A 246397-nucleotide genomic window follows, 5' to 3' on the forward strand; every position below is an offset into this window, starting at 1 on the left:
TTGGGCTCCCTGCTCAGCAGGGAACCTGCTCCCCCCCCCCCCCCGCCTCTGCCTGCCTACTTGTGACTTCTCTCTCTGTCAAATAAATAAATAAAATCTTAAAAAAAAAAAAAAGGCTATTGTATGGCTATACCAGAATTTACTTAACTCTTCTCCAATGACTTTCAGATTATTTCCAACTTTTTGTTAAGGAGAAACTAATTCAAACATCATGGGGAAAATGGGGGAGGTGGGGATCAAGAAGATCAAAAGATGACCTCTGATTTGGTCTTTGAGGAAAGAATATCTATTTGCTGGAGGTGAAGAAAGGCATTTTGCCTTCTGGAGCTGGTGGGCTAATTATCCAGAGGTAAGGGGACCTGAATAGGGCAGTGGACCCAAGTGGGGACGGACTGATATGAGCAGCATCTTTGAGCCTTGGTGGGTGGGGAATTGCATGGAGCAGAGAAGGGAAAAAGAGGATCCATGTTCATCTGCATTTTGGAAAGCCTGGGGGGAGAAGATGAGGAAAGGCAGGGAGCAAACAACCAAGGCTCCTAGTGCCCCCTGCTGACCTGCCATGTCACTCAGGCCAGGTGACTTTCCGTCTTGAAGCCCTTTTTGGCAACCCGAGCCTAAAAATACCCACTGCTTGTCTCTGCCCCCGCCAGCCTAGGGCCTCTGTAAGTTGAGATCTAAGAGTTAGTACCCTTGATGAGCAGGGGCTGAAAACGTGAACTTGGGTGTGGTTTGGCCTGAACACTCAGTAGAGGTTGGATTGTGTCTGTTTTGTAAACTTTCCATGCTAAGCATAAAAAAGAGTGAAGCTGGGACAAGGACTTTGCCCAGAGAGCTGGAAAGTTGTAAACAGATGATCCTAATGCAACTGGCAGGCTTGTTCTGTGTGTTGGGATTGCCCTGAGGATTTCTTGTCTGAGGCTGGGAAAGAAGTTTTCTACAAGACTCTTTCTAGAAGATATTCATAATGTGACAAGTACTCCGAGTGTGTTCTCTGTGCCAGCCCCCATATTAAGTACTGGGCTTACGTCAGGAAACAGAATAAACATCTTTGTCCTCATAGGGCTTGTGTTCTACTGATGTAAGATGGAAAAACAGGCAAACTGTGTATTATGGTAGAGATTAAGTGATACAGGGGAAAAATAGGGCATGGGAAGTGGGGACTGGGGAGTGCATGTGAGGGGCTTGGCAATTTTACTAAGGGTGGCCGGGGAAGGCCTCACTGAGTGAGAATATTTGAACAAATCCTTGAAGAACATGAGGGAGGGACCATTGAGGTATCCAAGGGAACAGTGATCCTAGCAAATGGAACAGCCAGTGCAAAGGATTTGAGGCAGAGGGTGCTTGGCTTGTTCTAGGAACAGCAAGAGGTCAGAGTAGAGGGAAAGGAGAGATGGGGATGAGGTCAGACACGCGTGGGTGTGTAGAATGCCAAATCAAGCAAGACTTAGGGGTTTTTGTTGTTGTTGTTGTTGTTGTTGTTTTGTTTTTTAAAGATTTTATTTTATTTTTTAAAAGATTTTATTTATTTATTTGACAGAGAGAGATCGCAAGTAGGCAGAGAGGCAGGCAGAGAGAGAGAAGAGGAAGCAGGCTCCCTGCTGAGCAGAGAGCCCGATGCGGAACTCGATTCCAGGACCCTGAGATCATGACCTGAGCAGAAGGCAGAGGCTTAACCCCCTGAGCCACCCAGGTGCCCTAAAGATTTTATTTTTATTTATTTGTCAGAGAGAGGGAGAAAGAAAGAGAGCGAGAGAGTGTGTGCGCGCACAAGCTGGGGGAGGGGCAGGCAGAGGGAGAAGCAGACTCCCAGCTGAGCGAGGAGCCCAAAGTGGGACTCCATCCTAGAACCCTGGGATCATGATCTGAGCCGAAGGCAGATGCTTAACCCACTGAGCCACCCAGGTGCCCCAATAAATAAATTGTTTTCTTTTAATTTTTTTAAAATAAAATAAAAGACTTTCTTTGGCTCCAATCCTGACATAGCCCGGGGCAAGGTTGGAAAAAGGAAATGGGTTAGGCGAACAGTTGTGATACTCTTGGTCAGTTTGGGATGCTATAACAGATTACCATAGACCAGGTGGTTTATCAACAACAGAAATATATTTCTCACAGTTCTGGAGGTTGTAAGTCTGAGATCAGTTGCCTGGCAGCATGATTGGGATCTACGAGAAGCCTCTCCTGGGTTACAGACTGCCAACCACTTCTATTCTCACATGGCAGAAAGGCTAGGCAGCTCTCTGAGATCCTTTTTATAAGGGCACTAATTCCATTCATGAGGGCTGCACCCTCATGACCGAATGACATCCCAACGTCCCCACCTCCAATACCATCATATTGGGCTAGGATTTCAACAAATGCATTTGGGAGGGACGTATTCAGTGTACAACAAGAATATTGCAGTGATCCTTGGCAGAAGCTGGATGATGGTGTTAGCAGTGGAGATGGGGTGGAAAAGATCAGAGTCTGGATACATTTTGCAGGTAGAGCCAGGGATTTTCTGCTTCAGTGGGCAAGGAGGTGGGAGGAGGGATTCAGGGATGACTCCAGGAGTTCTGACCTGGGCGCTGTAAAGACAGAATTGCCAACCGCTGTTGGGGGAGGCTGTGAAGGTGTAGGTTTGTATGTGTTTGGAAGGCACATTGACTTTGGATGCCTACTGGACCTCAAGTATGTGGTGTTAAGTAGACAATTCAGGGGAGGAGTCTGGGCAGGGGATATAAAGAAATTTGGGGATCTGGAACACACCAATGCCGGAACTCGATTGGATTCTGTTTTTCAGTTAACCTGGGTAAGGTGTGGACCTGGCAAACAGCAGTGGAGTAGGCAGCTTGAATGACATCCGAAAACTTTTTGCTCATTAGGCTGCCTAGAGACAGGCGGGGCAAGAATGAAGCGCCCCTAAGTGGAATGGGAAGGAAGTCTCTTTCTCTGCTCTGCAATTTTACCTCGCGTGATTGCATACAACACTTCGGTACCCATTAATTTCCCAACTCTACATGCATCCTTCACTCGATAAGTAGCCATGATGTATTGTTCCATCTTCAAAACAGGCCCAAATGGAGGAAATTAGGGTTAAGAAAAGTGAAGTGCCAGAGAGCTTGAGAGTGTCGGAGACAGACCTTGGAGCCCAGGACTCGATCCGTGCACCCCAGAAGCTCCGTGGTGGGTACGGTTGGGGAGTCGAATTGAGGAGGGGGCGACGACGACTCCTGGCGGGTTTGATAGCGAGCAGCGGGAGAACCGAGATCGTTCCCACCACCTCGCGGCGGGCTGCGGGTTTCGGGTGCGGCCCCTTTAAGTCCAGGCCGGTGATCTCAGCTGCGCGCTCGTCGCCCCGCCCTCCCCGGAGGCGTGCTCAGTGCGCAGGCGCGCCGCGGCGGCACTCCGCTGGGCCCGGGACCCGCCGGCGGCGGCGAAACACCGGGGCTGCGGCGCCGCCCGCCCGCCCCGCCCGCAGAGTCCAGCCGCCAAGCGCTGTCCGCACACGCCACCGCTGCCGCCGCCGCCGCCGCCGCCATGGGCTCCTGAGGTAACCGGCCCGGCCGGCCTCGCGCCGGAGGCCCTGAGGGGGGCAGCTGCGGGCTTCCGGGGGCTGGGGGCTGCTCCGTTTTAGGGAGGCCGGCGCGGTAGGGGTGCCCCACGGGTCGCGTTGGCCGCAGGTCCCCGGGCAGGGAAGGCACGAAGGTGGCCGGCCTGGTGGAGGAGGGAGGGGGCGTCCGCCTCCCAGCTGGTCCCACCCTGCGCCCCTTCTCTGCCCTGTGGGGTCGCCCGTGGGTGTGCCTTGGCCCCCTCCTGGCCAACGTGGCAGGCCCTCGCCTAGAGTGTAATTGGACCTGCCTGTGGGGGTGGCCGGGGGAGAGGGAAGGCGGGTAGACAGGCCCTTTGCAGGGGGGATTGTGTGAGCCCGGTGGGTGTGCTGGCGCCTGGCACCACCGAGTGGGGGAGGCATCCGTGCCCTGTGCGGGTGGCTGGGATCTGGGAGGATGGTTGGCCTGGCCTTTGGGGATGCATGCATGCAGAGTGCACACGCCTTGCATACAAGTAAGCTGCTTGAAGGGGCACGGAGACTAAGGTGGGGCTCCAAAGGACATTTGTTTGGAAAGGGACCACAGAGGATGGTTTAGGGTATGTGTATCCATGCCGGGAGTTGTACATTTTCTCTCTGGGCACACTGCTTGGTTCTGGTGCTAGCTGACTCCCCGCCACGGCAAGGCAGGCTTGGGGAGTGGGCCTGGGTATCTGTTCCCAAATCATAGCCTCTCTGGGTCACGCAAGGCCAGGTATCATATACACATACGCATGGGTGTGCCCGCACGCCCAGGGCACCATGGCGCAAAGCAAGTGTTTGCACGCCTGCTACCTGTGTGTGAGGTGAAGGCCATGTATTATTTATCTGGCTGCTGGGTGCTTTATGTAAGGAAAGCCTCAGCAATCTGTGCCCTGGAGGCCTGTGTGCTGCGCAGTGAGCCTGGCAAACAAGCTCACTGAGCTCACCTGCGCCTGCAGAGGAGCCCCGGGTCTCAGAGGGGTGACTTCCTTCCCAGGTTGTGTCTGCAGCATCCCTGTTCCTTTTCAGAAAGCTTGGGCCCCCTCGGCTCCGCACTTTGGGACATCCCATCAGAGGGTGCTGTGTGTATCAGTGCTGGGACCATGGGGTGGGAGGGCCCCAGCAGCCCGACCTGTGTGCCCGTTTTGTCACTTGGACACAAACTCACAGTGCCCCTGGCTTCCGGGAATTCTCAGGTCGGGGGTGGGGGGGAATCACACGCAGAAACGAGTAATCACAATGATGTGAAAAATATAAAGCAGTAGAGGGAGTGCAGTGTGGGTTCACTGCTGGGAGAGGGGGAACACAGCCAGCAGCAAAGACTGACACGTGGGGACAGCTGAGCTGAAGCTTGAAGGATGACGAGCATTTGTCTTTGGTGCTTACCACACATGTTTTCCCAGTTAATTTTCTCAGTGGCTGTGTGAGTACAGAGCTGTTGTCATCCCTGTGTGCAATTGAGGAGACTGAGACCAGGGGGAGTACATGACTCCCTTGTCTGTGGCACATGGCGGGCCGGGATAGAGTCTTTCCCGAGCCAGGACCTCTCTTGCTGCCAGATCTTGCTGCCTTGTAACTGAACAATCCGCATGCCAGGTGCCATGCTAGGGGCACAGGTGTCTGAAGATGAATGGGAACTGGTGCCTGGTCTAGGGCCTCCCAGTCTGCCGGGAAGAAGGGTATGGATGGCTATAGACAGTGACCAGAACAGGAGGGCCAATAGCCTGTGTGGGTAGAGAAGGCGCTGTGAATTCCTACCTTCCCAACCCTTTGCGGCATCCTGCCCCCCAGGAACCGTAGGCAACCTGGGGTGCCTTTGTGTAGCCCTTGGAATTCTGGATGTGTTCTCATTTGCTCTTCCATGGGGTGGGGGAAGGAGCCCCTTCAGAGCTCTCCAGATGGGCGGGAAGGAGACGTACAGGGCAGAAAGGGTGCGAGTGGTCTTACCTCACTCCTGTTGGCCCAGTTCTGTGGAGCTTGGGCTTCTGTGGGGAGGCTGTTTGCTCCCCCTCTGCCTTTGAGGTTTCACTCCTGGTTTCTGGCGGGCCAGCCCAGCGCTCTCCCCGAGAGGGGCTGAGCGCTATTTCCAGTCCCTGCTGTGCTCATTTCGCCCCATAGATTCCCCAGAGTGGAAACAGCCTCAGTAGGGCAGAGAGCGCAGCCCTTCATTGTTTTGAAACCCAGTAACAGCCAATGCCCTTCTCACTCTGCAGGGCCTTTAGCCTGGGGAATTGGTGTGCGAGTTGTGGAAGGCCAGCAGCTGGGCCCTGGGAGAGTTCTGTGTGACTTGCTGAAGTCCTACTGTGTGCCAGGCTCCATGCTAGGCCTCAGGGGACCGGGTCCTGAGTGGCGGGTGGTGCCTTCTAAAAGGCATCGGTTGGCTGGGGGAGTCCAGTGTGTACTGACTATGGGCAAGACAGTGCTCTACTTGTGGTTGGAACAGAGGCCCTACAGGGGTGCAGAGGACAATAGGAACAACAGCTTGTTTATTAAGCACTTACTGTGTGCCAGGCACAGCTCACAGTGCTCTGATGAATGACTGTTTCATCCCCTACCACCTGGCGAGGTAGGAATCCTTACCTTCCTGCTTTGCAGAGTCAGCCTAGCAGGTTCAAGTGGAGGCAGTTGGTGGAGTTGAGCTCTGAATCAGAGGGTCTGACCCCAGAGCCCGTGCCCCGCCTTCCCGCTCACCCCAGGGTGGGCCGGAAGTCTTCCTAGGAGCGAAGTGCCCTGTGCCCAGAAGGACGAGAAACCCTGGGCAGGGCTGTGGAGGCCTGGGATACCTCGCCTCCCAGACCTGGCTGCAGTGGGCCCTGGGAGTGAAGATCTTTGAAGGCCTCGCTAAGGACTTTGAACTTGACCCCAGCGTGGTCAACAGGGAGCTCCTGAAGGTTTTAAAACCGAATTGAGGTCATCAGCCATGTGTCACATGCATACGGGACAGCATTACCATCTCCTCTCCTTCCCATATTCATGCGGAGGCCTCTCTCCTCCCTCTCCTTTCTGCTCTCCCTCAAGACGCTTTTCCCACAGACATTTTTTTTTTTAAAGATTTTATTTATTTATTTGACAGACAGAGATCACAAGTAGGCAGGCAGAGAGAGAGGAGGAAGCAGGCTCCCTGCCGAGCAGAGAGACTGATGCGGGGCTGGATCCCAGGACCCTGGGATCACGACCCGAGCTGAAGGCAGAGGCTTTAACCCACTGAGCCACCCAGGCGCCCCCCACAGACATATTTTTTAGGCCCTGTTGCCTTTCCCTTTTCTTCTTCCAGAAGCTTCTGGTTTTGACCACCCCGTGTGACCCAGGACCGGCCTCTGGAGCCCACTGTGGTCGTTGTCGCAGGGTCTGCCCTTGAACTGGCTTCTGGGGCTGGCTGTGAAGTTGGCTCCGCTGAACAGGACCGGCCTTCTTCCTGGCCCTCCTGGGTCCTGTGGGACCTCACTGACTTCCTGTGCCGTGGATCGTAGATCGGGCATGAGCGTGGGCTGCCTTTCCCTGTTGAGAGCTGTGGTGGCTCTGCAAGGACGAGGGGTCCTTGCTCGAGACATCCAGATCAGGTGTGGGAGCTCGGGGTGCAGGACAGGAGGGGAGGAGTCGGAAGATTGCTGAATGGGGAGAGGAGGCTGAGAATTCAGGAAGGGGACAAAGGGTCACTGGCAGCAGGAGAAAGAAATGCGCCTTGGGGCCCTGGGGAGAGCGGAAGATAAGGTCCTGGTGGCCTGGAGAGAGAGAGAATCGGGAAACCATTTAAATCCTCACTCGCTTTTTAGCCCTGTGGCCTTGGGCAAGTTGCTTGCTGGGTTCTAGTTTCCATTCTTTAAAAATAGGGGGGAAATGATGCAATTTCCTACATCTGTAAAATGGGAATAACAATAGCGTGGCCATCACTCAGCTGTCGTGACCTCACGTCCGCGTGGAGCTCAGCACAGCACTCGGCACACGCTTGTTGAACGCTGCCTTTTACTGTTCCACTGCGGGCCTTTCAGTGTATTTAAGACAGAAGCGTGGCTGCGGTGCCCGGCTGGCTCAGTTGGTAGAGCATATATAAGCTTCTTGATCTTGGGGCCTTGAGTTCAAGCCCCACATTTGGTGTGGAGTCTACTTAAGAAAAAACCTCTCTGGAAAAAAAAAAAAAAGATGTCAGCCTTGTCTGTGTGTTGGACAGTGCAGGGAGCAGCCCTCGCGGAGCCGAGTCCTGCTGGGGAGAGAGACCACAGACACAGCAGCAGTGACACTTGTCGTGGGCCCCCTGAGGGGACATCAGGGCATTCCTGCCCAGGCAGGCAGTTTTCTGAGGAGACAACGTTGACGCTGTTACCGTGTGGAAGGAGAGGAAGCACGTTCCAGGCAGAGGGAACAGCATGTGCAAAGCCAGTGTCCGAGTTCTTGCCTATAAAATTATGTGGCATCCAGTCTTCACCCCGTGGACTCTTGGTGAATGTTAATCGAATATGATCTTCTCAGCCTCAAAGAGGACACGGGAAGGGGAAGAAGTAGAGTGGGAGGGGGCTGTTGAGAGAACTGGACGGTCTTATAGTTTGGGGTTTTCTCATGTTCCTGCCCCTTCGTCTCCACCTCTGGCCCCCTGGGATCCAGCGCAGGGCCCTGAGGGCAGTGCGGCTAAGCCACCAGCGTCCTCTGCAGTGACTCATTCCTGCACCCCCCTTTGCCTCGGGTCCCGGTGGGGAGGAGCGGGGAGGGGGGGGCTGGAATTAGGCTGCACATCCAGGCAGCCCTTGTTCACATTTCTGCTGCTGCCCTTGGAGTGGAAACGCTGTGCTAGGACAGAACTTGGAAGGATGACATGCGGCCTCTGGTTGGTCATTTCCAGTCTTGGGTTACCGATGGCTCCCTGTCTGGCACGACACCTTGCACAGCGTAGATGCTGAAATAGTTTTCGATGACACAAATGAACGGCTAGGTGAATGTCATTGCCACTCGGGATAAAGCTGGAGTTATTCTTGAGAAGTGACGGATAGTAAGGCCAGGATTAATTGGAACAGGACGGTCGATGGGGGCTGAGCTTCCACCAGGAGCCCATGGGGCATCTCGGACAGCCTGGGGTCTGGGAGGTCTCGGGCCTGTTCTGAGAGGCAGGAAGCCCCACAGTCACTCCTTTTCCTCCCCTGCTGGGACGGAAGCCAGAGGGGGAAGATCCCACCCAGAAAACCTTTGTGCCTGACCCGCGTCACTTCCAGCTCTGCTGTGTTTTAGAAAGTCACACACGAGTAATTGAGTGTTTAATGGAAAGTTTGCAGGGTTGATGGGTCTTTGAAAAACAATAGGTTTTTCTACTTTGGAAAATAGGACGCGTTGATTGTAGTGAACTTGGAACATGGAAGGTTGGTGGGTAAGACTAAAAATCACCCCCAATTTCATAACCAAGAAATAATCGCGGTTGCCGTGGGTGTATTTTCTTTCTAGGTACAATCCTGCATTATCTCATTGTTCACGTAACACCAGGTCATAAGCATTTCCCTGTGACATTATTAAGTTAATCACAGAAGAGTCACACAAGTTAAAAACCAGGGCTTCTGGTACTGTATTTCCACTCTCTGTGGGAAAGATGATGTCCCCAACCTTTTTGCTAGATGGCATCATGGCCGTGAGCAGCAGCAGAGAACTGTGTGGAAGTCAGAGAACCAGGATGATAACCGTGGGCAAGGGGCTTGCCAGTGCTGGGGCTACCTGTAGCACCTCTGCTCGCCCCCTGGGTGCTGCAAGGCTCAGGTGAGGCCCCTGGTTCTAGAGCCTTGAGCTCCTCAAGTCGGAGGGCCTGGTGTAGAGTCAGGGCAGGTCACGTGAAGATGGATGAAGGGGTGTGTGTGTGTGTTTGTGTGCGCATGTGTGTCTTTTTTCCAACCTGAAATTTGTTTGGCAATCCTCCCGAAGACCCAGGTCTCCTGGCTGGGGACCCGTGATCTGTGGACTCTTGTGCCTGCGATGGTGAGTGGTCCCCAGATAGCTGTCCCCGCCGCCCTCACCTCAACAGAGTGGTGGGGTGAGACCCCCAGAAGCTGCTGCATCTGTCACCCTGCAGGATTTTCACATCAGACAGTGGACCCACTGGAGGACGTTGTGAGGTTGCCTACCTTTATTTTTCTCCTGCGCAACTGTGGACAGCCTGTTCCCCAGGGAGGCCCGGTCCTGCTGGCAGGTGGCCGAAAACCTCCGCTCTGCTGGATGGTGCTGCTCCCCAAAGCCCTCTGGGTCACCATTCACAGGAAGGCTCTGAGGGAAGAAGGAGCTCACCCCATGGCTGCTTCTGTGGTGGCCACTGGCCGAGCCTCCTGGCCTTTGCCTGTAGTGCCTCTGTTTTGTCTTCCATCTAGAACACGCGGAATCTGGGATTCCGTTGATGATTATTTTGGGTGCCTGCAAGGCACAACGATGAGTGCTGGCGAAGGGATGTGTGTGAGGATATTAGCATCAACTGAGAGTAATATATTAATTAATACCAATATTAATGATCCTCACCAGAATTTGTGTAGGGCTTTACAGTTTGCCAATTACGTTTCACATAAACGGTTTCTTTATGGAGCCTTGGGATTATCGTGCCTATTTTGTCACTGGATAGACTGAGGCTCAAAACGGCGAACTGGCCTGAGAGCCTATGGAAGGAAGCTCGAGGGTTTTTTATTTTGAATCCTGCACCTTTGCTGCTCTGAGCAGCCCCCCTGCCCTCGGAGCCTGCAGTCCCACCTCCCCGCACCCAGCAGGTGGAATCGCGGGCTTGTAGAGGATCAGGTAGAAGCTGCCGGGTGGGGTGGGGGGCTCCCTGAGGGAGGCGCGGGCTGAGCCGGGGGCTCTGAAGGTCAGTGGAGGTTGGCGGGTGGAGCAGTGAGGGGAAGGCTTCCCAAGCAGTGGGCCTGCCTTGAGCACACACGCAGGTCGGTGCGTCGAGGCAGGGAGGCATTTGTGGATTTTAAAAAAATAATACACATGAGAATTTAGACTCACCAAAACAAAGAAAAGTTGATGCACTGTGCTTTCTTTTTTTTTTTTTTTTTTTTTTTGAAAATTTTATTTATTTATTTTTTAGAGAGCGAGCAAGCAAGCAGGCAGAGGGACGGAAGCAGAGGGAGAAGCAGACTCCCACTGAGCAGGGAGCCCGACTTGGGACTCGATCCCAGGACCCTGGTATTGTGACCTGAGCCAAAGGCAGGCACCGAACCGACTGAGCCACCCAGGTGGCCTGCACTGTGCTTTTGTTAGAAAAATTTGAATACCGATAACCTCAGTGCATTCAAGTGTGATTTGGTTGGTAGGAGTTCCTAGCCCTCCAGTCCACTGGCACAAAACCTGGGCTGGCAGTAGGAAGGTTGGTGAAGATTCTTCCTCTCAAAAGCTGTCTTTGGTTGGCCGAGAGGCATCTCCTCTGTTGGGAGCCGAAGACCATTGCATTCCCAGTTCTCTCTTGTTGAGCTGGGTCTGTGGAGGTGGGAAGAAGCCCTGCCCTGCCCGCTGTGTTTACGCAGCTGTCCTCGCAGGGAGGACACTAGGCATCCAGAGGGCTGGCTCCATCCTCCACCGGCTGCCCACTTGAAGAGCGAAACGTGGGTGGCCACCGCGGTCAGGCGCGCACGTTATGTAACGGGTCCGCTGTAGACGTGGCCGTGAATATCGTAGAACATGAGTGCGTCTTGTGTGGCTCTGGTGTCCCAGCAGCCTGTGCAGGGAAAACAGCAGGAGGTGCCTCTCACTCGTTTGGGATGGCCAAGCTGGAAACGCTGGATCCTCTGGGGCTCTGCTCTCCTGCGCCTCCCCGCCCCCCACCGCGCCAGGCCTGCCTCTGGTGTGTGTACCTTGTAGCCTGCCCCTCCCCTGGACCCTGGCTCCGATGCCCAGGGAGACCAATTATGGCTGGGTGTTGTGGTGACTCTGGTCACAGTCCATCCTTCCACGTGTCCTGGGACCAAGGGCATCAGGGCCTGTCTGCTCTGGGAAGGGCTGAGGGGCTGAGCAGGTCTGGCGCTTCGCTCAGGGATGGGGAAGTCCAAGTGGACTCGGGCTGGGTGAGCCGGGGCTGACGCAGGTCCAGAACCAACTCCGGACCCCGTGCTCTCTGCTGAACGGGGCTTTGCTCGACTCTTTCTTCATCTGGGCACTCTTAAAAACTACATGTTGTCAGTGTTCCTAATAATTAAGCTTATTTCTTGGATGAGGATTTTTTTTTAAACATTTTATTTATTTATTTGACAGAGAGAGAGAGATCACAAGTAGGCAGAGAGGCAGGCAGAGAGAGAGGAAGGGAAACAGGCTTCCCGCTGAGCAGAGAGCCGGATGCAGGGCTCGATCCCAGGACCCTGAGATCATGACCTGAGCTGAAGGCAGAGGCTTTAACCCACTGAGCCACCCAGGTGCCCCATTGGATGAGGATTTAAATGTGTCCTGTCTGTCTGGTAACATTTTCAAAATTAGAGACACTTGTCCACTTTGACCCAATGGTTGGACTTCTAGGATTTCATCCTACAGACATTTTAATCTGTGTGTAAAATAATTTATTTGAAGGTTAGTCATTGCTGCCTTATTTGTGCTAGGAAAAAGATTGGGAAGAATGTCATGTCCATCTGCTGGGACCCAGGAACAAGTTATGCTCTGTGTGGACCGTAGAGTACTGTGCAGCTCTGGGAAATAAGGGGGAAGCTCCATGCCCAGATACGGAGCAGTCGCCAAGATGGATTGCTGTGAGAGAAGAGGGTGCGGGGGGCGCCTGGATGGCTCTGTCGGGTGAGCGTCTGCTGTTAGCTTAGGTCATGTTCCCGGGGTCCTGGGATGAGTCCCACGTCGGGCTCCCTGCTCAGCGGGGACTCTGCTTCTCCCTCTCCCTGCCTCTCCTCCCGCTGGCTTGGGTTTTCTCGTGCGATCTCTCTCTCGAGATGAATAAATAAAATATTTTTAAAAAGGGGGTGCCTGGGTGGCTCAGTGGGTTAAGACTCTGCCTTTGGCTCGGGTCATGATCTCAGGGTCCTGGGATCGAGCCCCGCATCGGGCTCTCTGCTTGGCAGGGAGCCTCCTCCCCCCCTTCTCTGCCTGCCTCTCTGCCTACTTGTGATCTCTGTCTGTGAAATAAATAAATAAAATCTTTTTTTAAAAAATCTTAAAAAAAAAATAAAAAAAAAAAAGCAGTGCAGGACAGTGTGTCTGGTGTGTCTGGTGTGCCTCCGTGGGTGTAAAAGGAAAGTGCGTGTGCTCACGTGTGCACGTGGGGTCTTGGGGGCCTGTGGGAAGTCAGCCGTTATGGTGCCTCTGGGATGGGGCTGGTGCTGGGAGGCTCTTTACCAGAGACCCTTTGAACCGTCTGAGTGCCAAATCATGGGGCTATCTGATCTTTTCAAAATAGAAATAAAGGGGTGCCTTGGTGGCTCAGTAGATTAAGCAACTGCCTTCAGCTCAGGTCATGATCGTGGAATCCTGGGATCGAGTCCTGCATCGAGCTCACTGCTCAGAAGGGAATCTGCTTCTCTCTCTGACCCTCTCCCCTCTCATGCTCTCTCTCTCAAGTAAATAAATAAAATCTTCAAAAAATAAATACACAAATACATAAATAAAATTAAGTAAAAAAGAACCACAAGAATATATCCTTGTATCTCACCCAGCGCAAGAAGGTCAAGTCTCCGGCCATTCCGTCAAGGACCTGCCAGCCTCACTCAGGCCCCTGCCACCATCTAATCAAAAATGTGTGCTTGGGGGCGCTTGGCTGACTCAGTCCGGAGAGCATGTGACTCCTGGTCTCAGGGTCCTGAGTCCGAGCCCCACCCTGGACGTAGCGTTTACTTAAAAAGCAGACAGAATGCATGCTGGGGTCTCACAGAGGGGACCAGGTGTGAAGGTTTGGGTGTTTCTTGGTAAAAAGACCCGCACTACCTGTCCCACGGGCCGCGGGCAGCCTTGTCGTGTTTGAGTGTGTTTCCTTCCCCACCAGCCCGTAAGCTCCTATGGGATCAGCGTCTTTTTGGAGATACCCTTGGGACTTAGCATACAGAGGGTCCTCAAGGGTAAGCATTTATACTTTTGAAGTTTTTAAGGTTAGCTTATGTAGGGTAAAGTACACTGGTCTTAGCCCTATAGTACAGTGGGATTTGATACCTGTCAGTACCCATATAAGTTATGTCCAGGTCAAGCTGCAGAACACGCCCAGCGCCCAGAAAGCTCCCTGTGGCCTCCCAAGGTAACCACTGCTCACTCCTCATCCCTTCTGACTCATCTTGCCTGGTTTTGAACTTTGCAGAAATGGGGTCCTATAGTAAAGACTATGACATTCATCCGGACTGTGACTAGTGGCGCTGTGATCTTCATCCCTGCTGTGGAGGGCTCCGCTGGTGGAACATGTCCCCATTTATGGATCCACTCTCCTGAGGTGGGCAGTGGGGTGGCGTCCCGCCTTTTGCCGTGTACACAGGGGTGCCGTGAAGGTTCTTATTCTTGTCTGTGGGACTTGTGCACTCCGGGGGCTCCGGACATCTAGGGAGGAAGGCTGGCTCGCCCCACTCGGTGCGTGTTTGCATGAGTGACATTCCGGTTGGGATTTCTGTCGCAAGCACCCGGGCAGGAGCTGGGTTCCTTGCTTGAGGGGTCCCAGGGGTTGGAGCAGGTTCAAGGGTCTTGCTTAGGCAGCCTTCCCCCACTCCTGGGGCAGTAGGACTATTGAGGTTCAGGGTTCTGAGTCCGAAGGGCACCCTTTTATGTAGTGCTAAATGGGGTTTAGGTGGCTGGAAAGGTCCCATTTAGGGGGACACAGAAACTGCCTGAAGAGGCAGAGCATTGGCCCATCTGTTCGCACTTTGGGAGAAAACTGGGGTGATTAAGATTTGGCCTGTATGCAGATTAAGTCAGCCCTTGCTGAAGAATTTTGGATGACTTTGTTGTTCCCTTAGATTTCTGCATTCCCCCCCCCCCCACCCGCCAAGTGAAGGGTAGCTACACGATTGGGAGATTCTTCCTTTCGTGGTTGGGAGGTTCGTGGGAACTTGGCCCTGGGAGAAGGGGGAGAGACAAGGAGGCGCTGGAGTGGCCTGGCCTGTGGGTGTTGACTAAAGGGGGGGCGGGGGGGGCGCTGCCCCTCGTGAGGGCACGTGATCGTCCTCCCAAAGGCTGCCCAGACAGAACTGCCCGGCCTCCGGCATTCTGTTCCTTTAATCCCCTCTGGAGAAGGGCCAGGCTGTGGGCTGCTGACCTGCTCGGATGCGGGTCAGCCTCCCCCAGAAGGCAGCACCCCCCACCACCCCGGAAAGTTCACAGAACCTGACAGCTCCTGGGCAGAGAGGAGGCTGTTGTCACAGGTGCCGGAGTGGGGCCAGAGTGGGGCATTCAGACGAGCAATTCCTAAGTCAGATTCCACCTAGGGAGCTATGTTAAGATGGAAAGTTTTCCGTATATATTTTACTTTCCTTTTTTTTTTTTTTTAAAGATCTTATTTATTTATTTGAGAGAGAGAGATCGAGTGAACATGAGCAGGGTGAGGGGCAGAGGGGGAAGCAGACTCCCTGCTGAGCAGGGAGCCCAGCATGGGGCTCGATCCCAGGACCCCGGGATCATGACCTGAGCCAAAGGCAGACGCTTAACCGACAGAGCCACCCACGCGCCCCTTCCATATATATATTTTAAAAAAATAACATCTGTTCAACAAAAATCCCTCCCAGGCTGCGTTAATATTCTGGAGACGTGCGTGTGAACAGGTTGCCAGCTTCGCTCGGCCTGTGGGTGTGTGGCAGCCGCTTGAGTGAGTGCTTCATGGGCGCAGCTCAAAAGGGCTGGGATCTGAAACTAATGAATGAAAATATGACCTCAGAAGGTTTTAAAAAGAGCAGACGAGCAGAGACAGGCCAGGTCTGGGGCTCAGACTGCCAGGCCTGTGAACCGTCAGCCTGACCGAGGCTCTGAGGTGGGAGAGGAATCAGCGCACACGGGTCGTGCCTGGCCCACCACCCCATTTGCCCCTCGCGGCTCTGTCCCAGGCTCAAGTGACTGTGGCCCCATTTCATAGCCGGGGAAGCCGGATCGAGGAGCACTTACGTAACTTGGCCGTGGACGCAGAGCTGGTCAGTGGCGGGGCCAGGAGTCGAGTCTAGGCGGTCCTCCTGCAGAGTCCACAGGGGGCGAGGGCGGTGTCCGGGGCGAGGGCGGTGTCCGGAGCCAGGTACAGGGGCTGTGGACCAACCGCGGTAGCCCCCAAGCCTCTGTTTCCTCATCTGGAAACTGCGGGCATTGCTTTCCTACGGCTTCTGCAACAAAACTGCCAGCAATGTAGTGACTTAGTGACACAAATTTACCATCCTACAGTTTTGAGGTCACAAGTCCAGAATGTATTTCACTGAGCCCAAATCAGGGTGTTGGCAGGGCTGCGCTCCTTCCGGAGGATGTTTCCTTGTCTCTTCCAGCTTCCAGAGCCGCTTGCATTCTTTGGCTCAGGGCCCCCTCCTTCATCCTCAGAGCCAGCAGCCTGGCACCCTCCAGCCTCTCCTGCCTGCTCCCGTTGTCACACTGTCCCCTTCACACCCGCAGCCCCCTGCCTCCTTCTCATGCTTGCCCCTGTGATTACATCCGGCCTACCCAGATCATCTGGGACCCTCGGTGGCCTTAATGTAGTCACACTTGCAAAGCCCCTTTTGCCACGTCAGGCAAAATAGTCCTGGGTTCAGGGGTTTGGGATGTGACATCTTTGTTGGGGGGGGGGGTGCCTTACTCAGTCTTGGACACAGGAACTCATGGAGGGGTAACAGCATGGTATCCCCCCAACATGGAATGAAACGGACTCTGAGATGTGAGGTTCTCTGAAACCCCTAATTCCAAGGAGGGGACTGAGCCTGCACACAGCTTTGGAGCTCTTCTGGAAGACGTGAGTGTCTTCAGGCGGGAGTTAGCCAGACGCTGTCCTCTTTGGGGAAGGGTGGGGGTAGGCACTATCTTAGGGGAAGTGACCGTTCGCGGCACTCTGGGTGCTTTTCTAGGGCTTGGCTTAATTCATTAGGCCTTGCCGGGCCTGCCTGGATTTTCCTCAAGACCCCCCCACTTCTCTGTACTCTGGTTCTGTGCCCTCAGGCACCCTCTGGCAACGGGTTCTCCTGGGCCCCTGGTGGGAGATGAAACTGGCTCTCCTCCCTGTTCTTATGAGCTGGGTTTGCCCGACCCCATTCCCCTGAGCCTGGCTTTCCAACCCGCAAGAGGAGTTCTGCCCGGCCCTGAGCCTTGGTGATCCAGCGGGGCTCTGTGTTCTGGTGCTCCCTGTGGGGCTGTACCCAGGGGACCGTACCCTGGCCTGGATGCTCCAGCCCCAACAGGACCCACCTCACAGGGCGGTCAGGAGGGCCTTGTCCCTCTGAAGAGCCGCAGGTGGTTTGTCAATCAGCCTGCCCCCCCCCTCCGCCCCCCCATCTTCAGCAGGGTCCGGAGGCATTAATTCTGCTCTGCATTCCTGGCCGGGTGTCTGCCCACATACTGTCTCCATGCCTCTGCTCAGGTTTTTCCCTCTGTCCCCTAAGTAGTCAGTCAGTAAATACTTTTCCCACATGGCACCTGATCCCTGCGCTCTCGGAGCCCAGCTCGCAGGGCTTTAAGGGACCAGATCTAGTCACAGAGGGGTAAATGCTCTGGCAGACCAGGGGAGACATGCCGTGAGCAAACTGTGAGAGGTCACAGAAGGCCGTATCTGTCGAGGCTGACGAAGATCCCTGGGTGGGAGCAAGAGAATGTTCCACTCCCTGGGGCTGGCACGGTGGCGATGGAGGGCATCACAGACCTTCAGAGTTGGATGATCTCAGGTCAGGAGGAGGGACATGGTCACGTCTGAAAATAAGGTGAGAAGTAGACGATGCTGGATTCCTGCGTCTACGAGCATTAGCCTCCCTGCAGCGCTGGGGGGCAGCCCAGGCCCCCACCTTTCTGGAATCCGGAACGCTCGAAATCCCAAAGGTTCTTCCAAGCCTGCAGCAAACTAATTTTGTGGCAAAAATCTGACCTGAATTGATGTGAGACTAATTATATTCTTTAAAAATATCTCATGTTTCTCTGTGGAAATACTGTGTATTTGACTTTCGGGTGCTGCCTGCACCCCTCTGGGGGAGTCACTCTGCATACCTCCTCCAGCTCTGGAATCCCTTCTAACTTGGAAAAACTCTGAAGTCCTAAGCTCACCGGCCAAGGTGGGCTTGGCGCTCCTGGGAAACAAGTTCAGAGACACTCAGGCCCCGGCCCAGTCACAGCTGGGTGGCAGCACCAGGATTCCAGCTGTTTCCCTGACTCGGAGCCTGGGACAAAGTGTGGCCTGTGGCCTGGCTTCTTCGCAGCATTTGGGTTGGCGTGCAAGTGAGGACACAGGTGTGGGGCCACCTGGTGGGCAGGTGGCCGCTGGGAGAGAGGCGGAACGGAGTCTTGACTGTGCTTTGTGTCTGCCTCAGCCTCAGGCCTGACACCAGGGGTGGCGAAAGGACAGAGGGACAGGGGCCTCGGGGGGAACAGGGAGCCCTGTCAGCGACTGGCTGCGTCCCTATCAGTAAGAAGACTTTTTGGGTCTGTCCCCCCAATACTTGCATATTGTTCCATGTAGCTCATAAAGCCTATACCAGGCTGTGATGATGCTAAAGATGTAATATTTAAACTTTTTATTTTATTTTATTTTCTTGGTGGTGCAAAAACCTTCTGGCTTCATAGGCTTGAGTATTTTTGGAAAGCGTGCTTTCATGGTCTGTGAGTGAGCAGTTAGAAGCTCTGGCTCTGTGTTCAGTCTGCGTAGCTGTGTCTGGTTTTAATGGCTGCCCTCTCCGAAAAAGATCCCTGAGACATGTAGCTGTACACGGAGGAAACGCATCACTGGCTTTCTTTCTAAATCGGGTTACTCATTTTTCCATCCTGTCCACTGCGTATGCAGGGAATTTGTTGAAATTTCGCTAGTACATTTCCATCCTTCCTGATGCCAATCAGATGTTTTTGTCAACTAAATGGAAGGTATTTTTTATTTTAAAGTCCTTAACGCATGAATCCAAAACCCACTCAGATGCTTTGGAAATTTTTGAGCAGATTAGAAAATTCTGTTACGTAGGTTTTTAGGAGTTCAGACACGAGAGTTTTTGTGAGTTATAGACTTAACATTGTTTTTGGTAACAAAATCCTATGACAGTAGAAACATTTCCAACATTTCCAAATATACTTTTTCCAGAACGCTCTCCTGGCCTCGGTGTCTTCTGAAAGAGCAGTTCTTTTCTCATTTGTTGTGATAACATGCCTTTCCCACGAAGGGACATACTAAACATGCTTAAAGATGTTTCAAAAGCTTAACTGGGAAGCGTATTCCTGACAGCCAGTATTGATAGAAAAACATGGACAGATGCAGAACTTTTTTTTGAAAGAAAGATGTGTTGAACTAAGTTGTTACATTTGACAGGTCTTTCTGATTGCTTTTCTACAAGATAACCAGTAAATCTCTGAAACAGACGGTTACCTGAATCACTGGCCATCTCATTACAAACTTGGTGGAAAATTCTGTTCTACTCTCTAAAGCTTTTTACTCTGGAAAATTTCAAACACGTAGAAGTAGAGCAAATAATAGAACAGGTTTCTGCCTCTCAGCTTTCAACAGCAAGGAAATGTCCTACAGTCTTGCTGCCTCTGTCCCTCTCCCCCTTTTAAAGAACAAATCCCAGAAGTCATGTTATTTTGTACCCTAAATAATTCAGTATGCATCTCTATCTGATAAGGACTTCAAACAACTTGTTTTGGGGCACCTGTGTGATTCAGTCGGTTCAACATCTGACTTCGGCTCAGGTCATGATCTTCAGGGTCTTGGGATTGAGCCCTGCAGTGGGCACCATGCTCAGCAGGGAGTCTGCTTGTCCCTCTCCCTCTGCCCTCCCCCACCCTCGCTCGTGCTCACTCTTAAATCAATAAAATCTTAAAAAAAAAAAAAAGAACTTGGGGTGCCTGGGTGGCTCAGTGGGTTAAAGCTTCTGCCTTCGGCTCAGGTCGTGATCCTGGGATGCTGGGATCGAGACCTGCATCGGGCTCTCTGCTCAGTAGGGAGCGTGCTCCCTGCCCCCCTGCCTGCCTCTCTGCCTACTTATGATCTCTGTCTGTCAAATAAATAAATAAAATCTAAAAAAATAAAAATAAAAAAATGAACTTGTTTTATTTTGAAATAATTGTAGGTTCACAGGAAGTTGCAAAAATAGCGCTCCAAGTCCCATGTGCCCTGCTCTCAATGGTGACACTCAAATTGCTCTCGGACCGTGATCAAAACCAGAAGTGGACATGAATGCAGTACTACTGACCAGACTACAGACCTTGCTCAGTTTTCACTGTTCTTGTGGCGGGGGAGGGACTCTGTACAGTTTTTCACCTGTAGACTTGTAGCCACCGCCATCAAGATACAAGGGCTCCCTTCACTGGAGGGAAGTCCCTGTGCTGCCCTCTCTCTGTGCACACACCTTCCTCGCTGTGCTCTGCCAGTCTCCAGTCTGTTCTGCATTTTTATAGATTTGCTGTTCTGAGGATGTTCTAGATCAACAGACTCAGACAGTGTGTGACCTTTTGCGATTGGCTGTTCTGTTTAGAATGCCCTTGCGCTCCATCCAGATTTCTGCCTGTATCAGTAGTTTTGTTACTTTTTTCTTGCTGAGTAGTAATCCGTGATCTGGACATAGTGGAGTTTGACCTTTTGCCTGTTGAAGGACGTGTCGATCGTTTTGGGTTTGGCAGTTACAAATACGGCTGCTGTGGACATAAGCACATAGGGTTCTGTGTGAGCACGCGCTTTCCTTTCTGTAGCATAAACGTCTAAGTGACTACTGGGTTGTATGGCAAATGGCATGCTAGTTTTGTAAGAAACGACCAAACTGTTTTCCAGAGTGACTCTACTGTTTCCTGTTCCTACCGGGAATGCACATAAGAGCCAGTTTCTCTGCACCCTTGCCAGCTTTGGATGTCTTTGTTCTGTACTAATATGTGTATAGTGATGTCTTTGTGGTTTTAGTTTGCATTTCCCCAATGGCTAACAATGTTGAACAGCTGTTTCTGTGTTTATTGTCCATGTATCCTTCTTGAGTGGAATGTCTGTTCATGTCTTTTGCCCATTTTCTTTTTTTTTTCTTTTTAAGATTTTATTTATTCATTTGACGGAGAGGGAGTGAGAGAGGAAACAGAAACACGGGGAGTGGGAGAGGGAGAAGCAGCCTTCCTAATGAGAGGGAGCCTGATGGGGGCTCGATCCCAGAACCCTGGGATCACGACCTGAGCCGAAGGCAGACACCTAATGACTGAGCCACCCAGTTGCCCCTTTTGCCCATTTTCTAATTGTATTATTTTTTTTTACTGCTGAGTTTGAGAATTCTAAGTTTATTGTCTTGCATTTTGCCTTGAAATCTGTGATCCATTTAGAATTAATTTTTGTATATGGTGTAAAGGTTTAGGTTAAGCATTCATTCTCTCTCTGGATGTCCAGCTGTTCCAGTGCTGTTTATTGAAGACACGATTCTCCCTCCATTGATAAGGACGTTTATGTACCCGCCATGCCGTGATCACGCCTAATGAAACTGACGAGAATTCCTGTGTGTTACCTGTTTCAAAGAGGTCTTTCCATCCTTGGTTTGTTAGCATCAGGACCCAACAAAGTTCACTTGTTGCATTTAGTTATGTCTCTCAAGTCTTTATTCTGTAAGAGCCCCTCGAGCACCTTTGTTTATAAGCCTCTGATTTGTTTGTTAAACTAGGTCATTTGTCCTGTAGATTGTCCCGTGGTCTAGACTCGGCTGCTGCGTCCTCATGATACATCATTTAGTCTGTCCCAGTAGCCTCTGCATTTCCTGGCTACTGGTAATAGCTCTGGAGGCTTGTTTTGATCCCATTTCAGTTTTGGGGAAGGGTCCTCCTTAGATGGTGGTGGCGTGTGCTCCCTATGTATCCCATCAGGAGGCTGGAGACTTCTCGCAGCTCCATGTTGGTGATGTCGATCTTGACTGGGTTCAGAGTTGCACTTGCCCAGACTGTGTTAGCTAGGGGTTTTATCATCCACTGATGATCTGTATCTACATCCAGAATTTTATTAGGAGTTGCAAAATGGTGATTTTTGTTCTATTATTTTATTCTATTATTCTGCCTCTATTCATTAACGGGGCTTCTATTTTGATTTATTTAGGTATTTTTAAGATTTCATTTATTCATTTAACAGAGAGGGAGAGCACAAGCAGGGAGAGCAGCAGGCAGAGTGGGAGGAAGAAACAGGCTCTGTGCTGAGCCAGGAGCCGGACGTGGGACTCGATCCCAGGACCTTGGGATTATTACCTGGGCCGAAGGCAGCCGCTTAGCGAACTGAGCCACCCAGGCGTCCCAGGACTTCTGTAAAGTAGAACACGCCCTCATCCATTCTGTAGTTACCCTGAAGTGTTACAGATGGGGAAACTGAGGTTCTTAGAGATGAAGTCATCACTTGTCCACACTCGCAGATGGTGAGGTCTGGCAGGAATCCCGTTGGGTGGCCCCAGTGCTGAAGCTTGGTTTTGCTCCTTAAACACTCTGCCCCAAAGTCCCTGCCACTTTGAAGCCTTCCCTGACCCTCCCCCCAGCCTTGGCCAAGGCCGTTGATGCCGCCCGAGTGTGAGAGGACGGGACCCGGTGTCCATCCCCCTGTCCCAGCACACACACTGTGAACAGTCTGCAGGGTCCAGCATCGTGTGCTGCCCTGGACCCTGGGAGCAAGGTGAGCCCCTGGGATCTACAGCCCGGGAGGAGCCGGCCTCACCTGCTGTTCTTTTGTGCCAGGGGACATGCGTCTGTGAGTCAGAATGTTGCTTCACCTATTTTTGGGGGGGCGGATATTATGAAAACCCTCGAATCATGTGCAGTTAATAGTACTTAGTTCAAAGTTGCTGTGCAAAAAAAACGAGATGATGCTTGGGAAAACAGTGTGTAAACAGCGCTGCCCAGAGTTAGGTAAAGAGCTTATAGTGAACCCAGAAGGCTGGCAAGCGCGGTCAGGCTGGTGAGCCCTTCCAGCATCCGCTGCCCCTACCTGCAGAGGACCTCTCTCCCCTTTTTGCAAGGAGGGTCTCGGGCCTGCTAGGAAGGACCGGCCCTTGGAAGGAGGCTCTGGCGCGGGAGGGGCCGCTCACACAGGGCCCCCACTCTGTAGGGTGGGCCTGACAATGTGTTTATAGGACCTGAGTTCGAGTCCTATCCCTGATTTCAGGGCAAGTCACCCACCCTGTCTGAGCAGCTCTCTTGCCCCTAAGCTAAGCGACCTACGCGGGGAAAGGGCGAGAGAGTTCTGCATGCCAGTGTCTCTCTGGGCTTGGGGTGGGGGTCACTCAAGTGGCAGTGAGCAGAGCCCCAGGTAGAAGCTGGGCCTGGAGCCTTCACTCAGCTTCCACAGCCAAGGCAGGTCCCTGGCGCAGGTCCCCTCCCTGTGGACAGGGTCAGCTCAGCAGAGCCCCTGTGCCGGGCCTCCCCATGCCGCCTTCAGCGGGGAACAAAACAGCCTTTGACGCACTGGCCTGCCTGTGCTTGGAAGCTGGAGATTTAGGAATATTTGTACTTCCTCTAAGCACCCCCCCCCCCAATTCCCTGTGTTTATTCATTTAATTTGGGATGATAGACAAAGATGATGATTTACAACCCAAATCTTCTTTTTTAAAGAAGTATTTCTGGCTCTGGTTTCCAATTTTGCAACCGTCTTTGCGGGAGCTATTCTTAGACTTGTCACTGTTTCTCTCTCGGAGCTCGCCACCAGTCTTTATATAGACACCTTCAACAGTTTTGAGTTCCTTTATATAGATGCCTTCTCCAGCTTGGATTTTAAATCTAGATTCAGCTCTTGGTCAGTGTGTTAGAGATCACTTATTTTCACAGGGAAATAGAAACGCAAAGGGCTCTCCTAGGGTAAAAACTTAGAGCTAAGAGCAGATGCGCACGTGGGGGCCGGGGATGCTGGAGACGTTGAGGGGGCTGGGGACACAGCCAGGAGCGTGGGGACACGTAGGTAAAGAACTTCTTCATCCAGAGTCAGGCCGTGGGCCTGGGTGCACCCTGGAAGCCTCTGTTGATGCCAGTATGTTCTGGCAGAGAGTATCAGCTGGGACTTGCAAGGGACCGTCAGGGGTCATCTGGGCTGACGTCCGGGCTCAGGCTGAGATGGTCAGGTTTGGGGGCTTGGTTGTGTCCTGCACCAGGCCGCGGAGACCCTCCCAGCCCAGCAAAGCTGTGTGGGGACCCATGGCTGATTGCTGGTGGAGCTGGGACCCGAGCTGCAGCCAGAGTGCCCTCCCTGGTGTCTGCGCTCTCTGCTTCACGGTCAGCGGAGCCTCTGGTCGCTCTGCAGCTTCGTCTCCCAGAGCCTCTGCTGCAGGGACACGGAGCGGCTCCGGGGATGCTGACCAGCCCATTGGCAGCTGGCAGAACTGAAAGGGTCGCCTGTCGGGGCGGTGTGGCTCGGATGGCCTTGGGTCCAGCAGTGACCAGCCTCTCCGGAGTCGCTTTATACTTGGACAGCAGCTCTTCCCTGGGGCACCTGGGTTCATTTTTAATGTGAAATTGTTCGTTTGTTACCATGGCTCTTGAAGTCGCCATTGGGAAGAGCAGCGGACAGAGTGCCTGTGTGGGGGCACTGGGTGGACCCCAGGACCCTAGAAGGCCAGCCTGTGTCCCATCCACTCCCATCTTCATTTTCCCACCCAGAATTTCCCGGTATGCCAATTCGCTCATCTCTCTGTGCTTTTCTAGGAAATACCTGAAATTTTTAAAAATAAGGACTGAAAATCAGTAGGTAGCAAAGCAAATGTTATAAATGGCTTTGGTGCTGAGCTTGGTGCTGGGGAATCGAAAGACAGAACTCCTGTTCCTGCTGCAGAGAGCGGAGGGCGGGGGGGTGGTGGCGGGGATACACGCGAACAAGGGACAGAGCCGTTGTTATGAGAAGTATGAGGGCCTGTGACTTGGAGAGGAGTCTGACTGGGGAAATCATAGGGGGCAGCCTTTTAGGAAGAGGGATGCAGAAAACTGAATTAAGACAGAGCAGTTTGAAGGCACACCAGGTGGCCACAGAGTCTCCCGAAACAGCTCAGGTGGATGATGAACGGGGGGCTGGCCATCCGGGAAGTTGGGGAGAAACGGCAAAAAGAAGGCACAGCCCCTCCTTGAAGAGAGAAAGCCACCAAGTGACCTTGCGAGATGGCGAGGTGTGGCGACGCGCGGACCCAGCAGGTGTTTGCTGGGTGACGGGTGCTGGGAGCAGGATGGGGCCCCCGGCCCTTGGGGAGCTTGTGTTCTAACCCTACGAGTGAATGTAGCTTTGTCAGAGGGAGTTAGCGGGGGTGGGGAAGGAGAGTTCTGGAGAAAAAGAAAGCAAAGGGGTCGGGAGTGCCCTGAGCGGGGGAGGCGTCGCCAGCATGCGTGGGTGGTCAGGGCAGGGACCCAAGGGAAGTGCCCATGGGAGCTGTGTGGCAGCCCGAGCAGAGGTCTGGGGGCCGGAGGCCAGCGTGGTTGCAGGGGAGGACCTCCGCAGCAGGTAGCAGGGAGATGAGAACCACAAGGAGCTACTGGCCAATCTTGGGGGCTGTTGTACAGAGAGCAGGTTATACTTTGAAGGAGTTGGGAGCTACTGGGGAGGTTTGAGCAAAGGGGGGCCCAGAGTAGCGAACGTCTTAGAAGCCTCCCCGTGGCTTCTGTGTGGGGATGGGACAGTAGGGGCCAAGGCAGAAGCCGAGTGACTGCTCAGGTGCCTGTTAACACGAATCCAGGGGAGACACGGTGGGGCTGGGCCAGGACACACGTGGTCAGAGTCCAGTTATAGTCTGAAGGTGGACGTGGAGGCCTGGAAGATCCCCGGGAAGGAGGCTAACGCTGCGGTGTCCTCTCTTTAGGCCAGCTCGTCATCTACTGCAAGGGTTTGTCTCAGGGACCCCCGGCTGCCAGGCACCATGACGGTGAGGGGGGCCGCGCTGGCCCCAGATCCAGCGTCGCCCACGACCATGGCAGCGTCACCCAGCGTGTCTGTGATCCCCGAGGGCAGCCCCACGGCCATGGAGCAGCCCGTGTTCCTGATGACAACGGCCGCGCAGGCCATCTCCGGGTTCTTCGTTTGGACGGCCCTGCTCATCACCTGCCACCAGGTACCCAGGCCAGCCCAGGTCCCTTGAGCTGGAGAGCCGCGGGAGGCCTTGCAGAAGGGTCCTGAGAGGTTTTCTAGTCCCCACGGACTATGAGGCCAGGCTTCTGCTCACATCCACGGGACAGGACAGGTCACGTGGGCTGCCTCGGCTGCAGGGGTCCCTGCGGAGGCACACGGATGTCAGGGACCCGTTTGCAGACGAGAAGATTGAGACATAGAAGTGGTGGGGTGCTGGCCTGGTCACGCACAGGCTGGTGGCAGAGCCAGGATAGAGTGCAGGTCTCCTGTCCCCCTGTACTCGCGGTCCCAGAGGAGGCCTGCCTGGGCTGCCCAAGGAGGGTTTGAAGAAGGGCGGCTGAGCCCGTTTGGGTCCCCTGTCAGCTCCTCTCCTGCTGCCCAGTGTCCCTGTCCCTCCTTAAACCCGACTGCTTCCAAGGCAGTTGGCTCCTAGCAGCTGGGGGAGATTTTGCCCCCACCCCGCCCAGCCCAGGATGCGGCAGGGCTGGGTATGCAGTTGGGAGAGCTGGGCCGGGACTCTGGCTGCCAGGACTGAGAAGCGTGGCTGGAGCAGTTGCTGGCCTTCGTGTGTGGCCGCTAGTTCCTGCTTTCTAAAAACTGCATCACATTCTCCCCCTTCCCCGTGGGGCCGGCAGCGCAGCTCTGTTTGACACATGGGAAAGGGAGACGCCGGGTGACAGTGACATCACTGTAGCCACTCACTGGGGAAGTGCTTCTGCGTTCTGGGGAAGCGAGGGTCCCTTCTGTCCCTCACACGGGGTGGATGCTGCTGCCCTAAAACCCCGGGGACAAGGCATCAGGAACGCCGGGGGTGGTGACAACGAGATCCACGTATCCATTGAGGGCCTCCTCTGTGCCGTCGCCCCAGGTTCCCCAACTGGCTGGGCGCACAGGACCCGGGGCGCTTGTTGCATCCCCGACCATGCTTGCCTCGGATCCATAGAGTCCTGGGCCTGGTCTCGTGGCCCCCCGGTCTGTGACACTGGCCTGGGCCCTTTGAATGCACCCTACAAGCTCCGCCCCCCGGGTTTGTGGTGGGAGCTCCGTTGCTGAGGAGGGGTTGGGGCTCAGGGCCGAGGACTGGTCATGGCACCAGGCAGCAGCGGAGGTGAATAGCAGAGCATGACTGTCCCCTTGGCCGTGGAGTGCAGGGGTGGTGGGTGGCAGGTGGGCTGCCGTGGGGGGCTCCCTGGCTGAACCCACCCCTATCTGCCCGCAGATCTACATGCACCTGCGCTGCTACAGCTGCCCCAACGAGCAGCGCTACATCGTCCGCATCCTCTTCATCGTGCCCATCTACGCCTTCGACTCCTGGCTCAGCCTTCTCTTCTTCACCAACGACCAGTACTACGTCTACTTTGGCACCGTGCGGGACTGCTACGAGGGTGAGGAGGGCGTGTGGGCTGGGCTGGGGTGCCGGGGAGCACTGGGTGGGCCTGGGAGCTAGGAGCCCCTCGGCCCGGGCTGAACCTCACTTCTCTGTCCACTTCAGAGTTCCCATCTGGACCCCCGCGTGCAGGGGACGGCCCATGTGTAGCACTTGGTCACAGGGCTCCCACGACACTTTTAGGAACGCTGGCAAACAGGGGGCCTCCCCCTGTGCCTCTTTTCTCAGTCTGGCGTTTCTGATGGGGGTGAGCAGCAAAGACGTTGTCTGTTTGTAGACAGAAACCCCCGGGTACAGATGGGTCAGGGGCTCATCCGGGAGCCCAGGGCAAGGCAGTGGCAGGGGTGAGAGCAGGAACAGGCCGGGAGCCCACGTCAGCAGAGCCAGGCACCGGTTAGGTGCTCCCTTAGTCCAGGATTTCTGAATGAATAAGGGCCTTGATCACATGCCTCCCCCACCCCTGTGAGTGCAGGTGGCCTCCTCGAATTCCCAGTTTGGCTCTGCCAGGTGAGAATGCTGAGGCCAGATGGGGCCCTGCTCTGGGCATAAGGGGGGCTCTGATGCCTGATGTCCCTGGAAGCAGCAGGGTCCACGGAAACCTGGGTTTCTGGGGAGCTGCTCGCGCTAGTGTTGAGAATCCTTTTCCGATCACGTGCCAATTGCCAGTGGGGGACCAGAAGCGGCCTCTGCCCACTGGTTCCCTCAGGAGCACAGAGCTGTTCCCTGCCAGGGGGCATCCTCTCCTGTGTGGTCTAGGGGCAGGTGTGGTCTCCCTTCGCTGCGGGGCCCCACACATCGGAGTGCCTGCCAGAAGTGGGGTGCAGCCGGGGGAGTGTCTGTACCGTCCCCACTCTGTGCCCCAGAGGCAGCAGCAGACGTTTGGCTGCCTCTCCGAGGCGCCCCGCCCCGGCTCCAGAAACCTCTTTGTTCAGGCCCCGCCTGTCCCAACCTTCCTCTTGGTCCATTTAGAGGTCCTGGTAAGAAGTCTGCCTCCCTGCTAAGCATGTGTCCTAGCAACACTGTTATCCACCCCCTACCCACCACCCCCAGCCCCCCTCCCCCCGGCCTCTCCGCAGCAACCAGGGAGTTCACAAATGGCACCAGCACCAGCACCGCAACTGCAGGAAGGGGAGTTCAGGCTGCCCCACAGTTCACCAGCTTTTTGTGTCTGAGTTGGTGGGCTTGGACCTTGCCTTGCCTCTTTCTGCAGCTCTGCTCAGCATGTGGGACCCCCTCCCCTTACCCTTTCACCTACAGGGCAGAGTTGGGGATGGAGGGCTTCCCTTAAAATTCAGGAAGAGGCCCCCCCCTTCATTCCCCTCCCACCCCACCCTTCCTTCTGGGTGTCCGAAGACCCGGGAAGGGGCAGAAGGGGCATCAGGGATCAGGTTGTGCCGGAGGACCCTGATTTCAGAGCCAGGCAGCCAGGCTCTCGCTGGGCACTGAGCAGACATTTGTTTCTCTCTTTAACAAAATTACAGCTAACATTTTACTCTCATGCAGACACTAGTGCACGCAGTTGAAACAAAATCGCAGTGACTCCTCCTCACTCCCAAGTTCACTGCATTTTCAACTCTTTAAACTGTTTTATCTTTTATTCTTAGAATAACCTAAATGCTTATACTATTGGTTCTCAATTTTTCAATTTCAGATAGGGTTCCATAGTGACCTTTGTTTGTGGAAAGCTTTGGGTATCTTACCCCGAGTCCCCCCCCCCATACACACACTCAAAATTCATTTTTTTCATTGTGACTAGACCACAGGTTTTTCTTATTCTGCCTTCAGTGTTTACACTGTCACTTGTCTGTAGATACTGATCAGAGCTGAGCCCTGTAGTGTCCCAGGCTAACATTCCCCTGTATCACTTTTTATTTTCCTCTGGTTATTGCTTGCCTTGCGTTTTGGTTCGCTCTGCTTTCTGTGGATCTATCATTAATTTCTTCCCAGATGCTTCGGTTGACTCCAAGAGAGAAACCTTCCTCCGCGCCGTCAGACACACGGGCGCATCTGCTGGCTCTGGGTCTCCCCCCAGCCCTGCTCTTCCTGCTCTGGTCTTGACTGGCTGCTTGCTGGCCTCTTTTACTGCTCGGCTCTTGTCCTAGGTCTTCTCACCACCACCCTGGGACGCCTGCCTGCCTCTCCTGTGCTGAATCACCTATTCCCTGGATGCCTTTTTTTTCCTCGTCTGTGGTTTGCTCTCCCTCTTCGGTCAGTCCGTATCTTCCAGGAGCTTCCTGGCAAGCGTGCGTATGAGTTCTGGTTTTTCATTTTGCAATCTGAAAATTATCTGTAGATATTTCTACTCTATTATCCTGTCTGGAGTTTCATGGGACTCCAGTTCTAAGCTGGAAATCACCCCTGCCCCTGAATTTTGAAGGCAAGTTTTCCCCTGTCTTTTAGCTTCCAGTGTCGTTTTGGGAAAGTCAGCTGGATTCTGATCCTTAATGCTGGTATGTGACCTGCTCTTTGAGGATCTTGCCTTTACTGTCAGTGTAGTAGAATCTTTATTCCTCGTGTGGGGCATCCTGTGGGTCCTCTCCGTGTGGAAGCTCCCGCCCTGAGGTTCTGGGAAGTTTTCTTGTATGTTTCTTTCATGATTTCTTCCCCTCCACTTCATCCTGCCATTTGAGAATTCCTGTTGTAGGTCGTTGCACTTCTGAATGGAGCTGAATTTTCCACCTCCTTTTTTGTTCTGCTTTTCAGGAGGGTTTTTTGTTTGTTTGTTTGTTTTGAGCCCCCATTGTTGGTACTGGGCGGAGTATCTCCTCTCTCTGGGGATGCTAAGTACAGTTTTCTTCTGTCCCCTGCCTTATCAGCCTCCTGAGTTCCTTTCTTCTGTTGGCTTTGGTCTTTGACCTTTGTGTCCGAAGTTCTCCTCAAATGTCTAGTGTCCTTGGCTATTTTTGTGTTTAAGAATGGGGCTCAAGAGCTTCCCCCTCTCTCTCTGCCTGCCTCTCTGCCTGCCTCTCTGCCTACTTGTGATCTCTGTCAAATAAATAAATAAAATATTTTAAAAAAAAAAAAGAATGGGGCTCAAGATGGCTGAGCCTCCCATTCGGGTGATGGGGCACATGATGTGACCCCGCCAGTTTCGTGCAGCGATAGGGGTAGGTACCCAACAAGGATGTTTTGATTCTGGGCCTGTTTCCCCGGAGAACAGTGTTCTCATCTCCAGGCTGAGTTGAGGGAGTGGTTGGGCCATGGGACCTAGCATCTCGCCCTTTCATTTGGGCCTCATGCACTTGGGCACATGTCCTCATTGCCCTCTGCTGAGCCATGTTCTCCCAGGACAGAACTGTCTTACACCTGTCTTGAGAGTGGAAACCCGGTAGCTCCACGTGGAGACTTGGAGCTGAGGTTCCCATTTGCACCCTTAGCCTTCAGGATGTCCGGTACGTCCGGTTTTGGGGTTTCTCATTGGCTCCCCCCTTCCTGAGTCCGTGACCACGTTGCATCTTCCAGAGTGTGGTCAGCATTTCTGGTCTGCTGCCCCTGGTGCTGGCCCCTTGTGTGAGAAGGTTTGTACCTCCCCCATTTGTTTGCCTTCCAGCAGGGCAGTGGGGGAGTGAGTAACCTAAACCCTGCAATTTGGTGGCAGGATTGCTGTCTTCTAAGGAGGGGCTGGGTCTCTGAGAAGTTTCTACCATCTGGCAAGGTCTGTAATCCACGTGGTGCGAGGATGAGCCATCGGGGCAGGTAAACAGAGGAGGGCAGACCGAGCCCCCTGCATGCAGGTAGCATCCGATCATGCTCAGGGCAAGGGGTAGCCCCTAGAGATGTCTCTGGGACAGCCCCAGGGAGCTCTGTGATCAGAGGGGTGCAAAGGGCCGGAGTTCAGAGGAGGGAGACCGACTGCACTGTTGCCTCACACAGGAACTGTGTTGTGAATGCTTTTTTTGTGGTGTTTGTTTTCCTGCATGTTTTTCCTTACTCTTAGCCCATTCTCAGCACCCAGTTAGCTGGTGGTTATATTACCATCCTCACTTGTACTCGTGAAGAAAAGACCGAGTTGGCTAAGAAACGTAGGATTACCTAGAGAGTCGCTGCCAGAGGCCAGACGCAGCCCTGGGTCTCTGGGTCCCCAGAATGGCTCGAGTCAGGCCGGGCAGAGGAGGGCAGGCCTGTGTCCTCCCATGGAGGAGCATGGGCTCTGTCAGGAGGGGGAGTTTCCATGAACAGTTAAAGGAGGAGGCTGCCTTCACCTGGCTTCAGATTTTGGACAAACCTCACTGCCTGGAAGCTGGCCCAACGTGAAGCATCGTCTGAGGCAGAGAGAGAGGACAGTGGGGGTAAAGAGAACCCAGCCGAGTGCCGCAGATGCAGGGCCGCACGAGCACTGAAGGCCCGCACGAGCCCCGAAGGCCGGGGTGCTGCCGTGGGCCCCGGCACTGACAGAGCGCAGCTGGTCAGAATGAAGGAAGGTATAGAGAGGAAACCAATCAGAAAAGGCATCAGGAACAGTGATCTGGGTGATAGGGAACAGCCGTAGGCAGGATCAATGAGGGCAGACAGGCCACGAGGGAGGAGGGATTGAAGCAGCTTGGGGCAGACCCCCGGCCCACCAGGGCTGTGGCCCATAAGGGGCCCATATGCCCCTTATGTCCATTGCTGTCCCTGGTGATCCCAGAAAAAATGAGGGAAGCTTGTTCTGAGGCCCCTATTCACTGAGCACAGAAGATCTCTGTCCAAAGTAGTCAAAATTAAGTTTTCTGAGCTCATCCTCGAGTTACCTGCCACCACGTCTTCCGAGGTAACTGAAGTGTTTGTGGGCGGCCGAGAAGGCCAGGCCTAGGGGCCAGCTGTAGGTGCAGAAGGCATGCGGGGGGAGCGAGCTTGGAATGGCCAGTGGCCCCCAGGGCCACTGAGGTTCTGCGCCCGGAGCGTGGCACTCAGCCAGGGTCCAGGGAGGGTTATTGAACGAACAGACAGGTGTCCCTGTCTGACCTGCAGGGGTGCTTGTGAGGACTTCTCCCGGAGCTGCGGGCAGGGACAGCCTGAGTGCACTTCTTGGAGGATCCTCTCTGAAGCCCTGGGGGCTCCCCGGGGCTGTGCTGTTGCAGGTGCCCGTTGTGGGGGAGGCTGGGTGGAGGGCAGCCCTTTGGACTGTCCGGGCAGTCCGGGCAGCTGTGGGTTAGAGATGCTGCCAGTGAGGAAAGAAGGCCTCAAGTCTCAGGGTCGGAAGGGACCTGTAAAGACTCAGCCTCCCTGCTAAGATGTCCCCCTGGCCTCTGATGGCATTCTCCCCCTGGCACAGAGCTCACTACCTTTCATCTCTGAAGACGGCCTTTTGGCAGTTGTTTCTTATATTAGGCTGAAGGCCTAGGATCTGCCTCCAGGACCAGATGGGTTCTGTCTGATCCTCTGGACAAGGTCGTGCCCCTTATGTGGACAAGGTTGTGCCCCTAATGTCTTTTTCTCCAGCCTCAAGGCTCTAGTACAATGCTCATTTCATCTCCCATTTTGGTCAGTTGCTCCTGATTTTGTGCATTTTTTTCTAGTCCATTTAAGATTTGATATCTAGGGGGTGCCTGGGTGGCTCAGTTGGCTAAGCATCTGGCTCTTGGCTTTGGCTCAGGTCATGATCTCAGGGTTGTGGGATTGAGCCTGAGTTGGGCTCGGTGCTCAGTGGGGAGCCTGCTTGAGATTCTCTCTCTCCCTTTGTCCCTCCTCCTCTCTCCTCTAAAATAAATAATTCTTTAAGGTTTAGTATCTAGAATGGAACAGAAAGTTCCATCATCCAGGGCAGGAGAGAGAGACAGAAGGATCATCCCTTCCCTTCTGGATGCTCCCCTCTAAACTGGAGGGCCTGGTCGGTGGGTCCCTTGGGCACTCATATGTCCCTAGGGCCTAGCACGAAGCCTGGCACACAGGCTGTGGTTAGCACTTAGGGAGGCAAAGAGTCATTCCGTGTCTCTGGGGCCTCTCCGGGGAGCAGCCCGGAGCTGTGGTCCGAGGGGTAGTCAGGCACCAAGCTGCTCGCCAAAAACCACACTCCACCACTGGCCTCCAACCCAGCGGGTTCCGTCTTCTCGTGCCCGGGCCGCATGTTTTCGTGTTCCTTCCAGGGTGTGCGTTGAGTTGTCTGTTGTAAACAGCCTTGTTGGGGCGGGGGTCGTGTTTTGCCTGGCTCAGTAATTTCCTGGGAGGGGATTGATTTGTCCAGATGGTCAGTGGGTGCTGGTGTGGGCTGTTTGAGTCATCTCCAGGAGAGTCGTACTTTGTCTCCCTTCTCTGAGAACATGTTACTGACTCACTGATGATTCTTTAAAGGAAGCCGTCAGCCAATCGGTATCTTACCGACGGGCTGGGCTGGGAGCACTGGGAAAAGTCCAGAACCTTGAGCTGAGAGATACGGATGCCATGGGATGATTCTGGCCAGTTGAGTGCAGAGCTCGACAGGGACAGACTGCTCAGCCCTAACTCAGGAGGGTGCTGACATCTGTCGTGACGCAGGAGAGGATGTGAGCTCAAGACTCAAGCTGCTCACGGCAGTGGCTTGTAAGACGGCCTGGCTTGGGAGAATGGCTCCAGACAAGGGGAATGATGAACCTTGGCCCCTGGGGCTTCTCTTGAGACGTCCGTATTTCAGGACCCGTGTCTGGTCCGCACAGCCTGCGGAAGAATGGGCTCCACGGGCGAGAACGGAGTGCGGGCCTCTCTGAGCCGACCCCCGGTAGTCCGGGGCAGGCCGGCAAGGAGTTGGCAGTCTGGAAAGGACACTGGGTACTGCGGCGTGGGTTGTTCCGTGTGAGCTCAGCGTTAGCGAAGGAGTCGCACTTCACCCTTGTCCTTGAGGAGGGAGCTGCTGTTACCCCGGCCTGCAGGTGAGGGAACCGCAGCACAGCACGCTTAGGAAGCAGCGGAGCCGCCATCCACACCCGCTGGCAGTCTGGGTCCAGGGTTTGGGGCTTCCCTGCTGGGTGACGCTGCCCCCCTCCATACGGGAAGGCTCAGCCGGATCAATGGCGGGGTCGTGGTGCGTGGAGCGAGCCTGGCTCTGGACAGGGGAGGGGGGGCGTCTCAGCATGGCCTGCCCCTGAGCCTTAGCAGAGGCCCCAGAACATGCTAGCAGGGGCGGTGTGAGAGCTCCCGGCGCATCCTTGGAACTCTCGGAGTGGTGGTACATCATACGGACGTACGTGCGTATACATAGACACGTTATGTAGACACCCAAACACACACACGTGTACGTATGCATTTACTCCGGCTGCGTAATCACCCCAGACTAGTGTAAAACGACCATTCCTTTTGTTCACGGACGGTGCAGTCCAGGAACGTGGACGGGGCACTGTGCGGGTAGTCTGTCCCTGTGCCCTGCTGTCTGGGCCTCCACTGGGGGACCCTTGGCTGGGGGACCCTCAGCTGGGGGCGCGGCATCTGCAGTCTGGTGCGCTCGTGTGTCTGGCACTTGTTGCTGGCACCAGCTGGGGCCTCAGGTCCTCCCACCTGAGCCGCTCTGGGTAGTGTCTCCACGTGGGCTGGCTTGGGCTGCCTCGGAGCAGGGGAGCTGCATCCAAGGGCAGGCGTCTCGAGAAAGAAGCAGAGGAAAGAGCCCTTCTCGAAGCCCAGCGTCAGAGGTCTTGGAGCAGCACCTGCGCTGTAGTCACCCTGGGCCCCCCTGGATGCAGAGGAAGGGAGGGAGGAAGACCCTATGTCCCCCGCAGAGGGGAGCCAGCGTCCTGGGGTGTGGCCATCTTTGGAAAGTACCACTGGCCACCGTGTGGCTGGAGCCGGCTTGGGATGGGCACATCCATTCTACTTGACCTCGTGTGGTTTTGGACAAAGATTGTCAGCAGGCTGACATCAGACTTGGTTTGATGTCCCCTCCCCGGCCCCGATGCCCCAGAGTTCTCGGCACTGAAGAGTGCTTTGGAGCTCAGTGGAGACTGCCGCAGTCCCCACGTTTCCCAAGCTGCTTCCGGGCCAGGCAGGCAGCGTCCACAGGCCCCATCAGGGGACCCCAGCCCCCGAGGAAGACCAGCAGATCATCAGTAATGGCCCCCTAGTGGGCACGACTGAGGCCAGCCACTCCTCTGAGTACTTTGGGTACTCAGACCTCATACCCCCTGGCAGGGTAGGTACCTCTGTTGTCCTCATCTAACAGATCAGGAGACTGAGGCACAGAGAGGCTCCCAGCTAATGGGGGACAAACCCTCTACAACATCCATAGAGAGACAGTCACAGCACCGTGTGGTAGGTGCCGTGGGTCATGCTGAGATGGGGTGCTACCTGGAAGCCCTGACCTTAGCTGGCAGTGTGAGCCCCTGATAGGTTAGGTATACCGCACTGCAAACATACTCCTTCCCAAACCACCGAAGGCCCACGCTCGCCCATAGCTCTGTCGCCGGGATCGCCTGTGCTCCAGCTCAAGGTAGCCCCATGGTCGTGGTGTGCCAGGTGTGTGCCGAGTGCTGTGGCCATGCTCTGGGGAGGAGGTAGGCCCCCTTCCAGGGGCCGCAGTCCCATGACAGCAGTCAGGGATCATGCTAGCCAGGCCCCGGGGCAGGAAGCACGGCCCAGCATCTGTAGGTCAGCGGTTCCCTGGGTGAGAACGTGGCAGCCTCCATGAAAGGGGCCAGAGACCCTCAGGGGGTCTCACGGGTTTCATGGACGCCAGCAACACAGAGGGAGGGGCACCCCAGGCCACAGGATCAGCAAAGGGAAGCGCATGGAGGGTGTCATAACCTGCGGCGATGGGGGGCATCTAGTTCCCCGGAAGGTCATGTGGGGAGTGGGCGGGGGCCAAGTCACTGTGGAAAAATCTCGAATGCCAAGGTCAGGGCTATACCTGGAGCTGTGAGGGCCTCTGTGCGACAGGGGGGAGGGACAGCAGGGTCAGGTGAGGAGTCCTCTGTCTGCAGGGTCGTGGGTGCTTCCCTTGCCCTTCCTGTCCCCTGACCCCACCTGGACCCTCACTCCTTTGCTGCACGCTCGAGTTCCCACGCTCTCGGCCTGACCTTCCTCCGGTGCCCTTGCCTTCTGGGGGCCTCTGCGGTACTCCTGCTCTCCAGTCTCCCTGTCCTTGCTTCCGGCTCGTCCCTGTGCTCCTGGCACCCTGCGGGCCGCAGCCTTCACTTCCTAACCCCGCGGAAGTCCTCCCGGCATGCTGTGGTTCCAGCGCTGACAACGTACCTCGGTGCTGCCCGTCGCTGCTGCAGAGCTGTGTCTCTGTGGTGCCGTCGAGCTGCATCCGGACGGAGCTGGCCCAGCTGCCCCACACATTTGTGCTCGATTTTGTGACCTTCATTGCCACCCCAGAGCCTCTGTTGGCGTGCCTACGAACCTGCCCCTCAGGGTGGTTGAATGGACAAAGGTTGTCCTGTCTCGTTCCTGCTGAAAATTTCTCCTGAGATTCCTCCAGAGAATGTTTTATTTTGTTGTAAAACTCTGATCCGTAAGACACACATGCACACACGCACACGCACGCGCACACACACACACACACACACACAGTAACAAAGCCGGTACCTGTTGAGCCCCAGAATGTGCTCCCCAGCCCCCAGCGAGCCCAGCCCCATCTCCCTCTGCAGTCTGGAACTTCGTGCTTATCACTGTGTGTCGCTTTATGGGGTGACCAGCAGCATATGTGCACGTACCGCATACAGCGTGACTCAGCTTTGCCTGGTTTGGTGACCGTTGGAATATTCTCTGTGCGGGTCCCTGCGTCCCCACGGCCCCATGACTGTGGTGCCTCCACTCTTGTGGCTGTTTAGAATCCCACCATCTGTTTGCCCAGTCTGCTGGTCTGAGTGGTTTTCTCTGGACATCTCTCACAGCCCTGGTCATCTATAATTTCCTGAGCCTGTGCTACGAATACCTCGGGGGAGAAAGTTCCATCATGTCGGAGATCAGAGGGAAGCCCATCGAGTGAGTAGACAGTCTCCCTGGAGCCCCTACAGCACCCCGTTTCCTGAGCCTGAGGGTCTTTGAGCTGTCCTGGTATTAGCCGGACACACAGACCAACCCTGCCCGGGACCTGGCCCTGTCGTGCCTCTCCTCCCTCCCCGAGCAATGCCATTCACAGCGACCATGGGGACGGCTTCACCGGCTCTTACTCCTTCTTTCTCTTGCTTTCCCTTCCTGTCTGCCTGTTTTTCCCTCTTCCAGTCTTTCCATTCAGCACTTGACAGGTTGGTTTATTGTGTCCAGGCTGGTGCAGCCCTGCTCCCTGGTGCCCCCCACCCCGGACCCCCCACCACCACCAGTGCAGACTCTCCCCCGGTGCTTGGCCTCCGAGCGAAGGCTGCCTGAACTCTGTGCCCTGTTCCCAGCCCTGGTCTGCTCTCCCCGGGCTCCTGTGGATGTGAGGGAAGGCGGCCTCCCCCAGCCCCACCTTCCCCGAATCCTGGCTGTCTGCCCTCCATCCTCTTCTCTGCTTGTGTCTTCCAGGTCCAGCTGTATGTACGGCACGTGCTGCCTCTGGGGGAAGACTTACTCCATTGGATTCCTCCGGTTCTGCAAGCAGGTGCGTGTCCCTGCACCAGCCCCGGTTGAGGGGGCCAGGCCAGGGTCCCGGAGCCTGGGGGCCACCCCTGCTCATCCGGCTGCAGAGGCAGGAGTTCCCGTACCCCGTAAAGTACGCCAAGGCCCCGCACCCACTCCCCACGCCGTTCCGGCACGCGTGCACGAGCCGAGCATGCTCCGAGGGGCAGCAGCAGGGTCCTAAGAAGGTCTGTGGTGGCCCCGGGCAGGAGGTGGTCCCATTCCTGCTCACTTCCACCAGGCGGGTCTTGGTGTGTGTGTGCGCGAGAACGAGGAAGCGCGGGGATTCTAGAGTCTCAGCTTGAAACAACTCCTCAGCTGCAGCTAGAGGTTAGGAGTGCTTCTGCGTGAAAGCTCGATGGGCCTGCTGAGTCTCTGGTCTGTTCCCCATTTCCACCAGCTTCCGGTTTCCTCGGCTGCCTCCTCTGTGGTCTCTGGGAGCTGGGCGGAGGCCGCGCGGGGTTGTGGTGGAGCACATGGGCCCTGGTGACCGACCATCTGAGTTTGATTTTCAGCTTTTCCTCTTGACTGGGTGACCCTGGTTAAGTTATGTAATAACTTCCCTAGCGTGTCTTGGTTTCCTTCTTCTGTAAAGCAGGCAGAACGATACTTACCTCGAGGGATGGCACGAGGCCCCGGTGGGGGATGGATGGGAAGCAGTCAGCACAGACTGGCATGGAGCCTACTCTTGTCGGGGGAGGGAGAGCCTGCCCCAGCAGGGACCTTTGGGTCACCAAGAGTAGTCACTGCAGCTGATGACCCTGGCCACCAGAGGGCTGGCCTTTCCACTCCCTTCTGTGCAGGGACACTGCCTGCATTGCGGGCACACCCACGGAGCACCTACCTGGACGGTCTACACCCGGGTCTACCCACAGGCCGCCTGCCAGCTCTGCCTTCCCTTGGGCGTTCCTCCATTCACAATCTCCCTGCTGGGCCTGGAGGCAAAGAGTTAAAAGTGTCCCCTGGGTCAGGGTGGGTGGGGCCTTCCAGAGCCTTTGTTTACCAGCCTTTCAGCCGCCCTGGGCCCAGCTGTGACTCACCGCCTTCTTTGATGGGTACTTTGTGCACAGGGTTTTGATCCCATGATCACTAGCTTGCTAGTCTGGTTATAAATGATTCCCCAGGCCCTGTGGGTTCCGATGTCCTGCTGCTGTTCTGGAAGCGGCAGGGGGAGGTAGTAAGAGGACAGGATTAAAGCGGCCTCTGCATCCCTTTCCCTTGGGAGAGCGCTGCTTCGTCTCTGCTTTCTCCTGAGAAAGCCTGGGCCAGGGACCCCCAGGATCCGACTCTCCCTGAGAGCTGGTGCACGGGCATCCTGTGGTCAGCCAGCCCCCTCTCCGCAGCCCCCAGGCTGATGAAGAGGGTCTGGCCTGGAACTCTGGGCCCCGGGGCCGGGTTTACAGCTCCGCAGGTGGTTCTGAAGCCCCTCCTGGCTGGGGAACCGCTGCCTGGTTCCCCCCCTGATCCAGGGCTGTGGTTGGGTGCAGGCTGTGGGGCCTGCTGACGCCGCTTCTTCTGCCCCTCCGTGCCTCGGTTTCCTCAGCTGTAACAGTGCTTTGTTGGGGGGCTTTTGTGCGCCCAGCTGACCAGGACGGCGGTGGCCTGTGGGCACGCTATTAATGCCCGCTCCTCCTCCCTTTGCCCCAGACACTGGTCCCGCTCCCTCAAGGTGGGTGGTGGGGCCGGGGAATTTGGGGGGCTTTCTTGGTGGCAGCATTGCACCTCTACACTCCATCACACGTGCTTCCACGCACAGCTCAGGGCCCATGGGGACACCCCGTAGACTGCACTCGGGTCCCCAGTGGGGCAGAAATGTCGGGGTCAACGGGTTACTTCCTCTGCCCCACGGTCCTTGCCTGACTTGGAGCCACAGTGGCTCAGCCTTTTCAAGCTGCTTCCCTGCCACAGAAGGGGCCTTATGGCTTAGACATGATTTTCAAGAGCCTGGTGTTTTTGCTGGCTCTGTGGGCACCGTGGGTTGACCTTGACTTTGCTGGAGCTTCTGGAGGGCACTGTGAGAACCTGGTTTAGGAATTCTTCCAGTGGCTGAGCGGGCCAGTGGAGGCCTTCATTGAACACACAGACTCTGCTGTGTTCTTCAACCCTGCGATGTGGGGCTGGTTACATCCATTTGTTAGTGAGCTGATTGCTCAGAGGCTACGTGACCTCTCACTTGACCTTCTCCAGATGGTAGTGGGTGAGGCCAGGATTCAAATTCAGATTCAGGATCCCAGACCTTGTGCTTTGAGCTGCCCCCTTTCTTGTGCTCCTGGAGGTCCCTTCCAGCTCCAGTGAGACCCCAGGGGTGGACAAAGGAGGACAGGAGGAGGTTTTGAGTAGGGCCCTGGCCCCCTTCCTGCTGCCCTCCATCACCAGCATCTACCCCCTTGCCCGTGTCTGCTCTCGGCCTCTCGGTCTTGGTAGGAGCGCCTCCCTCTGCTTGTCACCGGTGTGTCTCTGGCATGTTCCTGCTGACCCCTTCTGTGAGAAGCCCTCCAGTGGGCTCCCCTGTCCTGCGCTCATCCGTCCCCATCGATGGCCCCATCCAGCGGCCATCCTTCGTCCTTCCTCCTCCCATCTGCTCACACGCCGCATTGCACAGCTGTCCCTTCACAGCTTCTGCCTCTCCCTCCACACGGCAGTCCCCTTGGGACAGGACATCAGACCCCTCCCCCTGCTGCCCCCCCACCCCTCAGCATCCAGCACAGGCCCTCCTGGCCAGAGGGGGGGCTCGCCACACAGTTTCTTTGCTCGTCCCCAACTCTTGACCGTCTCCCCCGACAGGCCACCCTGCAGTTCTGTGTGGTGAAGCCACTCATGGCTGTCAGCACCGTGGTCCTCCAGGCCTTCGGCAAGTACCGGGACGGCGACTTTGAGTAAGCAGCGGGGGCCCCCTGAGAGGCGGGGATGGGTGGCCCTGCCCCGAGGCTGTGATGCCCCGCCTTAGGGAAGGGGGTGCCTGCAGAGTGGCCCCACGCCCCTGACCTTCCTCTGAGGGGGGGCCAAGTGCGGCCCGTCCCTCCTCATGCCCCCATGCATCCCTAAGCTGCAAGGCCCAAGCCTGGAGGTGATTTCATCCTGCTTGGCCCCACCTCTGGCACAGGAGCCAGCCCTCAGCCCTTGTCACCCTCACGGAGGGTGAGGTAGTGACCACTCCCAAGGCAGGGAGCTAGAAGGTCAGAGCCCTGAGAGGCCTGGCTTGAGTCCCCGGGAGAAGGCTTCTCCCGTGTGGACTTCTTTCATTTCGGGGGGCTAGTGAACAGGACCATGCATCCTGGCCCCGTGCCACCTGTACCCCACGGGACAGCCCTGCCAGGGCAGGTGAGCATCTGAGGGCCAGAGGGCGACAGGACTTGGTTCAAGAGAAAAGCAGAGCCAGACTCTATGTCATTCTCATTCCTGTTGCTGGACCATCGGTCTGAACCCCCTGGTGCTGGTGGCTTCCATGTCTGGGTTCCCACTAGGAGCCCGGGCACCGGAGCAGAGGCACAGGGCTGGCCTTCACTGTGGGCACACACTTGCACACCTCCCCTCCGCCCCCTGCTTCTTGGCCACTTAGATCCCTTTCTTCAGTGGCTCATGGAGCACTGCTTGGGGAGCCTTGCTGAGAACCATAGGGGTTGTCATACTGGCTGGGCAGAGGCGGGAGGGAGGCCTTTTGTCCCTCCAAAGGCTCTGTCCAAGCCAGAGAACACTCCCCGTTCCCCCAGTGTCACCAGCGGCTACCTCTACGTGACCATCATCTACAACATCTCTGTCAGCCTGGCACTCTACGCCCTCTTCCTCTTCTACTTTGCCACCCGGGACCTACTTAGCCCCTACAGCCCCGTCCTCAAGTTCTTCATGGTCAAGTCCGTCATTTTTCTCTCTTTCTGGCAAGGTGAGCCTCTTCCCCGCCTCTGTGAGGCCTGTGTTGTCCCTGGGCCATCCCAACCTAGAGCCCAGACTTCTGTCCACTAGGGCCTCCTGGGTGGAAAGTCTAGGCCCTCAGGAGCCTTTTACAGAAGCCATGAGGGACCTTCCGTGGGGCTGCTTCATGGATGGGGATCCAAGGGACCCCCGGTGTTGGTGGCCAGCAAGGAGCTGGCGGGGTGGGGTTTCCCAGACGCCTCAGCTTGGTATCGGCATCTCAGCCCCCTGGGGCGACTGTGGGCCCCGCTGCCATCCTCGTTGGTGGGTGTGGCATTGGCGGGGTGGGGGCTACATGAAGGGGCAACAGGCCAGGGGTCCGGTCCAGGGCCACATGCCCGCGCCTCCTCTTCCAGGCATGCTTCTGGCCATCCTGGAGAAGTGTGGGGCCATCCCCAAGATCCACTCGGCCCGCGTGTCCGTGGGCGAGGGCACCGTGGCCGCCGGCTACCAGGACTTCATCATCTGTGTGGAGATGTTCTTCGCAGCCCTGGCCCTGCGGCACGCCTTCACCTACAAGGTCTACGCTGACAAGAGGCTGGATGCGCAAGGTATGAGCCGGTGTCGAGGTGACCGCCCCCCACACAGCGGGAGAAGCCCTCCCTGGCCCCTCCCAGGGCCCTCCTGCCACAGTGTCCGACAGGCCATTTTTTTTTTTTTTTTTTTTAAGATTTTGTTTGTTTATTTGACAGAGAGAGATCACAAGTAGGCAGAGAGAGGCAGAGAGAGAGGAAGGGAAGCAGGCTCCCTGCCTAGCAGAGAGCCCGATGTGGGGCTCAATCCCAGGACCCTGGGATCATGACCTGAGTCGAAGGCAGAGGCTTTAACCCACTGAGCCACCCAGGTGCCCCCGACAGGCCGTTTTTAACAGCTTTTCACACCTGCTCGTTTGCCTCCTTGTTCAAAGACGTTGGCGACCCCGGCTGTACAGTAGGATGCCCCGGAGAGGCGTTGCCGGTCCCTCCTCTGCACCCCCCACCTCCAAGACTCGGCTTGAGCGGTGGCGGCAGGGACCTTCCCAGCTCCCCCCAGTGGAGGGAACGGCCTCTGGGCTGCTCCTGGGCAGGAGCGGATGGTCACGGCGGGCGGAAGAGGAGGCCGGCAATGCCTGAAAGGACTTCTCTGGTGGGGAGGTGGGTGGGCCTTGGAGGGTCCTGCTCTGACACACCCACCCAGGAGTTGGGCTGCTGCTGGCTGCCTTCCTTGTGGCCAGAGACGAGAACCCCACTTCCAGGCCTAGCGCCGAAGCCCGCCACAGGCCCTGGAGGGTGGGGTGCTGCAGCGGGACCCCTTGGCCCTCTCCCTGGCTGGAAAGAGACCTGCTGGCCGCTTGTGGACGGGCCGGCACTCCGGGCCGCTCAGCTCTTGGGCGCCCAGCTGTGTTCTCCCAACATACTTGGCGGAGGGCTGTCAGTACCCCTTTTTCCGTTTGTGATCACACACCTACCCGGTACTGGCCGCCTTGCTGCTGCCAGCTGCTGTCCCACACGCTTCCCACTAGGTCCTCAGATCTGCAAGCACCCACCCAGTGCCGAGCGCGATGTCCCGTGAACCTGGTCCCAACAGAGCCTGCATCCTTAGGAAAGTCGCCCTTGTGCCTGGAGCCTGGGGCCATAGCAGAGAACCCTTTCTGGACCCTCGGGGTTTAAAATGTCGCGTGTGGGGGCTCTGCAGAGGCCCCGGACACCTAGGCTGTATCTTCCCACCCACTGCTCCCGGACCACCAGCCCAGAAAAGAACAGCGTGGCCAGAAACCCAGCTCTGGCAGAGACCCCAGCCCAGCCCTCCTGGGGAAAGGCTTGGGGGAGTCTGTATAGGGCGCCACGCCCCCTCACCCCCCCAGCCTCGATTTCCTCATCTGTGAAGTGTCTCGAGGTTTGTAAAGCACAGGGCACTGGCTTAGCCATTCCGGCCAAGCCTGAAGAGAAGTGGGGGTGCTGGGCCACGACTTAGGTGTAGAAATGGGACCGCAATCAATGTCCTGTGTGTCTGCTGGTGGCTCTCCCGTCCCCCTGGATGAGAGCGTGAGCCCTGTGGGAGGGGTCATCCCTGAGTGGACGTGCCGTCCCCCACCCCCATCGCCCACTGGGTGCCAGGCTCTGAGGGGGCCGCTCGGGCTGCCGGGTGCTGGGTCGGGTGGGAAGTGTGTCTGGTGCGGTGTGCAGGCCTTGGTGGTGGGCAGATGGTGTCACTCAGCTGTCTCTTGTCTTCTCTATTTCTCTGGCTTCTCTCCCCCTCCCCTTCCCACTCCGCCCTGCTTTTGCCCCGGGTTTGGCCGCGGGCAGTGCCAACATACGGCCCTTACGGTAGGTTCTGCTCCCGGTCTACACGTCTGTCCTGCACGTCAGTCATGGTCACCGTCACCGGCATGCCTCTCTCCCTCGTCCCTTTGTGTTCCTGTCTCTCCCCCCCAGGCACCCCCAGGCAGCAGAGCTCAGAGGCCCTGCCTGCCAAGGGCTGCCCCCCCTGTAGAGTTTGCCTGCTTCCATCCTGGTCTCTCAGTGTTCTGGAATACGCCCTGCTGGGTTCTGGGGGCACAGTGCGTGTTAATGGGGAATCCATGGCGGAGAACACGAAGGTGGAAAAGGCCCGCCAGATTGGAATTGGAAGACCTGGGCTTGTCCCCACCTCGGTTTTGGGTCTGGGGCAACTTCTCCCTACTGAACCCATGGGGGGAGAGTTCCTTAGAGGGGGAGTTAGGAGGAAGCACATGAGGGCTTCCGCCCTCTCAGAGGGGAGCCGGTGAGGATTTGCAGGGCACCCCACTGTGGGTGCTGGAGGCGGAGGGGGGCGGGCGGAGGAGGTTGGCTGCCTGTCCCGCGAGAGCAAAGGGGAGCCCCCAGGGGTAGGGGGCAGGGCTTGCTCTCTGGGTGGACCCCTTCCCAACACTCCAGCCTCCCTGGGGCATGCCATTCTCCAGCCTGGGTCCCTTCCCACCAGCCACACTTACCAGTCCCCCACGGCTGCTCACCTGCCCTCTGCGCCCCAACCAGAGAGCCGTTTCTTTGCCTGTGCCTCCTGATGCCCGGGACCCTGTTCTCTGTCAGGTGACACGGCCTTGGGGTGGCGCTCGGTCCCAGGACCTGGGCCTCCCTGCCCCTCACCCCTGCTTCTGGGCTCCTACCCTGCAGGCCGTTGTGCCCCCATGAAGAGCATCTCCAGCAGCCTCAAGGAGACCATGAACCCACACGACATCGTGCAGGACGCCATCCACAACTTCTCGCCCGCCTACCAGCAGTACACGCAGCAGTCTACCCTGGAGCCCGGGCCCGCGTGGCGCGGCGGCGCCCACAGCCTCTCGCGCTCCCACAGCCTCAGCGGCGCCCGCGACAACGAGAAGACTCTGCTGCTTAGCTCCGATGATGAGTTCTAGGTGCGGCTGCTGGTGGGGAGGACTGGCCCCGCGGCCCAGGGCAGGGTGTGCCCCCCTCCGGTCCTATGCGCGGGCCGGGAGGCAGGCTGGCACGGCTTTGGCTTTGCCCGTTAATTTATTGGACCGGAAACACTCACCTGTCGCTCCCAGAGGAATAGCCGGAAGCTGTCGGCCCAGGGGACAGCCCGGGCTCACCACGGGGGCCTTCCGGACTGTTCACGTGTGGCCAGCCCTGCTGCCGGGCGAGGGACGGAGGATGCTGGGGGCGACTCCTGTGCCCCTGTGGCTTGTCCTGTGGCAGCGGCCTGGTGGGACCAGCTGTGGCCGTGGTGGACCCGCGGCCGTGGCCCTCTCAGCCCCCACGTGGGTCCCTCTTTTCCCCCTGAGACTGACAGCCCCGCCCCCAGCACCGTGCAATACTCTGACCTGGGCTCTTTCCTGCCTGCTCCCTCCCTTGTGTCCCTTGTCCGCGCTAGATTAGCCTCAGCCTCGGCCAGAGGGGCGGGAGGGAACCCAGATGCTCCCCGCGCCCCCTCCTGACCCAGGCTTGCCTGGCATGCTGCAAGGACCAGAGGGACACCACGAGCCACGTGTCCCACGTCGGAAGGGAGCTTGGGTGCATCTGGGCCCCTCTTCTCTTGACGAGGCCCTCTTGTAGCGGGGGTCTCCGGGCCCCTGGTTGTCCTCTCTGTGGTTGCCCTCCCTGCCTGCCTCATGCCCCTTCCTCCTGACCTGCTGAGGGCAGCCAGCGGCCCGCACTGCCCTGTCCCTCGGGGTCTTTCTTCTTGAGAGCACTTTGGGCAGAGCCCTTGTTGCTTCCCGGCTGCTGAAGGGGTTGGAGGCTCCCAGCCCCTCTTTCCCAGGCTGAGCAGTGAGAACCTCCGCAGGGTCCTGGTCTTGCCCTAGGGCTGCTCCTTCCCGTTTCAGGGGAAGGGTCTGAGTCTCCACATTTCAGACCAGCTTTTGGAGGAGCAGCCCTACGGGAGGGAGGCGAAAGGAGGGGGCGTGCAGCCGGGAGCTGAGAAGTGGGAGGAGTGACCCCAGACTCCTCTCCCTGGCGCCGTATCCACACACGGCCTGGAGTCCTGCCTCGGCTGGCCCCTCAGCCCATCTCTTCTGTGCCTTAGTCACATACGAAAGCTCCCCCGTCCCAGGCCCTCAGTCTGTCTGGCCGCAGACACTCCCTGGGGGCTCCCTCTCAAGCTGCTGGCACTCAGGGGACCCTGCTGCGCTGGGCCAAGCACCCCGGACAGGCCTTAGGGGATGGCCAGGCTGGCGAGTCCCCTCCCCTCGCTCACCTCCACACCTAAATTCCCGGAGCCTCCATGGCCAGAGCCCCCAGGCAGGCTGGGCTTAGACTGGCCACTGTCTTAGGAGGAGCCTCCTGACAGTCACAGTGTGTGATCTGTCGTTCAGAACCCAGAGGGCACTTGGGTTTGGGCCAGGACAGCCTGGGGAAGGTCTTAGGGTGAGGAGGGCCCTGCCCTGTGGCACCAGAACTTCTCTTCCTTTCCGTTCATTCCCGGAATGAAGTGTGCCAAGGGTCCAGTGGGGGATTATACCCCTGTCGTCTTCCCAGGCTGCCTTTGGCCCTTGTGACCAAGCTGGCCCCCCTGGGGTCACAGAGACCTGCGGTGGGGGGGCCTGGAGGCTGGCTCTTGGGGCCGATCTGGTGGGCCTGGCCAGCTGGTACCAAGCTGCCCAGGAAGGTGGCAGGTGGGAGCAGGCTGTCTGGGGAGATCCTCAGTCCCCACTCCCCCCTTTGCTTTCATAGATTTGTGTGATTCTCCTTCCAGGCCAAAGTGTGCTGCCGACTCCCTGCCCCCTTGTCTTGGCTGCCCTGGCACTTGCTGGCTAGCATGGTTCGTGGGGGGACACAGAGGAGGGACTCTGGGGCAGGGAGCTAGTGGCCCCCGGGGAGCTGAGGGGCTGGGAACGGGTGCCCGCCCACTCCACCCTTCCTTCCTAGGATGCATAACCTTTTTTTTTTTTAATCCCTTCCCCTGATAGAGTAGCTCTTTGTACATAAAAAATACTTGAAAACTGAACTGTATGATGTATGAGAGGACAGAGTCCCCTAGTTTTGTATCTCGTGTATGACTGCCATGAGTTCCACCAGAAAGCCGCTCTATTTTGGTCTCTGTGACATTTTAAATGCGTGACAGAAGTGAGCAAATAAAGTAAGAAATATATATATGAGATAATATAGATTGTATTGAAATCTCTGTTGTCTGTGGGTGAGGTTTTTTTGCCCGTTCTCTTCCCCGCCTCCCGTGTATGTGTTTTGGGTGGGTTTGGTGGTTGTGGGCAGGGGTCTCCTAGGAAACCGGCTTCCTTCCAGGGCATGATGTGTAGGTGACAGGGGAATGGGGGAGTTCATGGGGCCAGAGACTGACACTGGGCTCCGGGCTGGCACTGGACGAACCCTCTTCCTCTCCTCCAGCTGGTGGGACCCAGGGGCAGCTGTGGCCGCAAGGGGCCCGCCCTCCCCACCCCAGTCGGTTGATGCCCTGTTCCCCCTTCTGTCCACCAGCCAGAGGGCCCCCTGCATCTCGAACACCAGCAGCCCCATTCCTACAGGGGTCTCCCAAAGGCTTGAAGGGATTTCCAGGCCTCCTTGCTCCTTGCAGCCTATCTTCCTGCCTCCCTGAGCCCACCCTCCACTGTGTGACCCTACGTCCCTACCCCAAGGGTTAAGGCCAGGTGCCCGGCCATGGCCACCCGCTTTGGGGGAGGAGGGGTTGGCAGGCTGACAGGAGTGCTCAGGAATGCGGCGTGGGCGGGGGGAACTTCCCAGCCAGTCTCGAAACTCCACTTGTCCCGCCCGAGGCTTCCGGCTGCCCTTTTGCAGGCCTGAGCTCAGCATCCCCGATCAGGGATCAGGATGGCAGGGCCTCAACGTGAGAGGGGAAGAAAGGCCAGTGGACGCTGCCAACCCATGCAGTTTGACCCTTCCCCGACTTTCAAAGCCCGCAGCTGCCACAGACGTGGCCTTTTCCCTCAGCGCGTGTGCACTGTGTGTGTGTGTGTGTGTGTGTGTGTGCACGCGCGCGCGCGCATGCGCGTGCGCTGGCGCGCTGTTGTGACTGTCTCCACTGCATGTTAAAGCTTGCAGCCCCTCGGGTTTCCTGGTGCTTGTCACACCTATGCCCTTCGAGTACCTTCTCTGTACAGGGAGGCTGTAAGAAGCTAAAGAAATCATCAGAAGTCTCATGGCTAGAAACAGGCACACGATTCAAGCCCTGATTTCCCTGCCCCCCAGACCGCTGTACCCTCCACTCCTCTTCAGGGTGTCCCCGAAGGGCTAGCAGATGGGGAGGAAATGATAGTGAGTTTGGAGCAAAAGAGAAGATACAGGCTTGCCTTTTAGGCCTGCAGGCTGGGCCTGAAGAAGCCACTTCTGTCTCGGCCTCCCTTGTGCCTTCCGGAACGTGGGGAAAATATTTTCTCCTTGGCTGTAGAAAAGTCAGGCTTCAGTGGGAAAGTGCTGGAAAGATTACTCTTAAATCCGGGAATTTTCCTCTGGGTGGGACTGTTTATTCAGTGAAGGGATGCCAGGGATTTAACCCTACATTTCATTGTCCCCCTGGCTTTGTTTTCCCCTGGGAGGCTCCAGGGAACCAGATGGAAGAACAGTAGTTTTAGCAACAGTCGCGCCCCCCCCCCCCCCCCCCGCAAGAGCTAGTGAGAGCCAATGGCACAGTTTCTTCATTTGCAACACGGGGCTAGCCCTCCCCTCCAGCAGGGGGGCCTGCCTGGGGTTATAAGCAGAACTCCAGCTTCAGCCCCTCATTCAGAACCCATCCCACCCCCCCAGCCCTCCAAAAACCATAGCCCAAGGACTTACACTTGGTCACTGTGGAAAAAGAGAATTTGACTTTATTCAGAAAGTCTACAAAATACAGAAGGCGGATAACTCGCTTACTGTAAGTCAGAAAATAAATAAATTCTGGGGGCCGGGTAAATTTTTTTTTTCAACATTTTTTGGGTGGTTGTCATCCGGCTTTCCCTAAATATAAGATAAAATGTGATTTATTTGCAGATATAAAATATAAAGTCCAGCACAGGGCCACACACCTCTTTTCCCAGGGAGTGGGTGCTAGGTTTCCGGCTGGGGAGAATAACTTAGATTCGTGCAATAAATAAACAGCGGTATACAGGGCGGGAGGGGTGGGGCTGGGCTCCCCAGGAGAATGGCAATCAATGGCAGTGGCCACCCCACAAGCCACAATGGTCCTTCTCAGGACTGCAAGACCTCAGGATCTGTCTTATCTTCCCACCTGCCACAGTCGATGGTCGCCTCCTTGGTCCCCTTTCTCTTTGGCTGGCCAGCTCCTTCCGTCTCTCCCATCCTTATCACCTTCTCCCGCCCTCTACTTCTCTTCCCCTAACGCACAGAGGCAGCTCCCAGGCCAGGGAGGCCCTTCCATCATCCTTTCCAGTCCGTGTCCACAATGCCCCTGACAACCTTGGCTGGAAACTCAGGGCAGCTTGGCTTTTCCAGCTCAGCCACGAAACACAGATGGCTCTGAGCACTGGCCTGTCCGCTGGAGGCCTGTTTCCCTATCTATTAAGTGGCCATCACTAGGTGATGTCTGATGATTCTCCCAGCTTCGGAAGGTCAGGCACCCCTGGGCCCAAAGCAGGCCGGGGATGGGGGGGGGGGGTGCATTGGCTTCCCAGCCCCAGGAGACACATATGAGAGCCAAACCTAGTCCTGAATCCTGCGAGGGTTTGGAGGGGCTAGGGCACCATCTGAGCAGACACTTCACAAAATGAGGGGTGGCCCTCTTCTCCGGGACAGCCCTTCTCTAATCCGCTCTGTATCCCACCGTCCCAGTCGACACGGCTGGACTGTTCAGGCAAAAGAGACCCCAGACTTCAATACCACCCCACCATTCTCACCAAAGTTGTCCCACCCCAAGGCCACCTATTAGGACCCAGTTATAGGGGCCACAACAGGAAGACAGCAGGCTCGGGAGGGATCATGTGCTCACCACGGGGGCTGGTGGCTGCAGAGAAATGGCACCCGGGGACGAGACCACGCTTAGGCACTGTGGGAAGGAAGCGGGGGTCGGAGGGGCGTGGCTTGGAAGTGCGGCGTGGCCGGGCGGGGCGGGGCGGACACTAGGAGCAGGCTGCGGGGGAGGGGCCGGGGGTGGGGGTGGAGGCGGGGCCCGGCCCCGGCCCCGACCCTGGGGCCGGGGCAGACTTAACAATGGTGATGACGCTGGCGGGCGCCACGCGCGCCGCGGGCCCGCGAGCGGCCACAGAGCGCGCGAAGCCCTGCAGCGCCTCGCACTTGCCGCGCAGCGCGTCGAGCTCCAGGCGCATGGCTGCGTTCTCGCGCGCCAGCTTGTCCACCTCGCGCTCCAGCTCCGACTTCTGCTTCTGCAGCTCCTCCTTCTGGCACACGCGCTTCACGCGGCAGCTGGCCGCGTAGCCGCGGTTCTTGAGCGTACGACGTCGCTGCTTGAGCCGCGTCACCTCCTCGGCGGAGAGCCCGCGCAGGTGCCGGTTCAGCTCGCGCACCGACAGCCCCATCAGCGCCTCGTCAGACAGATGCGGCGTGTTCTCGCTCAGCTCACGCTTGATCTGGGGGCAGGATGTTGGGCGCATGGGAAAGCTGAGGCCCAGGGTCGCGCCCTGCCTGTGGACCCTGGCCCTGGCCTGGCGCGCAGCAGGTGCTGGAAACGGCTCCCCCACCCACCCCCAATGCTCCCCCCTTCACCACCACAGGCCCCAACGAGGAGACTGGACTTGCTCGCTCCAAGGCCCCAAACTGTTGGGGCGGGCGGGTGAAGAATCCAGAACGGGGAAGCGGGGCCAAACCAGGATTTGAACACAAAAGGGACCACCACACCAGGGCTTGGCCCAAATTCTAACCCAGTGCATCAGCCTGGACTTAGCCAGAGAAACCCGGCCCAGAAAGCACCTTTTAAGTCCTCTCTAGCCCAGTAAGCACTGTGCTGATGGGGAAGCCAGCCCAGAGATGGAAGTGACCTGCCTGGGGAGGGGGGGCGGTGGAGGGGTGCGAGGGGGCACCCAACCTACGACCAGAGCCCAGGCCTCTTGGTTTCCAGGCCGGGGCCCTTCCTAGGGCCCCATGAACACCTGAACCCTGCTGAGCCGCCCTTGAGGATTCCAGGAACTGAAGGGGAAGTTGGGATGGGACAGTCAGCCTAGGCAAGGAGGGAGAGGGGGAGGACGGGGACAACAGGGGCTGCCTCCTCACCTTCAGGGCTTTGCTGGATAAGGGATCCACAGACATGTTTGCAAAAGGTGCCCTCTGGGCTGAGACCTAGGAGAGAGAAGAGGCCAAGGTCACTTTCCTTTCTACTTTGAATGAAACCCAAACTCACTACCTTGGCATGCAAGGCCTCTGCTGCTCTGCAATTCCTGTCATACCACCTTTCTCTGCCCCAGTGGTCCAGCCACAATGGCGCTGTTGAATGGCTCATTCCAGCCTCGGGGCCTTTGCACCTGCTACTCTCTTCATGGCTGTCTTCCTTTTCATCTCCCCATAGTGACTCTTCATTGAGAGCTTTGCCAAATGTCACCTCTTCAAACTGGTCTAACCATCCTGGCTAAATACCTCCTATATCATCACATCAGCCCATTTGATAACCCTCATGGTCACCTCTTCTGCAATAATTTTGTTTGGTTAGGTTATCTGTCTCTGTCCCACCTCTCCTCCACCAAAATGCACACTCAGGAAGACTGTGGTCTTGCCATGGTATCAGTGTGCCTAAGTCAGTGCCTGGTACATAGCACATGCTCAATAAATAGGCATCAAATGAATGGACACCCCCCTCCAGCCATTCGCCCATATGAGGTCCAGAGATGCCTATACACAGCAAAGCACACAAACCCTATTTGGAGCACCTGGCTGGCTCAATTGGTAGGATATGCAATTCTCGATCTCGGGGTCAGGAGTGAGCCCCATGCTGGGAGTAAAGTTACTTTAAATTATATATAAAATATATAATAAATATAAAATAATTTATAACTTATAAAAAATATAAACTACTATATATATATACACATGTGTGTTTGTGGAAAGTCATTGACTATCTCATATATATCATATGTATTATATACATATGGATGTATATAATACATATATGATAGTCAATGACTTTCCAGAGTCCAACCTGCACCCCATCAAAATAAAACATTACCAGTCCCTTCCCTTCCCCTCCAGCCCAGCCCACGCCCTCCTCACCCAAATCCGTCTTAGGAAAGCTTTTCCTGCTTGGTACCCAGCACTAACGCAGCTCTGCCCTGGGCAGTCAGGGCAACCATACCCTAAACTGATGAGGGGCCCAGTGTACCTCAGTGTCTCCCCCACAGGCCTGAAAGCTCCATGTCCCTTCAGCAAGTATTTTTTGAGCATTTATTCCTATGCCAGACATCGGCTCTGGGGAGACATGGAGGGGACCTTCTGGGGGCCAGTGGCCACTGCCCGGGGCCAGGAAGGGGACTGTCTCCCAAAACCCCCTTGAAAGCAGCAGTCCTCTCTGTCCCCAGCAGATCTGATCTTCTCCCCCACTCATTGTGAGCCTCCGTGTCCTCATCCCATAATCCCGGCGGGGAGGGGTGGTGGTGAGGAGCGGAGGAGACAAGGTGGGACAATGCCCTGTGGCCTGAGATGCAGCATCCTAATGATCTCATTAGCAATACCCCGGATGCTAGAGAGCAGCAGGGGCAAATGGGGTCCAAGCCCTGGCTTCTCAAACTTTCTGTGGGGTCCACCTCACAGCTTCAGCTCGGCCTCTGACATATTCCCGCAGGTTCCCGGTGTCCCTGGGACACACTGTGTTGAAATGCAAAAAACATGTGTTGCATGGACCTCGGTGCCAGACACCCGTGGGGCCTTTCCATGGTGGTTCCCCCACTAGTTCTGATCCTGGCCCATTAGGTAACCACTCTGTCCCTCGGTTTCCCCAGGGGTGACCCAGAGTTAGGTCACTTGTGTTACTTCTCACTCAGGACCCTCCCACGGTTCCCATCTCACTTGGAGTACAAGCTCATGTCATCACAATGGCCCACAAGTCCCTGCAGGATGCCGCCCCAGCGCAGACCTCTGACTTCACCTGCTGCGTGGTTCCCCTTCCCTCACTCCGCTCCAGCCACGCCCTCCTCCTTGTAGTTCCTCATACACACACCATGCATGCTCCTCCCCAGGGCCTTTGCACTGGCTGTTCTCGGGGCCTGGGTTTCTCTGCTCCTAGACGGCCACCAAGCTTGTTTCCTCACCTTTGGGTCTCTTCCCAAATCTCCTGTTGTCACTCAATTTGGAATTCCCAGCCCCTGGCACGCACGCACACGCACGCACGCACACACACGCGCGCACACACACACACACACACACACACACACACAGAGTCTGTCTCTCTCTCTCTCTCTCTCCCCCCACCTCCCTTCCTTACCTCATGTTCCTCCGTGGTACTTTCCACTGTATGCATTCTTACTCATCTACTGTACAGATCTGTTCAGTGTCTGCCCACCCCCCCATTAGAGGGCCAGCTCCCCGGCAGCCTAGAGTCTGCTCGTCCCCTGCTGCATCTCCAGTGCCCAGAGCCTGGCACACTGCAGAGGCTCGAGGAATGGAGAATTCTCAGTGTGACTCGGGCCGAGGTGCAGAAAGCCCAAAGCTTCTCTGGAGTCGCCCAGCTCCCCCGGGCCCATACGGCCGGAGGGTGTGACACCCCAGAGGGAAGCAAGGAGTGGGACTGGAGGGGGAAGGTGGCATCTGAGAGACCCCCTCACAGAGGCCGCCACCACAGCCCTCAGCCTGGGAAGGTCTTCAGGGCCTCCCAAGCTTCCTATGGTGTCGCTGAGGCCCAGAGAGCCCCAAGTCAGGACCCTGGCCTTTCACAGATGCCACCTGGAGACCCTCATACGCCACACCCACCAATCCCGCCCTTCACTGCGGTCCTCTTAAAGGGCTGCCTTCCTCTCCCCGCCACACACCTAGAAGGGCCTAGAATGCTCTCCTGCTGGCCTCCGCTCAGTCGTCCACACAGCAGCACGAGGGATCTTTCCAGCATGTGCCTCTGACCATGTCACCACCCACAGGAAAACCTTCAGGGGCTCCTTATCCCCGGGACAGAGTCCAGGCCCACCTGTGTGGCATCCCAGGCTTGCCTGCCATCACGGCCCACCTCCGCTTGGCACCTCGGCACCCAGAATTTCTTTCACTTCCTCTCTCCTACAGTCTATGGCCTCTGGCCAACTCTACACCCTATGACATTTCTCCCCTGACCTTATCTGGCAGATTCCGGCGCTTTCTTCAGCCTTCCGCACAGATAACACCTCCTCCGGGAAGCCCTCCTGGATCCACACGACTCTTCAGGCACCACCCACCCCTAGCACTTCTCTCTTACCTTGTAATGGTCTGTGTCCTTGTCTCCCCACCAGACAGGGAGCTCTGCGGCAGCAACCTGCAGCAGTTCTGGGTACTGAGGCCCCCAGCACAGGGCCTGGCGGGGAGCAGGTACTGGTGAGATGTGGGTGGCTGGTCTCTGACACCCTGACCCAGCTTGTCAGTCTCTGAACCGAGTGCCAAGCCCAAGCCCAGCTGAACACTGTCCAGGAGAAAAACCTCCCGCCCTGTCTCCAACTCTTCCTCCTTTCCATCTGCTTCCTTGCTTCCTCGTGGCAAGGACGGTACCCAGACTCCAGGAAGATGGGAAGGGAGCAGAAGGGGGTTCTACCTTCACGATGCTTGGCCCCCCCCCGGCTGGGGCATGGGAAGCAAGGAAGGAGCAATGGATTGAGGCAAGCCTGGGTTTGAATCCTCTGTCTGTCTTCTCCGGGTTGTGAGACCTGGGGCAAGGCCCACCTCTCTGGGCCTCCACTTTTCCTACAACTGTAAGAATCAGAATCAGATCTGATTCCTACAATTCCTACGTTTGTAGGAATCAGATCCTACAACTGTAGGATCAGAACAATACCTGCCAAGCGGTTACAAACTGCAGAGCCCCATGAGCTGCTGGGGGTTATCAGAATGGCTGAGTCCTTCCAGGAGGAGGGTCAGGCCAGTAGCAGGCACCGGGACCTTACTTGGACTCAGCCTCTCCTGGCTGGCTGGGGTTACCCAGGATGGGTCCCTGGAGGGCACCTGGCCCTGCCTCCTCACTTAGCCCAAGAGGGAGGGGCATCTCTTGCCTGAAGTCACACAGCAGGTATTAAATGGTCCTGACCCCCAGCTCAGTGCCCTTTCTTCACTACCAGCCACCTGATTGCTCCCCCTGCCACCCCTATTTTTTTTTCCCTTTTTCCCTTGGAGGCCAGCAGAGCCAACTTCCAAGGTCTGCAGGTTCCCAACACTCCTTCAGAGGCACAGAGAATGAACTGATTCCCAGGGATTGACAGCAGCCTGGCCCAGCCAGCAGCCACCAGCTCTCCCGCGCTCCCCTCCCTGGCCCCTGGTCCACTCCAGAGACATCCTGTAGACGGCCCACCCACTGGCATGGGCTCCTCGCTGGCTGCTGAGCCATTCTGCTTCCTCTGTGAGGACAGAGGGAAAAAATGTGTTTTCCTGGGCCTTGGCAGCCAGCACTGGTACAACCTCCTCCCTGCTGGAAGGGGAGCAAAGCTGAGAGAACCCAGCACTGCAGGGAAGCAGGGGCCTTGCATTCTAGCTCTGGGACTCTGCCACCCACTCACATTCACTGCGCGTGGCTTCAGATCCGCCACTCCCCTCTCTGGGCCTCAGTTCCCCACCATGCCCAACCTTCACCGAGCCTAGAGGACTTTCCAGCACTGACTACTTTGGAGTTTTGAGTGGCAGATTCTGGTCCAGAATGGAACTCCAAGACCACCAACAGAGTGGAGGCCCTGGAGGAAGGGGAAGGCAATCAGGGAAGGCTTCCTGGAGGCAGAGGCATGAGAACACAAACTCTGGGACTGTCAGCCTTGACCGTCCCTCCGCTCCACCTGCGCAGCTGGGGACCACTTCCTCTTTCAGCGGAATTATGACCACAGCCACCTCCTCACTGGCCTCTGGTCTCGCTTGCCTCCAGTGCCTGCCCTGTCATCTGTCCTCCTCTCAGGGACATCAGAGGGAGCACTGCTGACAGCTGACACAAACCTACAAACCGGCCCAGGCTCAGCCCGTTTCAAAACCTTGACACGCCAGCCTCCCTTCCAGCCCGCACAGCGGGCACTCTCTCCCAGGATGCTCACGCTCACAACGAATGAAAGAAAGGACAGTAAACTACCATCCTTGTACATTTCCCACAGGGAGTGTGTCTGTGTGTATCTGTGTGTGCCTCTGTGTGTGTGTGTGTGTGTGTGTGTGTGTGTGTACATGTGAGGGAGGATGGCACCTGGGTCCTGAACGATCTGCTCACTTTTGCGAGACTGCTTCAAGAATCCCGTAGCTCCCTCAGGCTTCCTGCTTCCCTGGGACTCCCGGGCCTTTTACCTCAAGTGCTATGTTATTCTTCCAGGACATGGATCTAGGCTCATTCATTCGTTTCATCAGCAAACCTCCAAGAAGCACCTATTCTGTCCCAGACTTGTTGCTGGGTCCCAAAGGCCCAAAGATGAATCACAATCCCAGCCCTTAAGGGCTTCAGGCTTCACAGGTGACCATCCCTCCATCTGACAACCCAGCTCACTGGTCACCTCCTCAGGGAAGCCTCCCTTGATTGCCCGGGCTAAGTCACAGTCCTGTTACATACTTGCAAATCACAGAGCCTTCTGCCTCCTACTACCCTGATCTCAGCTGTGGTTTTGCATTGAGTTTGGTAGCTCTTTCAACTTTGTCCCCCCTTCTTCGACTGGAAGGTCTCGGAGGGCAGGCTCTAGATCTCCTGTGTTCACCATCTCATTCCCAGCATCTGGCCCATGACAGGGTCCATCGCAACTCAGGCTAAAAGTATCAGGAAGGAGGGAGGCACAGGAGCCCATGTTCAGTCTCAGGCCCTAGGGAAGGCCCAGAGGTGATTCAATGGGAGTCAAAACTCTCCATCTGTGATCCAACCAGCCACTTCCCCTTGTCCCCTGAATCCCCGCCCTACTGGGGGATGTTTCCTGCCCAGCTCTGAAGGATGGGCCTGCCTGGTTCCTGTGCTGCTGGCCACCACCTCCCTTACTCAAACCCTATACTCCTGGACATCCCTGGCTCCAGACTGGGGCTGTGGACTCTCCTTTCCCACAGGTCCATCCCTCCCCATTCTACACCCATCCTGCCACCCCACATAGCCTAGTTCGTGCTGCAGATGGAGTCACTCAAATTCCCAGCCGTGGAAGCAGAGCTCACCAGGGCTCAAAGATTCAAGGTTGAAAGATCATCTGGTTTCTCACCCCAGCAAGTTCAATTACCAACATCCCCCCAACATTCTAAGCTTTGTAGATGGGAGAAGCGCAGAATAGGAGGAAAGCATCCCTAACCCCCATCTCATCCCACAGGCTGATGGGGAGAGGAGGCTAGGTCAGGGCCCCACCCCTCACATATTAATCCTTCATGGACCAAGACCACCTGAGCCACTGCCTGCTGACCATGACCTGGGCTAGCCCAGGGTGAGGACTCTGGGTCCCAGGGCTGGCCCAGGCCTTCAACTAGCTCCTCAGATCCAACCAGCAGTAGGTTTGTCTGACTAATCCCACCTGGGAACTGAAACCACCAGGAGGGCAGAAACCAGCTCCACCCCACCCTCCTGGTCTCACCCTCCCCAACCCAGCAGGTACAACCTCCAGAACCAGGACCAGCCAGAGGAGCCACGAAAGTGAGGGGGCCAGGGATTCCTTCCCATCTCCCACCTTTGCGGTGGGTTTCCAGGCCCTTCTTCCTCCTGAGAGGCAGGGGATGGGCAACCCTGGGGATGAAGGAGAGTCCCCAAGGTCTGCCTTCCCCAGGCAGCTGGACAACCTGGGGACAAGGACAGAGGCACCAGCCCACTTTGTTGCCGGACCCATCGGGGGCTGAGACCAGGGGTGGCTCTCTCATCTCACCCCCGCCCCCCAGCCCAGCTGGGTGGGGCCTTTGATACTTTGCCCCACCCTGTGGCTGCAGGCGCCGGCTCTGGGCGGGGGACAAACACCGCAGTCACATGGCCCTGTCCCTGGGAAACTCCAGGGACAGCAAGGGCCTGGCTGCAGGCTGGTCAGAAGGGGACAGCCCCAGGGAGAATTCCCGGACCCCCGTGTGACCATGGAACGGTCCACTTCCCTCGATCTAATCCTCATTCCGCGTTTATTCCTGTGGGCACACTCTCTCCGAGGTACACACGGCTGGCCACAGGCCCAGGGTCTTCACTGCCCGGTGAGCGCGCCGGTCGACACAAACACCACACACACACACACACACACTCACTCACTCTCTCTCCCCCTCTCCCTCTCTCTCTCACGCACGCACCAGGCAAGATACGAGGGACACTGGCCCGGGAACACACACACACGCCCGCCTTCGGACGTAAACAAACCGCGCACGCACGGCCCGCGGGCAGCGGTCCAAGGACTGTTCTCACCGAGTCACGTACGTGCACACACCGCCCCCGGCCCCGCCTGGGCGGACGCTGCGCTCGCCCGCCTGTGCTGTCCCTTCCTGCCCGGCTCCGCCGCCTCCCCGCGCGCGCCCCCAGAAGGGGCCTGTCTCCGCACCCCGCCAAGCCTGCCTGGGCCCCGTCTCGGCCCCTGCCCGGACCTCTGGTCCCCGCCCCCCGCCCCCTCAGCCACCCGGTCCCCCCAGCACCCCCGCCCCGCCAGCCGTCCGGGCGAGGGATACACCGGGGCGCAGACGGAGCGGGCCCCGGCGCCCCGCCCCAGGCACGTTCCCGGGCGCGGAGACCCTGCCGCCTCCGCTTTCGCGCGCCCGTCCCCGTCTCGGACCCGCGTCCCTCACCCGCCTCTCGGCCCGCTTCGCCTGGCGCTCCGGGCACGCGCGGCTGCTGCTGCCGTCCGGGCTTGCTGTCCCGGCCCGCGCCCTGGTCCGTCTCGTCTCCGGTCCCGACCGCGGGTCGCTCCGAGCCGGGCTCCCGAGAGCGCCGCGCCGAGTTTTGTTGTGGGGCGGGCGGCGCGGGGGGCGGCGCGGAGTTGTAAGGCGAGCTTCCCGGAATTACTCACTCACAGGATTCCTTTCATTCATAAAAACCCAGTCATGCGGTGACGTCACCGCCCGGCGGTCCCTCCGGCCCCGGAGCGGCCTCCCGGCTCTCGGCCCCGCCCCCAGATGGCCCCGCCCCGCCCAGGCCCCGCCCACAAAGGCCCCATTCCCCGCCCCTCCCCCGCCTAGCCTCAGCGCTGTAGGGATTCTCAACCCGGGTAAGAACATGGGCTGGGTGCGTGCATTCACGTGATACCTCGCGAGAGCCGCGTGGGCGGAGGTGTCATTTGTCTCATTTTGCAGTCAACAGCCCCGTGCCTCTTCTCCTTTCAACCTACACCCTTTGCCATGATGATCTCATCCAGTCCCGTGGTTTTAAATGCCAACCATATGCCCATGATCTCCGGAGAGCTTCTCTGAATTCTAGACTGCCCCTCTGCACCTCTAGCTGAGTGCCAGATGAGGATGGCAAAAATCCAGTTCCCAACCACTAACCCTACCTCAACTCCCCGTACCCCGAGACTTCCCAGTTTCAGTTGTTCAAGCCCATTCCTCTTTCTCCCTTCTTCCCCACTAGTGAGGCTGGCTCTACCTCCAACACTGTCCAGCATCTGACCACTCTTCCCCACCCTCATGGCTCTACCTCTGGCCCAGGCACCATCAACTTATCTGGACCATGACAGCAAGCCTCCTGATAGCCTCCCCACTTTGCCCCTAAAGGCTTTCTTCACACATCAAAGATCTTCTTAAAACAAGGATCAGATTCCTTCACACACTCCCACCCTCTGGTTTAACACCCTCAATGGCTTCCCTTTGCATTTGGAATATAAACTATATCCCTCCTTTCAGTCTATAGGGCCCTAAGCCATCTGGCCTCTGCCCAGCTCTGCAGCCTCACCTTCCATTCTCATCTCACCCACTGCTCTTCAGCCACACTGCCCTTCTCACTGTCTTTCAAACACACCTAGCTTATTCCTACCACAGGTCCTTTGCACTAGCTATGTGCGTTTCTGTTCACTGCCAGGCTCTTTCTCATTTCTCACGTCAACTTAGATGTCACTGCCTCAGAGAGGTCTTTCCTGACTGCCCTGCCTATAAGAGCCCCCACTTCTGAAATTTGTTCTTATATTAACCTTCATATCTCCATAAGGTATTACCTTGCTTATATTTGCTTACTATTTAATGTCTGTCTTCCCTAAACAGAATGGAAGGGTTTTTTTTTTTTCTTAAGATTTTAATTATTTATTTGACAGACAGAGATCACAAGTTGGCAGAGAGGCAGGCAGAGAGAGAGGAGAAGCAGGCTCCCCACTAAGCAGAGAGCCAGAAGTGGTGCTTGATCCCAGGACCCCGAGATCATGACCTGAGAGGAAGGCAGAGGTTTTAACCCACTGAGCCACCCAGGCGCCCCCAGAGTGGAAGTTTCTTGTCTGCCTTGTTCACCACGGCATGTCACGTGTCTGGAACAGTGCTCAGCACATAGTGAGCCCTCCATAAATACACGTCGAGGAAATATATTAGTGGAGGCTCAGAGAGGTCAAGCGACTTTCCAAAGCCACCCAGCTGGGAAGTACAAGAACTGGAATTTGAATCTGGACTGGATAGATTCCGGGTCCAGACATTTAGGGCTATGCCCAAATGAGTGGGTTCCAGTAAAAATGCAAGATTTATATTCAGTGCCTGGAGCTCCACTCAAAAGGGGCAGCTTTGGTGGGGGGTGCAAAATGGGGGAGTATTGCCGTTCATCCCCCTTGTCCTTGCTCATGCTGTTTTCATTGTCTGAAGTGCCTGTCACTGCAACAGACACATCTTCTGTGAAACTGACATCACAGCACCTACCTTATTTGGCAGTGGAAGGCGTAGGACCCATCGTCTTTGTGTGGAGCCTTGGTCACTGGCCAGGCTCCTCTTTCCCTTGATTTAGTAGAGTTTGATTTCAGAGGCCTTGTTATAGGTGCTCAACTAGTGAATGAGTCCCCAGCGACCTGCACAACACCCCAGGACACCATGCTGCCTAAATCCTTTGCTCCCATGCCCAGCCTGCCCATGTCAGGGGGTCGGCCCTTCAGTACCCACGCAGCAGAGACTGCTTGCCCACAGACATGGCTCCATTTCTGGTCAAGGCCACGGGACATCGTGCAATGTCGTATTTAAAAGTGGCGGCTCCGTGGTTTGCAAGGGGGGTTCCTACTGGACAAATCTAGGACAATTCAAATATTAAAAAAATAATAACAGTAATGATGGATCGTAACCCATTAAATAAGAGAAGAATCGATGAGTCCATACTAATATGAATGAATGAATTAATTAATTAATAGAAGAAGACAAAGCTCCTTCTTCCAGTAGAAGGAATGATGGAGTTAGAAAATGACCATTAGACAAGCATTCTAGTAATAATGGATCCAAGAATAATCATCAGTGGATATGAAAATTTGATGAGAAATGTATATAGTTTTATAGTTTCAAAGTATGACCCTAAATATAGTTTTTTTTAAAGACTCTGAGAGAGAGAGAGAGTGCCCAAGCGAGGGGGGGATCAGAGAGAGAGGGGTGAGCAGACTCCCCACTGAGCAGGGAGCCGAACAAGGGGCTCATCCCAGGACCATGAGATCATGACCTGAGCTACCCAGGCGCCCCCTAAATGTAATTATTAATTGGAAATGGAAAGATAGTCTTTTTACACTGGAGAAACCTGGCAGATAACACTTTGGCTAAATGATCAAGGTTGCTTTCAGCAGTAACGGGACAAACTGACTCGTGTGTCCCCTGAACGATGCCCGGAGGAGGACACAGCATCAGTTCTGTGGAGCAGCTGACAGAAACTCTCACCATGAATGTGATCGTGAGGAAATGGGAGACACACCCAGACTGAGAGCAGCTCTATAAAATAACTGCACTGCATGCTTTAAAAAAATGACAAGATCGGGGCGTGTGGGTGGCTCAGTCTGTTAAGCGTCTGCCTTCAGCTCCAGGTTGTGATCTCAGGGTCCTGGGATGAAGCCCTGCGTCTCAGCACAGAATCTGCTTCTCCCTCTCCCTCTGCCCTTCCCCCAGCTCATGTTCTTTCTCTCTCTCTATCAAATAAATGAATGCAATCTTGGAAAAAAAAAAGAAAAAAAGACAAGATCCTGAAAGACAAAGACAGGACTGTTCCAGATTAGAGGAGACAGGACAACCGAAACTGCGTGGGATCCAGGATTTCCTGTTGGTATGAAGGACATCGTGAAGGTAGCTGGTCAAGTCCCAGTAAGGTTGGTCAACTAGCTAATAGACTCTTATGGGTGTTAATTTCCTGATTTGGGTAGTTGTCCTGTGGTCAGGTAAGAGATTGTCCTTGATTTTAGGAAACACGTGTTAGAATATTTAGAGGTAAAGGATCATGGGGTCTGCAATTTACTCTGAAACAGTTGAGAACAAGAGAGGTAGGGAATGATAAAGTTACTGTGGCTAAGTATTAGCAGTTGGGGAATCTGGGTGAAATTCTGCAGAAATTCTGTCATTTCTGCAATTTCTGTTTTAATACAAGTTCTTTTCCTCTGTTTTGCCTTTTTAAGTAGGGGCCCTCAGGGTAGTCCGAGGGCTCAAATCCTGGCCTCCACCCCTCACCAGCTGAGGGACTGAACCTCTCCTGTCTCACTCTCTTCCTCTGTAAACCGGGCTTACTAATAGAGTTCCATTTTCATGGATTGTGAAACAATTTAATGTGTTCACACTTAAAAGCATGTGGCACAGTGCCTAGTGTGGGAGAAGAGATCAATAGATACTGGGTGAGAGAGAGATGAGTTTTCTGGAGTCCCCTAGAGAAACCTGCCTCTTCCCTGGGCCGGTGACAAAGCCAGTGCTTGGCCACGCCCCCGCCCCAGAGACCCCACCTCCTGCCCACAGGGCGGTGCCTCCATGTCTGTTTCTAGGGAGGGAGTGCCTTTGCCTGCTAAGTACAGCACAACTCTGACTGGTCCACCTCATCCCCTGCTCATCTGGCCAGGGGTCCAAAACCCCAAATAGCACCCAGGCATATCCCCGCAGGACCCCAGCCCTCAGTAGGTGCCCAGGAACAGTGACAGGCTTGACCCAAGCCTGGATCTGCAGCTCATTCACACCCCTGTCTGATCCCCGTGTGGGGCATTCTTCCATCCCAGCCTCGGTTTCCCCATCTGCAGTGAAAGTCTAGGATTAGGCCAGTGATTTCAAAACCATCTCAAGCCACAGTAAACTTTCTTTAAAGGAAAGCTGACTTGGCTATGTGTCCTGAGTTGTAAAGGTAGCTAGAGGCGGGCTGCTGCGGAGGGGACCACTGCTGGTTTGGAGATTCCCGGTCAGGTGTTCTCTGGAAGCCACTCCTGCCCTGAGATATGATTTTCAGGCCCCCAAGAGTTCCTGTCCCCGGACACTGGGGCCTTCCCAGCCCCGCTTAGCAGGGCTGGAGGGCAGCCCTCTGTCACTGAGCCAGGTCCCGCTTCTGGGGTGGGCTTCTCTGCTGGGTGGGGTGATGTCATGGGATCCTTTCTGGTACCTCGTTCTGTTCCCACTTCTTCACCCCTCACGTGCCTTGCAGCAGCTTAGTACTGCATTGTACTTACTCCCATCATTGTGCTTCTGAGATGCCTCGTGGATGCCAGGCACCACGCTAAGTGCCTAACCTGTCTGGGCCATGTTTGTTCCCCCAACTCTTTCCTCTCCCTGCTAAATAAACCAATCGTTTCCCCAAATTACCTGTACTTTCATCACATTTCCATGTCTTCATAGTTTTCCTTCCCACAAAAGCCCTCCCTGTTGTAGGTGGGCAGTGGGGGCACAAATGATCAGCCTCCTTCTAGAGCAGAGGAAACGGGCCCAAATATGGATTCCCCAGTTCCCCAGGGAGCACCCGGTTGCTGGACTGTGGGACGTGCTGTGCCCGATCCTGCTAATCGTTGCCACTGTCCGGGGAGCTAGGCGTTACCATCGCCTGCGGGTGAGACATTGGAACTCTGAGAGGTGAGATAACCAGCCCAATATCACAGTCAGTCCCGGGCAGAGGAGGATTTGAACTCAGGTTGGTCTGATGCGAGGGCGGAGCTGTCTCCCGATGCCCCTGCTGGGCATCATCCCTGGGCTTTGCTGGGGAGCCATCTGAGCCACTGGATATTGAAGGACACTCCGGCTCGTGCTGGGGGCAGCTCTGGCCAGATCTTGTACAGAATCTCACCCCTCTTCTTCCCTCCTACTTTGAGATCCCAAGGCACCCCGAGGGCGGTGGGGGGCGACTGGCAGAAGATGTCCCTGCACTGGGCCACTGTCTGAAAGGGTCTTGGGTCCAGCAGGAAGAAAAAAACCCACTGCTTTGTCCTCATTTCCACTTGAGGAAAGAGAGGCCAACTGAGAGGCCTCTGGCCTCGACCCCCTGCATTTGTCCTTCCCCCTCCCCCTGCCCCTGCAGAAGCTGTCCCAAAGCTACCTCTCCTTTTCCCAGACCCTCATGCCTACTCTCCAGCTCCCTGCTTCTCTCTCAGCACCGACATTTCCCCAAGTGACTGTCATCCCCAACCTGCATCCCACCTGCCCCTTCCCTTTCTCATCACCCCACCCCCAGGCTCGCCTTTTCTTCCCTTTCACAGCCCAATGTGCCTCACCACCTCTGAGCTCTCCTGCCCCCTCTTCTTCCCCACCCTGCAGTCTGGCTCGGCCCCACTGTCCCTTGAAGGGAACTCATTATTGCTGAAACCCGGGTCCATTTCCCCTCCTGATCTAGTCTGTCCTTTGACAGCACTCGACCTTGTGGTTCTCTCTCCCTCAGCTTCTAAGGCGTGGGCTTCCCTCCTACCTTTGCAGTCTCCGCCCCTCCTTCCCCTGGAGCAGCGTGATTAGTGATGCTCAGGGTGCTGGACTTTGCCCCCTCTGCCTCTCCCTAGGGGACCTTAGTCCCCCTCAAGATCTCAGGTGCCAGCCGGTGCTAGCCACTCCCTTATCTCTCACCAGCTCTTGTCTGTCTGTCAAACCTTCTAATCCAGCCTCTCATCCAAAACCCAAATTTGACAAGACGCTTCCCGTGGGACTCTCAGAAATGGAACCCCCCCCCAACCCCTCCCCACGTTGGACATACATGAACAAAAACATAAGCCTGTGTTAAGCCAGTGTGATTGTGGGGTGGTTCGTCACTACAACACTCGCTAGGCTATCCCGCCTGGTAATCTGGAACACGATCCCGTGTAATTTTGTGATTTCTCTGGGAAAACCATATTTGCCTCTAGCCCCCTGCTTCTTCACCATAAACAATTATCTGTGGATCTGGGGCACGTCTGTATTCAATTGCAGACCCTAAGGGCAGGAACAGATGTATCTTTCGGGCCCTCACTCTGCCACGAGGGAAACTGTGCGCGTAGTAGGTGCTTCGTCAGCCCTGGCTGGAGAAACTGAAGTGAGGGTGAGAAGCGCCGGAGAAAGAAGGAAGGGATGAAGACCTTGTGCACTGTGACCCCCAGAACCCTAGGTTAGACCCCATCCCGAGAGGCTAGACTGCACCATCCCTGGCACAGGTCCCCCATCCTTGCCTGAAATGCCCTCCGCTCAGCCTTGGCAAGCTCTCCCCACCCTTCAGGACCCAGGTTCAGGCTAGCTTCTTGGCAAAGCTTCCCTGACCCCCTGGCCCTGAGAACCAGCCTCTCCTCCAGACACAGTCTGTCCTGGGAGCCCTTGAGTTAGGCGGAGGGGCCCCCAGGGTGGGCAAGTCCTGCTTGTGCTGGCCAGGACTGGCTTTCCTCCTGAGGATGGGAACACAGGTGGCAGCTGCCTCGCGCGGGGCCCGAGGTCACCTGCTCTCATTTCTTTCCAGAAGGCACAAGCCTTGATAGCTGCTCCCTCCCTCAAATCGGAAGCCATATAATTAAGTGTAATCATTACACAGCTGCCTTGTGGCCTCTGTGCCTTCCACTCACCTCTCTATAGCAGCAAGGGGATTGCCCCCCACATTCACTGACCTGTCACCCTACAGGGGCTCCCAGTGTCTGCAGGGGGCAAGATCCTCAGTCTGGCACTCGAGAACCTTCCTGCCTGTCCTCTGTGGCTCACTGCCCACTCGCCCGCTCACACACTTGGATTCCAGCAACGTTCGGCCTCCGTAGTTCCCCAAACAACCCATACAGTCTTGTGAGGTGGACTTTTGCCCATAAAGTTCTTTCCACCTGGAATGTTTTCACTTTCCCAATCCAGCTGGCAAACTCCTGTGCAACCTTTGAAACTCAACTTATGAACAGGGGTTGGTACATTTTTTTTTTTTTCCATAAAGGGCCAGATAGAAATATGTGAGGCATTGTGAGCCATACGGTTTCTGTCATCATTTTTCGATTTCTGCCATTGTAGCGGCACAGGCGTGTGAACGAATGATGTGGCTGTGTTCCACGAAAGCTTTGTTCACAGGAACTGGTGGTCGGGGGTTAGGGTGCCCACCCCTGTTCAGGACTCATCTCACACAGCTTCCCACAGACAAGAGTTTTGGCAATGCCTTCCTGTAATGCCTTCTGTACCTTGCGCATTTTATGGTGACACAAAGCCCAGCTGTAATGATTCTACAGTCTATTTCTACCAAACAGATAGGATCTGTTAACCTGTAAATCCAATCGGCTCACTCTGCTCAAAAACCTCCCATGCCTTCCCATTCCCCTCAGAATGAAAACCAGCGTTTTAGAATGAGCCACAATGTGCGTCAGGCCCTGAGAGCCCTTTGAACTCATCGCCTACCCTGCTCCTGCTCTCTCAGGCTACTCCAGGCACGACAGCCTCCTTGCTTGTCCTGACACTAGCCATGGAGACTCCTGCCTCAGGGCCTTTGCTCATACCATTCCTTCCCTGAGGAACCCTCTTTCCCACGCTCACTCCCTGGCCTCCCTCAGGCCCTTATTTAAACACCTCCCTTCTCAGTGAGCCCTTCCCTGGCCACTCTGTTTAAAACTGCACCCCACCCCAACTTTCCCCCTTGCTTTTTATTCCATAGTTTTTTTTTTTAATCACCCTCTACCATACTATACTTTCCCCCCAACTTTTCAACGATAAAAATGCTCAAATATACAAAACGCAAGACCAGTGCAAGGGCACTTGTCCAGGTAACCCCAGATTCCACACTCAAGGTTCTTTGAAAGAAGGATGCTAACATCACGACAGTTCGCCCAAAGACTTTAGCAAAACACACTCTGTGTTTGACTTGATCTTGTTTATCATCTGTCTGTCCCCCACAAGACTGCGACACCAGGAGGGCAAGGATTTTTGTCTGTTTTGTTCACTGTGGTTTCCTCAGCGGCAAGAATATTGCTTGGCACGTAGTGGGGACTTGTGTGCAGCAGGGAAAGAAGAGACGAGGCAGGTCCCAATTCTGATTCTGCCTTTTATTATTATTATTTTTTAAAAGATTATTTATTTATTTATTTGACAGAGATCACAAGTAGGCAGAGAGGCAGGCAGAGAGAAAGGGGAAAGCAGGCTCCCCGCTGAGCAGAGAGCCTGACGCGGGGCTCGATCCCAGGACCCTGGGATCATGACCTGAGCCAAAGGCAGAGGCTTTAACCCACTGAGCCACCCAGGCACCCCTATTATTATTATTATTTTTAAAGATTTATTTGAGAGAGAGAGACCACCAGCGGGAGGAGGGGGGAAGGACCAAGGGAGAAGGAGAAGCAGGCTACCCGCTAAGCAGGGAGCCCAACATGGGGCTTGATCCCGGGACCCCAGGACCATGCCCGGAACTGAAAGCTGATGCTTACCGACTGAGGCACCCGGGTCCCCCTGGTCCTGCCTGTTATTGACATGTGACTCTGGAGATCATTTTCCATTGCAGAACCTGTAGGTTTCTTCCACAATAAAGTGGGGGACAAGAGTCCTACTTCTCAACATTTTGGTGAGGATCCAACAAAGTAAGAGTATAAACTGCACCATTAGCATGTCAGCTAGTTAAATTTCTTTTTTTTTCCCTTAGGATTTATTTATTTGAGAGAGAAAGAGCGAGCACAGGCACGGGTGAGCTTTGGTGGGGGGGAGGGGTAGCGGGAGAGGAAGAGAGAGAGAGGATCTGAAGCAGACTCCCAGCAGGTCAAGCACGCGGCCAATGTGGGGCTGAATCTCACAACCCTGGGGTCATGACCTGAGTCAAAACCAAGAGTCAGACGCTTAACCGACTGAGCCACCCAGACACCCCAGTTAGTTAAGTTTCTATCCATCTATGAGGGGGGGGCTTGGTCTAGTCTGACTCCAGATTCTGGGCTCCTAGAAAGCAAACATTTTGCTCTGAGATGTTTGTAGCTGCAGGTAAGCCCCTCTGAGATGTTTCTGGCACAACCCCTCCAGAGAAGCTCTTGGACTTGAACTGCTCCAATGCAAAAATCCAACAGAAAGCCAACAGAGCACATCCCAGCATACTTATTTGCCCTCTCCCTTCCCATTGCTTGCTCATTCAGTGCTTCCTAATAATCCCCTAACCCTCATCCCTTGCTTTATCCACTCATTTCACAGTTTTCACCAGAAATACTTAGGGGAGGGACACTCAACTTCACGAGGCCCTGAGATTAAATTTCTTTCGTGGATCTTTGAGGGTTTTTTTTTTTTTTTAAGATTTTATTTTTACTTATTTGACAGAGATCACAAGTAGGCAGAGAGGCAGGCAGAGAGAGAGAGGGGGAAACAGGCTCCCTGCTGAGCAGAGAGCCGGATGTGGGGCTCTATCCCAGGGACCTGGGACCATGACCTGAGCCGAAAGCAGAGGCTTTAACCCACTGAGCCACCCAGGCGCCCCTCTTTGAGGATTTTGTGATTGATGCAGCCTCCCTCAGCCTTTTCTGCATTTCAGATTCAGTTGTGTGTCTGTGTTGCCAAACTTGTCCTGCAGATCCACTGTGAATACCGGGGTGTTTGCTGAAGACTTGGGTCAGATTGCTCGGCAGAGGGTGAAATGCCCCGCCTTTTGCAAGCTCCCTGATAACCATCGCCCTAACTTCACGTGTTTGGGGTGTGGAGGGCAAAATATTTTCAGCGAGAAGTCGGAGTCTTCACCCAGTTCTCTCAACTCAAAGCTCAAACTCTTAGATTTTATTTATTTATTTATTTGACAGACAGAGATCACAAGCAGGCAGAGAGGCAGGCAGAGAGAGGAGGAAGCAGGCTCCCTGCAGAGGAGAGAGCCCAAACGGGGCTCGATCCCAGGACCCTGGGATCATGACCTGAGCCGAAGGCAGAGGCTTTAACCCACTGAGCCACCCAGATGCCCCTCAAAGCTCAAACTCTTGAGCAAAATTCAAATCTTGGTGTAAGGAACAGTCTCCTCACATGTGAAGTGCAGACAAGAGCGACTACACTTCAGGGGTGATGGATGTGAAATCAAACTACTTTGTAACAGGTGAAGCTCTGTACCGGTATTAGTGGATAGGATCTGCTCCGCAGAAACAAAGCTGTCACGACAACCCCCTCGCCAGTGCGCCCTTCTCCGCATTACTAATGATAATAGCAACCATTTGTTGAAATCCCATTATGTGCAGGTACAGAGATGAATTTATCGCTGGGTTACAACGTCCTTAAGGATGAGATCGCAGAGACCAAGTCATTTGCCCACGTTTCTCCTAAAAGTGCCAGGATACTTCCCGAGATCAGCTTGCTGTAGAGCTGTTAAGTAAGGCTGAATACTTCCTTAGCACAACCGTACTTCGTGTTTTTGATTCAAACTAAAAAATTATTGGTCGTTGAGCCAAAATTCAAATTTAACTGGGCGTCCCATATTCTTACTCAATCTGGGGGTCCCCGGGAAAAAAAAAAAAAAAATCTAAGCAGGTTCCTCCCTGCCACGCCCTGCGTCTTTGCTAGTTTCAGTTTTATCTTTACGAGCCGAGCCGTCAGAACAGTAGGGTCAGACTCCAGGCCTCCAGACCGTTTCGGGCGGTGGAAGGCGGAGGAGGAGACTCCCGCCCCTCACCAACATGTCCGCCAACGAGCCGGCACGAGGCCCTTCCGCCCCGCACAGACGTGGCCGCGCCCCGCCGCAGAGGATTGGCTCCAGACCGAAGCCTGGCCTCCCTCGGCGCTGGAAGCCCCTTCCATTGGGCAGTTAGAAAACATGGCGGAGCCCCGCCCCCGCCTTCCTCGCGAGTCCCAACCGGAGCACGGGCTTCGCTGATTGGCGGAGGGCAGTGGCCAGGCCGTCACGTGGGGCCGGCCTCGTTTGTTTGCGGAAATAGAAGGAAGTAGAAGTGCTGAGTAAGCTGAGGTGAGTGACGGCGCAGGGGAGGCGGGGCCTGGGGGGCCCTTCCCCAAACCTCCTGCTCGCCCCATCCTGCTCGCCCCAGTTTCCGTGGTCTCCACCCCGACCCTCCTTCGGACCTCCCTTGTGCTCCCCAATTGTTAGTCGTGTCCTCCATTGACCCTTGTGTGACCCTCTGAGTGCCCGCAGCATCCGCCCTTTGATTTCCGCAGCGCCCCAACTTCCATCTGTGACAGGTCTTGTCTCATGTCGAACTTGTGACCTCCCCAGGGACGCCAGCTTCGGCCCTGGGTCCTTCCTTAGTACCCCGGTCTCCCTTGTGCGTCTCCCCTCTATACCTAACTCCCTTGGTCAGCCCTTTCCCGTCTCCCTCCAACTCTCAGTTCCTCTCAGGGCCCCCAGTTTCCACTCTGGGCTGCATTGATTGTCCCATTGTCTTCCCTGTGCCCTTCTTACGTGCTCCCGACTTTTCTGCCTCTGTATTCCCACCTAATCCCCCACTTTATCTGTTTTCTGCATTTCTCTATTTGTGTCTCCCCTCTTGTCTATTTTACTCTACCCCCTTTCTTTCTTCCTTCCTTTTTTTTTTTTTTTTTTTTTTACTTTCCCCGTTTTCTGATTTCCATCTTTCTGCTTCTCTCTGAGGCTTATTGTCTCTTATGTGCCTCACATTTCATCTGCCTGCACCCCACCGTGCTCCCTCCTTCCCCATAGTCTCCTCACCCCAGCGTCTCCCAACCCACCAATTCTGTGCCCAGAGATGGCTTGGAAGCTGGTGACCAGGAAGGCATAACCTGTTTGACCATGTGACTAGGATGGGTAGGTCCTTGGGTGTGGGACAAGGAGGGCACAGGGCTCAGGGATCTGTGCCCATTTTTTTTTTAATGTACTATTCATGTGACCCCAAACAAATACCTTCCCTTCCCCTGAGCTTCTGGGTCTTTCCCTCACCTGCCCTTTTACCCACCCAACAGGATGTTAGGCAGGTTTGGTTTGGCAACACAGGTGCCCCACCCTTGGGCTGTAATGCGGTGTTTTTGTTATTGTCTCTGCCCTAAAATGTTCCTGGAGTTTGGAGGCTGTTTTTTGTCCTAAGTTGCAGTTTTTTGGTCCGTGGCAGGGGGATTATATTTCCTGCCCTCATAAGGCTGCTGTGAGGTTGAAAATTTGAAAGAAATGCAGAAGGCAGAGCTTTGAAACCAGCATGGCCCCATACAAATGTGTGGTTTGACTGTTGTGTCACAGCCAGGAAAGGGAAAGGGATAAAATGACAAAAGAGGGAAAGACAGGTAGAAGGAACACTGTCTGCACTTAGCATTTGACAGTATTTATCAGTCATCTGTTCTGAGTCAGGTTTTTTCCTAGGTGTGTTGCTTTTACCATTCATTCATTCATTCATTTCTCATTTATTAACAAATATACCCATGGTGTAGCGACTGTTATTCCTATTTAACATAAGAAAGAGTGTGAATGAGTTTCCTGAGGTCACCTACAAACAGTAGAGCCCATGTGATTGCTTAGCCGCTGTGAGGCTCACTGCTGCACTTTCTCTCCCTTCCACGGATTACTTTCTCATTAGGGGACAGTATCCTCGATGAGAACTTCCTTCTCGCTCAGCAGAATGACATCACCAAGAGACAGAGGAAGCGCTGTGTGTGCGCGTGTTTGCACATGTGTTGTGGGTGTGTGCGCGGAAGGGGTGAAGGGTCGTGGTGAAGAGGAGGCCTTGTTAGAGCTTCTCCTTGTAGAGGGTGGCCCCTGGGAGAATACTTTTAATAGGTCCATGACTGACATGGCTCTTCTCTCTCTCTCTCTCTCTCTCTTATTTTAGTCCATCCTCATTTTTCGGGTGACCTCATCCAATGTCATAGCTTTAAGTACCATCTCTGACAACTCCCATATTTATATCTCCAGTCCAGTCTAGATCTTTCCCCTGAATGATAGGCTCACTTACAGAATTGCTTGCTCAAACCTCAAAAAGGGCATTTCAAAGTTAAAGGTATTTAGAATTAAGTTCCTGATATATATCCCCTTCATCCCCCCTGCTCCTTCCACCAATATCTGTCCCTCCCACTTACTTTCCCGTCTTGAGTAGGAAATGGCAGTAGTCTTTGAGTTGGCTCTGGCTGAGGCTGTCGGATTACCCTTGCAGGCTCTCTACACTCCTCATCTGGCCAGTGATGTGTTAATGTCGCAGCTTTGCTCCAGGCCCTGCAGTGGCTTCTCTCATTTATACGCAGCTGGCCCTCTGTTACCTCTCTGACCTCCCCGGTGTCCAGCATCCTTGCCGTTCCTGGAACTCATCAGTCATGCTGCAACCCAAGGGCCTTTGCACTTGCTCTTCCCTTTACCTGGTCATTTCTTCACCTAGATATCCATACGGGTTTTGGCCTCATTTCCTTTCAGTCTTTACTCAAGGTCAAGTTCTTGGTCAGGATTTCCCTGGTCACCCTGTCTAAAATTTGAGTCTCTACCTCAGCATTTCTGATCCCCTTTCTTCGGTTCCCTTTTCTTCTCAGCATCTACCCAGTATCTAAAACCTATGGATATGCTTTGCCTTTTGATCTTCTTTATTATTTAGAGCCCTTGCTAAAGTAGGAGATCTAGGAGGGCAGGGATTTATTTTTTTTTAAGAATTTATTTATTTATTTGACAGAGAGAGAGAGAGAGAGATCAAAAGGGGGCAGAGAGAAAGGGGGAAGCAGGCTCCCCGCCGAGCAGAGAGCCCGATGCGGGGCTCAATCCCAGGACCCTAAGACCATGACCTGAGCCGAAAGCAGAGGCTTTAACCCACTGAGCCACCCAGGCGCCCCAAGGGCTGGGATTTTTGTCTATTTAGTTGATTAGTGGAGTCTCAGCAGTTAGAACAATGCTTGCCCCCGAGTAGGTCCTTGATAAATATTTATAGAGTGAATCATAAATTGATTCATAAAATGGGCCACCTTGTCCCTTAGGCACGAGCCCAACGATCTGTTCAAGTTATTGGCGTCTCCCGTCTTTGGAAGCTTCAGCAACATGTCTGGGACGATGTGCCACCAGCTGTGGTCCCGCTAAGCAGGGCAAATGAAAAAGACACCTTTTCCTTTCCTGAAGGGCATTTTGCTCCGGCTCGTATGAATGGCAGTGCATTTTTAGATGGGCGCCTTCGCTTTTCAAGGACAAGAGGCTGAAAATCAAGCCATTCAGCCACTTGCCATTCAGGCTTTCTCCTGAAGGCAGTTTGAGGATGTTGAGGTGGTGCTCCCGAGGCTAACTAATGGGGTTCAGACCCTGGCAAGTCACATAAGCTCCTGTACCTCAGTTTTCCATGTGTCATGTGGGTGGAAGTACACCTTCTCGTAGGAGTGTTTTGAGGATTAAATGTGGTAATTACCTCAGACACTTGGTGAGGTGCCAGGTGCTCAGTGGGTGCTGGGTGAATGCAGCCACGTTGTCTTGTGTGTAAAGTGATGGGGGCGAGCCCTTCCCCATTCCTCACTCACATTAGGCACGAGTTTGAGATGAGCTGGGGTCGGAGAGAACATTTGAAGGAACATTTTGTTCTAGAGGCAGTTTTGTAGGTCCAGAGGCTTGGGTGGGGGATGGAAAGGACATTTGACCTAAGCCCTACTTCCAAATCCAGTCTTATCTTATGCACTAATTGAGCACCTACTGTTTGCAGGCCCTCTTCCTAGTGCACTTCAGGAGTCGGAAGAAGCCATGAGTCCAGCAGCCAGGCAACACCTCCCACATCCTTTCTCTGGGCCTCAGTTTCCCTTTGTGCCAGACAGGGATAGCACCCACACCTTCCTTCCTTCATGGGCCCTTGTGAGCTTCGGGACAGCTAACGGATGGGGGGACCCTGGGCCAACCATAGAGCGGGGTGGTCTTGTGAGAGGGCAGAGGCCAGCGCGTGGTGAGGTGCTCCTGTGCTGAGAGGCACGGCTGGTGGGGGTGAAGGAAGGAAGGCGGTGGTGCTCGGGGCCGGCCTGGGTGCCCTTGGTGATCCTGCCAGGGCAGTGGATGGGGGCGACCTGAGCTGCACAGGAGGGGATCGCTGGCCTGTGCCAATTGTTCCAGTCATGGGACATCCTGTCGTAAGCAGCCGGGGCTCGGGAAGCCTGCTTCCCAACTCGAGCGGTTCTGCGTGTGCTCCCAGGATCCCCCACGAGGCCAGTCGCGTGAGGTCAGCTTCCTGGCCCGGCTGCCAGAGGGATCCTGTCACGCACCGCCGGGGCAGCTGGCCCGTCCCTCCGGCCAGGCTTCGTCAGGAGCGAAGCACAGGGCTTGTAGGGTGTCCCAGCTTAGAGCCCGAATGAGCTTCAGACTTTCCAGATCATAGCTCAGTGCCACTCGGAAAGCCCAGCAGGTGCCCCATAAGTGTTCTGAGCCTTTCCATGGTGGTGGTGTGCTGGGCAGCCCAGAGTGGGTAGGGAATAGGGTGCGTGGCCTGTTACCACCCGCCAGGGAGTAAGAGAGGAGGGGAGGGGCCTTGATGGTGATGGCGCCGTGGGCTTCCCGGGCTTACTCATTTGTCCTCACTCATTCAGCAAACATTTCTTTTTTTTTTTTTTTAAAGATTTTATTTATTTATTTGACAGAGAGAGAGACAGAGATCACAAGTAGGCAGAGAGGCAGGCGGAGAGAGAGGGGGGAGCAGACTCCCTGCTGAGCAGAGAGCCCGATGCGGGGCTCGATCCCAGGACCCTGAGATCATGACCCGAGCCGAAGGCAGCAGCTTAACCCACTGAGCCACCCAGGCGCCCCTCAGCAAACATTTCTTAAAGATTCACTATTCATCAGGAGCAGCAGCCCATGTGCTCACGTTAAGAAATAAATAAAGAGGGGGCTGACTCAAACCAACAGATGCACCATGATTATCACAGGACAAATGCTCCTCTGGGGGAGCCGCTGGGCAGGGTGAGGGGTGCCTCTAGGGCTGAGAGGAGGGGAGGCACAAGATAGGATTCTTTTTTTTTTTTTTTTTAAGGATTTTATTTATTGGGGCGCCTGGGTGGCTCGGTGGGTTAAAGCCTCTGCCTTCGGCTCAGGTCATGATCCCAGGGTCCTGGGATCGAGCCCCGCATCGGGCTCTCTGCTCAGTGGGGAGCCTGCTTCCTCCTCTCTCTCTGCCTACCTGTGATTTCCGTCTGTCAAATAAATAAAAAAATCTTTAAAAAAAAAAAAAAGGATTTTATTTATTCATGAGAGAGAGAGAGAGAGGCAGAGGGAGAACAGGCTCTCCACTGAGCAGGGACTCGATCCCTGGACCCCGGGGATCATGACCTGAGCGAAGGCAGACATTTAATGACTGAGCCACCCAGGAGGCCCGCAGGGTAGGATTCTTAGGTGAGGTGGCCCGTGAGCCAGTTCTTGAAGGACAGGAAGGGTTTATTCATTTGTCTGACAGTGGGACCGCTGAGCGAAGTGGGGAGCACAGTGTAGGCGGGAGGGTGGGCAGGTGCGTGGAGGTGTGACAGTGGGATGTTCTGGGAGGTCTCGGGTGCGGCATGGCTGGAGTAGGCGAGCAGGAGGTGGGCTGGCCCGGTCATGTGGATGCTTGCCTCCCTGCCCTTGAGCTTGGGCTCTCTCTGGAAGGTGATGCGGAGCCGCGGGGCAGGTGGAAGCATCCGATTTGCATCCCGTGGTAGGCACAGAGGGCTTGTAGGGGTGGATGGTGGACTTGGCCCTCAAGGGGTGCTTGTGGACCGGAAGGGTCTAATGCAAGCTGGGAACGTTGCCGGAGCGACCAGTCTGGGGCTCTGATCCTCCATAGGGGAGCGCCGCTGGGCCTTGAAGGACAGGCAGAGGCTCTGATGGAGATGGGAGTGAAGGGGACAGGGGAGGACGTTCCAGGGAGGACAGGCCAGAAGGTTTGACAATTCAGGGCTTCTCTCTCTTTCTCTGAAAGACAGAACTGGCCGGATTAAGAGATGGGGGGATAGGGCCCAGCACCTGGCGGCTTTGGACTTCTTCTCTTGCTTGAGACCTGCCTGGGGCCTCTCAGGGAGTTCATGGCCGAGGTAGAAGCAGACATCTGAGGACGGGGTTCTCCCCCACTGCCCCGGGAACCAGCCACAAAGTCCCCACCCTCCGTTGTGCTGGTGCTGGTGCTGCTGCTGCTGCTTCTTTTTTTTTTTTTTTTAAGATTTTATTTATTTATTTGAGAGACGGAGATCACAAGTAGGCAGAGAGGCAGGCGGAGAGAGAGGGGGAAGCAGGCTCCCCGCTGAGCAGAGAGCCCGATGTGGGGCTCGATCCCAGGACCCTGAGATCCTGACCTGAGCCAAAGGCAGAGGCTTAACCCACTGAGCCACCCAGGAGCCTCATCTGTTGTGCTTCTTGAGCTTGTAACTACGTCGGCAAACTCATCGTAACACGCCCAGGTCGCAGGCTGGCCCGGGGCACGGCTCTAAAGCAAATGTGGCAGGGTGGCTCCGTGGTGACCAGTATTCACGTGGGTCACGGCGGTGCCCACAAGTCCCCATGGGCTGCCGGAGCCCGAGGAGAATGCTCATTCCCGGCCAGGTCCTGCAGGCTCCTGGCCCCGTGCCCACCCTTACGTTCTCTTTGGCTCCATCTGTGGGGCTCCGTCTGTGGCGTGGGTCCCCACTGCAATGTTCGGCTCAAGAGTCACCCCGTGCAGCCATCCTTGCCTGATTCTTCCCCACAAGGGGACGGGGAACTGGGTTTGGGTCCCCCTGGCACTACTCATTTTATGAACCCAACCAGCCGCTTCTGGGGACTCACCAAGGATGCCAACCATGGGTTCCCATCTCCCTCTGGCCCCAGTACTGCTTCTTTTTTCTGTTTAGTTTTTTTGGTGGCCATCAACATGTCCCACTTCAACTTGCCCTTCCCACACCCACAATCTGAGGCCTTTCGGGGCCTCAGTTACTTCGTCTCTAAAATGGGGACGTTAAGGCTTGTCCTTCCTGCCTGACCGCTCCTCTCCTTGAGGGCTGCCTTCCCCAGCAGCAGCTTCCTCAGCTGTCCCTGAAGGAATCAAGCAGGCAGGCGGGGGCCTTTGACGGGCGACGGGGGAGCAGAAGTAAGGAGAACAGGCCAGAAATCTCCGGCCTCCCTGTAGGGCAGACACAGTGGACACCTGGAAACGGCAGGAGTAGACAGGCACAATTGTCAGCATCCCCCTCACTGCAAAGCTCTTGGGTTTGTGGCTTTCCTGCGTGAGGCATCTGAGAGCTGCTCAAAGCCTCCGGTGCCCAGGAGCGGACAGCCCCTGTCACGTGACCTTGGTGTCACCTGCGTCATCTCCGCGCAGGGAGCAAGCCCAGGTGAGGAGCCACAGAGGACAGTTGTCAGCAGGTAAAAGCAAATGTTGACCCTGTGAGGAGGTCAAGGGCAAGGGGCTATGAGAAGCGAGAGGGGGAGGAAGCCGGGAGGGAGGGGGCTACTCCCCAGCTGAGCATCCCCCCGCCCCGACCCCTGCAGCTGTGCTGGAAAGAACCCGAGCTCTGAGGTCAGGGGTGCGATGGGAGGAAAAGCACAGTGGCGAGAAGGAAGCACGACGAGCATGCGCTCTTGTCTGCTTCTCACTTGCTGCTTTCCGGGCTGCTCTGTTACGATTGTTCCAGGATGTGGCCCAGGGGGGTCCATTTCCTTTCTTCCACCTTGTGATAACAATGGCCACTGTTTGTGTGCCCACATTTGGCCAGCGAGCGTCCTGGACACTTTCCCTCCATTGTGTCATTTCACCCTTACGCCCACCCTGGAAGGCTGGGTGGGAGCCGGACCCAGTGGCCCCGCTGCCGTCCAGGTGTGGGAGGCAGCCCGAAGCTGCCGGCCCCGGGCCCCTGGGCAAGGTGTCTGTCCCCTGGGGCGGGATGTCTTCCTTCCATCCAGCCGGAACCCCACGGTGACTCTCCCCTTAACCCCACGTGGGCTCATGGGTGCTGGTGCTCCCGACTCCCCGCAGGAGGTGCCCGGGAGCTCCTCGCCTCTCCCGGTGCCTCCCACCTACTCTCTGGGAAGCGTCTGTGCTCTTTCCTAAGCTCGTCCTCACCCCTGGGCCTCCATCTCCCCAACTGTGGGCCCCAGGGGTTCAGCCTAGCCCCTTACATTCTTTAACAAATAGAATCATAAAAAAAAAAAAAAAGAAGAAACATTTTCCATACCATTTGGTAAATAGGAAAAAAAAATGGCCCATAAACCCAATATCCTCATAGTATTTTGGTATTTGTTTGTCATCCTTATTTTTTTGCTCTGTAGTTTTTACTCAGTTAAATTATGTTTTAACAGACTTTCTGTGGGCCAAGCCTGAGCCGGGGGTGAGCGAACAGAGGGGCAAAGACCGAGCACCTGTCCTTAAAAGGCTCCGACGATCTAGAACCTGCTGTCTGGCTCTAATTCTTGCTCTTGCCCCCACTGGCTGTGTGACGCGGGGCCCATTTACCTCTCTCTTCCTTGATTTTCTCATATGTTAAACCAGGATAATGTGACAACTTCATAGGATGGTGGTGCAGATTTTTAAAAAGATTTTATTTATTTATTTGAGAGAGAGAGCATGCAAGCAGGGGGAGGGGCAGAGAGAGAGAATGTCAAGCAGACTCCCCACTGAGCACGGAGCCCAGCATGGGGTCCATCTCATGACCTTGAGATCACGACCTGAGCCGATATCAAGAGTCGGGCACCTAACCAGCTGAGCCACCCAGGCGCCCCAGGGTGGTGGTCTGGATAAAAGATTGTGTATATGGGGACACCTGGGTGGCTCAATGGGTTAAGCCTCTGCGTTCGGCTCAGGTCATGATCTCAGGACCTGGGATCAAGGCCCGCATTGGGCTCTTTGTTCAGCAGGGAGCCTGCTTCCCCTCCTCTCTCTACCGCTGCCTGCCTCTCTGCCTCCTTGTGATCTCTGTCTGTCAAATAAATAAATAAAGTCTTAAAAAAAAAAAGATTATGTATGTGAAGTCCTTGGACCAGGACCAGAGCACAGAGAGGCACCAGAGTGTTTGGTGTGTAGGGTCCAGCAGGAGGATAGAGGAGAGGAAGGACATATCAGACAGATCAACGTGGAGAGGGAGGGGGGTGGGGACAGCAGTGCTTTCTGCAGTTGTGCGTGACAGGGTGGGACAACGGGGAGAGGCTGCAGGGGGAGGTCAGGGTCTCCCAGGCCGAGCTCGCAGCCCACAACCAGCACAGGGAGTTCCGTGGACTCGATGCCCCAGGGTCTGTAACACCCCCACGTGCTTCCTGAGTTGTAAACTTCACAGTCATAGCTCTTAGTGACCACGTGCTATCCGGAGTGAACAGGTCCCAATTCACAATTTCTGTAATGTTAGGTGCCGAAGTTGCTTCTGTTTCTGGGTCAAACGAAAATCGCTACAGGGCACACTGATGTGCGTGCCATGCCTTCCGTCTCTGGGGTTTCTTTTCCAGGGATCAGTTCCCATACCGTCTCTTGGGGTCCCTCCCTTCTCCCCGGCTCTGGGGAGGGGCGCAGGCACCCCAGCCTGTGTCCTCTCAGTTCCTGAGTGCAGGAGGAAGAAGGAACTTGACATAGGTCTAAACATTCTTTTTTTTTTTTTTTTTAAGATTTTGTTTATTTGAGAGAGAGAGCTTGAGCTGGGGGAGGAGCAGAGGGAGAGAGAGAAGCAGGCTCTCCGCTGAGCAGGGAGCCCCATGTGGGCTCGATCCTGGGACCCCCGGGATCGTGACCTGAGCTGAAGGCAGATGCTTAACCGACAGAGCCACCCAGGCGCCCCTGGTCTCAACATTCTTAAGAACATTCTCGTTTAATCCTCACAGTGCCAAAGAGGGGAGCTTGTCCTCATTTTTAAAAATTTATTTTAGAGAGAGCAAGTGAAAGAGAGTGAGAACAGGACGAGGGGCAAAGGGAGAGAGAGAATCCCAAACAGATTCCCCACTGAGTGCAGAGCCTGACGCGGGACTCACTCTTGCGACCCCGAGATGACCTGAGCTGAAATCAAGAGTCAAATGCTCAACCGACTGAGCCACTGAGGTGCCCTGAACACTGTCCTCCTTATAAAGGGGACACTGAGGCTCATAGTCTGCTCATACCACATCTTACTACTGGTCATAAGAGGAAGGACATTACAAAGCTTCAGGATGCTTCTAGAGCTCTTTAAGTCGCCATCTTCGTTTCTTTGTGCATTAAAGGGAGGGCAATGGAAGTGATGAGGCCTGGTGCCTATGCAGCCGTTACTGTCTGCCAGGTTCTATTGTCGGGTACTGTCGTGGTTCTCATGTTACAGATAAGGAAACCGAGACACAGAGGGGTTAAGTGACTTGCCCAAGGACACACAGCAGGCGAGGATGGGAACATGGTTTTGCTCCAGCCCTCTGCCTTTGCAGACACGGAAAGGGGACAGTCGCATAAAGTAAAGCTTAGGGCCCGTGCCCAGGAAGTACTCGGTCTCCTGGTCTGATTATCATTACTGGCCCTTCCTCCCTTTATCGGTGATTCTTTGGGGCTTCTTGTTCTTCCTCTTATCCCTAAGTTTGATCATCTCAACAGCTGAGCCAGAGTGTGACCAGTGTCCACTCATGTGTCCTCTCCCCTCTGGAGTGCCCACACTTCCATGCTCTGTCCTCAGTGTCTGGGCTGCACTTTTGGTGGGTGACTTCCTAGAGTGGAGCCAGAGGGCAACCTCCAGCTAAATGTCACCTGGCTTTGGTGGCACTGCCTTAGGAACGCAGTACGCTTTCTAGGAATCTAGGCAAATATGCGACATCTCATTCTGTCCTCCAAACTGGAGACAGTTTCCACAGCAGAAACTGGGACCCTTGGAATCTGCAAGCGTAACGTTTCCATCCACACACACACACGTTTGCTGCTGCTGAGTCTTCACATTCACGTTCATTTCCGAGGCACCTGGTTTCATGTTGTCTCAGAGCTCCTTGGGAAAGAGCAGCGGTAGCAGGCACCAAAAACTGGGAGACCCATGCCCATGGTCCCCCTGCTCCCGATGGAGTGTGGGCCGATCCCGGTCCCCTGGCTGTATCCGGTCGAGAGGGGACCCTGGTTTTGTTGGTCGAATTGAAATGACTCACGCCAAGCTTTCTGAGCGCTGACAAGAGCCCCTCCCTTTGGACGGGGAAGGATCATCTGTGACCACATTTTCCCGTCTGTCGTCTCCTTGAGCGATAGGGTCCGCACCGCAGATGAGGAAGCTGAGGCTCTGGGGGGGACCCTGGCCTGGAAGTGGAACACTTCTGGTCCTCCGTGGATGGTGGCCACTCTGAAGCTGCCCATCAGGCCTTCTCACTCTCTCTCTCTCTCCCCCACCCTTTCCAGGTCCCTCCTGGCCAGAAGCAGAGGACCAGCACTGGTGGGGAGCCGTCTGGGAGCCTGAGCAGGGAACTGTTGTCCTTGGTGAGGTGGGCATGGGAGACCGAGCCCAGCTGACCAGAGACCCCATTTTCTTCCAGACTGAGGGGGCAGGCGGCGGGGCCCAGCCCCCCGCCCCACGGAAGATGCAGTTCTTTGGGCGCCTGGTCAATACCCTGAGTAGCGTCACCAACTTGTTCTCGAACCCGTTCCGGGTGAAGGAGGTGGCCGTGGCGGACTACACCTCAAGTGGCCGGGTTCGGGAGGAAGGGCAGCTGATTCTGTTCCAGAACATTCCCAATCGCACCTGGGACTGCATCCTGGTCAACCCCAGAAACACACAGAGTGGATTCCGGTGGGTGATGGTCGACAGCTGCCACACACACACACACACACACGCTCTTCTTTTCTTGGTCTTCTCGGACTGGTGGTCCCTGGCCTGAAGAGCAGCTTCTTGGGGCCTAGCATCTGAGGGCTCTGGGGAAGGGTGGGAGGGGGTGGGGAGAGGGACCTCCTAGATCCTACTTTCTGGCCCAGCAAGGTCCCCACAGCAGGGTGTGAGGGTAGAAGGCCAGGCTTTTCCCTGCCTCTGGCTGGGCCCCCGCAGAGGGAGGGAAGGAGGAAAGACAGGAGAGCTCCCGGGGTCAAATCGGGTAAAGTCCAGGCTTCACCTGTAACCCTGGGTCTTTAAAGGCATGACTGCCCTTGTAGGGGCTGGCCAAGGTTTGTTCAAGAAGGTGTGTTGGGTGGACAGTGGTCACTTTTCCAGGCATGCTGGGTCTCCCGTGGGCTTGAAGGAAAGGGTAGGAACCCAGGGGCAGGGCTGGTTGGCATAAAGGGAGAGGAGTGGCCGGGCACCCAAAATGCAGGGTCCCAAGGAGCTGGGCAGACTGGTCCTGAGCTGGGCGAGTGCTGATGGGCGTTTTTCCGTTCATTCATCCGTCTGGCCAGCCCGCTGTCCATCTCTTCACTGGACACTGGGCATCTGCAGTGGCTCAGGAGTCCCAGGCCCTGGGCTGGGCCCAGCTGGCACTGTGAGATGACAAGATATGCTCTGTGCCTTTATGTGCAGTCTTGGGTGGAGGCCACATTGCCAGGCAGGCTTCGTACCGACCACATGAGGAGAGCTATGGGTAGAAGCGGACGGTGGGGACACCAGCAGGCGATCCCTTCCTGGCGGGCTCCTCGGAGCATAGAATGAGGAGGAATGTGTCTGGCAGAGGAGAGTGGATAAGGTCGTTGTAGGCAGGCAGAGGCATGGGGTGGGGGGGCGCCCACAGGCCGATAGCCCCGGGCTGGATCCCTGGTGCGTTCAGGGCTCTGGTGAGCATTTGAGGCCTGAGCGAATCTCTGGGCTCATTCCCCTTGAGGAGGCATGGCTGGAGTCTCAGGAGGTGGCGAGCTGGGAGTCAGGGTCCAGCCAACAGGAGGAGAGCGGAAAGGGCCAATCGGGGGGAGAATTTGGGTCTGGTTACATGGGGAAATTGACAGAGGCCCCCACAGTGGGCGGTGGGGAGCATGGTGGGGCTCCACAACCCTCCACCATCACCAAGTCCTGTCAGCCGTAAATGTCCCTTGACACAACTCCAGATCTGTCCCAGCAAGCTCGAGCCCCCCTGTGGGCAGACTACTGTCCCAGGGGGTTAAACTCTTTGTCAGCAGTGTATTACCTGCATGTTTATTTACTGCTCTTAATTGGGGGGCACTTTATAGTACTTTCCCAGAAATGGCAATGCCATCCTCCAATGACCCGTTGAGGGAAGCAAGGAAGGCAGTATCCCATTTTACAGATAAGAACACTGAGGCTCCGGACGATAAGTGTGAGTCGTTCAAGGTTGTGTGGGAAGCAGTGAAGGAACAGAATTTGTGTCTTCCGGCTCCTAAGCCATTTCTCCTTTCTGTGCCGCTGTGTGTTTCCGTGTGTTTGGACAGAATAGGGAGCATTGGGTGGGGTTTCAAGCCAAGCACACGTCTCCTCTCGGAATTCCTCACGTCCCTCTCTTGGCTCTGGACTCTTTTGTCCTTTCTTCTGACCTGCTCTTGCCCAAGCATTTCCGTTTCAGCAGATGGCATCGCTGTCCCTGCACGCGGTTGTGTAGCCCAGAAGCCCAGGAGCGATCTTGATTCCTCGGGCTCCCTCCCCTACAAGATCTGGGCCATTACTGAGGTCTGTCGGGCTCCCCTACGAAGCATATCTTGAGTCTGCTGCTGCTTCTCCATCAATTATACTTAAGTTTGGCTCGAAGGGTAGAAAGCCCAACATGATAGTTGCCAGACAGGATGGAATTTTAGTTTTCTCCTAAGTGACAACCACAGCAGAGAGTGGTCCCCTGGGACTCCCCCACCCCAGTCCCTAAGGGCCCAGCTCTTGCTGTCTTGTTGCTCTACCGCGTGTGGGCTTCATTCTCTAGGCCACCACATGGTCCCAGATGGCCATGCCAGATCCAGCCATCACAGCCACCTTCCTGGTGAGCAGAAAGGTAGACGGACAGGGTGAACAAGGGCACCCTCCTCCTTAGTAGGAGCTTCTGGGAAGTGGCACACCCCTCCACCTGAATCCCATTGGCAAGACTTAGTCACATGGCCACAGCTAACTGCCGGGGAGGCTGGGAAGTGCAGCTCGTATCCCGGCCCCATGCCAGTCCAAAATCCAGGCTTCTGCTGTTCTCCATTTTGTCGCCGGCTCTCTTTCAAGGCCATGGTCCTTGCACACACAGCTCCAGCTGCACTCCGTCTCCCAGCCTGTGGCTCTTCCTGTATTTGCTTGCCTCCCATCCTCTTCCAAGCTGCTGCCAGAGAGATCTTTCCAAAGGACAAATCTGATTGCTCACTCCCCTGCTTCAAGAAGTCCGTTTCCTTAACACATCAGCTGCTTAGCCTGGCTTGAAAGGGCCGGTGTGATCAAGCCTGGCTTCTCCCTCCAGTCTCAGCACTTGGCCACCTTGTGCCCCTGGCCTTCGCCTGGACTCTTACGCCGTCGGCCTCGGACCTTCTCCCCCCCTTTGCCTGCTTCACTTTGGCTCACCCTTCCCTGACCTTCAGGCTAGAGCAGCTGCTGCTGCGTGTCCCGTAACTCTCCATCCCCGTGCTTAGTAGACCGGCTTCCTGGGAGACCACCAACCCCACGAGGGTTGCGGCTGCGTCTGTCTTGTTTGCCCCCGCGCAGCCCCCAGCACCCAGCAAGGAGCCTGGCACACCTAGGTTTGTGCGACCCATGGGATGTACTCGCGCAGCTTCGGAAGTGTCAGTGGAGGGCCGCTGCGTGCCATGTCCTCTGTCGGGACTGGGGACTGATGGCTTCAGGGCAGTTGAGGGAGTGAGCTGGGAAGCAGGAGGGGAGGTGGTGAAGACTTGCAGAAATGGCGATGCCAAGGCCTGGGGTGTGACCCTGGAGCGAGGGCCAGAGCCCTGGGCTTCTCCTAGGCTTCTCCTAGCTGTCGTGGGGTCTCCCTGCAGCCCCTGGCACCCTGCAGTTTCTAGAAGGAAGGTATGGTTTACTAGACTTCCTCTTCAGGCCGCTGTAGTTCTTTCTTTCTTTTTTTTTTTTTTTAAAGATTTTATTTATTTGAGAGAGAGATTGTGAGAGAGCAAGTGAGCGAGCACAAACTGGGAGAGAAGGAGAGGGAGAAGCAGACTCCCCACTGAGCAGGGAGCCCGATGCAGGGCTCGATCCCAGGACCCCAGGATCATGACCTGAGCCAAAAGCAGATGCTTATCCAACTTATTCAGGTGCCCCCTGCCTTTTTAAAAAAATATATGTATTTATTTATTAGAGAGAGAAATAGCGTGAGAGGGGGGAAGGGGCAGCGGGAGAGCAGGGCCCCCGGCCTGACATATGGTCCAGAGCCCTGGCTCCTCTGTATGAGCCCTAGGGTGGTCACCGGTAGCCTTGTGTGGACATTATGATAACATCCGTACTTGTGTTCCTGCTACGAATTAATCATTTACTACTGACATTTGCTGGTGACATGTGATATTTGATGAAACCCGCCAGCTCTTCACTGCTATCTCAGCAGAAACAGGGCTCCAGGAATCCTAGAAAGAATGATCAGAGCAGGAGGTGCCTGGGGGGCTCAGCTGGTTCAGCATCTGCCTTTAGCTCAGGTCATGATTCTGGGGTCCTGGGATCGAGCCCCGTTCTGCGTCAAGCTCCCTGCTCAGCGGGGAGCCTGCTTCTCCCTCTCCCAATACCCCTCCCCTCTGCTTGTGTGTTCTCTCTCTCTCTCTCTGTGTCTCAAATAAATAAATAAATAAAATCTTAAAAAAAAAAAAGAATGATCAAAGCATGTGCGCTATGTGATCTTTGCTTCTCAAAAGGGGGCTGATTTTTTTTTTTTTTAAGATTTTATTTATTTATTTGACAGACAGAGATCACAAGTAGGCAGAGAGGCAGGCAGAGAGAGAGGGCAAAGCAGACTCTCCACCGAGCAGAGAGCCCGACGCGGGGCTCGATCCCAGGACCCCGAGATCATGGCCCGAGTTGAAGGCAGAGGCTTAACCCACTGAGCCACCCAGGCGCCCCGGGGGCTGATTTTTGAGGCCCTCAGGACGGGAACTGCCGGTCAGCACCTCAGACAAGCTGAGCCGACTACATACCCCTTGCTTGCTGCTTCCGGATCTGCCCAGTCCCCAGCCCATCCTCTCCTGGCAGAGGTGAATCCAGCAGCTCTGTCCTCCAGGAGCTCAGGTGGTAGCCAGAAAACGTAGGTCCGTACGTGGCACGCAGGGGCATAAAAGAACGCAAACAAAATAAAGCTCTTAGTTTCTCCAGACGGACCTTTTTATACTTCTCTCTCCGTCCTCGCCGTTCCCCGCTGCCTGCTCTGTGGGCCGGTCCTCGCCCGCTCTCTTCTCTCTCAGCACCGTCCCTACTTCGGTCAGCCCCACCTGCCCAGGCTCAGCCTGTGTCTGCTTGCACTTCTGTGTCCCCGCTAGACCGCAGAGCTCCTGCGGGACGGTGTCGGGGGCTGAGTCATTTCTGCTAATGCCCACTGTGATGCGAGGCTCAGTATTTGTTGAGTGGGTGATTGAACCCGTGGCCCCTGGAGGTAGACGTGTGTTTGATAGGAGGGTTTGGAAAAGGGGTATGGGGGGAGCTGGGTGAGATCTGGACCTACAAGGGAGGGAGGGAGGGTTCTGCAGGGAGAGGCACGCGGAGAGCAAAGGCACAAAGGGACAGGGATGGAGGAGGAGCCCTTTGGGGGACCTGTGGGAGGGGCTGGTGCTCAGCTCTGAAACTGGAGACATCGTTATCGCTCTAGCCTAATGGTTCTTGGGGCCACTTTTTTGGCCCAGGACCCCAGGACCTCTCCACCCGCCCCCCAAATGCGTAGACACACATCTTCATGTGATTTCTTGAAGTTCACAGATCCCCTGGGGCTCATCCACTGGCCACTCCCAGCCAAGGCAAAGGCTCCCCGGAGAGAATGCCAGGTGGCTTTTGTCTGGGGGCTCTGTTCTAGAAGAGAGGGAGAAGACAACCTTATGAGTCCTCTAGGTCCTCAGCATTTTCTGTGACTTTTTCACCTGTGGCTCTAACCCAAACCTGGCTCTCCCCTGGGGGCCTTGAGAGATTTCTCTCCTGGTCTTTCCCCCACCGGGCCCGGAGGTGGGAGAGGGTGCCCCTTGCTCCCCAGACTTGAAATTCACATTGACTTGTACAACCCGTACTCTGTCCTGGGGTTTCCCCCACACCCTTGAGGCTGGGAGCCCCTGGCCTGGAGCTCCCTCTCTCCATCACTACCTGTCCTGACTCGGTGACTGAAATTTGCAGAGGGCCCCTCCATACACCCACAGCTCTTGGGGCCAGACCTCTCCCAGCCCACATGGCCATTCCCTGGACCTTGTCATCACCAGTAACAGGGGCTCTTCCACAAATACAAGTGGCGAGCACCCCACTTTCCACCCTCTACCTCCTGTCTTTCCATCTCCTTCTCCCTTGTCCTCTGAATGCCAAGTTCCCCGCCCCCTGCAGACATGAACCCAGCCATCCCCCTGCCACATCCCGTTCATGGACTCCAGTTCTTGCCCTGCAGAAACTTGTGGCCTGTCATGATGATCACACCCTTGCATACTCTCTCTGCTTTCTTACTTCTCTCTTTGTCATCTTTGCTTGGCAGAACGCCAACCCTAGTTAATTCCAGGTCTCCACCATGGCTGGCGGGGCTCCCCTCCATGCTGCTTGTCCCACTTCAAGTGAGCCCTGCCCTTTGGCCGCCCAGCCCAGCAGGCCGCCCTGACCATGTCCTTCCCTACCTGCCCCCCTCTCCGTGCTTACCTGCAGCTGGTGAGTGCCCCCACCCCAGGCGCCCACACATGCACCCACATACTGGGGCTTCCCTGTTGTCACTGTACAGGCCAGTCCCTGTCAAGGTCAACGTCCCCTCATCCCCTACAGGACATCAGTTCAGCAATTCTGTCCTTTCTCCTCTGTGACTTTTCCCTCTCGACTAGGTATTTTCCGCTGCTGTACAAATGTGCTGGGGTTTTTTTTCCCCCTCTCTTTTTTAAAAATTTCATTCTTGACTTCACTTTCGTTCCCAGGCACTGCCTCTGTTCAGCTGTCCCCAATTTCCTCCTCCTGTTCTCTCTCTAAGCTAGTTAAAAATAGGGAAATATGCCGCACATAGAGAAGTACGCACAGCTCAATGACGGATCACAGATACCTCTAACCAGCCCCCACGTCAAAAGGTAGAACATCGCTGCGCACTGGGAGCCCCGCCCCTTTTGCTCCCTTGCCCCCCAAAGGCAACCATGAACCTGGCTTGTAAGGCATTTGCTTCTGTGCCTGGCTTGTCTGCTCAGCGTTCGGTCTGTGAGATTTCTGTATATATTTTTGCACGAAACTAGGTCCAGCTTCTTCCGCGCAGGACAATTCCACTGTGTTAACTATCCTCAGCTTCATTCATAGATGGGAATTTGGGGCTGCTTCCGGTTTTCTTGGTGCATGTTTGCATGCTTTCCTGCCAGGCGTCTGTACCGGGGAGTGGAATGGGTGAGCTGAGACCGTACACAGTCTCAGCTTCCTCAGATAATGCCTGTCCGGTCTCCTCCTGACGGTGAAGATTTCTGTTTTCTATTCAGATACGCACCTGTTGTTGGTTACATGTCTTGCGGCCGTCTCCCCTCAGTGGCTTGCTGTTGGATTTCTGACACGATCCGTTGACAAACAAGAGTTCTTCATCTCAGGGAAGTTAATGTCACTCATCTTTACCATTTGCTTTCTGGTAGCTTAGCAAAGTCCTTCTCTACCAGGGGAAGTTGAGAATATTTTTCTATAGCATCTTCCAGAAACTTTATTTATTTATTTATTTATTTTGCCTTCCATCACTGGATTGATTATCTACCTGGAATTGACTCCTCGGTCATCATGTCTACTCTCGGGGATAGAAGTTCTCAAGCCTCAGTGGAAGGCCTTGGTTTACCAGGGTCCTTCCACTTGGCGGGCCTTGAACTTGAATCTCTGTTTTGTGAAGACTGAAAACCAGCCACAGTTTCCGCTCAGCTCTGGGTCCTCTCTGCTGCTGTGTTCCGTTTGGTTTCTTGACATCTTGCTCTGCCTAGCTTACGAGAGAAGATCTCGTGTAGAACTTTGGGCTTGCTCCCCTGTGATTTCCCTCAAGTTCTGGTCTTCCCGGCAGCTCTGGATGCCGGCTTCTGTCTGCGCAGCCTGAGCGGGGGATGCCAGCAGCATCTGGCTGCCTCCTGGCTTTTCTGTCCTTCATATCCTGCATCACAGATCCCAGAATGCCCGGAGTGAAGATGCGGGGCCTCCCTCTTCTCTACAGTCTTGGCCCTGTATCCTCGCCTGCCTCAGTTTCCCTCCAGCGCTTCCAGGTCCTCATCTGCATTGGATCCTGCCTTCTGTTCATTTTCAGCAGGCAGGCTAGTTTGGTATAAGCTCCTTTGTCCTATCCAGAGGTGGAGGTTCCCCCCTGCAGGGTTGATAACGGAATATTTACATTACCACCGAGTCAGGACATTTCCCGAGTTTCTCCATGACCTCTTCCTTGAACCATTGCTAGTTTGTATGTATCTTGCTTAATTTTCAAACGTATGGAAAACTTTTCATTCTCTTTTTGTTATTGATCTCTTGCTTAGTTTCATCATGGTCAGAGAACATAGTCTCAGTATTTCCAGGTCTTTGAAATTTGTTCAGATTTACTTTACGGCCCAGTTTACGTCCAATATTTCTAACTTTGGTTTGTGTGGCTCAAAAAGAACGTGTATTCTGTAACTGGTGGGAATAGTGTTTTAATATATGTCTGCCAGGTCAGGTTTACTAATGGAATTTTTTTTGTTGTTTCATTGTTTATGAGTAGTAAACATTATTAAAATATTTCAGTGTGATGGCAGATCTGTTTAGTGTTTTTGGGTGTTTTTTTGCTGGAATTATGGATAATTTAATTGCTTTAAAATTTTTTTAAAATTGTTAAAAAAATTTAATCGGTTTAAGAAACCATTTTTTAAAAATTTTTATTTATTTATTTGACAGACAGAGATCAAAAGTAGGCAGAGAGGCAGGCAGAGAGAGAAGGGGAAGCAGGCTCCTCGCTGAGCAGAGAGCCCGACGTGGGGCTCAATCCCAGGACCCAAGATCATGACCCGAGCTGATGGCAGGGGCTTTAACCCACTGAGCCACCCAGGCGCCCCTAAACAACCATTTTTTAAGGACCCTGAGATCCTAAGCTACCTAACGCTTAGATAGCTTTACTAAGATGCAACTTACAAAAAAATGAAATATACCAGTTTGACATGTAGCACTTGATGAGTTTCAGGAAATATGCCCGCCCTGTGCCATCACCACAGTCAAGATGCAGAACATTTCTGTAGTCTCCAAAATTCCCTCCTTGCTCCTTTGCAGTAAGTCCCCTGCACCCACCACAGCCCCCGGCAACCAGGGATCTGCTTTCTATCACTATGGTTTTGCCTTCTAATCATACAGCGTGTTGTCATATGACTTTTTTTTTTCACTTAGCGTAATGGTTTTGTAATTCATGCTCGAATGTTCTCTTATTATGCCATGTGTCCCCTCCCTGTCAGTTTGGAAGTTATGCATTCTGTCATTCTCTTTTAGTGATAGCTGTTGGGGGACAGTTCTCCACGGGTTTCTCATGGGTCCCCAAGTCTTACAAGCAGAGACAAGGACCTCCTTTGTTCCAGACTATCTTTACAGGGATATTATATAGCAAGCAGTCTTAGAAGATAGAGATCGGGTCTTTCCCTAGAGCAGAGGGGAGGTTTGCTTACTTCTCTTATGTAAGAAGGATCACATCATTTTCCAGAGCAAAGTTTCAGCAGATTTGCTCGTTGACAGTGGTAGAAGATTCGAGTTCCCGACACACTAGGCTTCTCTCTCTCCTAGTTCAACGGGAGCAGGTGTCACCTGGCCCTTTTCTCGTCACCTCTGGGAACTGGATCCCAGGGAATTGGCACAAACGTGGAAACTGGCCACTGCGTTGCTGTGAGCAGTACATTGCCCTTTGTCTTTGATCCAGGAATCTTGTTTCTTCTGCCAGTGTCTATGGAACTGTGTCAGGCTAACTTGTTAGTTTGCAAGTAGGGCAGAATCTGAAACCCTTCCCAGTTCTTGAGAGAACCCAAGAGATTGTAACACAACATCCTCGGCCTTATTGAAGTATAACTGGTACTTTAGTGTCTTCCAGAACAATAAATGGGTCTTAGAACTTTTAAACCCCATTTATTCCCAGGCTTCTATGCCACATATAGACACATACCTACATACACACACACACACATATATATATATACACACATTCTGTCTTTATTTTAAACCCAGCAGGATATTTTGCCACCAGTCCTTATTTAGATTCACATACCTATTTGCCATTTTTCACGATATTTTATTTTTTCCCTGTATCTTGGACCATCCCTAAGGGATCAGTTCCTTCTACCCGAAAAAAATCCTTTTATATTTTCCATTGTGTAGGTCTACTAATGACAAAGCCTTTCTCTCTTTCTCTTTGTTTGTGTGTCTAGTGAAAAAAGGCTTTAAAAATTTTACTTATTTAAGTAATCTCTACACCCAGCATGGGGCTCGAACTCCCGACTCCTAGATCAAGAATTGCTGACTTTCCCAACTGAGCCAGCCAGGTGCCCCTGACTAGTGAAATGTTTTACTGTCAATTCCATACTTAAAGGGAAGCGTACTGCGTACAGAATTCCCACTGGCGTTTGTTTTCTTTCAGCTCTTTAAGAATGTCATTCCATTATGTCTGGTTTCCACTGCTGGGTAGATGGCTGTCAGCCTTTGAAGATAACTTTCTCGAAACACTTTTTAGTGTATTTCTTCGTATTTTGTTTATAGCCTTTGTGATATGGTACATGTGTCCATTATAGTTCTGTTTCAGTATGTTGAGTGATAATGTGTCATCCTCAGTTCCTGCTGCTTAAGAAAAGACCCCAAAACTCTGCAGCTTAAAACAATGATCAGTTACTTAGCCCGAAAAATCTACAATTTGAGCAGAACTCAACCTACTTCTAAGATGACTCACTTGCAACTGGCAAGTTGCTGCCGGCTGTTGGCTGGGAGTTCGTCCGGCTAAGGGTCCAGGACCAGGAGACATCCCTGTGGGTTGTGTTAGTTTCCCTAGGGGATGACAGTAGGGTCCCAAGAGAAAATTTGAGGTAGAAAATTCCAGTCTCTTAAGGCCTTGGTCCAGAAACTAGGGCAGCATCACCTCTGCCCTATTCTGTTGGTCAAGCAGTTGTAGAGCCAAACAAAAGGCTTGAGAGACATCATGGGATAATGATAAGAGACATTATGTGTCAATGAAGCAGTGTTGAAGAATTTGGGGGCCATGTTTTAAAACCTACAGGGTCCCTAAGTGTGGATTTCTATTTGTGTGTGTGCGTGTGTGTGTGTGTGTGTGTGTGTGTGTATGTGTGTGTGTAGGAGGGCTCAGAGATATTTTCAATCACTATGACATTTTTTTTTCAAAATATGACTTTTTTTTTTCCATCAATTTTGAAGAGTTCGTAGACATGAACTCTTCAAATATGGCTTTTCTTCGGTTCTTTTTCTATTCTGCTTTTTTGGCTCTACTTAAATGTATGGTAGATCTTTTTGTTATATATCCTATGTCTTTTATCTGCTTTCCTGCAATTTCCATCCTTTGGCTCCCCATGTTCTGTTCTGTTTCCTCTTTTCTGGCCTATCTTCCCATTTACTAGTTTTCTCTTCAGCATTGTCCCATCTGCTTTTATACCACGTTCTCACTTCGGCACTTGTTTTTTAATGCTAAAAAAAACTTCCATTTTTTAAAATAGATTCAAGTTCTTTGCCCCAATTCTAAATCTTCTGTTTTATCCTCTTGAATATGATCACAGTTATCTATTTATTTATTATTATTTTTATTTATTTTTATTTTTTTAAAGATCTTTATTTACTTATTTGACAGACAGAGATCACAAGTAGGCAGAGAGGCAGGCAGAGAGAGAGGAGGAAGCAGGCTCCCTACAGAGCAGAGAGCCCGATGCAGGGCTCGATCCCAGGACCCCGGGATCACAACCTGACCCGAAGGCAGAGGCTTTAACCCACTGAGCCACCCTGGTGCCCCATCACAATTATTTAATTTACTTTTTTAAAGTAAGCTCTATGTCCAATGTGGGACTTGAACTCATGCCCCCGAGAGCAAGTGTTGCATGCTCTACCAACTGAGCCAGCCAGCTGCCTCTTATCACTGTTATTTTATTTGTTTATTTATTTAAATATTTTATTTATGTATTTGAGAGAGGAGAGAGAGCATGAATGGAGGGAGAGGGAGAGCCCAAGGTAGGGCTCGATCCCTGGACCCTGGGATCATGACCTGAGCCAAAGGCAGATGCTTGACTGACTGAGCCACCCAGGTGCGCCATCACAGTCATTTTAAATTTTAAAGTCTGTATCAGATGAGGTCAGTATTTGCAGCCCCCTACGTACAGACCTGTTCCCCTCATGCATTATTTCCGTTGATTTTCTTTCGTCTCATGTGGTGTCTCCTCCTGTGCTTGGTGAGTTTTGATGGTGTCCTGGGCCTCGGATTTGCAACGACGCTTGTAGAAATGATTAAGCCTGGCTTAACGTTTCTTTTATATTGGCTTCTCCCAGGTATCTGGGAACATTACCAGTGAGGGTAATTTCCGTCCATTTTCTGGAACGGAAATTATCTGGAGCTGAGCCACAGTCTCCGGGAGGGTCTGTCTGCTTGTGGCTCATCTTAGTCCTTAGTCCTTAGTCCTTGAGGACCCCCGCCCACAGTAAGAGGGTTCATCAGGGCCCTCCCATCCCTGTCCCTGGAGCCCGTGAGGTTGCTGATGCTGTGGTGTATCCCTCCAGCTGCTCAAGCGACAGCAGCCCTGAACACCAGGCTCACTTCCTGGGTTTCCATAACCCCTGCCAGCCTGACACTTCATCCCTGTCTGCTTCAGTGACCAGCATCTTAAGCAAATGCGTTTCACATTTTGTTGTCCCTAGGACAGCAGTCTGGTTCCCAGTACCTGGTCTGTCGTTGTGGAGGTGGGAGTCCTCAGACAGATCCTCTTTTCTTTTGGGTTAGTCTCAACAGCATTCAAATGCCTGATGCCACTTTCCCCATTAGTTACCTCTATTTGCTCCCCTCTGCAGCGAAACCCTTGACAAATATGGTCTGTGCTTGCTTCTCTAATTTCTTACATCCCAGTCCTTCTCCACCCCTCTCCAGTCAGGCTCCGGTTCCCATCATTCCACCAAAAGTACTTTGTCAAGGTCATTGATGTTTTATTGATGCTAAATCCGGTGATCAGTTTTTAGTGTCCTTTTTAGTGTCATTTGGTGTCACAATTTCGTTGTCATTTAGTGTCATCGTGACTGACATAGCAACAACGTTTAACACGGAGCGCTCCGATGTGAGGAGCTCCTCCTTTCTTTCTTTCTTTCTTTGTTCTTTAGCACTTATTACCAGCTGGTTTGTTTATTGTACTCTCCTATTTTGATTTGTCACTTACACATTGTGTTGGTCTCTCCCTTAAGAACATGGGCTCCAGGAAGGCGAGGCGTGTCATCTGTTCTGTTCATTAATTTACTCCTTCCATCTAGAACAATGGCAGGTGCAGAACATGTACTCAGTAGGTATTTGCTACAGTCGCACTCTCTCTCGAAAAGAGCAGGCGAGCCTTGCTGAGCCAACACTCCTTGGGTACCACCTCTGCTAGACCTTGGCTGGCCATGGGTCTTCCATGTTGAAAGCCCTGGTCGACACTTCAAGTATCTTCAGTGTCAACCATCATTGTGTTTATCCATTTTTAAAGTGCCATTACTCGGCTGTCCCATCTGACCCTCATAGTACCTCTGTGAGGTAGGTGGGACAGGTACAGGTAGTCTCATGTTTCATATGGGGCTCAGAGAGGGAAGGAATTTTTCAAGGGTCACACAGCAGCTTAATAGCAAATCTTGGACTTAAACACAGCTCTTTAAAAATGAGCAAAGTTTATAATGATCGTTCTCTTCCTTTGGGGGGAGCTAGGGGGAAGGGGCACCATCTGAGTGGTTAAAAAATTTTTTTTCTTTTCTGATTATAAAAATTATAGGGGCACCTGGGTGGCTTCAGTCAGTTGAGCATCCAACTCTTGATCTCAGCTCAGGTCTTGTTCTCAGGGTCGTGAGTTCAAGCCCCACACTGACCGTGGAGCCTACTTAAAAAAACATAAAATAGGGACACCTGAGTGGCTCAGTCGGTTAAGCCGCTGCCTTCGGCTCAGGTCACAATCCCAGGGTACTGGGATCGAGTCCCGCATCAGGGTCCTTGCTTAGCAGGGAGCCTGCTTCTCTCTCTGCCTCTGCCTGCTGCTCTGCCTGCTTGTGCACGCGCACGCTCTCTCTCTCTGACGAGTAAATAAATAAATAAAATCTTAAAAAAAATAAAATAACAATTATATAAACCCACTGTAGAAAATTTAGAAGCTTCAGAAATGGTTAAAGATCATTTCAATTACTATCCTACCAGGTACATTTTGACATTTTTAAAAAAAGATTTTTATTTATTTGAGAGAGAGAGAAAGAATGAGCAGTGGGGAGGGGCAGAGGGAGAGAGAGAGAGAGAAAGAGAAGCAGACTCCTTGCTGAGCAGAGAGCCCGATGCAGGGCTCGATCCCAGGACCCCGAGACCAGGACCCGAGCCGAAGACAGATGCCTAACTGACTGAGCCACCTGGGCGCCCCCATTTGAAATATTTTTTAAATACAATTTAGATCACATTGTATTACTTAAAATTTGTATCTTGCTTTTTTACTGGACATTATAAAAATCACATTTCACTTGTTCTTTCAAAATCACGTCTTAATGGTTGTATAATAATCCATCACTTAGCTGGGCCACCATTTATATCCTACTCTACTGCTGGACATTTAAGTTACATACTTATTTACTTCCTACGATGTGCGATGGCCAGGGACTTGAGGCCAGGGCTCTCAGATGTCAGCGTCCAAATAATAGAAAGTGGCTACAACAAGGATTTGTTAAAAAAAAAATTTTTTTAAGCACCATGACATGATATTAAAAAAACTGGAAACGAAAATCTTTTTAAATAAAAATAAAATCCTGACTCCGTTTGGAGGTGGGTGTGCAAGCGTGTGCATGCGGTGGGAAGGGGAGTCTGGCTGGAGTGGGTCCCTGTGTGGCCAGAGGCAGGCAGCGACGGATGTACGGGGTGGGGGACCCAAGGCTTCTGCCTCCAGCAAAGGTGTGGGCCGAAGCCGGCTCATTTATGTGTCGTCCTCCTGTGTCCTGGCCCCACAGACTCTTCCAGCTGGAGACGGAGGCAGATGCCCTCGTGAACTTCCAGCACTACTCTTTGCAGCTGCAGCCCTTCTACGAGAGCTCCGGCCACGTCCTGCACGTGGAGGTCCTGCAACAGCTGACCGACCTCATCCGCAACCACCCCAGCTGGTCGGTGGCCCACTTGGCCGTGGAGTTGGGGATCCGGGAGTGTTTCCACCACAGCCGCATCATCAGGTGGGCCAGGAGGGACGGTGCAAGTGCATGTGTGTGTGGGTGTATGGGTGGGACCCGGGGCTGTTGCTCAGTCCTGCCTCAGTTTCCCTTTGTAAAGCCAAATGCTGCCTGGCACCTTGGATGTGATCCGTGCTGGGTCGCTTCGCTGGAGGGGGCGAAAGAGGCCTCAGCCCCTCCTGTCTCCTTCCAAAGACCAGGCTGCCCTCTCTCCTGTGGCCCTTTACCCAATACTTCCGTCAATAAATGTGCCCCCTAGAGGGGACCGTGTGGGCCCTGCCTCAGGACTCCAGCTGGTCTGCTTGCCCTGAGGTGGCTGCAGCTTGTGTCAGCCCCCAGGGCCCCAGGCTCAGAATTCCTCACTGCCCTTGATAGCTTCCAGGCCTGTTCTTGGACATCATGGGGATTAACCTCCCCGTGGCCCTGTCCCTTTCCTAGGGTGGGCATTATTGTTTTTTTTTTTTTTTTGTAGATAAGGATATTGAGACCCAGAAGGGTTACATGAACTGCCTAGGGTTAATGAGTTTTCTGCCTTTCGATCCATTCTCTGCCTCCCTACCACCCACCTCCAGCTGGCGGGGACCTAGAACCCGTCCTTTCGTACGGGCGTGCAAGTAAACAACTGATAAAAATCACATCAGTACCAAACAAACTGTGAGCCAGCCCTCTGTTGGAACCAGCCAGCTCAAGCATGGCAGGAAGGCTCTTGAGCCCCTAGCCTGCTTCCCTCCACTGCCCCTGAGTTTCTCAGCACCCCTCCCTCCGTGTGCCCACCCCACCCCCACCCCCGCAGCTGTGCCAATAACAGGGAGAATGAGGAGGGCTGCACCCCTCTGCACCTGGCCTGCCGCAAGGGTGACGGGGAGATCCTGGTGGAGCTGGTGCAATACTGCCATGCCCAGATGGACGTCACGGACAACAACGGGGAGACGGCCTTTCATTATGCCGTCCAGGGTGACAATGCCCAGGTGCTGCAGGTGAGGAGGGGGAGGGGCGGCCGGGTGATGGGAACTGGCAACACCTCGTTGTCCCCACTTATCCCGAGCTCCTTCCTGGACGCGGTTCCCTCCTTTCCCCCACTTCCCTCCTCATGCCTGTCAAGGAGACACACCCTTGGCCACCAGGTTCTGACAACCCTAGGGAGGTTCCCCCAACCCAGCGAGCTAAACTGGAGGCCCAGTCCAGCCAAGCACTCTGGTTCGGCTTGTCCGAAGCACCTACTGAGCCCAACCCTGGGCTGGGTGAATTCATTTCAGCCCTGCCTGGAGGGGCTGACCGTCCAGCGGGACCTGAGATTAGCTTTTTCCAGGAAGTCAAACTCCATCCGGCTCCTGTAGACGTTTGCATCAGACATACCCCTCCTGTTAGATGTTTGATTATCGGGCTAAGAAGTGAAAATAAAAATCGTAGACTGGTGGACGGAACGATGTTACTAAAAGCTACTTTATGTATTAGATGGAAGAGATAGAATACCAGACAGGATTTCATTGCCCTGAGTTAGAAGACTTTCTTTTTATTTATTTATTTATTTATTTGAAGACGTTCTTTTATTTGTTTTAAAGATTTTATTTATTTGACACAGAGAGAGAGAGATCACAAGTAGGCAGAGAGGCAGGCAGAGAGAGGGGAGGAAGCAGGCTCCCTGCTGAGCAGGGAGCCCAATGCGGGGCTTGATCCCAGGATCTTGGTATCATGACCTGAGCTGAAGGCGGATGCTTAACGACTGAGCCACCCAGGCGCCCCAAAGGTGTTTTTGTTAAAGCATAGGATAGGACCCATGGGCAGAAAGAGCTGCCTGGTGTTTTTTTTTTTTTAATTGGAAAAATTATATGCGAACCTATCAAAAAGAAATTCAAGCCAGAGAGATGAAAATAGAATGAAAGTATACAGTGAAAATTGGGAATTTCTCCCCTCCAGACCCCCAGGGCCCATCCGCGCGAACAGCCTCCCTTCAGGTTTCCTGGTTGAGAAGGTTTTCCCACGAGCCCCCGCCATGCCAGACCAGCCCCCTGCCAACCCCGTCACAGCCCGTGTCCTGTCTTCCTGCAGACTCCTGTCTCTGTGCTTCCCTTAATGTCCCTCCCATGTTCTCACAGAGTCTGACTTCCCTTGCCTTCAGGTGGGCGCAGGAGACAGGCACGGAGGGTGTCGTGGAGGGTCGTGCAGGGGTTTGTGTTCGTAGGGCCCCAGCCCACCCCGGTGTCCCGCTGTCAGCTCCTAGGGAAGAATGCGTCGGCTGGCCTGAACCGGGTGAACAACCAGGGACAGACCCCGCTGCACCTGGCCTGCCAGATGGGGAAGCAGGAGATGGTCCGCGTGCTGCTGCTTTGCAATGCTCGGTGTAATGTCATGGGCTCCATTGGCTACCCCATCCACACGGCCATGAAGTTCTCCCATAAGGGGTAAGTCCTCACTCCCCCGCCCCACTGGTGGGGCCTGCGGCTCGCGCAGCACTTCTCCTGGAGCACGGGTGAGTCCTGGCCTCTGTGGGCTCATTCCGTGCATTTCCGACCCTTGGGCCAAGGGCCGGCTTGGCCCGAACAAGGTACTTGAATCTGTAGTGGATGTGAGCCTCAGTCCAGAAAGTCAGCTGTGCAAAGAGTAGAATTTTGAAATGTTTTCTGTAATACACCTTCATTTCTGGCCACGAACCTCCCTTTACTGATGAGAGAAGAACCAACCAGATCTTCCCCGGAGTCCTTCTTTTCCACCTCCTCCAGGTGGTCCTCCGGCACGTGACTCCTTTTCGGAGTCACGTGCCATCCCGAGAGGGCTGGGTCCTAGAGGATGGGTCCTCTTCCGTCTAAGCCCACCAGCCCAATCTGAACACCTTCGTGGCTACAGTGCTACCCTGTGGCTTCTGCAGGTTCCTGGCCGGAAGCCCAGGATCGCTTGGTGGAGTGGCCCCGAGCCCATTCTGCCTCGATGTGTCCATGGTTCCTGGCTAGTGGCACTGCTGGGATGAAGGCTCCAGGCCCAGGCCTTAGGGCGCTCTGGACCACTCTGGCATTTCTTCCCTCTCCCCAGACCTGTGAAACCCTGGTCTCGAGAAAATTCTCCATATGAAGTGTTGGGGGGCGGCGATAAAAGAGATGAAGGGGGCGCCTGCGTGGTGCAGTCGGTTGGGTATTCGACACTTGGTTTCAGTTGGGGTCATGATCTTGGGGTGGTGAGAGCCCTGAGCCCACCTGAGATTCTGTCTCTCTCCCTGACCCTCCTGCTTGTGCGCGCACTCGCGCTCGCTCTCTCTCTCTCTCAAATAAATAAGTAAACCTTTTTTTAAAAAAGATGAATATCTCAAAACAGTGCCCAGTGGCAATGATATCTAGAATGACTGACTGACAGAATGAACAGGTCAGTCGGTCCCTCCCTCTGGGCACTGTGCTAAGTGCTGGCCTTAAAGAGACAGAAAAGAGAGCAGCTCCGGGACAGGAGACACAGAAGTCACCGGGTCCTTCTAGGCTGTGTGCTGGACAGGCAGGGGGAAGAGCACAGAGGGCGGCATGTGTGTGGGGGGGGATAAGCCTTGCCCTCTCTCGGGTTTTCCCTTTTTCTGGAGTCTCCTGGAGTTTGCACCCACCTTGCCAGCCCCGCTGGTATGGCCATCACCTCGAAGGTCTAGTTCAAGCGTGGGCCAGCCCACCTTTCCGTGATCCTCTGCAGCACAGCCAAGGCGGGCTAGAACTTTCAGGAAGACTTGACCAACTGGTTGGAGACGGTACCGACACCCTCGTTCCCGGTAGTCATGTGCCCTGATTGCAGGTTGCAGCCCGAATGGGCACACATGATAGCTGATGCTCTTTTCTCCCCAGAGGTAGCGTGGCAGCCCTGCGCTGGCTCAGCTCCAGCCACCCCAGGCTTTCCTGTCCAGGGGCCTGGTATTGCCCGGCTCGCTCGCTGCTCAGACACCTCCAGCCGCATTCCTCTCTGCCCCTGCAAGCCTCCCCCATGGGGCTGGTACACCTCACAGGGGATCATGCACAGAAGACAGCGTGAGCGGCCTCACACCGTAGGCATGCCCTACACAGTCCCGCATGGCCACGTCCTCCCAGGGCCCCCGCGGGGACCTCCCTCTGCCACCACATGGTAGCCAGCACAGCTATACCCTAGAAACTCTCGAGCGTCAGGGTTATGGAGAGAGGTCCTGTCCCAGCTCCAGTTTGGGAGCCCCTCTGCTGTGTATGTCAACCCAGCTGACCTTTACAGAGCTGGGTTTGCACCTGGGAGTCGACTTTGACTTTGCAAAATGTTTTCAAGGTTCATTCATGTTGTAGCTTGTATTCCTTTTTTTTTTTTAAGATTTTATTTATTTAATTGACATACAATAAATAAATCTTGTTTATTTTTTGTAAACAATACAGAAGAGAGAGGGAGGGCGCACACAGAAGCACGGGGAGCAGCAGAGGGAGAGGGAGAAGCAGGCTCCCTGCTGAGCAGGCAGCCAGATGCGGGGCTCAATCCCAGGACCCCGAGATCATGACCTGAGCCAAAGGCAGATGCTTAGCCAATGGAGCCACCCTGGTGTCCCAAATTCCCTTCCTTTTTAAGGTAGAATAATAGTCCGTGGACCACATTTTGCTTTTCCCTTCACCTGCTAGTGGACATTTGGGTGTTCCTCTTTCGGCTAATGCTGCTAGGAATATGGGTGTATGGGCATCTCTTTGAGTTTCGGTCATAAACCCGAGTGCAAAGCAACTGCAGTCTTCACTACTCTGCCTGGAGCACCCGGGTAGCTCAGTCGGCTAAGCATCCAACTCTTGATTTCGGCTCAGGTTGTGATATCAGGGTCATGAGATCGAGCCCCAGGTTGGGCTCTGCACTCAGCATGGAGTCTGCTTAAGATTCTCTCCCTCTCCCTCTGCCCCTCCCCCGATCTCTTTCAGGTAAATAAACAAATCTGTAACTCATCTGCGTGTACTTCCTGCAGGATGCTAGTCACTGCATGAAACACCAGCAGTGGATGGCAGGGGATGGAGGGCAGCTGTGTACCAGGCACAGAAGTGAAACGTCTTCTCTCCTTTAATCCCCGCCAGTCCAGTTAGGACTGGGCCCGTGTTGCAGATGGGCTCAGCCACTTCCCAGAGATCAGCCAGTGAGGAAGCTGGGGCTGGACCTCAGGTCTACCTGACTTTAAGGCCAGCGCCAGTGAGAGTGATCATTGCTAACTGGAGTTATCAGGGAAGGCTTCCTGGAGGTGGGCGCTTGAGCTTTGACATACCATGTGCTGGTTTACATATTGGTTGGTTGTGTTGCAAAACCAACAGAAATTTTGCAGAAACTCTCCTTTACCAGGAGATGAAGCCCCAGGTCTTGGCCTTTTCCAGCCCCAGGCCACCTCCCTCTACCTCCACGACCTTCTGTACTGCCCCATGGCTCCTTTCTCCCTAGGTGTGCTGAAATGATTATCAGCATGGACAGCAACCAGATCCACAGCAAAGACCCTCGCTATGGAGCCAGCCCCCTCCACTGGGCCAAGACGGCTGAGGTAGGCAAAGTCTGAGGGGGAGTGGTGGGTGGGTGGGTGGGCAGGGGGCAGAGTCCCAGAGCCCCAAGTTCCTCAGCTGCCCGCAGGAGGGCAGTTCCTAAGATGACTCTGGGGATGGCGCTGTGGGGGTTGGTTTCTTAGTGGTCCTACAGGGGGAGAGGACAGTCTGGTGTTGCTCTACTGCTTACTGGCACAGTGATGATGTCCCCTAGGTGATTTCTTTGCATATGAATTGGGGGTCCAGTGGCCTGCCTTTGGAGGTATGAAGTCAGCAAAGTAATGTGTGAGAAAAATCTTTGTAACTGGTCAGACAGAAGGTGGTGTAAGGCCCTGGCTTGGCAGCTCCCCGGGGGCCTTCCCTAAGCCAGGCTTCACCCGCTGGGGAGGATGGAGGTCTCTGGAGGCCGGGCTTGGCAGTGCACTGGGTGCCCCCGAGACTGTGGCTTATTCTTAAACAAGGGAGGGAGGAGATTACCAACCTCTGTAGGGCACCTTCTGCCCGCCAGCAGCTAGTCACCAAGTCAGGCCCTTCCGTGTACGTTTTGTCATGCATTGTCACCACTCTGTGAAGTAGATACTTGCATTTCTATTTTCACAGAAGAGAAGAACTGGGTGCAGGTGGTGTGACCCCCCCAAGCTCAGAGGACGGGGATGAAATGGGGTTGAGCTTTGGGCTCTGGACTGTTTGGGCTCCAAAGACCAGGCTCCCCGGGGCTGCCCCGTGTAGGGCTATGTATTGCCCAGGCCCAGGGAGGGGTCAGACCTTTGCAGGACCCGAGGGACGGTCACAGGGAGTGGGGCCATTCTGGGAGTTTGCAGAGATGCGCGGGGTCCCGTTAACTCCAGGGAAGAACCCAGAAGCCCCTTAAATCAGTCAGCATATCTTCAGCCTTTTGTCCTCTACTTCTGGAGTGGTGACAGCATGGGCCAAGGTCTAGGGCCACCCCAGAACTGGGGCCCACCCCCTGAGTTGTTATTGTGGCTAGAGCTTTCCAGAAGTCCAGTTCCTGAAGGAGTCTCAGGGAGGAGGTGGCAGTGCCCAGGTGTCACCATGCACTCCGGCACGGACCCTGTCTCCCGCAGATGGCCCGCATGCTGTTGAAACGGGGCTGCGACGTGAACAGCACCAGCAGCACAGGGAACACGGCCCTGCACGTGGCTGTGATGCGCAACCGCTTCGACTGCGTCATGGCGTTGCTGACCTACGGGGCCAACGCCAACGCCCGCGGGGAGCACGGCAACACCCCGCTGCACTTGGCCATGTCGGTGAGCCTGCGGTCTGCCCCCAGCCCTGGCAGCTCCTGCAAGGAGGGCCGCCTGCCTCTGGCTGCCCTCCTGTGGTGCCCCCTCCAACCCCCGCTGGGAATCTTTCCTCAGTTAAGACCCCACCTTCTCCCTCAGGAACTTTCCGTGTCCCCCTCTCAGCCCCAAATATCATCTCCTTCCTCTGCACCGCAGTCCCTCCTGCTCCTAGGCTCCCCGTTTGACAGGTGCATGGTGTGAGAGGGGAAGTACAGCCCCAGCGACCTGCCGTGGCCTTGGCCAAGTCACCTGTCAGCCTCAGTGTCCTTATCTGGAAACCCAGGGTATCGGCTCCCACCTGGCAGAGCTGTTGAGAGAAGAGAGTCGCAGACCCTTGGTAACTCCAGGAGCATCCCTGAGATGTCCTGGAGATGTCAGTTCTCCCCCTGCCCTGCATCCTTAGGGGAAGTATTCATCTACATATTGTTCCTATCTCCTTAGAGATTCTGGTCTCCTAGTCCACACCTTAGAGGGGGACTCTAAGCTCCCAGGAGGCAGGGTCTGCCTTCTCGTCTTGGTGGCTCACGATAGGGATTGGCCACAGTTTTTGGCTTATTATAGAGCATAGGTCCTGCCCTTAAAGCCCCTCCAGTGTGGAAAGACAACCAGAGTATGAACATACCAATTGCAGGGGAGGGAATGTCATTCGTCACCGACGTGTGGGGAATGTCACTCATCACCGACGTGTGTAGGTATTCGGTACCTCGTATTCCGTAGCAGTACCACGTGTATGTAAGTACGTTCCACAGATGACCAAGGGTTGGAATTGGAGAGGCCTCCGGGACTCTAAGAGATCTAGATTGAGGACACATTCAGAGACATGCTGTTTTATACCAAAGGCCGTAACCGTGTGGCGACATTGTTGTCTGGGAGGTGGAAACCCTAAATAAAACTGTGGCCATTTTCAGCACTGAATGATCCCTTAGAATTATCTAGCTCATCGGTTCTCAAAATTTTGGGCCCATGTGGTCCCTTTGTATGCTTAAAAAGTGATATTGACGATCCCAAAGATTTTTCATTGATAGGGATTTTATCTGTATTTACCAGATTGAAGATTAAAAATAAGAAGTTTCCAAAATATTAATTCAGTTAAAAATGACAACTCACCAGTCACAGTCTAACCTCAATAAGTAACATTTTTATGAAAAACAACTTTATTTTCCCAAACCAAAAATAATTGAAAAGAGTTGGCATCATTTTACGTTTTTTAAAAAAGATTTTATTTATTTATTTGACAGAGATCACAAGTAGGCAGAGAGGCAGGCGAAGAGAAAGGAAGGGAAGCATGCTCCCCGCTGAGCAGAGAGCCTGATGTAGGGCTAGATCCCAGGACCCTGGGATCACTACCTGAGCCGAAGGCAGAGGCTTTAACCCACTGATCCACCTAGGTGCCGCTTGTTCTACATTTTTGCGAATCTTTTTAATGCCTGGCCTCAGGGAAGACATGTTGATTCTCCTGTCTTCTGCTACATTTATTCTGTTGCAATGTGTTGTTGAATGTATGTTGGGTTTGAAGACAGTCTAGGCTCACATAGATAGGTTGTTGAAAAAGATACACAGTAGCGCCTTCTCAGAGAATATTCTTCACTGTTGCACCTAAACTGGAGGAGGGTTAGTTTCTGACAAGTCAGTTGCAAGTGGGATCCACAACCATCTCCGTGTCATACTTCGTTCCCTTGGTCTCTCTTGCACTCCCCTTGGATCTTTTACCCCTGCGTGATTTCAGGTCATCCTCGGAAAATACTGGTTCACTGTGCATGCGTAGCACTGTCAAACCATTTCATTATACGGGATCGAAACCCCACGTTTATAAATATCCCCACTGATCTCATCAGAAGAGCCTTCCAGTTCTGGGAGGCTGTCAAGCCCGTCATGGCATATACGAGTGTTCAGGAATTCCCATTTTTGTTTGCGAGCTTGAATTTTATCATTGGCACAAAATGCGGTGGGCGTTTTTCTTGAAGTGCCAGGCTCACTGCATTCGTTTTTGAGAACGTGTCTTCTGCATACCCAAGGCTGACCCGTCGTACGTAGCTCTTCAGTCATGATCTCAAGTAAAAATGGCGTTCCAAGAAAAAAAAGCTGGTTCTGCTCACAACCCAAACAATTGCAGCCATGCTTTTCCTCAAGATGATGGTTGAGTTTTAGTATGTCCCAGAAACGCCCATGCTTTCCCTCCATCTTTTTTTTTTTTTTTTTTAAGATTTTATTTGTCAGAAAGCGATTGAGAGGGCACAAGCAGGGGGAGCGTCAGGGAGAGGGAGACGCAGACTCCCCGCTGAGCAAGGAGCCCCATGCGGGACTCGATCTCAAGACCCTAGGATCATGACCCGTGCCGAAGGCAGGCACTTAACTGACTGAGCTACCCAGGTGTCCGATTTCTCTCCATCTAATGACACAGAGTAGACAGTGTCAAAATTTAATAAAATTAACTCTCACTGAATGAAGGACATTTCCTAAGGGAAACTGGCTATTTAATTAACTGGTTGATTTCTTTCTATGAACGGGTGGCAGAAAGGAAAACCAGGGCGAGTATTAGTTTGATGCCCCCGTTTTGTGGAGGCCTGGGCGGTTTTATCCATCACTGTTTTTACACCATCGGTGCAAAAGTCAATACAACGCAAAAAGGGAACATCTTGGTTTTTTTTTATGAAAGCAGGGTTTGTTTGTTGTTGTTTTTTTTAAGTTTACCTATTTTTTTTAGTAATCTCTACCGCCCAACATGGGGCTCAAAGTCAAGACCCTGAGATCAAGAGCTGCACACTCTTCTAGCTGAGCCAGCCAGGCGCCCCTGTGAAAACAGTGTGATGCTTGTGAACCCTGCAGAGGGTCTCCCATATTCATGCGGGGCCACAGATCGCTCTTCGAGAACTGTCCCCTGTTTCCCATACCGCAGGCACTTGCGGACCAACTTCACGGTTTTTGGCACATTCATGAACCACGTTTATAGTTAAGACCTTAATCATTTAAGTTGGTTGGTTTGCTTCTAAACTTAAATTTATTTAGAAGGAAGTGTTCGATCGCTACCGAAAGGGGTAAACCAGTGACGCAAAAGAAAGGTAACCAAAACAGAAATGCACAACTAACTATTCAAACACACATACTTAGCTGTGCCCGTGTAAATCCTAATGTACGTGGACCGCGGTTTGGAAAGCTGCATTCTAGACGCAACTCTTCATTCTCTCGGCAAGGAAATTAGGCCCCAGGAAGAGGGAGGTGATGAGACCAGAGCTCTGGTCTCCAGGCGGCCAGTTAATTAGGTTTGTTCTGGGAAACCATGTCCCACCCCACCCTGCCCAGTCTCCAGATGTTAAATGCACAGTGCTCTGTGGAGGGAAGCTGCACTTGAAGGCGGCCATCAGGGAGGACGTGTACTTGGTTACCCCTCACAAAAGACACCCTTGACATGATGGGCAGGACAGCCTTCTCTTTCCCTGCCCGCACCCTTTGCTGCTGCTCCTAAAATGATCCGCAGCTGACCCTTCAGTGTCCCCATGGCTCCCGGGGCCTTGCTTCCTTCAAGAAGTTGCTGGTGGGGCTGAGGACTGGGGGTGAGTCACTTCCAGCTTCTGCCTGGGTTATTGAGTAGGTAAGTTCCAGCATCTTCTCCCGTGCCCATGAGAGGCCCACCGAGTTGATGGGCAAGGTAAAAACGGTTGGCGTCCTTTTCCTCTTCTTTCCCTGAGCTCTTGCATTTTCCCCTTACTCCATCCCCAACAGAAAGACAATGTGGAGATGATCAAGGCCCTTATTGTGTTTGGGGCAGAGGTGGACACCCCCAACGACTCTGGGGAGACTCCTGCATTCATAGCTTCCAAGATCAGCAAACGTAAGTGCCCTGCATTCTGGACCAGAGTTGGGCGTGGGTGGGTGGGTGGGTGCATGCCCTGGGGAAGAGGGTGGTCCCAGCCATCAGGCACCAGCATCCTGTCCCTACCCACCCTCTCCCCACCTTGCTCCCTGCGTGGAGTTTCCAGGAGCACCTGGGAGGCTGAGAGGGGAAGCTTTCTTTGCACAAGAACAGGGCCATCACCAGTAGATGGATCCCAACAGGGGGCTTGCCAAATTAATGTCCACTTCTGTAAGGGCCTCCATCCCTTCCTCGGGATGGCTGGACTCCCGGGGAGGTGGGTGGGATGTACAGTAGTGTTAGCCAATTGCTCTTTGGGAATTCTCCTCAGGGCCGCTTGCAGGAACAGCTGTGGGTTGATGCATGCGCGGCACCCCGGGGGGCTGGGGGTGGGGGCGGTATGCGCATGCCCAGTGCACACAGGCTTGCTGCACGCCCCACATGTTCACTTGGCGAGCCTTGGCATCAGAGCTGGAAAAAGCACATCATCCTCTGCAGAAGTCTGGGTCCCCTCCAGGGGGTTTTGGGGAGTTGGGGATGTTGCTGTGGGTGTGTAGCTGCTAAGGTGCGAGTGCGCATGTGCGCGCTACTGGAGGAGGGTAAATGCCCCCGGGGCTGAGTGGTCCGTTCTGAGTTCTGGAAGGGACCCTCCGTTTTGAGAACTGCTGAACATAGAGGCAGGAGTCCTGTTTCCTTTCTTTTTAAATTAGGTTTTTAAGATAATTTTTATTAGATATAATTAAGCCCAATCTTGTTTTCTTGGTTTTTTTTTGTTTTGTTTTGTTTTGTTTTTAAGATTTTATTTATTTATTTGAAAGAGGGGATCATGACCTGAGCCAAAGGCAGATGCTTCACCCACTGAACCACCCAGGCACCCCTGGAGTCCTGTTTTCTTGACTGAAAGTGAAGGGAAAGGGGGGGGGCACAAGTACTCGGACTGGGCATATTCTGTGGTCCCAAGTACTCGGTCTGGACTTCCATATTCTGTGGTCGACCTCCGTGCCTTCCAAGGCCCTGGGAAGCTCTTTATAATAGACTGGAGTCAGCCGCCCCCCCTCCCCTATCCGCACCCAGTTCCCCCACGTACCCAGGCCACCTGGTAGATGAGAGAGGGGGCCTGGTGTGGAAAGGAGGGGCCTGTCACTTGCATATTGACATCATTTGTGATCCTGTGCGATTCCCCCCTCCCCAAACCCTGACTAGTCGTCACCAGGAAGACGCTCTTAACTCTGCTGAGAACCATAGGGGCCAACTACAGTCTCTCACTCACCCAAGAGGCCCCCTCGGAGCAGAGCTCCACTACGACACATCACTCCTTCTCCCTGGAAAGATCTCAGCCCCCACCGATCAGCTTAAACAACCTAGGTAGGCCTCCCCCCACTCGCCACCCACCCAACCTGGCCCCGCTCCACCACGCTCCCTCCTCTCCAGCTGGTCCCCAGGTGCTGGGATCAGAGCAGTCCTGATCTGAAGGAAACAGGGTCTAGGGTAGAAGTGGTTAAAGGGAGCAAGGAATGATGGGGCAGGATCTGTCAGCCTCTGGAGGCAACCAACGACCCATGGAGCCCAGGGCCCTGGGGGGGGGTGGTGGTGGTGTCCCTGGATGTTGGCCCACAGTCCATGTCTCCTGAGAGAGTGCCCTGGACACCGTCTCAGGTCTGGGCATCCCCACGGCACCCACGAGGGAGGTTGCTTTCATGGTTCCAGTGAGGAGTGTTTCTGCCACACTGTGCATTCTGTCAGGCCTGGGGCCTGTGTATCCCCTCCTGGCCCCTTTGGTGACTTACAGGCCTTTGAACATGGCCAGGCAACCTGCCTCTGCCCCGTGTGGCCTTGGTGCCCATGGAGCTGGCCCCTGAGGAGATGGGGTCCAGCCTCTGCGGTTTCTGTGGGCTGGCCCAACCAGGGCCCGAGATCACCTGAGAGTAGTGTCCCCTGAACAGGGCAGTCAGAAACCGATCCTTGGCAAGCCAGCTTTCTTCTTCCCACCTTGCTGTGAAAGCAGACGCCAGCACCGTTAGCCAGTATAGCCCCGCCTAGCCTGGAGTCAGGCGAGGCAGAGCCCACAGCCACAGTCGGTGCGTCTGGCCTTGCCCCTCTCCTCCCCTGCCCATCCCCGCCCAGGCCCTTCTCCCCCACCCCCACCCCATCTTTATCTCTCACTTTTACAGGCAGGCCGTCACCCAAGCCAGGCCGGATGGTGGGCCTGGGGCGCGGCGTCAGATGGGTAATGCCCTGGGCCTCGAGGGGCTGGCGAGCCTGCCGAGCCCCGAGCTCACTGTAGCTCTAGTTCCCTCTCTTTCCCCGCTGCAGGCCAGACACACGCAGCCAGCCTTTCCACCCTCTCCCTGGCACTCTGTCCACTGCCTCTCCTGGCCAGTCTCTCCCGCTCATCTCACCCACCCCCTGGCCACAGGCCCTGGTGAAGGGGAGCACCCTGCCTTGCGGCCTGCGTTCCTGCTTTGCTGCCTCTAGACTCTGCACAGGGATGGGGAGGGCCTGTTGGAAGCCAGAAGGCATGGCAGTGCCGGGCCAGGCAGGAGGGCAGCCAGTCCATCGGGGGGTGGTGGGGGTGGGGGATTGGGGTGTAGAGCAGAACAGAGGGAGTGGTGGGTGTGGCTGATCTGAGAGGCTGCTGAAGTTTCTAGACCTGGGATCAGAAGGAGCAGCATCTGGAGAGTGGTGGGTTATCTCCCTTCACCGTGGACTCATCCTCAAGGAATGTCCAGACTCAGCCCTTTCGGCTAAATGACTTTGGACGAGTCAGTCCCATTAAGCTCTTTGAGCCTCCTCTGGAAATTGGGGATAAGGATTCTGGTGATGATGGATGTCAGCAGCTGCACTTGCCCGATGCATGAGAAAACGCTTCGGGAACTGAGAAGCATGGGGCATGGCGGGGTACTCGGGCTTTGGGGCTTTGGGAGGAAGGCATCAGGGAGAGTCTGGGAGCTGGCTGGGTGGGCTGGGGCTCTTCCCGGAGCGGTGGGCTCCCCTCCGCGTTAGCCCAGTTCACCCCAAGGGGCTGGTGGCCTCTGGCTTACCTGGGTCCTGGGACACAGAGCCCTTCCCGGTGGCTGGAGGCAGGTGCTCCTGCTGGGGGCAGTTGGGGGAGGGCACAGCCCCAGAGCTGCTCTCTGCACCCATGGGATGGTGGGAGCCTGGCCCCGTGTGGCTCCGGCCCACCCTACCCTGTGCTTCACAGAACTGCAAGACATCGTACACATCTCCCGGTCCCGGAAGCCGGCCTTCATCCTGAGCTCCATGAGGGATGAGAAGCGAACGTAAGTGGAGGAGGGAGGGAGACTGCGCGTTCACGGCTCTGCCTGGTGCCCTCCAGCGGGCTGGGGCTTTCGGCTGGTCCCCACCAGGTTCCCTGCGAGGTAGTGTGCGTCCTCTGTAGTTCATAGCTAAGGGACTGGCTCTTCAGAGATCCTGGGTCTGCTCTTTCGTCAGTGACCATGCGGGCTCAGGGGTCACGTGACGGAGGTGGCTGCACTCCTGTCCGTTCCCTCCTGCCCTTGTCCCGATTTGTTGGGGAAGGTCCCCCAGATCCCCTCTGTGATGCTGAACCTATTTCCCCTGGTTTCACCGTGTCCCTTGGCTGGCTTCCCCCCATGGAGCTCGTGGGTGGGCCGGCTTCCCCCACCTGCCGTACACAGGCCCATTCTTGGAGGCAGGCCTGGGAGATGGGCATGAAGAGCAGAAGCCTTGGTCCTTGAGGACAGTCCCCGGGGCTCAGAAACTGTGTGCCAGGCACGGCACGTTCCCAGCACAGATGTGCCTGGGATCGACTGTGCTCGCTCGCTCTCTTCTCCTTTCCATAACAGAGTTGCTTTCTTGTTCTCTGACTCTTACTGTTCCATGCTCCCAACAGCCTGCCTGGGGAGGCATTGGGACCCTTGTTCTGCATGTGCGGGACCTGAGTCCCGAGAGGTGAAGTGACCTCTGGCTCACACAGTGAGCATCAGAGCAGAGACTCAAGCCCGGGTCTTTGGAGCTCACGCCCTTCCTGCCTCAGCAGACTCTGTCTGGGCCGCACGGGAATGGCCATGTGGTGGCAACAGGTGGCTCTACCTCTCCTTGCCTGAAGGGTTGGCTCGCCCTTGGTAGGTCCCACTCCTTTCCAAGGCAGCCCTGTGATGTGCGCCCTGGAGGCGCCCCTGCCCTGTCCACACTCAGGGGGTTCCCGCCACCGAGCCTCCTGCTGGCACGTGTACACGTATACGCATGTGCACACACCTGCGTGGGGGCCAAGGAAGGTACCAGAAGGAGGACCGACCTGTTCTGGCCTGTAAGAGGAGAGGAAGCAGATTCTCTGGCAGGACCAGGGTAGTTAGCCCCAGCCGGAGTGCCCTCCTTGCAGGCGGGACTGAGGCGAGAATCAGGACACCCCTGGGGGGACCTCCCCACGCCGGGCTGTGGGCCATGTCGCTCCGCCGTGCTCCGTCTGGGCTGATGTCTCTGATATGAGCCCTATATCCTTAGAAGGGTGCCTCGCATGTCTACTTGGGCCTCCGGTGACAGCCCAGCCTCCCCTGCCACTCTCTGGGCTTGCTGTAGGGCCGGACAGCTGGTCCAGGAAGACAGGGGACCCTAGAGGTAGGCCAGCCTGGTCCCCATTTCCCAGCTGTCTATTGGGTGGCTCCCGAGTTCCCTAGACATGCAGCCCTGCACAGAGGGAGCTTCCGGCCCATCTGGGGGCGGAAGAAAACGGAAATGCTTATGGAAGCCAGGAGTGCTCCCCACAGAGAGAGCAGTTGCAGGAGGAGCGGACTGAGCTGGGGGAGCTGAGGGCCTCAGAGCAGGCTTCTCTCGGCAGAGACTTTTAAGCCAAGACAGAAGGATGAAGAGACCAGAAGGAAGCTTCCCGGTCTGAGCACAGACCGTGACAGCCTTCCCCGGGGCCAGGAGCTGGGCAAGGCTGGGCCGCGGGAGACGTGTCAGGGCATGTGACCGAGCACTCGGGAGTCAGCAGACCCTGGTTGGGGACCTGGCCATAGCAGTTCCCAATCTTGGGACTCCGGGGGGTCACCTCACCTCTGAGCTTGTTCCTTCACAGATGTGCACTGGGGGACCAGGGAGTGTCTGCCTCAAAGGGGTTTGGGATGTTTCTGTGAATTCACGCTGGGAAAAGGACCTCGCAGCTCCTGGCATACAGATAGATGGTCCTTCCTCCCTGCCCCGCTCCTCCCCTGCCCTGCCCACTGGGAGGACAGCCCTCACCCTCTCCACCAGCATTCCTGGCAGGCTGCAGGGTACCAGCCCTCTCCCCCAGCCTTGTCTGATTCAAACAGACTTTTCTTAGGCACCTGCTGCAGGGCAGGCCTGGGAATCCAGACCTGACCAAAACCGAGTGGGAGGGGACAGACCCAACCGCCTGCTAAGGTGGCACCTGGCCCCTTTCCTTATTGCTAGTTGCACTTTTCCCCTCCAGAGATACTGATTGTTTACCCCTTTACTGATTGTGCTCCTGCTTCTCCACCCCAAAAGGCCCCAGTAGCAAGCGAGCTCTATGGGGCCTTATCTTTCCGCGCTCACAGGTGCTCAGGGACACAGGCCCACGTAGAGTGCTGGGCGGTAACAGGACCCTCTTCTCTCCCACTGCTGTCCCCCCCACAGCCACGACCACCTGCTCTGCCTGGACGGAGGGGGCGTGAAGGGCCTCGTCATCATCCAGCTCCTCATCGCCATTGAGAAGGCCTCGGGCGTCGCCACCAAGGATCTCTTTGACTGGGTGGCAGGGACCAGCACGGGGGGCATCCTGGCCCTGGCCATTCTGCACAGTGAGGGCAGGCCCTGGGGTGGCAGGGGTGGGGTGGTGGTGGTGGTTGGGATCTGCCCTCAAATGGTGCTCAGTTTCTTTTCAGATCCTTGCAAAGAGGGTTGCTGGGGAGGGGAGGCCCTGAAAGCCCTTTGTGGGGGAGGCTGAGGATATTGGGGTGCAAGGCTGGAAAGAGAAGGGCTGGGGGGTGGGCTGGGCCTGGGTGCTCTGCCCTCCATGGGGGACAGATTGAGCCTTGCCATGTACGAAGCATTTTTACATCCGTCTCCCCTACCATTCTCCCCGATAGCCTGGTGAGGCAGGCCCCGCAGGGCCTCAGAAGTGCTGGGAGTAAGGAAAACCAGTCTGAGGGCGGAGGCAGTGGGTGGTCTCAGGAAGGACGAGCCACAGAGTCCAAGAAAGCCAGAGTCCCAGTCAGCATGCCGCCTTCACCCACAGAAATCCAGGCCGTTGGGGGAGAGGGGTGCCTCAAAGTCACATAACCAGCCCTGTGGGGCTGTGGGGGCTAGGACAGCTCCCTAGACACCCAGCCCAGCACTTCCCAGGGCCACAGGGCCCCCACGCATCACAGCTTCGCAGAGGTGACAGAGGGGTCTCACTTTCCTGACTGGCTTCTCGGTAGTTCCCTTTGTGGAGCTGTCTGGGCTGCTTGAGGCTGCCTGTGAAGGGCTTCCCCAGAGCCAGCTACTGCCCGCGCAAGAAGGGTCCTCTGCCTCGGCCTCCCTGCCCTGCTGTCCCTGCCCCAGACTCTCCAGTGCATCCCCTGCCCAGGTCTGAAGGTGCAGGGAAAGGACCCTCCCGGCCCCAGGCCAGGCCTGTGCTGGGTAATGGCGTCATGGGGCTGAGACAAGAGCTTGCCCCCCGCTCAGGGAGCCCCCGTCCCATGGGGGAGCTGTAGGCCTCTGAGTGTTCACCATTTGAGGAGCCCATGGCCCCGCAGCTCAGGGTGTCGGGGACATGAGGCAGCCAGTCCGGGAGGCAGCTGGGAGTGGAGTCCTGCGGGGCTCTGGGACGGTCCAGTCTGCAGTCTTGTCAGTTGGCAGTGTGCTGAGACCCCCCTCCCCAGGCCTCCGGGGCCCCCACATCCCCTCCCTGGTCTCCAGTTCCTGCCTTCCACGAGAGAAAAGCTCTCTTGGATCTGTGTCTGCCCAGTGGGACGTGAGGTCTGGGGGCGGAGGTCCTGGCCTCCTCCAGAAAGGGTCACTTCCTTCTTCAGACTCTGCGGGGGGGCTATGGAAGGGATTTGAGAAGTCCCCTCGTTCAGCCTCTCGTAAGAGCAGACACCCACCTCTCCTCAGCACCCCCTCCCTGGCCCCAGAGAGGTGCAGCCTGTCCCCTTTGACCCTGCCTGTCCTCAGCGGCCCACAGGACAGGGTTGGTCCTTCTCTTCTGAGCCAGCCGGGGTTGATCTAGATTAGATTTATAAACGCTTACACTTTCAGGGCCCTTCTTTAAGGAAAATACAAAATTGTGGCTACAGAGTTAAGTGCAGAGCCTCGGGGCTCTGAAGGGGATTTCTGCCTCTGTGGGAAGTGGCCGAGGAGAGGCCCAGGAGCCCCGGCTGGCCTCCCTCCCTGCGGCTGTCGGAGCAGGACCCTCGTGTCTCCCCCTCGTTCTAGGCAAGTCCATGGCCTACATGCGGGGTGTGTACTTTCGCATGAAGGATGAGGTGTTCCGGGGCTCACGGCCCTACGAGTCGGGGCCCCTGGAGGAGTTCCTGAAGCGCGAGTTTGGGGAGCACACCAAGATGACCGACGTCAAGAAACCCAAGTAAGCCTCAGAGGGAGGACTGTGGCTGTGGCCCCAGCCGGGCAGCCCTCCCGCTATTCTGGGGGAGCAGAGGGCTCCCTGCCCCGGTCTGGTGAAAGTGGTGGGGGGCTGGGGGGGGCCCGATAGCTCCTTCCCAAGTGGGCCACGGGCTTCTGGAGAATTCTGTTGCAGGACACCCCCGAGCCGGGGCTGCTGTTTTTCCACCCCGACGGCACATCCCCAGGTCAGAGGGGGTCGCTTCTCGTCGGTCACACACCTGGGACCTTTTGCCAAGTGAGGCTGTGCCCCAGGCATTGTGTGTGTGTGTACGTGTGTGCGCATGTGTGTTCATGTGTGTGTGTGGGGGGCGGTTGAAGGGGGTCACCGCCAGGTGGAAAGGCCGGTGAGCCATTTGCAGTCTGGTTGGGAGATAAGTGACCTGGAAAATGACAGCCGTGCACGGCTGCAGGTGTTCGAGAAGTTCCAGAAGAGCCTACGGCATTGCTACATCTTTGTCGTGCTGCCCAGTCCGGGAGTGCTCTCTTGTCTGTCTCGTGCCTATGTCTGTCACCGGCCAGACTCGAGCTCCCTGGGGCAGGAACGTGGCTGCCTTGTTTCTCTGCAGCCCCAGCGTCTGCCCCAGAGCAGGGCACTGAGAAGTGTTCATGAGCTCACAGGGGCCTGAGGACTGAGGGCGAGGTGGTCAGGGGGAGCTCCCTGGAGGTGGTGATGTGTGAGCGAGGCCTTGCGGGTTAGGGAGGATTTCTTTTCATAATAAAGCTTTTTCCAGTTTTCTTTTTTTCCTTCCTTCCTTCCTTTTCTTCTTCTTCTTCATTTTCTTTTTTTCATTTAAGAATAATGCATAAGGGGCGCCTGGGTGGCTCAGTGGGTTAAAGCCTCTGCCTTCGGGTCAGGTCATGATTCTAGGGTCCTGGGATGGAGCCCCGCATCAGGCTCTCTGCTCAGTGGGGAGCCTGCTTCCTTCCTCTCTCTCTGCCTCTCTGCCAACTTGTGATCTGGCTGTCAAATAAATAAATAAAATCTTAAAAAAAAAAAAAAGAATAATGCATAGTCTTTGAAGAAAAATCAGAAAAATACACAAAAAAGTAAAAAAGGAAGAAAATATCATTCATGTAGTAAAAACCAAAAGATAATGTTTTAAAAACATTTTTGTGTATTTTATCCTAGGCATTTTGTCTCTCTCAAATGGTGAAATAGAACATACATTTAGAACAGCACATAAATCAGTTCAGTGAATAATTATAAAGCAAACACCCACATAACCACCAGACAAGTCCCCAAGCCCATTGAACATGTCCCCAGCCCCTTAGCTCCTGTCCTGCCACCCCGGGGTGCTGCTGTCCCAACTGGTGTGAAGTGGATTTCCTAAATTTTCTTTTCTTTTCTTTCTTTAATTTGTGGATTTCCTAAATTTCCTTTTTTTCTTTCCTTCCTTCCTTCCTTTTCTTTTCTGCTTTTCTTTTTTCTTTCCTTTCCTTTCCTTTCCTTTCTTTTCTTTCTTTCTGGAAGTGGGGAGGGGCAGAGGGAGAGACACTCTCAAGCAGACTTTACCCCCATCGTGAGCCGGAGGCAGGATTCAATCGCACGATGCTGAGATCATGACCTGACCTGAAATCAAGAGTTGATGCTTAACTGACTGAGCCACCCAGGTGCCCCTACCTTTCTATATGTTTTTTTTTTTTAAAGGTTTTATTTATTTATTTGACAGAGAGACACAGCCAGAGAGGGAACACAAGCAGGGGGAGTGAGAGAGGGAGAAGCAGGCTTCCCACCGAGCGGGGGGAGCCCGATGCGGGGCTTGATCCCAGGAGTCTGGGATCATGACCTGAGCCAAAGGCAGATGCTTAACAACTGAGCCACCCAGGTGTCCCCCTTTCTATATGTTTTAAAGGCAGTTTGCATTTCTTCTTTTGTACATTACTATTCAAGTGTTTTGCCTATTTTTCATAAAATTAGATTGTGGGATTTGGGGGTTAAAAGGCATTTATTTATGTATGTATTAGATTTTATTTTTAAGTAATCTCTACACCCAAAGTGTGGTTCAAACCCACAACCCCATGGGGTTGAACCTCCTTTTTGGGGGGGGGATTCATTTTTTTTTCATTTTTTTTAAGGTTTTATTTGTTTATTTGACAGACAGAGATAACAAGTAGGCAGAGAGGCAGGCAGAGAGAGAGGGGGAAGCAAGCTCCCCGCTGAGCAGAGAGCCTGATGCGGGCCTCGATCCCAGGACCCTGAGATCATGACCTGAGCCGAAGGCAGAGGCTTTAACCCACTGAGCCAGAGAGAGAGCTCGAGGGTGAGGGGCAGAGGGAGCGAGAGAATCTCAAGCAGACTGTCCACTGAGCACGGAGCCCCACTCAGGACTCAATCCCAGGACCCCACGATCATGACCTGAGCAGAAGTCAAGAGTCGGAGGCTTAACCCACCGAGCCTCCCAGGCGCCTCAAGCAGCTTCTTAATGATCTTTTTTATATCCTGAAAACTAGTCCTTTAATGGATATACAGATTTTAAATCTTTCCTCCCACTCCATGGCTTGTCTTTTCATTCTCTTCACAGTGTTTTGTTGATGAATGGATGTTCTTAATGTAGTAGAATTTATAATGTTTTTCTTTTTCCTTTTGTTTGCTTGTTTGTTTTTCTTTTTATGGTTTGCACTTTTTCTGTTCGTTCAAGAACCCTCCCTTAGCCTGAGTCAGGAAGTGATCTTCCCATCAGGTCAGCAATCTCTCTAGATCTGCCTTTCACAGTTTAGGTCTTCATCAGCCTAGAATTGGTTTTCGGATCGGGGGACCCCAATTTCATGTTTTCCACAGGAATAACCAGTTTCCCCAGCCTCCTCCGTGAAGAGGTCTGTCTTTCTGTCCAGGTCCGCTTGGCAGTTTCTGACTGTGTTCTGTTCTGTGAGCTGGCTCTGTCCCTCCGTTTTATGGCGAGTCCCAGTATCTGGGACAGCAGAGCCTCCCACCTTGTCCGTCTTCAAGGGTGTCCCGGACCTTCTTGGAGGCGCCCTAGAGAAGTGGTTAAGAGATCGAGTGCCCTGAAGTCTCCTCTTCTCAAATGAGAATAACACACTACCTGCCTCCTGGGGGTTTCATGAGGAGGAGAAAAGTTAATATTCATTTATTTATTTATTTTTAAAGATTTTATTTGTCAGAGAGAGAGGGAGAGAGCACAAGCGGGAGGAGTGGCACACAGAGGGAGAAGCAGTCTCCCTGCTGAGCAAGGAGCCAGAGGCGGGACTCGATCCCAGGACCCTGGAATCATGACCTGAGCCAAGAAAGGTCAACTGCTTAACTGACGGAGCCACCCAGGCACCCCAAAAAGTTAATATTTAGAAAGCACCTGGTGGGGCACCTGAAGCTGGCTCGGTCAGAGAAGTGTGGGACTCTTCATCTCGGGGTCGTGCGTGTGAGTCCCACGTTGGGTGTAGAGATTTCTTAAATTTTTTTTTATTAATTTTATTTTTAAAATTTTTAAAATTTTATTTTTTAATTTAAAAAAATTTTGAATTCTTTAATTTTTTAAAAAGCAGAAAGAATATTTTAAAAATATTTTTTAAAAAACTTAATATTATTTTTAAATAATATTTTTAAATCATATTTTATACAAGCAGATTACTTGCTGCTGTTTGTGCTTCCAGGTAAATGGTAGCATCAGGTCGCCCAGTTCTACAGAAAATCAAATCCTACTGGTGCTTTGGTAAAGATTACACTGAATCTGCACACTTACATGGCAGGAAAGTGGCCTCTGAAAACGCTGAGCTTCCCAATGAGAGAATATAGTAAAACACTCTACTGGTTTAAAAAGTTTCTCAGTGCAGGGCTGGTGGCTCAGTGGTTAAGTCCTGGGATCGAGCCCCGCCTCCGGCTCCCCGCTCAGTGGGAAGTGCGCTTCTCCCGCTCCCACTCCCCCTGCTTGTGTTCCCTCTCTCACTTTCTCTCTCTCCTCTCTCTCTCTAAAACAAATAAATAAAATAAAAAAAAATAAAGTTTTTCTGTGCAGATTTATGCTTCTTCCTATAGAGATCTTGCACAGTGGTGGTTTTTATCTCTTCATGTACTTCGTGGGTTTTGGGCTACTGTAAATTATACATTTTTAGAGATAGCATTTATTTATTTCCTTGACCATGTTTAATTGTCGTGAAATGCACATAACATAAAAATTAACCATCGAAACCGTTTTAAGTACAGTTGAGGAAGTGGTAAGTACCTTCACACTGGTACACGGCTGACTTCCCAAACTTTTTTTTAATCCCCCAAACTTTTCATCCTGCAAATCTAGAACTCTGTTCCCATGAAACACCTCTCCATTCCCAGCTCGCCCAGGCCCTGGGAACCGCCATTCTACTTTCTCTCTCTAGCATTTTGACTGCTCTAGGGACACCCTGGAAGGGGACCATATAGTATCTGTCCTTTTGCGGCTGGTCCCTCTCACTGAGCATAGTGCCCTTGACGTTTGTCCATGTTGGAACACGTGTCAAGAGTTTCCTTCATGGTCAAGGCTGAACAACATGCCATTGTACAGATGCACCACATTGTCCGTTCATCCACGGATGGTTGTTTTTGTTGTTTCCGTCTTTTGACTTGGTGATAACGCTGCTGTTCACATGGGTGCACAGGTCCCTTTCCTGGTTCCTGCTTTCAATTCCTGATGCCTTTTACAGAGAGAATTCTGAAGGGCCCCACCAGCTAATAATTTTGCTTAGATTTTTGCATCCACATTCCTGGGTGAGCTGGACCCATTTTTTTCCCTGTTTGAGGGCTGCCGGGTTTTGGTTTTGAGGGAGTGTTTCCTCTTTCTATTTTTTGGAAGAGTTAGTATGATAAACACTCTGCTTCTTCCTTGAGTACTTGGTAGAATTTGCCTGTGGAGTCATCAAGGCCTGGGATTTGCTTGGAGGAAGATTTTTGATGGTGGAGTTAACTTCTTTTTTTTTTTTTTTTTTTTGAGTTAACTTCTTTAGTGATCATATAAGACTATTTAGAATTTCTAAATGTCTTTTTGAGTTGGTTTTGGGGTTTTTTCTAGGAACATGTCAAGTTCCTTAGCTCTTCAAGTGGATTGGCATAGAGTGTTCAAAATGTTCTCTTTAGGGCACCTGGGTGGCTCAGTGGGTTAAGCCGCTGCCTTCAGCTCAGGTCATGATCTCAGGGTTCTGGGATCGAGTCCTGCATCTGGCTCTCTGCTCAGCAGGGAGCCTGCTTCCCTCTCTCTCTCTCTCTGCTTACTTGTGATCTCTCTCTGTCAAATAAATAAAAAAAAAAATCTAAAAAAAAAAAAGTTCTCTTTATTATCTTTTTAATGTCTGCAGGATCTGTTGTGATGCCTCCTTCAATCCAAATTATGTACACCTTCTTTACCAGTCCTGCTACAGGCTTTTCCATTGGATTAGTCTTCTAGGAAACCAGCTCTTGGCTATTTATTGGCTCTCTGTTGTGTGTTTGTTTTCTGTTTCACTTACTTCTTTTGTTTTTATTCCTTCTTGTACTTTTTTTGGGTTTATTTAGCTGTTTTTTTTTTAACTTCTTAAAATCAATGGTGCTCATTGATTTTTAACCTTCTGTTGTATAATATATGTGTATATAGGGGTGTATGTATAAGTTTAAACACTTCCCTCTAAGAGCTAGGTTTGTTGTTTTTTTTTTAAGTTTCTTTATTTTTAGTAATCTCTACACGCAATGTGGAGCTCAGACTCACAACCCCAAGATCAAGAATTGTACAATCTTCTGACTGAGCCAGCCAGGCGCCCCTTTAAGAATTGTTTTTATGATACCCCATAAGCATGTATATGATTGTTTTGTTCAAAATACTTCCTAATTTTCATTATATATTTTTAAAATTTTATTTTATTTAAAATTAAAAAATATATTTATTTTAAAAGTTTATTTACTTGACAGAGAGAGAGAGCACAAGCAGGCAGAGTGGCAGGCACAGGCAGAGGGAGAAACAGGCTCCCTGCTCAGCAGCAGAGAGCAGGGAGCCTGATGTGGGGCTTGATCCCAGGGCCTGGGGATCATGACCTGAGCTGAAGGTAGACACTTAACCAACTGAGTCGCCCAGATGCCCCATCATTATAATTTCTTAACCATAGTTTCTTAAAAATACATTTCTTTTCTTAATTTCTAAATCTAGGGAATTCTCTAGTTATATTTTTCTTATTAATTGCTTTGTGGCTAGAGGACATGCCCGTATGATTTTAGTCCTTCAAAATGTGTTGAGACTTGGTTTGTAGACTTCTCTACAGTCATTTCTTATAAATGTCCCACATCTGATTTGAAAGAATATAGATTTTGCATGAGTGCCAAGTTCTGCACAGTAGATTAAGTCATATTGGCTAGGAATATTGTTTCAGATTTCCAAATCTGCCATACCCTTAAGAAGTTTTTGTCCACTACTTTTATCAATTATTGAGAAACCTATGTTGAAATCTTCTACTCTGGGAACTTGCCCTTTTGCCCTATAGTGCTGTCAATTTTCGTTTTAATATTTTGACACTATGTTATTAAGTGCATATATATTTAAGTTGTTATATGTTTTTCTTTATAAATATTTTTCTTTAAAGGACTGGAATCCTTCATTATTTTGAAGTAGCTGTCTTTATCTCTAGGAATGCTTTTTGCTTTAAGGCCCGTTTTATCTTGATACCAACACAGAGACACTAACTTTCTTTGGTCGTATTTGTATAGTATATCTGTATTCACCCTTTAACTCAACCTTCTTGAGTCCTTATTTATTTATTTATTATTTTATTTTATTAAGATTTTATTTATTTATGTGACAGAGAGAAAGAGAGCACAAGTGGGGGAATGGCAGGCAGAGGGAGAGGAAGAAGCAGGCTCCCTGCTGAGCAGGGAGCCCAACATGGGGCTCTATCCCAGGACCCCAGGATCATGACCTGAGCCGAAGGCAGACACTTAATGACTGAGCCACCCAGGTGCCCTAGAATTACTGAATAATTTTGATCATTATATCCCCCCCCCATGGTTTGAAATTTGTGCACTCGTTTCTTTTTTCCTTAATGCATGCTTAACTTATGAAAGCCTAAATTTAATTGATACCATTATCTTTCCCTCAGATAAGCCTTTTACAATAATTTAATTCCATCATATCTATAGGTGTTTTCCTGTATTTGAAGTCTATCTTGTTTTTTTGTTTTTTTGTTTTTTTTTTAAACTCAGTGAAGCTCAGACCTCAGATGGAGCACTGAAATCGAATGAAATGGTCTGACTTCTTGCAGTCTGACACAGATTTCTTTTGTTTGTTGTTTTTTTTAAGTTTTTATTTATTTATTTGACAGATCACAAGTAGGCAGAGAGGCAGGCAGAGAGGGAGAGGGGGAAGCAGGCTCCCCGCCAAGCAGGGAGCCCGATGTGGGGCTCGATCCCAGGACCCTGGGATCATGACCTGAGCTGAAGGCAGAGGCTTTAACCCACTGAGCCACCCAGGCGCCCCCATCTTGTTTTTTTTAAGCTCACAAGACATTATTATTATCTTTCAAAGTTTGTTTTCATTTAGATTTATCCAGTAGTGTGCTGGAGAAACAGATCTCTGGGGAAAGAAGCCCTGATTTATAGTGTTCACTGAGTCCCATGGCATAAATACTCCCACCATGGCCAATTTCAAGTTACCAATCCTCTAACAACCACCTTATGGGATTTAGCAATAGGTTATTACAAGCCAGTATGAGCTGGCTCCAGCATACAGTTGGCTGTGTGTGTGTATATGTGTGTATATGTGTGTGGATAGATGTGTCTCACTTCTTTGTTCTGCCATCTTCCTTGCATTTCATACTTCCATCTGTGACCACTTTCCTTCTGCCTGAAGTATAGTCTTTTGACTTGAACTTAGAGAGGGTCTACTAGTGGTGAATTCTCTGCTAGCAGAATTGTTTGAAAATAGTTTTATTTTCTTCTGATTCTTGCTGGGTATAGAATTCTAGACTGATTATTTTCTTGGGGAACATGCAAGGTATCATTCTGTCATCTTTTAGCTTCCATTGTGCCATTTGGAAAGTCAGTTTCGATCTGTTACTCCTTTGAAAGTAATTGATCTTTTTTCTCTGGATGTTTTTATTTATGTGTTTGCTTTTAGTGTTCTACCATTATACTATGATTTATCTAGATAGCAAGAATTTCCAGTTTATCCTGCATGGGATTTTTTAGTTTTAAATCTTTGGATTTTTACCTTTCTTCAGTTCTGGAAACCTGAGTTGTTATCTCTTCAACCCTTGCCTCTTCTGAGTTTTCTCTCTCCTCTTTTTTTGGAACTCCAATTAAACATATGCTAGACCTTTTCTGTCTTCCATGTCTTTTAACTTCTCTTGTATATTCTATTATTTTATCTCTCTGTGTTGCCTTCTAGACAAATTTCTTCTTACCTATTTTCCAATTCACAAGTTCTCTTTAGCTTTATCTAATTTTCCACTTAACCCATCCATTGATTTTTAAAATTCTATTGCTTTTTTACTTTTTAATTTCTAGCAATACTCTTTGGTTCTTCTTCAAATCTTCTGGGTCATTACTTACAGTTTCCTATTTCCTGAAGATACTATCACACTTGCCTTTGATGTCTTTAAATATTGTAAACATAGCTTGTTTTATAATCTTTGTTTAAGGACTCAAATATCTGCAGTGTATGTAGGTATGTTTTGCTGTTTATGTTGGTTTATACTGGTTTTCATTTATGATTTTATTTCATCATGTGCTACACCCCCTCCGCCACCATCTTTGAACTGTGTGGTGTTCTTTAGTATTGAAAAATAATATGGTCAGATTCTTTGAGGCCTAGGATGAGAGTATCTTCCTCCAGAGTGTTTTGTATTGTCTCTTCCAGGTACCTAGGTACCCTGCTATCTGGGGCCCCTATACCTGAATTCTTGGCATGAAGGTTTGGGGATGTCCCTGCAGGTGATATAAATTTAGACTACCAAAGGTTAGCTTATGGTTATACATTTTCAGGGTTTTTTGTTGTTGTTGTTGTTCTCTCTCCTTTATCCAATGCCGAGGTAACTTTCCTCATAGCCTCTGGGTGAAGAAGGGGCAGGTTTATTTCTGATTTACCCTTATTCCAAGAGTGCAGTCCTTTGGGATCCCACCCTAATGTGGGATCCTGGGCTTTTGACTTTTGTCCCTCTGGCCCCATGAGACCATCAATACTGAAGCTCAGATTTACTGTGTTTGGTATCTGCCTTAGGTCAAGCCTGGGTCTGGGCCCCACTTACCTCCCTGGGTTCTTGTTCATCTCTGAGCTTCCCTGGGTTATTTCCTTTCTATCTTATTAGGTCTTCTATGTTTTTTTGTGTTTTGCTTTGTTTAGATTTTATTTATTTACGTATTTAGAGGGAGAGAGAGAATCCCAAGTAGACCCCACATTGAGCATGGAGTCTGATGCGGGGCTCAGTTTCATGACCCCAAGATCATGACCTGAGCTGAAATCAAGAGTTGGACGCTTAACTGACTGAACCACCCAGGCACCCCTCCTCTTTTAAGATTTATTTATTCATTTGAGAGAGTGAAAGAGTGTGGGGGGTAGGGGCTGAGAGAGAGGGAGAGAGAGAATCTCGAACAGACTTCCACTGAACATAGAGCCCAATGTGGAGCTTGATCTCATGAGCCCGAAATCATGACCTAAGCTGAAATCAAGAGTCAGACACCTAACCCACTGAGCCACCCCAGCACCCCCGGTCATCTATATTTTAAGGAGAGATTTTTAAAAATATTTTTTCCAGCATTTTGCTTTTTGTTCAGTGGGGAAGTTGTTCAGATAAGCTTTCCACGTGTTCCCAGAAATGGAAAGCTAATTTTTTTTTTCCTATGCAGAAGCAGTTTTTGTCCCCTTTCCTGTATATTTTCCTTTACAATTTAACAAACATATTTCTTTATTAGTCAGCTAGTATAATTTGGAATGAGTGCAAAACATTTTATTTACTTACCCATTCTATTGTTACCATTTATTTATTTTTTAAAGTTGATTTATTTATTTTTTTAGTAATCACTATACGCAATACGGGGCTCGAACTCACAACCCTGAGATCGAGTCACATGCTGTTCAGACTGAGCCAGCTGGGCACCCCTCTATTGTTACCATTTAGATTGGTTCATTTTTTACTGTAATGAATTATGTTGTACTGAGTAGCTTATGCAAGAAGCTCTTATTGTAGGGGCGCCTGGGTGGCTCAGTCATTAAGCATCTACCTTCAGCTCAGGTCATGATCCTGGGGTCCTGGGATCAAGCCCCACATTGGGCTCCTTGCTTGGCAGGAAGCCTGCTTCTCCCTCCCCCACTCTCCCTACTTGTGTTCCCTCTCTCATGTCTTTCTCTGTCAAATAAATAAATAAAATCTTTAAAAAACAAAGGAGCTCTTACTTTAGCTCAGATTCTTCCTTTGGGATAGATTTTCCAAAATGGAATTCTCAGATGAAATTCTCAGAGATTTATAAGATTTTAGTACATATTAGCTTCCAAGGGGGCTGTGCCAGTCCACATTTCCTGCAGTATTTAAGGATGTTTTTGTCTTTAGAAACAAGTAGGAGTCTTCTCTAATAGGTTATAGGCTCATACAGTGAAACACTGACGAGGAATCATAGGTGCCATGGTGAAAAGTCTCCTCCCACTGCTGTCTGTGGGCTGCAGCCACCAAGCTGTCCCCTGCCCCAGAGGCCCCTCACTGTTCCTAGGTTCTGCTCATGGGTCCTTCTGACCAAGCAAATAGGTACCTCAGTGTGGTGGGTTTTGTTTTTAAATAAATGGTGGCATACTACACACACTGTCCTAAATCTTACTTTTTGCACTTGACCATAAACCTCGGGGCTCAACGCCCATCCGTACATAAAGTGCTTCCTCGGTCATCCCGCGGTGACACAGACCCCCTGGGGTAGAGGAGCTGTTGAAGCATCCCACTGATGGACATACTCGCTGTTTCCAGAAAGACGTGTTAATAACTTCGCATGTGCCCGTCTTCTGTGCCCACGAGCATGTCTTAGGATGAACTCCCAGGGGCAGGATCGCTGGGTGTAAGGATGATGCCTTCAGTGATCTGGATGAAACTTGCCAGTGTGGATTTTCAGGGGTGGCTAAGTCGGTGACCAGCTGTCTTTTCCCCTGTTCCTGTCCAGGGTGATGCTGACAGGGACGCTGTCTGACCGGCAACCTGCTGAACTCCACCTCTTTCGGAATTATGACGCTCCGGAGTCTGTACGGGAGCCTCGATTCAGCCAGAATATTAACCTCAAGCCTCCAACTCAGCCCTCAGGTTAAAACCATGTCTGATGTGTCTTCGGGAAACAACAGCCTAAGGGGCTGCCAGGTGGAGGGTTGGAATCGTAAGCTTGCTCCCAGGATCCCCCTGGCCCACCAGCATCCCAGCCACTGCCCCGAGTCTATCTGCTGAGGGCAGGCAGAACTGGGGGGCTCTCCTGCCTCGGGCAGGCTAAAGGAGTCCCCCGGAGGCCCCCCCTTGTACCCTGCCTTCCAACGGACTGCAGGGCTAGAGAGCACAGACTGTGGGTCGTGCTTCTGAAGAGTTCCCAGCCTCTCCCTCTCCCTGCAGACCCACAGACCCACACGCACACGGAGCTCTGCAGCGCGTGGGTTTCGTACCAGTCCCCTGGTGCCACTGGGCCACCGTCTTCCCTCACCCCACCCCGCAGAGCAGCTGGTGTGGCGGGCTGCCCGGAGCAGTGGGGCAGCCCCCACCTACTTCCGGCCCAATGGGCGCTTCCTGGACGGTGGACTCCTGGCCAACAACCCCACGCTGGACGCCATGACCGAGATCCATGAGTACAACCAGGACATGATCCGCAAGGTGAGAGCACCTCCAGCGCAAGGGGGCTGGACATGACCGGCCGCGGGAGCTGACCTCTTTGAGCAACTCTTGCGAAGGTTCACCTCCTAGGAGAGCACACGGCTTTGATTCTTACGCCCGTTCATTGGTGCGTGGGACGGCAGCTCTATCTCACGCTTGAACCTGCACGATGGGTGATGGCCCAGAGCTCTGAGCTAATCAGAGGGACTCTGAGGCCCAATCTGGTGTGAGTGGTGAGGGGCGCCAGGAGGGAGGGTGGCGGGCACACCAGGACATGCCAACATCAGTGCTGGCCACTCTGCGAGCCTGGGGACACGTGCTTGCCCTTGGGGAGCTCATGTCTGGGGAGACTGTCTGTAAATGCCGCTCCAGGGGTTTCGGGTGCTGTGGTGGAGGGCTGTGCGGGAGTCCAGGAGCAGGACTGCCTCTGCTAAGAGACCAGGGCGCTTGGAAAGGGCCCCTGGGAGAGGCCTCTAGGGGGAGGACAGTGCTGAGTCAGCGATCCCGAGGAACAGAAGTGGCCCTCGGCCCTCGGAGCTTAGCGCAGAGGCGGGGCAAGGCCCATGTGTGTTAGCAGCAGCGCCAGGACGTAGGCTCAGCACTCTGGCTGCAGGGTTGGGGTCCTGCCTCTGCCTGTGTTTCACTCCAGCCACTGTATGGGGTATGATGGTACCTGCGTGGGGACTGGCATGAGGTACCCGCGTGCTTTTCTGTAAAATGTATAGGAAGTTGCCTGACCCCTAGGGTGCCAGAGCCTTGCTGGCTACGGTTCTCACCGTGGTCATCAGGGAGCCCCAGATGCAGCCCCTGGGTGACACAGCAGGGGCAGCGGTCACAGAGGCAGGCACCCTCTAGGGGCCAGACAGGGCAGGGCAGGCTTCCTGGAGGAGGAGGGACTCCAAGATTCGGACGGGGAAGGGTCTTCATCATCTGAGTAGCCTCCTATGGTGGATGAGCCCCACCGGGAGGGGGTACTTGCCAAGGTGCCCAGCGTGTTGGAGCTTGTTGTGGAGCAAAGGGGGGGACAGGACAGGCTCTGCCCCTGCCACCCGGGGAAGGGTCTGCCGGCGGGAAGATCCCCTCCAACTACCCCTGTCCTGTCCTCAACAGGGTCAGCACAGCAAGGTGAAGAAGCTCTCCATTGTGGTCTCTCTGGGGACAGGGAAGTCCCCACAGGTGCCCGTGACCTGTGTGGATGTATTCCGTCCCAGCAACCCCTGGGAACTGGCCAAGACTGTTTTTGGGGCCAAGGAACTGGGCAAGATGGTGGTGGACTGTGTGAGTACGGGCCGCTCCCCAGCTCCACTGGCCTCCGGGTCTCAGTCCCTGGGACCCTGGGTGTCAGGGAGGCTCTCTTGAAGGTCTTCAGCCCACTGAGGTGAGGGGGTCCCCGATTCCATCTCAGTGTTGGCCCTTAGTGACCGCCTACCCCCGGGGCTTTCAGGCGTTTTTTAACCATGAAGCCCTTTCTTTGAACACGGCCCCATATGGAAGCCCAGAATATGCCGTGGGACACAAGCCGCAGGGGGCGGGACGCACAGGCCTGTCCACTCAGCCCCTGCTCCCCTCCCCCTGCAGTCAGGGGCTGCTGAGCTGCCTGCGCCCCTCTGTTCCACAGCTGGGACAGTCACTGCAGCCCAGGCAGGGGGACTCTGCTGGGGGTGGGGTGACTAAGCCAGACTAGAGCCTGGGGATCCCCGGGCAGTGATTCAGGGTACAGTGTGTGCTGAGCGCTCACAGAGACCCCTTCTTGCCAGTGCACGGATCCGGATGGGCGGGCCGTGGACCGGGCCCGGGCCTGGTGCGAGATGGTTGACATCCAGTACTTCAGGTGAGGACTCCGCCGGCATCGTCCCCCGCCCCCTGCCCCAGCCTGGCCAGACCCAGCCCTTTGTACCCACTTCCCCTTTCCCCACGCGGCCCGGCTGCTCTGCACCCCGAGTCCGCCCCAGTCCTCACTCCTGTCCCCCACCCAAGCCAAGCCTCCGGGGGTCAGCCCTCCTCCTTGACCCAGACAGATTGAACCCCCAGCTGGGGACAGACATCATGCTGGACGAGGTCAGCGACGCAGTGCTGGTCAACGCTCTGTGGGAGACTGAGGTTTATATCCACGAGCATCGAGAACAGTTCCAGAAGCTCATTCAGCTGCTGCTCTCACCATGAGGCTGGGTTCCCAGCTACCCCCACGTCATCACAGCCACCCAGCCCTGGATGGAGAGGCCAGGTGATGTCCACCCGGTGTGCCACTGGGAAGAACGGGGCCTGGGTGGCTCCGCGTCTGCAGACCAGACCAGGCCTCAGAGGGCGCAGGGCTTCCTGCCTGAGGCTGGTCCCGAGGGCCCGACCCCACTGTCCCTACCTTCTTGCACCTGTTGTCATTCTAGGCTTAGAAATCCTCGAGCCTCACTCGGGGCCCTCTCCCTGGCAACCAAGAACAACTGACCCTTGAGCCCCGAGCCCTGTTGATTTAGATCCTAAGGGGGTCTTACCCATCCCCATCAAGACCCCTTCCGCCCTCCGCCCTCTGCCCTCTTCCCTGGAGGGGACAGCGGTCAGAGAAACAGGCTGTGACCCACTCATCAGCAGGGGATTCCTAGGCTCCAGGAGCGGGATTCCCCGTCTGACTTTGCCCCTCAGCACACACCCAGCCACCTGCACCCCTCCAAGCTGCCCCACCCTGGAGCTCTTCTCGGCTCTCAAAGGTCACTCCTGTAACCTCAGTCATTCCTCCCAACCCGGTGTGGTGCATAAGGGGGCGGGGCTCCAGGGCGTCTCCACTGGAAATAAATGGTTTGATTCCGGTTCACCTGTGTTATGTGTGCCGTGCCATGAGTGCTCCCATCCCTCGCCCCCCCGCCCCCAGCTCCCTTTAGCCTGACTGTCATGGTCCTCTGCCCCCTTGGATAAGTGCTCTGTTTCCCGGATTCCCCCAGTGTGGGGGGGGGCACCACTTTTCTTCCCCAGGCCTCCCCAAATCCGGTCAGGCCAGAAGTGAAGCTGTTCAAAGGCAGCTGCCAAGCCCACTTGCCCACGGTGGTAGGTGAGGGCGAGCTCCATTTGCTGGAGCAGGAGATGAGACCCAGAGAGGGTAGGGGGCTTGGGCATAGTCACACAGCCTGCGAGCGGGGCCAAGCTTTGTCCCAGGTCTGTGTGGCTCTAGGGTTCCTGCTGCCAGCATGAGCGGAGGTGGGCAGGCAGCAGCTGATGGGGGAGCCCCAGCCCTTGAGGTGCGGCGTGAGGGGCTTGGGCAGACAGAAGACCAGAGAGCCACGAAGCCCAGTGGTACATTCAGCCTCCAGCGCTGGACGTGTCAGGGAGGGTCCCAGGGGAGGGCCCCCAGCAGCTCTGGCCCTATAATTTGGGCAATGCCCAATGTGGGCAGATGGGAGGGTAGGGTTCCCTGCTGGCCTGGGGGAAGCTAGACCCGGAGGAGGTGGTGACCTAAGACAGTGGCCCGCATCCACGCGTGCCCACTGTCCCACGGTTCCGAGGGGTAAATAATTGAAGGGCAGGTCACACGAACCTGCCCGCGTCACAAGATGCCTCCCCCCCGGGTCTGGTTACGCCCCAGATCGCATTCTGACATCCCTGGCTGGTGAATAATTAAGCTGCCACCTCCTCCCCAGCTGCCACCACCTGCGGCAGGGCCTCCGTCTTCAGGTCCCACTCTGCGGCTTTCTTCGCTCCCTCAAAGCAGTGGGCACTGGAGGGGACCGACCCCCCCCCACCCCGCTCCCAGCCCTGCCAGCGCCTCCAGCCTCCTGCCCGGCACCTGACTTGCGGCCCACTCTATGGCCCCCGAGATGGACCAGTTCTACAGGTCCACCATGGCTATCTACAAGGTGAGCGTGTGGCCCGGGCCCCAGGTCCGAGCACCCCCTTCCTGGGGCTCGAAGGTTGGACCGGCTTTGGAGGAAAGAGGGTGAGCACGACTGCAGCATGTTCTGGAAAGGAAGGCCCAGCCAGGCCAGGCGGGGTTGTGGGCTCAAGGGTGGGGATCCCTGGGGGCAGCCCAGACGTGTCTTGTCCACAGTCACCCAGTGAGCGACAGGCCCACTGAGACAGCGTGCCTAGATGCTAGACCAAGGCAGGATGGGGCCCAGGGTGACTAGCAGGGGGAGTGACGGGGGAGCCCAGCAAGCCACCTGGCCTAGGACTGGGGCATTCTCTCTCTCTCTTTCTTTTCCTGTCTCTGTCTTTCTCTCCTTTCTGAAACCCTCATTCAAATTTTCTACCTCACTCCCGAGGGGTTGCCGCTGTCCCTGTAGACTTTTATCGAGCACCTCCTGTGTGCAGGACCCTTTCCCGTGTAGGCCTCCCGCGCCCTGCCTGTAGGATAGAAAATAATCACCCCAGAGGGTAGATGAGAAGCCAAGGCCAGCACGGTTAAAGAATCTGTTCAAGGTCTCTGCACTTCCCAGAGAGGCTTCCGCGGTTTGAACAAAGATCCAAGTCTAAGTCATTGCCCCAGGCCCTCTGTACCCCGAGGGTACTCTCCAACTGGCTGTAGCCTGAGGTGGTCTGTGACCCTGCCACAGCCTTGCCGCCAAAGGGCTCTTCTTTGAGGAGGGCAAGGTCTGCCCTTGCCTCCTGAGGTGACCGTCGGACGCCCCTGTGTCCAGCCTGGCGAGACCTGGACCCAGCGCTGGGTTGGGGCACACCCAGCCAGGGGCCGCCACAGACCACAAGCTTCCTCCCGGTGGGAGGAGGAGAACCTTCTAGATGCATGGTCTTGGGAGCATGTTCCCGCCTGGGCAGGCACGTGAGCAGGAGCTGGCATGGAACAGGGATTCGGGGAGATGGCCTTGAGGCCCCTGTCACAGAGTCAGGATCCCTAGGGTCAGGCTCCTCTCTGGGGCTGGCGGGGGGCGCCCTGCTCCTGAGGCCCGGTGACTTGCCTCTGCCCATGACCTTTCTCCCTCTCCCTCTCCCCAACCTCTCCCTCCCTCCCGGTGGCCTGGGGCTCCAGAGCATCACAGACCAGTTTAACCCCGCCCTGGAGAACCTGGTGTACCTCGGGAACAACTACCTGCGGGCCTTCCATGGTAAGTGTCCGGCCCCGGGCCCCCAGCCCCTCCGCCTGCGCTGTCCCCGCGCGCCTGGTCCCTCCAGCTCCCACCCAGCACCCTCACCCACACCCCCCACACCCGCCTCTGCCTGCTGCTCAGATGCCCCCGAGGTGCTCCCAGAGACACAGCGCCTGGTCCTGGCGGTCTCCATGGCCCCAACTGCACACACCTCTGTACGTCACCCTGATGTACCCTGTGAGCCCACTGCTGCACCCAGGCCCAGCTCGGCGAGCCTGGCTTTACGCCGCAGCCCTGTGTCTTCACTCTGCCTGGTGCCCGCACCCACACGCCGACAGCCGCCCCTCCCCCATCTCCCAACAACCCCCGCTCCACTAAGGCTAATCACCCTGCCAGGGCTTGCAACCCTCTGTGCCAAGGATAAGCCAGGGACACACCCGGAGCCGAGGGCCACCCAAGCCCTCCCTGCCTTTCAGGACTTTGGAGTCAAAGCTTGTTTTCCCCCTCCCCAGCTCCACCAGCCCGCCCCCCCCACGCCCCTACACCTGTGCACCACACCACACCTGCCCACACCCTTCCGTGGGTACACACGGACGCCTGCGCCCCCACCCGTGATGGACACACACTGCCCCGGGCCCCACTCCACGCCTGCTTCCTCCCCTGGCCCACACCTGGCATCCACACACACCACCCAGTACACGTCCCCCCGCTGATGCCTCTGCACCCCCCTGTCCCCTCCACACACCCTCGCCTGCCAGGAGGGGTCTCCAGAGGGCGGGGGCAGATGGAGGAGGGGCTGGGGCTATGGGCACCCCTTGTCCCCACACAGCTCTGTCCCAGGCGGCTGAGGTGTACTTCAACGCCATCCAGAAGATCGGGGAGCAGGCCCTGCAGAGCTCCACCTCGCAGATTCTGGGTGAGGCGCTCCCCCTTCCACGAGAGCCCCCACTCTTTCTTGGGCCTGGAGGGGCTCTCCTCCCAGCCCTGAGTCCGCCCGGGGCCGCCTCCTGCTGCCCAGACCCTTCAACTCCCTGGCGCTGTCCCTCAGGCCCAGGGCCAGCTGGGCCCACCAGCTGGGGATCCCAGATAGGGTTCCTTTCGGGTTCTTACCTGTCCCGGAAATCCCCCCAAGCCACAGGCCTGGTGGCCCAGGACGAGCCCAGAGCCTGGACTCCTGTTCTGGAGCCCAAGCCCCTCCCCGCCACTCCCTGAGGGGCTGTTCCAGTGCGGGGACAAGCATGGACATCCTCCCAGAGCCGTATGGGAAATCCTTGGACTTCGGCCCCCCGAATGCCGTCTCAGGGAGCCCCTGCGGCAGCTTCTGTCAGGAGGAGGGTGGGTGGCGTGGGCTGCCCCCACTGAAGGCCGCTCTCCCTGCCTCCAGGGGAGATCCTGGTGCAGATGTCGGACACGCAGCGGCACTTGAACTCCGACCTGGAGGTGGTGGTGAGTAGCGCGGCCCTGAGGCATCATGCAGGGGAGTGGGCTGCGTTCCAAGGAAGACGCGGGCCCCGCCCCCACAGCCTTTCTCAGGGAGGGCTCCCCGCGGCCCTTAGTGACACACAGGCACAAGTGCCCCAGGCACCTGCCAGGCCCAGGCTGTGCAGGGCGTGTACACCTGCCACAGCTTGTTCCGGCCTCCAGCAACTCCAGGAGGGAGCTGCTGCTTCTATCTCCATTCTACAGACCTGGAAACTGAGTCTCAGAGATCGAGTCCCTTGCCCCCAGTTCCAGAGCGAGTGCAGGAGCTAGGGAGAGAAAGGGTCCAGGTGCACACGGCCAGGCCCTGCTCCTCTCTGGCCCTCCAGCCCCTCCCTCCATGCTCCCAGGGAGCAACACCTGACCTTGTCACACCCATGAGAAAACCCCACAGAACTAAACCCAGTCTTCTCAGTGAGGGATGCCAGGCCCTGCCGACCCAGCAGCCTCCCCGTGGCACCCCCAGTCTGCAAAGAGCGGGCCTGTGCAGACACAGCCTGGCGTTCCTACCGCTGGGCAAGCTTCATGCTGTTTGCTCAGCCTAGAAGCAGCCCCCGCCTTGCCAGCCAGTGCCTTACAAGCCTCCCTTGACCCCTGGACAAGCTCATTGCTTCTTCTAGACCCTAGCGGATGCCTCTATGCATTCTTAGCGCACAGTGGTTACGAACGCGAGCTCTGCAGCCCCAGCACCTGGCTTCTCAGCCCAGCACCACCTGCCCCTGACCGGTGACCTTGAACAAGCCTCTCTGTACTTTGGCTCATCGGTCTGTACAACGAAGACAATCATAACTACCGGCAGGACTCTTGTGAGGGAATTCATAAAACTAGTTGTCCTCCACCCATCTTCACGGTGACAATTGGCAGCGGGACCTGGCAGCCTGTCTCTATCCTTCCCAAGACTGGGAGCCTTGCAAGGGCTGGGGCAGGGCCTGGCCCCGAGCAGGGCCTCGCTGACTCTGGATGGAAAGAGCAAACTTTGAAAAGAGAGTGGGGGCTGGCCACGCGGGGAGGAGAGGAGAGGGCATCCCCAGGGGGCGTGGGGCTCAAGAGGGAGCCGAGGATGGCGAGCTGGGGTGGAGCCGGAGAGGGCCTGGTGGTGACAGGTCTTGGAAAGCTTGGGAAGAAATGTCAGCTCATTGTGACAGCACGTGGCTCTCAAACGTGTGTTTGGGAACCCTTGGGAGTCATGGTGCGCTTTGGGGGACACCAGAAAATACTCAGCAGTTTCGTTACCCTGTCAAAATGGGGAACAGTTGCAGGAACAGAAAAATGTGCATCCATCTGCCCGGGATAAAAGCCTGTCCGGGGCCCGTCTCTGGGACACCTGCAGGCTTCGGGCTCAGCTGTGCCCCGTCCCAGGGCTCAGGAGGGGAATCAGGAACACAGCTCGTGCTGGCTGCCTGTGGCTTCCCATCCTCGGATTTGATGGCTCTCTATGTCTCTCATGGCACACCTGGGCTTGATGAGGACAAGTGTCACCCAGGCCGTCTCTGTAAGGAGAGCTGCCCTCTCCGGGCACCTGCGTCTTGGCTGAGACACATGGGCAGGGCCCTTGGCCAGAGCCAGACAGGACCCAGCACCACCGACGCTGCCTGACCCGTGGGCTCATTCATTCGACAGCTCTGCACCGCCGGGTGCTGGGCACTGTGGCAGGCACGGGGGACATAGCAGACAAAACCCTCGCCCTCCCCAAGAGAGGGGCCAGACAAAACCCAAGACTAACAACTGAGTATATACACGACAGGTTAGACACAAAACGTGCTCCAGAGGAAAACAAAGTAGGGAAGGCTCCTAGCGAGTGTTGGAGGGCTGCAGTTTTTGACCAATGTTCTAGAAAATTGCCCTAGGAAGGGGACACTGAGAGAGGCCTGGAGGAGGGGAGGGCGTTAGCCAGGGAGACACGTGTGGGAAGGGTGTTCTGGGCCAAGGTAACAGCTCGGAAAGGCTAGTGGAGGTGCGTGTGAGGGTGATGCTTGGCTATGACGAGAGCCCTGTGGTGTGACCTTGACCCGCCTCTGGCAGTTCTGAGTGTGCAAAGCCAAAGAGCGACAGGGTCTGACTTTTCCTAATTGTAAACGAAAACAGACAGAGAACATCTCGTTCAGCAAATTAGAGCTTAAGGAATCGTTTTAAGGCAAACCACCATCCAGGTCAGGAACTGTGCCAGCCTCCCCGGGAGCCCCTCCCTATGCCCCCTGTCAAGATCACAGCCCCTCCCTCCCTGCCTCCCTCCAAAAGCAACCACGGATCCGACCCTCCCTTGTGCTCCTTTGTAGCTGACCACTCGGGCGTACGTCCCTAGACGCTGGAGATCGGTTGTGTGCCGTCTCTTTTTTCCAAATATGCCTTCGAGTTTCCCAATCAACAGATCCCCTTCTGTCCCTTACGACTTGTCTGTTGAAGGCTCTGGGGCCCTAGGACTGGTGTTTCTACCATCTGGAAACTTCCAATCTCGCATTCCAGGGGTAGTTCAGCTTGTTCCTCTGCCCTCTGGACGCAGGGGCTTGGTCAGACCCAGGCTCTTCCAACCACCTGGCAAGACCACAGAGAGCTCTGGGCTCTTCCATCGGGAGCCACGTCGCGACTGCAGCCACGTGATATTAACAACCACGGAGGCTCAGTGGTTGTTCCCACAGCGGGAGTTCATGGCTCTTCTGATGCTCTTACCCATTAACCGGGATATTTCTATACGGAGACGCTCCTCCTTGCGTACTCTTTGCTGCCAGTGGCACGTTTTGTGTGGGAGAAGCAGGATCAAGGTTTAGTCACTCCCTCCATTCATTAGGTTTTAAGGTCATGAACGTGCTCCCTGTCGTCCTCTGAAGGTGACCCATTAGCTGTAGTGTTTTCCTCGTACCATTACTGTAGTATTTTTTAGTACCATCAGTATTTGTAGATTTAAACACATCTGATGTATTTCAGTCCTTTGCAACGTTATTGTCTTCAGCCAAGTTGAAAACATCTCCCTCTTCGGCCACTAGATGCTTCCTCAGTTGGGCTCCTGAGTCTCTTGGGCAGGACCCTAGTAGTTTTGATGGCTTTCTGGTTGCCTTGTTTTGCTCAGCCTCCTATGGGTTACATGGTATCTCCTTTGTTCCTGGTCTTCATCAAGAATCCGGATTCTCGGGGCACCTGGGTGGCTTGGATGATTAGGTGTCTGCCTTCAGCTCAGGTCTTGATCCTGGGGTCCTGGGATCGAGCCCCACATGGGGCTCCTGGCTCAGCAGGGAGTCTGCTTCTCCCTCTCCCTCTGCCTCTCCCCCTGCTCATGCTCTCTCTCTCTCTCTCTCTGTATCTGTCTCAAATAAATAAATCCTTTAAAAATTAAAAAAAAAAAAAAAGAACCCTGATTCTCAAGGATACAGAGAATGAAAGCATTTGGACATTCTGGTCAGCTTCTGACATGGCATGTCTAATGTTGCTAATGAAAAGTCTGATAATCTATTTTTCCCATCATAAATCTACTTGCTTTCTCAGCCTAAATGCCCAAGATTTTTTTCTTCTTTTCTTTTTCTTCAGTCCAGTAATTTTTCTAGACATGTTTTGGTGTTGACCCATCTGGGTCCATATTACCAGTCCCATGGTGTACATTTGCAATAAGTAGTTTTAAATCTTTTTTTTTTTTTTAATTTCAGGAACATTATCTTGAATCACAGTTTTTAGAATGTTTTTGTTCTCTGTCTGCATTTCTTCTTCAGGAACTCCTATTATCTGTATATTAGATCTCCACAACTTATCTTCAACATCTGTTCCTTCCTCTTGGCTATGTTTATTTTTTCCTCATTTCTTCCCCCCAAACACTTCCAGATATTATGATTTAATACATGGACCAAGAATAGAGGCCATAATAGAACTTCTATCATGGGTGTATCTATATATACAATAATATATAAAAATATATTCTCATATATATTGTACTTATTATATATTAGATATATAATATCAGCTTGAAATTCACCCCTTTCAAGTATACAATTCAGAAGTTTTTAATGTAGTCACAGAGCTTTGAACCCATTCCCACTATCTAATGTTAGACTATTTTCATCACCCCCTTCCCCAAAACACTGTCCCCATTAACGTTCGCTCTCGTTTCTTTGTTTCTTTTCTTTTTTTTAAAGTTTTGATTTTTTTTTAAAGATTTTATTTATTTATTTGACAGAGATCACAAGTAGGCAGAGAGTCAGGCAGAGAGTTGGGGGAGAAGCAGGTTCCCCGCTGAGCAGAGAGCCCGACGCAGGGCTCGATCCCAGGACCCTGAGATCATGACCTGAGCGAAGGCAGAGGCTTAATCCACTGAGCCACCCAGGCGCCCCTCTTTGTTTCTTTTCATTAGAAATGAGTTTTCCTCCTCTTTGGCAACCCACTATCTGATTTCTGTCAAAATGGACATTCGTTTTGCCTGTTCTAGGACTTCATATGACAGGAATTGTACATATGTCTTCTCCCTCGACCCTCCTCCTTCACCCGGTATAATGTCTGTAAGATGGCTTCATGCTGTCACGGGTAGCGGCACGTTGTCCTATTTGATTGCTTACTATGCCACTAAAGGAAGCTACCACAATTTCTCTCTTTTCTGCCGGTGGTCATTTGGGTTGTTTCCAGTTTGGGATTACTATGACCAGGGCTGCTGTGTACATTCTTGTACAAGTCTTTTGTGGATGTATGTCTTCATTCCTCTTGGGTAAATACCTGGGAGCGGAATTTGTGGGACATGGGGCTGACATATATTGGCTTTAGAGGAAACTGCCAAAGGGCTCTCCAAAGCCGTTGTGCTAGGCGCGGCCCCGCTAGCAATGTGTGCAAGCTGCTGCTGCTTGCCACGCTTGCCAACCTTCCATGTTGTCCGTCTTTGTTGTTTCAGCCGTTCTCGAAGGTGCGGAACAGTACCGCATTGTGGTTTCATTTTGCGTATGCCAATGATCAAAGACTTTTAATGGGCTTATTGGACATTAGCACTTTGCCCATTCATATTTATTGCCCATTATATTTATTGTTGACTTATAGGAGTTCCTTATATAGTCAAGATGGGAGTCCTTTATCAGATATATGCACGGTGCAGGTTTTTTTCCCCCCCAACCTATTGCTTATCTTGTTCATTTTCTAAATAGTGTCTTTGATGAGCAGAACTCTTATATTTTTAGGAAGCCCGATTTGTCTATTTTATTGTTTTCATTTTACAAAAGGCAGAATCTGTTTAAACTCTGTAAACTACCTTACAATTCATGGGACTAATGCTATGGCAACAGCAAACACCTGCCTCTGCTAATTTGACATTTTTATTTTATTTTATTTAAAGATTTTATTTATTTATTTGTCAGAGAGAGAGAGAGAGAGAGAGCGTGAGCACAAACAGAGGGGAGCAGCAGGCAAAGGGAGAGGCAAGTGAAGAGAGAAGCAGGCTCCCCACTGAGCAAGGAGCCTGAAGTGGTACTCGATCCCAGGACCCTGGGATTATGACCTGAGCGGAAGGCGACCCCCAACCGACTGAGCCACCCAGGCATCCCTACTTTAACAATTTTAAAAAGTGGTTTGTGTTTGTATCCTAGTTAAGAAATCTTTGCCCACTACCACGGCAAAGATACTCTAAGTTTTCTTATAGAAGCTCTAAGTTCTGGACTTCACATTCATTTCTATGATCTATCTCAAATTTGCTTTTGTGTATGAAGTGAGGTAGAATCAGGGGTTCTTCCCCCCCGTATAGACATTCAGTTGTTCCAGCACCACTTCAAAAAGACTTCGCTTTCCCCATTGAACTGACTGTGTCAAAATTTGATTTGTTATTTTATGTGTGGGTCTATTTCTGAGCTCTCTATCCTGTTCCATTGATATATTTGTCTATCCTTACACCAAACCACAACTGTATTAGTTGCTGTTGCTTTACAGTGAGTCTTAAAATCAAATAGTCTAGGGGTGTTTGACTAGGGGTGAGCATTTGCCTTCCACTCAGGTCATGATCCCATGGTCCTGGGCTCAAGTCCCTCATTGGGCTCCTTGCTCAGCAGGAAAACTGTTTCTCCCTCTGCCTGTTTTTCTCCTTACTTGTGCACTCACTCTCTCTCTTTCTGACAAGTAAATAAATAAAATCTTTTAAAACAATCAACTAGGGCGCCTGGGTGGCTCAGTGGATTAAGCTGCTGCCTTTGGCTCAGGTCATGATCTCAGGGCCCTGGGATGGAGCCCCGAGTCGGGCTCTCTGCTCAGCGGGGAGCATGCTTCTCCCCCCACTCTCTGCCTGACTCTCTGCCTACTTGTGATCTCTCTCTCTGTCAAATAAATTAAAAAAAAATCTAAAAAAAACAAAAAACAAAAAACAAAAAAAACCCCAATCAACTAGTCTAAGAATTTTGTTCATCTTTCTCAAAATTATTTTGAATAGTCAAGATCCTTTACATTTCTATATTTAGAATCAGCTTGTCAATTCCTTTAAGAAAACCTGCTGGAATTTTGACAGGGATTGTACTAATCTATGAATTAATGGCCATCATAGGGGCACCTGGCTGGCTCAGTAGAGCATGCAACTCTCGATCTCAGGGTCATGAGTTTAAGCCCCATGTTAGGACTGGAGCCTACGTCAGAAAAAAAAAAAATTATAAATTCATGGTCGTCTTAACAATATTGAGACTTTTAATCCATGAACATGGTATACCTCTCCATTTATTCGTTTCTCATAGGAACACCTTGTCATTTTCAGGGTAGCAGTCTTGCACATCTTTTGATAGATTTGTTCCTAGATAATATGGCTTTTTTAGCTATTATAATTGGAATTTTTATATTTCATCCTCCAGTTGTGCATTGTTTGACCTGTTGCTCTGGCTCCTGTACTAACAATAAAATATCAGCAGTGCAGGGCAAAAGCAGAAGCAGGAAGACCAATTTAGAGGTTATGGCAATAATCTAGGGGAGGGTTAAGATGGCTTAGGAAAGTGGCAGCAGTGGTGGTGTTGAGAAGAAATCAGACTTGAATGTAAAGCCAGTAAAATTTTCTGATGAAGTGGATGTCAGTTGCAAAAGAAAAGGGAAAGTCACACTAACTCCAGCATACTGTCCTGATCAACTGGATGTAGTTGCCTTTATCTGAGGTGGGAAATACTAAGTGTGGAACAGTTCGGGTGGAGGGGAGAGATCAGGGATTTAGTTTTAGACATGGTCAGTTTGAGAGGCTTATTAGAAAACCATCTGGAGATGTGAGTATCAGTTGTATGTACACGAGGCTGGAGTTTGGGGTCAAGGTCAAGGCTGGGTTGTTTGTCTGGGAGTCCTGAGCATATGGACAGATGAGCTCATGGAGGGAGTGGGTGTAGGAAGGGAAAGAAAGAGGCTGTGGGCGTGCTCGGTTCACAGCACATATACATGCGAAAGAGGCAGTGGGGGATCAAGAGGTGAGGGAGAATTGGCAAATGACAGAGAAGAGGTGGGGTGGATGGGGGAGGGGGAGTGCAAAGAAAACCCGGAGAGGGTGGTAGGCTGGAAACCAAGGGAGGAAGATGTTTCAGGGGGAGGAATTGGTCAACTGTGTTGAATGATGACCACAGGACGCATCAGAGGAGTCCTGTGAGCTGACTTTGTGACGTGGAGTGTCAGCGATTTCAAGGAGAACATTCTAATTGGTGTGGTGGGGCACAGCCTGACCGGAGGGGGTTCAAGAGTAAACTGGAAGACAGGAATGGGGTCAGCTCACAGGGACAATTATTCTGGGGTTGGGGTTGGGGGGGAGTTTCCTGTATAGGTGGCAAAAGGATTTCTTGCGAGTTACTGGAATAACTCAAAACACAGAGCTTACAGTGTGTGTTTTCCACAGTGGGTCTGGGTATGCTCTCAGCTTCTGTACTGAGGGGCTCACAGGACCTGCTAAAGAAGTATATGCTGGGAGAGGGGGTGCAGGGGAGGACAGTCTCTGTTCTGGCCTGCTGGGGATTCCTCAGTCTGCCTGCGGTTGGTGACTTCCTTGTTTCAGAAGCCACCTGTTAGTAGATAGTCCTATGGTTCCCCCAAAGCAAGAGCTCAAGTTCACATCAATTATCAACCCCTTAATAGATATTCTTCTGGAAGTTAATGAAGACTTTCCATTGACCCGGTATTGCCTGGGTCCCATCTAATTGGTGATCGTAGCCAAGCCATAGCAATGGTAAGAATTACAACCGAGCAGTCTCATTCTAACACACACATCCACGGGGTGACTCAGTTCATACCCGACTGGAAGCAGAGGAGTGACATCTGAGACATGGAAGGTGGCTTGCTCATAAGCCAGGTCTCCTAGGCGAGAGTGGGATGGATAGGGCAACCAGAATTAGGAAGAAAGGAAAAGTCCCCAGCCTGTCTGCTGCACTGATAGCGTGAGCCCTTTAATCTGTATTTTAAGAACTTTTTTTTAGAGATTTTATTTATTTGGCAGCGAGCAAGAGAGAGAGATAGCGAGAGAGGGAATACAAACGGGGAGTGGGAGAGGGAGAAGCAGGCTCCCCGCTGAACAGGGAGCCCAGTGCGGTGCTGGATCCCAGGACCCCTGGATCATGACCCAAGCCAAAGGCAGACGCTTAAGGACTGAGCCAGCCAGGCGCCCCTTAAGAACATTTTAAAAGAGCTCGTGCTCCCAGGCCTCCCTGGGAAGAGTGCTCCCAGACGCCCAGGGCTCTCAGCTGGGGTCAGGCTGTACTACCTTCCTGCTCACCTTTGTGACAGCCCCATGTCCCCCCAGCATTGTCTCAGCACACCAGCTCTCCAGGAACCCAGGTGGAGTTGGTGCATCTGTTCTGTGGGTTTTGTGCATTTTAGATATTTTCCATAGTCTTCGGTGTGGTTCAAGTTCGTCCTCAGGTACCACTCAGCATCTTTATGAGTGCTCTGGTTACAAAGTTGCCTGGCTTTTGCGGGTCGGCTCCAATCCTATATCTCCCATAAGCCCTGTTGTTGGTTTTGGGCAATTTTGCAGAATATGGGGATTTTCAAGAACACATGTTTGGTTTTTAAGCAAAAACCTTGGACGCTTTTCAGTGGGAAGCAGGGCCAGAGGAGGAGCGAGTGAGGTGCCCTGGGGGCCGCCCTGGGAGGTCCCACAGTTGCTGGATCCAGGAGACAAGGGCAGATATGGGGTCTTGGCACTGTTCCTAACACCGACCCCCTTACACACACACACACACACACACACACACACACACCCTAGCAGCCATGGCTTGGGATTCAAGGCATGGCCAGTCCTGAAGGGGCCACAAGCAAGCTCCCCTACAGACCAGCATTTACCAGGGTTTCCGAAACAATTATGGGAGAAAAATACAAAATTGGCAACTTTTATAATTGATTGGTTTTCCCTGAATACTGGAAGAAGATTACCGGCATTCTTCTGGGCAACGCTGTACCCCAAGGCACAGAACCCCTGCCTCCAGCACAGCCTGGGGACGCCTGTGGCAGCAAGCCTGGCAGCATCCCCTGCGGGTTCTGGGGGGAGGGCAAAGAGGGTACAGACAAAGGAGGCGGAGCAGAGGTCCCCTGCAGGATGGGGGACACTCCTTTCTGCTCCCTGTGAACCCAAGGGCAAAGCGTGCAGCTGAAGGGTTTAGATCTGATGTCCCCACAACACACAGTGACCCAAGGAATGCTGATGGGGGTGTCCGGGGGAAGGTGCCAGGGGAGCACCAAGGCTCACAGAATCAAAGCTCTTCGGGCTTACAAGGCTGGACCTTCAAGAGCATCCAGCCAAGACCTTCCTGTTACAGATGGGGAAACTGAGGCCCAGAGAGGGGACAGCAACTTGTCCAAAGTTATAGAGCAAATTGGAGGCAGAACCAGAATTCCGAGGACGTACCTCTTCTGAGCCTGAGTCCAGTAGCCTTCCCCGGCTTTCTGGTCGGCCAGGTGGTCAGCCTCCTCCGTCTCACCTATCGTGGAAACCAGCCACCCCTCAGCTAAGACCTCAACAGCTGTGAGCATTTTCACTGGGTCAGGCCCTGCCCACGGTGCTGGGGACACAGAGAATGGTCAGATGAGGCTCATGCCCACAGCAGCTTGAGAGGCTATGACCAGGGGCCCAGCAAGAGATTCTGTCCTGTGGCTAGAGGAAAAAAAAGTAAACAAATAAATATATATACATTCCGGGATCAAAATGGGAGCACAGTGGATTCTGCTGGCGAAGTCAGGGAGACTTCCCGGTAGAGGGGGCAGGGAAGCTGGTATTTGAGATCTGGTAGGAAATTCTAGGCGGCAGGAATGGCATCATCAAAGCACAGACTGGAACTAAGACTCAGAAGACTCTGATACATTTATGGAGGGTGTGTGGCCAGCCGTCTTCTACTGCACGACCTGTTTGCATATCAAACCATTTAATCTTCCCTCCAACCAGGTCCTTGTCTCATGTCCATTTTCTCCGACAATTGGGCAGGTGCCTGGTGTGTTAGGAACACAGTGGGCTGTATTGGACTGGGCAGTGCGAGGGATGCCGAGGCCTGGGAATGATTAGGACCACCCTGATCACCCCCACCCTGCACTCCACACAGGTGCAGACATTCCACGGAGATCTGCTACAGCACATGGAGAAGAATACCAAGCTGGATATGCAGTTCATCAAAGTAAGTATGGCCACTGACCTTGGTCCCCCCAGCCCATCACAGGCAAGACAGCCTCTCCCCATTTGGTGGATGAGCACACCGAGCCCTGTGCTGGGCATTGACTGGCCCCAGGCTGTTTGTGTTTCCAGCTGAGCCCCCCGGGACCCTGTCCAGTGTTCCGACCAGTGGACCCAGAGTCTTGAGCTCTTTGACATGGGGGTCTCCCTCCTCTCTCCACCCTTCCCAAGGACAGCCGCCAGCACTACGAGAGGGAGTACCACCACCGAGCCACCAACCTGGAGAAGTGCATGTCCGAGCTGTGGCGCATGGAACACAAGAGGGACAAGAATGTGCGGGAGATGAAGGTGCAAGGGCTGGGGGGGGAACCAGGCTCTGGGGGGGGCCCTTGAGCGTCCTGAGCTCCCCTGCCCAGCGCCCGCCCAACTCCAGGCGGGCCTCCTACCCCACTCTCTGTGGTGAGCATAGCGAGGGAGGTCAGCCGGCCCCAGGCGGGTGGGCTCCCCTGGCCCTCAGGCCCACCTCAGCGCTGATCCTTGCACGGTCACTGCCCGGCTCTCCTTCTACTTCTTGGAGAAAACCTAAGGCCACCAGCCATGCTGCTCCTGATCGCGGTAGCCAAGGTGTAGTTCCCCAGCAGCCACGCCGTCCTCCGCTCCCTCCTGCCCCCGCCGCGCTCCCCTGCCCCTGGCGAGGGCCAGTCCTCCTCCCAAGTTCAGGGCCCCATTCCTGGCCTCGGTCTCCAAAACTTCTATCTCCTTTACTGAGCTCTTACCCTTCCTCTTCAGAATCTACCCTCCCAAGTAGGGACTTCGATCAACTTGTTCACATTTCCTTAAACTAACCTCCCTGGGCCCCTCTCTGCGCTTGCGGGCTGGGGGCGGAGGGACGGCTCAGACAACAGACTTCTCACGGCCTGTGAGAAGGGCCTGGCTGGGTAGACACAGATCTCAGGGTCTGGAGGATGATGATGCCTGTGAGAGGTGGGCCTGGGAGCTCCGATGAGCTGGGCGCTCCGGGGAGGGCCTCCAGGAGGAGACGCGGCTGGTTCAGGAAGGACAGGAGGCTTCAGACGGCTGGTACTCGTGGAGGCTGGGATGAGGCATCCACTCGCTGCCTCCAGCCCGAACCTGCTTCTCCCACAGGAGAGTGTGAACCGGCTACACGCACAGATGCAAGCCTTCGTGTCTGAGAGTCAGCGGGCAGCTGAATTGGAAGAGAAGCGGCGCTATCGTTTCCTGGCCGAGAAGCACCTGCTGCTTTCCAACACCTTCTTGCAGTTTTTTGGCCGGGTGAGCTGGGACTGCGGGACAGCCGGCGGAGTCGTCCTAGGGCCTGGGCTCTCTGCGAGCTGGCTGCCCGTGGCGACGTCCCTCCCTTCGCCCATTTCCTTCTATGTTTCCTCTCTGTGGGTATTCATTGTTTACTCTCCCTATCTCTTTGGTTGTTTCTGTGTTTACCTGTATCGTCAGATACAAATTTCTTCATTTATTCCTTCATGATTTTTATTTTATTTTATTTTACTTTAAAGATTTTATTTATTTATTTGACAGATGGAGATCACAAGTAGGCAGAGAGGCAGGCAGAGAGGGGTGGGGAAGCAGGCTCCCCGCTGAGCAGAGAGCCCGATTCGGGGCTTGATCCCAGGACTCTGGGATCATGACCTGAGCTGAAGGCAGAGGCTTAACCCACTGAGCCACCCAGGCACCCCATTTTTATTTTATTTTTATTCTCACATTCATTCACTAATTCATGCCTTTATTCACTCATGTGTGAACCATTTATTTTTTCATTCCTGCTTGCATAGACTTACCATTTGCAAATTCATCAATTCGTAGATCTAGTCATGGTCTTTTTGCTTTTATCATATTGTTTAAATCCTCTGTGCTAGTGCTCTGTTCCATCTGCTAGACCAATCAGATTCACTCATTTCCTATTGGCTTTCCAGTGGATTTTGCTTTCCGTATTTAACTACTATGTTGTTCAGTGCTATTGGGTTTACAACTATCATACCTTCTCTGTAAATGTCGCCATTTATGTATTTAACATCTCATAACCCAGCCTGATGTTTTCCATTTCACTTTGTCTAGGATTAAAATTACCCTCCTGTCTCTTCTGTGAACACTTTTTTTTTTTCAAATTTTGTTTATTTATTTGACAGACAGAGATCATAGGTAGGCAGAGAGGCAGGCAGCGAGAGGGGGAAGCAGGCTCCCTGCTGAGCAGAGAGCCCGATGTGGAGCTCAATCCCAGGACCCTGAGATCATGACCTGAGCTGAATGCAGAGGCTTCAACCCACTGAGCCACCCAGGCACCCCTCAGTTTTGACTTTTGACCAGTCTGACAGCTCATGTCTTCAAATAGAGGAATTCAGTTCATTCCCAGTTTTACCCAACAACGGATAGACCTGTTTTATTTTACTTAGTCATTTCCTCTTTTTCTCCCATCCTTGCTCTTGTCACTTTGGTCGTGTTACCACAGATGCCCTTTCCCCTTTATTCTCTTGCAAATTCTACTGCTCTTCTCATCTCTCTTCGTGATGACCTCACCTTGTGACCCTCATGAAAACATCTATTCATCTCTTGTGTTTCCTAAAATATATTGACACCCCCCGGTGCTACTCTGTCCATGGTGGTCCCCCGCCTCTTAAGATGAGGCCTGGGGAAGGATTCTCCTGCCTTCCGCGGCACTCTAATATGTGGCTTACTCCTCCCCTTATCCTTCCTGACCCCCAGCTCTTGGTTTTGCCAAAAAACTTCAGGACTTTCAGTTCTAGACTCTCATGAGTCCTTTCTTTGCAGCATGATCCTTCCATTTCGAGAAACTGCACTTGGACCGCGTATAGTCCCAATGCCCGGTGCACGGCCACTCGCACTGATAGTTCACTAACCACGTGATCAGACACGCTGATGCCACCGTTTTCACTCTTCCTTTCCCGCTGTCTTGAGGTTTCTGTCTTGATGAACTGAATATTTTCTGCAGACGTGCCCCCCGAATCCACACATACGTGCAAGTCTCACTTCGGCCCCAAGTGCTGAGCGGCACGTCAGCTGGTTGAAGGGCCCCAGAGCTGTGGGCTTTTTCTCCTGGGGTCCAAGAGGACGTTTCCCGTTTTCTGGTGCTCTATGTTGTGCGTGCGAAATCGGGTGCCCTTCTGTCTTGTTTCCGTCTTAAGTTACTGCCTCTTTTTCTGGATGCTTGGAGATTTTCTTGGAGTTCTGGGGACTCAGGAATTTGTCTGGGTGTCCCCTAGATGTTCCCCACTCTGTGGGCTCAGGTCTTTCTTCAGGTCGGGGAGCCGTTTCCTCTTCTGTTTCTTTAACTATTCTGCCGTCATTCCTTCTCCTTCTAGAACTCCACATCTATGACCTCCTCCCTTGCCACGTCTGTTTCATTTGTCCTTGTTCTGTAGTTTGAGCTCTTTCCGCCCACCCCACCCCCACATTGTATGATTCCATTCATATGATCTCGGCTCCGGCTGACATCCTTCCGCTGTCCCTACCACAGCCAGCCCCGGCTCAGGGCTCAGCCTTCTCCTCCAGCCCCTCCTCTCTCCCAGGGACTGATGCTCCAGGGGGAACTGCCTGTTCTTCTTTGAAATAGTTGTGCTGCTATGTAATTCACATGACATCCAGTCCATCCATGTAAAGCGTACACTTCAGTGGAGCCTTGTGTAGTCACAGACTTGGGCACCCATCACATTTGCATTCCCCCTAAGCATCCCAGCACCCCTTAATGATCATTCCCCAACCCTCCCCCATCCCCCCACAACCCCCAACTCCGGTCCAGGCCACCATGATCTACATTCTATCTCTGGAGATGTCCCTCTTCTGGGCATTTCATATGAATGGAATCATACAATGTGTGGTCCTTTGAGACAGGTTTCTCCCATGACGCATTGCCGGGAGCAAGATTCTTCAGTGTTGGGGCACATATCTGTTCTTCGTTCCTTGTTGCTGCCAGATGCTTTTCCGTTGTCTGGAGACATCTCATTTTATTTATCCATTCATTGGTTGATGGACGTCTGGGTTGTTTCTACTTTGCACCTGTTGTAAATAATGCTATCCTGGATAGATGTAGAAGTTTCTGTGTGGACATGTTTTCATTCCTCATGGCTATAGGGGAGTCGACTTGCTGAGAATCGGGTAACTCTGTGTTTAGCTGTTTAAGGAACTTCCAGACTGCTTTCCAAAGTGGCTGCACCATTTCACAGCCCCACTGGAAGCCTATGAGATTTCCAATGGCTCCGCATCCTTGCCAACACTTGTTATTGTCGGTCATCTTGATTCTAGCCATGCTAGTGGCTGTCAAGTGGTATCTAGTTATGGTTTTGATTTGCATTTCCCTGATGGCTCGTGATGCTGAATATCTTTTCCGGTACTTCCTGGCTGTTTAAGTACCTTCTTTGGGGGGAAGCTCCTTTCTGCTTGTGTCCTGGACAGTTAACCTCCAATGTTAAGGGGAGTGTTGACTCCTCCCCTGGCTGCCTCCTGCTAACTGATTGCCCCTCTGGAGAGGGCTGCGGATTGAATGAACTAGGCTTCCCCTAGGTATGAGGCAGTGGGGGGAACAGGTATTGTGTTGACTGACCCAGCTGGACTTTAGGACACTGAAGATCAAACTCCTCAAGCATAAATATTTACCCATCATTTTATCTATAAACAGAATGCACAAGATTTGGAACAAGATTTAAAGAACGACGAGGGCTGGGCTCAGCAAGGGGTCACTCTCACATGCCTCTCATACCCAGTCCCAGCTGAGTCCATGTCTTGTCAATATCATGCCTCCGCCCACCTCGCCCTCAGCTTCTCCAGGTTTATTGCACTTGTGCAAGTCTAGCTCCAGGATAAATTCCTAGGAACGGAATTGGCGACTCCAAGAATATAGGCATTGGTTGTCCCAGTTTACCCTTCTGCCGGCCATGTAGGAGATTCCCTTCTCCTTGACAACAGTGTGAGAGCAAACTTTTCAATCTTTGCTAATTAGCAAGGTAAAACTAGCATCTCTGTGTGGTTTTATTTTATGCTTTTCTTATAAGCAAGACAGATCTTTTCATGGTTCCAAGCCATTGGGTGTCCTTTACTAGGACATGTCATCTTCTTTTCTTCCATTTTTTCTTATTCATTTCTAGGAGCTCTTTATATGTTACTGAAATTACCCCTTTCTTGGTGATGAGTTGCAAATATTTTCCATTTGTCATTTATCAATTGACGTTGCTTACTGTAGGTTTTGCCGTGTCGAAAAAATTTTTTATTTAGTCAAATTTATTGGTCTTTTCTGGACTATGGGGTCTGTAGCATACTTAGAATGACACTTCCACTCCATAAATGTTTTTAAAACTTCTCCCATGGTCTCCTTGTGGTTTTGAAAGCCTGCACAGTGTTTCTTCCCAACCACAGATGAAACCCCCTGGAGGCAGGGCTGAGGGAAGACAGGAAGTTGGGTGCTGTCCAGGCTGGGGCTTGGTGCTGTGGCCTTTACTCCCAGAACACCCTAAGACCCTGGCAGGTGCTTTCCACTGAATGTTCTCAAACTGGACAAAAACTCTTTTAAAAATATGGTATGCAGAACCTAATGTTGTTTTGCATACTGTTTTTGTGGCCAGCACACAAAGACCTTTGGAGTTTTGGCTTTGTGGTGTTTTGTTCATTAGTTAAGCAAGGCAACCAAGGGGGTGTCCAACTAATGACCAATGGGACTAGTTGCTTCTGTGATGTGAGTGGCTTCTGTTTTGCTGCCTGAGATCCCTGTGAGATTTTTAACAGCTGGGCCAGACAGAAGGGAGGAATCATGGAATGGTGCCATCACAGGGACAACTCACTTACTATCTCTAGGAATTATCTAGCCCTGGGAGGGCCAATGCCTGCAGGATTGGTAGAGGCCCAGGATGTCAAAACATCATCCAATACAGAAACTTAAAAACTTGATTCGTGCATGTAGCTGGTCTGACATTTAAAGCCCTCCCAGCCCCAAGTTATTATGGACTGTGTGGTCAACAGTTGAGTTTCCCGTCCTTGAAAGTAGTCAAACAGAGTTAGATGCCCATGTACCAGGGACACTAGGGACGCTTATGTAGACTAAAAGGAATAAACTATGAAAACTGTATTTGAAAGGCCTCTTCCAGGAAATGACTCAAACCGGCTTTTGCAGCAAAGGTACTTACCACTTGAGTTACTACGAAGTTCAAGGGTTTCAGGTATAGCTGGATCCAGGAGCTCAGGTCTTTGGAAATTTGCCATCTTCTCTTAGTTGTAGCTTCCTGTGTTGGCTTCACTCTATTTAGCAAAGCCCATGAGGTCCAAGAAAATATTTTTCCCAATTGTTCCAGGATAAGTACTGGAATTGGATTCTTTGGTCACAGTTTCTGGGCAAGTGCCATCCCTGAGTCCATCACCGTGGCCAGGCCCGGGTTCTAAGCCTACCGCTGTACCAGGCAGTGGTAGAGCCCGGCCAAAGCACACAGACAGAGAGAAGGGGCTGGAGAAGCACCTCAAGGAAAACTGAGGGGCCTTCGACAAAAGAGGGAGAGGGTTAGACGGTGGGCGAGTCCCAAGTGACACCAAAGCGATCTCTAGCTCCTTCCAGCTGGACAATCCAGTTATCTTACGCTTGCGGGGGCGCCCGAGTTCCCGGGTCTAGGGTGCCGTTTCTGGGGCCCCAGGACTCTGGGGGCTGCTGGGAGCCGGCTGACGCCTGTGTCCGCACGCGGCCAGGCCCGGGGCGTGCTCCAGAACCGCGTGCTGCTGTGGAAGGAGCAGTCGGAGGCCAGTCGCAGCCCGTCGCGCGCCCACTCCCCGGGCCTGCTGGGCCCCGTGCTGGGACCGCCCTACCCCTCGGGCCGCCTGACGCCCACCCGCCTGGACATGGTGAGGCCCTGGGCGCCCCCGCCGCCGTTCGCGCCCCCGCCGGTCCCCGCACCCTCCGCGGCGCCCTGGGGCCTGCGACCCTCCGCCTGGAGTCTCCTGCCCCCCAGGCTCCCTGTCTACGCGGCGCCCCCGGGCCCGGCCTTCCGCCCCGGCGCGATGTGGGCGCCCCCGTGGTGGTTGGGCCGCCGGCCCGAGAACCCCTACGCCGCCGACGTCCGGGACTGGGGGTGGGGGCTGGACTAGGGCGCCGCCGCGGCGCCCCCCTCCCCGCCCCACCCTCCCCTGCCCGTCTTCCCTCGCAGCCCCCCAGGCCCCTGGCGGAGTTCAGCTTCCCCCGCAGCCGGCACGGCTCCGGCTCCTACGGCCCCGAGCCCGTCGAGGCGAGGTCCGCGTCGCAGCTGGAGCCCGATCGCCGGTCGCTGCCCCGGACGCCGTCCGCCTGTGAGTGGCCCCGGAGCGCAGAGGGAGGGCCGGGGACCCGGGGCCCGGGAGGAGGCACGGAGGTGGCAGGTGGCGCTGCAGCAAGAGGGACGGAGGGTGGCCGCGGGGGCGGAGCGCCCACCCACTGCGCTCCCCCTCCCCACCCCGCAGCCTCGCTCTACGCCAGCGGCACCCAGCGCTCCCGCTCCAACTCCTTCGGCGAGCGCCCGGGCGGCGGGGGCGGGGGCGCCCGGAGGGTCCGCGCCCTCGTCTCGCACTCGGAGGGCGCCAACCACACGCTGCTGCGCTTCTCGGCCGGAGACGTCGTGGAGGTGCTTGTGCCAGAGGCCCAGAACGGCTGGCTCTATGGCAAGCTGGAGGGCTCCTCCGCGTGAGTGGGACTCCCGGGGTGCAGGGGTGGGGGGTGTGTGGAAGGGGGCCCACCCGGAGGTCTGGGCTCCCCTGCCCCGACGGTGACTTGTCCCCCTCGGTCCGCCACCTCCACACCCGGGACCCGACAATTCTCCCCTTTCCCCTAGCCCACCCCGGACCGCCCTCTGTGTCCTCATCCAGCCAGCCCGGGTAGGAAGAGGACAGGCCCTTGGGAGGAATGGGAAGGTTCTGCACTTGTAGGAACAGTGCGGGAGCCCCACTGCTTGGGCGCTTACTGTGTGCCCCACATGGAGGGAGAAGCAGCTTCCTGCCTGGACCCTGAGAGTCCCTGGAGGTGTGGACTTGGAGGTGCTCCCCCAGGCCAGAGTCAGAGGCCAGGCTGGGACCTCGCAGGCTGAGTTGCAGTCAGGGGCAGGGAAGAGCCTTAAAGATTGCAAACTGGGCTTGGTTTTGACACCAGGAGGGGAGGCTCGAGGTGGGGAAGTACGCTGTGGTCACTGCAAGGTTGGCGGAAGGCAGGGGTTGAAAGCCAAAAAAGAGTGTGCAAGGATAACTCTTCTGCGAAAGAAAAAGGGGGCGGTGGGAGCTTGCTGGAGCCAGGCAGTGACCCCCACGGGCCTTATGGGCAGGAGACTGCCTGGTGCCCACTGCCATTCATGCTGCCGGGATAAGGGGTGAATGAGGGCTTAGAAGGAGGAGTCAGCGGGTGCCCGTGAACGTGATCGCAGGGGTGGTGGTGTGGGTCAGCAGACGGGGGACAGGCAGAGGGTTGAGGAGCGTGGTGTGGGGCTGCGGGCTGCGGGCAGGTGGAAGGCGGTCTGGGAGTTGGTCCTGTGGGCAGGTGGACGCGGTTCGGTAGGGGGGGAGGAGCCGAGTGGTTGGGGCGGGGCAGAAGCATGGAGGTGGGGTGCACAGACTGAGGGGTGACTGGAAAGGTATGTGAGCGAATTGGTAGGGGGCAGCCAGGTCGACAAGAGCTGATGGGTGGGTTGGGGACCGGTGGTCCGTGGGTGGTTGCCCATAGGGTCGTGGATGGGTGGATGCGTGATGGACAGAGGGAGGATGGCAGGGGGCTACTGGACCCATACGGAAGCATGGGCTGGCAGGGAGACATGGCTACAAACCGCAGGGCTCGAAACCCCTGCTTTGTGGACCCACAAAAGCAGCAGGCTGCCCTGAAATTCCCCACAAGTGGCGTGGAGTTGACTTCCCCGGACCCTAGTGTAAAACCACCCAGACCCGCGCTCTCACCGGGAACACGGCTGTCCTCGCCATGCCGCACCCGGTGGGGAAGGAGACGGCAGACTTTGTCAGCAGGCCCTTTATCTAGAGAGAGCAGAGGTAAAACGCAAGGAAATGGTTTTATTCCGTCAGTTTGAGTGGAAATTGCTTCCACTTACCTTTAGGTGAGAAGTTGTTGATTGCGTTTTGGGGTCTCCGGGGGCTTTTTGGAGAACACTTTCCCAAGGGTTCCGCAAGAACCTGAGGGGCTCCGGGGGTCTGAAAAAGCTGAGCAACACTGAGCAAAGTGCCTCTCCCTCAGCCCCAGCCTCTCTAGAGGTGCAGTAATGAGCCTCCAGCCAGACAAAGACTTCAAGAGCAGCGGTGGGGGCAGAGCACGGAAGGGTACGGGGCTGGCAGTCAGGCGCCTCGGGCTCAGGCGCCCCTTCCTCTGGGCTCGTACGTTCTCCTGTGGTCCTCAGCCCCTGCCCTGTCCCCTTCCCAGGCACCCTTGTCATCATCCGTTTGCACATCTGTCCGTCCACTGGGCTGGGTGCCTCTGGGGCCGAGGAGCTGTGCCCGGCTGTCTGTGGGCCTCACGGGGTGGGTGCTCCACGAGCAGGGAATGAAGCGGGTTGCCGCGTGTCCTTGGACACGATGCTTTCCTCCTTGGACTTGCAGTGTCTCCTGAGGCCATCCGGCCCCTGGCAGGATATGAGGCTGGGTGGATGGACTTGCATGTCGAGAAAGATCTCAAGGGATTAAATGAGTTAGTCTGGGCAAAGCCCTCCGAGCCAGGCCTGGCACACAGCACGTCTCTGGAACTGCTCTCGGGAGTGGGCCTTTTGCTTATGGGCCCCTCTGCCTGCACCCCTCAGGAGCGGCTGGTTCCCCGAGGCCTATGTGAAGCCCCTGGAGGAGGTGCCCATGAGCCCCATTAACCCCTTGAGCCCAGTGACCTCCATGAACCCGATGAGCCCTATGAATGAGCTTCCTTCCAGGTACCTGGCAGGGGTGGTGGCCCAACTCCCCAAGGGGATATCTGTGAGTGGCTGTCCTCAGTGGGCGCAGCCTCCTTTGTACCCTGGAAGAGGAGGTCCCCCCCCCCAAGAGAAAGTCATTGCATCCATCCCTCTGCCTCCTCTTGGAACTGACTTCAAGCCCATGTGGCCTCCTTTCACCTGGGTACAATGGAGGAGGCTGTGGGACGCCAGCAGGATGGGGCGGGGTGCAGCAGGGGCCTGACGTCTGACCCCCTTCCCGTGCCTCCCTCCTCTGGACTCAGATCCTACCCGCTCCGGGGCAGCCACAGCCTTGATGACCTCCTGGACCGGCCAGGCAACTCTACAGCCCCCTCGGAGTACTGGGACGGCCAGTCCCGCTCCCGGACCCCGACACGCGTCCCCAGCCGCGCCCCCAGCCCCGCACCCACACCCCTGCCTGATAGCCGCCGGAGCAGCATGGGCAGCCCAGGGGTGGCCAGTGATGTCAAGGTGAGCGCCCCCCGCCCCCCCAACACCTAGCCTGTCCCCAATCCTGGGCTCATCCAGTGGGCAGGGAGACTGGAGACCAAGTAACCCTCCCTGCTTGGTCACTGGTTGACTGGCTGGCAGGGGGCCTTCCCCCCACCCCAGCCTCAGTTTACCCATCTGCAGGGGAGGTATGGGATGGACTTGAGTCTAGGGAAGGGGACAGGGGCCCTGGTAAAGTCCTGTCCTTCCCACCTCCCAGGAGAGGCAAGACCAGGATCCTGGGTCAAAGCTGGGACCAGAGCTGACTGGGCAGGACTGGGGTGAGGAGTGGGGTGTAGGGAGAGCAGCTGGAGCCTGGGGGGTGGTCCTCTGGCCCAGGCTTCTCATGTCTGAAGCCCACAGAATTCTAGGCTTCAGAACACCCAACCTTGTTTCCCGGAAGCCTGGCACTGCCCGGGGCCACGGGTCTAGCCCTCTGCCTTCCTGGAAAGGAGAATGGCAGAGGCAGGGGCTCCCCTACCCCTTTCTCCACTAAACCTGGCCCTTCCTCCACCCCCCCCCTGTAGAAACTTATGTCCTGGGAGCAGCACCCTCCAGAGCTCTTCCCTCGGTGAGTTCTAGGATGGGAGCTGGAGGGGACGGGACTCAGAGGAGGGCTGTGGGGGGAGACGAGGCAGGGGCGAGTGGAGGTGGCCATTGGGGGCAGGAGGTAGGGGCGGGCAGCTGAGGACCTGGGCCCCTTTCCTGACCTCTCCCCTCACAGGGGAACGAACCCCTTTGCCACGGTAAAGCTGCGTCCCACGGTCACCAATGACCGCTCGGCACCCCTCATCCGCTGAGACGCCTTCCTCCGGCAGGGGGCTGAGGTCGTCCCCCCCACACCTGCCCGGAGCCTGCCCAGAGCTGGCGGCAGCAGCAGCAGCAGCAGCAGCAGCAGCAGCGGACCCGAGAAGCCGGGGTCCTGATCCCGGCGGTGGCTACCTCGCCCCAAACCGTGCCCGCAGCTTGAGCAGCTCCAAGAGGGCTGGCCTGGGGTCCAGGACCTTTAAAATAAAGCAGGCAGAACGGGGGGACAGGACCATTTCTTCCCCTCCAAGGGCCCCAGGACTGTCCCTGGGGGCCTGCCGCATGCACCCCAACCCCCTCCCCCTTCTCTGCCCCAGTAGGGAGGAGCCCCTGTGCACCTGCTTCCCCATCCCACATATGTCGTCCTGTTTAATTTTTGTAAACGGTGAGAAATAAAGCAAGAGGACAGAGCGCAGGACTGGTGGTGTCTGATTTGGGGCACAGGGGTAGGGGGTGGGGCTGGAGGCCTCCCGCTGGAGAATGGGGTCCAGGAGGTCCTGAAGGTCACTGCCTCCCTCACGCACAACCCCTCACAGTGCCCATTTGAAGCAAATCTTGAGGTCTGCCCTGAAGCCCTCAGCCTGTGTCCACCCACCTCTGGCCCAGTCTCTCTGTCGCTCCAGGTTTCCCAGGAAGTGGCGGGGGGTGGGGGGCTCTCCAGAGGGGGAGGGGTGGCAGTGGCCAAGGTCTGGGACCACCAGCAAGTCACCCTCGAGCAGCCAGGGACACAGCATCCTTTGTTCCGGCCCCTCCCGCCCTCTCAGTCCCAGGCTCTCCGACCTGGATTAGCCTGATCCAGCGAAAGCCTCAGAAGCCCCTCCTGGAATGTGGCCTGGGGGTGGGGGGCAGGCGAGGCACTGAGGTGAGTAGGGCACGTGGGGTCTCTCCAGGGCAGGGCGATGCCCCCAGTACCACTAGGAGCGCCCCTGCCCCCCAGAGTAGGGCTCTGGGTGTCCTCTGCCCAGGAGAGGGCTCCTTATCTAGCTCTGCTGGGAGGGCCCGAGACAGGGACCCCCCTGTGAGGTCCAGCGTGGCCCTGTGCTGCGGTCAGTGCTCCGTCCCTTCTCCCTTTCCAAGCAAAAGCCTCTTAGAGGGCTGGGGGTGGCACCCTAAGCCCGAGGCCTGAGGGAGGGAGCTAGAGCTGAGAGGCCAGTGGCTGATCTGCAGGTAACTGGGGGCCTTCGGCTGCGTGCCCCCATAAGGCCAGGCTTCCCAGGGGGAGCCAGCGGGGCAGCCCCTCCCGGGAGGCCTCAGGAGATGTGAGGCAGGACATTCAAACCCACCGGAAGGCTCAGGTGAGTGCAGGGGAGAGCTGCTGGGACTGCCTCCTTGTCCTGGTTCAAGTGGCTGCAGCTGTGGTGAGGGGACAACAGGCCAGTAAAGCCAGAACCTGGTCCTGGTGAGAGAGGTTCAGAGTCTCCGATCCCCACTGGGCACCTGGCACTGCCCAGGGCCAGGAGGGAGACCTAGGAGCAGAGGGGCAGCAGGAGGGAAGGCGGCTCCTTCCCCGGCTGTGGGCTGGCCCACCCTGCCTTGAGGCCCCCTCCTCCTCTGTTGGTGGGGGGATGCACAGGAGGCTGCTGTGTGAACCCCTGGCCGGAGCTCCAGGACTGTGAGAGACTTCAGAGCTGTCTTCTGCTTTTGGAGGGGTTGGGGGGGGCCTCCTAGGGGTTTGGAGATCAGAAGGTCCCTTTAGTGCCGCCTCAAATGTCCCAGTGGAACCAGAGATCTGAGCACCCCCCGCCAAGGCTCCTGGTTGGCCCCGCGGGTAATCGATCACCAATCTTACAGGTGGCAAAACTGAGGCTCAGCGAGGGAAGGGGACCTGCCCAAGTCACGGAGCGAACCCATGGCTAAGCGGGAATGAACGGGAGCTCAGCCCCCGCGGCTCCTGAAGCGAGGCTAATGTGATTACGGCAGGTTTTGGGTTTTTTGTTTTTTCCATAATGCTCTGATGACAATAGTCATTTCTGATCATTGAGAAAAATGAACATACGGCAAAGCCCAGGAGCCAAATAAAGCCACCCACTTCGCAGCAGGCGCCCTGCTGCCCCTGCCTGCCCCACACCCCTTGTAAGTTCCTGCACTGAGACCCTCACACGTGCACCCTGGGAACCCTGAGGGTTCCCACGCACAGGGGGCCCACAGTGCCCCCCCCCACTCACCAGCACCCCCTCTCCGGCCACCATTAGGTCCCTAGACAAGGAGTGTCCTCCGAGGGCGTCTTCCTGAAGTTCGGACTCAGGTGGGAACCCTTCTATTATCCTCCCCTCCTCTTTCACAGGCCCCCTGAAGGAGGGGGAGATTGGGGGGGGCGGTTCTACCTCGGTTTCCCTCCTGGCTCCTTCCCAGAGCGGGGCTCACGTGGGTAGCCCCCGTGCCTCAGTTTTCCCACGCTGGGTCTCCTTCCCCTTTCCTGTCGGGGCTACAGAACTTGGCTGCTCCCTCTCGTCCCCTTCCACCAGCAGAGGCAGCAGCGATGGGAGCTGGCGGCCCCCGGCGGGGCGCGGGACCCCCAGACGGTGGCTGGGGCTGGGCCGTGCTGGGCGCCTGCTTCGTGATCACCGGTTTCGCCTACGGCTTCCCCAAGGCCGTGAGCGTCTTCTTCCGCGCGCTTATGCGCGACTTCGGCGCGGGCTACAGCGACACGGCCTGGGTGTCCTCCATCATGCTCGCCATGCTCTACGGCACCGGTCAGCGCCCCCTCGCGGGTCCCTGCTCCTCCTCCCCCAGCCCAGGATTGGGAGACAGGATCCGGGACCAGGAGACGTGGACCCCCTGGGCACCCCCCAAACTCCTCGGGAAGAGCACGGAAACCACCTTCTTCCCGTGGAAGCGCTGGTCCCAGAGACAGGGGAGGAGGGGGACAGGAAGGGGGCGGTGGCTGAATGGGGGTCGGTTTGGCCAGCGGCAGGGCCCCTCCATTCCTGCCAAAGACCTACAGCCCCTTCTGTTACAGGTGGGGAAACAGATGTAAATAAAATTCTCCGCTCTCCCTGCTCCCCGGAGCCCTAACCACCTGTGGGGTTCGCGGGGATGGGGTGAATCCTGTCACCCCGACCGAGCCGCATGGAGGGTGGGAGGAAAGGCTGGAAAGAGCCTGAGCAGTCCAAGGGACAGAGCCCAGCTGGGCAGATCAAAAGCGGGGGGTGTCAGCCTCTTCTGCTTTGGGTCCCCTGTTCTCAGGAGAGTCGGGGATGGGCCTCCCCGGAACAAGACAGGTCCCTCCCCTACCTCCCCGCAGGGTGCTGCCTCCTTGGTCTGTCCGGGCCAGGCTGGGTGACCTTGGGCAAACACTGTCCTCTCTGACCCGCGGGTGCCCTCATCCCCTCATGCCATCTTCTGGGGGCTGGGAAGTGCCAAGACTGGAGTGCGCCCGGGAGAGAGATTAGTCCAGCCTAAGCGGTGACCGTGCCCTGCCCACAGGTCCGGTCTCCAGCATCCTCGTGACCCGCTTTGGCTGTCGTCCCGTGATGCTGGTGGGTGGGCTGCTGGCCTCGGCGGGCATGGTCCTGGCATCCTTCGCCACGCGCCTCCTGGAGCTGTACCTGACCGCCGGGGTGCTCACAGGTGAGGACGGCCACGACTCCCTCCCCTACGCGGATGGGGCTGGTCTCGCGGGTTGGGGAGCCGGGCGGAGTCCTCGCCGCAAGGCCTCCTGTCCTCAGTTTCCCCTCCAGAGGTGGTGGCCCCCCCCCCCCGTCGGGGCCTGGCCCCTCCCTCCCGCTGGGGGTTGGGGCTGGGGGCGCCCTCGAGGAGCCCGGCACAGCGCCGCCCTCGCCCGCAGGCCTGGGCCTGGCCCTCAACTTCCAGCCGTCGCTCATCATGCTGGGGCTGTACTTCGAGCGCCGGCGGCCCCTGGCCAACGGGCTGGCGGCGGCGGGCAGCCCCGTGTTCCTGTCGGCGCTGTCGCCGCTGGGCCAGCAGCTGCTCGAGCACTTCGGCTGGCGCGGCGGCTTCCTGCTGCTCGGCGGTCTCCTGCTGCACTGCTGCGCGTGCGGCGCCGTCATGCGCCCGCCGCCGCCGGGGCCCGGCCCGCGACCTCGCCGGGACAGCGCGGACGACGCTCGGGGGGACGCGGAGGCGGAGCGCGGGGGGCTGCGGCTGCGCGAGGCGCCCCCTGGCGGCCGCCCCCGCCGGCGCCTGCTGGACGTGGCCGTGTGCGCCGACCGCGCCTTCGTGGTGTACGCCGTCACCAAGTTCCTGATGGCGCTCGGGCTCTTCGTGCCCGCCATCCTGCTGGTGAACTACGCCAAGGACGCGGGCGTGCCGGACGCCGACGCCGCCTTCCTGCTGTCCATCGTGGGCTTCGTAGACATCGTGGCGCGGCCGGCGTGCGGGGCCCTGGCGGGCCTGGCGCGCCTACGACCCCATGTCGCCTACCTCTTCAGCCTGGCGCTGATGGCCAACGGGCTCACGGACCTGAGCAGCGCGCGCGCGCGCTCCTACGGCGCCCTCGTCGCCTTCTGCGTCGCCTTCGGCCTCTCGTATGGCATGGTGGGCGCGCTGCAGTTCGAGGTGCTCATGGCAGCCGTGGGTTCGCACCGCTTCCCCAGTGCGCTGGGCCTGGTGCTGCTGGTCGAGGCCGTGGCTGTGCTCATTGGACCGCCCTCTGCTGGTGCGCCCCTTGGGAGGAGGGGGTGCGGGGCTAGTTCCCTAGATCGGGGGTGGAGGGGGACGGGGGTAGGTGGGGGGAAGCGCCCGCCCTGTCCCGGGTGGAGCTTCCAGGGATGAGGGCAAGGGACCCATCTGTGGAGACAGCCTGGTGGGGTAGGGCCCCCTTCCCATGGCTAATGAGCCCCTCCTCCAAGCCGGGTCCTACGAGCTCTGGGTGGGGCCGGAAGCACCGGGAAAGATGCCAGGAAGAACCCAGCACTGACAGCTGCTGACCCATTGGGTCTTCTCAAACGCTGGCACAAAGTCCTTGTGAAGTGCGGATTCTTATTCTCGTCTTGTGGGTGGGAGAACTGAGGCACAGGCGCCTAGTACAGTGTGGTCCCAGAGTGAGAGCAGAGCCCTGCCCAGGGCTAAATGCCCCTACCTTTGGAACACTGCCGCTGAGTGTCCTCAAGCCTCTAAGGGGGACCAGGACAGGGACAGTGTCGTGGAGGAACCAGCCGTGAGCGGAGTGGGGGTGCTTGGGGTGCTCACGTGTGGTCTCCCTGGGGCCCAGGGGGGAAGCTTTCTCCCTCATGCGTCCAGTGGGCCATGGCCAGGCCCCGCCCTCACTCGATGAAGGTGCTGTGCAGGGACAGGGTCTGGGCCTTCCGCTGTGTGCAGGGCCCACAGGGCATTCTCCGGTCACTGGCCTTAGGAAGTCACCATGATGACAGGCCAGGGAAGGAGCTGCAGGGGCCGGCATGCGGGCAGCCTCACAGGGCGGTGTAGACCCCACAGGAGAGGACATGGGACAGGGTGGGCCTCATTAGGGGTTCAGGGTTCCCATACAAGTGAGGCAGGAACTGAGCTTGGAAAGGGGGGACGTCAGGGTCCTCCTGGGTTGGCGGGTTGTCCCTGTCCCAGCATAGAGATCCTGCCTGTGGTCAGGCTGTGGGATGAGCAATGAGGGGAGGCCACCTTTGCTGGGGCCCAGGCTGCCCCTGAGATGGGGTGAACTGCCCCTCCTTCCAGGGCTGGTCTAACTAAATGTCCTCATCAGGCCTTGTCATCTCATCTCAGTGGGAGGGCGGCCAAGCCCACCACCAAAAGCCAACGAACCAGCTCCCCAGAGGCTCAGGGATTCTTCCATTTTCTCATGTGACCTGGTGGGTGGATCTAATAGGGGGTGAGAAGGTGGAGAACCCTGCAGGGCTGAGTGTAAGGGGGCAGGGACAGAACTGGTTGGCTGGGCGGGGACCAGGGCGGCAAGTTTGGGAGCAGTGCTCAGAGGGGCTCAGGCAGGCAGCCAGCTTGGGGGACACCGGGAAGCCTCCCCGAAGCCACAGAGCTGTAGACCAAGGGGTCACAGCCTGGATGGTCAGTGACAAAAATGCCAGGAGAGGATGGAGCCCACAGAGCGCCCCGACACTTGGGGGGGGAAATATTGCAATTACAAGATTTTCCTGTGTGTGAAAGTAATACACGCCTGGAGAGAACACTTGGAAAATACAGAGGGGAAAAGACGGGTTGTGACCCACGAGTCCTACCCCCCAAGCTTGCAGTAGTGGAAACTCAGTCTAGGGTATTGGAGCCCCGGGCAGGGACAGGAGGAGGCTGGGGAGGGAGACGGAGAGAAAGCTGGACCAGGCCCCTGAAGACCTGGGGGGTTAGCCGGAAAGAGCAGGGGTTAGGGGCCCCCAGGAGGGTGAGGCTGAGCCCAGTGCCCCCTCCCCACCCGCTCGCTGGGCAAGTCACACGGCACATGTGGGGTCTCGGTCTGGGGGTGGAGGGGGTGCCTTGTAACCTGAAAAGTGCTGCCTCACCTTAGGGCCTGTATCACTTAAGAAATTGAGGTCCAAGGAGGTGGTGACATTTTTAAGGTCTCAAATGGCAGAATGTGCGTGGGGTTTCACTGCTGTCAAACGGGCATAAAGACAGGGGTGTGTCTGTGTCACCCAAATGTAAACCCCACCAAGTTGAGGGTGCACATGGCCCTTTATCTGAAGTTGTGGGAAAGGGGGGAGGGTGGGGTCCCCCCCCCCCCCCGCCCAGCCTCCATGCAGGCCCTCACCTCCCGCCTCCCTCCATCCCAGGCCGCCTGGTGGATGCCCTGAAGAACTATGAGATCATCTTCTACCTGGCTGGCTCTGAGGTGGTCCTGGCTGGGGTCTTCATGGCTGTCGCCACCAGCTGTTGCCTGCGCCGCTCTCGGAACCCCCAGCCCAACCAAGGCACCAAGGGCGAGGCCAGCGACACCGAGGATGCTGAGGCCGAAGGGGACTCTGGGGCTCTGCCCACTGGGGCTGAGGAGCCTGGCAGCCTCGAAGCCCGGGAGGTGCCAAGCCCCGGGGCTGGGCCCACGGAACCAGAGGTAGAGGCAGAGCCAGGGCTGGACCCCCAGTCTGTATAGCCCCAGGGGCGGCAGGCGAGGCGGCTGGTGACTTTGGGAATGGGGCTTACCCTCCAAGAGCCCCAGCTGTCCCAAGAGGGCCTGGCACACTGGAAGCTGCTTTGCCGTGGTTCCGCCCTGGGGTCGGGGTAGGGGGGCTCCCACCCTCATCTGCCCAGTGGGCCATGGCCGGGCCCCACCCTGGCTCAGTGACGCTGCTGCCCGTGGCCTGGTCTTGACCTTGTGAAACTGAACTTCATAAAACTCAGCTCGAGACGGCGGGTCCATTCCTGTGCCTCCCAGCTCTGGTGGCTGGTGGGGGGGTGGGGGGTGGGAGGGAGTCTGAGAGGCTCTCCCCAGGGCCCTCCGACCGGGAAGGTGTTGGGGGAACAGGTAGCCGAGGGGGAAGAGGGGGCGTGGAGGGGGAGGCATTCTGACTTGGAGGCTCTAGGGGGTCTCTCTCGCAGTTTTGCCCTCTTACACTTGGATCCAAGGGCAGGGCACCCCGGTCTCTCCCCAGCTGGAAAGCCTCTGGGATCTGTTCTCTCTCCGTATTTATTCTCTTCCCACAGATCTGACCCTTTGCCTCCTTCCCTCCAAGTCACCTGTGTGGAAACCACACCCAAGAGTAGGAAGGAGCCTTCCCCCCGCAGACTCCTGCTATCCAGCCCAGGGCTCAGGAGAGCCCATCCCACCAGTGCCCCCCCCCACCCCCACTGTTGGTCTCATTTTCCATCCGGGCCCTACGAAGGTGCGGGAGCCCTGGGAAATGCCGGGCTGACACGCGGGTCTGCATCCCTGAGTCACCACAGCCGTGACGATATTTTATTAAACACTCAGGGCAGGGACTGTGTACCACGCGCGGTTAGGCCCTTTACAAGTGTGAATTCATCAAATGCTCGTAAGAGCCCGAGGAAGGTCAGGACCATTACTGGCCACAAGCACAGATAGGGAAACTGGGGCACAGAGAGGTTAGGGAGTAGCCCAGGGTCACACAGGCTGTGACTAGAACCCAGCAGCGGGTTGCAGTCTGTGCCCTTGGCCTCCACGCTGGTGGTTCCTTCAGAGAAGCGGTCTGGTCTGGCTGCTCCAGGGGACCTAGCGACAGCCTGTTCCTCCCTCCACGCTCCCAGTCCCGCTGACAGTCTCATCCGGGTTGCCGCCCACGCCTGCCCCGCGTCCTCAAAGCTGACAAGCTGAAAGCCATGCCCCCTCCCCCCCCCATTTTAGACCCTGCCCACCCCACAGCTTCCGGCTGCCTCCCCTTCTCAGGATGCGTGTGGAACTCATTGTTCAGAGACACTTTGGGAGTGAAAAGGGCCACCGATGATTACATGGGGACCACAGGTGTGAACAGGGACTGCACAGCTGGTAGGAGACACAGCCACCCTATTTCACCCAAGTTGCAAAGACACAGAGCACTGGGGCTGCGTTCTCCGCTGGCCTTCCCTCGCGGCGGCGGAATGGGTGCGCCTAGAGTGGTGGGGGCGCCCCTGACATTCTCCCCTCAGTGGGCCTCGGTGTCTGTCCTGCCCTTCCCCAATACGGCGGAGCCACTGGCCACAAGCCCGGGCCGATCAAAGGTGAGGGAGGAGGGCAGAGGCTCCACGAAGCAGCAAGCTTGGGGTCTCTGGGACCTGCCAGATTCAAGTCCAGATCCCTCTCTGTCCTTGGACGCCGGGTGGCCCTGAGCCAGAGCCTCGGTCGCCTGTCTGTACATGGGGACAGTCGCGCCAGTTCACAAAGCTGCAGCGAGGAAGAAGTGATCGGTTCGAAGGAAGGTCGATCCCGCCCTCCCTCAGGACCAGGGAGGGGCAGACAGGGCGTCGAGGGCACGAGGAGGGTGCGAGGCCAGCGCAAGGAGCCGCTCTGTCTGGGCTGCTGTTTATTCAGTACAGGCCCAGGGCCCAGCCCTGCCCCAGGAAGCGGCTGAGCCGGGAGAAGCGAATGAACAAAGGCCACCGGGGAGTGTGGGCAGGGCTGGGGCCGGCCTGGGGTGAGCTGAGGGGGCACACGGCCACTGCCCCCAACCTCGGTGGCCGGCCCCTGGCCCCCCACGCTGGCAGGCTCCAGGAGGGGCCAGTGCTGGTGCCCACGGGGGAATGGGTCCCGGACTGCCTGCCACCTCCAGCCCCTCCTCCTCTCTGTGCCCCCACTCTCCTTCCTAAGGCAGTTCCAGGGGCCAAGCTCTCCATCTGGTTGGGAAGGCAGGGAGGGGAGGGGGGGTTCCAGAGTCCAGGTCCCAGGCCACGGGCCCAGGGACTTTCGTGAGCAGGAGCCCGGGGTCGCTGTGCTAGGACAGAGGAGCAGGGAGGCAGGCGCCCCAAGCCAGCAGGCCTTTATGCGGGCGGCGGCCCCGCCCCCGCTCCCGTGCTCCGTCCTCCCACTCCCCCTACCCCCAAGATCCGCACCCCACAGGGGCACTCAGGAGTCACACCAGCTCCCACCCTTGTCCAGGGGCCCGGCAGCCCCTCGCGCGTCCCTGGACGGCTCCCCGGCTGCCGTGTCCTCGTCGTCTTCATCCTCCTCGTCCTCCCCGTCGGTGAACTCATCCTGGCCGAGGCCGTAGGCCAGCGTGGTGTGCGCCAGGTCCACCTCGATGGGGAAGACATCGGCGTCGCGCAGCACCGCGTAGCAGTCGTTGTAGTACTTGGACATGGTGGACACGAGGCGCTGCAGCTGGAACACGATGTCCTGGACTGGGGCGGACGGACACACGGGCGCCGGTGGAGAAGCCCCACCCCCAGGCCTGCCCGGGCCCGCCCCCTGCCCCTGGGCTGCCCAGCGCGCCCTCCGCGACCCCCACGCCGCTGGAGTGGACAAGGCCAGGGCGGCCCAGCCCGGCGCAGAGCTTGTGGACGGCACCCCGCTGCGCCCCCAGGGCACGGGCCAGTCCCACCCAAGCCAGACCCCAGGCGGGGATTGAGGGGGTGGGGGCGCTCCCGCCAGAGCTTTCCATCTTGGGTCAGACTCAAAGCTCTCCCACGGCGGGGCCTTGGAACCACACGTAGGCTCCTCACCTCTGGGGGCCGCCGTTTTCCCAGCTCTGAAAGGGGGAGAAGGCGGTACCCACGCACCCCCCGCCCAAGGGTGGCAGAGGCCGCGAGCTGGGCACGAATGTCCGGCCCCAGTGCCCACCTAGTCCCCTCACCGTGCTTCTGGTCTAGCAACTCCATCTTCTCCAGCACGTCCTTGCGCATCTGCGAGAAGCGGGCGCGGGCCTCCTGGCGACAGCGCAGGATCAGGCGGTACTCGTAGTTGCCAGTGCTCACGCGGTACAGGGGCTCCCCCAGGGCCTGGGGCGGGGGAGGGGGGTGCGTAACACATCAGGACCCCGGTGGGGTGGGAAGGCGGGGAGGGGGAGCCCGCTCTGGGACAGACACCAGCTCCCAGCTCCCAGCGCCACACCACACCCCTGGTCCCCCACTTCGGATTGCCGGAAGCACTTATTCTTTGTGAAGAAAACAAAAGACCACACCCGTGCACCTTAAATAATGAACATTTAGTGCTAAGGGGAATCATCCTGCCATCAAAAATATTAAAAATGTAGAGGATTAGAAATGCCTCTTAGGAGTGAGGAAAGTCAGCCTCGCCAAGCCTGGGGGAGCGGCCCCGCAGCAAGGCGGCCAGCACTCGGAGGCCCAGCGGGGCCAGGGTGGAAACGGATAGCTCCGCATGTCCAGAAACAAGAGCTCAGCCAGATGCCCGGGCCTCTCCAAGGTTGGCCTGAGCCACCCGGTGCCCCTGGCAGCCCCCGGACATTTGTGGGCCTCTGTGAGACAAGCTGGGGAAGGTGTGTACACCCCAAGACTTTCCAGCACCAGGGCCACCCCCCCAGTCGCCCCTGAAAACTCACGATGCAGCTGTACTCCTCGTCGTCCATCTCCTTCACCTTCAGGCAGTAGGACTGCGTGGGACAGCGAGGCCACGATGTCAGAGGGGCTGCGCCTCCTGGGTGCCCCCCCTGATGCCCCACTTCTTTCCATGCCCCACAGGACCCCTAAGCCCTGCCTGCGGGCGGCCATGCCAGGCCTGGGCCCTGCATGCCCTCAACTGGGATAGGCTGACACCTGTCCGGGGGGCTGGCACCTCACTCAGACTAGCCCTTGCCTCACCTCCAAGGTGAGGGTCAGCATGCAGGAGAGGGCGCTCATCTGGGAGAGTGGCAAGGGCCTGAGAAACAGCCCCGTGTTTACCAAACTCAAGTCCCAAGTAATGCTCTGGGTTGAAATGGACTCCGTGGTCAAAAGAACGTGGGAAGGCCCTTGAAGAGTCACGTGGCACACAAGCCTGTCAAAGGCTCTGAGAAGTCCTGCAGCCAAGGAGCCTTGGCTGGCTTGTTGGGGCATTTCCCCTCAACTCCTGTGACCATGAGAATTTTTATTTCAGCTTAAAACTCAAAAATGTCCAGGGACGCCTGGGTGGCTCGGTGGGCTGGGTGTCTGACTCTTGATTTCAGCTCAGGTCATGATCTCAGGGTCATGAGATTGAGCCTTGCATCAGGCTCCACGCTTAGCACAGAGTCTGCTTGAGATTCTCTCCCTCTGCCCCTCTTCCCACTCAGGCGCTCTCTGAATAAATAAATAAATAAATAAATAAAGTAAGATCTTCTAGGAAAAAAAAACTCAGTAACGTCCCTTGGCACCCATTTTATAACCACTGACCCACTGTAAAAGTGACCCCCAAGGGGTCAGAGCGGTCCAGAGTGAGCGCTCTGCCTACCCCAGACTCCCAGAGGCTCCTCTGAGCAGTCGGGGAAGGGTCTAGCCTGCTGCCCAATTGCCCAGGACTTACAGGTCCCCGGTCCCACATCCTCAGACATGACAGAGGTTCTAGCCCCGTCCTGCTTGCCAGCCTGTGGCCAACTGAGGGGTAAATCTCTAAGTCGGTTCCTTCCCCAGCATGCCAGACTCGCCCCTCTCCAGAGGCTGGAGACCACTCACTAGGTACTCAAACTTCACATCCAGGTACTTCTTGATGGTGAGGCGAGTGTCTGGGATGGCTTTGTTGAGGTACGTGTTCAGATCTGTCAGCATCTGGAAGGGAATGGTGGGGGCAGGTGTTTGGTCCCCTGGGGCCAGGAGTTAGGCGGACCAGTGTGACGAAGATAGCACTGACCCAGCAATCCTTCTATGGGACCCAGGCGTCAGAGCCAAGGGGCACCCTCGGACAAGTCTGTCCACTCCATGGTGAGAGGACAGGCTGGGCCCAGGTGCAGCCAGGGCCAGAAACCAGCCTGGAGGTCAATGCCGAGTGAGGCCAGGGAGGCAGAGTGACTGACCCACAGTCAGCCGTGCAGGTGACCAAGCCAGAAGCTACGCCCACTGACTCCAGTCTAGGCCCCCTTCTGCATGCCACACTGTCCCCTCTCTACCCTCACATGCTGACACACACACATGCCCAGCATGACCTACCGGCTTGATGGTTTTCAGCAGCCGGATGCCGAACTTCTCGATGCTGCGGTGGGCATCGGCAAACTTCACAAAAGCCTCGCTCGCTGCCGGCTGGGGCTCCCGCACCCCGATGACGGAGAACACATCCCCAAAGGCTGCAGGACAAGTCTGCCCTGAAGGGTGTCCCTACCTGACCCCTTCATGGGGAAGCCAGGGATTTGCTGGGGAGAAGCAGGGCAGGGGGCGTGGCAGCCTGCAGGCCAAGGTCTGCATGAAGTCTATGTCCCAAGGGAGGTGGGTCCACACCTGAAGACAGCTGGGTCTGTACCCCCAGGGGAGCTGGGTCTATACCCAAGACAGTAGCCCTCATTCCCCAGAGTGACCAGGCCATGTGGGAAGAAGGCTCAGTCGAGGTTGGAGAGGCTGGTGTTGCCTGACAGCAGAGCATTGGTCTGGGAATCTGGATGCCGGGGACTAAGGCCGGCTCCGCCCACAGGAGCTGGGTGACCATTTCGTCGACCTGGGGCTTCATTTTCCCAACTGTAAAATGGTACTAAGTGCAGCTGCCCTGCCCAGCAAGCAGACTTGTAGGAAACGAGGGCACAAATAAGGAAAGCTCTATACACTGTCAAGGGCAGCAGAGGTAAGATGGGGCAGGCCAGACAAGGGATTGGACCCCACCGATGACCAGCTGGTCCGGATGTTCCCTACTGGTCCCCGTTACTGCTAGCTCCTGGCATCCAGACCAGGCTCAGCCTGAACTTGGCCTGACGTCAGATGCTGTGGTGTCTGCCTGAGTGTGGGGGTGATGAAGGCCCCGGGGAGGGGATCAGCCACACTCTCACTGTATGGGGAAGCACTGGGCTCAGAGGGGAGCGAGGGTCTTCCCAGGATCACACAGCACATCTGGGGGCGCCCTTACCCCGGTGTGTCTGTGACAGCTCATAAAAGGCCCGGAGGAGGTTCTTGGTGTGTTCTGTCATTCCTGTGGGAGAGACCCAACCGAAAGGGGATGGGGGCACATGGCAGCACCACAGCGGCCCCCAGGACACGGCCTCCAACCCCACCCCAAGGCCGTCACCATTCCTGAGCTCACTGGCTTCTCCCACAGCCCCACTAGGGCCCAGGGTGGAAGGCTTAGCCACAGGACCAGCGCCACCCAGGAGGAGCCCCCGTCAGACAGGAGAGCCAAGGCTCGGTGGGGGCAGATGGTGAACAAGGCCTCCCATGGGCCATCTCTCCGGGAGACAGTCGGGCTCGGAGAGACCCCCACCGCGTTTACATGGGCTATTATTGGCATTTTTTTACGGATGTGTATTAGTTTCATAATCAGAAAAAGTATGTCTTAAGAGGCTTTTTCTTAAGAACTCCTAATGGCCGCCGTCCTAGAATGTCACGGGCTGGCCTTCATGCCCCCGCTGCCACCATCTCAGAGCTGGGCTGTGGCGGTCTACCCCGGGGCAGAGCCCGTGCCCGGTTCGCTTCTCACCTTTATACAGCTCAGCGGTCCGCTCCAGCTCCTCCAGCCTCTTCACAAGCCCGTCTGGGGGGGTCGGAGAGAAGGGGAGGCCAGTGAGTCCCGACGAGCACGGGGGAAGGAGAGGGCTGGGGGCGGCCCGAGCCAGACTTGGGAGGAGCGAGGCGGCCCCCAGAAGAGAACCAGGCCTGGCAGGGGACGGGGTCCCAGGGAGGGGGAGCTATCACCTCGGCTAGGCTTGGGAGAGTTTGGGGGCAGCCCAGGGTACCCAAACCACAGGCATGCCAGGGACAGGCAGGGCGGCCCCCGGGGCCACCCCCGGGGGTAAGTCCCCACCCCAGCAGGCTGGGGCCCCTCTGAAGGGCAGAAAGGGGACGACCATTTATACATTTATACGTTATACAAAGTCACGAGTGAAAAATGGCTCGGCCATCCCCATGGCCCTGCCTGTGGGTGGCTCCCAATGGCCACGCAAAGGCAGGCCCTGCCCTAGCAGCCAGGGCCCCCGGGCCTCTAGGACAAACCCTGCCGAGCGCCGAGGAGGAGGGCCGTCAGAGCGAAGCCGGAGAGATGAGTGGTCTGGACAGCCTCTGTGCAGGCGTGACGCAGGGCTTAGTGCGTGAGAAACGTATGTGACAGTTCAGGAGGGAGAACCGCCTGGGGAGGGACGACCAGATCGGGAAGGACCCTGAAGCCGAGCTCACGCTGGACCGGGCCTTGGCCATCAACCTCATTCGCGTCACAGAGGTTTCTCAAGCACCTTCTGCCTGCCGGACCCGCGGCAGGCCCACAGAATGACCTTGGCGAATGAGCCCACGTCATGCCCTCGAGGCTCATGGTCAACAGAGGAGACAATGGCCAGGCAACGAGTGGGGTGACCCAAAGGGCTGTCAAGGGCGAGGTGGGGGCAGCTGCTTCCCCTCAAGGGCTCAAAATGGGAGCAAGGGGACCGCAGGGGCCGGGGCCAGCTTCTCGGATCACGGGAAGGAGGGCCCCTCCAGCAGTGAGGGGACAGGGGACCTCCCACCTCCCCATCAGGAGCACTGGTGGCCACCTCAGGGCAGGGTCAGTGCAGGTGTCGATGCCAGTGGCTTCCTCATGTGGTGGCCCCTCAGGGCAGGGCCTGGCCTCACTGAGCCTGGCCGCTGGGAGCCAGGACTCACCGCTCAAGGCTCCTTGCACACAGCTCAGTCCTCCCTCTCTACGCGCATGTGGGGCAGGGACTACTTCCCTCATGGTCTGATAAGCTGAGAGACAACCTGCCCGATGGCACACAGCTGGGCACTATTCCAGCTGGGGGGGCTCTCTGACCCCCGCCCCTGTGTTGACCTGAACCCTGGTTTTCTGAGCGGGAGGGGAGTAGAAGGCGAGCTTGGGCGAGGTGGCTGGGTGTCAGGCGGCAGCCGTGTGGGCTCTGCGGGGCAGGAGGGAGCATCGCTGGGCGGGGGGGCGGGGGGGTCTTTGGGAGCTGGGCCCCTGGCTGGCCCCCAGGCGCTGGCTCCCCAGAGCCCTGGCCCCCTGCCAGCCTGGCAGGAAAGGAGCCACGTAAGCGCCCGCTGTTGTTTTTAGCTGGGTCATGGGACATCATGACAGCTTCAATTTTAGAAACCCTATTTAAGGCTGGGGAAATTGCAAGGTTTGGGGGGAAAAACACAACAACCAGTTCTAATTTCATCTCAACGCATGGTAACTACAGTAACAGGGATTTATAGACACCAAGAAGCTGAAAATAGCAGCCGCCACTTCTGGACCCCACGCCACGGCCCCCCCAATGAAGCCCAGGGCGCCCAGCTGAGCCCACAATATATATAGGCATTTAAATCCAGCCCCCACACAGGCACAGCAGAACTGCTATTTATAAACTCGGGCTGGGGAGGGTGGGAGCAGGACCAAGTGTTTGACTGGCCACACACATGCGTGGGTGTGAACGTGCGTGTCCCGTGGCTTCTCCCCACCCCCCACCCCAGTCCTGGCCAGGAACCTCTGCGACAAGGGCAGCAGCGCCACCTCCTGGAGAAAGGCGGGGAGCTGGGGATGCACTTAAGAGGGCCTGTGGTAGCTGCCGGCTCTGTGACAGCAGCTGGGGACAGTGGCGAAGGAAAGCGCAGGACCAGGGAGCTGGACATCTGTCTCATCTGTGCCCTGGGCCTGAGGGCCACTGGCTGCAGGAGGCCTTGGCTGACTGCCGTGGACGCTCTGGGGGTGCAGAGGGTGACCACTGGCCCCACGGGCAGCAGGACCCACATCAGCAACACGGGTGGCTGTGGTGCCCCTCGATCTGGAAGCCTGGGCCTGCGACCCTGTCCCCGGGGCGCTGGGCAGGAGGAAAGGACTCACCGTTGCACAGGATGGCCCGGCTCAGGCCCAGGGCGTCTGCGGTCCCCGAACTCATGTTCTCCACCAGGCGATGCTTTACCTTCTTCAGCACTGGGAGCAGGGCAGAAAGGGCCTCAGTGATGGAGCGTGTGCAGCTGGGCCGTCGGCCCGCCCCTGCCCCAGCTCATCTCCTCGTGATCAGCGACCTCAGGGACCGAGGGGGCTGCACTGAGCTCTGGAGACTCTGAGGACAGCCCCGGGGCGGAGGTCGCGCTGGACCCCCTGCCCTAGTCGCTCTCCCTGAGGGCGGTGCTAGGAGCCGGAAGGAGGTGAATGTGTAAAGTGCCAACAGACCAACCAGGGAGAGCCTCTTCTCCCACCTCTGGGAGCGGAGGTGCCATCAGCGACAAGTGACCTTGGACCCCGGACTGAGTTACTATATAGGTGGCCGCATACAGAGTCCTGGAAGGGGACCGGGATGGGACCAAAGGGGTTTCTACAGAGCACCTCCGTCCAGGACACACTTGATCTTAGCGTCTCTCCCTGAAAACCGGGACGCGGCTATGCCCCTAGGGTGGAGGGAGAGTGTGTTGGGCTCCAGAGTCAAGGAACATGGGTGTGCGCCACCCAGGGGACACGGCCCTCTCTGGGCCTCAAGCCTTGATGCGGAAAGAGGCAGCTGGTCCAGAGGTCCTCGAAGCTGCAATGTCCAAGCTCTGGAGCCTGAAGCTTCTACAGATCCAAAGCCCAGCCCCCCTAGCAGGAGGCCACTTGTCCTGGGGAATGCCATGGGAGCACCGGCCAGCCAGTGACGTCCAGCTCAGACCTCGAGCCTTCCTGGGAGCAGGCAGACGGGAGAGGCGGCCAGGGCCACGTAAGGGAGTGTCGGGGGGCAGGAGGCACCATGCCTCACTGTAGAGGCTGCCCTCCCTTTTGGAAGGGGGAGGGGCTGGCCTATAAGGGACAACCGTAGGGCAGTCAGAGGAGGTGGACCTGGGAGAGGACTGCAACATGGGACAGATTTCTTGGAGCAGCTGAAGGAGAGCACCCCGGGTACTCCCCCAGGCCCTTAACTTGGTCAAAAGCCACATAACCCTTGACACACTGTCACAGAAACGCAGAATAGGGGCTGGGGCCTGGGGGGCCACGGGGTACCACTGTTCTGTCCCCACTTACCAATGTCCAGGGACATGCCCTGCTTGGGGTCCGCCTGCAGCTTGTTGTAGTGGATAGTCACCTCCCCCTGGAAAAGAGGAGGGTTGAGAAGGAGTCTCCTGGGTCCCCAGCCCCTTCCCTGGGAAAGCCTGTGTGCCCCAAAATCTGTGGTCACAAGGGAATCTTGAGCCCCGGGAGGGGCCCCAAACCAACCACGAATTCTGCCACACTGGGCCAAGGGCTGTGACCAGGCCCTGCCTTGTAACCAGTTTGTTCCCAGGTCCTTCCTTGTCCCACTATGCGCCAGGCCCTGCAGAACCAGCAAGGACAAGGGCAGACACGGTCCATGCTGTCACAGAGCTCAGAGCCCGCTGTGCTCCAGCGAGATTGGGTGCCCTGCGCTCCCCCACCCCACGCCCCACTCCAAGCCCTCGCTGTGCCAACGGCGGCAGCGCTCCAAGTCACCCCAGATTCAGTAGCTTTCTCTGTGCCTGGTGCTGGGATGTTAGGGAGCAGGTTGGGGACAGCTCACAGCCCCTAGGGCCCAAGCCAGCAGAGAGGCTGATGCAAATCACTTTCTACAATAGGAAGGAAAGTGCTGGCCTTCTCCTGAGGTCTTCCCCCACCAGGGGAGGCTGCTGCCAAGGTCACTCTCATCCATGCAGTCCTAAGACCCTTGAACTTGGGCTGGAAGCCATTCAAATACAAAACAGGATTTCCAGAATGAGCCCTGAAGGGAAATCAAAATGACCTGATGCCTTCAGAGTCAGGGGCAGAGGCAAAAGGCTCTCACAGGCTGTGGCGGAAGTGCCCTGCTGGACCGTGACAGACAGCAACTGAGGGCAGTGGGACTCAGACCTGAGTGCTGGTCCAGCCGGGTGACCAAAGCAAATCCCTTCCTCCCTCTGGGTGCTGGTAAACCGGGACCTAAGCCCTGCCTGCAGCCAAACACGGGAGCTGGGAGATCCCTGAGTTAGTGTCAAGGCTGTGCACACTCGAGAGGACCTCTCGTCCTGCTGGGCAACGTCGGGGGGCGCTGGCGTGAGACGGGCCTCAGAGGACGGACGGGTTGTGATGAGTACACATGTGAGCGCTGAGGAAGGGGCCACAGGGGACACACCCCCGGCCCCTGGTCTGCGCCAGGATGAAACACGGTCCGCCTGCTTCCCACGAGAGCTCCTCTGCCCCAGAGGGCTGCGCCAGGCCAGGAACATCCCGGCCGGGTGGGGCAGAACAGGAGAATAAACGGGAGAGGGTAGAGAAGCCCTGGGCTAAGGCAAGAGGGACAGGCAGGGACATTGGTGCCAGGTCCCCGAGACACGGAGGATGGACAGGGGTGAGGAGAGGTCTGGAAGGATGGGATGAGGGAGCCAGGACACTCGGCCCAGCTCAATTCACGGTCGGGAGCCCCGACTTGAAAAGCTCGAAATCATCCAATGGCTTTGCAGGTCCTTTGCCGTTTTGGTTTCCCAAGTCACTAGCAGCAAAACCTCTAAAAAATGGCTAAAGGGCTACACGCTTGCTTCCGTGAGTGGTCAGAACGCTGCCTGCCATTGGTGGGGGAGGGGACTTGCGGGGCGAGACCTCGGCCCGTGCCAGCCGGGGTGGAGCACGGGGGGCAGGGACTGGCCACGCGTGATTGTGGTCTGCAGAATAGAAGACCGGCAGCTGGACTGCGAGCTGCCGCTGAGCCCAGAACTTTCCTTGGGGGTCTGTGAGCCCAGCAGGACCCAGTGAGCAGAAAAGCTCCTACAGGGATGAGGAAAGGGGGCTCCTCTTTCCCTCCTGCCCCTCCGAGGCCCGGCATGGCCCGACTGACATTTACCGGGTGTCTGTGGACCCCGGCAGGCTCCCCTTGGACTTCTAGCTTCAGCTCCAGCCCTGAGCGGGGACACACTGGCTCGCCCCGAGGCACGGTTCCCAATCCGACAGCAACCCTGGGAGCTGAAGGACAGGGGACCGGAAGGTGCCCACTCTCCCGCCAAGGCACTATAAGCCCTGGAGCGTGAGCGGTATTGACCGGATGTGGGAGACGCTGCGGGAGGCTGGACTGTGGCCCGGACCCGGGTGTACCAAGGGGGCAGCTGAGAGGGGGCCCGTCCCCTTCCAGGCCTGCGGGGGCTTCTGACAGGCTGGGGGCCATCGAAGTGGCGTGGCTGCCTGTGTCCCCTCCGCCCCTGCCCGCGGCAGCCTTACCTTCACCTCCTGAATCATCTTGGCCACTTCCACCTTGGTTTTGCCCTTGATTGACCTGCCATTGACACCGGTGATCTCGTCGCCAGCTGCCACAGTGCCGTCCAGGGCCGCTGGGGTGTTGTCAAACACCTGGGGGTGCAAAGGAGGGCGGGGTGGAGACAGTGGTCCCCTGCGCCCCGACCGAGGCCCGGCTCGGGCCAGCCCTCACGCACCCAGCCGCGCGCGTGCGCCTCCAAACGCAGTTCGTTCACAGATTTTCCCCCACAATGCCTGAAGCCCCAAAGGCCCTCTGGTCAGTTCCTGCGCCTCAGTCTCAGTCCCCAAAGAGCAAGGACTCCACCGCGCATGTGAGCCCCCCTCCCAGGGTCCAGGGTCTGCACTCACTGCGGCGTGAGGCAGGGTGGGCCCGTCCAAGCACAGATGCGCGAGCGCTGCTCTGGGCAAGACAGGGGCGGCGGGGGGGCGGGGGGGGGTGGTGCAGTTAGGCCGTGAACGTGTGTGCAGAGATGGACAAGAAGACGAAAGTCATAGCCAGACAACAGCCACTAGGACAGACACTTAATTATTAGTGGTCGTCTGGTCCCGTCTTTCCTCTCCTTTATCTTCAGTTGCTAAATTTCCTCCACAAAGCGTATAGAAAGAACACTTGATACTGTTTCACATATATGTTACTTATATGTAACATTTTAAGGAAGAAGTGAAAAACCAGAGATGAGAGTTTCTTTCCATTACCTTCCAGGATCACACTAAAAACACAATCATTATTATTTTTTTTTTAATTTATCTGAGAGAGAGAGAGTGTGCACACGTGCACGCATGTGAGCACGAGCAGGGGGAGGGGCGGAGAGGGAGAGACTCTCAAGCCGACTCCCCACTCAACCCCGATGCAGGACTCGATTCCAGGACCTCGAGATCACAACCTGAGCCAAAATTAAGAGTTGGATGCTCAACTGACTGGGCCACCCAGGCACCCCAATATTTTTTTTTCACTGGTAAAGAAGACAATGAGACGGTCTACCTGTCCTTGGAAGATGGACAGCAGGAATCCAAAGGCCTATGGAGGGGCTTTAGGAAGAGAGATCTAGTCTTCGCTGGAAACTGCCAGTGGGTCAGGAAGTGGACCTCTGGAAACAGCCACAGGTGGGCGGAAGGGAGGGTGTAGAAAGTAAGGAAAGGATTCAACTCCGGGTTCCCTCCCATCCGCAGAGTTGCCCATCACCACCCCTTCTCCATGGAAGATGGAGGTGGTTTCCCCAGAGAAGCTCCTGACTCAGGCCCAGGGACTGAGGGAGGCATGAGAAAGGTACTGGACTGGAGAGATTTGGGATTAGCGAGTCCCCAGCCCCTACCCCCAGTGGGGACCCAGAATGCCAGCAGCCAGGCCTAATGCCCTTCCCCACGGGAGACTGGAGGCCGCTGCCCTGAACAGCTCCACGGCAAAGGCCCATCTATGTAGACACTGGGAGAGTCCCCCACAGCTCCCGATGCCTAACCGCCCCAGAGAGAAGCCCCCCAGACACGGCCTGCACACAGATCCTCAACTATTTAGCACATGGCGGCGATGGCTCACTTGCCCCGGGAAGACAAGCGAGGATTACCGGGCACTTGGGAAAAGGTCCCACATGGAAAACACTTACACAGAGAAAAGGAACTACAGGAAGCAGAAACGAAGTAGGGGCGGTATAAAAACAGAAAGAAAAGCACAATTAACGTCTTCAAGGTGATTAGAAAAAGAACAGGATGATATAAAAGGATCAATTCAAAAATAGGGGGGGCACCTGCCTGGCTCACTCCATTAAGTACCTGACTTCAGCTCAGGTCATGATCTCGGGGTATTGGGATCGAGCTCTGTGTTGGGCTCCTTGCTCGGTGGGGAGTCTGCTTCTCCCTCACCCTCTGCCCCTCCCCCCACTCATGCTTGTGCACTCTCTCTCTCTCTCAAATAAACAAATAAAATCTTTGAAAAATAAAAAAAAGGAAAAGTCTTAGAAATGCAAATTATAACTGAAATTTACAATGTCAAAGAAATTGGGCAGCCAAGCAGAGGAAAGTGAAAAAGACATGGGCAATCAGAAAAAAAGAGAAAGAAAAATATTAGAAGATCATTTCAGGAAGCCCGGCACTAATCAACAGGAGTCCCACAAGAGGGAACAGAAACCAGAGCAAGATCCCCTCAAAGAGCCAACACTAGAAACTTCCAGCAGGGAGAGAAACATGAGGGTCCCTGAGGGACACGCCCTTGTAGGCTCCAACACAAGACAAAGACCTGGCCAAGAGCCATCATCGTGACCCTTCAGAATGCCAGGGACACAAGGAAATTCCCAAGGGTCTTGAGAGATCAAGGATAAAGAAATTACGGATAAAAGGTCACCCATAAGAAGAGCAGCCTCAGACATAACAACAATGCTGACAGCACAGATAATGAAAGGATGCCATTGAATTTCTAGGTGAAAATTATTTTCAAACTTGGCATTCTTTTTTTTTTTTTTTGATAGTCATTCTTGATCTGTCCAAGTGTCAAGTGGAAGGACTAGAATAACAACAAAGACAGGATAACGGCATCTTCAGAGACACAAGCTCTCAGAAAATGTACCTCCCATGCAGCCTCTCTCAGAAAGCTGCAGGAGGGAGCGCCTGGGTGGCTCAGTGGGTTAAGCCTCTGCCTTTGGCTCAGGTCATGATCTCAGGGTCCTGGGATTGAGCCCCGCATCGGGCTCTCTGCTCAGCGGGGAGCCTGCTTCCTCCAATCTCTCTCTCTCTGCCTACTTGTGATCTCTGTCTGTCAAATAAATAAATAAAAATCTTAAAAAAAAAAAAAAGCTGCATGAGGCGCACTCCACCTCAATGGGGATGTCAGCCGAGAAAGAGGGCTCCCGGCCTGCACAGCGAAGGAAACAGTCAACAAAGCTAAAAGGCAACCTACAGAATGAGTGAAGATATTTGCAAAGGACACAGCCGATAAAGGGCTAGCATCCCAGATCTATAAAGAACTTAGACCAGTCAAAAACCAAATAATTAAATTAAAAAATTGGCAGAGACATGAACAGACATTTCTCCAAAGAAGACATCCAGAGGGCCAACAGACACATGAAAAGATGCTCAACATCACTCAGCATCAGGGAAACAGAAATCAAAACCACACTGAGATACCACCTCACACCTGTCAGAATGGCTAAAGTCAATGCCACAAGAGACAAGTGTTGGGAAGGTTGTGGAGAAAATAGAACCTTCTTGCACTGTTGGTAGGAATGCAAACTGGGGCAGCCGTGCTGGAAAACAGCATGGGGGTTCCCCAAAAGTTAAAAATAGAGCTACCCTAGGACCCAGCGATCCCATTACTGGGCATTCAGAATACAAAGCATACAAAAATGCTAATTCAAAGGGATATGTGGGGGCACCTGGTTGGCTCAGTGGCTTAAAGACTTTGCCTTCGGCTCAGGTCATGATCCCAGGGTCCTGGGATCGAGCCCAGTATCAGGCTCTCTGCTCAGCAGGGAGCCTGTTTCCCCTCCAACCCCTCTGCCTGCCTCTCTGCCTACTTGTGATCTCTGTCTGTAAAATAAATTTTAAAAAAAATCTTAAAAAATGTTAAAAAAGTGATATGTGGACGCCTACATTTACAGCAGCATTATTTACAAGAGCCAAGATATGCAAGCAGCCCAAGTGTCCATTGATTGATGAATACATAAAGATGTGATGTGTGTATATATAACGGAATATTACTCAGCCACAAAAAAGAACGAAACCTTGCCATTTGCAAAGACATGGATGGATCTAGACAGCATAAAGGAGTCTGTCACACAAAGACCACATGATGTTACTCATAACGTGGAATTTAAGATACAAAACAAACAAGCAAAGGGGAAAAAAACAGAGACAAAGCAAGAAACAGACTCTTAACCATCAACAACAGGGGCGTCTGGGCGGCTCAGTCGGTTAAGCATCTGACTCTTGTCAGGTCATGATCTCGAGGTTCTGAGATGGAGCCCCCCTGCCCCCCGGTCAGGCTCTGCCCTTGGCAGGGAGCCCGCTTGAAATTCTCTTTCTCCCTCTCCCTGTCACTGCCCCCTGCACACCCGTGTGTGCATGTGCACTCTCTCTCAATTAAATAAATCTTTATTTGACAGAGAGAGTGAGATCACAAGTAGCTAGAGAGGCAGGCAGAGAGAGAGGAGGAAGCAGGCTCCCTGCCAAGCACAGAGCCAGATGCAGGGCTTGATCCCAGGACCCTGAGATCATGACCTGAGCCGAAGGCAGAGGTTTAACCCACTGAGCCACCCAGGTGCCCCACTGAGCCACCCAGGCGCCCCTCAATTAAATAAATCTTAAAAAAGAAACAAAACTAGAGAGGACAAACTGCTGGTCACCAGAGGGGAGATGGGTGGGGGATGGGGAAGCAGGTGCTGGAGATTAAGGCGGGCACTTGTGACGAGCACCAGGGGACGTGTGCAGGTGCTAAATCATTATGTCGTACACCTGACACTGATTATTACACCGTACATTAAGTCACTGGAATCAAAATGAAAACTTCAAAAAAAAAAAAAGGAGGAAGGAAAGAGGACTCCTGGAAGTGGGGAGTCCCACAGAGGAGAGGGAAGGGGAGGGCCCAGTGAGGACAGACTACAGCCATCAGGGCAACAGAAAGATGGTGGCAAGCAGCTGCCTGAGGAAAGGTGCTGAGTGCACACAAATGGAAGAACCCCAAGAAATGACGTTAAAAAAGAAGAAAAGATTGAGTTAAGAAAAGAGACAGAGGTTCCTCAAAAAGTTAACCACGGAGGCACAGTGGGAGCCAGAGGTCCCACTGGTGTGTGCACCTGCTCCCAGGTACATGCTCTGTGCACACGAGCACGCGTGTCTGCCCAGCAAGCGCCTGCGCGGGCTCAGCATCATCACAGTGGCCGAGAGGGGCAAACAACCCAGACATCCCTCAAAGGAATGGATGAACACACTGTGGTACACCCACAAAAAGGAATATTCATCAGCCACAGCAAGAATGAATTACTGAAATACGCCGCCCTCTGAATGAAATTCAAAAACATTATGCTAAGTGGAAGAAGCCAGACGCCAAAGGTGATGTGTTAGAGTCTGTTTATATTAAAATATCCAAAAGAACAACCTATATAATAAGCAGATTACCGACCGATCTGAAATAACCAGCACGGACACTGGTCGCAGAGTCAGAGGGGTGGGGGCCGGGGGAGGAGAGGGGGGTGACGAGTGAACCCTTAGAGGACGCGGGCTGTCCTGGGGGCATGAAAATGTTCTGACATTAGAGAGACGTGATGGTTGAATTTAGCAAATGCGCCACAAATGCCACTGAACTTCAAAACTACTAACTGTACGTCATATGAATTTCACAATAAAGTAATTTTTAAAAAAGCGCGACCACGGACGATCGTGAAGCTCAGGACACAGACTGGGCTGTCCTCCTTCTCCTACAGCACCAGCAGCCCGGGAGGACCGGCTCCTTGTTCCCCTCACTGCCTTACCCCTAGCGCCCACGGCACAGCCTGACCTGCGGTGCTGACACACGGACCGCAGGTTAGCCCGAACTGCGCGATCGCCACGCTGGAAGGATGGAGGGAGAGAGAGCAGGGAGACTCTGGAAGAGAGCTAACGTTCCCCCCTACCGGACTGGGAGAAGCTGACAGATATTTACAAGCGACAGATCCGGAAATAACAGGGTAAGCAGCTAAGTGAGCAAAGTGGAGGCTCACACCTAAGAAACTGCTGTAAGGGTAGAAAGCGTTGCTATGGGGGTAGGGGTGGGGGCAGGGGAGGGGAGGGTTGTGAGAAGGGGTGGAACAGGGGTGCCTCAGTGGCTCAGTAGGCTAAGCATCCGCCTCTTGGTTTCAGCTCAGGTCATGCTCTCAGGGTCATAAGATCGAGCCCCACAACAGGCTCTGTGCTCAGTGGGGAGTCTGCTTGGGATTCTCTCTCTCCCTCTCCCTCTGCCCCTCCCCGGCTCTCCCTCTCTGTCTAAAATAAATAAATCTTAAAAAAAAAAAAAAAGGGAGTGCTATTATTTGACCAAATTCTATTATTTTATGATCACAGGTTGTTCTAAGGAGACCTGGTCCCCAGTGGACGAGGAGGGGGAGGTGGCAGGGGTCAAGCAGGCACAAAGCAAAGGGGCCAGGCCAGGGCGAGGCCTCCCTAACACCCCCTGGATCAGAGGAGGCCAAACTGCTCGTGAAGGCAGCACCCAGAGCAGGCCGGACCACAGCCCAGGAATCTCTGTCTTCGAGGCCCGGAAGTGACTCTTTTGCAAGGTCCTCGGACAGACGGCAGTGTCCCATCTGCCACCAAGGGCTACTGAGCTGAGAAAGTCAGAACAGGGTAGAACCCGGGTCAAGTTTATGTCTGAGGTAGATAGCTTTCTTCTGAGCCTACAGAAAAACCAGGAACTCCCACCAGCCGCCAAGTCAACGGTCCCCATGGCTCCGAGTCATAGCTGACCCGAAGTCACCAGAGCAGCTTCTAAGAGAACCACAGAATTGTTCCGCACCGTCTGGGGAAGTGAACAATGGCCAGAAAAATAACAGCATCTTCTACTCGGTGTTTATTAAACGCCAGGCATTGCTTGGGGCGTTCTGTTTCATCCTCACGGTGACCAAATATTTCACACCCACACTTTCCAGGGGAGGGAGCTGAGGCCCAGAGAGGCTGGGTAACTCGCTCCTGACCAGGGAGGCTTCCATTTGGACTCAGACCATTGTCGCTGCATAGACTGGGAGACTTTCCATGACACTCCACTTGCTCCAGCACGCTCGGCCAAGAGTTATGTGGATTCGACCCTACGCCAGGCACTGTACTCAGTGCTGACGCAGTGGAAAAGCAGACTGAGAGCCTGTCCGCCAAGAGCGGAGACAGGTAAGCGGCGAGATACAGAATCACGAATGGGCAAGCCCATGATCACAGAGGGAGACGGGGGCTGAGAAGGGAAGGAACACAGTGATGTGACGGAGAACGAGGAGGCACCTCCGGAGGGGGCACCCAGAAAGGCCTCTCTGAGGGGGTCAGACCTGAAGAAAAAAAGGCACCAGCTCTGCAGAGAGAATGACGCTGCCCAAGCAGGGAGATGGCCCCCGTCTCAAGGACCTCACCCCCACCTCCAAAGCACCCGCTACCTGGACGATATAGAGGCAGGGGCAATACTGAGCGCCTCCTCCAATGCTGATCCCGATCAGGTTCTGGGCGTCCTTCTGCAGGGTCACCTTCCCGGGCACAGTAGGGATCCCGCTAGAAAGAGAAGCACGTGAGGCTGAAGCTCCTGGCAGAAGGACAACTGGAGGGGACAGCGAAGAGAACAGGCCCTTCGAAACCCGAGAGGCTCCAAGTGCTGCTCAGCTTTTTCTCTTCTCGTTGGGCCAAAAGAGACAGCATCTTGTGCTGGCACAGGTGCAGCTCTTGGGAGTCCTGAGGATATGGGATCAGATCCCAGCTCTGCCATCAACCATCTACAGGACCTGGTAAGTCAGCCACCTCTGTGCATCTCGGTTCCCACATCCAGAAGGCAGCGGTATGGATAGAAATGGTGTGCTACTTGATGAAAATTCTCCTAAGAAAGCCCACGGAAGGGGCGCCTGGGTGGCTCAGTGGGTTAAACCCTCTGCCTTCGGCTCAGGTTATGATCCCAGGGTCCTGGGATCGAGCCCCGCATCAGGCTCTCTGCTCAGCAGGGGGCCTGCTTCCCTTCCTCTCTCTCTCTGCCTGCCTCTCTGCCTACTTGTGATCTCTGTCAAATAAATAAATAAAATCTTAAAAAAGAAAAAAAAAAAAAAAAAGAAAGCCCATGGAAGGCACTTAACACCAACCCAGCCCAGAGCAGGCACTCTGTGAAAACAGGTACCCCTTCCCTCTCCTTCTTCCTACCTCTGAGACCTGAGTCAGATTCTGTCCTTGTCACCTTCTCAGGTGCACGGGAAACATTATGGCCACCTTCTCCAGAAAGCCTTCTCCTGTTAAACTATCCATCACCCATCTCTCAGTTGCTCTGCTCAATTAACCCCCAGTTTTCACTATAAACCAGCACTTATTTATGTTCTTTGGTAGATATTTGCGTGCATTCACTTATTCATTCAACAAACATTTGTTAACAGCCTACTGACGGGGAGCACCATACTAAGTGCCGAGGGCACGGGCAGTGGACCGATCCATGGAGGACAGATTTTAGGAAGGAGACTAGCAATTTTTGAAAATCTGTCCCACTGATCATCTACACTGGGAAGGAAGGTGGGTTTACAATATTCCTACTCACCTTCAAAACTTGGCTCAATTGCCACCTCCTTTGGGAAACCTTTCCTGAACACCCTAGTCGAGGCACTGCTCCATCTGCTCTCTCCTTGTAGCCAGGCCGTCCTCCATTAGTGCCCATGTGGCCCTGACCTGTTATCTGCTAATGCGTCCACAGCCCAGCTACAGATGGTGAGCTCCTGGAAGGGCAGGGTCTGTTACTGCTACGGTACAACACCTGATCCCCCCGCTGAGAAGCAAGGGTCTGTAGAACTGGGAAGTCTGGGGATCTGGAGGCCCTGGAGCTCGTGCGTTCCTGGGACTCGCAGGGAACAAAATACTCACAGTTTATCCTCCTCGATGTCATAATCCAAGTCTGCGAACATGGTTCCGAGAGTTGAGGTGGGCTGGCGAACTGCCCAGCTCGGCAGGGGAATGGGGAACTGGATCAGGGAGAGAAAAGAGCGTAGGGTTTGGGGACCCGAAGTGCCTAGGTGTCAACCTCCGCCCCGACGATCCGGGAGAGCCGGACCTTCCCCCTTCCCTCTGGACGGCGGGGAGAGTCCCCGAGGCTAGGGGGCGGGAAGGTGCGGGAATCTTACTGGGTACAGGGAGGGATTCCAGGCCAGGACGGTGGGCTCAGACCCCAGAGCCCGCCCCCACGGGTCTCCAGGCCTTTGGGAGCTACCTCTGTCGCTCACCGGAAGCGTCGGTCCCACAGCCGGGTCCAGGCCAGGCTGGCACCTGAACCCACCTGCCGTTCCACCTGTCTGCGGCCGCGACTGTCGCGTCACTTCCTGTGAGACACGGAAGTCCCGCCTTCCCCACCACCGGGGTACTTGCCCCAGTCCCTGCAGTCAACCCTTCCTCCCTGGCTCCCGGTGCTCCTAGAACCAGAAGAGAAAACAAGTATTGACGGAAACTCGCTTTTAGCACGAAAAAGCGGAAACAGAGGAAAGGTCTGGACGGGCTGACAACGCTCAACCCCGCCCCCTACCCTGTGGCTGCCGCCATCTTGGTAAGGGCAGGGCTCTTCCCAGCTTCCTCCGCGGGACTCCGGGGACCACGCCGGCCTGGCGGTTGCCACGGCAACGGAAGCATCCTTGGGCGCGGAGGTTCCCAGCGAAGTTCAGTGGAATACAAACACTTTCACATTTTCTGTTCCCCGGCCTTGGGTGCTGCATCTCTGATGACAGTCACTGAGCTGGAAGGACCCTTCGACCCTAATCCCAGTTCTGCGACCAGGAAACTAAGTGCCAGAGAAGGGAAGGGATTTTGTCCCAAGCCCCGCACCGTTGGTTTAAGATCTAGATCTCGACCCTGAGACTCCTGCCATCTAGTGCAGCGCCCCTTTAACGCTTGCACACTTGTATTCAACGGCTCTGTTATTAACAACAGATTGGACAAGTTACCTTATGTGCCCCCTTTCGCCATATGCAAACTAAGAGCGTTGAGCCAGATGCTTTCTCTGATATGTGGTGAAAGACTCCCCACACCTCATCTCTTTCTTTAGTCCTGAGGCCCACCCCCACCCCCACCCCCCGGGGCCCGGAGGGTCACAGCTTCCTTCCAGGGCAGAGGAGAAAGGAGAGACACAGAAGGATGATTATCTGCACATCCCACCATCCCATGGGATCCCCACCCCACACCCTCTTTAGGAAGGTCCCCGCAAATGTGCAGCGACCTTCTCATGTACCTGCTGCTCTGCAGTTCAGCTTACTCACAGGATTGCAAAGCTCACCACCATCCCGTGAGAGGAGAACAAGGATGGTCAGCCACATTGTGGAGGTAGGGAGACTGAGGCACAGAGAAGCAACTTCCCCCTTGTCCCATGGATCGAGGGTCGGTGGCAGAGCTAGGGCTAGAACTTCCAAGCCCTGTTCAGGCCAGGGTTTTAGTTTTCAATGCAGCAGCTGGGGAGCCTGCGTATCTCAGTCAGTTAAGCATCTGATTCTTGATTTTCGCTCAGGTCATGATCTGAGGGTCATGGAATGCAGCCCCCCCAGGGCTCCAGGCCCAGCGCGGGTCTGCTTGATATTCTCTTGCTCCCTCTGCCCCACCCTCTCCCATGTGTGTGCGTGCACGAGCGAGTGTGCTCTCTCTCAAAAGAAATAAACGAATCTTAAAGAAGAAGAAGAAGAAGAAGGCCTCCAAAGTTAGATACTTTAACATGGATTTTGATTTCTCCACCCCACAAGAGTCTGAGCTCAAGCCCATGTTCTGTCGTTTTTATAACTAGGTGATCTTGAGCAAGTCACTGCCCGCCTCTGAGCCTCAGGTATCCCTAGACCAGGGAAAAATAATCCTCCCAACAGGTACTTGTGAAGATCAAGACAAAGAGGAGAACCAGGTGTGAGTGTTTTGTAAACAATTCTCATGGCAAAGATATTGCTCCAGCCTCCTGACTCCCCACCCACTCTGGTCCCTCTTCTCTGCCTCATCCTCCCCATCTTCCAGGCCCCATTCCGACCCACCTTTTCCAGGTAGAATTACCAGACAATCGCTGCTCACAAGTCCTGCCACTTTAACATAGTTCCAGAAACACCCATTTGGATCATTCATTTGGAATTATGTCTGGCCTTCTGAAATCCATTCATGGCTTCCCTGAGCCAATTTTGAGTTGCTTAACTTATACATGCTTGTACTTTGTCTGAGAAGGTTTTTTCTCCTTTAAAATTGGGGCTTAGAGGGGCGCCTGGGTGGCTCAGTGGATTAAGCCTCTGCCTTCAGCTCAGGTCATGATCCTAGGGTCCTGGGATCGAGCCCCACATCCGGCTCTCTGCTCAGCGGGGAGCCTGCTTCCCCCCCCACCCCGGCCTGCCTCTCTGCCTACTTGTGATTTCTGTCTGTCAAATAAATAAATAAAATCTTTTTTAAAAATTGGGGCTTAGGACTCCTATCTCAATAAACTGTAAGCTGCTCTCCCTGAATTCCCTTTTTGTACCAACTCTATCATCCCTGGTACCTTCCAGAGGACCCCAGGAACACCCCCAATGGGTGATGTCACTGTGACAAACAATAAAAAGAAAATTGGATTGCTTTTGAATGCTTATTAGTGTGAAAATATTATGAACCACTTTATCAGTGGAAAATACTATGTGTGAAAATATTTTTTTAGAGATTTTATTTATTCATTTGACAGAGAGAGACACACACACAGCGAGAGAGAGAGCACAAGCATGGGGAGTGGGAGAGGGAGAAGCAGGCCTTCTGCTGAACAGGGAGCCCGATGTGGGGCTCAATCCCAGGAACCTGGGATCATGACCTGAGCCACAGGCAGACGCACAACAACTGAGCCACCCAGGCGCCCCTATGTGTGAAAATATTGTGAACCACTTTATCAGTCAGCCCATGCTGCAGTGAAACGTGTTCTAGCCAATTCAGGGGGCGAGGTTGGGACCATGAATTTGAGGGGAAAAAAAGTTCAAGTGACTTGGTCCATCACCAAAGTAAGCACTTCCTGGGGCTCCTGGGGTGGCTCAGTGGGTTAAGCATCTGCCTTCAGCTCAGGTCATGATCCCAGAGTCCCGGGATTGAGTCCCACGTCAGGCTTCCTGCTCTGTCTGCTTCTTCCTCAAAAAAATAAATTAAAACAAACAAACAAACAAACCTGGGCGCCTGGGTGGCTCAGTGGGTTAAGCCTCTGCCTTCGGCTCAGGTCATGGTCCCAGGGTCCTGAGATCGAGCCGCACATCAGGCTCTCCGCTCAGCGGGGAGCCTGCTTCCCCCTCTCCCTCTGCCTGCCTCTCTGCCTACTGGTGATCTCTCTCTCTCTCTGTCAAATAAATAAATAAAAAATCTTAAAAAAAAACAACAACAAAGTAAGCACTTCTTGTCTTCCCAGCCAGAAAGCTCCTGGGGACAGATCTGGCTCTTCTCTGTACAGGCACCTCGGAGACATCGTAGGTTCGGTTCCAGACCAGCACAATAAAGCCAACATCACAATAAGGCAATAAGGCAGGTCAAGTGACCGTGCTGATTTCCTAGTGCAGAGAACAGTTATGTTTACACTGTATTGTAGTCTATTAAGTCTGCAAGAGCATACATCTCAAAAAGCAATGTATATACCTTAATTTAAAAAGACTCTATCACTAAAAAAAAAAAGCTAACCATTATCTGGGCTTTCATCAAGTCCTAACCATTGATCACAGATCAGCGTAACAAATATAATCATCAAAAATTTGGGAATATCATGAGAGTGACCAAAATGTGACCAAGACGCAAACTGAGCAAATGCTGCTGGAAAAACAGCACCAATAGGCTTGCTTAATGCCACAGACCGTCAACTTGCTTAAAAAAAAAAAAAAAAGCATTTACGAAGTACAATCAAGGGAGATTGCCTGCATCTCCCACAGAGCCCCGCACAGCCCCAGCTATGGGTGAAAATGCCCCAGAAATGGCGTGGCTTTATATGAGATGGGACATTTTCTGAGCCCTGGAGGAGAGGACGTGGATGGACACAGAGAAGGGACGATAAGGGCCTGAACTTGAACCATGACCTGAGCTTCCTCCATGGGGCTGGACACCACACGAAGTGCGGGTCCTGGATTTTGGAATTTTGGTTTTTAACAAAGAGCAACCTCCAAACCCAGAGGCTTTATCATAGACGGCTCCAGGATGGCCCTAGCTCCTTTCTGAGCTCTGCTGTTTTGTAGCTGGGAGATCTTGGGCAAGTCACTCTTTGTCTCTGAGCCTCAGGGGTCTGGAGAATTGGGGACCATGATCCCTCCCAAGACAGTAGGTAAAACGGATGAAGACTAAAAGAAGCAGCCGGTGGGGAGTACCTCGTGAGCGATTCACTCAGCGCAGACGACAGAGGTTTTTATTGTCACGCCTCATTGCCATTATTTCGCCCAACTCCTTCTGAAGGCAGACGGATGGCACATGGAAGGGCCGTAGGAGGCCCAGGGCCCTGCATCAGACTCCTTCGGGAGGTGTCTTACAAGAAGATCCTGGGGCTCTGTCTCAGATCTGAGTCTCCACCTCCATCTACGGGCAAACACGTTCCTACGCGTCTGAGTGAACCCAACAATTCCATCTGGGCGTGATGACTCAAAAGGGATTCTAGCCCATTCCATTGGAGGGTCTCCTCCCCCAAGCCCCATGGCCGTGACCACCAAGGACTTTCACTCAAATCACCTGTCAGCACGTTAATCTAATACCATGCTCTGGTCTGTAACTGCCAGACCAACAGGTTTAGGAGGGGACGTCTCTATGCCCCTCACTCAGCCCAAAGGCCAGACCTATGTCCAAATGCCTAAGATTTGTCATTGTCGATCTAGATGCCGGGGGGCGGGCGGGGCAGGGCACGCAGAGGGGATGTAGAGGCCACTTTTAGGCAAACAGTCTTGAGCGATGGAACGTAGAAAGGGGCCCCAGCGACCCCGTGGCTGAATCCAGACAGGCCCATCAGGTCTCAAATATCCACAGGCCCCAACTGACCAATGGGCTACTTACAACCAGGCACAGTCACCAGAAAAGGGAGAACTCCGTATGTCCTCATACCTCCTCACCTTTCCCCTTTATTTTGTTTTTTAAGATTTTATTTATTCATTTGAGAGAGAGAGAGTAAGAATCTGAAGCAGACTTCGCACTGAGCACAGAGCCCGACTTGGTGCTTGACACCACCATCACGAAATCATGAACTGAGCCGAAACCAAGAGTCGGATGCTTAACAGACAGAGCCACCCAGCCGGCCCACGTTGCCACTTTAACTACAGCCCCTACCCACTGCCTCCTTGCACAGAGCCTCTCGTCAGCTGGTCTGCTGGCTGCTTCCTTCCGGTGTATTCAGTAACGTCTATCTCCCTTAAAAGAAAGAAAGAAACAAACAAACAAACAAATAAAAAGAGATCAGAGTCTCCAAGGAAGGGCAGCTCTTGGAGGCCACATTTCCACAAAGCATGCCTTCAATGCCTCCAGCAGGACCACCGCATCACAGGCTCAGAATGGGCGGGGTCTGGGCACACTCGGGATGTCCACCAGCAATCCCTGCCCCAGTGGTCTCACCAGCCAGGAGGAGCCCAGGGTATTATGTGGGCCCAGAGAAGAGGCTTCTCGGCAGGCTGAGGCCAGAGAAGGCTTCCTGGAGGAAGCAACGGCTCAGCTGAGTCCTACAGGAGCGGGTGCTACCCAGGCTGAGAGGGGCCCGGTGGCACAGGCAGAGGGCACAGCTGGGGTCCAAGCACAGTCCAGTGCTGCAGGGGAGAGAGTTGTGGGGGCGGTGACAGCCATCCAAGTCCAGCAGGGGTACCAGCAGTCTGCCAGAGGCACGGGCGACAGGTGTCAGCAGGGCCTCAGGGGGAAGCTTTAAGCACCGACTCTAGGATGGACAGGATTCTGGGGGTCGAAACTGGGGTAAGGACATCCACCCCCTCCCAGGGGCTGAATCAGGGCTGGCCCTTCCGCTCACCCTCCGAGCTCTCTCCTCCTCCTCCCTCTCTCTGCTCCTGAGTCTCTCCAGGCAGGCAGGTACCCTCTCACCGGCCAATCCCTGTCACTGTGTGACCCTGGGAAAGTCCCAGCTCCTCTCCCCCCAACGCCAAGATTGCCACCTCTGTTCCCAGGCTCCCGCAGGAAAAGCTGGACTGCGCTGCCCCCATTCCTGGAGGAGTGCTGCCACCCAGTGGCCATTAGGAGAAACACCTCCTGGGGCACCAGAGCCCTAGGAGGGTCCCTATCTTCCCACTCCAGTCCCTGCCACCACCCCCTCCCCCTGCCACCCTACCACCCGCCCAGCTCTGGGCTGGCCGGGGAGACCACGAGTCTCTGTATCCCGTAGGCACTGGGTGAGGCTGGTCATATGCCGCACTGTGCCCCAGGTGCCCGCGCCTCAGCCCTGCTGGGGCCCCAGCCCGAGTCCTGGCTCCTCACTGGCTTGACCGCTGGCTTCCAAGGCCGCGGTGAAGGTCAATAAACCAGGGGTGGGTGGCTGAAATTCGGTTCAGTTCATCAGCAGCATAGAGATCTGGATCATGGGTTTTAGAATCGAGAGAAATGACAGCAGTTCCCATACATGAGCTCGTGTGAAATCACCACACCCTGCTCTCCGTGCGTGCACTTACTCACTCAGTAAACACCCGGTCAGCACCTCTGAGCCCAGGCCTCGGGACACCTCAGGGAGTAGAAAGAGCAGGGTCCTGCCTGGACAGAGCTCACGTGAGCGGGAGAGGCAGGCAGTGAACCCAGACACCAAGAAATGGTCTCAGGCCAGCTGGTGGTGGGCATTACGGATACTGCAAAATGTGGGAGGTGGGAGAGGATGGAAAAGGTCGTGAGACGGGTTTGGTTGTTTTTTTTTTTTTTTTTTTTTGCTAAGATGGTTGGGAGGGTCTCTGAGGAAGTGACCAGAGAGGCCCGAGAGGAGCCCAGAGGCAGAATGTTCCCGTGGCAGATGTGAGCTGACATCTCGGAGGAGCAGGGAGGCCAGGGTGGCTGGAAGTGGTAGGATGGGGCATAAGCACAGGTCATAGAGGCCGGGGGTGGGGGCCAGATCATGTGTTATCACCACCCTTGTTTCCCGCACGAGGCTCTGAAGGGTTAGACACCTCCCAGCTCATCACTGGTAAGGCCAGGGTTCGAAGCCAGATGTGCCCAGCCCAGAGCCACTCTGATCCCCGAGCTTGCCGCGCTGTGTGGGTGTGGACAGGTGACCCAGCCTGCTCGGCTGCACAGGGAGGTAACACCTCCCACTTCCAAGCAGAGAGCCCTCAGATCAAGAGGGGAGCCCCGTGGCAAGGGGCAGGATTGTAGACTTGTGGGGAGCTGGTAAGGGTGCCGACAGAGCATTGGCTCAGTGGCGGCTACGTGACCCTGGAAACATCGCTTGACTTCTCTGAGCCCTGGTCTCCATGGGCAAAATGGGTATCCCAAGAGCCTGTGTGGTGGGTTTTTTTTTTTTTTTAAGATTTTATTTATTTACTTGACAGACAGAGATCACAATTAGGCAGAGAAGCAGGCAGAGAGAGGGGGGGAAGCAGGCTCCCTGCAGAGCAGAGAGCAGGATGTGGGGCTCGATCCCAGGACCCTGAGACCATCACCTGAGCCGAAGGTGGAGGCTTAACCCACTGAGCCACCCAGGCGCCCTGCGTGGTGGTTTTAAGTCAGACCGTGACACTCCCCTGCTCCAACCCCTCTACCCTCTTTCCATCACACACAGAATAAACCTCAGGTCTCATCTCAGATCTGGGCCTGGCTGCCCCTCTGGCACGTGGCCCGCTCTTCTCCTCCACTCACATTCTGTTCCAGGGCCTCTTGCCGTTCCTGGCACCTTATGGTTTCCACCTTAGGGCGTTTACGTTTGCAGCTTCCTCTGCCTGGAATGTTCTTCCCCAGGAATGCTCCTTCCCTCACTCCATCCGTGTCTCCACTCACAGGTTACGTCCTCAGGGAACCCTCCCTGCGGACCAGCTCAAGGACAGCCCTGGGCTGGTCTCTCCGAACACCCAGAACTCCTGTCTGTCTGGCACACGGCAGCCACGGGCGACCAGTCAGATCCGTAGTTGGCAGGACCCCTCCGGCCGCCGCAGTAGGTCGGTGGCCTTGGGGGGAGTCTCCCCTCCCCCCAGTCTGAAACCAGGTTGGGGAACAGGGCCCAGGGACTGCACGACCCACCGGGAAGCTGGGTTTCGAGGCAGAAGGGTGCACTGGTTCAGTGGGTCAGTCTGGGGGTCATGGGACTGTAGGGACCAGATCGCCCAAGGGACAGGAACGTCCCTCCCACTCGGGCAGCAGTGGCTGAGGAAGAGGATTAGCATCGGTCAGAGCCGTTTGCCTCCTTCCAGAAGCCCCTTCCCAGCTTGATGGGGCTGTGGACCTCATTGCCCTTAGGGCGCAGGGCAGCTCCCTCCTCTCTTCTCAATGGCTTCCAAGTCCCTCCAGCCACCTCCAAATCAACTCTATTCCTGGCAGTGCGTAGCATGCAGGGGGCTGACCCCTGACCTTCCCTCCCCCAACCCCACCCACCCTTAATGTTCTGCCCCAGAGTTAGGTCAGTGATGAAAGCCTGGGGGGGGCGGAGGGAGAGGGACAGTGCCTGATTGTTCCCCGCCCCCGGCGGTGAGGCCCCGCTGGCCTCGGTGTGACTGGCTCTTTGCTATCTCGTGTCCCCCCACCCCCACCCCGCTGCCACCACTATGTCATTCTCTCTTTCCCTCTCTCTAGTTCATGAGTTCCCAGGCTCAAGTGGGATGTTAGTAGCCAAGTGGAGGCCAGGACATCCCCAGAGATTAGGAATCAGCAGGTCCAGAAGGGGGGCCCATGGTTCAGACACAGGGCAGGGAGGCTCTTTACCACTTTGGAAAGAGCCCAGGACCAAAGCCAGAAGACGTTGGGCACCACTGGCCTTCCGTGAGCCTCTGCCAAGTGTAAAATGGGTTTATGAGCGAAGCCGGCCCCACAGGAAGGCTGTGAGGACGACATGTGACAGACAAGAATGGGTCCGTTCCTCCCTTCTCCTCTGATCTGCCACACGCCCCCCTCCGTGTCCTGTCTGTCTGTCTCTCTGCCTTGTCCCATCCGTCGAGCGGCCTGTCTTTGCTCCAGGATACGCCACACTGGCCTGCTCTCCACCGCTTTGTAATAAGCCTTGAGGTTTGGCAGGACAAGTGTCCGACCTTCTTCTGGGAGAGCGTCTCAACTAGTATTTGTGCTTTGCTCTTTCTTAACTTGCTTGATGAGCTCTGCCGAAACCCTGTGGGGGTTTGATCAGAACTGAACTGAGTCCAGAGGGGAGTTTGGGAAGAAGTCTATGATACCATCTCTCCACATTTCCTTAGGTTTCTTTTACTTTTTATTAAGAAAGTGTCAAGTGGGGGCGCCTGGGTGGCTCAGTAGGATAAGTGTCTGCCTTCGGCTCGGGTCATGATCCCAGAGTCTTGGGATCGAGCCCCACATCAGGTTCTTTGCTCAGCAGGGAGCCTGCTTCTCCCTCTCCCTCTGCCTGCTGCTCTGCCTGCTTGTGCTCTCTCTCTCTCTCTGTCAAATAAATAAATACAATCTTCCCCCCAAAAAGTATCTGAATTTAAAAAAAAAGAAAGAAAGACAGACAGACAATGTCAAGTATACAGAAAGAGCGAGAAAAGGATAACAAAACACTTTTTGCGCGTTACCCCTCGTGGTCTCTCTCTGTTCAGCCATAGCCCTGTCCCTTCCTACCCCTTCACCTTCCCCAGAATTCCTTATTTTCAAGCAAACCTCTGGGGTCTTCTTTAATGTCTTCTAGTAATGTTTTTAAATTTTTGGTCTTCCTTTCTGTTTTCAAATAGTTACAAATTGAAGGAAGTTGCAAAAACAGAATAGAGAGTTCGTGCATGCCCTTCACCCAGCTCCCCCCAGTGGTGACCACTCACGTCACCAGGGCACTTTACCCAAACCAGGAAATGACATTGGCCCATCCACCGACCTCATTCAGATTCCGCTCAGTTCATACGCACTCACGCATGCGTGTACATGAGTGTGTGTGTGTGTGTGTACGCGTGCGCGTGCGTGTGTGTTGCCGTGCAGGTCCCTCCCCTGCGTGGATTCGTGCAATCACCACCACCAGCCAGACACCACATAGGCCCGTCGCGCTGCTCATTTGGAGCCCCCTTCCCTCTCTCCTCCCCACCCTTCCAGCCACTAATCTGTTCTCCGTCTGTCTCTATACTTGTGTCAGTTTGGGAACGTCCCATGAACGTCCCACGAATGAACCACACAGCATGTAGCCTTTCGAGACAGGCTTCTTTGACTTATCATCATTCCCTCGAGCTCCATCCAGCTAATCTCGTGTATCGATAGTTCCATTTTATTGATGAGTGGCATTCTGAGATTTTTAACCAATTACTCAGTGAGGAGCATTTAGATGCATTTAGGGTTGTTTTGTTTTGTTTTAGTGAGCTCTATGCCCAACGTGGGGATCGAACTCATGACCCCGAGATCAAGAGTCACACACTCTACCGACTGAGCCACTGGGCACCCCTGTTTCTTATTTTTGACTATTACAGATGCAGCTGCCCTGCATAATCATGGATGTACTTTGTGTGGATATTTTCTCTAACAAATGCTTAGAAGTACAGCCTCTGGGTCATATGATAAGTGTGTGTTTCGGGGTTTTTGGTTTTTTGTTGTTTGTTTGTTTTAAAGACTTTATTTATTCATTTGACAGAGAGAGATCACAAGTAGACAGAGAGGCAGACAGAGAGAGAGGAGACAGCAGGCTCCCCGCGGAGCAGGGAGCCCAATGCAGGGCTTGATCCCAGGACCCCCGAGATCATGACCTGAGCCGAAGGCAGAGGTTTTAACCCACTGAGCCAAAAAAAAAGTTTTTTTCTTTAAAAAAAAACCATTTTTTAAGAAACGGCCAAACTATTTTCCAGAGTGGCTGCACCTCAGAAACGTTTCATGTTTTTCTCTGCAGATATTTTTTTTAGATTCAATTTTTGTTATTATTGTAAGTGGAAGGTTTTTTAAAATGATGCTTTGCTTGCTCTGATGTTTATAAATGGTGGTTGCTTTTTATTGAGATCTAATTTACACAATATAAAATGAATCACTTGTAAATGTACGATTCAGTAGATTTTTAGTATGTGCATGAGATGTGCAATCGTCCCCACAAATTCCAGAACATGTTCATCATCCCAAAAAGAAAGCTTTGCCCATTAGCCGTCCCTCCCCATTCCTCCCTCCTCCCCTCAGCCCCTGGCAACTGGTAATCTACTTTCAGTAGATTTGCCTGTTTGGGAAATTTCGTGTGAATGGGATCATACACCATGTGTCCTTTTGTGTCTGGCTTCCTTCACTTAGCATAAGGTTTTCAAGGTTCATGCACAGGTTGTAGCCGCAGTTAGTTTTTTGTTTTTGTTTTGAAGATTTTATTTATTTATTTGACAGAGACACAGCGAGAGCAGGAACACAAGTGGGGGAAGTGGGAGAGGGAGAAGCAGGCTCCCTGCTGAGCGGGGAGCTCTATGCGGGGCTCGATCCCAAGACCCTGGGATCATGACCTGAGCCAAAGGCAGAGGCTAATGACTGAGCCACCCAGGCGCCCCCACAATTACTTTTTGATATTGATTTGAAATAAGAATATCCCGTATCTCTGTTAGATTTTACTCATGGTTAATTTCATGGATGAATTTGGGTTTTCTATGTAGATAATCACATCGTCTGCAAAGAATGCAAGTTTTGCTTCTTTCCGTCCAGTCCTCATACCTTGTCTTTGTTCGTTTTTTTGCTGTCACTTACTGCCCCATCTCGGACCTCAGGTAAGATATTAAATAGACACACGGATGCGGGCAAACTTGTCTTGCCCTGGATTTTAAGGAATTTTGTCTATTGTCCCTTTAAGAACCATGCTGGTGCTGGGTTTTGTAGATAATCCGTTGAAGGAAGTTCCTTTCAATTCAATGTTTGCTAAAGCATTTTTATCATCAGCAGATGTTGAAATTTATTGCCAGTTCCAGGAGGATCATGTGACTTTTCTCCCTCAATTTATTAATGGGATAGATGGCATTAATTGACTCCCAGTTGTTAAACTCCCCTTGCATTTCTAGAGTAAACCCAATTGGTCGTGAGGGATGTATCCTTTTTCTTCGTTGCCGGATTCGTTTTGCTAACATTTTATTTAGGGTTCCTGCATTGAACTTCACAAGTAGGACTGGTCTGTAAGGTCCTTTGAAGGTACTATTAAATGGAAAAGCATCATCTCTGAGCTAAAGTGTCTCTCTCAGAAGACCTCCATCTCATATCTCTCTCTCTCTCTCTCTCTCTCTCTCTCGGGTCCCTCTCTGTCCTTCCCCATACACACTGCTCTGGCGGTTGGCAGAGGGGCCACCACCCGATCCCCCAAGGCAGCCAAAGAGGGTGGGAGCTAGAGATCGGGACCTTGAGCTTTGGAAGGGTCCACAAGGCTGTGACTCCCCCGACCAGCCCAGGGGGTCCTGGCCTTCTCATTGAAGACGGAGGCTTAAGAGAAATCTTCCCCTCCCTTCTTCTTCTGGTGGGGAGAGCCCTCCAGAGGAAGTGGCTAAGAAGGGCCCAGGGTCAGGGGTTAATGACCCCATTGTGCTCAGGGCTGACGGATGGCCCAGCCTGACAGTGAAAGCGGCAGCCCCAGGGAGCTCCCCTTCCCCCCTTCCCGCAGCCATCATCTGAGGGAGGCTTCCCTGCTGGCCTTTGATAACTGCTGAGGGCCGCCCTCTCTGCCATGGGGCCGCCAGGCCAGCCTCTTTGGCGGGGGCTGGTGTGCTGAGGCCCCAGAATGTAGACCTCTACCATTCTGAGGCTCTCCTCAGGGCCAGCAGCTGGGGACAGCCAGGTCCCAAGACTTCCTGTTCAAACGTGCCCCTTCTGAGGCCAGGGCTGGGTGCTGAGGTGAGTCAGATGCATCCCCCCTCCGGGGGCTCAGAGGCTGGCAGGGAAGGGGGTCAGAATTTGAAGAGAAAGAAAGCAGTGTGGTCAATTCAGTGAGCACAGAGTCCTGTGGGTGTCAAAGAGGAGTCAGGAGGTCAGGGAGACTTCTAGGAAAAGAGGACGCTGGGCCGATTCTAAAAGGGGGAGCAGAAGTTAGACCAAACAGGGTGGGTGCAGCAAGGAAAGGCATTCCAGGCAGAGGGAACAGCATAAGCGAAGGCTCAGAGTAAAACCAGGGTAGGGTATGTGTGAACCACGGCAGTTCAGGGGTGAGACGTGAGGCTAAGCGGGTCAGCAGGGCCAGGTCCTGCAGGGACTGACTCCGCAGTGTGTCACTCAGGTGGGGAAGAGAGCTGACAGGCAGGTTCTGATTGTCCCCCCATCCATTCATCTGTTTCTCATTCATCCAGCTCCCTGAGCAGCGGTGTGACCCAGGGCACAGTGTGACCTCACGACCAGTCTCCCACAAGCTGACCCACTCTGGGCTGCCTGGTCCTGGCCCCCAAGTGGCCGCAGATGAGCATAGACACGTCTCCAGTGAGGCTGGCATGGGACAGGGCGAGCTCGCAGTCCCAGATGGAAAGCGGGTGTGGGGAACAGGAGCTTGAAAGAGGGGGGTGCAGGGTGAATAACAGGTCTGCTTCCACGAGAGCATCACGAGACAACCCAGCCCTGGGTGGCCGAAAGGGGACTTCCTGTGAAGGGGGGGTGGGGGGGCGTGGGGGCGGGGCAGGGGAAGTAACCCCCTCAATGTTATGGGGTTTTCCATCATTTGTAGTCAACACGCCTTTCTAACTGATCCACGCTCTACCTCCAGCTGAAAAATGCATAAATACACTCCAAGATCTTACACGTTCACGCAAGAAGATTTTCCAGAGAAAATCTGGATTTTCCTTAAAGCCAGATCTGTGCCGTGCCTTCATCTCAAATGACTTTAACATTTGAAAGTGTTTATTATACAAACTTGGAAATAACGATGAAGGACAAAGCACTGAAAATGTCTCAGTCATTTCCAGTCCCACTACCCAGAAATAACAGGGTTAGCATTTTTGAGTTTTCTTTCTGGTTTTTTCCTGTAATTATTCAATGAAGTCAAGCTCACAGCACGTAGTTTTTTTTCTTTTTCTTTTTATTGAATCATACATATGCCTGTAGCTTTTCATATCTTGGTTTTCACTTAAAACTGAAAACATTTCCTATGTCATTATAATTCCCCATAAACATTATTTTAAAAAAATATTTACTTATTTATTTACTTACCTATTTAGAGAGCACGTGAGCTGGGGGAGAGGCCAAGGGAGAGAGAACCTCAAGTAGACTCCCCACCAAGTGCAGAGCCTAAGGCGGGGCTCAATCTCATGAGCCTGAGATCATGACCTGAGCCAAAGGCAGAGGCTTAACCCACCAAGCGACCCAGGTGCCCCCCATACACATCATTTTTAATGGCGACGTCAGACTCTGTCACAGGATCGTGATGGTCCCTGACCACTGAGCCTTAAGGGGGTGGCCAGTGGGTCAGAGTCTACATCTTTCCACGGAACGATTTGTACCCAGTTGGCTTTAACAAAGCGCCGTGGAACTCAGCCTCCCCTCGTACCTGGTCCTGACCGAAGTGACAGAGCCCAGATGGCAGCCCCCGTCCTGCGACCCAGAGGGGGCACAGGGAGTTACAGGGGGGTGCTTGGAAATGTGGGAGAGCATGGAAGCACACAGGCCGTTGGTGTCCAGGCCCTACTGTGCGCCGAGCTGGGGACTAGCAGCCAGTGGGGCAGGAGGGAGGCATTTGGAGGCCGTGGGAAGCCTCTGGGAGCCGCTCTGCCTTCTGGGGATGACGGGCTGCCTTGGACCAGGACAGGAACACCTCCAGGAAGGTGCCAATAAGCTTCTGGACAGGCCCATGGCCCCTCAGGCACGAGCACATGGCCTGAGCTCGGAACAGCCTGGTCCTCCCCCCGCACCACCCCCCTTTTCTGATGGTCAAGGCTTCCTTCTTCCAGGGCCTTCTGTGGAGACATCCAACCTCAGGACCCCCAGCAGCCCCTTGGCTCTCCACTCCCCTCCTCCATCACAGAGGAGAGGCCCCTGGGCAGCGGTCCCTGGACCTCCGTCCTTCAGCCTACAAATGACTTTGCAGCTCCCATCCCATTCCCTTCCCTCCCTCCAGCTGGAGGGTCCCCCCAGCCAGCTCAGGACCACCCCACCCCCACAGAGCCTACCTCTGCGATGCACTGTCAGTGTCTCTTCTAAGAACAACCCATGATCCTCGAGTCCCCTTCAGCGCCTGCCCTGTATCTCCCCTTCCTGGCCAAGCTTCCCCAAAGACCTGTCTACACCTGCTCCCCACACGCCCTGGCTGAAGTCCCGTCCATGCTCCCCCAGCCCCTGAGCCCACTCTGGGGAAGGCTCCATGACAGGGGACCACCACCCCAAACTCTCTCCCTGTCTCTCTGAGCTACTTTGCTGACCCCCCCCGCCCCCGCCCTGTGGGACAACATGTCTTCTCTGACGCCCTCTGCCTGCTCCCAGCTCGGTGCCTCCACTCCCCCTGGGGGCTCGTAATGGAACCAGCTCCCCCGCCCTCCCAGATCTCAGTCTCCAGACCCATGAAACCAACAGTCTCCACCCAGGGGTCCCCCAGGACCTCCGACTCCACCTGCCCACCACCAGGCTGACCTCACCATCTGCCCCTACCTGGTCCCCCACCTGACCTCTCAGGCCACAGCCACACCCACCAGTGTGTCCCCAGCCCTGCTCCCCGCCATGCTGTCTGTCCAGCCCCTCTACGTCTCTTCAGTCAGAGCCATGCTCATCCCCTTTGACTGCTCTCCAGACCTCAGTGGCCTCTCTTCCAGCCCTCGTGTCTGCCCTGGCTCCCACTGCCTACAGAAGGGAGCCCCTTCTCCCCACGTCTAGCCCCCTTCGTCTCCTGAGTCCCCTGCGCTGGCTACGCCAGATCACCCACCGTTTCCCAAAGCTCTGCCACTTCCACCCACCAGTCCTCTGCTCCTGCCGGCACCCCGCCTGCTACCTGTCCCCAGAAACAGAAGCCTGGCCCGGGGTCACCACTCCCTGTGCCCACATACCTTGCAAAGCCGGCAGTGGCAAGCCCCTTCCCGGGAGCCCTTTTCTCGAGGTCCTATCATCAGGTAAAACATCAGTCCTCCACAGTGGGCTGGGAGCTCCCCAGGGCCTTCAGCTCTGCCACTGAGCCTCGCCCAGCAGTGATGGAGGCACAACCGTCCCGCCACCGAGCTCTCGCTGTGAGGCTGCCGCGTTCCAGGCCCTGAGCTCACAGCTGGGAGCCAGGCTTGGGGACCAGGCAGTTTGGGCCAGGATGTCCCGGCCCCTGCCCCTAACGCCCAGCTGGACGATTACTTGTCCTCTGCCTGCCAGCCCCCCGGGCCCTGATACCCAGGACCCTTCTGCTCCCCTGCTGCTCACCCCAACCAGCCCTCCAGCTCTGCATCCTTCTGACCAGACCTCGTGCCCCTCACCCACCATCAGACCCCACAGAGGTCCCGAGAGCAGAGCTGACCCCAGCTCCCTGCTGGCTCCCTCCATCACAGGGACAAGGCCAGGGCCCACGGGGGTGGCAGAGGCATGGGGAGGGGAGCCAACCAGACCCAGGTACTGAAGGAGCCAATGAGGCACCTTCGGCTCACACCCAGGCAGCCCTCAGAGCCTCTCCACGCATCCCCAACCCGGGCTTGGGCCCTGAGTCAATCCCGGCCCTGGCCGCTGGGGCAGCTGGGACCTCTCACTGTCTGCTGGGATGGGAAGTGAGGATGGTCATGGTGCCCCTCGAAGGATCTGTTGGGAGGATTTTAATAAGGTAACACAAGGGTTCAGGGTGATGTCTGGCACAGAGCAAACGCAACCTGATCTCTGCTCCACGAGCTCCGGGGGTGGGGCCCTCCACCCCGACATGCCTCCCACTTGCCCCAGGAGCCCGTTTCGCCCTCATCCACATCCCCAGCCCAGACCTCTCTCCTAGACGCCGGACCTCCTGGGCCTTTCCACCCAGACTCCGTATGTCCTTCCTCCCCAAGCCTGCCCATCCCACAGTGTCCCTCGCCCAGGAAATGGAACGACCTTCTGCTGGGTCACTCAGGCCAGAAAACGAGAGGCATCCTTGATGCCTCCCTCCCCGCGCCTTGCCTGCCCCCACCATCTGGTCCAACTGTTCAGACTGGGCCGCCTCCCCCAGTGGCTGCCCAGACCGTCACCGCTGTCACCAGCTCAGGGGTCACTGGGTTCTGGTGTCCAGAGCCCTTCCGTCCCGCCCAACCGCCCCTGCCAAGCCTTGGGCAAATCACTTTACTTCTCTGTGCCACGGCTTCCTGAACAATAAAACAGGGGTGACCATAATGCCCTCTTCATTAGCTTGTTTTGAGGGTTTTAAGAGTAAAATTCTCGAAGAGCTTAAGCCCTTGATCAGCGTTGGTGTTAGCCCCCACGCCAGGGTGACCCCGCCCCTCCCCACCTGCTCCTGGCCTCGGGCTCGCCCCCGGCGTGTCCTGTGCACATGGCAGAAAGCGACCAGCTATGGAGCGTGGGCCTCATGCGGGACACTGAGCAAAGCCCTGCCACGAGCCCCATCCCTTCACCATTTCGGCACCCCCGGGAGACAGGTGTCCTTACCCTCATTTCACAAATGAGGGAGCTGAAGCCCAAAGTCCTATAACTGGCATTAACCATGACCTCGGAGTACACTGTTGGTGTTCGTGTATTGATTCAAAGCATTTATTGAGCACCTACTGTATGTGAGGCACTGAGCTGGGTGCTGGGAAAACAGTAATAAACCAGACTGGCACAGACCCAGCCCATATGATCTTTCTAGAACACAAATCTGACCCCTTGAAAATCCTTCAGTGTCCATGCTGCTGCCCTCAAGATCTAGTTCAGGTACCTTCTCGGGGCCTTCTAGTCCTCAGGAGCCCCCCTGACTCCCCTTGGCAGCCCACACAGTTCCTCCCCTGCCCACCTCTCCTACCTTCCCTGCCCCCCGCCCCTGCTCTGACACATGGGTATGGCCCGTTCCCCCCATCACACACCACTCACCTTCTCCTTATGCCAGCCCCCTTCCCACCTTCTGTCTCAATTTCTTTGCCTAGTTCACTCATCCTCATCTTTTCGTGTTCCATCCTTGTCACCTGCTCCAGGAAGCCTTCCTTCCTCCACCTCCCAGCTAGTGGTGAGCTCGCAGGCACCCTGTCTTGCAGCATGCTGGCTCTTGGCTGAGTTGTCTCTCCTCCTAGAGTGTGGCTCCTTGAGGGCAGGCCCAGGGATGCATTCAACTCTGAATAAATCTCCCTTTTCTCTCTGTTTCCCGAGCCACCTCCCCACCCAGCCACCCAGCCACCCAGCCACCCATCCATCCATCCATCCATCCATCCCCAATCTACCCATTTTACCTCTTCTTGCTTCTTCTTGTCCCAGCTCAGTAGTTACAGGTGAGAGCCCCCCGCTGGCACGGTGCAGGTGGTCTGTTTCACGGCTCTGGAGACACGGGGACAGAGTGAAATGGCCGAATCGGTGGGTGTTGGAGGCACCCGAGCACAGCCTCCTCAGGGTCTGGCTCCTGTAATTGCAGACTGGGTGGCCGGGGCTGCCGCGATCGACCTACATCTCCTCCCCAAGTCCCCGGGCCTCTGCAAGGGTGGGCCGCAGCCCTGGGAAGGGACAGACAGAGCTGGAGCCGGCTGGGTGGGCGCCAAGTCCTGGCTGTGTGTCTCCCCCGTGCCTGTTTCCTCATCTGAACACGGCTGCCGCCAGCCTGTTGCTGCCTGCTATGCAGGGCCCTGTGAGGGGGACAGTGGACAGAGACTGAATTCCCTGACAGCAGCCACTTCAACCTCTGACCGGCTTCCTGACACTCCCATCTCGGGCACCATCAACTCCATTTCCAAAAAAATTCCAGTAAATCTGGTTTTAAGCTTCCGTCTGTGTTTCCCGTGGGTCAGGGCACATTCTGAGGGCTCTTTCCTGGGGGGTTTTGGAGGGGAGCATATGGCTCGGTCTGGCGGCAGCACCTGCTCGCTGAGCCCCTGGTCGGAACAGACACTTACCCCCAAGGAGCCTCAGTCTCCACCTGCCAAGGGCGGGGGTCACTCCCGCCTCGGGGGCTGCTGTGCGGGTCCAGCAAGATGGTGGAAAGGGGGAAGGTGTCTTGTCTCCGTGCAAGGAGGCAGCCCAGGTGGGGGCGGCCGGTGGGAGGGTCCCCCTTCTCCCTAGAGAATAGGAAGTGCACCACGAGACCTCCTGTTGAGCCGCAGCCGCCCCGCTATGGCTTCCCCAACCCCACAAGCTCTCAGAAGCCAGGGGCCGCCTGGAATGGCCGCTCTCAAAATGGCCGCCGCGGCCACAAGGCCCCTTCTCTCCCCGGGCGCCTCGGGAGAGGGAGGGCACCGCGGCCAGACCACGGTCACTCCTCGCAGCCCAGGGGTGCAGTGTGGGGCGGGAGGCGGGGAGGAGGGAGTCGGGGTGGGTGGGGGGCCGGGGAAGAGCCAGAGAGAGGGGCAGGGAGAGGAACAAAAGGTCCCTTTGTGGAGTGGAGCAGGGAGAAGAGGGAGCGCATTACCCAATGCCCAGAAGCCATGTTGGTAACAAGAGAACCATTCTCTGCTTCACTTGGAAAACAACTTGGAGCAGAGAGAGACAGGGAGAGATTTAACCCCATGGGCGCGGGCGCAGGGGCCTGAGGCCACTGTGGGAGGTGGGGAGGGAGTGAGGGTATGCTAGGGGGACTTTCGGGCCCTGAGCGGGGCCATTTCCTGTCTCCCGGGCCTGGTCTGCGGTTCCCAGGTCCAGAGGCCCAATATGGCTGCTTGGCCAAGTCCCAGCAGCCTTCGGACCCGGGGACTGGAGCCATGGCTTCTGCTGCCTCGGTCTGGTCAGACCAGTGACCCATGCTTGCTCCAACTCCAGAGCCTGGCCCACCCCAGCCTTGGGGCGGACTCCCCTGAATCCTTACATCTTACGGCTTCTGGTCCTCAGGCTGGCTGGATCGGGTTCCAGGGCCACCAGCCCCCACTTGCCTCCTTCTGCGGACAGGAAGCACATTTCCTCCTGAGGACGTCCCTTCCTTGTTGCACAGTGTTGCCTGTTCGAGATTTTTTCTCAAATTTAATTAAATCTCTCTCATCCCTACCCAGCTTTCTCCCCTTCCCCCACTCTCCACCCACCCAAGAACCCTGGTTCTTGGGCTCCTAGAGACCACATCTGATAATACGGCAAATAAGGCAAAACGAAGCTACAGTGCTCTGGGCCCCTCACCTATATCCACTTAATGACCATTGCTACCTTGGGGTCAGCGGGGCTCAAGCGAGCTGCTGTCTGCTCTGCTGATGCTACTTGTTCTAGAAGCACCTAACACAGGGCCACACAGGGGAGGCCCTCCATGGATAAGCAGAAGAAAGGTTTTGCCCTCCCCCTCTTCCTCCCTCCTTCTACAAGCAAGAGTTGGCCACTAGTCATGTGCCCAGCACTGTTCCGCTCTGGGGTTACAGCAGTGGACAAAACAGAGAGAATGTTCTGGTCAGGATGGACAATAAACCAGCAAATATACAAGCTAATGTCCGGTGGCCACAGGCTCAGTGACGGAAAACAAAGCAGGGTCAGGGCAGGGACGAACAGGAGGGGTGTGCATCAGAAACAGTGATCAGGGGAAGCCCCTGGAAGGGTGCGCTCTTGGACAAAGGTCTGAATGAAGAGAAGAAGAATGTCTGGGGCAGAATGTTCCAGACGGTAGGAGCAGCACGTGCAAAGACCTTGAGAGGGAATTTGCCAGGGGTCCAGGGGCAGCCAAGAGGCCAGAGTGGCAAAAACGGAGGGAGCAAAGGGGACAAGGGAGGCCACAGAACAGGGTTCAGAGCAGGGGGGATGCTGGAGGAACCCAGGTGTGAGGGGCCTGTAGGAGCTTGGAGCAGGGAGTGGTGTGGTCTGAGTTCTATTTCAACAAGGACATCATGGTTCCCATGCAAGGGATAAACTGTAGAAGGTCAAGGGTGAGGGCTAGAGACCCACCAGCCCCCCATGCCCCATGTGCTCCCATCCCCGGTGGCTACTCCCCCATGTTGCCCACCCCCTCATAAGTAGGGTCCAATCATTCTTTGAATTAGCGATGACCCAGCACCAGCTATGGTAAGGATGGAAACAGGCAGTTTCCTAAAGAGAGCAAGGTTGTCCCCCGCCACCGGGAGCAGTTCATAATCATGGGGTTCCGGGACCCTGACCTCCACTCGAAGAACAGATCCTCTTCTTTGGGGAGTTTTACAGCCTAACGAAGAGCTCTCAGGACATTGCCCCCCACCCACCCAGTCCCATGGTGCTGAGATGTTACAAATGTCCCAGCAAAGCAGGGGCTCGGTGGCCCACCTGCCAGCCCCCAGCTCAGGCCTGTCCCTGGCTTCCCAGGGCCTCAGCTTCCTCCATTGTAAAAGCAGGCACATCTTGCAGGTTCGATGGGAGCATAAAAAGGCAGCACTTCATTCTTGGGGGGCACAGGTGGCAGAGACTGGACCTCCAAGAGGCAAGCGATGGCTCAGGATCACCGGCTGGAAAGGGGCAGCGCCTCCCCACCCCTAGTGAGGGCTTTCCCTGCACTCTCTGTGTGCTCCCAGGGCAACTGTGGGTTCCTCAGCTCAGCTCAGGTCAAGGCCTGCAGCGGTGGGTGGGATGAGGCAGTGGCTACAGAGAATGGTGATAGTGTCAGGGGACCCTCCAACAGCAGACAGGCTGGCGGGGAGGGAAGGAAGGCTGCATGGCCCAGAGGGACAGAGGCAGGACAGACTCTGGAGTTCCAGCTGAACAGAAAGGAAACATGCCCTTACTAGGCCCCAGCCCGGAGCTCTGTGCTGGAGGGCAGGTGACTGAGAGAGGCAGAGACAGAGATGGAGAGACAGAGAGAGAAAGTGCAAGCGAGTGCTGTGTCCCTGTCTGCTCCCCACCTTGCTGTGGGCCCTGGGCAGCCCCCTGGACTCCCCGACCTCTGTATCAACTATCGGATGGTCCCTCAGCCCTCCTGACCGCATAGGACGGTAGCAAGGGTTGGGCACAGAGATGCCTGTGAAGCCATCATGGAGACTGCTTCTGGGAGGGGTAGCAGGTCCTGGGCTCCTGCTAGGTTTCAGGCTGTGCACCGTTTACAAGATAATCCAACACAGTGGATTGTACAGTGGGCGGTGCTGACAGGAGAGGGAGGGAGATGGCCATGGCAGGGAAGTCTTCCTGGAGGAGTCAAGCTGTAGTTGTGTGTGTTAGGGAGGTGGGAGGGCCTGGACACAGAAGGACCTGCACAAGTAAAGCCACAGAGAAGGGAGCCAGCTTGCAGAACAGGAAGTGACGTCAGCTCCCTGGTAGAAAGGTAGGGTGGGGAGACCGGGGTGGGATCCTGGAAAGCCCCTGTTCCCCTGGGGCCAGAGCCCCAGGTCTCACCTTCCCCCACTCCCAGTCTCAGCTTAAAGCTCCTGCTTTCCACCTCCCTGGAGCTCTGTCCATATGTGTCCAGAGCCATGAGGGCGGCCTCTCTAGGAAGCCCTCCCTCACCCCAGGCCAGGTGGGGAAGCCCTCCCCTGGGAGCATTTCATTCAGTCCCAAGGGAAGGCACTATTATTATACCCATTTTACAGAAGATGAAATTGAGGCTCAGAGAAATGTCAGTTTCACCCAGGGTTGTAGAGCTGGTGTGAGGCTGGCTCCTTTGAGAGCTTCCATTACCTCCCCGCCTCCCCCCAACCCTGTGCCAGGCCCCTGCCTCCTCAGATCTAGTGCTGGGAGGCTGCTGGCTCTGTACCTCTCAGCCCTGCTTCACTGCGGAGGAAGCTGAGTTCCAGAGAAGGGCCAGGACTTGGCTGAGCAGACGCCGAAGCCAGGAGTAGCGGTCCCTGCTCCTCCTGCCACCATCTGAGAAGGGCAGACGGGACCAGGACACACAGGTGACTGCAAGCGGGGAGGCCAGGCCTTGGGCCCAGGCACCAGGGTGTGGGCCCTTGTGGAAGGCAGGAAACTCAACCAGCAGGGACAGCGAGCCCAGCGTGGCCAGGCCTGGGGAAGTCGAGAGACGGATGGCCTGATGGCAAGGCAGCAGGCCTGAAACGGGGCTGGGAGGCAGCAGGAGGAAGGGGGCCTGGCTGTGGACAACAGACCGAGCTGAGAAGGGGCTACCGGACAGGCTGGAGGGGAACCGGGAGAGCAAAATCCCAGGGTTTGGGGCACCACCACCCCCCGGCCCTGCCCACGTTTGGCCCTAGGTACCTGCCCCTTGGGCTTGTGCTGGACGTGGGGGTCAGGTGACGGTCATGGGCCTCTCCCACCCCACAGTCGGAGGGGTTGGCCTCCAATGGAAAGAGCATTGAGACGGTGCAGGTCACGCGGGAAGTCACCCAGTATGGGCCCAGCGCCCTGGCCCACGTCACACACTCGTCCTGCCAGCGCAGGACGGAAGCCTCGAGGCCCTTCCATGTGGCACTGTCGTCAGTCAGAGGAGTCACATGGGGGGCGGGCGGTGGGGGCGCACCCCCCTCCCCGGCCTTCCTGCCTTCCTGAGGTCTCCCCGCCTCCGCCCCACCCCTCGGGATCCTGCCACAGCTCTTGAAAAACAACTGAGGGGATCAAGTGGAAACACAAATCCGCCAGCTAGTCCCTCCCGCTCCCTCGGGCGGACTCCCGCCCCAGGGCGCCCAGGCAGGGGCCGCGCCAGGCCGGCAGGGTTTGCCTTGCTGAGGCCCCATGGGCGCAATCCTCCCTCCCGGCCTCCCAGCAGCTGGGCCTGTCCCCCCATCTGGGTCCCACGGAGCCAGCCCCTCCCCAGGAGGACAGGGGCCCTGGAGCTTGAGCCCCTCTCTCCCTCCCTTCAACCCCTAAAGCTGGCATCCGGGGGCCAGGGAAATGCCAGCCTCCCTCGGGCAAGGACTGCTGGTGACCCCGGACAAGCCCCTTCCCCTCTATGAGCCTCAGCTGCCTCATCTGTCAAACAGGAGTGAGGAGCTGCCGGTGCCACCTTGTGGGGCTGGTAAAGCAGGACCAGGAACCGGGGAAGGCCAGCACTGTGCGAACCGTAGGGTGCGGGGCCACAGACTATCACTTTGATTGTCACAGAGAGGACCCTGCCAGGGACGTCAGCTCTATGCAGGGGACTTGAATTACAGACGGCAGGAAAGGGTCACTGAGGTTACTCGCCTCTGAGCAGCGAGGGCCCCTCCCCAGCCCACCCAGCCCTGCTCAGCCTCACCTCACCACCTCCCACCCTGCCAGCCTCACCCCTCCCAGCACCCGCCACCCCGAGCACCTCCCGGGCCCTCTCACTGCTCCACAGACAGGCTGTCTCCGGGCCGGAATCCACATTCTGAAGCACCAACGTCCCCCATGAAGCTTCCTGATTCCGGGCCGAGGCCCCTGATTCAGCATCCACAGTCCCTCGTACACCCCACAGTATGGGGCCTGTCAGGTGTGAGCTCCGTATGGACAGGCTCTGTCTAATCACCCCAGAGTCCCTGCTTCTCACGCAGCGCTGGGTCCCCCAACCAGATGAGCGTATGAGCGCTTAGAGACAAGCCACAGCGACCTGGAGCGTGCACCCCCACACTCCTCTCAGGGCCCCCCTTCCGGCCGGTCTCTCCTGCGCACATCCAGGAGCTCATCCCCTGCCAGGGGACAGGTGTGCTTTTCCGGGGAGGGGGGGTACACAGGGGTGGCATTTCCAGAGCTCTGCTGGGGAGACGGCCGTGACGGGAGGAGAGAGGATGTTGGCCGGTCAGAAAGTGGGCGCCATCATCCCAGCTGCAGACCGAGGGGACCAGAATACCAGAGGGGACAACGGATATGAGCAACATTTTGAAGGAAAAACTGTCACGGCTAATGATTAGCCGTGAGGGGACAGAGAGGCAGATGAGTCAAAAATGACTCTGAAGTTTCACGCCTGGGTCACTGGAGAACAACGGAGCCATTGATGGAGCAGGGAAGCGGAGGGGGCGGGGTGCTGGTCCAGGGGGCGGGATGGTGACTCGGGTTTGGGACAGGGGCTCACAGCCTTTGGGGGCTGGAAGAAGTAACCTCAGAGGTCATCCAGGTCACACACGAGGAAACCCAGTCTCTGGGGAGCAGCCGCTGAGCCAGGACCCCAAGCGGATCGGTGTCGGAGCCAAGGCCAGGGACCTGGCTGGGGTCGGAGCCAAGGCCAGGGACCTAAAAACAGGGCGAGGCTGGTGCTCGGGCTGGGCTTGGGTTGTGCTCTGGAGCCCCCCAGGCAACTCAGAACCAATCCCCATCTTCAGGGGTTCACTGTCTGGCGGGAGAGACAGACATGGCCACGATTACCACCTGATTGAAGGTGTGCCCACCAGGCACGGTGGGGACTCAGAGGCCAAACTTGCCTAGGAAGGGACATAGGGGAAGGGGCAGTAACTAAGGAGTGACGTGCCGCTCGGAGCCGTCCTACAGGCTACACAGTACCATTGTTCCCATTTTACAGATGAGCTGGAGAAAGACTAAGAGTATCCATGGCCTCACAGGTCCTGGGCTCTTAGCCCCTGCTTCTTGGAAGAGGTGTGTTGAAGCTGAGGCCTGGTAGATGAGCAGGAATTTGCCAAGAGACGGGGAGGGAGAGGGTGGCGCCAGGCAGAGGAACCAACTTGTATCAAGGCCCAGAAACCCGCTTTGCCCTGGCAGGCTTTGAGGCATTGGTGGTCTATAACCCGGAGCCCATGTGGCTCTCAGGGGCCCCACCCTGTCCCTTGTCCCCTCACCGCTCAGGACCCCTCCTGCCCCAGCACCAGCTGGTGAGCTGAAGGATCTTCAGGCGAATGAGCTGGGGATGGGTGGGGCTGGTCCCTACCCCCAGAGAGCGGTGACTCAAGCCCCCTGAGGCCTTCCTGGCTCTGTCCTCTGCCACCCACACTTCCCCTCTGCGTCATCATGTCAGCCCAGAGGAGTGAGGGGTGGGCTGGGGTCACCCAGCATGGGACTGGGTGAGCCAAGGCGCAAACCCACAGGGCCTGGGGACTCAGTCAGAACACCACTGAGCATGGACAAACCTCTCAGGTAGGTCTCCATCCCTGGGCTCCCACATGAAGGTCACACCGCAAGTAAACCTGGAGAGAAGGGGGCTGAGCACTGGACATGACAGCTGATCATCCCAGGGGACATGGTGTGCAGGAGTCAGCTCATACCGGCATGGGAGAGCCAACTGTTAAATTTTCTGGAACATTCTAAGCCCGTTGATGTCAGCTGGGAAGCTTGAAATTGGCCCTGGTGGGAACGTTTACATTGTGGAAATCCATCCTTAGAGGGCTACCCTCTCCCCCAACAGAGCTGGTTGTGAAGCATTTCCCAGCACACCGTGTCCAGCGGGGCCATCTCCTGGCTCCCCAGGAAGTTTCTGGGTTCTCTCAAGTTCCCAGCATGGTCTTGGGCTCTTGACAGAGTTGCTCGTGCTCAAAATCAATTAGCATCTCCCGCTTTGCCACCGATTAAAGCCCAGACTCCTCGATAGAGCCTTCCAGCTCCAGCATTGGAAGATCTTTCCAGATGAATCTAAAACTGCTCCCTTCACGGCCCCTGCTCCAGCCACACAAAACAGAAGATAGTCATGGGATAAGCCTCTGCCTTCCAGCAAACACACCTCTGCTCGCGCTGTTCCCTTCTCCTGAAATGCCTTTCTTTACTCTTTGCCTCTCGCAATCCTCCCCAGTGGGTAAGGTTTAGTCATAACTGGTGCCCAGGCAATGTTCTCTGACTGAGTGGAAGGGGGATAAGTCAAGGCCCTGCAACCAGGCTAAACCTGGGGCCCTGGGAAACCCCGAATCCATTCCCCCACCTCAGGACAGAAACACACCAAAGCCCCCCTGCTGTCCCAGGCTGCTTCGAGTCTCCAAGAGAACGGGGTGCCCATGCAGGACGGACTGGTGGCCGCCTTCAGGGGTGGCAAAAGCAGAAACTGACTCAAACCACCTGGCCACCTGGAAACTAATCCCTTCCTTCCCTGTTCGGTCTTTTGAACTCTTCATCCTTCAAAGCCCAACCCAGATGCTACCTCTGCCAAGAAGTCTTGCCCAGATAATGGTCCTCCGTTCCCCTCACCCAGCTGCTTTGTACACCCTATGACGGTCACACTCATGGCGCTGGACGGTCTTTATCTGTCTGTGTGTCCACTGCCCCGCCAGACCACAGCCCCCTGAGGCAAGATGGGCCCTTATTTAAGGCTGAGTCCTCTAGGCTTAGGAAATCCCTGTTGAATGGACTCAAATTGACTCCACTGTCTTGGGTAAGTCATCCCTTGTCCCTGGGCCTCAGTTTCCCTCTGCATAAACTAGACTCAAATAAGGTCATCTTCAAAGGCCTTTCACATTCTGGGATTCTATGAATAGGGGCCCTCCCTCTCTCCCTATCAGTCTCTAACCTTCAAATCTCCCTCCCTAACCTCTCAGCCTCCTTCAGCAGCCTTCACCCCCCACATACACACCCAAGAGACCACACCGCTCACCCCTCAGATCCTCGAACAGATCCTCTCAGACTACAGGTTCCTCTGCAAGGGCAGAGGCCGGGCCCACCCACCCCCGGCCCTGCCCCCAGGCATGCAGTCAGCCCCCATGACTGCCCATCAAGGACTGCGATGGAGCGAGAGCCAAGGCCTGCAGAGCCTTTGGTGAGTCTCAGAGCCCCTGTTCAGACAGGCCCAGAGTCGCCTGCCCCTCGCATTGGGGCTCCCCCTCAACCCCCCAGGGCAAACAACCACATCTCGCTTTCTGCCTGCATTGCTCCAGCCTTCGGAGGATATGTACGCTCGGAAGTGTGTGAGGGGTAGGGGGCTGCCTCTTCCTCTCGATCCCACTCCGAGAATTCTGGGTGACGATGCAGCCACTGTCCTCTCTCCGTCTCAGCCTCCTCCATCTCCTGATCACCCCGAGATAGACATGCCCCGGCCAACCCACACCTGGGCACACCCGGGCACGGATGCATGTGCGTGCAGAGGCGTGCACATATACACGTGCACAGAGGGTTGTGAAGCCCGTGTCAGTCGCCCTGTGCTGACCCGTGGAGCCCTGGGAGGTGTCGCTCGTGCCCTCGGGTGTATTGACTGCGAGGAAACCAAGTGAGATTGCTGGAAGGGGCTCGGAAGCCCTCGCTGGTCCTGAAGTCCACGGACCAAAGGTCACGCCTGCCCCTGTGGCAGCGGGACAGCAGCAGCCCTGGCCTCCTGCCCTGGCTGGCCTTGCCTCACACGGCTCCACCGTGGGGCGACACGCTGCCATTCAGCCTCGGTGTCTCGCCCTCTCTCAGGCGCACGCAGGGCAGAGGCAGTGCCCAGGGATGGAAGGAGAGGCCAGCGTCTGCCAGTCTACCCGAGGGAGCAGGGGTTCTGATGGGATCCAGATACAACGGTTTAGAGCGAGGACTCTCATGCCTCCTCCCCTGGGAGCCAGACAGTCTTTAGCAAAGTCTCAACCCGTCTGGATCTGTTTCCCCACCTGTAGAGCAGTGGTAGGTAACAGCGCCCGCCTTTCGCAGGGGTTACGACTGGGTGAGTGAGCCGATGTCACCCGCAGGGTCTGGCGCCGTAAGTGCTCAGCAAACAGCGGCTGCTGCCGTTCTGAGTATAGACCAGGGCTGTCCAGCCCTGCACGCTCGTTTCCTGAGCACAGAGGGCTGTGCTCTCCCCCTGCGCTGCCTGCTGGGAAGACACCCAAGGCCCCTGTCCTCAGTGAGTCCGCGAACATGGGGGGAAAGTGCAGACAGGGGGAGAGCAGGGCCCTGTGTAGGTGTGTGCATGTGTGTGCACCCACGGGGCTCTCTGGATGTGTTGGGGGAGACAGACAGGACTGCTGAGGGGCCCAGCCCTGACGGAGGAGGATGGGGAGCTAGGAGAAGCCCCCAGAAGAGGAGAGGTGTGGCCTCCGAACACCTAAGAGTGAGAAAAGGGCGTTCCAGGGGAAGGAACGGCCTGAGCACAGGGATGATGGTGAACCATGACCTGGGAGGGCGTGACGCTGAATCCGCCGGGTTCAGGACGCTCACCGCCAGCAAGGGGAGATGCTCCCGAGCTCCGTGGCCCTCATTATGCAGCAGGCAGCGCGAAGCACCTGCTTCCCGCACCTCTGCACCCACAGCCCTGTCCCCGTGCAACGGCTCCCCTAGGTGCCCCCGCCCCTTGGAAATATGGAGCCCCAGGTGCTTTGCCGGAATCATTAGCACCTCGCTGTTCCTCCGGGATGCAGGTGCCCTGAGACCCGCACACGGTGGGAGCACAACAGAGACTAGTTGAAGGAAGGAAGGAACAGACAAATGAACGCAGGAAAGAGTGGATGGAGTGACGGCCACATCCCGCCCCGCCCCCACCGACACTGGTGATTCACCTGATGACTGACACCATCCCACACCCCATGACTGCCCCCCACAACCCGCAGGAGCTCTGGCACGCACCCAGCCAGGCCCTCACCGCCCTGGCGAGCCTCTTAGAGAGTGGCTCTCCCCAGGCATGCCCCCTCCCCATCCATCCATCCATCCATCCCCCCACCCACGCAGGCTTTCCCTCTTGCCTGGGGCAGCTGGTGGGAGGGTGGGGGCTGGGGTGGGGCAGGACCAGAGGGGCCTCAGAGGCAGCAGGGCAGGGGGCTGGGGGAGGCTGGGAAAGTCCAGGCTCTCTCTCCTGGGGGGGCGGTGGGCGGCGTGGTAGGGCGCTCACAGGGATGAGGGAGGGAGGAGGGTCGCCGGCCCGGTACAGCTGCGGTCCCCTCCCCAGCAGCCTGCCCGGGTGCAGAAAGGCCTCTTTGTTCTCCGCCTTTAAAGGGTAAGAGAAACACTTATGCATGGCAAATTAGCCCAAAAATGTATTTCTCTAAAACACCCAATTGTCTCACCAGGCCTGCAGCTGCAGGGAAGTTCCAGGGAGTCAGGGGAGGGGGAGGCTTTGGGGTGACCCTGGGGGACAGGGAGAGGCGGCGGGGAAAGAGGGGCCATCTCTCCTTCCCGCCTCTGCTCTCAGAATTTCACAGGTGCAGGAGGGCACAGCTGGGGAGGGCCCTGGGGTCGGGGAGACAAGCCCTGGTGTTACAGACAGGGAAACTGAGGCCTGGGGAGGTGGCAGGATGATGGCAGAGTGAGTGCTGGCTGGCCGCAGAGAAGGGGTCAGTCCCAGCTCTCTCGGCTTAGGGCACCTGCACCCCGCCTTGTCCTTGCCAAAGGGGAAGGGGTCCTGGCGCCCCAAGGTCATCTAAGCCAGCTGCCCCGGACATAAAGGAAAGAGAAGGAAGCGGGGTGGCCCACTGAGAGCTTCAGGGCCTGGGAGGACGGACAAGGGCACCGACTAAACCCCACTTCCTCCCCAGCTTGGTACCCCTGAAGGCCGACATGCCTGGGGACAACAGGGGGATACAGGCAGAGGCACCTGAAGGATTCCTCCACGAAAGCCTTCTCCCAGGAGCAGCGGGAGGTCCCCTTAGTGGGGAACCGAACCAAACCCCGCTTCCTTTCCGGGCACAGCCTCCGGAGCATCTCTGGGCTCCCAAAGGTGAATCAGAGACAGCCCTGTCCCCACAGGGCTCCTATCCCACAGGGAAGACAGCAGAGTAAATAACAATTATCACGGCCGTCCCGAGGAGAGGTGACTCCAAAGAGAGTGACGCCAACATGGAGGACAGAGGATGGGTAGGGGGCTCCCAAGTAGAGCCCCCAGACTGGGCCCTGAAAGGGAGGGGGAGCATTCCAGGCAGCAGAACAGCATAAGGGGCTTCTGAGACCACCTCTCAACATCAGAATTCAGAGTCACTGGTTTACAAGAATTCATTGAGCATCTTCAGAATTCCAGCTCACGTAGGAGACACAGAAGGAGCAGATGTGGTCCTGGCCCTGGGTGGGGGGGGGGTCTTGCCAACTTGACTCGGGGAGTTTATAACACAGAAAAAACACTGAGCTGCCACGAAAAGAGCCCCAGTGGCTCCTGTGGGACCACCCGCTCCCGAGGCTCAGTGTGTGCATCTGTACAATGGTGTGATGCTCTCCACCCCGGAAGGCTGTCACGAGGACTGGAAAGAGCCGACACCCACTGTCTGACGCCTTGGAGATTCTCAGTGAATGTTGGTTCTGGTCCGCAGAGAAGTCTGGCGATGAAGCAGATGGGAGAGCAGGGGAGAAGGGAGGCTACACAGTGGTGTGAGCTGTGATTGCACACATAGGTGTGTGTAGGAGTGTGGGCGTTGTGAGTGTGCGCATGCGTGAGGGCGTGTGTGTGAGCGCACATGTGGGGGTTGCTGTGAATGAGTGTGTGCATGCATGAGAATGGGTGTGTTGTGCATGTGTGCAAGTACATGTGCACATGCACGTGTGTCCGAACACACGAGGTGGGAACAGGTGTGCATGCATGTGTGTCTGCAGGGAAGGGATCACTTATGGAATGTTTTTTTTGGGGAAAGAGGATTGAGCTAAACCTCAAAATGTCCAAGGCATGAAGAGGCCAAGCACCCCGGAGAACGTGCTCACGTGTGGCTGGAGGGACCGGAAAGAGACCGGGGACCTCCAAGGGGCCAGGAGACCCGGAGAAGAGACAAACGTGCTGTGGGGTGGAGGCCTCCGCTCGGGCTGGTCCAAGGAGGCACCGGCGGTGGAACCAGACCCCGGGGAGAAGTCCTACCTAGTGCTCCTCCCACACTTGTCGGAGAGTCTTCGAGTCCTCCTCTTCCCTCCAGGAGAAACCCACATTCTTCAGCTGGGTCAGCCACACCCTCCAGGGGCTGGTCCCCGCCCCGCTCTCCCTGCTTCTCTCCCGGGGCCCCTCTCCTCCATGCCCACCCCTCAGCCAGACCAAATCACCTGCTCAGCAGCACCACCCCTCCTCGATCCTCCATGCTTTGCCCTCCACGATAAGTCTGTCTGGGGAGTTCTGACACAGACACCGAGTCGTCCCCCATCTGTCCCTCCCTGCGGCCTCCTCTTCCCGCAGCCTCATAATGTCTCGCACTCTCACATACGGTTCTGACAGTCCTTGTGACCCGCTGACGTTTACAAAACCGGGATCAACTAGACACCAAGCCATGGAATAAGTTGTCAAAAACTTCTATCTATAAAAGTCACCAGGAATGGAAAGCAGGGACTGGAAGAGATCATTGTACACCTGTGTTCATAGCAGCATCACTGCCAACAGCTAACATGTGCCAAGGACCCAAGCGCCCATCGACAGGGGAATGGACAAACCAAATGTGGTACATACCGACAATGGGATATCACTCAGCCATAAAATGGAAAGGAATTCGGACACCTGCCACACCACGGATGAACCCCAGGGACCTGACGCTCAGCAAAGGGAGCCAGACACAAAAACACAGACTCCGTGTGATTCCACTGAGATGCGGTGTCCAGAGGGGTTAAACTCAGAGAGACAAAAGAGGACAGTAGTTGCCAGGGGCTGCAGTGGGGGGCAGAACAGGCAGTTTCAGTTTGGGAAGATGAGAAAGTTCTAGAGTCAGACGGCGATGCTGGTTGTACAACGCCGTGAACGTGCTTGACGCCGCTGAACGGTGCGCTTGAAAATGGTCAAAATGGTAAATGTCGTGTTGTGCCGATTTTACTGCTGGGGGGAGACAAGCACCAGGCAGAGTTTTTTTGAGGACGTTCTCATTAGATTTTAAGAAAGTTTGGTCTTTTGCGGACCCAGTTGTGAGTAAGAGAAACAGCCGCATGGACATCACCGACTTCCTTCAGGCAGATGTCAACCTCTCCTTCTTCGTGTCCAGCCCCAGCACTGGGGTGAGCAGGACAGAGGCAAACGGTGTTTCTCTGACTGGGTTCCCCCAGGGTCCTCCTGCCCTCCAGGGGAACCCGTCAGCACCTCCAACCTCAAACCAAGAATGTTCTGGAAGTGTGGGGCATCCGGGGAGAAACACAGAAGAATCCAGCGAGGTGCAAAAAGAAAATGTCAGCATTGCTTTCCATGTTTATTCTTACCCTCATGATTTTGAAACTTCTACTTGACTTATATTTAATATCGTAGTACTTGTATGTAACTTGTAAACAAACAGATATGCCTCGAGGTCTGATTTAGGAACTAACTAGACTCCGAGAAATCTTTTTTATATCTTTCACCATCCAAAACTCAGGAACCACACATATTTCACTGATGGCCTCAGGAGCTGAGCCCTGGCATCGGATTCTTGCCATCCAGATTCAGAACCCAAATGAACTCTGATGTGAGGAGTATCTCTATGTAGTTTGGGACTTTTGTGCCCATGTGTCCGAGTTAGCTGCTTAGACCACGAAAGGAGTAAAGTCTTATGACCCCACTTAACAGATGGGACAAGTGAGGCGATCGTGTGCACGTGGCTCCAGGAGACAGCAGCCAGCATGCTGCTTTTATAGGGGATAAAACAAGGCTCAGAGGGGTCCGTGAGCTTCTCCAGGTTACAGGGCTAGAAAGCATCAGAGCCAAGACTCACCACCCCTGGTCTAACCCGACGACTGTGCTGTTTCTACTGGAGAGCCTCTTGCCAAACCATGAGGAAGAGCTTGGCAAAGGCGGCCCCACAGCCAAGTTCCCTCTTTGTCGGCAAGTTCGGGGCCACCCCCACGACACACACACACCGCACCTAGTCCATTCCTCCTATCTACAGACCTAGTTCAAGGTCCCTTTCTGCAGCCAGGGTTTCCCTAGCCTGGCCTCCCCCCAGGTGGCAGAGGGTTCCCTGAGGTCTCTCCTCTGTGGCCTGGTACACAGTGGGCCTCAGTGCATGGTCGCGAGTGCAGGGCAGGCCTGGACACACTCCCAGGAGCCCTCACTTGGCTGCACGTGCTGGTGTGGGACTCGGGCCCCTTCTGGCCCTGATACCCTACAATGACCCTGACTCCCAGGTTTGTGAATATGCAGCCAATCTGCAGACCAGAAAGAATGCCTAGGGGTGGGAGATGCTGGGAGGAGAAGGAGGACACAGAGGGACACAGAGGATGGGGGTAGAGACTTCCAAGGGACATCTTCCCCCTCTTTAGCAGAGGCAAGGGGCCTGCAGGGAGGGGGTAGCAGGAATCCTATAGATCCGGCCCCAACCTTCTTAAAAGGCCGCTAGAGACCAAGGTGACTGACCCCCATCCCCCACAAGAGGGGTGCCACTTCCTCCCTGACAGTGACCTGACTTTAGCTGGAGTCCCCGCTCTTTGCCCACCATGGTCCTCCCCTGGGCTCCCTCTCTGCTTGCCTGGGGCTGCTCTCCTTCCCGGGGCAGCTTCCCGCAGGGAGTGTCAGTATTAGCTGTGTTTGAACCATCTGGGAGGGAAGGTGTGTGGTTATGACCCTGACTCGAGCCGAGAGTCTCCCTGCCCCGTCGCCTCCTGAACAAGTCCCTGGTGAGGAACGGTTCCAGAAAGGGCTGGCCCTGCCTGTCTCCTGCTGGGTCCCAGGCTCTCAGCTACGGCTGATCCAGGGCTCGGATGCCAGTCATGTGGGATGGCCAGGACCCTCACGGGATGCAGAGGCTGGGGGCTGAAGAGGGGGCACCAGCAGCTCGGGAGATGGGGGGATGGAGAGGATGAAGCCTGGTGTCAGCCTGCCCCCATCCTGACCCTGCCCCCAGCCAAACACGTGCCCTTGAATGCATGTGCAATCACCAGCTCACCCCCAGACGTAAGTCCTTCCATATAGCCACGCCCACAGTCACCTTCCCAGCACGCATGGCACACACGCGTGTCCACACGCACAGTCACCTGTCACCCTACAAAGCATGTCTGCACGGGAGGAAGGGCCAGACGCCCCCAAGATCGCTCTTTCTCTCCTGTTCTACCCTCCTCCACCTCATCTCACCCCCAGGAGTCTGTTGGCAATCCCCCAACCAGTGGCCTGGTTCTCACGCCCCCTGGAAAGTCAGGATTTCACCTGCCCAGGCCAGCCTGGTCCCCCAGAGAGGCCAACCTGTCCCCTGTGGCTAACCTCCAGTCCCTCTCACACACAGCACTCCCTGGCCTCCTCTGTGGGCTAGCTAGAGAGAGGACCCCCTCCTCTTCATCCTCTCCCTGCTATGCTCTCCTGGCACACGCTGATGTTGCCAGGTCCACAGCAGACTTCCAGAGACTGGAGTCAGCCAGGAAAACCTCGATGGACTGAGCTACTAGGGAGCAAGATGCAAAAACCAGCCCGGGTCAACGAACAGTCAAAGACAGAGTCTCAAACCAAGTCCTGACCCACATCACTGTTGAGCCTTGACCCCAGCCCAGCTGCAGAGGGAGCCTCGACCCTAGCTGCACATTGTCCATCAAACCTGGGTAATAGCCCAGACCTTAGACCCCACCCTGGGCCCAAGGCCTGTCTCTGACCCCGACCCCAGCCAGCAGCCTGATCCTAAACCCAAAATGATCTTGGCCACAGATTGGACCCTGATCTTGACCCCAAAAATTCACACCCTGGTTACAGCCTGAGCCCTGACCCCAGACTGAACCATTACCCTAATTCCAGAATAAACCATCTCTGACACTGTCTATAAACTGAGCCCTGTTCCAAACCTAGACAACCCTAATCCTGATCCCAGACTGAACATTTATCCTGGCCCTAGTTTGACCCTTGATCTTGACCCCTGATCTTGACCCCAAACTAAGCCCTTACCCTCTTCCTGAATAAACTTCTACCATGGCTATAGCTTGAGCCCAGACACTGGCCCCAGTCTGAGCTCTGGTCCTGCCTCCAGACTGAGTGTCCTGATCCCAGCCCGGCCCCGAGCCCTGAGCCAATCTCAAAACACTCTGCCTTTATTCACATGAGGAATGGTCCTCACTCCTTTCTAAAGCCAGAAAGCCCTAGCTGAAGTCTGAGAAGATCTGGAGAACTTTCCACACAATCCACATGATGGCCTTTGCTACATGGCAGGAAGGGACCTATCATTCCCTTTTTATAGGTGAGGAAACTGGTTCCCAGGGAGGCTTCCCTTGTTCCACGGGGTTCCAACAACTAGCGCCAGGAACAAAGTGTAGAAGCTACAGGGAGGCAGATTTTAGGAAGAACTTCCCCAGAGTCAGGGCTGGGCAGGGACAGAAGGAGCCACGTGCGGAGTGTAGAGCTCCAGGTCAGCGGAGCTGTGCCCGCATTGGGGGGGCGGTGGTGACTCACTGCCCGGTGCCACGGAGGCCTACAGGAAGTGGCAGGGAGAGGCCCACGAGCTCTGAGGGCTCTGCCCGCTCTGAGATGTCCAGGGCGCACCGTGCCTCCTTCAGGCGCCCTGCGCTCTCCCCCCTCAACCCAGCAGCCAGGACTGGAAGGGCTCCAGAGTCCTGCCACCTGGCGAGGGCGAGACCCGCCCCGGCCAGGTGGGACCAGAGTTCCAATCCTCCCTGGCTCAGGTCCTCTCACTGCACCCCCCTCACTGTCCAGACTAGACCCAGATGGGAGAGGAGACCCACCTTGCTGAGCTGGTCCCAGGCACTGTCTTTCTGGGAGCAGTGCTGGGCCCTGCATCTGGTGTGCGTGTCCCAGGCTCAGAAGTATAGACCCAGAACTGGGGAGGACACGCCGCCATGGCCAAAATGCCAGCAGAGCCTTTCTCCCCCAATACCCCCATTTGGCAGACCTTGGACACCAAGACCCAGAGAGGCTAAGCGGCCTGCCTTGCGTGGCACAGCCAGGCAGGGGCGCATCGGGAGGAGGGCCCCAGACCCCGGCACCTGCCCCACTCTGGCACAGCCCGCAGATGCCCAAAGAGGGCTGGAGGGTGGTGGGGGGACCTGGTGCCAGGCAGCAGAGGCTGGGGCGGGGGGCTGATGGCCCCTCACGTGGCCGCCCCATTCCCCCCACCGCCTGCACCCCGGCCTGGCTCCGAGCACCCAACTGACTCCCCAGCTGCCGGCACATCCGCCCAGGCCCAGACATCAATCCACACCAGGGCCCTCTCCCTCTTTCTTTTTCTGCCCTCCTCTTCCCTCCCCAACTCACGTCTTTTTTTTCTCCTCTCTCTCTTCCAACATGTCATTACAGTAGAAACAAAAAGCGCGGGAACAATGCGGGCATTGACGGCGGCCCCCTCCCGGCCCCCTCCCGGCCCCCTCCCCCCGCGGTGCGTGCCAGCACTCTTTCCACCCGCCCAGGGCTGGAACCGCGGCCAAAGGAGCCCTGCTAATAAACAAGAGGAACCAGATAAACCAGGAACACAATAGAGGGATTTGTTGCACTTAGAATGGTGGGAACAATGTCAACGTCGCGCGCAGCTGCTTCGAAGCCCCCGCCCCACCAAGTCCTGCCAAGCAGCCCCCTCGCCCCCAGCCCCTCTGATTTATGAAAGGTCAGAGGCCATCATGGCTAAAGGGCCCCTGCCTCGCATCCCTCATCCCTTGTTAACCCTTCGGACACAATGGTCCCTTCTCTGGGAGGTGGCGGCGGGGGCGGGTGTCGCGCACAGCACTTCCTGGAGCGTCCTGGGGCCGGCTGGTGGCGGCGCGGAGGGAGGAGCCGCGGAGGGAGGAGCCGCGGAGGGACGAGCGGGCTCCGGGATGCCTTCAGGCCCGGGGCTTCGTCCGGGGCAGGTCTCATGGCAGGAGGCCTTCTTGGCGACCCCCAAGGGTGTGGCCAGCGCCCACAATTACGTCTACAATCTGGAACCAGGCTGTGGCCCCGATGCTCCCGTGGCCGCTGAGTCCCTCGCTAGATGCTGGGCTGAGGGGATGAGGGAGACATGTTCCCTAATTTGGGAGAGCATGGGGGATGGGTATGGGGGAGCCCAGGCAGTGGGCCTGACGCCGCTGGTGCTGGGCAGGTGGTGGGAAGGATGGTGGGGACAGTTCTGGGGGTAGGTAGCGTAAGCAGAAAAACAGGACAGACCGTTCCCGCAGAGGTGGGGGTCGGACCCCCTCCCCCATCTCACCATGAAGTCTTCATCACTAAAATGAGGATAATGGTGATGCCTACCTCACAGGTACTGGGGAAGACAAGATGCTACAAATAAGATGCTACTTAGAACAGAGCCTGGCACACAATTGGGTTTGAGAGCTATGGCCGTTTTTATGATTATGGTGGTGGTGATGATCGTGGTGGCGATCATTGTGGTGCTGGAGCTTCAGGCCCACCTGGGGTCTTCCCTCTGGTCACACAGCATTTCCAGAGCCAGGATTCCAACCTGGGCTCCATACTCCAAATCCAGGACTCTTTTCTTGCCTACTCAACTGCTCTGGGATAGACACCCGAAACTAGGAATCTGGGATTGAGTGACAGGCTAACCCCCCTGTTGAGGGGCTGGTCCCCAAATCGGCTTTAGACTGTATTCCCTCCTCAAAAAAGAAAATCACATGAAATCCTGAGTCTTTTCAGGTTTAAGCCCAACCGGAAGAAGGAAGATGCAGAGCAAAGTCTCCTCGTCCCCCCCCACCTCTCCCCTCTGCTCAGCAAGGGCCTCCTAACAACATTCTGACTCCCACCACCTGCAGACCATCCCCTGTCCCTGCTGAAGCCCCATGCCCCTTCTGTGGCCACCAACTCTCTCTCCAGCTAAGGAAAGTCAGCATTCATGATAATCACTAAACTCCAATCCCTTTAGGAAGTCCTATTAACTTTATCTTTAAAACACATCCAGAATGTCCCATCTCACTTTTTCTCTACTTTGTACTGGAAATCCTTGCCAGTGCAATAAGGCAAGAAAACGAAATAAAAGCCATAAAGATTGGAAAGGAAGAAGCAACCCTATCTTTATAGCACAGGCAACATATTCATCTATATAGAAAATCCTCCTTAATCTACAAAAAAAAAAAGATGAAAAATAAGTGAGTTTAGCAAGGTTGCAAGATACACTTAAAAAAATGAATAAATGCATGGGGTGCCTGGGTGGCTCAGTGGGTTAAAGCCTCTGCCTTCAGCTCAGGTCATGGTTCCAGGATCCTGGGATCTAGCCCCACATCGGGCTCTCTGCTTGGCAGGGAGCCTGCCTCCCCCTCTCTCTCTGCCTGCCTCTCTGCCTACTTGTGATCTCTGTCTGTCAAATAAATAAATACAATCTTTAAAAAAAAAAATGAATAGGGGCACCTGGGTGGCTCAGTGTGTTAAAGCCTCTGCCTTCAGCCCAGGTCATGATCCCCGGGTCCTGGGATCGAGCCCCACATCGGGCTCTCTGCTCGGCAGGGAGCCTGCCTTCTCCTCTCTCTCTCTTTCTCTTTGCCTGCCTCTCTGCCTACTTGTGATCTGTCTGTCAAATAAATAAATAAATCTTTTTAAAAAATGAATAAATACAAAGAATCAATTCTATTTCTGTATACTCGCCAAAACAATCAGAAATTTAAAATTGTTCCATCTCATTTAAAATAAAACCACAAAATGTGAAACACTTACGGATAAATTTGGATTATAAATGCACGACATAAAGATGATGGGGAGGGGGAGAAGAAAGGACCCAACCTAAGTAACTTTGCACAGTGGTGTTTTTACTAGCTGCTGTAAAACTAGAGGCATAGACCACGTACAAATGCTGTATTTTGGCCTATGTGTTTCCCACAAGGCGTGGCTTAGCAACTCTGAGGCCATTTTACATCTATACTAAATGTGAACAAATAGGCAAATACACTGTAGATAACGAGAACCAGGTTTCTCACTGTCAGAGAAAGAAATCACAAAGAAGCAATGGAGGGAGGCTAGAATGGCTGGAGGGAGACCTTCATTCCCTTGAATGTTCCTTGATTGTGCGCTGACTCACTTCCAACAGGGAATGAAAAGGGAATATAGTATCTTTACAGTGGGGGACTCTGGCCAACACCACCCGAGCCAAGTAAGCGGTCAAGGTTGACGCCAGTGTGAAGGGATATCAATATCACATGCCCCTAATATGACGCAGTGAGCAGGGCGCATCCTCTCTGTGTTGCTTTTCCATCAAATCCAGACCTGCAGTCTAGTGATGAGAAAACACCAGAAAAACCCAAACTGAGGGACATTCTATAAAATGCATGACCCATACCGTTCAAAAATGTCAAGGTCATGAAACATAAGGGAAGATGACTAGGAGCTGTCACAGAGGGGAGGAGTCTAAGGATGACAAATGAGGGCAATTTGGGAGCCTGGCTTGGATCCTGGGACAAAAAAAGAACATTAGAGGAAGCTGGGTGAAGGGTATACAGGGACTCTTTGTACTGTCCTTACAACCCTTCTGTCAGTCTAAAATTATGTCAAACTAAAAAGTAAAAAAAAAAAAAGGCCTATCACTTAATATAGCATAAAAACACAAATACTTAGGGGAAAATTGGACAAAAGATGAAACCCATAAAACACTGTTGAGAGAGATTAAGGAAGACACGAGTGGAGAGATGAAACCCATTCATTGACTGAAAGCCAATATTGTTAGGATATCAGTTGTCCCCCAAATTGTTCTACAGATCGAATCCTGCCCTAATAAGAATTCCAGCAAGCTATTTGGGAGACACTGACAAGCTGATTTTAAAATTTGCATGAATGGTGAACATCGAGTAATGTATGGAATTATCACATCGCTATGTTGGACACCTGAGACGAACAGAACACTTTATGTCAACTATACTTTGATAACAAATTTAAAAATAAAAATAAATAAAATTTGGAGCACCCAGGTAGCTCAGGAGGTTAAGCATCCAACTCTTGATTTTGGCTCAGGTCATGATCTCAGGGTCATGGGATCAAGGCCCCTGTCCGGCTCTGCGCTAAGTCCAAAGTCTACTTGAGATTCTCTCTCTCCCTCTGTCCCTCCCCACTCCCAGTCGCATGTGCTTTCTCTCTCTTAAATAAATAAACAAATCTTTTTTTTAATTAAAAAAATAAAATTTACAGGGAAATGCAAAGGATCTAGAATACTCAAAGCAATTTGGAAAAGGAATAAAGTCAGAAGAATTATACTACCTAATCTCAAGACTTATGATAAGGCTATAATAATCAAGACAGCGTGGCATTAGCATAAAGATAGACATACAGATCAAGGGAGAAGTAGGGGGGCTCCTGGGTGGCTCAGTCAGTTAAGCGTCTGCTTTCTGCTCAGGTCATGACCACGGGGTCCTGGGATCGAGCCCCAAACCCGGCTCCCTGCTCAGGAAGGAGTCCGCTTCTCCCTCTCCTTCTCCCTCTCCCCTTTCCCCAACTCTTGCTTGTGCTCTCTCTTTCACACACAAATAAATAAATAAAATCTTAAAAAAAAAAAAGTAGAGAGACCATCGGGCTCTGCACTGAGCCAGAGTCCTCTTGCAACTGTCCCTCTGCCCCTGCCCACCGACTCACTCGTCCTCTCTCTCTTCCTCTCCCTCTCTTTCTCAAATTAACAAATAAATCTTTTTTGAAAGATTTTATTTATTTATTTGAGAGAGCGCGCACACGAGAGAGCAAGATCATGAGCAGGGGGAGGGGCAGAGGGAGAGACGGAAGCAGATTCCCCACTGAGCAGAGATCCTCACCTGGGGCTCCATCCCGGGATGTGGAATCATGACCTGAGTCGAAGGGGAATCCTTAAACTACTGAGTCACCCAGATGCCCTAAATATATAAATCTTAAAACAAACAAACAACCCTCTAGAAGAAACTAGAAGAGAACATCATGGGGGCCCTAGTTAAGCAGGGATTCCCTAGATACAACATAAAATGCACAACCCATAGAAGAACAAATTAAGGGGTGCCCAGGTGGCTCAGTGGGTTAAACCTCTGCCTTTAGCTCAGGTTATGATCCCAGCGTCCTGGGATCGAGCCCCGCATTGGGCTCTCTGCTCAGCAGGGAGCCTGCTTCCTCCTCTCTCTCTGCCTGCCTCTCTGCCTACTTGTGATCTCTGTCTGTCAAATAAATAAAATCTTTTAAAAAAAAGAACAAATTAATAAATCGGACTTCATCAGAATTTTTAAAATTTGCTCTTCAAAAGGCACAAGTAAGAGAATGAAAAGACGAGCCAAAGACTGGGAGAAAATATTTGCCAAGGGTCTATTTAATAAAAGGACTGTAACCAGGATACATGAAAAATTCTCAATACTCAATAAGAACACAATCCAGTTTTTTAAATGGGCCAAGAATTTGAAGAGACACTTCACCAAAGAAGATATGCAGATGGCAAAGAAGCCCGTGGAAGGATGCTCGGGATGACTGGTCATCGGGGAAGTGCAAATTCAAACCACTATTCATCTATCAGATGGTTGTCATCACAAAGACTGACCCTACCAAGTGTTGTCCAGCCCGTAGAGGAAGCAGGCTCTTGTGTGCTGCTGGTGAGAATGAAAAATGGTCCAAGAAGAGGGAGATGGGTTCTTAAAAAGTGAAATACACACCTTGCATTCAGCCCAGCCATTGCACACCTAAACACTGACCTGCAGAAATGAAAACACATGTCCACACAACGCCTTGGACACAAATGTTCACAGCAGCTTTATTTGCAACAGTCCAAATCCGAAAACAACCCCAACGTCCAGCAGCAGGCGAACGGATAAATAAATTATGGGCTATCCGTACGACAGAATATTCTCTGGTAGTAAGAAGAATAAGCTACCAATAGGCCCGATGACACGGATCAGTCTCAGAGCAAGTCTTCTGAACGAAAGAAGACAAACCAAAAAGCACTGTCTACCGTACGATTCCAACTAGCTGCAACTCCAGAAAATGCGAATTAATCTGCGGTGACGCAGAGCAGGTAAGTGGTGCCCGGGGAAAGGGGAGGGGCTCAGGGAGGGATGACCAATGGGCAGGAGGGAAGTTTTGGGGGCGATGGAGGTGTTGGTTCTCTCGATTATGGCGGTGGTTACAGATGGGTCAACCCTCAACAAAATGCACATCTTCAATCCGCATCTTAATTTGAAGATTTAAAATGTTAATTTTAAAATGCACATCTTGGGGTGCCTGGGTGGCTCAGTGGGTTAAGCTTCTGCCTTCGACTTAGGTCATGATCTCAGGGTCCTGGGATCGAGCCCTGCATCGGGCTCTCTGCTCAGCAGGGAGCCTGCTTCCTCCTCTCTCTCTGCCTGCCTCTCTGCCTACTTGTGCTCACTTTCTCTCTCTGTCAAATAGATAAATAAAATCTTTTAAAAAATAAAATAAAATGCACATCTTATGAATGGATAAAGAAGGCATGGTATATATACAATGGAATACTATGCAGCCATCAAAAGAAATGAAATCTTGCCATTTGCAACGACCTGGATGGAACTAGAGGGTATTATGCTGAGGGAAATAAGTCAATTAGAGAAAGACAATTATCATATGATCTCTCTGATATGAGGAATTTGAGAGGCACAGTGGGGGGATTGGGGGGTAGGGAAGGAAAAAATGAAACAAGATGGGATCGGGTAGGAAGACAAACCATAAGAGACTCTTAATCTCAGGAAACAAACTGAGGGTTGCTGGGGGTGGGGGGAGGTGTGTAGGGATAGGGTGGCTGGGTTATGGACATTGCAGAGGGTATGTGCTATGGTGAGTGGTGTGAAATGTGTAAGCCTGATGATTCACAGACCTGTACCCCTGGGGCAAATAAAAATTATATGTTAATAAAATTTTTAATTAAATTATTTTATTATTGTTAATTATTATTAATTATATATAATACATAATTATTATATAATTATTATATATTAAATATATTTATTAATTATATAATGATTCATTGTTTTATTATTATTAAAATGATTATTAAATTTTTAAATTTTTAATTTATTTTAAAAATAAATTAATTTAATTTAAATTTTAAAAAATAAAATAAAATAAAATGCACATCTTAAATTTATTGTATGTCAGCAACTCAACCAGGTACTCCTGACCGTCACACTGGGGCCACCTGGGGTCACCATCCACACCACCTGGGCTCGAATTCAGTGGCTTCTCCTCCCCGATCTCCCTTGCTCACTGCTCCTGTCCCTTGAGCGCTCCAGGCATGCTCTCGCCTTAGGGCCTGGGTTCCGGCTGCCCCTTTCATGTGGAATGTTCTTTCCCAGATATCCCTGTGCCTCATCGCTTCAACAATCTCAGGCCTTCGCCCCGTGGCACCTTCTCACCTTCTCGGGGAGGCCGGCCTTCGTCTCCGCACTTGAAACTGGGAGCCACGCTTCTCTCCGGTCCTGACACCCCTTTCCCTGCTCGATTTCATCCCCCCTCCCATACCACACCAAATAAAATCAACTTCCTTTGGGTTTTGTTTGTTTCCCTCAGTTGGAATTTGTACTTTTGTTATAATTCAGTGTTGTAGTCTGGGGGCCCAGGTAGGTGTCCATAAATGTTGTTAAAGGAATGTTTAAGGGGTGCCTGGGTGGCTCAGTCCTTAAGCGTCTCCCTTCAGCTCAGGTCATGATCCCAGGTCCTGGGATCGAGCCCCACATCAGGCTCCCTACTTGGCGGGAAGCCTGCTTCTCGCTCTCCCACTCCTCCTGCTTGTGTTCCTGCTCTCGCTGTCTCTCTCTTTCAAATAAAAAAATAAAACCTTTAAAAGAAAAAAAAAATAAAGGAATGTTCGATGCGTACCGGCATTGTTGTGACTGCTTTTCATAGATAACAGTATAGTCCCCGGAAGTGGTGCTATAATTCTGCCCACTTTACAGATGGGAAAATTGAGGCATGCAGAGATTTTTTTTTTTTTTTAAGCATGCCCAAAGTTATTCCAGACCCTGTGCTCTTAGCCAGCATGCTCCACCATCTCCCCAGGGCTTGGGTCCCCTGATCACAGATTCTGATCACACCTGGCATCTCCAACCAGATTCCTCCCAGCAGGTCCCCGATCCCGATTCCAAACGTTGAACCACATCTTATAACAGCAACAGGATCAACAACCCTTCCTGGTTTCCTCTAGGTGTTCTCGCTGCCTTGGTCCAAAAGGCATGTGAGGAACAGAAGGATACATAAAATACAAATGGCTTCTTTCAGAAGGGGGCAGGGGAGCAGGCCTGGGTGGCTCTGTCGACTGAGTGCCAGACTCCTGGTTTCGGCCCAGGTCATGATCCCAGAGTCCTGGGATGGAGCGCTGTGTTGGGCTTCCCTGCTCAGCGGGGAGTCTGCCTCTCCCTCTCCGTCTGCCCTTTCCCACTTGTGCTCTGTCTTTCTCAAATAAATAAATAAAATCTTCAAAGGGGTGGGGGGCAGGGGAGTTAAAGGTGGGAAGACAAGGGGCAAGGTGGGCAGGGTCCCAGAGGGATCCCACAGACCACACTCTCACTGTGTGGAGCTCAAGTCCTGCGACAGGTCCCAGGACAGCCCTATGGTGCCATGATTCCCAGGGTCCTCAGGATGGAAACCGGCCGTGGCTACAGCTAGTCGTTCCCTCCCTCCCTCGGGCGTTCATTCATTCACGATCCATGACTCTGCAACACAGGGGGCTGCCCCGTGGGACCCACACCAAGCACGATCAGGGCAGAGGGCCTCAGGCCCACCTCCTTGGGAAGGACAACCTGAGAGCATGGCTCCCACCTTCATCTTGCAAATGTGGACGCAGGTCTTGGAGCCACGGAGGCTGCTCCTTGGTTTGAGCCCGGCCTCCGGCCTCTGCTGGCCACCAGACTCTCCAGCTTCCACTCACTTCCTGCGCCCCCAGACACGCAGTCTCCCACGGCTCCTGTACCCCGCAGGCCCTTCCTCTGAGCCGAGGCCTCCCTGTTTCTGGCTCATCCTTACAGGTCAGCACAGCGGTCCCTAACATACCTCCCTACAGGTGGGCACCCATCCTGCCCGCCCTTCTGCCCCCGCAGGCTCCCAGGGTGCCCAGCTCTGTGGGCTGGACCTCAAGTCAGGAATCAGGGTCAAGTTTCTATGACGTTTGCCCTCTTTGGACCTCTCAGTTTTATTCACTGAGAAATGGAGCCCTTATAACCAGTAAAATCCGGTTCCTTTCAGATTTTGTGAGCCTGCAGCTTCCCAGAACACCTGGAAGCCAGGCACAGGGTGTACCCTGGGAGCTCCAACAGGGATCCCAAGGCAGCCCACTGTCCTCTCCGCTGAGCTGAAAGCTGGGCTGAACCCCGCTAAGTTGGGACTGGAGTAAGAGGGTGTCAACTCCAAGTGGACAGATCGGGCTCCCTCTGCTCTGTATTTAAATGCTATGGCACCTGTCCTGTGCTCTATAAACAGTCATTGTGGGACTGTCATCCCTCACTGTGGGATAGCCAGCTGCGGTCTGCTACCACTGACCACTCTGACCCTCGGACACTGCGAAAAATCCCAAGGTTCTTTGGGCGTGCACGGAGCCTCCCCCAGGCCCGCTGACTGGCTTCTCTGATGGCTCGCTACCCTCCCTGGACACCAGCTGTCCATCTAGGTCACTGCTTCAGCTCACTGGACGGGAGGACAAACCATTTTTTTTTTTTAAATCCAATCCTTTGTGGACCAGTACTTTTGTAAATTGCAATACAAATAAATGACTAAATACCGATCCCTCCCTTGGAAACTGCAGCTAGCTATGCCAAGTTGTTCCAGGAGTGTCTAAAGTCTGCACTTACCCCTTCAGGGAAGGCTCCCGTCCGTGGACCTCACTTGCAGGAGCGCTGCTCTGAATTTCCTCACTTCAGTGACAGTAGCACCTGTCCCATCCCCACTGTGCCTGACAACCCCTCACCGTGCCACCCACGCAGACCAGTTGGTCATGAACTTCTTTTCATCCTAATGTCTCCTTGGTGGGACCTCTCATCCGTGGCACCCCAGACCAGAATCCCACTCTTCCACCTTCGGTCTTGACCCCCCAACACCACCCAGGGTGAGCTTTGGAACTGATGTGTGTCCCTTATGAACTGAAATCCTTTGTGGTTCCCCTTTAGGACTCAAGCTCTTGAACCTAACATTTCCTCCACAAGCTAGACTTTCACACACACCCTTGCCCCATCACTTCCTACACCCTCCCCGCAAACCTGGGATCCACACGGACCGCTGGTCTGCATACACTGTGTACATCGGGACTCTCTCCTGCTGGCAACACGCAGGCCCTAGCTCCTCTTCGGCCAGCTCTGTCCTCCCCATGCTCTCAGTCCCAGCTTCTCCTCCCTCAGAAGCTCTCCAGGAAGACCCATGGACTTCCTGCCTCCATCCTCCATGCTCCAGCGACCCCTCTCCCAGCCACATAGAAAGAACCGGGTGCCCCACCTGGCACTGTTACCAGTTCTGCACACGAATGTGCTCTCCCTCCATAGACCCTTTAAGTGAGTGTGCAGACTTCTTCGTCCTCCCCTGCAGGCGTGGGTGCCCAATCATAGCGATCTTTCATCTTTTTTTAAAGATTTTGTTTATTTACTTGACAGAGAGAGAGAGATCACAAGCAGGCAGAGAGGTAGGCAGAGATGGGGCGGGGGAGAAGGCTCCCCACTGAGCAGAGAGCCTGATCTAGGGCTCAATCCCAAGACCCCGAGATCATGATCCAAGCCGAAGGCAGAGGCTTAACCCACTGAGCCATCCGGGCGCTTCCGTCTTTCATTTTTAATGCAAGACTCTTAATCATCAACATCTCTGTAGAGTGGTTTATTAGCCTCTTTCTTCAACAGTGGAGATTTGGGACTCGCTCAAAGCCACACACCCAGAGACTATCAGGATCGGGATTCTAACTCAGTTATGCTGGCCTCTGGAGTTCGGATGTTTAAATAGCTACATGAAATATATTTCTCTGCTGATGGTAAAGTCACACCAGGCAAACCCAGAGAGTCAGTACTTGGCACCCCTGTAATAGGACAAGATTACATTTAGGCCAAAAGCATTAAAAATGATGACGATGTGGACTTTATAAAGCAAAACATCATAAAGAGATTTTAAAATATAAATATATATGCACCAAATAACAGCACCAACAACCATAAAGCAGAAAACATAGGTGATTTCGGGAGAACTGAAGCACGTGGGGGACAGGAGAACTGAACCCTCTTCTCTCAGATCAAATGAGCAGAAGAATCTAGAACCGTGAAGCTGCCGTAAACCCAACACTCAGATATGTACTCGGACGCACCCCAAACATCTACCCTGCTCTCCACCTAGAGACAAGTTCATCTGCTACGCATTTCAGGGCTCAGACAAACACATTCAGATGCGCACGCTTACGGATAAAATTCTGGAACATTTCACCAAACTGTTACCACTCTCTAGACAATGATATTAGGAGTTTTTACTTTCTTGTTTTTGTTTCTCTATGTTTTTAATTTGTCTACAATGAATGTACATCACTTTCCAACCTTGTTTTTTCAATGCACAGCACAGAGGACTGATTAGTTGAAAGTTCACATGACACAGGCTTCACTGACACAGACTTCCGGATAGCGAAGCCTGCCTCCCGTCTCTCCCTGCATGAGGAAGGTGACGAAGATTCATGTAGAAGACAGATCATCCAGAAGACACATCACAGAACGTGCAGAGCCCACAGTGAGCACCCAGGGACCTGCGCTGTGTTGGTATTCCCACCTGCCTCCAGGTCTTCCAACGCAGCCACTGCCAGACGGGTTCTCAAGCCTCTCCTCTTCCTCTCTCCCCTCTGACCTTGTCCCAGCCCAGGTCCCACCATCTTTTACTGAGATTACTATCTCAGCTTCCTAACTGGCCTTCCTACCGCCAGTCTCTCCCGGCACCTCCCTTCCTCCAAGCCCCGCATACATCTGCCATAAAGTTTGACCATGTTCCCACACTTCCTCCTTCTTAAAGTTTCTCCATGGCTCCTCATTGTCCTTAGGATAAAGTCTCCTGCCAACCTCTCTAGTGTCACTCTGACCCCTCCCCTGTTCTCCATACCCTAAGTCCAAAATAGCTTGCATTCCACATATCTGGCACTTCTTCCAAATTCTCCAGATGCTTGCTTTCCCCTGAACTTTGTTCGTATATCTTCTTCTTCCTCAATTACCATGAGGCCACTTTTCCCTCTGTTCAGACCCTTTTCTCTAAGGTTTGTCCCAAATATCTCCTCCACTGGGAAGCCCTCCTTGATTGCCCCAGCGCAGTTCCCTTTGCCGAGCACCCTCAGCCCCTGGTGCTCAGGATCGTTTCCTAAGACCCTTGTAAGTACCATACTGACCCCACATCCTATCAAGCATATTAAAAAGTACCCATATTGGGGCACCTGGGTGGCTCAGTGGGTTAAAGCCTCTGCCTTCGGCTCGGGTCATGGTCCCAGGGTCCTGGGATCGAGCCCCGCATCGGGTTCTCTGCTCAGCAAGAAGCCTGCTTCCTCCTCTCTCTCTCTCTGCCTGCCTCTCTGCCTACTTGAGATCTCTGTCTGTCAAATAAATTTAAAAAAAAAAAAAGTACCCATATTTGGGTGCCTGGGTGGCTCAGTCAGTTAAGTGTCCGACTCTTGATTTTGGCTCAAGTCCTGATCTCAGGGTCATGAGATCAAGCCCCACATTGGGGTCCATGCTCAGCAAGGAGTCTGCTTGAGATTCTCTCTCTCTCCTTCTCCCTCTGCCCCTCCCCACACTTGCCATCTTGCTCTCTCTCTAAAATAAATAAATAAATGAAATCTTGAAAAAAAAATTTTTTTCGCAGCTAGTGTTTTTGTGTTTCGTTCTCAAACATTTTTGTAGGGTGATGAAAAGCCTCTAGGCCCTGAGCCCTGAGCTCCCCCTGCCAAAGGTTAAGAAGACTGCACCCAGGGGCGCCTGGGTGGCTCAGAGGGTTAGGCCTCTGCCTTGGGCTCGGGTCATGGTCTCGGGGTCCTGGGATGGAGCCCCACATCGGGTTCTCTGCTCGGCAGGGAGCCTGCTTCCCCCTCTCTCTGCCTGCCTCTCTGCCTACTTGTGATCTCTCTCTCTGTCAAATAAATAAATAAAATGTTAAAAAAAAAAAAAAAGAAGAAGAAGAAGAAGAAGAAGAAGAAGACTGCACCCAGAGCTGACCACTGTTGGGTGTAGCAAATCAGGTGTTTATCGACCTGTCTCCTCTGAGGGACCAGGGGACCTCAAGAATCAGAGTCTGCCTCCTCTCTGTGCCCCTGGTGGCCAACAGCCGGCCAGCTCAGCGCAGTGCTCAGGTAGTGCCCACAGAATCTTTCTTCTCTATGAATCTAATAAAATGCAACTCGTATTCATTCCTGTATCTGTCAACTGTGTCTCTATATTTCTTTTTTTTTAAAGATTTTATTTATTTATTTGAGAAAGAGAGAGAGAGAATGAGCACATACGCAGGGGGAGGGGCAGAAGGAGAGGGAGAAGCAGGCTCCCCACTGAGCAGAGAGCCCAATGTAGGGCTCCATCCCAGGACCCCGGGATCCTGACCCGAGCCCAAGGCAGACGCTTAACCGACTGAGCCACCCCAGCGCCCCTCTATAAAATACTTCTACAATTTATCCAAAGATCTCTGCTCACATCACATGTACGCGGTCAGGAGCCCACAGGTTACCTCTCCTGAGCCTCATCACAACTTCTTGAAGTAGATTCAGTTATCATCGGTTCAGAGAACGACACTGAGCTTCAGAGTAGGGAACGAGCTTGTAAGTAAGAGGTTGCAGAGTGAGGAAGAGAACGAAGGACTGTCCCATTCCCGGTCTCCCAGGCCCCCTCAACATCCTTCTCCTGCCACCCACGGGTCCCACCGCCAGCCATCCCTCCCCTCCTGCTCCTTGTCCATTCCTTCGCTTCCAGGCAAGACGTGGACCTCACCTGCGCCCAAACGCGCCGTCTTGCCAGCAGTGGGCTGTCTCAACACCATCGCTCCATTCAATCCCACCGACCTACCGCGTGCCAAGCCCTGGGCAGGGAACCAGAGCTAAAACGAAGAACGCCAAGGTCACCTGGCTACGAGGTCCTGAAGGCCAGGGACCGAGCCCAGAGCAGAGAGACAGCAGGCCCTCGCCAGCCCATCCTCTACTTCGAGGATGTTGGAGAATGTCGCTTTCATGCACCTGCCGCCTCTCAAGCCAGGCAGGGAACCCCTGGGTTGTCCCATGTCTCAGCCGTGTTGAGTCTGCTCCCCTGGGTGGGGTGGCCATGCCCCGGGGGCACCAGCCACCCTCCCCCACCACATGGCACAGAGACAGGCCTGGCCCCCCGGCCTCCCTCTCCCCAGAGTCTCTCCAGAGGATTGGCACGTTCACAAGGGGTCCCAAATGGACCCTCTTCAACCCCCCCTAAATGTAGAGCGTTTTTCGGTTGGCAGAAGCCTCCACCGGCTTTCCTTCAGTAGATCCTGTCCCCATCTCGCCTGCAGGTAAGCAGTCCTCCAGGTCCACTTGGCTCCTCAAGGCAGAGTTCGGGCTGTGACCCCGGAGTCCCTCGGTACCTCAGAAAGTCCCCTCTCCTTCCTAAAACTCACCTCCCCATCTGGGCTCTGAGGGGCCTCAGCTGGACAACCTCTGAGATCCCTTCGGGCTTCAACATGCCCAGAGTCCACAATGGGGAGGAAGGCTGGCCCTGGGACACAGGAGGGCACTAAGGCCCCGAGATTTCCAGAACCCCGACAGGTGGTATGCAGTGGCCCCCGGAACTGCTGTGTCAGGGAGAAACACGCCACCTTCCACCAGGACCGGCAGGAGGAGTCAGACAGTGTGGAAACACTGTTGGCACCAAAGGGGATGGGGGGCCGGGGAGCTCACCTCCACCAAAACCAGCCATGGGATTCCTGAAAGCCACCGGAGCGGGCACAGGCTGCTGGGCACGGATTCAGCCTGCCAAGTGGTACGTACAGTCCGCCTCTCAGCCGGGAGCTGGCAGGAGCGCCCAGACCTCCAGTAACAATGAGCAACACAATCAAAATAACAGCACCCTCCTTGGTTCCCTGCGGCATCAGACCTTCCCTGCCCCCCCGCACTCCCCCACCAAGCAGCTCTTTTCATTTTACAGAGAGAATCCCCCGCTCCCCGGCTCTCACTTGGCCAGAGGTCACACAGGCGGGAAGTAGGGCACCCTGCCCTGTCGGCCTTGAAGCCCTCATCCTTCGACCCACCTCGTCATCCCCCGTCCTGTCTGCCCCCCGACGGTGGAGGCGCCTTACCGCTCAGTGGCCCGGGCGGAGGGGCTGGCTGGGCCAGAGCCGGGGCACTGGGGCTGAGAGTGCCAGGGCTGAGAGGCCAACGAGCCAGGGGCAGGTGGGCTACTGTCAGGGGCCTCAGCCAAGACGTCTGCAAAACCAGGAATTTGACCGAGAGCTTCGCCAAGGCCCTTCCTCAGGCTGTGACATCCAGGATGTCTCCAGAGGCCTGCAGACCTCACCAGCAGGGCCCACGGCTGAGGCTGACACCCATGGGGGCCGTGCCCCAGTGGGGGCCCAAGTGCTCCAGTGTCTCCCACGTGCCGGCAGCTGAAGGTGTCTGTGGTCCCCTGGCAGGAATGTGTTGGAGCTGGACCTGGAGCCAAGCCACAGACCTGGGGACAGAGGGTACAACTCAGGAGCCCGAGCTGGCACTCTCCGGTGCCAGCTTCAGGGCTGTTCTCTAGGGGAATGGCAAGAACCCCTAGGCAAAGATGGAGACAGACTCGGGGCACCCAGAAGAGCAGGCCCGTGGGCCCGCCCGGACAGGCCCACAGCCTGGGCTGGGCTCCAGGCCTCAGGGGAGACAATCACATGGGGCTGGAGGGTGTCGCCATCCTGGGAAAGAGGGAAGATGGAAGGAGGAGACCCTTGGTGAAGGAGGGACAGGAGGGGGTCCCCATCCCCAGTGGGAACGGGGGTCCATCTGTGATGAAAAGCATACCTCTAGTCTTAGGGCTGTGGGCCCACCCGCCAGGGCAGGCTCCCATTACCAGCCAGACCCCGATGCCCTTCCTTTGACATCTCTGCCTCGGGCCTCTCCCCGCGCCACCCCCACCAGCAACTCTTTCTCTCTCTCTCTCTCTCCTGCATTCCTCTGGGAGCTGATCAGGGCTTGAATGACACCCCAGATGACTCTTTGCTATTAATTCCCACACACAGAATGGGCCCCTTGTTCTCCTCTCCCGGAGGAATCGCCGTGGCCAAAGCCATCCCAAGAGTTCCTGACTTAACCCTTCTCCCGGCTGCTCGTCCGCATGTCCCCAGACCCAGGGCCACAGGGCCAGTAGGAGGTGGGATGCAGAGAGGGAGTCTGGGAAAAACCGGGACTCCTCCAGCCCAGAGCTTCTGGAACAAAATCCCCAGGATAGGACAGCAGGACCACCCAAACTTCCCAGGGATCCTGAGCCTGGCTCCTTGCCTAAGGCTCTCCCAGCCAGGCCCTGGTGGCCAGAAGGTCTCGCCACTACATGCGGGAGGCCCAGGGCCTACAGCCTCGCCAGGGCCAGCCTGATGCCTCAGACCCCCAGGGAGGTCCTTCAGGGGACACCTGGCGGGCTGGGGCTCTCAGCCCTACCCGGTCCTGAGGGGGTTAATAGGACTGGAGGCAGCAGCCACCTGTCCAGGTAGGTCACGGACGAGAGACAAGAGGTGCGTAGCCTTTGGAGTCTGGAGACAGAGGAGGAACAGGTCTGTTGAGTCAAAGGACACCATCCCTTCTTTGCCTGTCCCCACCCCTCCAACTTAGACAATGGGAGTGAGAAGAGCTTCAGAGGCCTTCTAGGCTGGGCCCTCCCTGCTCAGATGGGGAAAATGAGAGGGGGACAGTGTGGCCTCCATCCCTCCGCAAGTTGGTGGCACAGCCCGGGGACCCAGCTTCTAAACCAAGACACTTTCTCCTTCTCCATCCTTTCCTTTTCCACTTTCCACCCTCTCCCTGCCACCGACCCAATTCTGCAAGCCTGCTGTGCGACCTTGAGCCCATCACTGTGGCTCCCTAGGTGGCGGAGAGCTCGTGCTTGAAGAGGACATGAACACCTGCCCCACACTCAGCATCAGCCACCTTTGTTTCTTGTCCCAGGACAAGGCACACATCCTTCCGTCTGCAGGTCAGTGAGGACCATTCCAGAAAGACTTGAACCCACCCTCCCACCTTGCCTCTTGCCATCACAGACAGCGCTGTGGGAGCTCAGGGAGAAGGCCCCAGAGGCCGTGGCAGTTAAGCCGGAAAGAGGCAGAGGGAGGTGGGGTGCGGGGCACAGGCCCGAGGCTGCAGCAGTGCAGCTAGGGCGTGGAGGTGGCCGGGGCAGGACGGCCTAGGGAGCAGCAAGCTGAAATGTGGACCGGAGCCAGGCTGGGAGGACCTGGAAGGTCAGGACAGGCGGCACTGGGCGCTCAGCCCCGAGAGCTGCTCGGCAATCATGTGCACACATCTTGGCTGCTCTACCTTGTCACCTCTGCCATCTCTCTCACCTTCCTGGGGCCCTCCACCCCCTGGCAGCCTCCCCAGATTTCCAGGTAGACGGGGCCAGGGCAGGTGAAGGATGGCCAGGGGAGCAGCGGGGGCAGGGGGAGGGCGAAGACAGAGAAATTTGAGGAGAGAGACGGAGAGAGATGGAGGCCTTGTGAGCAGAGCCCGGGCTGGAGACAGAGGGAGAACAGGGACAGAGATGGCCAGCCAGAGACAGAGCGGGCCAGAAGAGCACGGGCGCGGGGAGATGGAAGCAACCGGCTGTGGGGTCAAAATTACAAAGCCTCCCAGAGAGAGGAGGCCGCAGACAGAAAGAGGAGGAAGAGGAAGCAATGGGCAGAGAGTAGGAAATCAGGCGGAGAGCAGGACAAGAGGCAGAGCCAGGCGTGGAAAAGAAGACCGAAGGCAAAGGTCTGGAGGAAGATGAGGCGGCGGAGGAGGGAGGAGAAAGGGGGCCTCCCAGGCAGGTCCCCGCAGCCCCCTCCCGGCACCCCGCGCCCCGGGCACACACACACACGGTGCTCCAGCAGCATACAGAAGGAGGACCCGGAGCTTGCAGAGCTCAGGAGGAGGGCACCATGGAAGTCTGGAGGGATGGTCTGCCCCAGAGGTGGGCGTTCAGAGGCTGGGGAGGGGAACCGAGAGACCACCCAGTCCAGTAGTTTCCCCATTAGCTGCACCACAGACACAGCGGAGCTTTTAAAAAGAGATTCCTGGGGCGCCTGGGTGGCTCAGTGGGTTAAAGCCTCTGCCTTCAGCTCAGGTTATGATCCTGGGGTCCTGGGATCGAGCCCCACATCGGGCTCTCTGCTCAACGGGGAGCCTGCTTCCCCTTCTCTCTCTCTGCCTGCCTCTCTATCTACTTGTAATCTCTGTCTGTCAAATAAATAAATAAAATCTTAAAAAAAAAAAAAGAGATTCCCACCCAGGGGTGCCTGGGTGGCTCAGTCAGTTCAGCGTCTACCTTCAGCTCAGGTCATGATCCCAGGGTCCTAGGATTGAACCCCACATTGAGCTCCCTGCTAAGCAGGAGCCTGCTTCTTCCTCTGCCTCTTCCCCTGTTTATGCTCTCTCTCCATGTCAAATAAATGAATAAAATCTTTAAAAAAAATAGTTAAAAAAAAAAGGAGAGGGGCGCCTGGGTGGCTCCGTGGGTTAAAGCCTCTGCCTTTGGCTCAGGTCATGATCCCAGGGTTCGGGGATGGAGACCCACATCGGGCTCTCTGTTCAGCAGGGAGCCTGCTTCCCCCTCTCTACCTGCCTCTCTGCCTACTTGTGATCTCTCTCTGTGTCAAATAAATAAATAAAATCTTTAAAAAAGAGAGAGAGAGAGAGAGATTCCCACCTAAATCTATGACTGGAATGGGACCGGGGAACCCGCACTGACAACAAGCTCTCCAGCGAGCTTGTAGCCATGCATGGCTCTGGGGTGAACCAGACTAACCAATGAGGGGGCCACTGATGGCCACACAAGGGTTCCCTGCAAAGCCTTACAGCGAGGCCTCCCAGGTCCCAGCCCCAGGTGGCACACAGGAAGGGCCTAAGTGGGCAGTGCCACCTCCCTCTCCCTCCATTTCTCCAGCCTCGAGGCCAGGGCCCAGCTCTTCAGGGGCTGCCAGGTCAGTCACCATCCTGAGGCCCAGAAATCAAATGGGGGAAAGGAAGGCATTGGGCCAGAAGAGGATTTCTGTCCCCCACTTCCCCGCCCCCGTCCCCCGAGTGCCAAGGCCTGGGGCTGCGAGCTCTAGCCAGAGGTGGGGGCGGAGGGTGGGGCAGGAGGGAGGAGGGGGAGACCTGGGTGCTTCCTGTGCCCCCCCTCCTTCCCTTGGCCTCCTTGGACTCAGGGCTGGGTCCCCTGGGGCGGTGTTTCTGAAGCTGACAGATCTGCCCCGTCCTTCCTGCCTGCTGGGGGAAGGGGTGGAGCCGGCTGGGGAGCTGGCTCAGATCCCCCTTCCCTAGGTCCTCAGGGCCTTGGCGTCTCACTAAACCCAGCCTGTTGCTCCAGGGGCCCCGGCTGCAGAAGAAGGAAGAGTATGGGACTAGGGGTCGAGGCACCTGCCTCCATCACGTGACAGACCTCGGACCAGTCTCCTCCCTCTGGCTCCCAGACTCAGCCTCCCTCCTTGCTCCCTTCACCTCTCCAGGCCTCCCGCCCCTTCCTCCACCGGTCCCCCCCCTTCATTCATTCATTCACTCATTCGTTCATCGGGCACCTCCGGCATGCCAGGCATTCCGCGGATCCCCAAGGATTCACGGAGCTGACAACCTTGTGGGAAGACGGACAATGAATAACTCATCTCACAATAAACATAAAGTCGTGAATCGACATGAGCGCTATAAGGGAGAAGGCCAGAGTGCCGTCCCAGGGCATAACCGATGCTAGAGAATCAGGCGGTGTCTGCAGACACGACCTCAAGGCTGAGCCCACAGGAGAGGCGGGCGAGGTGACAGCGGAAAGTGCGTTCAGTGGAAGAACGGCATTCGTGGAGCTCGGCAGCCATTCTGGCTGGAGTTTCGGGATGAGAGTGGGGCCAGGACGTGAGGGCCAGGCTGAAGATTTGGGATTTTGATCCCGAGAGCCGTGAGAAGGAACCATGTTGTATCTGATCCGTCTGAAGTGAAGTGTTATTTCCATAACGGGCAAATGGGCACGTGTGTCTGCCACATCCATGCATTTGCTCACCAAGTGAGCAAGCAGCTGACTGTGGCATGAACTCGTGGGTCTTGCCCCAGAGGGACTGATAGAAATGATGTGATCAGGCCTGGGGAGCGGAGAAGCAGCCCAAGGTTCTTAGTGGGTTCTCTCTCTGGTCATCGAGGTTGGACAAGTACTTGTTGAGCACCTGCTGTGTACTCCCATGTCCAGCCCTGAGCAGCCGAGTCGGGGAGACAAAACCAGGTGTGGGCCTTTTCCCACAGAACCCTGAAGCCCCTGCTGGTAAATCTGAAGGAGCCCCCCCACCGAGATCAGAGGCCAACTCTCTCATTGTACGGATGAATGGCTGAGCAAACCCAGAGAGGGCAGCCGACTGCCCCAAGGTCACACAGCAAGAGTCTGGACTTCGGCAGCGTTGGGAACAGCTCCTCCCGCTGTACCTGCCAAAGCTGAGATTTCCACTCAGGGTTCTAGGCCCAAACGGGAGACATTCAAACTCTCTGACTTCTCTACCTGCCACCTGGTGGGGGGGAGGGGTGAGACATGAGAAATCCTTGTGTCTGGCAGCCTCACGGGTACATTCCACTTCTCCTTGGACCGGAGCACCCGGACGCACGAGCACACCCCCCACGGTTGTGCCTGAGTCCCTTGGTCTTATCGCGGTAAGTGCGACTCCTCCCCCTGCAAAGGGAAGAGATTTCCCTGGGTGTATTATAGCCAAGATATTATCATATCCGATACGTGGGCCGTCCTGCCTGGAAAACGCTGGACACCGATGAGAGAAGCGAACGGCCATGTCTACCTTTTGTTTCTGGCAATCTGCTGGGCACGTACTCTTTCTCTTTGCTTTTTCATTTTTGTGACATTCCCAGGAGCCAAGTGTTGCTATCATCATCTTACCGATGAAGTAATTCGTTAAGAAGATAAGTAAGCGGCCCAATCCCACAGATTAGTGGGGCAGGACAGGATTTGAACCCTGGTCTCTCTGGCTCTGGATCTCAGGCTCATCACTTGGCTCCCTTGTCCTTATAAAGTGACACCATCACAGGACACAGTACCCTTCTTGTGGAGCGGCCCCTTCGAGCTCATACAAACACTGAAATCCCACCAGATCACCCTGTGTTCACTTTCAGGGGACAGAGGGGAAACTTCGCAAGAGCAGAGATGCGCTCACAACGCCAAGCTTGCATGGGTGATCGTGACTGCCTTCACGCCCAGCCCGGTCCCCTTCAGCATCCACAGCCCTGGTCCCTGGTCATGCCCTGGATGATGGGGGTGAAATGACTGTGAAATGACTGTGGGCAGATCCGGGTTTTTTCCAGCCACCCCCTACACCGGGCCACCTGGACAAGCCCCTCACTCCAAGCTGCTCAGGTAATGGAGGCTCAGAGGCCCTTGCTAGCCACATGCAGCCCACCCAGCTGTGACAGTACCAGCCCCAACCCGGTCAAAACCAGGGGCCCCTCTAAGAAAAGCCACCCTTGGCCCTCCTCTACCCTTCTTTCTCACCTCTGCCTTCCCACCCCACTCTTGCCACCCTCACACCTGTCAGCACCACTGCCCTAATAAGTGCGTGGGAATGTATGAATGAACGACCCAACTCCCCACTCATTGACAAGCTCCTAGAAGACAAGCTGACTGTTCGTCCCTCTTCATGACCCCACAGACAGCAGAGCCTTGCCTAGGAATGGCGTCCTCGGGAAACCTGAGGCAAAAAGTCAGGGCAGAGAGGTCAAGTTCTGAGACTAAACAGTCATGTGACCTCAGCCAGTTAGTCGGCGCCCTTCCTGCTCCTGTTCCATGGGACGACAGTCCTGCCTGCGTTCTGCCAGCTCCTGGCTACGAGGGGCAGACAGAGAATGTCCACTGACAGCAACAGCACTTGGACGGGGAAAGAAGCAAGGATGACTATCAAACCCAAGGTCAGCTGACAGCCGCCCTCCGGGGGCCGACCCCTAGATGCTGAGATCAACAGTGGCCATTGACCGAGTCCCGTAACATGCCAGGGACCATCCTGAGCACTTACATACTACATCCGGATTCATCCTCCCCACAACCTAGAAGGAAAGGGAGACTCACGTCCTTTGCCGAGGACACACAGCTAGTAAGTGGGGGTGCCAGGATTCAAACCCAGAGCTGTCTGACTCAAGAGCAGTGCACCTTGCTGCCTGCAAGGTCATCTCCTTGGGACTCCTTTGTTCATCGGCACCACTGGGCACCTTCCAAGTGCTGGGCATATATCGGAAGGTCGGAAAGACCCGGCTTGCAGGGACCAGGTCCTGTTGGAAAGGGGAGGGACACAGGAGCCGGATGAGGCTCCAGGCCCAGCCACCAGGCAAGGTGTCCTGGGCAAGGCTGGGCCGCAGAGTGGGGGCGGGGAGAGTGCTCACAGCCGAGGAGGAGTTGGGGATAAGTATTTAAACAAAGATCCATTTCTTAACTGCAGAACTTAGAGCTTTTGACAGGCCCTGCGTCTCTAGAAAGAGGAAGTGGAAAGCAGGGTTTCCGTAACTTATTTGCCCACAAAACTGCCTTTTCAAGAGACGCCGCTCCATGTCTAAGGAACACCACGGCTTGGAAACATTAGCTCAGGCGTTGGACTCTCGTTTTGAAATATAATTCATGGGCTATCCGACCTGGAAACGCCCTCAGAGATAACCTAGTCTGCCCCTCATTTTAGGGATGGGGAAACTGAGGCCAGGGGAGGGTAGAGGTAGCCGGGGCAACAAAGGGCCTCCAAAGCCCAGCCGGGACACAAGCCCAGCCCTCGGGGTCCCCCTAGCCCACACAGCCCAAGGCGCTGGGTATCCGTGTAGGCCTCTCCCCTCAAACTCTGAGCTCCTGTGTCCCATACAGAGTACATTCCCGCAAGTTCAGCTCTGCGTGAGAGATTCGGGGCAGACACCCGGAAGGGGTTTCTAGCAGCAGGGTCTGGAGAACAAGAACAAGCAGTCCCCTCCTGGGAGGGCTTCTGAGAAGAGGGCAGAGGCCAGCTGCCCCGAGGCTGCCCTAGGCACTGGCCCAGCCTCCTTGTGGCCAGAGAGGGTGGGGCGGGGCAGGGAAGGAAGACTCCAGCCCCGGAGCTGTCTTCCTGGCTTCGGGTGGGACCCTCGGCTTGGACCAGAAACAAGGACGGGTGAGAGCCCTTGTTGGGACAAGCCCTGGAACGCGGCGGTCCTCCATCCTCCACAAGCGCTCAGGCCCTCCACCTCCGGGAAGCCAGTCCTGCCTGCTCCAGCCTCGCCTATCTTTTCCCCTCTGGAACCCGGACAGTAGCTCAACTCAGGAAACACTCCCTGAGGTCATGCTGGGCCCTGGGGAGGGCCAACACCAAGAAGGAAGGTATGGCCCTACCCTCAGGGGGCTCCAAGTAGGAGGTAGAGACTGGCCCAGACACCACGCTGTGTGAGGAAGGGAGGTACAAGGCCATCTCCAACTCCACAAGAAAGTAATACAGGGAGAGAATTCCAGCAGAGTTCGTGTCCAGGAGTGCACCCCTGAAGAGAGGGCCTCAGAGCTGAGCAGTGATGGGGAGCACGAGAAAAGTGCAAAGGCCCATGGGGTGGGTGGAGGAGGGGACTGGCCCATGGTGGCCCCTGGGGTCTAGTGGCAGGGGCAGAGTGGTCAGAGGTGGGGCTCCAGAGGTAAACTGCAGGTGCAGATTCATTCCCACCTATCACTGAGCTCGGGCCTGTCGCTGAACCTCTTGTGCCTCAGTTTCCTTCCTAGAAGCAGAATAATAACAGCACGCACTCACTGGTTGCCAAGAGGACAGAAGCACTCAGAGCCCACTGGAGGCTCTGGCAGTGTGGGCCTCTGTTATTGAGGGGACCCGGGGAGGGGAGGCCCAGTGCCGAGGGGCTTATCACGCACCAGCCCGATCTGATGCTGGGATTCGGCAGGCAGACGGTAAAACTCCTAAAGGCGGGTCTACACTGGCTACTCAGTAAACACTTGTGCACTTGAACTGATGTGAGCATTTCCACCTCCCAGCACGTAAATTACTACTACGAAACAAACGCTGAGCTAGGCACTTGTGTGTGCGTGTGAGTGTGTGCGGTTTCTGAATTAATTCTCCCATACACTCCCACGTGTAGCGATGTATAATATTATCAGCATTTTACACATGCGAAAACCAAGCCCCAAGAAGCTAAGAGCATAAATTGCCCAAGGCCACATGGATGCTAATGGCAGGACTTCCTGACTCCAAGTCCAGTGCTCCTTCTACTGCCCTCCAAACGACAAACAACACAGCCTGTCCAGAGGCAGCGGAGGCCTAGGAAATGTTCGAGGGAGTGCTCACACTCCCCATACGCTCACCCAAACTAAGCTTCTGCAGCGGTCACTACCCTACCCTTGACCCCTGACCTGTGCCCCTGAACCCTCCCTCACCCCAGCGTGTAGCCACTCCCCTGGCACATCCCCCCACTCCCCAGACACCCCAGTGTAACTCCAATTCTGACCTCCAGCTCTGGGTTCCAGAGCCCTGGCCCCCTGCCCTCTCCCCAGAGATGCGGGGCTCTGCAGGGGCTTGTCAGAGCCTGTGGGCTCCAGGCCCCCAGTGATGGAAAGCAGGGCCCAGAGAGCTCAAAAAGTAAACACATCTGGACCCCCACCCCTGATGCAGAATCAGCCAGTATGTGGTGGGATCCGTATGTGGTGGGATCCAGGCTTCGGTATTTTTTAAAAACTTCGCACATGGTTCTGAAGTTCAGCAAGAATTAGAACCACTCCTCCAGACACCTGCCTAGGAGCTGGTGAGAAATGCAGAATCACAGGTCCCATCCCAGACCCGAAGAATGCCAGCCAGTGTTCTGCACACCTTTATGTTGAAAAGTACTGCCCTCGGCCAAGCCCCCCTTCTGCACAAACCAGCAGGTAGGGAGGAAAGCCAATCCCCTCCCCCCGGCCCCGGGGGCGCTGGAGGTGGACAGGTGAGTGTCTGAAGCACTGAGGGGCCACAGGCCTGAGGGAATGAGGGAGTGACAGCCTAGACCAGACAGGCGCCTGGAGGTGCTAAAGTGCTTTCCCAGTGTCCCCTCACCTGGTCCTCAGTCGGGAAGACAGTCTCATACCCAGCTGGGGAAACTGAGGCTGGAGCAGAGGCTCAACTTGACCAGCACCACCCCTCGCCCTTGCACAGCCCCCGCTCCACTGAAAAGCAGGTTCCCCCCCATCTCAGCTCAGTGCGTCCTGGGAGGCAGGCAGGGAGGTGCTGGGGGTCCCTGCCCGGGTGACAGATAAGGGACTGAGACCCAGGGCAGGAAACCAAGGGTGGAGCCTTCCACAGAATGGGCCCAGTGCCCTAGGAAGAGGACTCAGGGAGCTAAGGGGTTAAGGGTCACTGCTGACGGAAGCAGCTCTGCCAGGCGTGATCCTCAGTGGGCTTTACCTCTGACTGCCAGGGGCCATCATTCACTGTCAGGGCCATCTGAGCAATAAGGCTGGGACTGGCAGCAACAGAACCCAGGTGGGGTGAGGGGAGGTCCCAGGAAAAGTCTGCAGCTCCTGAAAGGCCTCTCCACCCAGGGAGGGAAGCCTGACTCTCCACCATTATGCTCACGCTCACACGGCGGGGCCCCTCTCTGCTGGAGAGAGAGGGCAGGCCACGGGGTCCATGGCTGCCACATCTCAGTGAGGAGGGGCAGGCTGGATGGGGGTGTGGCTGTTCTGCTAAGGGTAGAGCCCAGGGTACCTTCCTCCGGCACCCCTGCCCCCCCTCCCAACTCACTGCACTCCAGGGATGCCTGGGGCCTTTGCCCTCTCTGCTGGAGGAAGCTGGGGCCCCCAGGGCCTGGGATGGGATGGAGGGGATTACAGTTGCCAGCACGGGGCAGGGGGGGGTTCACAGCAGGGGTCGCCCCTGCCCCCGCCCCCGTGCCCACACCTCTGGGCATCGGGCAGCACCTCCCCGCACCCCTGAAGGCCCACCTGTCTCATCCAGCAACCTCTCAGCAGAAAGCCCAAGCACAGCAATGAGGAAACAGGAGAGAGGGGGAGACAGAGAGACAGACAGAGGGAGGGGAAGAGAGAGGCCCCCTCTGTCCAGCATGGCTTCTCTGTGGACCCAGAGCGCCCACCGCCGCACCCACCCACATCCTGGCACAGCTGGGCCCAGGAGGGTGAGGGAGAAGGCGGGGAGCCCGAGAGGGGCGCTGTGGGACCCCACGCCCAGGCTTCTTACCCTGGGCCCTCTCCCTCTACAGCTACCCCTCCCACCCCAGGGGGGTCTCAGACACCACAGGGAGCAGGGAAGTCCTTCCCTCCAAGAGGAGGAACCAAGGGATGGGAGGACGAGTGGGGACCCACCGGGATCGAGAGATGCCGGGCAGGCGGGCAGCGGGCAGACAGCAGCGGGTGTCGGAGACTGCTTCGGGCAGCTGGACACAACCGGCTGGATGCGTGTCCCTCCGTCCCTCTGTCCATCCAGGGCGGCTCCTCTCTGGGCGGTTCTGAGGCCGGGCGGGCGCTGTTAAAAAGCTTTTTATGTGTGTGTGTGTTAATCACATGATTGCTGTTCACCTGTATTTCGAACAAAGACAGCTCACTGTTTCAAGGCCCCGAACAAGAGTCTGGGCACAGGGAAGAGAAGGGAGGCGGGGGGAGGAGGGTTGGCAGCGCCGGGGGTGGCGTCGAGGAAAACTGGGGGGAGATTGTCCAAGGCCGGCAAGCGAGAGAAAGAGAAAACCCTTATCAAACTCCTAATTCACTGGGCTCCGAGGCCCCAGACACACTGGCCCGATTGTCTGACTGGTTGTGTGTGCGAGCATGTGTGTGTGTGTGTGTTCCAATGTCCGCTCCCCCCACCCCCAACATGCCTTTGCCTCGTGTGACTACCTCATTGTGTCCCACTACCCACCCCCCTCCACCCCCTTGGCCTTTCCCAAGCATGAAGCCTTGCCTAGACCCCCTTAACAGCCCCACTCCAGACAAGACTCCCTTGGGCTG

General features: G+C 55.1%; 6 protein-coding genes across 16 annotated transcripts; 4 read left to right on the plus strand and 2 right to left on the minus strand.

The window, feature by feature from the left end:
- The first annotated feature begins 3438 nt into the window (after positions 1–3438).
- Positions 3439–47034, plus strand: TMEM184B (transmembrane protein 184B). Of its 2 annotated transcripts, none has more exons than XM_080810590.1 (9): positions 3439–3529; positions 25393–25641; positions 26878–27043; positions 36822–36912; positions 37435–37510; positions 40312–40403; positions 41238–41407; positions 41793–41987; positions 44568–47034. In XM_080810590.1, exons 2-9 carry the CDS (start codon positions 25450–25452, stop codon positions 44807–44809), a joined length of 1224 nt encoding a protein of 407 aa, XP_080666716.1. In that variant the 5' UTR covers positions 3439–3529; positions 25393–25449; the 3' UTR covers positions 44810–47034. The 2 variants fall into 2 exon arrangements, with proteins under 2 accessions (XP_080666716.1, XP_080666715.1); XM_080810589.1 differs by lacking the exon at positions 3439–3529 and adding an exon at positions 13792–13910.
- A 1629-nt stretch (positions 47035–48663) lies between these two features.
- MAFF (MAF bZIP transcription factor F) lies at positions 48664–65886 on the minus strand. Of its 3 annotated transcripts, none has more exons than XM_080811175.1 (3): positions 58665–58877; positions 51045–51110; positions 48664–50404 (listed from the first exon to the last, which is right to left on the minus strand). In XM_080811175.1, the coding sequence occupies exons 2-3, from the start codon at positions 51078–51080 to the stop codon at positions 49937–49939; spliced, it is 504 nt and encodes a 167-aa protein (XP_080667301.1). In that variant the 5' UTR covers positions 51081–51110; positions 58665–58877; the 3' UTR covers positions 48664–49936. The 3 variants fall into 3 exon arrangements, with proteins under 3 accessions (XP_080667301.1, XP_080667302.1, XP_080667303.1); XM_080811176.1 differs by lacking the exon at positions 58665–58877 and adding an exon at positions 65822–65886 and having other exon boundaries at positions 48670–50404; XM_080811177.1 differs by lacking the exon at positions 58665–58877 and adding an exon at positions 65780–65866 and having other exon boundaries at positions 48670–50404.
- Positions 65887–70040: 4154 nt separating this feature from the next.
- On the plus strand, positions 70041–129152 carry PLA2G6 (phospholipase A2 group VI). Of its 5 annotated transcripts, XM_080811975.1 has the most exons (20): positions 70064–70083; positions 81332–81365; positions 81466–81719; positions 96138–96353; positions 97144–97327; positions 98565–98752; positions 101739–101835; positions 102919–103101; positions 106858–106966; positions 108191–108352; positions 109159–109214; positions 109301–109409; positions 110190–110268; positions 112607–112770; positions 114389–114539; positions 125658–125794; positions 126192–126346; positions 127457–127624; positions 128104–128177; positions 128365–129152. In XM_080811975.1, exons 3-20 carry the CDS (start codon positions 81511–81513, stop codon positions 128507–128509), a joined length of 2586 nt encoding a protein of 861 aa, XP_080668101.1. In that variant the 5' UTR covers positions 70064–70083; positions 81332–81365; positions 81466–81510; the 3' UTR covers positions 128510–129152. The 5 variants fall into 5 exon arrangements, 4 of the variants coding, with proteins under 4 accessions (XP_080668103.1, XP_080668102.1, XP_080668101.1 ...); XR_013967308.1 differs by lacking the exons at positions 70064–70083; positions 81332–81365 and having other exon boundaries at positions 81452–81719; positions 126197–126346; positions 128365–129149; XM_080811978.1 differs by lacking the exons at positions 70064–70083; positions 81332–81365 and having other exon boundaries at positions 81555–81719; positions 96199–96353.
- An 842-nt stretch (positions 129153–129994) lies between these two features.
- On the plus strand, positions 129995–155043 carry BAIAP2L2 (BAR/IMD domain containing adaptor protein 2 like 2). Of its 2 annotated transcripts, XM_080811980.1 has the most exons (14): positions 129995–130188; positions 131316–131391; positions 132203–132289; positions 132758–132819; positions 143340–143411; positions 143639–143755; positions 144554–144700; positions 150122–150274; positions 150577–150715; positions 150866–151085; positions 153187–153309; positions 153594–153801; positions 154347–154390; positions 154544–155043. In XM_080811980.1, exons 1-14 carry the CDS (start codon positions 130138–130140, stop codon positions 154617–154619), a joined length of 1575 nt encoding a protein of 524 aa, XP_080668106.1. In that variant the 5' UTR covers positions 129995–130137; the 3' UTR covers positions 154620–155043. The 2 variants fall into 2 exon arrangements, with proteins under 2 accessions (XP_080668106.1, XP_080668105.1); XM_080811979.1 differs by lacking the exon at positions 129995–130188 and having other exon boundaries at positions 131153–131391.
- A 2062-nt stretch (positions 155044–157105) lies between these two features.
- Positions 157106–161635, plus strand: SLC16A8 (solute carrier family 16 member 8; the record flags this gene model as incomplete). Its single annotated transcript, XM_080811365.1, has 4 exons — positions 157106–157319; positions 158053–158196; positions 158414–159244; positions 161319–161635. The coding sequence occupies 4 exons, from the start codon at positions 157106–157108 to the stop codon at positions 161633–161635; spliced, it is 1506 nt and encodes a 501-aa protein (XP_080667491.1).
- A 1435-nt stretch (positions 161636–163070) lies between these two features.
- PICK1 (protein interacting with PRKCA 1) lies at positions 163071–183188 on the minus strand. Of its 3 annotated transcripts, none has more exons than XM_080811775.1 (13): positions 183078–183188; positions 182735–182832; positions 181285–181396; positions 174152–174280; positions 171977–172043; positions 170822–170911; positions 168497–168550; positions 167930–167992; positions 167029–167162; positions 166558–166650; positions 165471–165521; positions 164766–164910; positions 163071–164313 (listed from the first exon to the last, which is right to left on the minus strand). In XM_080811775.1, the coding sequence occupies exons 2-13, from the start codon at positions 182773–182775 to the stop codon at positions 164039–164041; spliced, it is 1254 nt and encodes a 417-aa protein (XP_080667901.1). In that variant the 5' UTR covers positions 182776–182832; positions 183078–183188; the 3' UTR covers positions 163071–164038. The 3 variants fall into 3 exon arrangements, with proteins under 3 accessions (XP_080667901.1, XP_080667899.1, XP_080667900.1); XM_080811773.1 differs by having other exon boundaries at positions 183091–183173; XM_080811774.1 differs by having other exon boundaries at positions 182992–183170.
- Between the last annotated feature and the right edge of the window lie 63209 nt (positions 183189–246397).

This window comes from Martes martes (assembly GCF_963455335.1).
Source record: "Martes martes genome assembly, chromosome: 8".
NCBI lineage: Eukaryota > Metazoa > Chordata > Mammalia > Carnivora > Mustelidae > Martes > Martes martes.

What these genes read in the sequence shown, in the direction of transcription:
- PLA2G6 (XM_080811975.1), top strand. Translation starts at nt 81,511, where the DNA reads ATGCAGTTCTTTGGGCGCCTGGTCAATACCCTGAGTAGCGTCACCAAC. An exon ending in ATGAAGTTCTCCCATAAGGG is followed by an intron (nt 98,753 to 101,738) that starts GTAAGTCCTCAC and finishes CTTTCTCCCTAG; the next exon opens with GTGTGCTGAAATGATTATCA. An exon ending in CCCCCTGGCCACAGGCCCTG is followed by an intron (nt 109,410 to 110,189) that starts GTGAAGGGGAGC and finishes TGTGCTTCACAG; the next exon opens with AACTGCAAGACATCGTACAC.
- MAFF (XM_080811175.1), bottom strand. Translation starts at nt 51,080, where the DNA reads ATGTCTGTGGATCCCTTATCCAGCAAAGCCCTGAAG. An exon ending in TATCCAGCAAAGCCCTGAAG is followed by an intron (nt 50,405 to 51,044) that starts GTGAGGAGGCAG and finishes TCCTGCCCCCAG; the next exon opens with ATCAAGCGTGAGCTGAGCGA.
- BAIAP2L2 (XM_080811979.1), top strand. Translation starts at nt 131,253, where the DNA reads ATGACCTTTCTCCCTCTCCCTCTCCCCAACCTCTCCCTCCCTCCCGGT. An exon ending in AAGCTGGAGGGCTCCTCCGC is followed by an intron (nt 151,086 to 153,186) that starts GTGAGTGGGACT and finishes TGCACCCCTCAG; the next exon opens with GAGCGGCTGGTTCCCCGAGG. An exon ending in ATGAATGAGCTTCCTTCCAG is followed by an intron (nt 153,310 to 153,593) that starts GTACCTGGCAGG and finishes CTCTGGACTCAG; the next exon opens with ATCCTACCCGCTCCGGGGCA.
- TMEM184B (XM_080810589.1), top strand. Translation starts at nt 13,806, where the DNA reads ATGACATTCATCCGGACTGTGACTAGTGGCGCTGTGATCTTCATCCCT. An exon ending in TACCGGGACGGCGACTTTGA is followed by an intron (nt 40,404 to 41,237) that starts GTAAGCAGCGGG and finishes CCGTTCCCCCAG; the next exon opens with TGTCACCAGCGGCTACCTCT. An exon ending in TTTTCTCTCTTTCTGGCAAG is followed by an intron (nt 41,408 to 41,792) that starts GTGAGCCTCTTC and finishes CTCCTCTTCCAG; the next exon opens with GCATGCTTCTGGCCATCCTG.
- PICK1 (XM_080811775.1), bottom strand. Translation starts at nt 182,775, where the DNA reads ATGTTCGCAGACTTGGATTATGACATCGAGGAGGATAAACT. An exon ending in CCGGGCCATCCTGTGCAACG is followed by an intron (nt 168,551 to 170,821) that starts GTGAGTCCTTTC and finishes CGACCCCCCCAG; the next exon opens with ACGGGCTTGTGAAGAGGCTG. An exon ending in TGCTGAAAACCATCAAGCCG is followed by an intron (nt 166,651 to 167,028) that starts GTAGGTCATGCT and finishes ATTCCCTTCCAG; the next exon opens with ATGCTGACAGATCTGAACAC.